General features: G+C 42.6%; 11 protein-coding genes across 22 annotated transcripts; 7 read left to right on the top strand and 4 right to left on the bottom strand.

Annotated features, from left to right (window-relative positions):
- Nucleotides 1-37962: 37962 nt before the first annotated feature.
- On the top strand, nucleotides 37963-41314 carry penkb (proenkephalin b). The gene is made up of 3 exons (XM_071331176.1): nucleotides 37963-38224; nucleotides 38540-38680; nucleotides 40185-41314. The coding sequence occupies exons 2-3, from the start codon at nucleotides 38543-38545 to the stop codon at nucleotides 40809-40811; spliced, it is 765 nt and encodes a 254-aa protein (XP_071187277.1). The 5' UTR covers nucleotides 37963-38224; nucleotides 38540-38542; the 3' UTR covers nucleotides 40812-41314.
- A 4236-nt stretch (nucleotides 41315-45550) lies between these two features.
- On the top strand, nucleotides 45551-56966 carry sdr16c5b (short chain dehydrogenase/reductase family 16C, member 5b). Of its 3 annotated transcripts, none has more exons than XM_071331170.1 (7): nucleotides 45551-45663; nucleotides 46319-46659; nucleotides 50535-50666; nucleotides 51948-52047; nucleotides 52210-52354; nucleotides 53459-53584; nucleotides 56011-56966. In XM_071331170.1, exons 2-7 carry the CDS (start codon nucleotides 46339-46341, stop codon nucleotides 56102-56104), a joined length of 918 nt encoding a protein of 305 aa, XP_071187271.1. In that variant the 5' UTR covers nucleotides 45551-45663; nucleotides 46319-46338; the 3' UTR covers nucleotides 56105-56966. The 3 variants fall into 3 exon arrangements, with proteins under 3 accessions (XP_071187271.1, XP_071187273.1, XP_071187274.1); XM_071331172.1 differs by lacking the exon at nucleotides 45551-45663 and adding an exon at nucleotides 45847-45978; XM_071331173.1 differs by lacking the exon at nucleotides 45551-45663 and adding an exon at nucleotides 45993-46109.
- A 2120-nt stretch (nucleotides 56967-59086) lies between these two features.
- On the bottom strand, nucleotides 59087-62180 carry chchd7 (coiled-coil-helix-coiled-coil-helix domain containing 7). Of its 2 annotated transcripts, none has more exons than XM_071331174.1 (4): nucleotides 62040-62180; nucleotides 61059-61126; nucleotides 60835-60933; nucleotides 59087-59638 (listed from the first exon to the last, which is right to left on the bottom strand). In XM_071331174.1, exons 2-4 carry the CDS (start codon nucleotides 61110-61112, stop codon nucleotides 59534-59536), a joined length of 258 nt encoding a protein of 85 aa, XP_071187275.1. In that variant the 5' UTR covers nucleotides 61113-61126; nucleotides 62040-62180; the 3' UTR covers nucleotides 59087-59533. The 2 variants fall into 2 exon arrangements, with proteins under 2 accessions (XP_071187275.1, XP_071187276.1); XM_071331175.1 differs by having other exon boundaries at nucleotides 61869-62085.
- A 307-nt stretch (nucleotides 62181-62487) lies between these two features.
- On the top strand, nucleotides 62488-76490 carry plag1 (pleiomorphic adenoma gene 1). The gene is made up of 3 exons (XM_071331168.1): nucleotides 62488-62617; nucleotides 66904-67266; nucleotides 67494-76490. The coding sequence occupies exons 2-3, from the start codon at nucleotides 67016-67018 to the stop codon at nucleotides 68710-68712; spliced, it is 1470 nt and encodes a 489-aa protein (XP_071187269.1). The 5' UTR covers nucleotides 62488-62617; nucleotides 66904-67015; the 3' UTR covers nucleotides 68713-76490.
- Nucleotides 74569-76490, top strand: mos (v-mos Moloney murine sarcoma viral oncogene homolog). The gene has a single exon (XM_071331169.1). The coding sequence runs from the start codon at nucleotides 75027-75029 to the stop codon at nucleotides 76032-76034; it is 1008 nt and encodes a 335-aa protein (XP_071187270.1). The 5' UTR covers nucleotides 74569-75026; the 3' UTR covers nucleotides 76035-76490.
- Nucleotides 76491-77262: 772 nt separating this feature from the next.
- On the top strand, nucleotides 77263-79191 carry rps20 (ribosomal protein S20). Its single transcript, XM_071331167.1, has 4 exons — nucleotides 77263-77411; nucleotides 78231-78330; nucleotides 78530-78603; nucleotides 78970-79191. The coding sequence occupies exons 1-4, from the start codon at nucleotides 77409-77411 to the stop codon at nucleotides 79150-79152; spliced, it is 360 nt and encodes a 119-aa protein (XP_071187268.1). The 5' UTR covers nucleotides 77263-77408; the 3' UTR covers nucleotides 79153-79191.
- A 1151-nt stretch (nucleotides 79192-80342) lies between these two features.
- LOC139533013 (kinesin-like protein KIF20A) lies at nucleotides 80343-87606 on the top strand. Of its 3 annotated transcripts, none has more exons than XM_071331166.1 (19): nucleotides 80343-80462; nucleotides 80647-80780; nucleotides 81210-81320; nucleotides 81525-81644; nucleotides 81787-81925; nucleotides 82633-82817; nucleotides 82939-83026; nucleotides 83136-83315; nucleotides 83465-83576; nucleotides 83668-83730; nucleotides 84424-84570; nucleotides 84783-84948; nucleotides 85285-85461; nucleotides 85604-85743; nucleotides 85973-86138; nucleotides 86350-86515; nucleotides 86683-86783; nucleotides 86909-87028; nucleotides 87111-87606. In XM_071331166.1, exons 2-19 carry the CDS (start codon nucleotides 80649-80651, stop codon nucleotides 87354-87356), a joined length of 2559 nt encoding a protein of 852 aa, XP_071187267.1. In that variant the 5' UTR covers nucleotides 80343-80462; nucleotides 80647-80648; the 3' UTR covers nucleotides 87357-87606. The 3 variants fall into 3 exon arrangements, with proteins under 3 accessions (XP_071187267.1, XP_071187266.1, XP_071187265.1); XM_071331165.1 differs by having other exon boundaries at nucleotides 80357-80570; nucleotides 87129-87606; XM_071331164.1 differs by having other exon boundaries at nucleotides 80357-80570.
- Nucleotides 87607-91306: 3700 nt separating this feature from the next.
- arhgap21a (Rho GTPase activating protein 21a) lies at nucleotides 91307-191290 on the bottom strand. Of its 4 annotated transcripts, XM_071331162.1 has the most exons (26): nucleotides 190850-191290; nucleotides 189581-189834; nucleotides 143807-143998; nucleotides 139818-139839; nucleotides 123107-123199; nucleotides 118087-118165; nucleotides 117454-117508; nucleotides 112308-112331; nucleotides 108331-110347; nucleotides 104837-104983; nucleotides 104524-104617; nucleotides 101915-101948; nucleotides 100858-100980; nucleotides 100086-100385; nucleotides 99522-99586; nucleotides 99252-99400; nucleotides 98930-99072; nucleotides 98596-98754; nucleotides 98338-98416; nucleotides 97930-98003; nucleotides 97760-97849; nucleotides 97512-97637; nucleotides 97311-97352; nucleotides 97082-97187; nucleotides 94836-94867; nucleotides 91307-94168 (listed from the first exon to the last, which is right to left on the bottom strand). In XM_071331162.1, the coding sequence occupies exons 2-26, from the start codon at nucleotides 189653-189655 to the stop codon at nucleotides 92495-92497; spliced, it is 5994 nt and encodes a 1997-aa protein (XP_071187263.1). In that variant the 5' UTR covers nucleotides 189656-189834; nucleotides 190850-191290; the 3' UTR covers nucleotides 91307-92494. The 4 variants fall into 4 exon arrangements, with proteins under 4 accessions (XP_071187263.1, XP_071187262.1, XP_071187260.1 ...); XM_071331161.1 differs by lacking the exons at nucleotides 189581-189834; nucleotides 190850-191290 and adding an exon at nucleotides 176621-177549; XM_071331159.1 differs by lacking the exons at nucleotides 189581-189834; nucleotides 190850-191290 and adding an exon at nucleotides 148091-148201.
- A 6295-nt stretch (nucleotides 191291-197585) lies between these two features.
- Nucleotides 197586-209627, bottom strand: prtfdc1a (phosphoribosyl transferase domain containing 1a). The gene is made up of 9 exons (XM_071328805.1): nucleotides 209490-209627; nucleotides 209144-209250; nucleotides 207946-208129; nucleotides 205041-205106; nucleotides 201846-201863; nucleotides 200073-200155; nucleotides 199528-199574; nucleotides 199114-199190; nucleotides 197586-198049 (listed from the first exon to the last, which is right to left on the bottom strand). The coding sequence occupies exons 1-9, from the start codon at nucleotides 209538-209540 to the stop codon at nucleotides 198002-198004; spliced, it is 681 nt and encodes a 226-aa protein (XP_071184906.1). The 5' UTR covers nucleotides 209541-209627; the 3' UTR covers nucleotides 197586-198001.
- enkur (enkurin, TRPC channel interacting protein) lies at nucleotides 209286-213133 on the bottom strand. Of its 2 annotated transcripts, XM_071328806.1 has the most exons (4): nucleotides 212045-213133; nucleotides 211509-211823; nucleotides 211290-211334; nucleotides 209286-210416 (listed from the first exon to the last, which is right to left on the bottom strand). In XM_071328806.1, exons 2-4 carry the CDS (start codon nucleotides 211677-211679, stop codon nucleotides 210252-210254), a joined length of 381 nt encoding a protein of 126 aa, XP_071184907.1. In that variant the 5' UTR covers nucleotides 211680-211823; nucleotides 212045-213133; the 3' UTR covers nucleotides 209286-210251. The 2 variants fall into 2 exon arrangements, with proteins under 2 accessions (XP_071184907.1, XP_071184908.1); XM_071328807.1 differs by having other exon boundaries at nucleotides 211228-211334; nucleotides 211509-213133.
- Nucleotides 213134-213136: 3 nt separating this feature from the next.
- LOC139531874 (threonine synthase-like 1) lies at nucleotides 213137-218600 on the top strand. Of its 3 annotated transcripts, none has more exons than XM_071328804.1 (3): nucleotides 213137-213263; nucleotides 215367-216812; nucleotides 217102-218600. In XM_071328804.1, exons 2-3 carry the CDS (start codon nucleotides 215391-215393, stop codon nucleotides 217903-217905), a joined length of 2226 nt encoding a protein of 741 aa, XP_071184905.1. In that variant the 5' UTR covers nucleotides 213137-213263; nucleotides 215367-215390; the 3' UTR covers nucleotides 217906-218600. The 3 variants fall into 3 exon arrangements, with proteins under 3 accessions (XP_071184905.1, XP_071184904.1, XP_071184903.1); XM_071328803.1 differs by lacking the exon at nucleotides 213137-213263 and adding an exon at nucleotides 213340-213455; XM_071328802.1 differs by lacking the exon at nucleotides 213137-213263 and adding an exon at nucleotides 213732-213870.
- The last annotated feature ends 5505 nt before the right edge of the window (nucleotides 218601-224105 follow it).

Genomic DNA, 224105 nt, shown 5'->3' with positions numbered 1-224105 from the left:
ATGGGGGGTGGCAGGTAGCCTAGTGGTTAGAGTGGTGTGCCAGTGACTGAAAGGTTGCTGAATCAAATCCCTGACCTGACAAGGTACAAATCTCTTGTTCTGCCCCTGAACAAGGCAGTTAACCCACTGTTTCCTGTCATTGTAAATAAGAATTTGTTCATAACTGACTTGCATAGTTAAATAAAGATTATATATATTTTTTAAATCAACTAATGTGATAACGTGAAATTTCAACATGTGAGCATGTGACAACATTTGAGTACATGTGAAAATCCAGGTGTCAAATGTCATTCAGAATATTTTACTGTAAAATGCATAATTTCCATTATTTCAATTTTAACAGACCCCCGCTTTGATAGGTGGGTGCAATGTACTGGTGGGGTACATATTTGGGGACGTGGTCAAATATATTTGTGTCAACCGTCAGTGGCAGTGTTGTAGCATTTTAACTGTCTGATAGTAATGTTGTTGGAAGTTGAGTACCTCTTTTGACATTGTCTATTTTACAGATTTTGTAAGAGCATGTGGCACTGATGAGCGCCACTGTAAAAAAAGGTAATGTGTTGCTGTGAATTTGTCTTTTCCTATCTGGAAACCCTAAGTCAGTAAATTATTGTAAAATTCACAGTAACATACCGGTAACCTATTGAGCCTTCCCTGACTCTTCTATTGACAACAAGCAACATTACTTGCTAATTGGCAGCCTATCAGAATATTGCAGGCATGGCTTACTGCATGCGTGGCTTTTAACTAGCTCTTTTTGGTCTCCCAAGAGTGGGAATGGCTTCCCAGTTAATATGGTCTGTTGTGTTCTGTTCATAATTCTGTGCTTGTGGGCTGTCCGTTCTCCAGCCTGACATGAGATACCAAATAACTGTATAATATTTAATTAATACAGTACCTAGTCACCATGTCATTGTACTACCCCCTCCCTACTGCACATCAGACATACAACTAATCATTAACTTCACATCAGCTTTCTGTAAACCAGTAGACATTCAAATGCACACTACTCTTAACAATACAGCTCCTGAGTGTCATAAGTCCTTATAGAGATTTCAGAACTAACAGTGTCAGCAGAGATGTTTAACAACTTTTATTAACATGATGATTAACCACTTAAACACATACAACATTTCCAATGATGGTTGCCACAAAAACAACATATTTTACACTACGCCCCCAAATATGCTAATGAGTCCGAGCCAGCACATTGTCCCCACCTACATTTTAGTGGTGTAATAATTGTACCTTATACTGAATATGTTGTGTAGAAAAATATAAACCCAACATGTAAAGTGTTGGTCCCATGTTTCATGAGCTGAAAAAAAAAGTCCCATATTTCTGTCTGTAATAAAGCCATTTTGTGGGGGAAAACTAATTCTGATTGGCTGGGCCTGGCTCCCCAGTGGGTGGGCCTGGCTGCCAAGTGGGTGGGCCTATTCCCTCCAAGGCCCACCCATGGTTGCTCCCAAGCCCAGTCATGTGAAATCCATAGATTAGGTACTAATTGACTGATTTCCTTATTATGAACTGTAACTCGGTAAAATCATTGAAATTGTCGCATGTTGCATTTCTATTTTTGTTTAGTATAGATTAGCCGCACATGTACTCTAAACGGTATCGACTAGTACTGTGTGAATTCCTATTTGTACCTCTGAAGGTACCTTATGTGTACCTTTGACCTTTTTGTAAACCAGGGAATAACATTGTACCGTAACCATACTCTTATTTTCAAGAGTGTGTGGATATATGTTCTTGGTAACAAATAAGTATCTGATGTCACTGCTGAGGCATTGATGCACTCCAGACGAAACCTTATGAAAACGTGTTTTTGGAACACTTCACATTGTGACATTTCAATACACGTTCATTACCTATAATGCATCTCTGCACTTAGAGTGCCATCTTATTAGTTATCAAATAATTGGACTATTCTCACATCATTGGTTTAATTGACTTATTTCACCAATTTGAGGGTTTTCTGTATAGTTGTCTAATGTTGGTGAGGCATATTATTCAATGTTACTCGTTTTTATTAAGTTTCTTTTTAACAAAGCTGAGATTCACTTTTAATTCCAAAGTGTAAGAATACAGGTGAAATAAGTTGTTAGCACAGGCGCGGTGGCGTAGCAGAAAGATCGAAATGCTGTGAGCCAAGAGGTTGTAAATTCAAATCTGAGGTAAGACACGTTGAGTAATAAACATATGTTGAAAACACTGCATGATAAAAGCACTGTGTGTATCACAATGACTTATTTGTGTTTTCACATATGACTTTCGTTCCAAAACCACGTTTTCACGTGAAATCATGTGGCTTTTCTGTAAGGGAATAATCAATAAGGATGATTTTAAAAAACAAACATTTTAAATACCCCAAACAACCCCAAACCTCTATGTATTGTTCATCAAAAATATGTATTAACACAAATATAATAACACAAAGGCCTTCCCCTTCCAACACAGACATACTATTGTACTGAAGCATGTTCAAAACTGACTGAATATTATCTCCTGTGTTTGTCCTGTTGCCATGGTTAGAGAGGATGGATAGTTGGATACCGAGATGGCCGTGCAAGGCCAGTCTGGTTACTTATTGTCCCCACTCAACGGAGGGGGTGCCCCAGAAGCGAAATAACTTACTGTCAATTTTTTTCTGGTAGTGGCGGGGCAGGTGGAGTGAGCGGAGAGGTCAAAATAAGTAGACCAGTGCTCACACGAGAGAGGGAACGCCCACTTACACAGAAAGGAATCTTTATCATTATTTCCAATGGTAAACTGCCTGAGTAATACATCTTCATTTATCCACCATCTTTGGTCGGATACCTATTCCAATTTAATGGCAGCCCTTATAAATGTATTTCTCATATGTTACCAATGGGTGGCGACAACATACCAGGTTCTACACAGAATGTAGTGCTGCAGATGGATTAAGTGCCTTGCACAAAGCCACATTTGAGTTACCTTGCCTGAGACCTGAATACTTGTATTAGGTCTTCAAGCTCAGTCTGCAGGCTTTCTCAGGCAGCAGGCTAACATATAGGCTTGTGGTGCAAGGGGAGACCCAGGATCTAAGCCAGACAGTAACACCAGTAACCATCCGGCTCACTACTGACAGATTTGTCTTGTCAGCCCTGTGATTCGAACCAGCTGCCGGTAAATTACTGTAAAATTCACAGTTACCCCTATGTAGTGCATGGTAAGAGAGGATGGGTACCTATCCCAATGTAATGACAGCCTCATGAATGTATTACTCCTGTGTTACCATTGGGTGGGGCAACATACAAGGATGGATATTGCGCTGAATACTGATATTGCCATGAGGCATTGTGCTTGTTCGAGAAAAACATGTCAAAAGATCTTCAGGCATTTAACCTATCAATTTGCTATAAAACTCATATTTTCTTTGCAGAATAAGTGGTAAAATACCTTTTGCTTTTCTGAAAAATAAATACAACTATTTTTCTACGATTAAAATAGATCACTGCAAAGTACTACCCAACCAATCTGATATGGCAAATTTCATTTTGCTATGCATATGCACACAAATGTCAAATAGTCAAGAATACATGCCGTGAATGCAAAGATTATAAAGTGAGCCAATCGATCGTCAGGAAAAATGGTTACTTCAGAATTGGGCCATAAATGTACGCAAACCTCAGAGGACTTCCACTTTGATCCACATGTAATGTACATGCAGGGATGTAATATGAGAAGCAAAGCAAGACAATTCAATTTAATGGTTGTACTTCTGTGCACAGCATGCTATTGAAATAGACAAATGAATGGTTTCCCATTGTTCACTTGACCTCCAGTCCAGTTGTTGTTTAAGTGGAAATTATTTTCTGCTGATTCAAGATTGAAATCCTGCCCCTGGAGTTATGGCTGGTCAGATTGGAGTGACCCCACCCCCCCAGCAATGGTGGAAAAAGTACCCAATTGTCATACTTTAGTAAAAGTAAAGATACCTTAGTAGAAAATGACTCAAGTAAAAGTAAAAGTCACCCAGTAAAATATTACTTGAATCAAAGTCTAAAAGTATTTGGTTTTAAATATACATAAGAATTAAAAGTGAATGTAATTGCTCAAATATACTTAAGTATCGAAAGTAAAAGTACAAATAAAATAAAACATCCTGATATTAAGCAAACTAGACGGCAATATATATGTATTTTTTTACAGATAGCCAGGGGGCACTCAGACATAATTTAGAAACAAAGCATTTGTGTTGAGTGAGTCCGCCAGATAAGAGGCTGTAGGGATGACCAGGGATGATCTCTTGATAAATGCATGAATTGGATCATTTTCTTGTCCTGCTAAGCGTTCAAAATGTAACGAGTACTTTTAGGTGTCAGGGAGAATGTTTGGAGTAAGAAAATACCTTATTTTCTTAAGGGATATAGTGGAGTAAAAGTAAAAGTAGTCAAAAATATAAATGGTAAAGTAATGTACAGATGCCCAAAAACACTACTTAAGTAGTACTTTCAAGTATTTTTACTTAAGTACTTTACACCCTGCCCCCCAGCCATGCATTTTCAATAGTCAATTTCTGATTAGATTATAGTTTTTAAAAATCGTTAGCCTAACATTTCAATCTGACAAAAGGTGGGTGGAACAAAATTAATATTAAAGAGACATTAAGTGGAGTGTCAAGTTCTGCTTTATTAGTCAATGAAACAGTCCACTGAAGAAAGCTCTTTTGGCTGGTTTGTGATCTGATCTCAAATCGCTATCGCTACGTTGCATTTGTGGCTGACTGAATGTGTCAAAACACCCTTTACCAAAGCAGTTGTGACCTCTGTTACAACTCACGCACCAGCTTGGCCCAACACACACACACAAGGCCATTACCAACGTGAAGACCAAGTCTGTCAAGAGATGAATTAAACATGACTTTTCAGTAAACAAGGAGCGAGAGAAAAGGGAGAGACAGAGACTGAACCGTACTACCACAATAGCACCCGACCCACCATAGCCCACTGAGCAGACCAGACAGACACCATGGAATAATGCATGCCAAAACGTCTTCATGTTGCCTGGCAACTAACTCACTGTGTTGTTTAGCAGTGCTTGAGGCAATAGATCTATGCAAATTGTTTTTTTTTTACATGCCTCTCTCTATCCCCTAGCTGGCAGCGACAAACAAGCAGCAAGTGGATCTATTCTCACAAGTCAGCACCCTTCAGGGATTGTTGCTGTTATTGATTAATGTGACAGATTTACTTGTCAAAGCTATTGCCCAAGTGTGAATTATAGCACATGAAGCTCTGTGTTTAGACCTCACACTGCTTTCAACTGCAGTTTGCGGACATCAGTAGTAGTTTCAGTGTGAGGTACAAGAAACATATTCAGTGTATTAAACACAGCGGGTTCCTCTCAACAAGCATCGCCAGCCAACACCTATATCCCTTGTACAGATCATTTCATTAAACCAAGTGTATCTTTCATTTCATCAGCTGTCAAAGCAATGGTAGACTACTATGCAGACCCCTTATCGATAGTTTCCAAAGACACAAGTTGCTATTATGGTGTTTAATTTGTATTCCGATGTATTTATCTATGACAGTCGCTTTGAGGATTATCTCTCTAAATGTTTTTTGTGTATTATTATAGATGGGGGAGTAAGGGAATGAATGTGTGTGTGTGTGTGTGTATGTGTGTTTGTATGTCTTGTCTCTGCAGGTTTATTTAATAGGAACATAGCCAACAGATGTTTCCCTCCTACATATAGGCCTATCTAAATAACTGACTCTGGTCCAATTATGAACATTTCTCTGAACAGAGCAACTGATGAAGCTGATATTTTGCAATTCTGTCTGTGAAAGTTGACTAAATGGATGATGAATTTACTTTCATTACTGCAGCACATTGTGTTGACAACCTGAGCTTCATTAATTTTACAGCAAATGTGAAATGAATTGTGTTGTTTATTTTGGCTAGTCACATGTAACTGCATAACAATGACTTGATTGTGCTATTATAAAAAAAAAGTAAACAAAACAAGTATATTGTTTATTTTTTGCATCTTGCAGGTTGCCTATTTTTGGACTGCTTGCCTATGTAAGGCGCCCATACCTGGGTTCAAATAGTATTTGTTTTTCTTCAAATACTCTAGATGCACTTGATTGAGCCCAGCCTGGCACAATGGAGCCAATGGGATAATCCCAAAAGTGCAAACCCTTCCCATCTATAATTTTTATGTTGTATAAACAGGACCACATTATTGACTGAAAATTACCGTATACGCAAAAGAAAAATGATTGCTTGTTCAAATTGCTCGACCTACCATACAGAAGAATAAAGTGTGTCGTTTCCACCCAAGGTTGAATGGACCAACCTGCAGTTAGCAGCTGATTGGCAGCATAACAAACAGAATAACCTATTTTCCTGTCCCTAAAAAACATGAATGTTCTGTAACTGGTTACCTCAGAAGTAAGGACACATTATGTTCGAAATGTTGCGTAGTAGAGCAAACAAAAATGAGAACCAGTTATTCAATGGTAGTCATTTCATTTTCAATTTCTGGTAGTGTTCATTAAGCAGGGTCACGGCACTGTAAATTTATATTTTCCCAGTGGGTGTGGTGATTGGTCTATCCCAGCCACCCTGACATCATGATTTTTAACTAAAGCTAGTTAGCTTAGTTAGCCAAATAGGTACATATATACAGTTGAAGTCGGAAGTTTACATACATCTTAGCCAAATACATTTAAACTCAGTTTTTCACAATTCCTGAAATTAGTAAAAATTCCCGGTCTTAGGTCAGTTAGGATCACCACTTTATTTTAACAATTTGAAATGTCAGAATAATAGTAGAGAGAATGATTTATTTCAGCTTTCATTTCTTTCATCACATTCCCAGTGGGTCAGAAGTTTACATACACTCAATTAGTATTTGGTAGCATTGCCTTTAAATTGTTTAACTTGGGTCAAACGTTTTGGGTAGCCTTCCAAAAGCTTCCCACAATAAGTTGGGTGAATTCTGGCCCATTCCTCCTGACAGAGCTGGTGTAACTGAGTCAAGTTTGTAGGCCTACTTGCTCGCACACGCTTTTTCAGTTCTGCCCTCACATTTTCTATAGGATTGAGGTCAGGGCTTTGTGATGGCCACTCCAATACCTTGACTTTGTTGTCCTTAAGCCATTTTGCAACAACTTTGGAAGTATGCTTGGGGTCATTGTCCATTTGGAAGACCCATTTGTGACCAAACTTTAACTTCCTGACTGATGTCTTGAGATGGTGCTTCAATATATCCACATAATTTTCTTTCCTCATGATGCCATCTATTTTGTGAAGTGCACCAGTGCCTCCTGCATCAAAGCACCCCCACAACATGATGCTGCCACCCCCATGCTTCACAGTTGGGATGGTGTTCTTTGGCTCGCAAGCGTCCTCCTTTTTCCTCCAAACATAACGATGGTCATTATGGCCAAACAGTTCTATTTTTGTTTCATCAGACCATTGGACATTTCTCCAAAAAAGTACGATCTTTGTCCCCATGTGCAGTTGCAAACCGTAGTCTGGCTTTTTTTATGGCGGTTTTGGAGCAGTGGCTTCTTCCTTGCTGAGCGGCCTTTCAGGTTATGTCGATATAGGACTCGTTTTACTGTGGATATAGATACTTTGTACCTGTTTCCTCCAGCATCTTCACAAGGTCCTTTGCTGTTGTTCTAGGATTGATTTGCACTTGTCGCACCACAGTACATTCATCTCTAGGAGACAGAACGTGTCTCCTTCCTGAGCGGTATGATGGTTGTGTGGTCCCATGGTGTTTATACTTGCGTACTATTGTTTGTACAGCTGAATGTGGTACCTTCAGGCGTTTGGAAATTGCTCCCAAGGATGAACTAGACTTGTGGAGGTCTACAATTTTTTTTCTGAGGTCTTGGTTGATTTCTTTAGATTTTCCCATGATGTCAAGCAAAGAGGCACTGAGTTTGAAGGTAGGCCTTGAAATACATCCACAGGTACACCTCCAATTGACTCAAATGATGTCAATTAGCCTATCAGAAGCTTCTAAAGCCAAGACATAATTTTCTGGAATTTTCCAAGCAGTTTAAAGGCACAGTCAACTTAGTATATGTAAACTTCTGACCCACTGGAATTGTGATACAGTGAATTATAAGTGAAAAAATCTGTCTGTAAACAATTGTTGGAAAAATTACTTGTGTCCTGCACAAAGTAGATGTCCCAACCGACTAGCCAAAACTATAGTTTGTTAACAAGAAATTTGTGGAGTGGTTGAAAAACGAGTTTTAATGACTCCAACCTAAGTGTATGTAAACTTCCAACTTCAACTGTATGTTGGTACTAGCGCAGGTTAACCTACTACAGGGTAATACTACTACTACTGAATTTACATTTACTTGAAAGATGTGTTCCAAGTTGCGTACGCTATATTAGTAACTACAGTGTAACTAGTCCCTTATTAACCGCACATGGGTGCTGGAGGGAGGCTTTGGTCCTGGTAGCAATGCGTTACACATAAGGATATCTGAGTGTCAGGTGTTTGTTTCGACCTGTCAACCTCTATCAGTGTACCTCCAGGGCAGTGGGGCAAATTCAGACACCTGGTGTGTGTTTGTGTGTGTAGGTGGGGGGGTGACAGGGTGAGAATAACTTGCCACGACAAGGGTGTAGAGGTGAAACCTCTTGGGTCCTATCAGGACTGCTCCTACGGGCCCCATTGATGTCAATAGCTTAGGGACCCAATATCGTCAATAGGTTAGACCACATCCAGACAGACCTTTTGTCTTCTATGGTACCTTAATGCGGTCGTGCTCGGTCTGTTGTCGTCACTGTTGTTTTGACCACTGGCCCTCCAGGGTCGTCGTGTCTGAGTGTCTCACCCACAACCTGAATAATTACCCAGCCATCTGCTCAAATATGTCAAACAGACGGAAATACGAAAGCACTCCATGCTCCAGTGTCATGCCCAGAGCTGCAGAACCGTGGAGGAATATGACCTCCCTCCCTCACGAAAAGAAAAGAAACAATTAACTCAGAAAGCTAGTGTCCTCACTTATCTCCTGTGAAATATTGATGTTAGCTAAGATAGTGAATATGTAGTTGGAAAGTATATATAGCGAGTTTGTGGCTAGGTATAGCTTGCTCGCATATGAGAACTTGATATTGGTAGCTAATATCAACTACAATTGTAGCTAGTTCTTGGCTACTGGTACCCTATAGTTAGCTAGCTTTCTCACCTACAGTACCTACCAAACAACTACAAAGAAGTTAGGAAAATAGGAGAGGAAGACAGTGTAATAAAATACAATAGGTGTATAAGGAGAATTAAAAAGACCAAAAGACTAAGACAGAGACAAATGCAAATGAAGCCTTTGTGCTTTTATATTTTAACATGTAACACCCTGTGGCCTCCTCAAACTCCATTGCAGTCACTTCTATCTGCTCAAGAGGATCAAAGTTGGTGTGCTTGAATTGATGAGTAATAACTTCTCCACATATGCCCTAGCTAGCTACACTTGTCAAAGGCAAAAATAGCCATATTGCACAGAGCCGGAATTCTCCGTAGGCTAACCATGTGTCCTGTATTCAAAGAGCAATAGCACTGAAGACCAGACCGAATGACAACTGCTCCTCTTTAGAAAATACCTTAAAATGCTGTTGGGTAGTTACAGGTAGCGATTTCACTGCACAATAACCAGCTGAGCGAGGGGAGGTTTTGCAAGGTAACGTTCACATCCTGCTATTGGCTAAGAACAAATTCAGCATGCTGCTCGAAAGAAAAAACCCCACAAAGCTATCATTGGTGACTGAAATGATTCCATTACTTTTAATGAAAAGGAACAGTGAGATTTGGAGATTACAGAGCAGTAGGGATGACATAGTAAAACCTGAACATTTGTGTGTCATTACTCAATTTCTACCACATGGGCTGTATCCCAAATTGCAGAAGCCAGTGTGAGATATTCAAGAATGGCATAAGTTAAAAGCAGTCTTAAAGGGGAAATCTGCAGTTCCAACAATAGCAGAGTGAGCACCCATCCGCTGTTCTGGTAAATGGATGGAGAAATGTAACCACAGTCAACCACTCTCAAATTCATAGATGAAGCTATGGATGCAAGGACTGACCATCCATGATATACACAAAAAATATATATGTTTTATCGATGTTTTGAGGCTATACAGTGTTTGTTTATAATTGTGTTGTTTACAAACAAAGGAATAAAACAAGGGTGTATTTGGGTCCTGATGAGGTATGACAGTTGAACTAAGCTCATAAGGCATTTACAAGTTATGTTCTTCAATAATCAGTCAGTGTATACCGTATCATTCATTTAACCAAATGGATGTAGCAGATTGCCCCATTAAAAAATGAAAGTGTATATAGACATAGAACAATATTGTGTAATAAATCTTTATACAACGACAGACCTTTACCTAACTCCAGCGATACACATCAACAAGCAAGAAAAATACACCATCAATTTCATTCGAATTTACCTTGAGGACAAAAACATAACACCCATGGTCCGCACCGTTAAGCACACCCATTTATCCAGCGCTAGTAGATAGGTTAGTTGTTGGAGTATTGCCATAAACCAGTGTGATAACAAAATGAATTTAGAGTTTAGGAGGTTGTTTTGTCATTTCGCGGGCCTTTTTGTGGTTATGTCTCTGTCATTAGAATGAACGGTCGGCTATAAGATCTCTGTTCTCTCTAGTGAACGCCTCATGATATTACTTATATGCTACAATATTATGGTTCTTTTTGACAAATGTCCAGGATTTTTGTGTTCAACTGGTGTACGGTTTGTTTGTAATGTATTGAGTAAAAGGGACTACTGTTCTGTCATTTTATATGACTATATAGCAGCAGAAAGTCTGTTCTCATGCAAATGTTGACAGACCCCAGTGTGTCTCAAATGAACAATTATGCACCTGACAAAACCCATTGGCAGTTCAAATTCCTTCCCCTATTTTGATGTGATTTCTGACAAGGCGTACTTCAAATCTTTAGTTAATTATCCTAGCATGCCCTTATTAAGTAGAAAACCACACAGGGTCCTCTAAAATGTAAGCCGTTAAAGACATTATTTTCTTTTAATTAATCACTGTGTTTGCAAATTCAATTAGCATAGTTCAGTTTATTGGCTCAATGTTAATTACTTTTTTCTATAGCTTAGACTTGTGAGGACATGCTTAATTGGAACTTTGGTATCTGTGTTAGCAGAGGATTAGCTTGCTAAGGGGATGTATTTGACAGGTTACACAATGACAGGCTCGGGAACTGGTTGATGTTATGTAGCATATAGCCTATGACTTATTGTAAAAACCCATTGTAACGACAACAAAGCAAAAGACCAAGAGGTGAAAACACCCCATAAAATGGTGGCAAATTGTACAACATATTATTTCATATTTTGGTCACCTTTTATTTACTGTGGAAGTCAATTAAAGTCACCTGTTTAGTGTTAAGAATTATCTGAAATGCATGCCTAAATCTGGAATGTGTCAGTTGATGTGAACGTCTACTTCATTTACTTCAGAAATGTGTGTGTAAGAGTGTGTGTACATGTATGTGTGTGCGAGCGTGTCCACCATCTACACTTGCATCGAGACAAAGTGCTACTCAAGGAGACAAGGTGTGACAGGGCTGGTCTCTGACTGTGAATGATAATGAGTTCATCTCCTGAAGAGGCCCTTGGGCCTGGAAATGAAGAGTGCACGCTGCCACCCTGCAGACCATTTCACTATACCGAGATAGAAGAGTCTGTTCATTCTCCCTGTTATAGTTCCCCTTGACCTTCCACAAACAAACTGTGTCTCTGTCCCACATTCTCACGGCTGTCTGCAAATGTCATGCAAAGGATTACATGCACAAACTTTCTGTAAACCTCCACTGCCGTTAGTTTACCATCGTTTGTTCCTATCCATACTTTGATGCACACAGAATAAAATGTTTCACAGTGTTCATGTATGCACTCTCATCTTCAATTTGAGAATGGCATGGAAGAAATGTCCAACATACAATAATGTAGTATACAGTGCTTTCAGAAAGTATTCACACTCCTTGACTTTTTACATATTTTGCTGTGTTTAATTTGTCATATTTTTGTCAACGCTCTACACAATATACTCTGTAATGTCAAAATAAAACACTAATATATCTTGATTAGATAAGTATTCAACCTCCGGAGTCAATACATGTTAAAATCACCTTTGGCAGCGATTCCAGCTGCAAGTCTTTCTGGGTCTCTAAGAGCTTTCCACACCTGGATTGTGCAACATTTCCCCATTATTCTTTGCAAAAATGTTCAAGCTCTATAAAATTGGTTGTTGATCATGGCTAGACAGCAATTTGGAAGACTTGCTATAGATTCTCAAGCAGATTTAAGTCAAAACTGTAACTCGGCCACTCAGGAACATTCACTCTCTTCTTGGTAAGCAACTCAAATGTAGATTTGTCCTTGGGTTTTGGGTTATTGTCCTGCTGAAAGGTGAATTCATCTCCCAGTGTCTGGTGGAAAGCACACTGAACCAGATTTTCCTCCAGGATTCTGCCTGTCCTTAGCTCCATTCCGTTTCTATTTTATCGTGAAAATCTCTGCACTCCTTCAAAATTACAACCATACCCATAACATACCCATGCAGCCACCACTATGCTTGAAAATATAGTCCCCAAACATAACACTTTGTATTCAGGACAAAAAGTGAAGTACTTTTTATTCTGTACAGGCTTCCTTCTTTTTACTCTGTCAATTATGTTAGTATTGTAGAGTAACTACAATGTTGTTGATCAAACTTCACTTTTATCCTATCACAACCAATGCACTCTGTAATGGTTTTAAAGTCACCACTGGCCTCATGGGGAAATCCCTGAGTGGTTTCCTTCCTCTCCAGCAACTAAATTAGGAAGTACACCTGTATCTTTGTAGTGACTGGGTGTATTGATGATATACCATACAAAAAGTTATTAATAACTTCAACATACTCCAAGGGATATTCAATGTCTGCTTTTTTTTTTTTACAGTCTACAAATAGGTGCCCTTCTTTGCGAGGCATTGGAAAACCTCACTGGTCTTTGTGGTTGAATCTGTGTTTGAAATTCACTGCTCGACTGAGAGACCTTACAGATAATTGTATGTGTGGGGTACAGAGGTGAGGTAGAAAAATCATTAAAAATCATGTTAAACACTATTAATGCACACAGAGTGAGTCCATGCAACTTATTATGTGACTTGTTAATCACATTTTTACTCCTGAACTAATTTAGGCCTGCCATAACAAAGGGGTTGAATACTTATTGACAAGACATTTCAGCTTTTCATTTTTTATTAATTTGATTAAAAATATCTGAAAATATAATTCCACTTTGAAATTATAAGGTATTGTGTGTAGGCCACTGACAAAAAATCTGAATTGAATCCATTTTAAATTCAGGCTGTTAATACTTTCTGAAGGCACTTGTAGGTAATATTGGTTTTGGACCGATATAGGAGGAGGCATCATCTTCGTATATTCCCCAAGTTTAATATTCAAGATTGTACACAGCAACTTGTCATTTAATTTCATCTTTGTCCTGACAACACGATATTACTACATGCACGTGCTAGTGTCAGACAGAAAGATTGAAAAACTATTTTAGAACTTAGTCAATAACATGTGACTAACACGGTATACATGTAAGAATATCAGACCCGATTGCTACTTTTGAGGACGTTACTTCAACAGAAGAAGACAAAATCAAGCACTTCTGGTTTTTGCAAATGCTTGAACTGTCAAGTAATGGTGTTGACAAATTTTATTTGCAAATTGTATTTTGAAATACATCATTTCTCATGTATTTAACCTATGTAACCTATGTAGGTCTGCACAACAGCTGTAACATAAACTCAGATACAATGATAATGATCTAAAGAAAAAAAATCATGACTTCAGCATTTCAAAAGCGCCCTTCTCTACTGGTGGTGATCAACCCACTCCTTTGTGTGAGGTGATTATCGTTGGGATTATTCCCATCTTCACAGTAGGTGAAATTGACATAATTGGATTTTCTGTAATGGTGCGGGAGGAGGAGGATAAAGAGGAGGCTGTTACATATTCATGGAGAAACAGGGAACACGAGGAAGACACACTCCACGCCAGTGTGGCGCCGGGTGGCAATCTTAAATGGCGCCCTAATCCAGTCACGAATCTCTTTATTTAAAAAATGAATGAAGTGAGATGAAAGAACAAAGGTGCATGGTCGGGGAAATTGCCTTTGATGGCTTTGAGAACGCAGGAGTATCTCAGGTTGACTTTCTCCATGATAAACTATTTTCTTCTCATGTCAAGAGTTAGAGACAAAGAAAGACTGTGGGAGAGATGACGTGTGCGATCGATGAGAGGAGGCTAAAGAGAGAGAGAGAGAGAGACAGAGCCAAACAACCCACTGGGCACACACTGGTTGAATCAACGTTGTTTACACGTTGTTTCAATGAAATTACGTTGAACCAACGTGGAATAAATGTTGGATTGATGTCTGTGCTCAGTGGGAAAGGTCTGACACCTGCATCTCCCTTTAGACACAGTACAAGTCAGCGCCACACTGACCATTTCGAATCCCACCGTACCTTCTCCGCTGTGCAATCCGGTTTCCGAGCTGGTCACGGGTGCACCTCAGCCACGCTCAAGGTACTAAACAATATCATAACCGCACTATCACAGTGCCATCCGTTTTGTTACCAAAGCGCCTTATACCACCCACCACTGCGACCTGTGTGCTCTAGTCGGCTGGCCCTCGCTACATATTCGTCGCCAGACCCACTGGCTCCAGGTCATCTACAAGTCTATGCTAGGTAAAGCTCCGCCTTATCTCAGCTCACTGGTCACGATAACAACACCCACCCGTAGCACGCGCTCCAGCAGGTATATCTCACTGGTCATCCCTAAAGCCAACACCTCCTTTGGCCGCCTTTCCTTCCAGTTCTCTGTTGCCAGTGACTGGAATGAATTGCAAAAATCACTGAAGCTGGAGACTTACATTTCCCTCACTAACTTTAAACATCAGCTATCTGAGCAGCTAACCGATCGCTGCAGCTGTACATAGTCCATCTGTAAATAGCCCACCCAATCTACCTACCTCATCCCCATATTGTTTTTATTTACTTTGCTGCTCTTTTGCACACCAATATCACTACTTACACACCATCATCTGCTCATCTATCACTCCAGTGTTAATCTGCTAAATTGTAATGACTTTGCTACTATGGCCTATTTATTGCCATACCTCCTCATGCAATTTGCACACACTGTATATAGACTTTCTTTTTTTTCTATTGTGTTATTTACTGTACGCTTGTTTATTCCATGTGTAACTCTGTGTTGTTGTTTCTGTCGCACTGCTTTGCTTTATCTTGGCCAGGTCGCAGTTGTAAATGAGAACTTGTTCTCAACTAACTTACCTGGTTAAATAAATAAAGGTTAAATATATATATATATATATATATATATATATATATATTTAAATGATGGACATTGACACAAATGACACAGTAAAGCATACACTAATATTTACGCACGTACGAGATTTAACTGTAACCTTTGGAACGTTTACATCTACCTGTGTAGATAACTTTTGTTAATATAATGCACAATTAGTTCTCACTAAGTAAATCTAATGAAATTAAATTGTGAGACTGCATGGCGAAATTGGAAACCATCATGCTCCTCATAGCAGTGCCTTTCGTATGGATGAAAAATGTGTTTTGAATCAGTGAATGGCAATGACCTGCTAAACCGCCTAAACAGATGGAGACAGAATTGCTGTGAAGTCATTAGAGCTGAATTGGAATTGTGAATAATACTCTGTTACTCTCTGTTACTGCAAAGTCATTAGAGCTGAATTGGAATTGTGATTAATACTTTGTTACTCTCTGTTACTGTAAAGTCATTAGAGCTGAATTGGAATTGTGATTAATACTCTGTTAAGCTCTCTGATCTCCATTTGGATGTATGGTTCTGTATCTTCATGCAGATGTCACAAGGTAGATAAGTGACAGGTTCCAGGTCTGGGATTGAGCAGGCAGCGGGAAGCAGAGGCAGAACACAAAGTACCCTTTTCAACATTTGCTTTGTAAGGCACGGTTTTCAAAGTTTAAATACCCAATTCAAAATCACATTATATTTTAATCAGCCAATGAGATCACTTGTTAAATTAAACATGTAAATAAGGTACACCTGTGACACGGACAATGCAACACATTAAGTATCTAATTTATGATGAAGAACGACTGATAAAAAATTGCAAAATGTATCCGAGATAATGAAGACTAAGACTAGGTTCAAAAGGATACAACGATCCTCCAAGATGCAGCACATTGCAATCTGTATATCAGAACTGGGACTACCATCTAGCCGTCAGCTGCACATCAGCATTCATTCCTCTAGCACGTCCTTATCCGTAGCGACACACAAGGGCAGCAGGGGGAGGATATGTGACATGTCTTAACACGAGAAGCCAAACTCCTCTGCGTGTCTCCTCCTACGCAGATAACGCTCGTTCTTCTGAAGGCCTCCAGTGCCTTGAAGTATGCATGGCGTGTATGGGGCTAAGTATAGAAGCAACCATCAAAAACCTAGAACATTCCACGGTTATCATTTGCCTTTCAAAGCCCAGTGAAGTCAAAAACTAGATTTGTCTGTGTTTTATATAGACTCAGTAGCCTGTTTATTAGGTACACCCATCTAGAACCGTGTTGAAACGTTGCTCAATTGGTATCAAGGGACCTAACGTATGCCAGGAAAACATTCCCATAAACATTACACCATCAACACCAGCCTGTACTGTTGACACCAGGCAGGATGGGGCCATGGATTCATGCTGCTTACGTCGAATGCTGACTCTGCCATCAGCATGACGCAACAGGAACCGGGATTCGTCAGACCAGGTGATGTTTTTCCACTCCTAATTGTCCAGTGATGGTGATCGTGCGCCCACTGGAGTCGCTTCTTCTTGTTTTTAGCTGATAGGAGTGGAACTCGGTGTGCTGCAATAGCCCATCCGCGACAAGGACTGACGAGTTGTTCGTAAACCCTAGAGTGTCTAGTTGTGCATGAAAAGCCCAGGAGGCCGGCTGTTTCTGAGATACTGGAAGCGGCACGCCTGACAGTCGCTTAGGTCACTCATTTTGCCCATTCTAACATTCAGTCGAACAGCAGCTGAATGCCTCGATGTCTGTCTGTCTGCTTTATATAGCAAGCCACGTGACTATTTTTGGGAACGGGGTGGTGTACCTAATAAACTGGCCACTGAGTGTATATTTCCACACTATGAAGTTCATGGAAGACCCGGGTTAAAACGTAAAAGGTCATTACCGATTGAACCGACATATGCAGCGTTTACCGTGAATGCAGTCTCCACAAACGCAGGAACATTGCCTTTAAATTTCAATCGAGCTTGAGGTTGGAATGATACTATGAAATTGTGAAAATGATGATAATGGCGTTTTAGTGTAAGAGCTGTTCGAATAGACCGCCTAAAATTTCTGCCTGTTTTGGTGGGATGGTGTAATGGCCTTGCCTGGCAACATCACCAGGTGTTATGAGTTCATAGACAAATAACAGATTGTTTTCAGGTTACATCTCCCTTCCATTAGGCTTGTCCAATTAGGGCCCTCACTCAGACCACTCACAGACAGTACTAGCAAAATTCCTGCTTGAGAAATTACTCTTTTGTAACAGTACGGTACTTAATTGTTACTCAGAAACGATTTGATATTGAGATTCAAACGGCTGCTTTGGGCCTTTAAAGCATGCTAAACACAGTATTAGATCAGTGTTTCCTAAGCTCCTAAGCCTTGGCACAAGTACTAACGGAGGGTATATACGCTTTCTCCAGGGGGTACTTAAAGAGCAATCTACAAATTCACAAATTCAATTCCCTTTCCCATGAGATGCAGTTCCAGCCTGTCATTCCCTATACATGGCACATCAACTAACAGCTAATTTCTCTTCTTTTTCAATCCATTATCAGTGACTGTCCCACGTTAGGGGGACATGAAGAGAAGAAGATTATAGGATGCCAATGGCGTGTATTTTGGAACGATTCGAAGATTTCAAGGGAACAGCATTGTGCCTCTGATAGCTGGGACTGTCTTTCATTATCTGCAGCATCTGTCATTTGACATTTTATGATTCTAATCATCATTACTGATGTCACTCCTATTGAAAACAGCTCTAGGTTAAAAGAGCTCACCTACGGAGTAATCAGCTCTCATCAGTGTGGGAGGCAGACGGGCTGATGGAGAGAGGAAAGAGGAGGGAGAAGGGACGCCTGCAGCGCTCCACTGTGGGATCCATATCGACGGGAAATGCATTTCAGCAAGCAGAACGATAGATAAAAAATATATTGGTTGGATAAATGTTGATTTTGGAAAATGTAATGTATCTTCAATCATTTTTGGCTTATTCTACATGGGTGTTTTCATGTATTTCAACAAAAATTATGAATACCTCTTTTGATATTGGAAACATTGGACAATACCGAGACAAGTCATCATAAAACTATTGAAAGGTTGAGAATGATAATACCTTTTTTGTCTAGACTGAAGAATATTCCAAGAAAGCGATGGCTCATCTTTTGGTTGGCAAAGATGAGCTCCATCTCTGATTTAATTTATTTCTGTCTGAGAGGTAGTCTCCATCAGCAGTCAAGGGCATGAGGTAACTGCCTGAGTTCTGTGCTGAGCTCAAAGTTTTAATCAGTTGTAAACTTTGTTGAAACTTAGTCACTGTGGACACAGAGAATTCCAGAATGCACAGTATGCTTTTACAAGATTCTTTCTTTTAAAAATAAATAGCTATACACAAAATTCTCTACTTTTCATTGTTATATTGGGGTCAACGCATTTGCTAATAGTGTAACGCAAGTCTACAACTGTCATTTCAGTTTTGTGATAAACACAGCTGTGTTTGAAATGACTAAAATATAATAGTCATGGTCTAACATGGAATGGAAAACGCCTTCCTATGCCTTTCTATCTCTGTCATCTAAAATCGTTGGCCTTGATCCAACTATAGAGATGGAAGTAAGGCCTTGGGGGTAGAGTCATTGATCACTATCGGTTAGAGTCATTGATCACTATTATAGCACCACTCACTTTAGCTGACAAATAAGAAGTCTTGAGGCATATTAGAGCATTTAAAAGTGAGTAAAAGTATTTCATTAGCCATTGGAAAGCCACTCTCACTCTTACATTAAAAGAGTGAGAGTGCAAAATATCTTGCCATTCTCCTTCAACCTTACATCAACGAGCTGTTTTCGCCCACAGGACTGCTGCTGACTGGATGTTTTTGGTTTGTTGCACCATTCTCTGTAAACCTTAGGTACTGTTGTGTATGTAAAGCCCAGGAGGCCAGCCGTTTCTGAGATACTGGAACTGGCGTGCCTGGCATCGATGATCGTACCACGCGCAAAGTCGCTTAGGTCATTCGTTTTGCCCATTCTAACATTCAATCGAACAGTAACTGAATGGCTCGATGCCTGTTTTATATAGCAACCCACCGCCACGTGACCCATTGTCTGTAGGAGCAACCATTTTTGTGAAAGGGTACCTAATAAACTGGCCACTGAGTGTAAATTTCCAAACTTTGAGGTTTGCGGAAGATCTGCAATAAAATGTAAAGGGAATTTTCGATTGACCCGACATATTTAGCATTTACCGTGAATGCACTCTCGACAAACGCGGGAACATTGCCTTTAAATTTCAATCGAGCTTGACGTTGGAATAATACTGTGAAATGGTGAAAATTATGATTATGGGAAAAAAAATCATTTGTATTGTCTCAGAAAGACAAATACAAAACACAGACTAGTACAACTACAGTGATTGAAAAACAAACGGAGAAATGTTACTGCATTTCTCTCGCTGTGCATGGAAAAATCTATGGTTAGCTACTGGTTTAGAATGAATAGGGCCATTGGCATGACGCCCTTTGTGTCTCCACTCTCACCACCCCGACTCCTCCTTCTGTAAAATCACTGTAATGGGATCACATTGGGCCTAATTGCCTCAAATTACCCCCCTTCATCTCTGCCTGCCTCCTCATTTTCCAAAACAAACACAGTCGGTTTAATTATGAGGCTGGTACACAGGTCTGGTAATGACAGGCGGGTTCCCTTTGTTCTCTCCTGCACCAAGATAACCCGCCTTTTAGACCAGCTTTTAGGATGATGTGACAGTCATTTTGGGGAAAGCAGAACTTTGAAAAACGCCATTTTAGGGATATGGTAGGACAGTTTGTGTCCAGAGGAGTGGGTACTGGACCAAGTTTTCATTTCTGTAGCACAATCTCTGTAACAGAGACCGTGCAACTATTCCACACTGGAACTTTTCTACCACCAATTCGTTCTAGCATTTTATGCTAGAAGCTTGGCAAATGGTAGTGGGTAATTCTGGGTTTTGCAGAGAGTGGTCACTTCACAGGCTAGACAGAAGACTTGAAACATACAAGGAAGGCAAGAGCGTTAGTCTAAAACCACCACAGGAAATAATCACACTTCTTAATCCCTCCATCAGGAAAAAGTCAAACACATAAGGCCAGCTTAAAAAAAAGCAATAACACTCAGATATAGATGAGACCCCATTATTTTAACTATAACTATACTGTATATGTTTAGCGGGCCAAATGATAGACTATAGTGACTGAAATCGTTATTGCACTGAATTGTATCAAAATACGTCTGAATCCAATCCTGCGAGAACTGTTGAAAGTTGATTGAGAGTGGATTGAAGTGGATAGCAGCTGTATTGATGTTGACAAAGAAAATCTGCCCAATCATCCATACTCGTTCTCCTGATTGTAAGGAAGAGAGAGGAGAGAATACTACAGGCGGCAGGGATTGACACAGTGCACCGGGCACACACTGGTTGAATCAACGTTGTTTCCACGTCATTTCAATGACGTGGAACCAACGTGGAATAGACATTAAATTGACGTCTGTTCCCCGTGGGAGGTTTCATTCAGCAGCCTGTCTTTATGAGCTAGACTAAATGGATAATGACTATGCTAAGCTCTGACTATGCTATGATACAAATACCTTTATGGTACTTGATCTTCTTCTTTCTCAGTGCAGTAGCACTTCGCATCTCACACTCATTTGCTGTGACTTACACGCTGACCATTACTTAGTCAAAGTACACTAAACAAAACTACGAATGCAACATGTAAAGGATTGTTCCCATGTTTCATGAGCTGAAATAAAAGATCCCAGAAATGTTCCATACGCACAAAAAGCTTATTTCTCTAAAATTTTGCACACAAAATATGTTTACATCCCTGTTAGTGAGCATTTCTTCTGTGCCAAGATAATCTATCCCTGACAGGTGTGGCATATCAAGAAGCTGATTAAACAGCATGATCATTACACAGATGTACCTTGTGCTGAGGACAATAAAAAGGCCACTCTAAAATGTACAGTTTTGTCACACAACACCACAGATGTCTCAAGTTTTGATGGAGCGTGCAATTGGCATGCTGACTGCAGGAATGTCTACCAAAGCTGTTGCCAGAGAATTTAATGTTAATTTCTCTAACATAAGCTGTCTCCAACGTTGTTTTAGAGAATTTGGCAGTATGTCCAACTGGCATCAAAGTCTCAGACCACGTGTATGGCGTGTGTATGGCGTGTGGGCGAGCAGTTTGCTGATGTCAATGTTGTGAACAGAGTGCCCCATGGTGGCGGTGGGGTCATGGTATAGGCAGACAATGAACACAATTGCATTTTATCAATGGCAATTTGATACAGCGATACTGTGATGAGATCCTGAGGCCCATTGTGAGGCACCTTTTTTTAAAGGTATCTGTGACCAACCGTTGCATATCTGTATTCCCAGTCATTTGATATCTATAGATTATGGCCTACTGCATGTATTTAAATTGACTGATTTCCTTATATGAACTGTAAATCAGTCAAATCTATGAAATTGTTGCATGCTAAGATGGCGCAGAAGAGAATGGCTGACGTTTTACATGCCTGTAATCAATTTTGATATTTTGTTTGGTTTTTTGCGTTGTTTGTAACTTATTTTTTTACTTATTTTGTACATAATGTTGCTGCTACCGGCTCTTATGACCAAAAATAACTTCTCGACATCAGAAAAGGGATTACTCACCACAAACTGGAAGAAGCTTTTTCCTTTAACGAGTCCGACTAGAAAGATATACTGCTCTCCCGGGAACAGGCCCAGATCCCTGTCATTTGCGTGAAGAAAAGACGGAGGAAAAGAGGACGCAGATCGGGCTGCCTTTGAGAATCCGTAGGCGAGCGAGTAAACTCCCACTGCCATCAATTATATTTGCTAACATGGAATCATAGGAAAATAAAATTGATGACCTACGATTACGATTATCCTACCAACGGGACATTAAGAACTGTAATATCTTATGTTTCACCGAGTCGTGGCTGAACGACGACACGGATAATATAGAGATGGAGGGATTTTCAAAGCACCGGCAGAGCAGAGAAGCTACTTCTGGTAAGACGAGGGGTGGGAGTGTGTGTCTTTTTGTCAATAACAACTGGTGCGCAATGTCTAATATTAAAGAAGTCTCGAGGTATTGCTCACCTGAGGTAGAGTACCTTATGAGAAGCTGTAGACCACACTATCTACAAAGAGAGTTCTCATCTATATTATTCGTAGCCATCTATTTACCCCCACAGACCGATGCTGGCACTAAGACTGCACTCAACCAACCAACCAGAAGCGGCGCTCCTAGTGGCCGGGAATTTTAATGCAGGCAAACTTAAATCAGTTTCACCACATTTTTACCAGCATGTCACATGTGCAACCAGAGAAAAAAAACTCAAGACCACCTTTACTCCAAACACAGAGATGCATACAAAACTCTACCCCGCCCTCCATTTGGCAAATCTGACCATAATTATATCCTCCTGATTCCTGCTTACAAGCAACAACTAAAGCAGAAAGTACCAGTGACTCGCTCAATACGGAAGTTGTCAGATGATGCGGATGCTACACTACAGGACTGTTTTGCCAGCACAGACTCGTCCCCATAGTGACTGTATGTACATATCCCAACCAGAAGCCATGGATTACAGGCAACATCCGCATCAAGCTAAAGGCTAGAGCTGCCGCTTTCAAGGAGTGGGACACTAATCCAGACGCCTATAAGAAATCCCGCTATGCCCTCAGACGAACCATCAAACAAGCAAAGCGTCAATACAGGATTAAGATTGAATCCTACTATACCGGCTCTGATGCTTGTCAGATGTGGCAGGGCTTGAAAACTATTACGGACTACAAAGGGAAACCCAGATTACCAGGATGTGCACTCAAAGCATGCGCGGACCAACTGGCAAGTGTCTTCACTGACATTTTCAACCTCTCCCTGACTGAGTCTGTAATACCTACATGTTTCAAGCAGACCTGATAGTCCCTGTGCCCAAGGAAATGAAGGTAACCTGCCTAAATGATTACCGCCCCGTAGCACTCACATCAGTACCCATGAAGTGCATTGAAAGGCTGGTCATGGCTCACATCAACAGCACCCTCCTGGATACCCTAAACCCACTCCAATTTGCATACCACCCCAATAGATCCACAGATGATGCAATCTCAATCGCACTCCACACTGCCCTTTCACACCTGGACAAAAGGAACACCTACTTGAGAATGCTGTTCATTGACTACAGCTCAGTGTTCAACACCATAGTGCCCATGAAGCTCATCACTAAGCTAAGGACCCTGGGACTAAACACCTCTCTCTGCAACTGGATCCTGAACTTCCTGACAGGCCGCCCCCAGGTGGTAAGGGTAGGCAACAACATGTCTGCCACGCTGATCCTCAACACTGAGGCCCCTCAGGGGTGTGTACTTAGTCCCCACCTGTACTCCCTGTTCACCTACGACTGCGTGGCCAAACACGACTCCAACACCATCATTAAGTTTGCTGACGACACAACAGTGGTAGGCCTGATCACCGACAATGATGAGACAGCCTATAGGGAGGAGGTCAGAGAACTATCACTGTGGTGCCAGGACAACAACCTCTCCCTCAATGTGAGCAAGACAAAGGAGCTGATCGTGGACTACAGAAAAAGGCGGGGCGAACATGCCCCCATTAACATCAGCGGGGCTGTAGTGGAGTGAGCCAAGAGTTTCAAGTTCCTTGGTATCCATATCTACAACAATCTATCATGGTCCAAACACACCAGGACAGTCGTGAAGAAGCACAAGCATTTCGCTACACTCGCATTAACATCTGCTAACCATGTGTATGTGACAAATAAAATTTGATTTGATTTGATTTGAAGAGGGCACGACAAAACTTTTTCCCCCCCAGGAGACTGAAAAGATTTGGCATGGGTCTCCAGATCCTCAAAAAGTTCTACAGGTGCACCATTGAGTGTATCCTGACCGGTTGCATCACCGCCTGGTATGGCAACTGCTCGGCATCTGACCGTAAGGAGCTAAAGAGGGTAATGCGTACGGCCCAGTACATCACTGGGGCCAAGCTTCCTGACATCCAGAACCTACTGTATATAATAGGCGGTGTCAGAGGTAAGCCCAAAGAACTGTCATAGACTCCAGTCACCCAAGTCATAGACTGTTTTCTCTGCTACCGCACGGTAAGCGGTACCGGTGCGCCAAGTCTAGGACCAAAAGGTTCCTTAACAGCTTCTTCCCCTAAACCATAAGACTGCTGAACAATTACTCAAATGGCCACCGGACTATTACATTGACCCCCCCTCCCTCTCCATTTGTTTTGTACACTGCTGCTACTCGCTGTTAATTATCTATGTATAGTCACTTCACCCCTATCTACATGTACAATTATCTCTAACCTGTACCCTCGCACACTGACTCGGTACCGGTACCCCCTGTATATAGTCTTGTTATTGTTATGTTATTGTGTTACTTTTTATTCTTTTTTTACTTTAGTTTATTTGGTAAATATTTTCTTCACTCTTTTTGAACTGGACTCTTGGTTAAGGGCTTTTCACGGTAAGGTCTACACTTGTTGTATTTGGCGAATGTGACAAATAAAGTTTGATTTGATTGGATGTTGTGTTTATATTTTTGTTCAGTATAATTACACGGCCACCTCGATAACTTGCCCCTCAATATGACACAGATTCAGATAACTAACTCATGGGTGTGGAGATGTCCTCTAATTTCCCATAGGTGTTTTTCACTGAGGATAAAATGTCTCTTGCGGCAGCTTTTCTTGCCAAGGTGTCCATGAACCTGCAGCCTGAGGGTAGTACTGTAACTCAGAAGATTTGTGGGGTGGGCGGGACTGGTCCTCCAAAACTTGTCTGAGGGTCTGCTGACTGCTGTGAGTCTGTTGTGGTCCTGAGTTGGTTCTGTCTTGTCCTGTTATTTCATTAGGTTGGTTAATAGTCCTTCACAACCTCATCATGTTTTTGATGAGGTTGTTCAACCAGGAAACCGTATTAAAGTTGATGCTCTCAGTTGCTGTAATGATCTAGAATAGTGTGCAAATCTATGTTCTCAAGAGGCTTTGTTGAGCCTTTTAAAAACTAAAAAGTATTGTTTCATCCTCTGCCCCATGATTGTCTGATAGTGGGTGTTATGTGCTGTCTGTCTCCTCCCAGGCAAATCTCTATGATCTTGGTGAAGTTCAGCTTAAAAGAAAACTGGTGTCCACAGTCAACAAATCTGTTTAAAGGAAATCTATCAGAGGCATCCCACTAAAAGTCACATCATCTGCATATTTTATCAGAGCGAAAGCATCTCCATTCCACATTATTCCATTTGTTTATATGGAGAAATATTTTACAAGACGAGCCTATTGAAATCGCTACCAATCCTGCTGTGTGGCTGAAATGGTGACTTTGTCCTCACGTAAGTGCGATTTCCTACATTATGAACTCAGTGGGGGCATGCCCTGTATTGTGATCCTGAACTATGCAGCTCAGTTTTATTATTAAATAGATCTATGAATTAGGGTTTTATTATCAGCCTTTATTCCCAGTTGTTCAATATTTTACAATAAGTTGGTGGGCTATAAGGCAGTTAATATCATGGTGTTGGTGTATCATATAAACATCCATTCATTTAATGTCAAAGTCAGAGATATTCTTAACACGTGCATAACTTGGAGTTTTATTTGCAAGTGTTCACACTTAGTATTCCAATTCTATCCTACACCAGTTTTTGCCCAGTCGGATGTGGATAAATCATTCTACCAAGTGCAATGGCTCTAACCAAGTGGGTGCTTGAAACCCTCTCAAAGTAATGTTGACGTTATTAAAGGATCAGGTTAGTGATGATCAAGTCATTAAGAGTGGCTTGTGTATGGATATTACACTGCTACTGATGTGACTGCTGCATTGTGAAAGGAACCAATAAAAACTTGAAAATAAAAAAGTCATAGAGAAAAAGGTCCTGAAACCTGGAAATCAAAGTATACATTTATAACACACTTAAAGGGAAACTTCATATTCATCATCTCCAGCACCAACCCCAACATCAACTTATGTGAAAATGGCGTGTTTCTATGTTTTGTAGTAAAAAGATAGAAGATAAATGTTTCCAATGACATCATCTGTGTACATTGTGTGATTTTGACCAATTATGAGTAATAATATTTTTTACTACAAAACATAGAAACGTGTCATTTTCTCATATGTTGATTTTGGGGTGGTGCTGGAGATGATGAATATGAAGTAGATTTTTTTCCCCCCCGTTCATTTGAGTTAGGCAACCTCATATATGTAAGCAAACAAACAAACAGACAAAGAAATGTAATGTTTTGACTATAACTACTGTTCCCTGAAGGAGGGAAACAAGGTACAACCAAACTATAGGGGGAGTCGTACTCTCGCGACTTCGATTGAAGAACCAAAATCACACCTGACAAGGCCAACGAAATACGCACCTCGCTGGAAGCCCCACCTTCCAAAGCTGATAACCCTGAGGCTCAGATTCATTTATTCAATTCAGTAACGCTCTTCAACGAGCCCAGAACCAGTTGGCACAGGACCAAACAGGTGATGTAGCTCGATTCCCTCGTTCAGGGAACAGTAGTTATAGTCATAATGTTCCCTCTCAGTTGGTACTCTCGGTACAACACAACTATGGAATTCTGCCCCAAGTCGGCCCCAAACTGAAATGGCTCATTGCAGACCACCCAGATCTCCACCCCACAATATGTGGTAGTCTGGGTATTGCGCACATAGAGCGCTGCCTAATGACCCTCTCCTGTCCCAGCTGTAAGCACAATGTGGGCTACACTGGGAGCAGTGACATCTAAGCGATAAAACTTCACAAAAGTGTGTGGTGATGCCCTTCTCGCTTCAGCACAAAAATCCCCTAATGTCAACCCTTTAAATAATGCCAAAGACGCTGCCAGACCCCTGGGTGAGTGGGCGAGTACACCGCTAGGTAACCCTTGCCCCTTGCTGCTATATGTCAGGGAGATAGCCTCCCCAATCCAGTGGGAGAGACGATACTTAGAGAAGTCTCTGCCGTCAGATGGATTAGTAAAACAGACAAAAAACTGGTCACATAACCGGATATCCCGGGTCCACTCAAAGTATGTGCTTAAAGCTCGAACTGGACACAGGGCATGTAACCGCTTTTGCTTCTCAGAAGGAAATGGAGTAGGCGAAAAGGGAAATAGCTCAAAGCTCGAGACCTGTAGGATGCAACATCACCTTAGAGTTGCCAGGGGCGAACTGAGTACCCGAAGGGTGTACGGATAACGCACAGAGATCCCCAACGCGTTAAGCCAAGGCCAAAGCCATGAGCAAGGAGGTTTTGTAGGAGAGGATCTTCAGATCCACAGACTCCAGTGGTTGAAAAGGGGGCCTCACAGAGCATCCAAAACCAAAGCTAAATTCCAAGTTGGCACAATAGGTTTAGAAACCAGTTTGAGGTGTGCACACCCTTTAGGAACCGCACCGCAAGGGCACAACCCAATAGGTATACAATCTCCAATGTGGAGCCACAAAAATCAAAGACAAGCCCTCCAGGTGCACCCTCCCCAACGTGGGCTGAATCAGCTCCACGGGAGGAAATGGGGGGGAAATGCATAAAGGAGGGTCTGAGGCGACTGGTTCGCCAGTGTGTCCGTTCCCAACGGAGCACTTGGGTCCCTCAGATAAAAACAGACGACAATGCACATTTTCTCGTGATGCGCAAACATCTACGTCGGCCCTGCCGAGCATTTCCCATATCTGTGAGACCACCCAGGGGTGAAGCCTCCATATCCGGAAGAGAGGGCGCCACCTGGATAGAAGACAGGTATCCGTTGAAGCAACCGGAGACATGCATGACGCCCAAAGAGAGAGCATGTGCACAATGCTCCTCAGCAATAGGGAGCGAGCTGAGGTAAGAAGGGAGAGAGACTGAGTCTCTCCCCGTCGCTTCATGTACGCCACCACTGACATACTGTTGGTTCTGACCAGCACAAGCCGGCCCGACAAACATGGATACCCAAAGAGACCGGTTAAGGCTGTGAGATGCGTCCAGATGAGTGGTGAGCCCTCAGTGCTGGAAAGGCTTCATCAACAATAGCCCCAGGGGAACAAATTCTATCACAGAAGCCTTCATCCCCAGTAGGTGTAGGCGTGGAGAAAATGCACTGTGTGACCCAGCCAAAGTTGGACATCCTTTGTGGCGATAGAAATGTGTGATACGCGATTGAGTCTAGCTCGAGACCCAGAAGTGGAATGGCCTAAGATGGAGTCAGACAGCTCTTTTTCTTGTGACATACCCGATTAGCAGTGCCAGTTGGGGGTACTGTTGTCACAACGAGCATTACTCGGTTCAGGCGCTAAGATGCGTTCCGGTACATCCCAGTGCTTGAGGCCTTACTACAGACCCGGGTTTGATCCCAGGCTGTGCCACAACCGGCCGTGACAGGGAGTCCCATGGGACGGCGCACAATTGGCCCACAATTGGCCCACCGTTGTCTGGGTTAGGGGAGGGCCAGGGAGGCTTAACTTGGCTCATTGCGGTCTAGCGACTCCTTGTGGTGGGCTGGGCACCTGCAGGCTGACTTCGGTCGTCAGTTGAATGGTGTTTCTTCCGACACATTGGTGCAGCTGGCTTCCGGGTTAAGCGGGCAGGTGTAAAGGAGCGCGGTTTGGTGGGTCATGTTTCGGAGGACGCATGACTCGACCTTTGCCTCTCCCGAGCCCGTTGGGGAGTTGCAGCGATGAGACAATATTGTAATTGAAAAATGGGGTACATTTTATAACCCATGCAGGTTACCCCCCCAAGTGCATTGTAACCTAGCGGGAATGGGACATACAGCTCTGAACAACGGACCCCTTTGGTGGTAACAGACAGCTCATTATGGGGTTCATATAAACCCCAGAGACTGTGTGTGGGATAATAGCATGGTTGCGTCCAACTCTGCTCATTCCCTAATCTCCGCTACCAACAACCAATCGCATATAGAGCCCATAACCTGTATCACTAGACTCTTTATAGGGACTGGTGAACTAAAGGCCAGAATCAGCAATGTATAGCCTGCATGAAGCCCGGCCCCCTTACAGGAACAAGGGGCTCTGGCAATGGCTGACGTAGTACCCTGTTTGGCCATAACCAAATGTGGGGACACTGTTGTCACAGTAATGTTTTTGTGGAGGGGCGCATTGGCAACTTAGACCCGTGCTAAGGCCCCTCAATCCGGGGGTTACCCGAGCCAAGTGCTCGCTTCCTCAACTCCCTCCAACTGGAATTGGAAATAGGAATGGGGTTGCATTAACGCTGTGGGAAAACTAGTAAGCTTAATTCGCTGGAAGTTATGCAGGGGGTGTCCCCAACGAACCTGGGTGAACCTGGTCGCACTTTCTCTTTGAGTAGCCTCCCGTAACCGGCGGTAGAGTACACAAGAGCCAGGTTGAGCACAGGCAGCTACTGCTTAAACCAAGCCCAGGCAGACAAGACATTTGCTTCGACCAAAGACCCAATCCATTTCTGCATCCCGTAACTCAGACGAGGTATGGGCACCCGGGAGAGGAAGTCACTATCAGAAACACCAAGCCCCCTCAAGAATTATACACGATTGTTAAGAAAACCTGCGCCATGGACTTGGGGAACAGTGCCAGCCTGTCACTGAAACTGCCCCCGTCCCCTAGTCCCGAGCACAAACTGATTCAAGCGAGGGCAGTCAGAGCACTGAGCCGAGACATACAACACAACAAGCCTAAGTATCTTTTCATTAATTTGGGCATGGTCGTAAACCCAAACCCAGCTTGTTAGTCTTCGTTGTTTCGGTCGCGTTAGCCATCTTGCTCATTGCTACAACCAGGGCAAGCAATCCAAAGAATAACTAAGTGGTTTGTGGTTAGAAAATAATGAAGAAACTCCAGCACACAACGTCAAGGGGTGAGCACGCTTTACCACAATTGAACAGTTTATTCAGTGCAACGTCAGATGTTTGTTTTTGGCGTGAATCATTCCTGCTCACATTGAGGTGAAGAGTGGAAGAATTGAAGGAATGAATCCAAAGCTCACGGTTCCATTGTGGCGCGGATTTCATTGGCCTTGTCAGGCGTGATTTAAATTTTTCAATCGAAGTTGCGAGAGTGCGACTCCCCCTTAGCTGTGTTGTACCGAGAGTACGGACTTAAAGGGAACCACAACCTCCCCAGGAATATCAAACTGATCTGTAATTATGGTCATAAAAATTGGATTCGCTTTTGCTTTTAACCTTGGTGGTCACTGACTCGTGAATAGAGTAAACAGAGCTCTACTTTAATATTTTTGTGATTTCTGAGGTTGTTTTATGCAGAAAATGAAAACACCGGCAATTGTATGACATAAGAGAGTTCGAGACACTGCGATTATTCAAAGATAAATAATCAGTTGTGGCATTTGATGTACAATGAGCTTGTTCTTTGCTCCTGTACTGAAATACATATTTTCAGCCCTATTGTCCTTGCCTAGAAGGAATTGAAGCATGTAGATGAATCTATCTACTCTCTCGTACCATCATTCAAAGTGTTAACACTAAGGTTATAGTTTGAGTCACTGGAGCCTACATACAATGGAGTTTGCATCAATTGCAGTGCATTGTATTGCACACCTTTTAAAACGGCATCTTAAATCAATATGGCATCTGAGTGGTCTATTATTTTCTCAGTGGTTGCTCTGACTGCAGGCTTTACTTCAGATGAGATTGATTTGGCGACATAAATGACTGCTCTATTACTAGAGGCTGGGCCATGTGACGATGGCACTATCCACTCCGCGAACCACTATCTACCGTCATTGGTCATTTCAACTCCATCTACCCATGCACCAAGAAATCAACAAACTTTTAGGGGACCTCTGTGGGCTGTAACGAGACCTCGAGGCTCAAGATATGCAGCTCAGATGATCCACAGGGATGATTCTATCTATTTATCCTCAGTCTACGTCCTCGTCTCAGTATTCATAGTAAAAAAATACAGTTTCAGCATTAATCTACTTAATATGCTTTCTTTATCGAGATAAATTGAAGACATGTTTAATTAAAAGAGGCCTGTGTTAGAATTGGAGATTGTAATCGGATGCTGAGATAATAGCTTTGCCCTACAGGAGTACAGTCACTGACATCTACTTCCTGTCTGAGAGGACAGGTCAATATCCCTTATAGCGAAATGGCATGGAATTACTAATATTCATGTTATTACCCATTTTAAATTAGTCTGTGCATCAGTGCTGTTTTGTCATATGTGTCACATTGGGAGATGCTATCTGCGCTGGGATAAAAAAATATTCTGATATGGTCAGGCATTACAGTGAACATTTACACATTGGTAGTTGTTCTAGGGGAGATATACCACAGTATAGTCATAGACATAACTGGTTAGGCAAGTATTAAGCTAGACCGTGTTTGAGATGTGCTGAAGTAAAAATTTGTTGTATTTCAACAAATTAAAGGACACTGACGGGAAAACAAATTAACCAATGATTTGTAATTGGATAATTCAGTACATCAATAAGCAGCATATAGACTGTTCACCAATTCATTTTACAGTAGTGGAACATCAACTCTTAATAAATGTGAGTACATGAACGCGATGCACCTTCTTATGGAGTTTGACATTTTACACATACAGCGAAATGTTGCTCCCTCTTTGGATCATCAAGTATTTCTGTTGGTTAATCAATCAATATTCTCACCTTTTACAGTGAGCTTACTTTTTGTCCCAAAGGGGCTCTTGTACTGCCTGTTGTGTCTCCTCAACAAACACAACAGCAATCTCCCGCTGAGCCAAACAAACTCTGTATTGCGCGAGCAGAATGCATTTGGAAATAGTTATTTCAATCCACCCTACAGGAGTGTCTAGGTGGGATGTTGGAAATGTAGGCTGGACCAGGAGCACCTTACTTAGTCTGAAAGTGTGTGTGTGTGTGTGTGTGTGTGTGTGTGTGTGTGTGTGTGTGTGTGTGTGTGTGTGTGTGTGTGTGTGTGTGTGTGTGTCTGTGTGTGTGTCTGTGTCTGTGTCTGTGTCTGTGTCTGTGTCTGTGTCTGTGTGTGTGTGAAGCCTTACAAAGTAATTTTTTTATGACTTTGTAAGGCATCACCTATAGAAGGTGTATAGAAAGTATTTGCAAACACAGTGTAGTATGTTTCCAACTTTATTAGTCCTGCCATTTTTTTAAACATGCTGCGCGATGCTCCTCGGCGCGGGAACAAAAAGTATAACCACGGTCCCAATGGGCACACACTAGTTGAATCAACATTGTTTCCATGTAATTTCAATGAAATTAAGTTGAACCAACGCCAGTGGCACTGTTTCCCCTACTGGCGTTTTTCCTATTTTGTTGCATTACAACCTGTAATTTCAATGGATTTTTATTTGGATTTCATGTAATGGACATACACAAAATAGTACAAATTGGTGAAGTGAAATTTCAAAAAATACTTGTTTCAAAAAATTTGAACAAATAAAAAACGGAAAAGTGGTGCGTGCATATGTATTCCCCCCCTTTGCTATGAAGCCCCTAAATAAGATCTTGTGCAACCAATTATCTTCAGAAGTCACATAATCAGTTAAATAAAGTCCACCTGTGTGCAATCTAAGTGTCACATTATCTGTCACATGATATCAGTATATATACACCTGTTCTGAAAGGCCCCCCAGAGTCTGCAACACCACCAAGCACGCGGCACTATGAAGACCAAGGAGCTCTCCAAACAGGTCAGGGACAAAGTTATGGAGAAGTACTGATCAGGGTTGGGTTATAAAAAAAGATCTGAAACTTTGAACATCCACGGAGCACCATTAAATCCATTATTAAAAAATGGAAAGAATATGGCACCACAACAAACCTGCCAAGAGAGGGCCGCCCACCAAAACTCATGGACCAGGCAAAGAGGGCATTGTGTACAGTGTCTTCAGAAAGTATTTACACCCCTTGACTTTTTCCATATTTTGTTGTATTACAGCCTAAATTTAAAATGAAAACAACAAAATTGGTCACTGGCCTACACTCGATACCCCATAATGTCAAAGTAGAATTATGTTTATTGAATTTTTTACAAATTAAATAAGTATTCAACACCTTTTTTATGGCAAGCCTAAATAAGTTCAGGAGTAAAAACTTGCTAAAAAAGTTGCATGGACTCACTCTGTGTGCAATAATAGTGTTTAACATCGTTTTTAAATGACTACCTCATCTATGTACCCCACACATACAATAATCTGTAAGGTCCCTCAGTTGAGCAGTGAAGTTCAAACACAGATTCAACCACAAAGACCAGGGAGGTTTTTCAATGCCTCACAAAATAGGGCACCTATTGGTAGATGGCAAAAAAAAAAAAAAAAATCAGACACTGAATATCCCTTAGAGCATGGTGAAGTTATGACATTATTACACAGCACCCTCTAGATTGGGTGTAATAAGCACTGAGACAACCAACCTGAGAGACAACCAACCCCGGTCTCCCTTTATTGTACATACTGAACAGATTCAAATACTGTAGCCATAATACCTTGCTTTACAAGTCCTTGTTACATTTCTAAGCAAAATGCCAGGTAGACATGGTGATATCTGAACAATTTTTACTTGGAAGGCAACGGGGACTGCATGGGCCCTTTTCATATCCATACAAATCAAGTACTGGTTTAAAATTGACTAAAGTGGGGGTGAGTGCAACTCGACATTTAAAAGCATCCCCCCTCTTCGTGTGGTACTTGCTTCATGGCTGTGATTTCTATCAATTCCAAACAGCAATATTGATTTCTTTGCTCCCCTACAGTACATGCTCTAAAGCATTTTGTAGATTTCATAAATAGCTTTTATAATATATCAGCAGGGAATTCAGCAAGGAAAGGAAACCCCCCCACCCCAACGACTTACAAAAAATATAAATTCTAAAGCCTACTTTGGTAATGTATAAGTTTGAGCCTTGAGTTCTGTTTGTTTGGACCATAATGGTGATAAGAATTACAATCTACAGTACAGTACATTTGTTTAGTAAGCAGACCGTTGGTGATGCTTTGCATAGAGTGGTTTTGGAAACACTACAACAATCATGATCTTATGCTTCTAAAGCTGCTTTTAAATTGCTTACAGTAGCTTAATGTATTTTCTTTTTGGCATGGTTCAGCACTAGCATGCTTGAGGTTGCTATTTCTACATCTAATATTGAGTGACAATGCAGAATAGGGAGTTAATGATAAAATAATCAGAATTATCATCCACATTGGTATACAGTCCCTTCAGAAAGTATTCATACCCATTGACCAATTCCCACATTTTGTTGTGTTACAGCCTGAATTCAAAATGAATTAAATAGATCATGTTGCTCACCCATCTACACACAATACCCCATAAGGACAAAGTGTAAATATGTTTTTAGACGTTTTTGTAAATTCATTGAAAATGAAATTAAAATATTTTCACATCCCTGAGTCAATTCATGTTAGAATCACCATTGGCAGCGATTAAAGCTGTGAGTCTTTCTGGGTTAGTGTCTAAGAGCTTTGCATACCTGGATTGTACAATATTTTCACATAATTTTTTTAATATTATTCTGTTAAGTTGGTTGTTGATCATGCAGGTTGGTTGCTAGACAGCCATTTCAAGGATTGTCATAGATTTTCAAGACGATTTAGGTCAAACTGTAAATTGGCCACTCAGGAGCATTCAATTGCCGTCTTGGTAAGCAACTCACGTGTATATTTGGCCTTGTGTTTAAGGTTATTGTCCTGCTGAAAGGTGAATTTGCAAACTGAAAGCAGACTGAACCATGTTTTCCTCCAGGATTTTGTCTGTGCTTAGCTCTATTACAAAAAAGGTATCCCCAAAAACTCCCTAGTCCTTGCCGATGACAAGCATACCCATAACAGGATGCAGCCACCACCATGCTTGAAAATATGAAGAGTGGTACTCAGTGATGTGTTGTGTTTGATTTTGCCCAAACATTACGCTTTGTATTCAGGACATAAAGTACATTTCTTTGCCCGATTTTTTTCAGTTTTACTTTAGTGCCTTATTGCAAACAAGATGCAAGTTTTGGAATGTTTTTATTCTGTACAGGCTTCCTTCTTTTCACTCTGTCATTTAGGTTAGTATTGTAGAATAACTACAATGTTGTTGATCCATCCTAAGATTTTTTTCCTATCACAGCCATTAAACTCTGTAACTGTTTAAATTCCCCATTGGCCTCATGGTGAATTTCCTGAGCGGTTTCCTTCCTCTCCAGCAACTGAGTTAGGAAGGATGCCTGTATCTTTGTAGTGACTGGGTGTATTGATGATACACCATCCAAAGGGTAATTAATAACTTCACCATATTCAATGTCTGTTTTTTTTAACGTTTTTTTTTACCCATCTATACTCTTTAAAAACAGGTGCTAAGTTGAACCATACAGGGTTCTTTGGTTTGTCCCCATAGGGTAACCCTTTTTGGTGCTGGGTAGAACCCTTTGCAGAGAACCCTTTTACTTAGGAGGGTTCTTCCTAGAACCCTTTATGACCAGTTCCACCAGCCTTTTTAGCCTTTAAAATCTAATTACTCATGACAATACATTACATATATCATAAGGCCTTTATTTGAGGGCCTAATTATACCTTAAACAGTGGTGTTAGGAATCTCCTGGTTTACAGGCCACATCAGGCATGTAAGTCACATTATGCTGCCTTGCAAAGTGATCTGTAATTCCTATTGGAATCCAGACAGAATTAGGCTGTCCAACAAGTGGAATTGTTAATCACTTGCAACCTGTATTCAGAATGACTGACAGGGTAGGGTGGATTGAACACTGAGACTACCTCAATCAAATAAACTGGAACAACCATCTCAGTAACAGGTGCAATATATCCAATTACTAACAGATTGGATTATAGAAAACTGTATGTTATTTATCTTGTGTGGCATAACAATCAACCAATCAATGTACATGCAAAAACACAGTCATTACAGTAAAACAAACAATTCTGAAAATCTCCCTGCAATAGAGCATGCTGGGAAACATTATATATGGTTCTATGTTTAACCCTTCTTGCCTTACAAATAATCATTCTTTCCTTCCAAAGAATCATCAAAGAACCCTTTCTTCCAAAAACGGTTCTTAGGTTGTTAAAGGTTCTAGGTAAAACCCTTTGCGTTACAAAGAACCTGTTTCTTCCAAAAAGGGTTCTTCTGATCAAAACAGTTATTGGTAGAACCCTATCCCTCCACAAAGAACCCTTTTGGAACCATTTTTTCTAAGAGTCTACCAATAGATGCCCTTTTTTGCAAGGCTTTGGAAAACCTCCCTGGTCTTTGTGGTTGAATCTGTGTTTAAAATTCACTACTCGACTGGGGGACCTTACAGATAATTGTATGTGTGGGGGTACAGAGATGAGGTAGTCATTCAAAAATCATGTTAAACACTATTATTGCAACATATTTTCACTCCTGAACTTATTTAGGCTTGCCATAACAAAGGGGTTGAATAATTACTAACTCAAGCCATTTCAGCTTTTCATTATTTATTGATTTGTAGAAATTTAAAAAAGCATAATTCCACTTTGATATTATGGGGTATTGTGTGTAGGCCAGTGACACAAAATCAAAATGTAATCCATTGTAATTGTTGGCTGTAACACAGCAAAATGTGGAAAAAGTCAAGGGGTGTGAATACTTTCTGAAGGCACTGTAAGTAGTATGGTTATGTGGAATTTGCATCGTTCCCTGCTGCTGATAGCTAATCCAGGTAACTCCTAGGCCCTGACATTTTAGAAAGAGTTGATTCTGCTGCTCTGTATTGTAAATCAAATCAATGCATTGTCACAGCACATGTTGCTGTCCAGGCATCACTAGGCTATGGTGTGGAGAGGTGATTCAGTCAACTTCGTGTCGTGACTTAGTCACTGGTGGCCGATGGCGCAAAAGTAGGCCTAAACAAACAAGCTGAGATTCAGCACCACTGATGCAGACAGCGACTGAATCGGGAGTCGAAAGTTCAGCACCACATGACAGTGAACAGCGACCGTCTCAGGTCACTTCAATGACTCCACACTGTGAGAATCGCTGGAAAGAAATGATCCAGGGGATTAAGGCCTAAACCTACTCTATGGATATTATGGATGGTTTACATTGGCTGAGGCTTAGATCAGTTAGTGGTTAAATACAAGAACAAGTAACTGGCACTTTTGGAAACTAAACTCATGGACTGTGTTTATAAACACAAGTATCCATTGATATGGCAATTAAAAATTATCGCCTACTAAGCCTGTAGGCCTACAGTATTGTGTAATCTGGCACAACTACATCACATCTATAAACATACAATGCAATGTAAGTGGGAGATCCCACTCACCTTGTGATATTAGTTCCAGTACTTATCTACATAAATGTTACTTACCATTATGCTGAGCACCTCACTTGATGTTGTGTGCGTCATTTATTATACGTCAGGAGGAGCTTTCCCTTGACGATGAGGGATCAATTCACTGTTGTTGGCCGGTCTCCTATAGTACGGCATTTAAGGGGTGTCTGGTCGCTCAAGCACGACAGAGAAGTCCGCGCATTTATAACAAGCCCACATTGAAACGTTTCGATGCTCCTATAGTGACTGAAGTGGCAGGTGCTTTCCCTGCGTTCGCTTCCAAGATTCGAACTCAGAAATTAAAGTGATAAAGTTTGTTTTAGGGCTAAACTAGCCACGCAGTGACTGACTATATAGTAGTTCGCTACATCCAACAGTTTTTTCCCTCGATACAACTGCAACAGAAGAACTTGGAACATCAGCATTATTTTTGAATTAGTAGGAGGCTACACGACAAACGAAAAAGGTGAGTTAATAATTGTATTCATTTTATTTTGTCTCTGAGCCAGAACAGTCTAATGTTGGACTTGTAAGATACTTCCATTAATGTGTCTAATATGTCCATTCATTTGTCTAATATGTTCATATGCCTAATTTGTTTAGGCTAGTTCATGTCTAATGTCTAACACAACTAGAAGAAGAAGAACAAAACTCATTTGTGTATCAGGCTAATATATTCTGCATTTAGTTTAAATTCATATAAGCCAACATAGTTTAGACGCGCAAACTTCATGATTTGGAAAGCATCGATCATTTAATTGCTCACTCTCTTGTTTCCCAGCCCATGGCGGTATCAATGCGTTCCTTCTGGACGCTGGCTTTAAGCGCGTGCCTTGTGTTGAAGGTGAGTGCGGACTGCGGAGCAGACTGCGCATATTGTATTCACCACCTACAACTTCAACAGACAGACATCAACTCTTTCGTAAGTAGGCCTACAACTAAAACACAATATTTTTTTCATTTTCAGAACATAACGTTTGTATTAATAGGGAATTACTGAATGTCCTCTCTATTAGGCTATCTGCACGCGGGTTTCTCAGAACCTTTTTCGTAGAGCTGCTTAGATTTCCAAGACTTGGCTACCTACCACACAATAGATTTCAAACCATAGATGAATGTACATCACAATCATTCGCTGGTTTTGTGATCAGGCTATTTCCACTGTATTGATTACTTGGAAATTGAATAAATAGACGTATGATTTAATTATGACACCTACAATCTATAAGTTAATTAATTAAATGACATTAATTATGGGAATCAGCTGTAAAATAGATTGTGGGTGCAATACACTAACTAGAGCGAGTCAAAAGCAGTGGGCAAGGACTTGTTAGGAATAAACGACTTGAACCACAAACCACCATTGACTCTAAACATTTGACAAATTGTGTTTCAGCTGATAGCATTGATGGCTATTATTTTTGTAGCATACAAAGAAATACATTGTTTTGTAAATGCATATTTATTTGGCAAGGGAATCTTGGCATGCCAATAATTATTTTGGAAACAATGCAAGTCTGTTAAGTTAACATTTAGGAAAATGTTGATTTAAAAACAGTATGGCTACTGTAAGTGTACAGAGCAACCTAAATCATATGCTTAATTTTTGTTCAATTATTTGGATCTAAATTGTGCCAAGAATGACATGCAAACCTGCATGATTTCTCAAGACTAACCCTAATCCATTTGAATAGGAGAGTATGGACAGCCTAGTTTGAAATAGTGTACTTTCTATTTTCCACCACTAGATTGCAGTTAAGTATCATCCTTCACATGAATATGGCTCACTTTGACTGACTCTGTAGAACTATCATCTGCATTATATCATAATGTTGTTTTCAATTTACCAAAGTAGAATTATAGCAGATGGGGCATGCCCCCCCCCCCCCCCCCCCCCCCAATCGCCTCCTAAAGCTTTGCCTGAGGCAAAGGAGGAGGTTGATGGTGGAGAGAAGCAATGTCACAGACCATTAGAGATTGAGCTTAATAGATGCTCAGGATTGATTTGCTTCTGCTAAATGTACTACGTGGAATGGTGGAACACTCAAGGCACTGTGGTGTTTGTGTGGAGCCCCCAGCCTCCCAACTCCCATGACCAATGGCACTGTGCTGGGGGATTTAGAGTGACATTTATCACCCAACAGAGAGCACTTAACGTCTGATTGGCTGTGATCATTGGGTATCTCTCCATCAACCGTACTGTAGTTCTACCGCAAACCTGAGCACTGTGCTTTTCAAGTGGATAATGAGATTTATGGGTTATTGGAAAGGAGAACTACAAAGATTAAGGGTGGACAGTTGAAATATTGGATAGAGGAATAACCGGGTTTATCATCCTATGTGATCAAGTTAAATGTAAAGAAAAGAGTTTCAAAACACTGATCATTTTATTGCCTTATGACTTCTGATCTCGATCTCTCCCCCAGACATGTACGTTAGAGTGTGAAGGAGCTCTCAGCACCAAGAAGTCCTGGGAACTGTGTGAGGATGTCCTGCAGGCTAGAAATGGCGACAGTCCAACAGAGGGAGACAAGCCTACCACAGAGACCTCCAAGCTGGACAACAATGACCCACATCAACTAGTAAAGAAGTATGGCGGCTTCATGAAACGCTACGGGGGATTCATGAAGAAAACAGCAGAACTGTACGGTCCTGAACCCGACGATGTCGACCACGGCAGGGAGATCCTGTTCAAACGCTACGGTGGGTTCATGAAGAAGAGTGGCGAGCCAGAAGACACACTGAGTCTGCTCCGGGAACTGGTGAGGAACGTGGATGGCGGCGTGGAGAAACGCTACGGAGGCTTTCTGAGGAGCGCCAGACAAAGCTCTGACTTGGAGAACGGTATCCGAGAGCTGCAGAAGCGCTACGGCGGCTTCATGAGGAGGGTGGGCAGGCCCGAGTGGAGGGAGGAGCAGAAACGCTATGGAGGCTTCCTCAACAAGCGAGCCTGGGGGGAGGAAGAGGAGGACGAGATGGAAAAGGAACGCGTCGAGTTGGAAGATGTTCCTGATGTGGTAGAGAAGAGATATGGAGGATTCCTGGGATACTGACCTTCCTAAATACCTGCCACTGCTCAGTCATGTTCTGTTTTCTTGTCTTGCCTGCATTTTTACAGGTTTCTGTATGTGATTGGCTGTAGTAAACATACTGAAGCCTACATGGTTATTTTAGTGGTGTGACATACTGTAGCATTCACTCTCCATCTCTAAGAGACTTCCCTAAGCACTTCTCTGACCTCTGACCTCTGTGTGCAGTAGGCTTTGTGAGACTCACTATTTTCTCATTGTAGTGACTGATGTACCCAAAATAAAAAAGCTTCTCAGACTTATCAAACCGAATAAATAGCCTACAGTCAGAATAAGATATTTGCTAGACTGGAATACTTTTTCACACATCTTGCTTTACTGTGGTTAACGGCTGTCGATTTTCTAGATGCATCTATTTATTTTATTTTCTTGAAATCCTTGTAACCGCCTGCTTATCTGTATGTAGAAAAAATAAATTGCTCTAACTGCAGAATAATGTGTTTGTCATGAATAAATATGTCTTATTACTCTGAATCGATGTCAATTTATTTACTTAACAGTAAAGATTTAAGGCCAATTTATGTGGTTGTTCCAAAATTCATTACAAGTAAACATTTCAAATCAATTTGGTTAAAATTCAAAACAAACAATTCAAACAATAAGTAATCAATCCAACTTATGCTAATCAAATCAAAGGAAAAACAAGCAACAAAAAATAAAATGCATTCAATCACAAAACCGGTAGTAATAATCAGTCCATCAATTAGTTAGTCAGGGGCAGCAGGTAGCCTAATGGTAAGAGCGTTGGACTCGTAACCAAAAGGTTGCAAGATCGAATCCCCAAGCTGACAAGGTAAATATCTGTCGTTCTGCCTCTGAACAAGGCAGTTAACCCACCCTGTCATAGAAAATAAGAATGTGTTCTTAACTGACTTGCCTAGCTAAATAAAGGTAAAATAAAAACACCAAAAAAGTCAGTTGTGGTTGACAGTGTCTTTGTGGTGGGGGCTGGCAGTTGCTGGATGGAGGTTGTGGTTGGTTGGTGCTGGTGTTGGGACTGGGAAAACCTGTGTTGGAAACCAGGGTTTGATGATGGGGCTGGGGCAGTTGCTGGGTTGGGGTCTGTAGAAGGGAGGAAAGACAACCTGAGGAGCAGGCAGACACACAAGTGAGCCCTAAACCCAGAGGTCAATGGTGGTACTTCCCTGTGGCCTGCTAGATCTTTGGTCCTCCCTTTGCGCCTCTTCTGGTGTGGTGATGAAAAGTTCCTGGTTCTGGTCTGGTTCTGTTAGAGGGATAAGTGTAGAGGGTGGAGGGTATGTCCATCAGCCTGGGTTGGTGTTGGAGGAGGAGCAGGGCTGCACGCTGGAGGACAGAGGAAACTAACAGGGCCCAGAACCACTTGGCCATAGCACACTCACAAACAGATGGTAGGTGTACCTTGTGCCATCCATAGCTGGATTCCCTAGTGGGGAGGCAACCATGAAGAGCCGTCTGAGGAAAGTCTTTCTGTTCGGAGTGTGTTGTCAGGGTCATGACGGTGGGGTCCAGGTCTGATCATTTCGTTGCAGGGGTGGGGGATATTTCTGGGACGTCTTGATGCATCAAGTTATGGGTATTCTTGTCATCGGCACGGACTAGGGAGTTTTTTTATAAAAATAAACGGAATAGAGCACAGGCAAAATCCTAGAGGAAAACCTGGTTCAGTCTGTTTTCCAACAGACACTGGGAGACAAATTCACCTTTCAGCAGGACAATAACCCAAAACATAAGGCCTAATATACACTGGAGTTCCTTACCAAGATGACATTGAATGTTCCTGAGTGGCCTAGTTACAGTTTTGGCTTAAAACGGCTTGAAAATCTATGGCAAGACTTGAAAATGGCTGTCTAGCCATGATCAACAACCAATTTGACAGAGCTAGAAGAATTTTAAAAAGAATCCTGTGCAAATATTGTACAATCCAGGTGTGCAAAGCTTTTAGAGATTTACAGAGAAAGACTCACAGCTGCAATTGCTGCCAAAGGTGATTCTAACATGTATTAAATGTGAATACTTATGTACATTTCAGTATTTCATTCTTCAATACATTTGCAAAAATGTCAAAAAACCTGTTTTCACTTTGTCATTTCGGGGGACTGTGTGTAGTTGGGAGAGTCTTTACAAATATTTAATCAATTTTGAAATCAGGCTGTAACACAACAAAATGTGAAATAAATCAAGAGGTATGAATACTTTCTGAAGGCACTGTATATTTGTATCAGAAAATGTATTCTAATTAAACTGTCATAAAATAGTAGTAGAATTGTATATAGTTCAGGCCAGTGAAATACAAATGACAAAATAGCTATTGAAGTATTTAAATACATATATCAAATACATGTAACAGAAATACTGCCCATCGTTGGCACCAGCTACCTGCACTGTAAACCTGCAACAGTTTACTAACCACTGTACTTCCAGTAAGGCACTGTAAATTCTAGAAATACAGTATGTTGCTGTAGTTAGGTGTTCCAGTAATATGCTGTAAAAGAATGAGTGACATCACCGATTGAAACGCTACTAGCATGCATCACTAACGAGCTTGCTATTTCACACTGGTTACACACACACACAGACACACACACGCATACACAAAGGGGTAGTCATAGCAAGATTAAAAGACAAAGCCCTAATGGGGATGAATACATTGTGTCAACATTTGATGGCAGAACAGATGGCTTCTTCCTCAAATTAGCTGTTTCAGGGATTTGACATGTTCGACTCATATTGTCAAAATTGTAACAATGGAAGTTGAAAGGCAAATGTTTCTTTATTGTTGAGAACTAAAGAAGCCTATTGTTGAGAACTAAAGAAGACAAAAGGAGATGATTGTGGACTACAGGAAAAAGAGGACTGAGCACGCCCCCATTCTCATCGACAGGGTTGCAGTGGAGCAGGTTGAGAGCTTCAAGTTCCTTGGTGTCCACATCACCAACAAACGAACATGTTCCCGAGCACACCAAGACAGCCGTGAAGAGGGCACAACAAAACCTATTCCCCCTCAGGAGACTGAAATGATTTGGCATGGGTCCTCAGATCCTCAAAAGGTTCTACAGCTGCACCATCGAGAGCATCCTGACTGGTTGCATCACTGCCTGGTATGGCAACTGCTTGGCCTCCGACTGCAAGGCACTACAGAGGGTAATGCGAACGGCCCAGTACATCACTGGGGCCAAGCTTCCTGCCATCCATGACCTCTATACCAGGCAGTGTTTCTCCCTTCTTTTACACCGCTGCTACTCTCTGTTGTTATCATCTATGCATAGTCACTTTAATAACTCTACCTACATGTACATATTACCTCAACTAACCGGTGCCCCCGCACATTGACTCTGTGTCCGTACCCTCCTGTATATAGTCTCGCTATTGTTATTTTACTGCTGCTCTTTAATTACTTGTTACTTTTATTTCTTATTCTTATCCATATTTTTTTTAACTGCATTGTTAGTTAGGGGCTCGTAAGTAGGCATTTCACTGTAAGGTCTACACCTGTTGTATTCGGCGCATGTGACTAATAAAATTTGATTTGATTTGACATGATTTTTCATCCATCCAACTTCCATTGCCCTCCAAGAGTTGTGCAGTAGTGGGAATAAATAGTCAACCAACAATCATCAACAATTATTTCATATTTTAAAAACTTAACTATGCAGTATTAGTTAACAGTTTATAAACTACTTGTAAACACCTTAACGTAAAGTGTTACCGAGGTCCCCCACAACTCCCAACACCCACTGACCTTGCATATTACCAGCACAGTTGAGTAGCCTAAACATCTAGGGCTTGAGAATACAATAGCAAGGTACGGGGAGGCCAGTCAAGCTCAACATGCAAGCAATAAATCAATAGATGTTCTCACAAAGAAACCTCAAACTACACACTAGTAAATACTATTGAATACATGGAAAATAATAAAAAACAAACCGGTCAATCTTTATTGTCCCCAAACATGGTCTAGGCTCCTGCTTTATACTAAAAGGACACACTTTTTTCACGCCATTTCGATGCAAAGTTATTTTTGTAGCAGGTTAGGAGAATATTTTTATAAACTCTTTTCCTAACCTTAAGATCAGTCTCCTAACCTGCTATGTTCATCTCCTAACCTGCTGCGTAAATTCTCCTAACCTACTACTTGAAGTGGCGTGAAAATAGTGTTTCCCTTATACCGTAGTCATAAATGAGAACATCAGCACAAACATCACATTGCTTCCTGTGTCATGATCATTGTCTTGGTTTTAGGATACAAATAGATCTTAATTGTCTGGGCAGTGAATATAAAAGTACTTGAATTATTCATGTTAATTGATGTAATTAATAATTCAGTTATTTTATTAACTTTAGATGAAGAAAAAACAACTGAAGCTAAGATAGCATATGAAGTCTATATACATACATACATTCATGAGATTTGATTGATTTAGGATTATTGTCAAAGTAATTTGAATGGTAAAGTGTGTGTGTGTGCATTGTGTGTGAGAGGTGGACGGGCGATACAATTTTGCAACATGGACTAACATTGGCTACAAGATTGAGTGGACAACGGATTTGAAGTGGACGGTGGACAGCGGTTCCTTTTGACCGTAGCTATACACTGATTTTCTAATGCATGCATATTTGTTGGTCCTCAGCACAGGGCATCATCATGGGTAATTTTGCCTATGAGTCGCACCAATGAGTCGCTTGTGGTAAAATCGTCATCTCCCCACAATGCCTCTTACTAGGTCAAAGTTAATAGGTAGCCGCGACTGGCTGTGCCGATTTGGATGCGTTTAGCGCGCAGAACACAGACAAAGTGTTTGAAGAAAGGGAACCAATATTTAGCCTACAGATTAAGGTAAGTGTATCTTTATATTAAACTGAATGACAACTGATTAAACGGGCCGTTTCTAATATAGGCTGCTTCCATCAACTCATCACATAGAGAATGCTGAGCAAATAGGAGACGCGCCCTGCCTGTGTGCGGTTTAAAGCCATAGCCTGCGCTACGATATAGAATTGAACTTTGTCTCGAGGTAAACACGGTGTCGGTCCTTACTACCTCATTGTGCAAAGGTCGGAAAAGTAATCCTATAATAGGATAAGCGCTATTATTTTTGTTTACTTTGATGCTCAATATAGGTTTCTAAGACTTGCTCTCGTAAGGAAAGGGGTAAGTTTAACGCTGTGTAGCCGTATTTGAAGATATCAACTGAATTAGAAAACGTAGTATTTGTCGACATGCTATCATCCTTATTAGTTTTCTTATTCTAAACCGATTCTGACATTGAAGATCGAGGGAAAGTAAGCAATCAATTGTAATGGTTTTACCTTTATTAATTCAGAATAAGGCCTATGGAAACCCATAGGCTAACAGACCTGACAATGCTATATCATTTTGGGAAAAGAGAGACAGTTGTTTTTCCATGAACCATACCACCAGAATAGATAATAGCCTATGTATAACGCATCATTTAAATTTTAACTCAACTTTAATTCATGCGGTTTGATAGGTACTCTACTAGTCTTTAAGATGAACTTCGCTCTGGAGACGCTACAGGTGCTGGCCTTGTCTATATATTATAACTTGGAGGCACTTGTAAAACTCGTCATCCCTTCGCGGAAGAAGAGCGTTGCGGGAGAAACTATCCTCATCACAGGGGCGGGTAGCGGCATCGGCAGGCTGATGGCGCTTGAGTTCGCCTCCATGGGCGTAACGCTGGTGCTGTGGGACATTAGCCAGGATGGCAACAAGGAAACGGTTCGACTGGTGAAGCAAAAGGGCGCTGCCAGGGTCCACTCATACATCTGTGACTGCAGCAACAAGGCAGAGGTGTACTCGGTGGCTGACCAGGTGGGTTTTATGCCACCTGGTCAGGTATATGCTCTATATACCTGGCCAGGTATGGATGTTATCATCCATGTTCTACCACTTTCCTACAGCAGGTAATAGTTTGAAGGTCTGTAGTATTTTTTGACAGGCTACAGTATCGTATTTTTCAAAACATACTGTACACTGATCTTCGAAGTTGTAATTTGAGCTGTTGCAAATATACCGCAAAGCTCCTTCCCGAAAGCATGCAAATGTATTTGAGTGGGAAGATATTTACATAAATAATTGATCAACCCAATGTCTATAAGGTACAACAACTCAAAGGGCCTTCATGCTCTGGGAACACATTTTGAAAGACTCCCACACATTCCATGTCTGCTCTGTTCAGGTCCAGCTCATGATTACAGCTCAGATCCCACAATATTCACATTGCTGTGATCCAGTGCATAGCTATTGGTTAGATACTGGAGATCACAGTCATACTCTGCTACACTCTCAGAAAAAAGGGTTCCAAAAGGAGTTTTTTGGGGAGGGATAGGGTTATACCTAGAACATTTAACATCCTAAAGAACCGTTTTTGGAAGAAAGGGATCTTTGATGACTCTTTGACAGGCAAGAAAGGTTATACAGTTGTCGGAAGTTTACATACACTTTAGCCAAATACATTTAAACTCAGTTTTTCCACAATTCCTGAAATGTAATCCAAGTAAAAATTCCCCTGTCTTAGGTCAGTTAGGATCACCACTTTATTTTAAGAATGTGACATGTCAGAATAATAGTAGAGAATGATTTATTTCAGCTTTTATTTCTTTCATCACATTTCCAGTGGGTCAGAAGTTTACATACACTCAATTAGTATTTGGTAGCATTGCCTTTAAATTGTTTAACTTAGGTCAAATTTCGGGTAGCCTTCCACAAGCTTCCCACAATAAGTTGGATGAATTTTGGCCCATTCCTTCTGACAGAGCTGGTGTAACTGAGTCAGGTTTGTAGGCCTCCTTGCTCGCACCCATTTTTTCAGTTCTGCTCAGAAATTTTCAATGGGATTGAGGTCAAGGCTTTGTGATGGCCACTCCAATACCTTGACTTTGTTGTCCTTAAGCCATTTTGCCACAACTTTGGAAGTATGCTTGGGGTCATTGTCCATTTGGAAGACCCGTTTGTGACCAAGCTTTAACTTCCTGACTGATGTCTTGAGATGTTGCTTCAATATATCCACATAATTTTCCTTGTTAATGATGCCATCTATTTTGTGAAGTGCACCAGTCCCTCCTGCAGCAAAGCACCCCCAGAACATGATGCTGCCACCACTGTGCATCACAGTTAGGATGGTGTTCTTCCCCATGTGTGGTGTTCGTCCCCATGTGCAGTTGCAAACCGTAGTCTGGCTTTTTTATGGCGATTTTGGAGCAGTGGCTTTTTTCTTACTGAGCAGCCTTTCAGGTTATGTTGATATAGGACTTGTTTTACTGTGGATATAGATACTTTTGTATCTGTTTCCTCCAGCATCTTCACAAGGTCTGTTGTTCTGGGATTGATTTGCACTTTTCGCACCAAAGTACGTTCATCTCTAGAAGACAGAATGCGTCTCCTTCCTGAGTGGTATGACGGCTGCGTGGTCCCATTGTAACGGCTCTCGTTTGTTGAACGAAGATTGGACCAAGGCGCAGCGTGGTAGGCGTACATCGTCTTTTTATTGATGACACCAAAACAAAATAACAAAGACAAAAAACTAAGGTCGCGAAGGAGGTCGCGAACCCGGGTGTCGATGTTGTTCCTCCCTCGCTGCCTCCGTCTGCTCCCATGGAAGGAGATCCATTCCGGCCTGGATCTCCTCCCACGTCCAGGATCCTTTCCCGTCTAAGATGTCCTCCCATGTCCAGTCCTCCTGGCCACGCTGCTTGGTCTGTTTTTGGTGGGATCTTCTGTAACGGCTCTCGTTTGTAGAATGACCGGACCAAGGCTCGGTGTGGTAGGCGTACATCGTATCTTTTTATTGATGACACCGAAACAAAATAGCAAAGACAAAAAATGAAAGCGAACAGTTCTGTCAGGCACAGACACTAAACAGAAAACAAGATCCCACAAAACCCAAAAGGAAAAATGACAACTTATATATGATCCCCAATCAGAGACAACGATAGACAGCTGCCTCTGATTGGGAACCACACTCGGCCAAAAACCAAAAAATAGAAAACATACTTTCCCACCCCAGTCACACCCTGATCTAACCAAACATAGAGAATAATAAGGATTTCTAAGGTCAGGGCGTGACACCCATGGTGTTTATACTTGCGTACTATTGTTTGTACAGATGAACGTGATACCTTCAGGCGTTTGGAAATTGCTCCCAAGGATGAACCAGACTTGTGGAGGTCTACAATTTTCTTTCTTTAGATTTCCCCATGATGTCAAGCAAAGAGGCACTGAGTTTGAAGGTAGGCCTTGAAATACATCCACAAGTACACCTCCAATTGACTCAAATTATGTCAATTAGCCTATCAGATGCTTCTAAAGCCAAGACATAATTTTCTGGAATTTTCCAAGCTGTCAACTTAGTGTATGTAAACTTCTGACCCACTGGAATTGTGATACTGTGAAATATAAGTGAAATAATCTGTCTGTAAACAATTGTTGTAAAAATGACTTGTGTCATGTACAAAGTAGATGTCTTAACCGACTTGCCAAAACTATAGTTTGTTATCAAGAAATTTGTGGTGGTTGAAAAACGAGTTTTAATGACTCCAGCCTAACTGTATGTAAACTTCCGACTTCAACTGTACATACAACCATATATAATATTTCCCAGCATGCTCTATTGCAGGGAGATTTTCAGAATCGTTTGTTTTACTGTAATATTTGTGTTTTTGCATGTACATTGCTTGGTTGATAAATGTTATGCTACACAAAGAAACATAACATACAGTTTTCTATAATCCAATCTGTTAGTAATTTGATTTATTTCACCCGTTACTGAGATGGTTGTTCTAGTTTGGATGATTGAGGTAGTCTCAATTTTCAATCTTCCCTACCTTGGCAGTCATTCTGAATGCAGGTTGTAGGTGATTAACAATTCCACAATTGGATATCCTAACTCTGGCTGGATTGCAATAGGAATTACAGATAATTTTGCAAACCAGCATAATGTGATTTGCAGGCTGATGTGGCTTGTAAACCAGGAGAATCCTTACACCACTATGTTAGGGTATAATTAGGCCTCAAATAAAGGCCTTATGATATATGTAATGTATTGTCATAAATAATTACATTTTAAAGTCTAATAAGGCTGGTGGAACCATTCATAGAGAATTCTAGGAAGAACCCTCCAAAGATAAAATGTTTCTCGGCAGAACCCTTCACAGACGGTTCTAGGAAGAACCTTTAGATTATAAAATGTCTCTAGGTAGAACCATATACAAGGGGTTCTTTGAAGAACCCTACATAGATAGGGCTCCTGAGTGGCGCAGTGCTAGAGGCGTCACTACAGACCTTGGTTCGATCCTGGGCTGTATCACAACCGGCTGTGATTGGGAGTCCCATAGGGCGGTGCACAATTGGCCCAGCGTTGTCTGGGTTAGGGGAAGATTTGGCCGGAGTAGGCTGTCATTGTAAAATAAGAATTTGTTCTGACCTCACTTGCCTAGTTAAATAAAGCTTTACATTTAAAAAATATATTAAATAAAGAACCCTCTGCAAAGGGTTCTACCCAGCACCAAAAAGGGTTCCCCTATGGGAACAAACCAAAGAACCCTGTGTGGTTCTACTTAGCACCTTTTTTTTCTCAGAGATTAGTGCTAATCTGTGTGATCTATGTGTGGTAGATTTAGGCCCAGTTCCATTTATGTTCTTATCCTGTTACTTCTATACAGCATGCTATATTATGTGTTGATTGCCAGGTGAAAAGGGAAGTGGGAGACGTGACAATCTTGATAAACAATGCAGGCATTGTCACAGGGACGAAGTTTATGAATGCTCCCGACAGCCTGATTGAGAAGTCTATGGAGGTCAACTCCAATGCTCACTTCTGGGTGAGTTGGAATTTTATCATGAACATTTTGTATTTTTCTACGACAAGTCAAATCAAAATCAAATCTAATCTCATTGAATTTATCAAATGCCTCGTATACAACAGGTGTAGATTAACAGTGAAATGGTTAAGGGTCCTTTTCCAACCATGCAGAGTTAAAGATATGATATAAGAAATAGAAAATAGGAATAGTGACACGAAGAATAGCACACAGTGAATAATGAAAAACAATAACATGGCTATATACAGCGAGTACTAGTACCGAGTCGATATGCAGGGATACGAGGCAATTGAGGTAGCTATGTACATATTGGTAGGGGTAAAGTGACATAGATAATAGACTGAGCTGTAGCAGCAGCGTATGTGGAGCAGTAGAAGCAGCGTATGTGGTGTGTGTGTGTGTGTGTGTGTGTGTGTGTGTGTGTGTGTGTGTGTGTGTGTGTGTGTGTGTGTGTGTGTGTGTGTGTGTGTGTGTGTGTGTGTGTGTGTGTGTGTGTGTGGCGTCAGTATGCATGTGTGTGCATTTTATGTGTTTGTGGGCATAGTGCGTGTATGTGTGTGTTGGGGTGTCAGTGCAAGTATGTGTGAGTGTGTGGTTATAGACCAGTGTGTGTGCATAGAGTCAGTGCAAGAGAGTTAGTTAAAAAAGGGCCAATGCAGGTAGTCCGGGTAGGGTTAGGGTTGGGAGGCTTGGGTGTTGAAGGTGTTTAGGGTCCTGTTGGTTCCAGACTTGGTGCACTGGTACCGCTTGCCATGCAGTAGCAGAGAGAACAGTCTATGGCTTGGGTGGCTGGAGTCTTTGAAAATATTTTGGGCCTGACACCGCCTGGTATAGAGGTCCTGGATGGCAGGGAGCTTGGCCCAGCGATGTACTGTGCCGTACTCACCACCCTCTGTAGCACCTTGCGGAATGGGTGCTTTGCAGTTGCCGTAACAAGCGCTGATGCAGCCAGTCAGATGCTCTCAATGGTGCAGCTGTAGAACGTTTTGCGGATCTGCAGTGCCATCTTTTCAAGTCTAAGAGTAAAAGGATAGCATAGAGAATGATAGATGGCCTAAGCCCACAGGATGTGCCAGAACAGCCTATGGAAATAACGCTAAACATAACACAACATGCTCATATCAATATAGGTGTAAGATAAACATAAAATTAAAAAATACTTAGACAAGGAGAGACAAAGAACATGTCCAAATATCAGTGCGCATGGGGTATTTTTGTATTATATGCATAGCATTTCGCCAGCAAAGTAATTCTCAACCATGATCATCTGTTTTCCCCCAGACTTACAAAGCATTTCTCCCTGCAATGATAGCCAGTAACCATGGTCACCTGGTGAGCATCGCCAGCTCTGCTGGACTGATTGGAGTCAACGGCCTGGCAGGTTAGATATACTCATCTCACTCACTACCCCTCTAAAGTGGGATATAAATATTTTACCCAACATCACATACCCATGTACTGGTTAGTTTGTGTTAACAAAAAGTGTGAGTGTGAACACTCAGAGTAATGCACTCCCATTCCTCTACTCTCTGTCTGTGCTCAGATTACTGTGCCAGTAAGTTTGCGGCTGTGGGCTTTGCTGAGTCTGTGGCGCTGGAGCTGCTAGCGACAAAGAAAAACGGAGTGAAGACCACCATCGTGTGTCCCTTCTTCATTAACACGGGGATGTTTGACGGCGCTATCACCAAGTGGGTCCACCGTTCTGACACACACACACACATACCCAGAACACGTTTTGCTACCATAAGCTCTATTAGAGGAAGTGCTGCGACTGTAGACACAATATGGAAATGTGTACAATGTTGCACTGCGCTGTGTGTAGTAGCAGTGTGTAGCTAAGCAATAAAATGCTTGCTCTGCTTCACTTTGCTAGGAGGTGAAATTCTACTTTGTAACTGTCTTGAGCAGTAAATGTATAAGATTTAGACCAGGGAGTGGAAATACAATTAATGGCAGTATACCATGGTGTGTAGATGACCTTCAATTATTGTCTAGGCCGGGGCAACCTCGCCCTACTAGTTATGTGACACCACCATAGATGCCATGGAGCCAGCTCTACCTGGACTGCCTAGGGCCATGTCCTTAGATGTCGCTAGTGATCATGGCCGTTTGAGTGGTGTGTGTGTGTGTGTGTGTGTGTGATGTCAGAATGAGTTACAAAAATGCCAGCGTCCCTCAGTCTTGCTCTTAAGCTCTTTGGGCCCTTCCATTTTCTCACTTTATTATTCATGCTGCTTGGTTCAGCTTTTTACTGGCCACAGAGCAGAACAATGCCTACCACATCCTGTTACTCAGACACTCAGACACACACACACACACACTGTAACATTTCTGAACAAAAATCAGGACCTAATCACGATGAGATTTGAATGAGATTGTAATGCTCTGATGTTGAAAGTCCCCACACAAAAGTCCTGTTTTTATCAAGTTGCTACAATGGTTTTTAAAAAATGTATGGGTTCCTTTGAAAAAGTTTGAAAAATGTATGGGTTCCTTTGAAAAAGCCCTTGATTTCCAAAGAGATATTTGTTCTCCAAAGTGTATGGGTTTTATGTCTTTTAAGGAACAGACTGAAGGCAGAAACTGATTACAAAGTACAACGTTCATCGTGGCATAACATTTTGAAGGATTTGAAGTGAAATGATAAAGGGGCTTAGACAATCATTTTTGAAGGCGTCAGTGCATGCAGTGTGTTTTTAGATGTAGATTCACACTAGAGAGTGCCAGCCCATTACTTTGAACTGCTGATCAGTGAGAGAAATGATTTGTTTGGTTTTGGGTGCTTCCTGCAGATGGCCCGTTCTCATGCCCATCCTGGAACCTGACTATGTGGCCAAAAGGATCGTCTGTGCTATCCAAACTGACCAAGTGTACCTGTATATGCCTCGGATCCTCTACCTCGTCCTCGCCCTCAAGAAGTAAGAACTGTACCAAACACTATGCAGGATTTACAAAATGGACCCCCAGGCCCTAGCCGCTACCTCCCCAGCCTCAGTTGTCTTTTAGGTTTAGATGTAATCAAACAGGTTTTCTATATCTTTGTTTACACAACCACAGCAGTCATGTGTCATATTAAAAAAAAATCAGCATCTACCTGTGGAGGGGGTCTAGCTGCTACTAGTACCCAAAAGCATTCTGCATGTTCGACTACCGGGTAAAACAGATACATTCCATTCTACTTGAAATATACTAATTGAAAGGGGGATACCCAGTCAGTTGTACAACTGAATGCATTCAACTGAAATGTGTCTTAAAAGTGTATTTATTTGTATTTATTAAGGCATTATTATGATCCACCCAACACTGACTTTCAAACCTTTGTAATCAGCAATGACCTAGATTGTTGACACAACAAAAATGTATGGAGAGGACGCAACAGATAAAACTGTTGACACTGTGGACTGAGAACAGTGGTGTAGTGAAGGGTGAACTCACGTTAACGCAGTTCACGCACATTTTTTATTTTGACAAGCGGATACCCAACCTTTGCGCAAAAAATGCATTGAAAGTATAGGGAGCGTTACTTTACTTTCCGGGCTCAATTAACCAAATCCACATTGCAGTATTTTTACATCAAAATAGAAACATGGTGGTTAAACAGCAGAATGGTTTAGGGACCTATGTGTGCGCAGAAGCAAGAGTTGGGTCAATAAAGCCATTGCATGCATAAACATTGTTGTTTGTCCCTAAACTGGACAGACACCAACCAGATTGATCCGGTACGAACGCAGATGAGCAAGCCCTCATTGTGTCAAATGGTGTGGGGGCTATAAGCAAAAGTGCAAATATTTCTATCACAGGGACTGAGATTGAGAGTGGAGTGAGAGAAATTGAGAGCTGGAACATGTTGTTTGTGGTGGTGCTTGTCTAAACACTAGAAATTGCTCTAGAGATCTGAGTGATTAATGCAGGCCTGCCACAGAGGATACTTGACCTGACAGCTGCCTAGGTGGAAAGGTGCATGTGTAAACAAAGAGTGGAGAGGAGGTTGCGTGAGAGACAGGCGGGTAGCGGGCAAAAAACGCACACGCAAACACACAAATAAGTGCACACACGCATCACACACATACTTACAGTACACTCGACCGCACGCACATACAACTTTCCGACATGTACATGAACTCGCATACACCCATCCATGTGTACATATTTCACACAATAAACATGAACACGCTCACAGAAACAAGGTGACATACACCACACGATTACATGTCAAAATAACTGTCTATGTACCTGTAGCCACTATGTCATGTTTATTTAGTGTTTAAGGATGTGCTACGAATGCTTTGGATAGTAGTTCATGTTAATAATTTGTATCAAACACTATAAACACAGGCATTGGGTTCAGAGGTGGCAGGGGAAGGTCATAACACGTGAGTGATTACAACACAGCTCAGACAGGAACTGAGAATGTAGACAGGCATTTTCTCTATCACAGACTGCTTCTCTGCTGTAACATTGGGACAGAGTTGAACTTTTTAGTAGGACTATGACCCCATTGCAAGAGGGGAATAATATTTCAACACACCCCCACACACACTTGCTAATCTGAGCACACTGTTTTATCTAAGGATTCACTGACATTAATTCTAAACTGCATCTGGGCCCTTCAGTACCTTCATACAGGCGTAAAACTCCCACTCTTCATGGTGCATTTTTTAAGAAATCCTATTGCTAATTACCTATTGCAACTAATTTAATGAAAATGTATTCCTTGAATTTGATTGAAGTGCCAAAAATGCATAAATTGGAGAGATGATTAACTCACAAAAGAACCTGGATTCTAAGGTGGACATTTAGTCAGTTGGGCTTTAGCTGGAAAGCCCTCCATGAATGAGAGCACCTCAGAGAGAGAGAGAGAGAGAGAGAGGGAGATAGGAGAGAAAGAGAGAGAGCAAGAGAGAAAGAGAGAGAGAGAGATGACTCACCTCCTATTCCTCCTGTATCAATTGTAATCAAGCTCTACTTCCGTATGGAAATCTGTATGGAAATCTGCACACTGCCACAAAGCCTTTGATGGTTCCTATTGTAATTTTTTCCAAAAAATGATTGTAAAAGTTAATGTGGTGCATGATCATATGGAGTCCCTAGCATTTATGTCAGTCATAAAGGCATTTTATGTTTGATTATTGATGTTTGAAGTGCAGCAGTTCTTCACAGAATGGCTTTACTGCACATATACATGACGTACAGTATATGTACATGACTATTCAATTATTTTGTTCTGTATTTATTGGGTTTTGTGCGTTTGGAGATAAAAAAAATAGGTCAATAATTCACAGCTGCTGTGAAGTTGAATAAATAACCCCTGTCTCTTTTTATCACGTGTGTTCTCTTTTCACAGCATTTTGCCCACTAAGATGGGGCTCCTCTTGGGAGACTACCTGGGGGCATTCAATTTCATGGATGCATTCAAAGGCCATGGGAAAAAGGACTGAAGCATTCAATAAGTGCTCAGGGGGGGGGGGGGTCTCAATCCATTTCCCGCATGAAGTGCTACAGTTTACAACCCTTTGTGTATCTAGACTACATTTTAATAAGCTTTTCTAGCTTTTATAATGGAAGTAATATGCATATCCTACATTCCAGTGGCTAACTGCCTATACATGTACATATATGAAATTCACTGTAGAATTGAATTGTTAGTGCACAAATAATTATCGCCTATGAAGGATGTTTTAAAGAGCCATTGACAGTATACAGAGATGATGCACTCGTATGAAACTATGGTTACTAATTCTACCATATATGTTGTTACCTTTTGTTTGACTATTGTGTGGGAATACAGTATGAAGTAAATGTCTGTTCTTTTACGTCCAATGAGATTTCTGTCCTGAGAGTCACTTGAAATGTATTAATTTACAAAAGCTACTGCTTTAAAGTGGTTGTTGAATGATTTCTTGCTTTTATGTATTTTAATCGAAGTATATGCATTGTTAGCCTTAATTATATTATAGTCTTATTATGTAGCTTGTTCAAAAGTATCCGCATCAAAAATGTAGTTGGGATATATTGCCATGGCAGTAAAGCTGCAAAGAAACTTTAATAATATGCCAAAGTACACTTTGAAGGTTGCTGATGTTTCAACTCGTTATTTGATAGTATGAAATTATGGACATATCATCATTATTCATTTACAGGTGCAGCCATGGTTATCTTTTCAGATAATCCCAATCGTATATCATGTCTTAATGATTTACCATGTATACCTCATATTAATCTTTGCTTGCTGGAAAGTTAAATGTTTGGAAAGCTTTACAACTGTCTGATCGCATAATAAAATACATGATCTCAAATTAACATACATGGTTTATCTTCTTTATGGCATTGAAAAAAAGTAGGACATCTGTTCAAAGTAATAGATTGGCACTGAGTAAGAGACATTCTTTGCTTGATTGCTTGTTTGATAATGAGTGCAACTTAATCGGTATTCTGAGAGCCACAATGTTGTAGTGCACATCTGCTGTGTGCAGGGGATTGTTGATTATAGGCATCATCTCAACATTTGCCATGGAAAAACACACTCTAGGAATCAGCAGATCAGGTGGATCCTCACAGTCTGACAGTGGTCAGTCACCATTAAAACATTAAACAACCGTACTTATCCTTCGCCGTTTCGAGGGGAAACCAACATTGCTGTAGACCTCTATAGCCAGATTTGAGAAAGCAGGGTAATGTGTGGGTGGCTCCGTCAGTAAAGCAACAGCACCACCTAGTGTAAATGGCTCTGAAACACTAATGCAAAACAATAGCACTGGCATACAGCCGACACTACATGACATGATAAAAATGTGTCGGAATACAATACAACTGAAGCTTTTCAAATGTGTTTTATTGTATCAAGTCATAGGCTATTACCTTACATAATGCATGCACTTGAAACAATCAAACAAAGTTAAATATTTTCCCTAAATTAGCCTGGTCCCAGATCTGCATGTGCCCTCAGAGTATGTGATTCAAAATAATTGCCAACTGAGATTCCAAGGGATTTAGCTAACAGCATATACTGTATGTGATGGTGTAAACACTGCGGCAACATGGATTATTGAATCAGAATATGACCCACTTTACTCCTGGCACTCATTTATTTAAGCCTGCCCAACAGAGTAGACGTTTACATTGGAAGACTGTTTAGCATAACAGCGAATCAGATCTTGGCCAAAGCACATTTGGGACTCCCGAGTGGCGTAGCGGTCTAAGGCACTGCATCTCAGTGCTAGAGGCATCACTACAGACCCGGTTTTTAATTCCAGGCTGTATCATAACCGGCTGTGATTGGGAGTCCCATAGGGCGGCGCACAATTGGCCCAGCATCGTGCGGGGTAGGCCGTTATTGTAAATAAGAATGTGTTCTTAACTGACTTGCCTAGTTAAATAAATAAAAAACAATACAGATCTGCGATCAGGCATGGTGCCAGTATGTTATGGTTTTTCTCAATCGTGTACAAGCAATTTTTGGATCCGTGTTGAAACGTATCATTAGCAGGTCAGCAGCGATCAAATGCATGTACTAACGTTATGATCATTTTCTTGTCTTTGTACCTGACTTGCATATCTTATACCACCTTTTGCAAAACTTTAAATACAAATGTTATCAGTGAATACAAAATTAATTGTAGTCTTCATTTCACAGAATATTAACAAACAACAAAATTCATCCGAAGAGAAATGTGTACAGTTGCGTTAACTGTTTCCGGCAATGAGTAAATACAACCCCATCAGTGTCATACCATGTACAATATCGGGAAAGATCTAAGTAATGGGGACTAACTTGTATGATTTTGTACAATATTGCTGACATGCAGAGTGAAGTTGGGTTACTTCTAAGTAAATCATCGCCAACATTGTCACCTTCCATTATAGAGCTTTGGTGTGGTTTGAGGCTATACATTCATATCAGTGGTGTTCCTCCAATGTATTCACCTGATTGCCTATTATGTGCATCAATGGAAAGTCTACAAAACTATGAGCAAACCAGCCTATGCATTGAATACAAGGAATTCGATTGTGATGATACCGATGACTGAATCCTGCACACAATGTGCTTATTTTAAAAACATTTAATGTGTATGAAATATGCATAAAAGGAGTAATCACAAATAATTCTGCACCTTTCAATGGTTGTAGGCTAGTACCAATTTTAATCATGACTTAGTGACTGCAAATAAAGACTAACTTTCTGTTTTGTCTGCTTGTACTCCAGAGATAAATATGGTTGCATTAATGTCTTTGCAGGCAGTCCTCATTTTTAAAATAAATGTAATTGACTGTATCATAGTTAAGAATGTATTAAGAAAGCAATTACATTTTCTGTTTTGCAAAAAGGCCAGAGTTGTCTTGTGGACTGTTGTAAAAATCGACAACATTGTTCCAAAAAATACTGTTACGAGATTGTGAAAAAAGTATACTAAATAAATAACTTTTTACAAATACACACTCAGTTTATTTTCAGAGATGCTGGCAAGGCTTGCAAATAAAGTTGAGTAAGTCCATAGTCTTTCCAGTTCTTTCTTTAAAGACTTAAAACACTTGATTCATCAAGGCAACTTGCATCTTGAAGTGCTTTCTATATAGCTCAACTCATACTAACCAGCTATGCACATTCATTGCCAGATTTCAGCATACTGTAGTGATTTGATCATTGACATCGGTATTTGACACAGGTTTCAACGCCACCATCAACCTTTAGTGGCAAGCAGCACACAGTGCGGCAGAGGCACCTCTTGGGACACGGTCAGCATCATAATGGTGAGGTGTGTGAAGGAACTCTCAGACCTTCATAAAGAAGGTGTCTGTCCCAGAACTTTACTGGAAAGTATGGTCTACACCCCACTCCAGTGTTTCCTTCTGCTGGTCTTGCCACTGCCTCAATAGGGCTTGCCTCCAATGGCAGCTAGTATCTCTTGGCGCTCCTCTGCAGTGGGCATGTCAGGCTTCACGCCATCTCGTCTCCTATTCACCATGATGTTGTGCTGAAAAAAACAGAAAACACTGGAGTCATGTCGATTTAAGTCCATAGGCCCTGTGATATGCACTGATTTGGGACTGTTAGGGGCAGCCTAGCGGTTAGCAGTTCAAATCCCAACTGATGAAAAAATAAAAAAATAATTGGGTGCCTGACTTTTGCCCTTGAACGAGTCACCTAACCCCTTACAATTGCTTCAAGGGCGCTGCACCCTCAGGGTGGTTGTGTGTCTCCTGGGGGGTGTGAACATAAAAAAGGAGTATTTCCAATCTCTGAAAGTTAATGGACAATGAAGTACATATTATAATGCAGATGGATAGATGAACAAAACCAGAACATTACCAATTATTTTGTAGGGCAGCTCCGTGCAAATGGCTACTTTCCCAAGACTGCAAACACAGCCACTGCAAATCCCCATCTCAACCCAGTTGCCGTAGACAGAGGCTCATTAAGGGGTGGGCTCTTGCCATAGACCGCTGCGCCACTCGGGAGGCATTGCATCACAGTGCTAGTCACCACAGATCCGGGTTTGATCCCGGGCTGTATCACAACCGACTGTGATCAGGAGTCCCATAGGGTAGCGCACAATTGGCCCAGCGTCTTCCGGGTTAGGTGATGGTTTGGCCGGAGGGTCTTTACTTGGCTGATCACGCTCTAGCGACTCCTTGTGGCGGGCCAGGTGCCCGCAGGCTGACCTCTAGTCAGTTGAACAGTGTTTCCTTCGACACATTGGTGCGGCTGGCTTCCGGGTTAAGCGGGCGGGTGTTAAGAACTGCGGTTTGGCAGGTCATGTCACGGAGGACGCATGACTCAACCTTCACCTCCCGAGGCCTTTGGGGAAATGCAACGACGAGACAAGATCGAAATTGGGGGTAAAATTCAACAACAAAAAAGTGGCCTCTTCAGCAGGTGCTAATCAATTAAGCTGATTCCATAGTTTAAAGACTAACACAGAATAACTCAACAGGGAGCGAGCTTTGAATGCAATGAGTCATTCTGCTGGTCCTTCCAATTTTAGTTTGAGGTGACTTGAGTATGTTTTAGTTTTAGCATTAAACATTCCCTTTGGACAACCTGTAAATTTGAATTCTTCATCTTTGCCTCATGTTGGCCTACATGCAATTCTTAATATCTATTTTAGAACTCTCACTGCATTAGGCTACATTAGATTGGCACTCATGGATTGCGCCAATGCATACTCACCCAGTATTTTCTGCAGTTTTTGTATCTCAGAAAATATGCAGAACACATGTTCTTATCATAGTTATTGGCATCCAAACATTTCTGAGAGCCATCACTTTCCTGGAAAATAATAAAGTCATGTGGTTGAATTAGACAGAAATGACATTAACATTCAAACCAGTATAGATCTCAAATGTAGTAGGCATAATCTTATTCAAGCATGTAGCCTGCAAACTAATACATACTTCAATGCATGGGTTTATATCTTTACTTCGAAGCTTGCGCACTTTTTTGTCCATTTCTTGCTGCTTCGCTGAAAAAAAACAAATGTGCAATACATTGAAGTCGATACATTCATTGTCTCGTGCAATCAAACAATTTATATGATCACGGTTGGCTACAATAAAACATACAAGGTCAGGGATGGACCCATTGACCTATGTATTCTCAAGAGCGGCAACAATGACTGGATAAATATCAGGTACAAAAAAAATTATCATAATTTCAGGAACAGCAAACTCATAGTTGCAACTTATAACGTTGTTGCTACATGAATGAACGTCAGAGAAGGCGAAGCGAGAGTGTTGACGCCGCTCAAAATATGTCCACGAAAGACCACGAAGTATTTTTTTTTGTATGGGAGTCAGTGTCGAATTTGTCTAACAAAAAAAATGTAATCGCTAATTTCCTACTTGAGGCTTATTTGATCTGATAGAAGTTATGTAATGGTTATGTTGTTACGAATGCACTGACAGTGAACGCACGTGGCATTTTGGCAAAAAAAACGACTTTAAATCGGAGCTCTCTAATTGGCTGGAATGGTCCCACCTGGTCTCGCCTACCTTCCATCTTTGTGGACATATTTCCATTGTTACAGCCGTCACTCGACTATCTTGTCAATATAATAGATCATCTTTGTCATTGACCTTCGAATGAGTGAGCTAGCTACTGCAACTATAGCAGCTAGCTAATAAAAAAATAAGCCCGCAAGAGGGCTAACGACGCTTTCTGCTAACCGACGTCACAAAAGCGACACTGCAAAAGCAAAATGTTACCTCAAAAGTTGTGCATGACTCTCCCCCAAGTTGTCTGATAGTGCCGCAGCTAGCATAGCTAGCCAGCCAGGAAGTCGAATTGTTTGATAATGATATTTTCACGCGACAGCGAACCTTTTGCAAATCACTGCGCTTCGAGTTTAGTCAAATCTAAATGACTGCCGCACTTACTTTTCTTGATGTTTTGTGGAAATCTTGGTTGAATGCGTGTGTATGTATTCCCTCATGTCAGTTCGAACGTCATTTAATAACATCGCACTACGATGTTCATGACGTCTGCAACAAACGGACAGCAAAATTGACCAACAGGACAAAATCAGAAACGACGACAGGGTACTTTTCAGTAAACTGACAGGTCGATAAGCCAATAGGACGGTTCTAATGACATCCTTAGTCCACCTATTGTTATAAATAAAACCAAAACGAAGTCAATGCGATTGACAGTATCACTAGCGAGTCCGAAAATTGAACTTTATTAAAAGGGACAAACAATGACACTGAAATATAAAAGTGACAAGACGTTACACAAATCAAAAATAAGAGGTGGGAGGGATATTGAGTAGGCGTGGCCAAAATGTATGTTTGGTTGCATCGCAGCGCATACACAATGGCTGCTGGAAAGAGGGGAAAGCAAACAATTTTCAGGCCCGCCGCGTCTAGCAAAAAATATGAGAAAAAAATTATAAAAAATTCGGAAAATAGTTGAAAGTCAAGAAAAACTCCGTAGAAAGGATGTTAAGGCTCCTGGGGTGAGTTTGGCGTAATTTAAGTAAATTGTTACGGAGTTCTTGAATTAAAATTTCGGGGTTATTCAAATTATGAGAGAGGGGTGAGCTAGGGAAAAAAGTTTGTGTTAATCAGCACCCAGTTTGGGACCTCAGAGGAAACCAAAGGAAGACAGAAATATTAAGAAAATTTAAATAAATTGTGTCATTAGTGCTAGGCATGTTACGTTGCGTGATAGTGAATGTCAACAACCATGGGAAACAGTTGAGTTGAGAAAAGTTAAGAAAAGTTTAGCAATTTTGTTTCGTTTAAGTTTTTCCTGAATATAATAACAACAGTGCTGCGAGGACAGCCGACGGGAACACACGCGCACTTAAATATATCAAAATTATTTAAAAATGCATGCTGTGCGCATACTGTTTTTAATTTTACTCACATGAAGGCTACACCAGAAAACACTGTAAACATGCCCTTATCGATAGAAGCATTTTGCCGAAACTTGAAAATACGAAATTTAATATGTGAATTATGATTTTATTATCACTGTATTATGTCATTTTTTCATCCAGAATGTAGGCCCTATAGACAGAACACGTCTTTGACTAAAATCAGAGATGACAGTGCAACTTTGAGTTAGTTTAAATAGACAAGTATCGAAGAGAAGAAGTTGCTTGTCAATACCATAAACAACCAAAATGGAGGGAGAACTGCGGGCAAACTAATTAGGCGATGCTAAACATTTGCTTATGCATGTGTTCATGTCCGTCTATTTTGTACAGAGAGTTATACTAAGTTTAACAACATGCATTGGATGATGTTACAAGCTGCTGCTATGTTACATCAAAATCACGTCCCATTGACTTTGATGCGATTAATTAAAATGTTTATATTTGCAGGTTGCTTATATTATCAAATTCAGATTGGCCATGATGATCAGTAGCATTGCATGTATGATGCACTGATATAGTAGGCTATCTGTTTTTTTGTGTCGTGTATAAAGCTATTCCCAGGTTATTGTTAGCCATAGCATTGAGCCCCTGCTATCCGACTGGTGCTGCTCATGGCTATAGGACGCACGAGGAGCCTATAGCAACATGGCAGAACCTCTACAAGTGAACTCGAGATGGGTTCACAATGCTGTTTGGCTTGGGTTTTACAGTCATGTAGGCTATTTGCCGTTTTGGGGAGGTTTCTCTTGAATGGCACAATTGCGCTATGGATTTCTTATTGTGCATGTTCAGCCAATATGTTGATGTTGTCTCCTATGTAATAACTATTTGGCTGATATGGTGAATAGCAAGATGCAAAAAACCTTGCTTTTGAAGTGTGTGCTTTGCTCTCCTAAATTGGTTTTCACATGGTGACAAGTTTTTCATCTTAAAGAGAAAGGCTTTTCCCTGCCTTCTCCTTGTTTTATCATTTTATGAACGGGTTCGGTTGGCATTTACATGACGAAACATGTCAGATGCATCTGTAAAAAAACAAACTTTAAATGAAATGCTAAATATATATTGTTACGTAATGTCACTGAAGTGTGTGCAAATCACTGCATTCTTATAATCTGAGTTAGGCTAACTGTGGTCCACATATTTTGCTATTCATAATGTAATAACTTGACTATATGCATTCATTTTGGGGTGCATTATATTGTATTGCAGATAAAACTTTTGTTTATTTTATGTATTTAATAAAGTTTTTATTCTAGAAGCATTTGCACCAGAAGATGATGAGGAAAAAAGTAACTTTGTTTCTATAACATTTAACATGTGAAATGTATCTAAATAAGATTAATCTGTTGCATTAAAACACTTGTTTGTTGCATTTAAACACTTGCAACTTTTATATGTCTTAGATTTTGGGATAATACTAGTTTTTGATTAGATCTTTTAAAACTGTACAGTTACATTAAACAAATTAGGTTACATTTTCTTATTGGTATAAGGTCGAATGGAATCAACAATTGAAGAGTTTCATTCTAAAATGCTACATATCAATTTTCAGAAATGTTGGTTAAATTAGCTTTCATTGTTTAACTAAATCGAAGAGATTGGTGTGTTTTTTTCATAATCTAATCATGGCATAGGGTTGTTCAATGACAGACATGTTTTGTTTCTTCTCAAATCTATCACTTGATGGTTTCATTTCAGAGAGACAAATAGTCATGTTTGTTTGCAAGATGCCAAATATCCGCCTCACTCTCAGAGAAATAGGTAGTAGCCTACTGCGAGGTTTTACACTGTCAAATGTAACAAATAACTCATTCTTTTCGTAAAGAACTGAACAAATGATACTTTTGTGATATCAATATTTAAAAAATATATAATTCATTACAGTAATATGATATCTGTATGTAAAACATTTACATTTGACATTTTAGTCATTTAGCAGATGCTTTTATGCAGAGCGACTTACAGTAAGTGCATTCATCTTAAGATAGCTAGGTGAGACAACCACACATCACAGTCGAATATACAGGATATGAACATCCCATTCCAGCTCAACAATGGATATATAGCGTTTTGGAAATAAATTATTCAATTGGCTTTAAAGTTTTAATATTCATAGAGCATTTGATATACTTTATATCTTTACATTATTGATGTAGTGCCTTTTTCATCTGTTCACATCAGAAGACAAAAAAAAGTCACATTTTAATTGACCTATTCCAGTAATCCAGTCTCTTGGAATGCTGTCTTTTTCAAGGCAGATGGCCTCTGGTATTGTCTAGGTTTTACTTTAATCATTGGTTCATGTTTGAATTTAGAGTACTCCAATGGGGCTACAGCTGAAAGGCTCACCAATGTAAGGTGTATCAAATACAATTGGATGATGTATTTTCAGATGTTTTTTCTGTGTATGAATATCCAGAGAATAGTGTCAGAGATACAGTCATTCTGTTACCAAACTTTGCATCTGCATTGTTCCTCAAGTAAATGTGGAAATTGTTCAAATAAGTCCTTGTGCATAGAGTTGTATGGTTAATTTAACTCTGTAATCATTGGTTTTTGTTTGATATACATTTTAAAGTGTCACTCTGCTACAGTGGAATTGCCCGTATCTAACATAAATGATCGAATATATGTCTATAAAGTAATGTTGGTAGACAGATAGTGAGAGGGTTGAGAAAGAGACAAATGTTTGTTTTAATGTTACATTAAGAACGACGTTTTGTCTTAACGAGAAGCATGGTCATGTTGAGAGGATTTGCAGTTCTAATCAATCCAGACATCAATGTGTAAACCCTGTTGAAATTCTAAATACCTGATTTGAACTGCTTTAATTTGTCAGTTTATAGAATTGTGCATTGTGAATACAGATCACCAGAAATTGTTTTTATAATCATTAGATCAGAAAGTGTTTTTATTTTTTATTTTGTAACATTTTAAAGATTAAGGTTCACGGCCAGAAAACCTCAATTTATTTCAATAGCATTATGATACATGTTTATGTGACTACATGTATCGCAACCATATCACTTTTCAGTATGATTTGCTCACCTTATCATTAATTGTATAAGGCTGCTCAGACTGTTGTCCCAACAAAGATGGTTTAATGTGCAGCCTCGAGAGTTTTTAAGCAAGGCTCCAGAGCGGTGACCTTACAAGGCCGTTACCATACATATAGCTTTAGAAAAATCCCCTTCACACAACATGACCTATGTATTGTAATAGCGTAGAGCAAGGAAAAGGGAACAAAGCATTAGCTCTATCTAAAGACATAACTATCAAGCTATGGATGCCTTCCTTAACACGCCTGAGCTTGGCATTAATAACCCCCTCCAATAATTGTGTACATTACAAAACATGTATGCTCTCCCCATAGTCTTTAATGAGAGCTCCTGTGCACTTCCTTTACACCCTGTTTCCTGCACACTTCCCTTCCCGGCTTGCATTGGGAGTCAGGACTAGTTGCTCCGGGATGATCCAGCTTGAGAGGACATGGGTAATTAGCCATGCGGGTTTGGCAGAAGCTGCGTTCCTGTTGTTGCGGGAATGTTACACTGGAAATCTTTTGAATCATGTCCCGATAGTGGAGAAATATAGGATCAAGAAAGATTGAATGCCATATTTAAACACAATGGCTTGATTACATTTTTCTATGACTGGATTTGATCTGGATTTTCAATCTCATAAATGTAATCTATGAATGGCCCGTACAGGGTTTCTCATAAATACTGGTCTGTAATACAATTTATAAATGTATTCCCCTAGTTGTAGAATGATATGGAATTGCAGTAGAACTCTTCTTACGCTTTTGAATGAGAACATGAACCTTTTCCCCTCCCCCTCTCTCTCACACACATCTTCAGGCGCCTGAGTCCTGGCGGTGTTGAGCACATAAAACTGGAGAGAGAACAAGCGTCGTTGACAGTAGGTGGGCACCGCGTCCTTGTCCAACCAGCCGCGCTGCCCTAGGGTGCCATGGCCACGGGAACCCAGGGGCACTTAGACCACGTTCCGGATAAAGCCAGGCTCGCGGCGGCCACAGGGAGGCGCAAGAGAGCGGAGGGGGGCAAGCCCAGGAAGAACTTCCCCTGTCAGCTGTGCGAGAAGGCTTTCAACAGCGTGGAGAAGCTAAAGGTGCACTCCTACTCACACACAGGAGAGAGACCGTACCGGTGCTCCCATCAGGACTGCACCAAGGCCTTTGTCTCCAAATACAAGCTGCAACGGTAACAGAACAAGCACCTGTTATCTTCTAGTAGGCCATACTGTATTCATATGTACAACACTTACTGTAATATGTAGTTGTTATCTTTAGTAGTCTGTCATTGTATACATTCATGTATTATTTAAGTTTTAAAATCACACGTATGTGTCCTGACTAGCATGCCTACATAAGCACTAAGAGTTATTGCTGAAATATAAAGTGTTGATGGATTGTCATCTGTGTTCAAAGGCATATGGCAACACACTCGTCAGAGAAAACCCACAAGTGTACGTACTGTGAGAAAATGTTCCACCGCAAGGATCACTTGAAGAACCACCTGCACACTCACGACCCCAACAAGGAGGCCTTCGCCTGCCAGGAGTGCGGCAAGAGCTACAACACCAAGCTGGGCTTCAAGCGTCACCTGGCCCTTCATGCGGCCAACAGCGGAGACCTCACCTGCCAGGTGTGCCTTCAGCCATTCGCCAGCACCGGCCTTCTCTTGGAGCACCTTAAGACCCACGCCGGCAAGTCCTCGGGCGGCACCAAAGAGAAGAAGCATCGGTGCGAGCACTGCGAGCGCCGCTTCTACACGCGCAAGGACGTGCGCCGCCACATGGTGGTGCACACAGGCCGCAAGGACTTCCTGTGCCAGTACTGCGCCCAGCGCTTTGGCAGGAAGGACCACCTGACGCGCCACATGAAGAAGAGCCACGCCCGTGAGCTGCTGAGGGTCAAGACGGAGCCGGCCGATTCGCTGGACTCACCCTTCTCCTGCGGGCTAGCCGGAGGCGTCAAGGGCGAGCTGGCCACCATGTCGACGCCGCACAGGCAGCTCCAGCTCAACCTGTACGGTGGCCCTCTGCTGCCCCAGCACCACTGCCCCACCATGCCCCCCCTGGACACAGAGCCCAACCCCCCACACCCCTTCCCCCTAAAGTACCAGCTGGGCTCTAACCTTACCTCATACTCCGTCTCCACTCTGGAGAGGGAGCAACATCTAAAGGGAGAACTGGAGACGTATCTGATGGAACTGCAGAGCGGCATGCCGTCCTCCTCGGCCGAGGGGGCTCAGCTATCCTCCGCCTCCAAACTGGAGTTAGACTCCCAGGTGGGCTCGTTGGACGAGACCTCGTCTGACGAGGCATCTCTGTCCAAAATCTCGGCGGCAGCGGGCGAGTCGCTGGCCTCCTCCTCGTTGCTCGACTTCTCACAGCTCTTCAACTTCCTGCCCTTGAACAGCCCTCCTTATGGGCACCAGGTGACAGCCGGTGGGGGTCTAGGTGGGGTCCCCTTCCCGCCAGAGGAGGCGCTGTCTCTCGTCCAGCTTCCGCCCCAGCCCCTTGATTCTCACGAGGTGACAGGGAGCGGGGAGGATGTAAGCCCCCTCCACAGCCTCTCCTCCTCCTACAGCTCTAACCTGAGCACAACCACCACACTGCCCCGCTTTCACCAGGCCTTCCAGTGACACAACACACACGCATGCACACACACTTACACACGTACAGTAAACACACACAGTCTGATAAAAAATTATATTCTGCAAATTATTATTTTCATGCCAGTAACACATTTTTGAATATGTCTGCACAAAACTACAACGTAATAGCACTTCTGTTCAACAGTTATGGGATTCTACACATACAGATACTGACACAGTATATTAGATGTATGGGTGAGTATCAGCACTGACACATACCACATACACAAGTCGTTTGGCTCAACCACATAGCTCAAGCCATGGGATAATGGTTGACATTTCATGTGGTTAGTGTCAACAATACTATATCTTCACCGCCCTTGCAAATTCACCACTATAATGTTGATGACCAACACAGTCCATTTTAGTTCAAACAACAGTTAAACATAACTAGGGTTTTGGAGTTTTACATAGAGGAATTTATTTAGGAATGTGATTGCAGTGATGTATTTCTACCCATCTATATTCTTAACTCCCTTTACCTTGGAGTAGATTGAACCTAGTATGTAGATTTAACCATATTTTCATATAGAACTTTGTACTTTTGTGTGATGTTGAATGTCCTCACCGCTAACCATTTTTTAAATGTCTTTATCTCTTTGTTTTGTTTTAAGATTTATAGCAATGCAATCATATGTTTTTAGACATAAGGTACTGAAAAGCCCCTTGTGGAATGTAGTGTGAGAATCATCCTTGTTCCCCATCAAAACCAAAGTCAACCAAATATCGACTGAGTTGTCAGGCAGAATAGTGTCATGGTATCGCTGATGGTTGTAAATGTTGCTGCTGCTTAGTAGTTCCCCTATAGGCCGATGGGATAACTCAGCTATAGATAGACTAAGTTGTTCTTCCTCATTTCATTTTATTTCATATAAAAGGGACAAGATAATATAACAATTTTATGGCAAGAATGTAATCGTAGGCCTGATTCCATTTCGGCCCCTAGCCCTTCGCTGCTTCATACCCCTTGGTCAAAATTGCTAAAGGACCGAAATGGAACCAGACAGTAGAAACAACATTAAAGCACTGCCACATAACTAGGGTCAATTTGTCTTTCCTCATTCTACCGGTTTTAGTACCGGATATGAGGTTAGAAATAGTTTGGGGAGCTTTAACTCAATCATTGCCTGGCTACCCAAACTCCGAGCTCCAGCCAAACGCTATTGGCCTGAGCACCTCCCCGACGATTTCTAGAACGCAAACTTATTCTAACTGTTCTGATTGGTCCCAGAAACGGATGGGTTGGGCCAAAGCCAGAACACACGTGGGTAAAGTGGCGTTTAGAAAATTGGTCATTGGCTTTGATACTCTGATTGGTTAAAGATGATCCAATTGCTGATGATTTTGTTTTGTACAACAGCCCTCATTTTGATGTCACCACAAACAACTTCAACGATGGCAGTCTCAATCTGAAGTATGTGGCGAACATAGAGCAGCGGAAGAATTCCATTTGAGTCGTCAGGCAAACCCAATCATGCATCAAATCAAGGATAATGTTAGCAATATTTAATCCGCAGGAAACAGTGTAGTAGAACCACCAGTTAAAAAAGAAAAATATGTCCAGTGTGCAGTTTGAAGAGCTAGATGGGTATCTTTAAACAGGTATCTGGACACTTTGTATGAGTATGCTAAGGTTTGTGTGAGCCTACATCACGTGTTTGTGTTTCCAGCCAAGGGCTAGTATGTGATTGCAGAGGTGAGGACCCTCACGTAGAAAATCTGTGAGGCTGTGTAGAGCGGTCAGAACAGAACTGCCTGTTACAACTCATCTAGGTGGTGTGATGGATTAGTAATGTCTGAATGTGTGAATGGGAGATTTGTGCCTCACACATGCAGACATTCAGAGTAGTGAATGCAAAAGCACTTTTAATGTAATATGTGACACATTGTTCATTCACTCAGAGCAAAGGGATGTCCCAATTTTACATTTCAAGTCAGTATCCAGTAATCCAAGATTATCTTCAAGGCCCATAATACAATTACAATATTTTGGTTTTTATTTATTTTATTTTGTGTTTTTTTATTAACAGGTAAATACAATATTACAGCCAGCCAGATTCCTCTTGTTATACTATTCACAAAGAAGGAACCCTCTCAAATATAAGTATTCTGACCAATGGCAACCAGCATATCAGCTCAGTACAGAAAATGCTTCTCTACAAATGCTGAGACAGAAACACAGCTACTTTATCTTACCAGTCCCTGAAGTAGCCCCTTAGCGCCAATTTAAACAGTTGTTTTGACATTGTATGTAAGGTTTAGATAAAGTACTGTATTCTACACCTCTGCATGATATGAACTTGGCTGGAGTTCATACTTGGCCGCCACGGTTGAAGAGTGTTCATGAAGGATTTGGTTTTTAGTGTCTCTAAATGATCTTGTCAATTTTGTACGATGTGTTGTATAGTGCTGTATGATATAGAAACTAGAGGAAAATCCCAGCAATGATGAAATATGGATGACAGGTCTGGTCTGGTCAAGAAGTGACAGTCCCAGAATTGTCTCTGAGCGAGATGCTGTAACACTGTGCTGAGAGACACTGACCCTGCTGCTGTCAAACAGTTCCTGAACAACTACAGTACAAGTCAAAAGTTTGGGCACACCTACTCATTCAAGGGTTTTTCGATGGAGTGCTGCATCAGATGACCTGGCCTCCACAATCACCCAACCTCAACCCAATTGGGATGGTTTGGGATGAGTTGGAACGCAGAGTGAAGGAAAAGCAGACAACAAGTGATCAGCATATGTGGGAAGTCCTTCAAGACTGTTGGAAAAGAATTCCAGGTGAAACTGGTTGAGAGAATGCCAAGAGTGTGCAAAGCTGTCATCAAGGCAAAGGGTGGCTACTTTGAAGAATCTCAAATGTAAAATATATGTTGATTTGTTTAACACTTTTTTGGTTACTACATTATTCCATATGTGTTATTTCATAGTTTTGATGTCTTCACTATTATTCTACAATGTAGAAAATAGTAGAAATTAAGAAAAACCCTTGAATGAGTAGGTGTGTCCAAACTTTTGACTGGTACTGTATGTAAGATGAAACAGCTTAGGTCACTGCCAGAATAATGTCAGTCTTTAGGAACTTGTGTACTTGGCACTGTGTGCTTGTGCATGTATGCGTGCATGTGCATCTGTAAATCTAAACGCCTATGTTTCTGCTTTGTTCAGTGATAGTGTATGGAAGATGTTTTCAGTTACAACTTAGATCTTAGTAGCCAGATCAATTCAATCCCATCATCGAAGGAATGATATTGATATCCCTGGGATGTAATGCTATGATGATAGAGGTTTGGCTTCAGGTAAAAGTCAACCTTTGGCCTTAATGGATATCTATTACAGTATTTTTTACCCTCGTTCGAGACGTGCCATTTATAGGTGTCTTTGCCTCACTCAAAGGGAGATGAGGACCTCACAGACACCTTTCAACCACGTCAATTTCAGTACAGCAGGGCCGATTACATGCAAGTGTGCAAATGTGCCTATAGCGTTCTGAACAATAGCAGCAACGTACTGCATATCCATTTGAATTAATCAAGTTTTACTATTTCATTCTCTCATGTAAACCATAATCAGTTTTATAAATAGATCCCATTGAAATAATTATATATTATATTAAAAACATTAGTGGGGGAACTGTTTTGATATATTTCTACTAAATCTTTAATGCTCACATAGACCAACTCTGTAAGTTCATGTAACCTATGGGAGTGGATATTAATTTGATTGATTTCTAATGACTGAAAAAGTACAGTAGCTGGGCTGTTCATTTACAGTGAGGTCCACTTTAGGTTGCAACTTCAGCTTTATCTCCAACTTGTATGTTTCAAAAAAAGACTATGCTCAGTTTGGACTGTATATCACAACCTTTCAAATTGTGTGAATGTACAATTGGTATACAGTGTTTACTTAGCTCATGCATTTAACATAATACAGACTCCAGCAGTGTTTTCCCTTGGAGCAAAAAATGTGCAACCTCACATTGTTTTACTCTGTTAAAAATAACCATTAAGGCAAAAAACTTATTTGAATCCTCCATGTTCCTTAAAAATTTCTTGAATGAAAACAATATCACTTTAGTTAGGGCCACGGGATGTCATTGAAATGGGAAGCTGAATGCCTGTGTAATGTTTTCAAGTGTTATGGGGTTGAGTGCTATCAATGTATCTTGAAGGTTTGTGGTTTTACATAAAATGTTTGGTAAGCCTCTATATAGGGCAGATTCTTCTATAATCGTAGCACTTTCGGAAAATGTTATGCCTTTGTTTCCTCCAGTACTTTTTTTCTTGTTTAAAATTCCTTTATTACAAAGTATAGATGTCATATTTAGCTCTTTAGAAAAAGTTAACGTGTAAATACAATATTAAATGTTTTAATTTTTACAGGTACAATTTTTACAGTGTTTTACTATCATTAAGTGTCATTTGCTTTACTTGCACAAATGTTCTGTGTGTCTCATTGAGGGAACTATCTGTCGGATAGTAAAGACTATATTTTCACATCATTGCTGCCATTTCAAATTTGCCACATTTCTTACCATCTATATCTATGCTGGCAATTTGTTTGGCTTTTAACCCTTGATAAAGTATTCAGAGAGCTAGTGTATGTAGCTATCCCAGTATTTACACTTAAACACACTTGGTTGCTTTAAACATGATTTTTTAATTGACAGGTTGGACTAAATGTATTGGAGTAACTTATTAGGCTCAAGTGCTTGGGGACACTGATATTTTCATATACTTTTTTATCCCCAATATTTTACACTTTTATTGTTCCCTGATGGATGACTGAATATCTGGTTGGAGGGGTTACTTCAGTGAGAGACACAGACCTTTAGCAATTCATGTCAACCTTCATTATAAGCTTCAGTGGTGCCAGTGAACCATGTTGAATGTGTATGTAAGAAACACTGCAATATTGCAATATTTTGGTATTGGATCAAGCTGCTAATGGATACTTCTAAAGCTCCTTAAGGTGCTACAGACCTCTTTTCTAGTTCTTTGTTTTGTTTTTACAAAAATATAAAATTGAGTTGTATGGTCGGCATGTGTGTGCCTGGTTGTTTTCATATACATATATTTTTTGTACTGTGACTATTTGTGGCCTTGTATGGACTTGCCTGAAATGTCACATGCTTCTCTCCTTTACTTTGTATGGCGGTGTGATGGGGGAACCTTTGTCATCCTGGTGATTGACATGAAAGGGCTTGGGAGAGTGTTCACTTGTTGCCTCAGTATAAAATCAGGCTGAGATTACCTTGATGAAGATGATGATGAAGAAGATAATGACTCCACGATAGGGGACACGTTTTTTTAAAGGACTAGTAGTACTTATAGCGAGGGATTTGTTCAGAGGCAAACTGCATTCCAGCCATGTTGGTTTTGTTGTTCATTGCAATGCCATCCTGTGAGAATGGACTCATGTTGCTAATCATGTATATTTTACTTAAAATCTATTTTACAAACTACTGTTGTACTTGTATAAATATAGGCAAAATAATTCATATATTTGTGTATAAGTTGTGTAAAATAGAAATTAACGCTGCAGCTTTTTATAAATTTTCTAACATTGACATCATCCAAAGAGACAGATTATTTATTATCTGGCTGAGTAACCTGATTTGTTTTCATACTACCTTGCTGCTATGAGAGAGAAGAGCTGCAGTCTTCAACTCCACTGTTATTACACAGTGTAATGAAAGCTCAATAAACATAAAAGAAGGATTCATGCAAAAGTCCACAGTTGTTGGTTCATTTTTTTAAGTGTGTGTCAGTATGTGTGTAAAATGAGTGCTGAAGTGGTTTTTTTATATAGTGAAACAAGTGCATGAGAATTGTACTGGAGTTTTAATTATTTAATCATTTTAATTGACTTTCTTGGTCATATTCAAGGTCTTCAAGACAAAAATCATGTTTAATTAATACATTTTACTGGAAGATAAGCCTATGCATATTGATCCAATTTGTGCTTTTAGCCACTGGTTCTGTTAGATGTGCAGATCAACAAAGAAGGTTACTGACAAAAAAATGTATTCATCCAATGACATTTTTACATGCAGCACTTGATTTCTATTATATACAGTGCTCAAGGAATGACATTCAATGAGAGCAAGATTTACCTTTTCAAACATGATTGAAGTCTCTCCCATAAAAAAAACGTGACTGTGACTTTAAATCAGAGGCAACTCCTCATTAGGGCTACCTCTTGGTCCAGCAATCAACTGATCTAATGACAGCTGTGTGAATAGACAGGCAACACGCGCAAGCTCTCGTTTTACAGCAAGCGCACAAGGTGGTCCGAACATGCCATCCCCAATTCCCCTGACACGCTTGTTGCCTAAAGACCTTTATCCATCTCTCGATTTTGGAGCTTGCAGCAGTCCACTGGCAAAGTATTCCAACGATTCCACCCTACGAATTCCAACTCAACGGTTCCATGGGAAGGTCGCAACCAGGCTATGGTCATCCACCATTGATTGGAAGGAACTGCAATCCATGCAGCCCATCGGATCTGGGGGGTTTGGGTCCGTTTACAGAAGTGTGTACTTTGGGGAGACTGTCGCTGTCAAAAAAGTGAAGAAGTGTGTCAAGAATAAGCTCGCCTCCAGGCAAAGTTTTTGGGCTGAGCTAAATGCAGCTCACTTACGCCATAAGAACATTGTGCGAATTATAGCAGCTACCACGTGCATACCGGAGAATTTAGAAAACGGGGACAACATTGGCACAATAGTGATGGAATACGCAGGTGAACGAACTCTCCACCAGGTCATCTACGGTTGCGCGGAGACGCTCGAAGTGGACAGGTGGATTACGTTTTCCAAAAACATTGCGCATGGTCTTCAGTTCTTGCATTCTCATGGTATTGTTCATTTGGATATCAAACCTGCCAATGTATTGGTTTCGAGGGAGGATGTGTGTAAGATTGTTGACTTTGGCTGTTCACTGAAATTGGAGCTCGGGGGGGATCGGTCCAGCCCCCAAATGAGTCATGGCGGGGGCACCTACACCCACCGAGCGCCTGAGCTGTTGAAGGGGGAAGACGTGTCTCCAAAATCCGACATCTACTCCCTTGGCATCACTCTTTGGCAAATGATCACCAGAGAACAGCCCTATACAGGCGACAGGCAATATGTTTTATACGCAGTAGTTGCATACGATTTACGCCCCTCGGTCACTGATGAGTCCTTCAAGTCACACCATGGGGGCCTTTGCCGATCCATTGTGTCCAAGTGCTGGAGCGGTGAGCCAAGCTGGAGACCAAGCGCTCAAGATGTCATCACAGATCTGGACAAGATTCGGTCCGAACGTTAACCTTTTTATTTGTCATTTTCAAGCCAGCCGATTCATGGTATGATCCGTCAGTTGTGTCCATACATTTTTACAGATTTTTAAATTTACGCACAGCCAGTTATAGACTCCCATGTTGTCTTACTGAATGTAAGTGAATTGTGAAAGGCAAGCCCCAATGGGACACCACAGATTAGTTTGATGCTGTCATTCTTCTGCCAATTCTGCTTAAGTGTATTTCTAACGCATGCTACCTAATCTACTCATTTTTTAAAACGCAGAACCTCTTGAACGATTTACATTTCTGATACTGAAGTTGGTTTTGATCTGTGGACTAGATTGTTTTACTTGATTTATAAGGATTTAATAATGTTTCAATGTCAAATAAATGTTAATGTCAGCAGCAGTCTGTGCATGTAACACACTTAATGTATGTAAAGTTTAGATATTTGAGATTTCATTAAACGTCCTTGATTCGTAGTGGAATGGTGTTTTCTAGTATTGTAACTGCATTAGAGTGGGATGACTTCTACAGCATCAACAGAAACAGCTTAACCTGTTTTGCTCATGTTGAAATAATTTGTTTGGTAATTGTGTGTTTAGGCTTACACTTAGAAACTAACTTAAGCTGACTAATCTATGGCCTAACCTTCAACCAAATGTATACAATGGGTGTGTCTTGTCTCAGAAGAAAATGGAACCACTTGTATTTTCATAAGGGAAAAAAGATCAACATTGCTGCAAATTTACCTGATTTTAGGCTATAAATTGCTAGTTGAAGGTGGTTAAAACAGCAGCACATAAAAGCAAGAACAGCCCTACATAGCAGACAGCAACACAGGCAATAATCACATTTCAGACAAGGCAGAAAAGTTTACCCATGTTGGCCACAGCACCATACTCAACATAACAGAGAAACTACAGGCTTCTTCAGGTGGAAGGTAGAAAGCTAGGTCCCTTGGAAGAACTGATTGATTTTATTTGAAACCAAAAAAATACACACAGTACATTTTAAAATGTTTACAGGGATAACACAAAGTCAAGTATTTGCATTGTGGTCCAGTGCGTTACATTACATAGAAACATACATGACATTACTCCGTAGAAAACACGGATAATAAAGTATTGTATATTCAAGTCTTCAAGGGAGTAGAGGAGGACGGGTATATTCGAAAAATATAATATTCGAACTGGGCCTTTAGGGGTGATTTGGTTCAGATACGCCTCCTTGGTGTTCAGGCTATTCTATTGGCACAAAGGTCACGTGGTGCCCGGATGTAGTGCGTATATATACGGAAGCAGGCCTCTTTCCTTCCCTTTCGCGAAGAACTGACGTTCCTGACTCACCGCTGTTCGCTTGGAACTTACGAATAAGTCGGTCAGGAATATAAAGAGAAAATGGTAACGTTTCATTTCTTCAACTATACGCAAATATCACCATATAGCTAGCTCGCAATGCGGAGACTAGATAGATGGACAGTCTGTTGACGTTAGTCGCTCTGAATCAGGGCAGTTGCACGTGTAGTTGCTAGCTAGCTAACTAGCCAGTGAAGATAGCTGGGTAGGTAGCTATTCATTTTGGATGGCTTTCTGCCAATTTAATGGGTCGAATCAGATAACGTTGAACTAGTTCTGAGTTGTCTTGATGTGAAGAGGTATAGTTGGTTTGTTTTTAAATGAGTCGAGTAACTGAAGTCTGACCCAATTCCTGATTTTTGGCTTTACCTTGTTGGCTAATTAACGAACTAACGTTAGCTTATTAGCCAACCGGACATTTCCCTCCCTTTTCATTATTGCTTCCCCATATGCCAAACAGTTTGATACGAATGTTTGGTTAACGTACTTTAAAGCCTTAAGTGTAGATGGTTAACGTTACTACATCTTGACACCAAACCATGACAATGTAGCTGCAAGTTAATATTTCAGTGAACGTTAGAATCAATAGCTAACTACCAGATGCTGCAATTGCTGATATTCTCGTTCATCGCTCACTTCCTTTCTGGAGCTTGGATTTAGAACCGTCAGAATTGGCTACAATACATGCATTAATTACTTACACACCAATGGCTATGAGGATAACACCTTGCTATGACATAGCTAAAGCTATGACAAATTCTGATTCATAATACGCTATTCTGAGCCATGACTACACATTTGAAGCACACTTTCAACTTAGTTGCCCTCTGTTTTTTAATGCGTGATTCTTTCCTTGCATTGTAGGCGTTCAAGGACACCGGTAAAGCCCCTGTTGAGGCTGAGGTTGCCATCCATCGCATCCGTATCACCCTCACCAGCCGCAACGTCAAGTCTCTGGAGAAGGGTACCTTCACTTTAAATACTGTAACTTTGTCAACATCTATGGCTATGAGGATAAAAACAACTTGATATGACATAGCTGAAGCTATGATAAATTCTGATTCATAATACGCTATTCTGAGCTATGTGGACCCATTGATGGCACGTTGAAGTGCATGATGTCACCTTTTTTGACATGCAGCCCTTTTACTTAATATTCTTAGTGTGCGCAGACCTTATCCGTGGAGCTAAGGAGAAGAACCTCAAGGTGAAGGGACCAGTCCGTATGCCCACAAAGGTATGTACACCAGATATATACAATGGTCTTTCCCGCATCCTTGACAGCCTGGGACTCCCATCTGTGGTCTACCCTGGGTCTCTATTGAGGTGATGCCAAATCAACGACCCTTCGCTTTCTGCCCACTCCCCAGTGGTGGCTCAGATTGAATAGGGGACGACATTACAATTTTTTCAAATAAAATGATCACTAAGGCTAAGTAAGTTGAGGGGAAATGGTAGTTCGTTTTCCACCAGGTGGCATTAGGCTCCAGGGAAAGGTGTTGAAGTTGTGCTGTTGTGTTCACTTGGCCAAAATATTTAATGACACTTCACCTCACCATTTGATGGGTGGTATCCTGTTTTATTTTGTCTCGTCTCCTTTCAGACTCTGCGCATCACCACCAGAAAGACACCCTGTGGAGAAGGCTCCAAGACCTGGGATCGTTTCCAAATGCGGATCCACAAGCGTTTGATCGACCTGCACAGTCCCTCTGAGATTGTCAAGCAGATCACCTCAATCAGCATTGAGCCTGGTGTAGAGGTTGAGGTCACCATCGCTGATGCATAAGCTGTTTTGTGCCCAATGCAATAAAAGCTTCAAACATAATTGTGTGGATATTTTGGCTCATTCAATGTTGAGGGATATTAAATGTTGCCGGGGTTGCAGGTACTACCTATGAGTGGTGCTTTTATTGGTAAGTTTATTCTATGAAACTGGCTCAGTCAATATAGGACTATTTTATCAACACTACAATCGCCTTTCTCAACTGGTCTGAGGTCTGGTGTGGGCTTGCAGTACAGGATGTTTATCAATGGTGACTGGACTTTTAAGACCACTGAATGGTTATGGTGTTTACTCAAATTTATTGATTGTGAAAACAAGAACCTTCAAATGCTACCACTGAAGGGGGCTTGTTTTGGGGTTTGGTTATTGGTCATTGATTGTGGTCCTTTTCCTACCTGTAATAGTGCAAAATATTTTGCGGCACAAGGTCTTTAGGTGGGGATGGGAGAGGAATCAAGAGTACAGGTACATCTCAATAGTTAAGTGGTTTAGATATGGAAATAGGCTAGTATGCCAGCTGGGGAGTTGTTTTCAACTGTCCACTTATTCTTGTCTAATCAGAAAAAGAAAGGAATTTTGAACTGGGTGCCACCTAGTGGCTGGATTAGGTCTCACGTTATATACAAGGCATGCCTTGTATAGTCAATATAGCGTGAATGAAATGATGGATTTGAAGCCCCCACCCTGGACACATGCGGGTCTCTGGAAGGCATGGATAGGTATATACAGTATGGCTGACATTCTACATAGCATATCAGAGGGCAAGGTGGAACTATTACCACGCTAACTCCATAATGGCTTTTGCCAAATTATAAATCTGGTTTTCAGGGAAACGGGTAACTCAATCTAGCTTCCCTTTCTGCTGATAACTGGGTGTGAACTCCGCTCAGGCATTTTCTTTTACTCCAGCTACATTAGGTTAGCTTAAGCCAAACCAATCCTTTAAAGCCCCATTGCAGACAAATCCTGTTTTTTCATATGTGTCACATTGCACAACATCTGACTGAATGAACACGAAGTTTAAAATAATACAAGCGCTGGTTGAAAATAAAATCTAAACAGAACCTTCTCAGCATGTTTGAATGGGTGGGAATTTCGGCTTGCCTAATGACATCAGCAATTGGGGAATGGACCTATACTATAGTAGGGGTCAATTTGAGATTGTGCAAACCTTCTGAAAAGTGATTGGTTAACCCAGGATTCCACCTGTTCTCAATTAAGTACTGATTTTAACCTGAAGTTGTTTGGTCTTATGTGGAGTTTGTTTGCTTACTGATATTGGAAATTCTGACTGCAAGTTATCCTGTGTTTAGGTTCATATACAATACTTCTATTTTTTTTATCAACATTTGTTGGCGAGTATTTTTCCTTGCTTGTAAACAAGCAATCTATTTCATTCAACACTATGGCTTCTTCTGGTCGTAAGTAAATGTGAAATACAGCAAAATTATTGGTTCTCACATACATTTGAATCCTTAACATCTGTTTCTTGCTTAGTCATGACAACAATCATTGATTTGACCCATGATGGCACAGTACTTGATGCAATGGAATCTACATGTAATGATCTCCATGCATGGAATCCCCATCGAGATGTGCTCTCAGAACTCTCCTCTATTGCTTCCATGCAGGTACTCCCAAGGTTTTAAAAATATTTTTTTACATGTAACCTTTTTAACTAGGCAAGTCAGTTATAAACAAATTCTTATTAACAATGACGGCCTACCCCGGCCAAACCTGGATGACGCTGGGCCAATTGTGTGCCACCCTATGGGACTCCCAATCACGGCTGGGTGTGATACAGCCTGGATTGGAACCAGGGACTGTAGTGATGCCTCTTGCACTGAGATGCAGTGTCATAGATTGCTGCGCCACTCGGGAGCCCACAATGTTGAAGTTCTGATAATGTTACAATGGCCTATTGACTGACAGTTTGAGTAATTTGTAGTATGGCTCCCTATATAGTGCACTACTTTTGACCACTACATAGAGAATAGGGTTCCATTTAAGGGTGCAACACATGATTGTATTGACTTAATGAATGTTTTTCCCCTGGCCAGAGTGAGGTGTTGGACACTGCAGAACAGCAGCAGCAGAAACACCAGCAGTTGAGGGTCTACCTAAGGGTGAGGCCCTTTTCCAAGGATGAGATCTCCAGCAATGAGGACCAGGTATGTGGCAATGGGACCATTTAAAAAAAATGCTGATCCTAATCTAAACAGTAATATTTTAGAGTATATGGTCAGGTTTCAAATGTACCATATGTCATTGTCTTGACTCCAGGTTTTTATTTAAAGTTTACAAAATATTTGAAGGTCCTGTAAACTATCTTCCCTGATCCACACCTCTCCCACGATCTTCTCGTCTCTCTGCAGGGTTGTGTGGTTCTTGAGAATGCCAGGACCGTAATGCTGCATGCGCCCAAAGGCTCTGCTACCATGAAGAGCAGTGAGAAGGGCGTTGGCCAGGCGATACACACATTCTCATTCTCTCAGGTTAGACTTACGTATGTGATTAATGCCTTGTTTTGGAACAATTGGGTGGTTCCTGATCCTGACTGTAAGTCGCTCTGGATAAGAGTGCCTCTTAAATGACTGAAATGTAATGTTCTTGGTCTCATGTTTAAATTTCACTCAGATCTTTGGGCCCGAGACGAAGCAGGCAGATCTCTTCGAAGGCACCATCAAAAGCCAAGTTCACGATTATCTGGAGGGGAAGAATGCTCTAGTCTTCAGCTATGGTGTGACCAATGCAGGCAAGACCCACACAATTCAAGGTAAGTCTGCTAGTAAGTAACCGCCCTGCTCATTGTAATCTTCCTACTAATCAAAGGTAATTATGCCACCCAACTTCTGTTTGGATAGGATCTGCTGTGTTGGTGTGTGTAAGTTTCTTGCATTTGGTATGTTGGAGGACAAGGGAGAGACCCTCACACTTAAAACACCATTTTTGCCCCATATCCCATTTGACAGACTGTACGTCTCTATCCTTGAGTTTTCCTGATGAAACCAATGATGTTTATTCTATGTGTTGGCCAATTAGAGGCTTTGAAGCCACCCAATGCAATACTGGTGGTACTCAGAAGCAGTCCTCCATAGGAATGCATGGGATTCTACAGCATTTCAATTAAATGTTTCAAGGACAAAATTGTGTTTCTTAGTATTTCTTTGTAGTGGGGACCGTAGCATTAGTACTCCCCCAAAAAGTTAAGGAATGTTATTTTTTTTAATGAATGTGTTCTGATCACATAATGATTTAATAGAAAATGACTGTAGACATTAATAAAAGCATTTCTATAGCTTCCAAAAGTCTTTACAATGGAGTACCACAATGGCTGTGCAGTGGCTTCAATACATCGCCCCCTCTCGGTCATCCAGGGTTTCTACACTTTGGTTGAAACCAATGCAGCTGGCTGTGACTGATACTAGTCAGTGAAGGACTGGCTGCAAGGGACAGACTTTCTGTATTTTGTTGTTGTTGCAGGATCCCAGAAAGACCCTGGTATTCTCCCCCAGGCGTTGGATGTCATCTTCAGACACATCAAAGGGAGACAGTATGAGAACATGGATCTGAAGCCGTACCTCGGTAGCGCTGCTCAGTACCTAGGGCCTGACCAGGTCCAACAGGAACGAAACACCAAAGAAGCTATATTTGCTCTACTCAAAGAGGTGAACACGGACACACAATGTGGAGTAGCCTAATTAGTTGATGGGTCATGTGAAGTTGTCTTACGGTTTTGTTTGTTACCCTGATCTTTTATAACCACCTTCATTCTTCACCCCCACATAGGAAAATGAACCCCCACGCCTCAGTGGAGTTTCATCCCACACGTCCTCTACTGGAAGCCTCTCCTTCTCAGTCTCCTACGATAACACAGGTACATCACATCTGTAAGCCCATCTCTGTTGAAGTCAAACATCTGTATTCTGGAATGGCTATTGATAGAAATGCCTAAACGGGATCATTTGTGGTTCTCTGCATCCTAGTTGAGTTTGTGGCTGCGCCTGGCGGTCGGGACCGGAGCCAGTTCGCCCTGTGGGTGTCCTTCTACGAGATCTACAACGAGAGCGTGTATGACCTGCTGCAGGCGTCGCCCACCTCCAAGACAAAGAGACGCACAGCCCTCCGTGTGTGTGAGGACAGTGCGGGAAACTCGTATGTCAGAGGTGTGTGTGTGTAGGCAGGCAGTGGGATGTCGTGCCCATTGAAACAAAGTGCCCACAAGTTCACTTCAGTTTTATTCAATGGTTGCTTTGACGCAGACCATAGCTCATGTAGTATTGAAATGGATGTAATCCTATTTTTCCTTTTTCAGATCTAAAGTGGATCAATGTTCACAACTCCGAGGAGGCATGCAAAATTCTCAGAGTTGGAAATAAAAACCGAAGTGCTGCTTCCACTAAGATGAACCATTCATCAAGCAGAAGGCATGTTCACTCACTTTTGTTTTATACTCTTATGTGGATTGCTGAGATGCATACAATAATTGTTGTCTTTACATTTTTCCCCTTGTCACAGCCACAGCATATTTACCATCAAATTACTGAGAATTGATGGAACTGAGGTTCAGACGATGTCAGAGTGAGTTGACTTTCATCCATATTGTACCTGGTGTTAGGTTCTAAACAGAGTAAATACTCAAACCAAGTTTATTCACCCACTGGGTCAAACGGCAGCATAGAAATGTTTCCACAAGCACATAAATATTTATAACTTCCTACTAGGAGTCGCCTCCCTGCACAGCTAGCTAGCAACAGATCTCTGTTGCTACTCAAACTTCATTGGTTCCTCTCACGAGTGTAGTCTTGGCCCCGCCTCCTACTAGAACATTTGTGGGCATATGTGTAACTGGTATGTTCCTCCTCATGTCATCTGACCTTGAGCTGAATTCCTCACTCCTCCCTAATCCACGGCTGTCCTACCGTATCAGTGACTAAAAGCATACTGTTGCCCTTTGCCTGCCTCCATAGGCTCAACTGAATAACTTTGCATACACATTTAAAGTAATCAATATGTTTTAATATGGTAACATGAATAAGTGTGTTTCAAGCTAGAATCCAACACTGGCACACAATACTTGTTGCTCTAAGTGCTTTAAACACAAAATCCAACCAATGGTTTACTCACCTAACTGCAGTTAGCAGAAATCGACTCCTCCGTTATCCTTAATTTGTCAGCTTCATTGTTTGAGTAAATTCATAATGCAGTTTTAGGATTAATTACAATGCTGTGCTGCAACTTGCTCAAGAGTCCACGCTTTCTTTTCCACCCCAGACTCTCTCTGTGTGACCTGGCTGGCTCGGAAAGATGCGGAAAAACTAAGACATTTGGGGAGAGGCTGAAGGAAGCAGGGAACATCAACAACTCTCTGCTCATCCTGGGGAAATGCATCGCTGCCCTGCGCAGCAATCAGAGTGACAGGTACAGAACAAGTACCACTGCCATTGATTACCAGAATGACTGTATAAACACCACTGCTTCAAAACCACCTCGACAAATTTGACCAAATGCTGCACACAAACCTGATTTGTCATGTAAATAAAAATGCATGTTTCCAAACCCTGAATGAAACTGATTGGAAAGCTGCTATTTGATGAATTCAAGAGTCGTCATCCTTTCCTCCCCTCTCTTAGGATGAAAAACGGCTATATTCCCTTCAGGGAGAGCAAACTGACCCGTATCTTCCAGTCCATCTTCTGTGGGAAGGGCCGAGCCTCCATGATTGTGAACATCAATCAGTGTGCATCCACATATGATGAAACTCTCCATGTCATGAAGTTTTCTGCCATCGCTAAGCAGGTTGGTCTCTCGCCCACCCTGTCAACATTCTACTCCATCTAGGTTTAGAGTTGACTCTATGAATTTCTCACTTTGGTTGAAAAATGTAGTGGTCAGTTGCAATGCCCTTAATCCACCTATAGGTGTCACGGTCAAATTCCATTTGTTGAAATGTCTAGCCACAAAGTGTACTTCACTCCCCCGCATTGATAAGGATTAGTGTGAGAATTATGGTATGGGGAGTAAACAAGTACCACACCCTAAACTGAAATACTAGAAGTGTTCTAAATGGCTCCCTATATAGTGTACTATTTTTGGCCAGAACCCTATTGGTACTAATCACCTTTGTTGTCCTAGGTGGTCCAGCTGATCCCAACAAAGTGTCTAGAGTCTCTGACCCCGCGGCTGGTGGGGCGTGATGGGAAGCCTCTACTGAAGAACGGGGTCATCGACGACCAGGCTCTAGAGAACTACCTGTCTGAAGAAGAGCTGCTGGATGAGGATGAAGCAGACATGTCCATTTTACCCCAGGAGGTATTTTCCATCCAAACGGTCTAAAAGATTTTGCCAGTGTTCTGCTGTTTCTGATTTTATTTCATAGGAATGGATGCAATATCATGTTAATTTACAGAATCAATGGTGTCTGATTACTTTATGAACTGCTGCTGTCTTCTAGGATCTCATGAATGTAATCGAGAATCTCAGGACCAAGCTCCTGGCTGAGCGACGGAAGAACTTGGTCCAGGAGATTGACATCCGCAAGGAGATGGGAGACGCCATGCTGCAGCAACTCATGGAAAGCGAAGAACTCAGGAAGTGAGTGTTCCCCGAGCGTCAAATGGGGCACGATCACGCCTTCCCCCTTTCCACTATGTTAGTGTTCTCATGCAATACCCATGGCAGTGCTACACATTGGTGGTGCATTGCTGCACCATAGCGTGTGCAATTCATTTAAGATCTAATGAATAGCGTTTGTGCGTTTGTCCACACCCATAAACTGTCTTCCAAATGATCTTCTAAAAGGATGGTGTAAATGTTTCTCTAGTCGTCAGGTGGCTGAGCTGAAGGAGAGCTACCAGGAGAAGCTGGAGAACACATTTGAGATGTACAAGGATGCCCTGAAGGACCATGCCTACCAGAGGGCGCTGGAGCGCGTAGAGGATGATTACGTACCCCTTGAGGAGTTCATCGCTGAGCAGGAGAAAGTAGAGGTACTAGACACTCACTTTAGGTGACTGACAAGGTCCTGCCACAACCACCTCGTCAGATATGAATTCTGTCAATTTAGGGTCAGATCTGCCAAGTGTTTGTGCCCGTTTAATTTTTCCCCTGAGGGGAAATACGTTTCCTGTTTTTCCTCTGGGAAGTAAAAAACTAGTAGTTGGTGCAAAGGTTTGGTAAATATGGACTCAATCTCTATAGGCACTAGAACAGAAGCTGTCTGAGATGGAACGGAAGCTGTCTGAGATGGAGCACAAGCTGTCAGGTTCCACAGTGGGTTCATCTATGGTTCCAACCAAAGAGAACTCGAGCCAGACAGAGAGCATCTCACAACCACCACCTGTGGCTATGCAGGAAGGGTTAACGGGTCAGTACACCATCTCCCTCAGTGTTGAATCTATTTAATTAACAAACTGTAAATCTGATTGTACAGTAAGCCTATATTCTATACCTTAAACTACAAATCACTGTGCACAATAAGCCTATATCAATTTAAAGGAAAGGCTAATTTATATCTACCTATTGATTTCAAAGTCTCAGCAGGGGATGTTCTCACAGCTGTTTCCAAAGACGCAGAGCAACGCAAACTCCTTTTGAAAGAAAGTGCGATGGAGAAACTCGGTGAGCAGAAAGAGGTAAGGAAACCTAGCCTGAAGGCATAATTTTTACAGTTGGTGTTTCTATAAGGGAAAGCAGTGCAATGCATTTTGAAACCCAAATGTTGGAACTCAAACCTGGCATGTCTCTTGCTTATTTCCAGCTGATTGTGTCTTTGCAAAAAAGGATTGCAGTTCTGAATGATGCACTACATGAGGCCAGAGAACGCTTCTTTGAAAAAACGTCAGAAATAGATACTTTACATAAGAAGCTAGCTGACCAGGTATAGACTACATGAACTTGTGTGTGTGTGTACAATTTAAGCCTAGTTTGTCAGTGTCCACGTAGGAAAACCTGATGTGCAGTGTAATCTCTGTTTTCAGGCACATGATCTGGAGAGTATAGGTAAGGGCAGTCTGGAGAAGGACAAAGAACTGGCATTGTTAAAAGAAGAGCTGGCCAAGCTATCCCAGAAGTCCCCTGTCCAGCCCAAGCGGGGTTTCATGGCCAACATTAGGGAATCTGTGACGTCGCCACGAACAAGCACCATTGCCAGGACACTGAGGAAATCTGTCCGGACCACACCCTTGCTGAAAAGGCCCTTCCACTAACTACCGTCTTCCCCCGTTTTTAAAAATGTTTAGGGCTCTATTCAATCTGTCTCGTTGAAGTGTTACAGATTGCGTGAAATAAATTAATTTCCAATTGCTTTAATGTGCAATGTTTACGGTCTCTGAAATGGAAAGGAAATGTTTCCAAATTGCAATCACAATTTAACGCTGAACTTCAGCGATGGGGATTGAATAGAGCCCTTGTTTTATTTGTTGTTGTTGTAAGTCTTAAATAAAATTCTACTGAATATTTCTGATCCATTTCATTGGGAGACCATATCTGAAAGAATATGACCATTTTTATATGGCTTTCAAGTGTAATTTTAACTTCTCACGGAATGCATAAGTACATTGCAGCTCTTTCGCTATGTTTGAAGTTGGTTCGTCAAAGTGGAGAAAGCTAGACATCAAGTTGACATTCAGGTGCCATACAAATGGTCTTTAGTCACAAGTTCTCTTCATCTAGTACCTTTGGTCCAGGGCCTTGCGCAGACCTTTGTGCTTAAACTTAACGGGCACCCCAATTTTTTTTTTTTTTAACGGAAGTCAATCTCGTTGAGCAATTACAAGGGGGAAAGCAGCACAACTACTTTGAACTGCAATAAATGCTGCACCTTAATGACAACACAATTCCAGTCAAAATAGAGCCCCACAGTAGTCATATCCATACAGCCTAGCTATCAAACAGGGTAATGGTTCCAGTTTTTTCCACCATTCATTGTTCCCATAAGGGATTTTAGAAACACTTAAAATAAGATGTTTCATGTAGGCTGGCGTGATAACATGTAAATCTCTCGGACAAGGGGACTTTAATCAAAGAAATTCCACAAATTAACTTAAGGCACTCTTGTTAATTGAAATGCATTCCAGGTGACTACCTCAAATGCTAAGAGTGAGCAAAGGGTGGCTACTTTGACATGTTTAACACTTTTTTTGTGTGGGGGTTACTACTTGATTCCATGTTTTATTTCAGTTTATCTACACTATTCTACAATGTAAAAAAAAGAAACCCTGGAATGGGAGGTGTAAACTTTTGACTTGTACTGTATATAAAAAGTTTATAGATCTGACTTAGATATGTAACTTTTCTAAAATGTACCTCAATCATTTGTTCGAGTGAAAAAGTTGATTTAGTTGAGCAAGACTAAACATTTTCCCTGGATGCCTAGAGAAAAACAGGTGACCGTTTCCGTGAGAATTACAGGAGGGGGCGTTTACCCCCAAGTTAACCTATACAGTGCCGTCAAAGTATTTACACCCCTTGACTTAATACATCCTGAATTCAAAATGGAATGTCTTTTCTCACCCATCTACAACCAATACCCCATAATGACAGTGAAAACATGTTTTAAAGTCCCCTTTGGCCTCGTGAAATCCCTGAGCGGTTTCCTTCCTATCTGGCAACTGAGTTAGGACGCCTGTATCTTTGTAGTGACTGGGTGTATTGACACACCATTCAAAGTGTAATTAATAACCACCATACTCAAAGATATATTCAATGTCTGCTTTTTATTTTATTACCCATCTACCGATAGGTGCCCTTTGCGGTTGAATCTGTTTCAAATAAAAATGTATTTGTCACATACACATGGTTAGCAATGTTAATGCGAGTGTAGCGAAATGCTTGTGCTTCTAGTTCCGACAATGCAGTAATAACATCAATTCCACAACTACTACCTTATACACAAGTGTAAAGGGATAAAGAATATGTACATAAAGATATATGAGTGATGTTACAGAACGGCATAGGCAAGATGCAGTAGATGGTATCGAGTACAGTATATACATATACATTATATTAAGTGGCATTGTTTAAAGTGGCTAGTGATACATTTTTGATAAATTTCCATTATTAAAGTGGGCTGGAGTTGAGTCAGTATGTTGGCAGCAGCCACTCAATGTTAGTGGTGGCTGTTTAACAGTCTGATGGCCTTGAGATAGAAGCCGTTATTCAGTCTCTCGGTCCCTGCTTTGATGCACCTGTACTGACCTCACCTTCTGGATGATAGCGGGGTGAACAGGCAGTGGCTCGGGTGGTTGTTGTCCTTGATCTTTATGGCCTTCCTGTGACATCGGGTGGTGTAGGTGTCCTGGAGGGCAGGTAGTTTGCCCCCAGTGATGCGTTGTGCAGACCTCACTACCCTCTGGAGAGCCTTACGGTTGTGGGCGGAGCAGTTGCCGTACCAGGCGGTGATACAGCCCGACAGGATGCTCTCGATTGTGCATCTGTAGAAGTTTGTGAGTGCTTTTGGTGACAAGCCGAATTTCTTCAGCCTCCTGAGGTTGAAGAGGCGCTGCGGCGCCTTCTTCACAACGCTGTCTGTGTGGGTGGACCAATTCAGTTTGTCCGTGATGTGTACGCCGAGGAACTTAAAACTTACTACCCTCTCCACTACTGTCCCGTCGATGTGGATAGGGGGGTGCTCCCTCTGCTGTTTCCTGAAGTCCACAATCATCTCCTTTGTTTTGTTGACGTTGAGTGTGAGGTTATTTTCCTGACACCACACTCCGAGGGCCCTCACCTTCTCCCTGTAGGCCGTCTCGTCGTTGTTGGTAATCAAGTCTACCACTGTAGTGTCGTCCGCAAACTTTATGATTGAGTTGGAGGCGTGCATGGCCACGCAGTCGTGGGTGAACAGGGAGTACAGGAGAGGGCTCAGAACGCACCCTTGTGGGGCCCCAGTGTTGAGGATCAGCGGGGTGGAGATGTTACCTACCCTCACCACCTGGGGGCGGCCCGTCAGGAAGTCCAGTACCCAGTTGCACAGGGCGGGGTCGAGACCCAGGGTCTCGAGCTTGGAGGGTACTATGGTGTTAAATGCTGAGCTGTAGTCGATGAACAGCATTCTCACATAGGTATTCCTCTTGTCCAGATGGGTTAGGGCAGTGTGCAGTGTGGTTGCGATTGCATCGTCTGTGAACCTATTGGGCTGGTAAGCAAATTGGAGTGGGTCTAGGGTGTCAGGTAGGGTTTGAAATTTGTTTGAAATTCACTGCCCAACTGAGGGACCGTACAGATGTCTCTGTACTCCACACATAGTTGAGGTATTTAACATGATTTTTGAATGACTATTGTTGCACACAGTGATTCCATGTGACTTGTTAAGCACATTTTTACTCCTGAACTTATTTAGGCTTGACATGACAAAGGGATTGAATAAAGACACATCAGCTTTTCATTTCTAAAAATTTCAAGAAACATGACATTACGGGACATTGTGTGTAGGCCAGTGACAAAGAAATCTCAATTTAATACATTTTAAATTCAGGCTATAACACAAAAATGTGGAAAAAGTCAAAGGGTGTGAATACTTTCTGAAGGCACTGCATATAAATACCACCACGGAGACTGGAAGGGCAAACGGGCATGTGATCTGGTAGAGCCCTATCTGTGCACGTGCCTGCTTTGGTCAGCTGCTTTCTGGTGGTTGAGGTTGGACTGCAATACCGATGACACACAGCAGCTGCTAATCCCATCCATTACTTTTATAAATGCCATACTAATTACCACTTATGCTCCTTAGTTTACTCCTTGAGTAGCAAGCTCAAGGCTCATATTACTTTTTCATCACTTGCAATGCTAGAATTATCAGGGAAGCTCCCCCAAACAAATCATATTAGCCAGCACTTCACTTTTCACCATCTATATCAGTGGACCATTAACTATTTAATGGCTCGATTCAACCTGTAGTGCTGAAGGTCTGCGCTGTAGCGAGATTTAAATTCAAAGGTTATTTCCGATTGAGCTGACATGCAGTTACCAGGAACATTTCTTTGAAATTTATATTGCGCTGTAGCACAGGTCTTCAGCGCCACGGATTAAATGAGCCCAAATCAACTGATCCAAACTAAACATTAAAGGTTGCACATGGATAGTGCTCCATTGGCTTTCCTTTGCAAATCAGGAAAACTAAGCCTAAAGTAAAACAACCTGGACAGGACAAACAGAATCAAATAAAGATGATTTATTTCCAGTGTTTCTTGAGGGTGTTGCACCCTTGTTTTGCTGCACACAGGCAAGATGTTCACTGTCCAGGAAGCATTGTTTCATGCAGTTCTCAGAGATGAACATTTCTCCCAGGTCATAAGTAACCATGCTTTTTTTTACTGCACTTGAAAAATACAAAGAAAAAAATATATATACATGAAATATATACATTGAATTATGAACTTAATATTTAAAATTCACATGAAGCGAATAAAAAAGTGAGGACCCAAAAAACAAGACTGGAATGCCTTGGAAGCTTGGATTTTTGCACAATGTTACTTTTTAAAAACAGTAAAATAAGTGTTTCCTTGATACAATTAAGTAATTAAACAAAATATTGTGTTTACAAGTGTGGAATAAAACATGGCACTCTATCTATTCACAGAAATCAATTCAAGAGGCACTTTTTCTTTAATGAAGGATCAAACATTACTAAAGATTTGAAAAAATGTGGACTTGAATTGTACAGAGGGTTCAGTTTAGCAAGTGTACCAAGCATCTATCATACATTGCACTACATTTTATTTATTTGATAAAAACAACTATAATTCTGTCCCTCAAGCAAATATCTGTCTGCTATGATGCACTGTAAAAATAACTTCCCACAGTACACAGCACAGAAAGCAGCCATCAGAAATATGAGCATACAGATAAAAAAAAAAAAAAGAATTCTAACAAGCAACTGTGTTAGTCAACATAATTAAGAATATACATAGAAAATGTCTACCTCTTGTAGAATTAGATATGTATTCCTTAGTAATACTCAAGTTAATGCACCACAGTCCAGGCTTTCATGTCCCATTGATTTGTGTGCTGTCGATCACACAAAACCACCTATGAATGTTCTTGTCACATTCTTCTATGACTGGGGTTTGAGCACAAGGATGGAAGTGAATTTTTCATGTCTGTTCCAGTATAAGACACCAAGTCAACTAAAGCGATTACACACAAACAAACCTTTTTAACTTCATTCCAGTTACATTTCTTATGAGCCTATACACATATGTACAGTAGATATATATAAAATATATATTTTGTAAAAAAAAAAGAAAAGAAAAAGTGCAGTAACCCTTGCTAAGGTATCTAAATACATACGTAAACCCGTTCTCTCATGCACTCACTCATGTACACTCAACACACCCTTGCTGTTTCATAGATACTGATAGAATCGTGAGCGGACGACTTGTGCTCCTGACAGTTTGTGTGGGTGCGCGTCGTCAGCCGCCAGGTTGAGGCTGGCTTTGTTTCTGCCTTGCGGCCCACCTCCGTTCACTTGCTCCCCCACCATGGGCTGAAGGCATGGGGAGCCAGAGGGTCTCTCTGGGGTGGTACTCTGGGCTTGTGCCCTGTTCCCCTCGGGGACAACTTTGGGTGGGGTGTCCATGCTGAACTCTGACACTCCGGCCCGACAGCGCTCGCGGGCGATCCAGTCCCGAATGGAGAAGTCCTGAGAAGAGCACTTTGGCTTGAGGCGGTCCATGGCTGACAGCTCAGCCGCCTGGTCCACCCCGCCTTGCTCCCTCCAGTCGTTGATGACGGCCAGTTCTGCAAAGTCCCGCTGGCCCCCCATGGTGTGCCTACGCCGGATGTTTTTCTTCTTGCTGCGGGTCTCCGGGGAAGACCGGCTCTTTTGGGCACCCACGCCAAACATGTCATCAGCAGATGTGCGCAGACGGAACTTGAGCCTTTCTGTGATATTGAGGCGCAAGGCGGGCTCGGGAGGGCGCTCCGACTCACTGCGGGAGGAAGAGTTGAGGCTGCCGGTAGACTGCCCCTTCTTCATCACCTCCAAGACACGAGACAGTCGTGTTGACTCCGACCTGCCCTCGACACGTTCCCCGCTGCCAGTCCCACCCTCTACTGATGACTCGCTATCTGTCTTCTGTCGCAGGGACCGCCTCCTGGAGAGTGTGTCACATTCAATCAGCCTGTGGGAGGGAAAGAGGCGACGGGGTTCCAGTTTAGGAGTCGTCTTCCCGTCAGCTGCTGCAGGATCAGGCTTTTCTAGCCCATGCCCAGTCTGGTTCTTCACTAAGGCAGGCATGGTTTGGCCATTGCCGCCCCCTGTAGCGAACACAGGGAAGTCGCTTTCGCTGTCAGTCTCCATGGGCCGGCCTTCACTGATAAGCTCGCTGCGCTCGTCATCTGCCTCGTCCCCACCCTGAACATCTGGACTGAGTGCGCTAGAGTCTGCTGCAGTCAGGAAGGTGATGGACGAAGTGGTGGAATAGTCCGAGGTGATGGAGCTCACTTCTGCCCCAGCTGACGCCCCAGCCCCAGCCACTGATAGATCAGGAGCAGCAGCTCCTGACACCCACTTCTTAGGTCGTGCCCTGGGCATGGAAGCCCCAGAGCTCATGGTGCCCAGATCAGAAGTAGGCTCATCCAGATGGGACAGGGTGTTCGAAAAAGAGGGCTTTCCAAGTGGGGCTGTGCGGTAACTGAGTCTGGGGGAGCCAGAGTTTTTGGGTGAGGGGGCAGGTGAGGACTGCCTTGACGAGGGCTTCTCCCTTAAAAAGAAAGAGTTCCTGTGCTCCTTTTTGCCTTTGGGCGTGAGCTCAATACCTCTCCCATTCTCCTCTCCTGTTTTTGCTTGCTCTTTTGCTTCAGGGCTGACACTGATCCCTGGCTCCACCTCCAGGCCTCTGTGATTCTGCTTCTGGCCAGGGAGCTCCTTCTTAGGGAACACCGAGTCTAGGTCATCATCAGAGCTGCTAAGCTGCGGCTTGTCCTTGGGCTTCTTTCTTTTGCGGTTGGCTGCAGCAAAGATCGAGGAGACTAGGTGCTCGCGGCTGCACTGGTCCTTCCCGGACCCCCAGGAACCCTATAGAGAGGGAGAGAAACAAGTCAGAACTTGTACCACAGAAACCCCCCTTGGGAGAACAACGCACAGAAAAACCCTCTAACCCCTGCCTGAGTTCTTGGCCAACCAGTACTGCACCTGTTCCTCTGAAAATGCCACAAACCAAAAGGGTGGACAGAGAGTAGGAACGTTAGTGACAGGAGGACAACTACAACTGAACCATGCAAGCCTTTCAGCAACAACAGAAGCAGTAACAGCAGCGCACTTAAGCAGCCCAGCACGGGAAGCTTGATGTTCTGCATGAACTCATGTGTTCTGAGTCAAAGCTGAGAGAAGCAGCCAGATGACAGCAGTGCAGTAATGATAAGCACCAGTTCCTGCACTGTCTATGGTGCGAGTGATCCTTTTGTTGAAGACAAATGTCCCAGAAAAGATCGGACAGACTTGTGAAGTTAAGACCCAACATAGTCTGATATTTGACATGAAAGGCTGTGTTTACACTATTGCTTGTTTGTTTTGTTAGTGTTCAGTATTCACAGACGAAACTCCACCCGGCCTACTGTCACACATGTGGGAATCAGTGCTTTGATCTAGCCTGGTGACCTGACCTTTGTTCTGCTCACCAACCAATTATTTCCTCCCTACACTACATTAAGCTGGAGAGAGCAGACACTGGGCACACACTCACCTTCGATTTAGCAGAGTCACTAGTGGGTGAATCTGTAAGAAACAGTGAGAGGAGAGAGGAACATGTTAGATTATCCATCAATTATTCAAAACAATGTGGGACAACCAGACAACATCCATGAGAGTGCAATATGAAAAAGCCACAGTGAGAGAGAGAAGAAACAGAGAGAACCATGACGAGGATAGTAAACACAGATAAGACACTGTGCTTGATGTAGAGAACCTGGCAGGTAAGTGGACAGAAGGATGACAGAAACATGAGGCGGTAAGCCATGCAGTGAGCACTATGTTACACTCAGATCCACATCCACCCAGGTGGGGTGTTCTTTCATGGAAACAGAAACCTCAGTACATGCAAAACTGAAAGTCATTCTGGATAAAAGATAAGTAGCACTGAGCACAGAAGATGCTAGGGCCAAGTAGGTCCTTACAACTTTTCTAAAACAATAATACCCAAATATATCAGGATACTGAGTGAAACTGTGGTAATGGCAAACAATACCCAAGGTGCATTTCACAACAGCAGGCCAATGAGACAACAATGAAATATGTAATATGCCATGCAGGAAGTCAATGGATTCCCTCTGTATGGTCTACGCTATATAGCAAACCAAAGCCTCCAATTACTGATCAAAAGAGCTCTAGCACAATCTCTTGTTTTTGCCTGAATTGATGGTCAAATGACAAACCTAGCACATCTGACTAGTGATGAATGCTACTTCATTGAGGAGACTTTAACATGTAATTACTCTTGTATTACCATAATAACTATTGACTCAACAAACATAGGATTATGGTTCTAAGAAAGAGTAGTGTAATGATGTGTGAAAAGTCTTATGGCTTCAGTTAGAGGCTAACAAAAAGAGAGTATATTCAGTCTAGTTGAGCCGAGAGGGGGATGGACTGAATGAAAAGTACAGCAGCATATATTGCCATGACAACAGTGACATGGTGACGACAACCATGGAATGAACCATGAGGCTAAGACATGAGAGGGGGGTCACAGAGGGGCTAGCTATGAACAGAGAGGACACTACATGAAAAAGAATGCCAGCGAGGAAAAGATTTATCCACTGCTGCCTAGTTGATCTTGTATTGATCTTTGACTGACTATACGTTTTTTTTTTTTTTTTTTTACATAGCCAAGCCCCCCTACACACCCCTTGAAGACAGATGGTGGCACAGTATGCAAGTGCACATTGACTGGGTAGGTAGAAACCTGGGGACCATACCATGCTATCTCTCCTGTTGCGAGAAGCTTGCGAGACAGTGAGGAGAGACAGTGGAGAGCCTTTCAGATAGTATCACCGGTCTGTGTTAGGTATACTCAGATACAAAACGGACACCACCGGATGTCCAGTACCATATGGCCGCTGCTCTGCTTCCCTTTCACATTTTCTTTGTCAAACGGTTTCATCATGTTTTTCTTACGACGGTTTTCTCGAGCTTACAAGAAACGAGGGTTTCTGCAGACTAGACAGCTACACTGGGGGCAACAATCCTCCTTCTTCCTACAGTTCCAGCTGTCCATCACGGACATTAGAGAGGCCATCAGTGACATCATGGTGTGATAGACTCCTCCAACCTGGCCTGTGTCAAGATCAGTATGTGTGAATGCTGGGAAATCCTTTAGGACACCCGACAGAGCGGCACTAGAGACAGAGGGATCAGAGTTCACCTGTTGCTTTCTTTTCTCGTGTAGTCTTTGGGAGAGAACATGCCGTGTTAGTGCAACAGTAGGCAGGATTAATAACAGGAGGAGAGGAAAAACCGACAGCCCAGTGGAGTTTGAATAAAAACACTAAAGATGGAGGGATTGTAAAAGAAAGTTAAAGAACCTCAATTTTGAGGCAAAGAAATTTTGCTGAAAATTGGAAACCAAGGAAGGAAAATCTAAGAAAGCAAAATGTACAGATCAGACAAATTATTTTGACCCTTCTCCTTTGCGTAATGGAGAAGAGGCAAGAATAATTTGCCCTCGCAAACCAACACAGTCTTTTTGAGTCATGACGAGGCATGGACATTTCTATCTTATGGTACAGCAAATGAGGCAAAGAAGGATCTCTTAGGGAAGAAAGCAGCACTATCCATCAACACTGGACACCAGACGTAATTACACTGAACCTCGCACGCTGCTAGACTAAAAGACATTGGTCTCACCAGCGACAGAGACAGTGGTTAGCAGGGAAAAGTAGTAAAAGGTTGACCCACCACCACAGAGTCGGTCTGGTCCAGGGAACACGTTACCTGAGACTTCCCCCTGCGTGGAGGCCGTGCGGCCGATGTTGTTGAGCAGGTGGTCGATGTTGGGCACAGGCTGAGACTCCACTGCATTCTCATATCGGGCCATTGTCTGAAACGAACAGTCAGGCAACAGTGTGAACACTCTACAAGTAAAAAAATTAATATATAATCATAGCAAATAGGACAGGAATAACAGAAGTCACATTGAGGGCAGCAATGTGCCTGTACCCACCACTGGCTCCCCATTGCCTTCCTCTGTGAAAAACCAGTTGTACTAGAAGGGAGCAAAGGAAAGGGAGCTTTATCTTTAGGGGATTCACAATCACTTTTTTGATACAATTCTCAAATGAGTTCAAGTAGAAATGGTTTGATATGCAGACTATGCACAAACAGTCCACTTGTGTCTGCAATTAAGGTGGTAAGTGGGACTCACATGCTGAATGAGAGTCTCTACGATCTTGTACTGGTCGGGCATGTGGGTGACCATGTGGGTCATGTTGTCCTCTGAAGTGCGCACCAGAGTGGGACCAAACACGATGGCCAGGTTCCTAGGTTCCATCTAACACACAGGATAGTTAGAAACACACACACACGCTTCACACATATCCTCACTACATCACAGGTTCTCTAAGTTAAAAGTGAGGACTGCCAGCCACTATTCAAGATGGAAATTTACAATACCTTATTTTTATCAGAGTTGTCAGCCACTGTTTTCAGATGAGCCGAGAGGAACTTGAGGGTCTCATAGTGATGATCTGGCAACTCGTGAAGCTGCAGTGAGAAATAGGTTGAGTATAAGTCACCATGCAATAATGTCAGTTAAGTTCACAATGAATGTCACATGAACCCACCATCTTCTTCAACAATTTCAGTCTTTCCACTGGGTCCACTGTCCTGTTGGCCTCTATGAAGTCCGCATACTTCTCTACAGGGCACAAATGAAACGGACATTGGTTTTTACAGAAGACTACAAAGGGTCTTGGTGTTATGAAAGTGAACACTAAACAGAATGTAATTAAGTGTAGGTTTCACACTCAGTCACTAGGTGGCATAGTGACCCCTTAATCGGTCCTGGGGACCCCAAGGGGTGCACTACACAGCTGATTCAAATAATCAAAGCTTGATGAGTTCATTATTTGAATCAGCTGTGTAACTAAACGTGCACCACTTGGGGTCCCCAGGACCAAGTTTTGGAAACACTCCCTTAATGGAAGGCTGTTCCTAATAGGCTATTGGTGGGACTCCTTGAATATTCTTACCGTTGGTGAACAGAGGCTCTGGAAGTTTCCGGAAAAAGGATTTAAGTAAACTGCTGATCACATTCAGATCCCTCCATTTCTGTTAAAGGGAGGTAAAAAAGAAAGAAAGTGACTTTAGACGAGATAAGAAAAGACCATGGAAAAGCTAAGGGAAGAGAGGAGTGACAAAAAGAGAGAGCCTACATTAAGAAAGAGGATGGGCCAAAGACAACTGGAGAGAGGGAGTGAAAGTGGCATGTGCTGGGTTGAGTCACTCACGTCATCCTGGATGTCGATGTCGTTCATGCCTTTGTTGTTGAGCTCCTCCTGCATGTTGGAGATGGCTGCGTTGTTCCCTGGGACTCTGTAGATCCCTGTGTACTCCAGCCCTCTCTCCTCCACTAGGTTACAGCACACCTCCACGATGAGGGGAACAAACTACGCCACACACACAACATGGACTCATCAATTATCATTGCAGCACTCTCAGAAAGGTGTGTGACAGTGTTGAGAAGGAACTTTCTTATGAACCATTCCAATAAACATGAATGAAACAATTAACAAAAAGAGGAGATGGAGAGAATACGTAGTGTAGGTGTGAGTTGAATCTCACCCTGTTGGTGACAGCTGGGGGGCAGTCGTCCAGCCTCACCCCGAAAGTGATGCCTGGAGAAGGCTTCCTCTCAAAGGGCTTCCTCATCAGCCCTGGGATACCTTTCCTCCACGTCCCCTTGTCCTTGGGTGGACTGGTGTCGTCTGAAGGGTTAACACACGAAACATGAGGAGTCTCACGAGCACCAACAGACACACACAGTATATATGGAGCAAAAAGCAATGGAATATTCAAAGCCATTCTCAAAATCAAATCAGACATTCACAATACTCAAGTAAATGAGTTGAGAGCCAAGCGAACATTTTAATCCTCTGGCTCTTACCTTTGTGCATGTTTTTCCTCTCCTGCTCTGCTTTGGGTAAGTGTGGACTTAGAGATTTGGTCTCCCCCTTCCCTCCCAGTAGCGTCTGTCTGATGCTCAGCGACTGGCGTGACGGTTTGGGCGACGGTTCGTTCTTACTGCCTGTCGGGCTGGGTCATACACAAACAAAACGTTTTGATGTCTGACGTCCAATAGGAGCCGTCCACACAGGTCTCAATCTCCCTCTGTACTGCAGAGACTTCCTCTCTCTCTGTGGTCCGCCCTGCTTACCTCATCAAGGTGTTGTACTCCTTGATCTTTCGGCTGATGAGGTCACGGCTGGTAAAGGCTGCGTTCTAAAACAAGAAAAAAGGCAGAAGAAAAAGACAGCAGACAATGTTAACTCATCAGATGCAATATGACTCCCCTCCCCTTTGCATAACCCACTGCTATCAGTTAGCAATAGGTAAATCCAAAGAAATATACAATAGTACCATAGTGGTCTTAAATGGAGGGGAAAGAAGACCTTCGGTTTCTAATAGAGGGGAGGTATGTCCTGTGGTAAAGTTAGCCTATTTTAAGGTAGACCAGGGAGGGGTCATGTGTGTGTATTATGTGACCTAGGACCTGTAGCCAATCACTGTTAGCTGATTCTTATCAAGGGACGGTTAGTGACAAAGTATACTTGATCTACATTTGTGTAATTAATGAAGTATTGGCCATCCATGAGGTTGACCTTGTGTTTTCTACCAACACAGAAAGGGTTTGATTTCACTTTGCCACAAATTTCTGTCAATCCTGGAGAACTTGATAGGAATTAATCTCCTGTATGGTGTGTGTGTGTGTGTGTCTCACCTCCTCGTCCAGGTTGCTGTTCTCCTGTATGACTCTGATCCAGGCCAGCATATCTTCTCTGTCCTCTGCCTGGAACAGGTACTCACAGTCCGACGTGGTCAGCCGCAGCACGTTCTTGCGTTTCGTGTCGCTGTAGGAGATGTCAATCAGACAGGCCTTGATGCTGATTGGCTGGGGCTCATCCTCCACCTGGGAGTTGGCATGAGCCTGTCCCTCCCTTTTGTCCTTATATAGGCAGAGGAAGGGGCCTCGCAGCACTGCGTACATCTGTTTCCAGGGGCGCATTCCCCCACCAACACGCTGCAGAGAGAGAGGAGAGGCACAAACAATGATATTACTTAATGACAAGTATGAGAAATATATGTCAGACACATAAAACAGCAGTGAGGTAGACAGGCACTGAAAAAGACATCGTCGTCTCTTATAATTTGACACTGGCATTGCACATTAAGTATCTCCACATCCTTGATGCATCTCATCTAAAATGGTTCTCCAAGAAAGTATGAGCTGCCATCATGTCCAGTGTAACCCACTAGAGGGGGGAGTCATTTCATCAAGGCAGACATGACAGAGTCAGGAATCTCAAACACATTTAGGTCAAAGCCAAACTGGTCTGACAAGTGCAATGCACACAGAAACCAACATTACTGTACTAAATATCTACCAGAGGAACAGGATTATCCACCACTCTTTCTAAACCATGTCACAGGTGATATAACTGACTGCCTTGACCCCCTTTGTGCGTGGAGTGTGGATAGCACTGTACACACACCTTGCTCTTGTCCGTGTTGATCTGTCGGAAGTGGAGCATGCCCTCCTTGGAAGCATCACTGAAGATATCTGATGAGGAATCTCTCCTGGATCCGGAATCTTCTGAAGACCTGTCCACCGTCGCCTTTAACACAACAAACACACGAGTTACCTCTACAATCTCATACATACACAATACTGCAACATGAGGTACAGTGCTTGGCTTCGTAAGCTGCCAGTCAGTCTGCCTCTGGGGCCAGTCAGTCTGCCTCTGGGGCCAGTCAGTCTGCCTCTGGGGCCAGTCAGTCTGCCTCTGGGGCCAGTCAGTCTGCCTCTGGGGCCAGTCAGTCTGCCTCTGGGGCCAGTCAGTCTGCCTCTGGGGCCAGTCAGTCTGCCTCTGGGGCCAGTCAGTCTGCCTCTGGGGCCAGTCAGCAAGCTGGATAATGAGGACGGATCATGTGGAGTCCCTCCAATGAACAGTTCGCTGATTGGATGACCCTTGCCTGACTTTTATTATACGGCCCCAGAATCAGACATTATGCTCCATTCCAGTGAGCAGACAGACAGAAATAGCAAGGTTGGCATCCAGGCTGGGTCTTTAGACCTCATTTGGTTTTATAGTCTCACTCATTATCCATTTTACAACCGCTACTGACTAACATCAATGCTAGCGGTTCAGAGGAGTGACTCTTATCTTCAGGCTGTGAACCTCTGGGCAGGATATGCAGGTAAAACAAACTATAATGATGCAGTCGAGTCTGATAGCCAGTAGGCACATAATTTCTGTGGAAAGTGACCAGAGGGTTTGTCCATACTCCCTATTACAGTTTGTTGTTATGTGGGCTGATATTGGGTAATACTTTATCTGGATAGTCTGTAGAGCATCTACAGATGTACTATCAGTAACATTTCAACTAACTATCTACTAACCCTAGCTCCAACCCTAACCCTTAACCCAAGTGTATCCTTAGCAAGCAGTTGTTGATTGTAGATGCTCTACAGAAGGTCATACTAATGGAAAATCAGGACTATCCAAATGTAACCTAATATTGATATTACTGTGTTGAGGTTGGACTCACCTTCCTAAGGCCCTTTAGACCAGGTATTTGCCTCCTACAAGGAACATAGAAATATGAAAATAGAAAGATTAAATCACAAGTTAGTCTAACGAAAATGACTAAAATGTACAGTGCCTATAGAAATTATACACCCCCTTCACATTTTATTGCGTTCAAAGTGGGATTGAAATAGATTTAATTGCTATTTTTTGTCATTGACCTACACAAAATACTCCATAGCGTCGTAGTGAAAAGAAAATGACAATTTCTTTCTCCAAATTATTTCATTTTTTATAACTAAAATATAGTCGTTGCATAACTATTCACCCCCTTTGTTTAGGCAAGCCTACGTTTGTTCAGAAGTACATTTCGGCTTAACAAATCACATAAGTTATATTTGAAAGATTTTACTGAGTTACAGTTCATATAAGGAAATCAGTCAATTGAAATAAATTCATTAGGCCCTAATCTATGGATTTCACATGACTGAAAATACAGATATGCATCGGTTGGTCACAAATACCTTAAAAGAAAGGTAGGGGCGTGGATCAGAAAACCAGTCAGTATCTGGTGTGACCACCATTTGCCTCATGCAGCGCGACATCTCCTTCACATAGACTTGATCAGGCTGTTGATTGTGGCCTGTGGAATGTAGTCCCACGCCTTTTCATTGGCTGTGCGAAGTTTCTGGATATTGGGGGGGAACTGGAACACGCTGTCGTACACGTCGATCCAGAGCATCCCGGATGCTCAATGGGTGACATATGTGGTGAGTATGCAGGCCATTTTCAGCTTCCAGGAATTGTGTACAGATCCTTGCGACATGGGGCCGTGTATTATCATGCTGAAACATGAGGTGAGGCGGTGGATGAATGGTACGACAAAGGCCTCAGGATCTCATCACGGTATCTCTGTGCATTCAAATTGCCATCAATAAAATTAAATTGTGTTCATTGTCCACAGCTTATGCCCACCAATACCATAACCCCACCGCCACCATGGGGCACTCTGTTCACAACGTTGACATAAGCAAACCGCTCGCCCACACAACCCCATACACATGGTCTACGGTTGTGAGGCCAGTTGGATGTACTACCAAATTCTCTGTAACGACAGATGCGGCTTATAGTGGAGAAATTAACATTAAATTCTCGGGCAACAGCTCTGGTGAACATTCCTGCAGTCAGCATGCCAATTGCATGCTCACTCAAATTTTGAGACATCTGTGGCATTGTGTTGTGTGACAAAACTGCACATTTAAGAGTGGCCTTTTACTGTCTCCAGCACAAGGTACACCTGTGTAATGATCATGCTGTTTAATCAGCTTCTTGATATGCCACACCTGTCAGGTTATCTTGGAAAAGGAGAAATGCTCACTAACATGGATGTAAACAAATGTCAAATTGCCAAAATTTAAGAGAAATAAACTTTGTGAGCATATGGAAGATTTCTGGGATATTTTATTTCAGCTCATGAAACATTCCTCTGTCCCTCATACATACAACATCTGTAAGGTCCCTCAGTCAAGTACTACTTCAAGCACAGATTCCACTACAAAGACCAGGGAGCTTTTCGAAAGCCTCATAAAGAAGGGCAGTGATTGGTAGATGGGTAACAATAACAAATCATAGATTGAATATATCTTTAAGCATGGTCAAGTTAATAATTATGCTGTGGATTATGTATTAAACCACCCAGACACATCAAAGATGCAGACCTGCTTAACTGAGCTGCAGGACAGGAATGAAACTGCTTAGGGATGTCACTATGAAGCCATTGGTGATTTTAAAACAGCTACAGAGTTCAAAGGCTGTGATGGGAGAAAACTGAGGATGGATCATCAACATTGTAGTGACTCGGCAAAGGAATACACTTTTTGGCCTAAATGCAAAGCCTTATGTTTGGGGCAAATCCAACACAACACATGCCTCCTTATTTTCAAGCATTGTGGTGGCTGCATCATGGTATGGTATGCTTGACATAGGCAAAGACTGGGGAGTTTAAGACGAAAATAAACGGGATGGAGCTTAGCACAGGCAAAATCCTAGAGGACAACCTGCTTCAGTCTGTTTTACACCAGACACTGCGAGAGGAATTCACCTTTCAGCAAGACAATAACCTACAACACAAAGCCAAATCAACACTGGAGTTGCTTACCAAGACAGTGAATGTTCCTGAGTGGTTGACTTAAATCTGCTTGAAATTCTACAGCAAGACTTGAATATAACTGTCTAGTCATGATTCCCAACACCTCGACAGAAGAATTTTGAAAATAATAAACGGGCAAATATTGCACAATCCAGGTGTGCAAAGCTCTTATGAGAGTTACCCAAGAAGACTCACAGCTGTATTCGCTGCCAAAGGTGATTCTAACATGTATTGACTCAGGTGGTTGAATACTTTTCTAATCATGTTATATTAGGGTTTTATTTTTCATTCATCTTTACAAAATGTTAGAATTCTTCTTGCACTGACAGAGTGTTTTGCGTAGATCATTGACTATTACATTTTTTAAAAAAATCTATTTGAATCCCCCTTTATTTTCTTCACAATGTTACAGTGTTAGAAAGGGGGTGTAGACTATACATAACATTGCACTGGCCCACCGTTTTAGACCAAATTACACTCACCCTTCCCTGTAGTTATCCAGACCCTCATCGTAGGATTTGGACCGCTCCGTTTTGGTACCAGAATCCGATTCAATAGTTGTGAGTCGAAGAGAATCTTTAAAAATAAAAGCCAAATGATTATCAAACAAGAAATAAGCCAAAGAACAAACTTTTAATAGGAATGTCCTAGCTCAAGGCTGTAAGTGTCCCAAGCTTGTTTGTGGATCAAGTATTCAAATTCAGCCATCAACTCATTCTAACACACTATTCTTAAAGCGTGCATTTCGTTGCTGCCAGTACCTGCACAGTTAGTTAAAAAAGGGTGTAACCTTACCGTGGTCATGTGACCGCTGTCGTCGAATAAGAGGAGATGGAGAGGTAGGGCTGGGTGGGATGGTGGTGACGATTGGAGTAACAGATATCACAGCTGAAGCGGGAATGTGACTGGTGTCATGATCAATACTTGGACTGGACGGCTCATCTGGAAACGAAGTGAGGAAAACCAAAGTTAAAACAAGGGTAGACATTATTCCTGTTCTACTCCCCAAAAAACATTGAATGAAAATAGATAAATTATAAATCCCGGTAAAAGTAGGCTGTCTGATACTTAACATCACTCTAATTAAGTCTACTGTGGCACAAAGACAGTCAAGCATCAGCGCTCAGGACTGAGTGAAACTCATTCCGAACCAGTCTATGCTATCTCTGTTTGAGGCTAATTTACAGACTGCAATAAAACACAAATGGCATGATGATGAAATATAGGCATACACAGCTAAACACACAAAGTCTGGTTATGAGAGAACATGACACATTCAGAGACAGCCAGGCTTATTCATGGAGCCAGCATGGCCACTAGAGATAACCCAGTCCACACCTGCCACAATCAACAAACACACAGGAAGGGAAAGTGAGCTGCCGTTTCATCACCGTTGTCAGTCTGATCAGGTAAGCAGATATAACCAAGGTGCAGGCTACACCCAGGCAAGTCATAACATTACCGAGTACAGTGAGTAACCCTGCCTTTGCCAAACTGTCCCAGGCAGCAGGTGACGCAAGGTACAGGATGGAAGTGTCTGGCAATGATAAGGAGAGTGCCATGAATACTAGCAGGGCACACAGAAATGTATCACTACCAAAAGCATTTAATTATAATGCATTTGTACATTTACATAATTTAGCAGATGTTCTTATCCAGGCAGATATAGGGTTAAGGGCACAGACAGATTTTTTCACTTAGTTGGTGCGGGGATTCGAACCAGAGACCTTTTCGTTACTGGCCCATGGCTCTTAACCCCTAGGCTACCTGCCGTCAAAAACAAAGTGCTTCACAGATGTATCTGTATCATCCGTATAATATTCTTGTATAACTCTTTGTTAACTGGTTCAACCCAAACCAGAGTACAATCAGCCAATATGTCAGCCAAATATTTTATTAGAAGGAAAATAAAACATAGACCTGAGTAATGCGAAAGCTTACATTCCTATGTGTGCCAAAGCAAAACATTTCACATTTAATAGCGCACATTAACATGAAACATCTGACCTGTTTCTTCGGCTGCAAAGATTGTTACAGTGAAATTCCCCAACACAACCTCACAGATCGTTCCCATGATACGGCTGCCAAATCGGGACAGATGTTCCTTATTTCATGTGTTTGTGAAAACAGCAACAAACAGCGTTGTTCGACACATGTACTTGAAACGCCTCGCGTTGTCAGTTCAAGCCATCAAGTTTAAAATGGAACAGCTGTCGAAATGTAAGACTACCCAAAACAGAGCATTACAGCTGTGAGTGATGGCGCAAACATTGTTGCTCAGCTAATACTATACATTATAAACTGGGTGGTTCGAGCCTTGAAGGCTGATTGGCTCAAAGCCATGGTATATCAGACCACGGGTATGACATGACAAAACATTTATTTTTACTGCTATAATTACGTTGGTAACCAGCTTATAATAGCAACAAGGCACCTCGGGGGTTTGTGGTACATGGCCAATATACCACGGCTAAGGGCTGTATCCAGGCACTCTGCATTGCATTGTGCATAAGAACAGCCTTTCGCCGTGGTATATTGACCATATACCACACCCCCACGGGCCTTGTTGCTTAAATATAGCATGCGACCACTACACAGGTAGGCTGCTGATTTATGCATGAGGCAGACTGAAGCTTATGAGGCGCTGTGAGTGTTTGATTGTGTGTAGGTGTGTGTGGGAGAGAGTATGTAAAGGGGTGTGTGTGTGTAAGATGATATTATTAACCCATGTGGACTCCAGGCCACTGGTGTCTGAGTAAAAGGTGCCCTGATTGGTGGATGATGGCTCATGTCATGTCAATGAAACTATTCAAACTATTGGCACGTAAACCCAGAGCACATCAAATCTAGCTTAAAAAAACAACACCATCAAATACATGATAATAAGTCTACCAAAAAAACAACAGATAAATTAAGAGTTCCATTCCGATCTGACAGCTGAAAAGTGCAGTCCTAATCGCGAACGCTTAAGAGACTCCTAACATCAGCGCAATGCATTTCAAACACATTTGCTCTAGGAAAACACAAGCAGGAACGGGACATTTGCTTGTACTGAACCATGTTCTATCTTGTTCTCAGTACAGAATTACTAATCTGCCAGACATACAATGCACAAGCAGATGTTGGACAGTTGGTTTGAATGGTAATTGTTGAACTGAGTAACGGCTACTTTTTAAAATGAAGACAGGGTATTTGTTGCTATTGGTGTATAGCCGCATACTGGCAACGATGAATGTACTCTCTTCTTTTGTTAGATGTTTTGTTAAGGCATAGAACTTAACACGGGGATATACCTAGCTGACTGACACCTTCAACATATCTGCAAAATGAAATGGTAATGTATCAATACTAATAATATCAAAATAAAAATGGAATGCACGTTATTCAATTTCCCCATTTCAGATAGACTTGTCCTGCCCTGACCAAGCATTACGACATACCTCAACAACAAATCCAGCTCTGTTCAAACAGCCAATTAACCCCTGCCACCAAAAGCTATTATAGCCCAACTACATCTATGTATAGCACCAAGGAAACCATTTTTACAGCGTAAAGAAGTTGCACTAGAGCGATAACTGACAACTCACCATATTAGCTATGTTGACATTGAGAGATGCAGGTTGGCATCTTTTGGCATGGAGGCAGTTCTGCAGAGTAGTCACTAACTGGCACAGCCACAAAGTCATTCTATATTATTTTTAACTTAACCCTAACCACACTGCTAACCCTAATGCCTAACCCTAACCCTTAGGGACAAAAAAGCTCATTGTTGTTTTCATAATTTTTTTCTAAATATTATAGCCAAATTTGGACTTTGCAGCTGGCCTATCTAGAACAAAATGCTCAGTTCTGCCTCCAGGGCAAGATTCATGACAAACATTAACCTGCTTGAGTGATGTTGAGGACATCTCTGACAGCAGCTAGTCTGAGCATTAGGACTTTCACTGCATGACAATTTCCACCTGCTAAGACTTGGGGGCAGAAACTGATAACATCAAAACCCTTGTATAACCTCCCCACCCAAGAGATATTACATGCTCTACCAGGCACATTAAGCGAATCAGTCTACACACGCCCACACAAAACACATTCTACCTCACTCTCCTCAAGCAAGCCGAAACCAGAGCAACAGGAACTCCTGATACTAAGAGTTACAGTGTGTTATAAATGTGTTACCTAATTAAAGTTGATGCTTGACACACACCCCTTCCCAGGACTTTCTCTCTATGTAAGGAGTTGCTATGGTAATAAAGGAGTCGAGAGAGTGAGAACAGAAACGTGTTCCTTACCGATGAAGGGGATGGAGTCGAGCGAGTCGTCCAGGTTGCTGGCGCACGAGGCCTTGTGCTGCTCTCCCAGCCTTCTCATGGTCACGTCTCGCTGAACGTCGTTGGATAGCCAGCCCCCCGATCCCCTCTTAGCTGCTAGAGTCCCCACCTCCATTGGAGTCTCCAAGTCGGTGTCGTTTACAGCCAGGATGTAGGAGGGGTGGCGGATGGGCTGGGGTCCCGAGTTCTTATCCCTTCTCAGGACCACCACTGTGGCATCCGGCCCTTCTACGCCCTCCAACGGCCTCCCGCTAGTCCGCACCAGGGCGGGGACCTTTGACCTGAGGGTCACAGTACTGTTAACAGTGGAGGAGGAAGTGGAGGTAGAGGAGGAGATGGCCTGCTGTCTCTGAAAAGGGACTTTGGAGGGGCCGGAGCAGGAGGAGGACCTGGCACCCAGGCCCACATCCCTCCCGCTCTCCTCCCTCAGGCTGTCTGCCCGCCCCCGGAGCTGTAGCTGCTGCAGGGGCGAGGAAGAGTAACCCAGGTGGTTACCCACTACCACGGCTCTTTGGTCTTTGAGCAGGTCCATAGCACTGCTGTTACCGGGGCCCCGGGTAGAAGGTAAGGAGAGTGGCGATGGATCCGAGGTGGAGTTTTTAACAGGCAACCGCGAGGGCCTACTGAGGGCTGTCTGTGCAAGGCTGTCTGTCCTAGAGGGGAGCAATGGCTCCGTCATACCTTTAGTGAACATAGGGGCAGCGATGGGCATGCCTGTAAGGCTGGTCCTGTGAGGCTGGGGTAGTTGTTTCAGCACTGCCCCGTGTCTGCTGGCTCTGGCCTCCTCACCCCTGTATAGTAGCAGGCTATCCTCCAGCTCTGCCCTGCTGTACCCTCCCACTCCCCTCTCTGTAGATACCATTGCCGCTGGCTCGCCCTGCCGGCCCAGGTAGTCGCAGGAGCGTGCCCGGGGCTTGGCCACTCCCATGAGGGCTGAGGAGGGTAGGGTATCCTGGGAGGCACTCCGGGGCCAGTCCCTGGGCATGGCTGTCCTCTCAGGCCCTCCCCCACCTAGCCTCTCCTGGGAGGCACTGCGCAGTGGAGCCACAGTGGCCCCCTGGTAGGATCCTCGATCGTGGGACGTGCTCCTGGGTCTAATCTGGGACCCCCCCAGGCCTTGGGAGGAGGCGCTGGCACTGGGAGGGCCAGGCTGCAGTGCGTAAGCGGCGTTGGGGTTGGCTGCCGCCCGCAGGCTGTCTAGACGCTCCTGGATGGTGCGGCAGCCATAGGTGTGCAGCCGCTTGGCGTCGATGTAGTCCTTGTAGGTGGTGTAGTTGCGCCAGTCGATGTTCTGGTGAGGGGAGGTGGACGTGGCAGGGGAGGAGGGTGAGGGGATGTAGTGGTTGGGCGTGGTGGGGGAGGGTAAGGTGTCGGCCACTGTGGTTCGCGGGGAAGGGGTGAGGTGGTGTTTGTCGGGGTAGATTGGGGAAGGCCTAGAGCCAGTGGGGGAGAAGACTGAGGACTCTGTGGGCCGGGTGGGGATGTGGGTATATTGTAGCTGTGACCCTCCAGGGGGGCCAGGGGTCACGAGGATTCTAGGCCTGGTTGAGAAGCCCAGGGGACTTCCGAAACGGTTCTCGTCGGTCCTATGGCTGGGTCCAGCCCGAGACACACAACGGGGCCCCCGATCCGCTACTGGGTCAGGCGGCACCACCACTGTCCTCACACTCTCGTTGCACACACAAACCACCGTCTGGGTTTTAGGGGACTGCGGAGGAGGAGAAGGGGGGACAGGGATCTCCAACCGGTAGCCCATGTCTGTGTGGCCTGCTGTGGAGGTACCCTGTCTCCCTGCCCCTGCCTGGGCCGGTCTGCCGCTCCGGGAGGCCTCTGTGGAGGGGGATAGGTCCAAGGCCTGGGCCATCCCTGGGGCTTTAGGCTCTATCCTCGGGTAGCATATGGGAGGAGGCTCCGGGATGTGTAGGGCATTTCCGCTGTATGCCTCGTTCCCTTTGAGGTATGCATCTTGGGAATAGGCCTGCAAGAGATTATGGGACATTATGTCTCTTCAACTGTATAGGACAAAAATAGGTCACATAAAACCTTTGTAGTGTGCCATTGCACCAAACTGAAGCGATCCTCTGGGTACTGCTTAAGTTTTCCGCTATGCCCATAAAGAAACAGCTACGCTACAGCACAATGAACAGAAAAAAAAGCATATGATGAATGACAAAGAGAAACATGACCCATATACTCCTCAAAATTATTTTGTAAGGATGATACATTTCAGTACACAGTAAATGACAGATTAAAAAACTGAACACACATACTGTATGTACATGTTATAAAAACCATCAAAGACATTTGACTAAAAGATAACACAGTATTGCTCTTGGCCAAAGTCGACAACCAGCCCTTCCCCACCCCGGCGGAGTCTGAATCCTGAAGAGACACTGGGAGTGTGTGTTTGGGTCAGATGACCTCTTCCAATGGAAAGCGCTGGAAAAAACAACAGATGTGTCCAGGAGAGAGCGAAAAAGGGGAGAGTGAAAGGATAAAAAGCAAGCCCGACGCCAGGACCCAGAATAAAGCCTGGTAAGAGCTGGATTACAATCTACTAAAAGTCCTCAGTTCAGAGATGTGTATTGACTCAGGTATTTAATGTATCTCCCCATCCTTGTAGTGTGAGAATTCACTGAAGGGAAAGCAAGAGCTGGACTTTAAAAATCGATGAGTGCTCTATCTGTGGTGTCAGGTTACGTTTATACAGTGACTCCAGCATGTCTGCTGCCCCCGCCCCTAACTCTAGATTTGCATAAGTCAAGTGATGTTGTCAAAAAAATGTACTGGTCATCTGTAGCTCAGCTGGTAGATCAAGGCGCTTTGGCGCTTGCTACGCCAGGATAGTGGGTTTGATTCCTGGGACCACTCATACTTAAAATGTATGCATGCATGACTAAGTTGCTTTGGATAAAAGTGTCTGATAAATGGCATATTTTATTTTATTACTGACTCAGAGCTTAACTTACAAGCTTCTCTCTCTCTGATGTGAGCAGAGAGCGGGAGACATAGGAATTTGAATGGGGAAACGACAACCCCTTCCCTGACAATATTTAGCATGCTCTAAAACAGGGGTTCTCCAACTGTGTGTCCGGAGACCCCTTTTGTAATAGAAAATACCCCCCCCCATAATCAGAGCACAACTCGAGTGAGATAAAAATAGCACACAAGGAGTTTTACTATGACTTCGGCAGCGCATGGCCGGACGAACCAAGTCTCGGGCCCTGGGAAGAACATTTTAAAGGCCTGCCTCTTGGCATCGAAGAGAACACGTTGCAGTTTAAGCTAATTGCAATTCTACAGACTTTGTCACGTGGAAGAGAGTTTTTTAGTTGTTCTTTTTAGTTGTTATTTTTCCATGAGGCAGAGTGAGAACTTTGCAGTTTTAGAGTTAAAATGACAGCGCATCTATGTAAACAAAATAACTAGGGGGAATACAAAAAGTATTGAGTTGAAAAAAAAAAATTGGTTGATAGTACTGTTGATAGCAATATCCCTGTGAGCCTTCTAGGCCCATGTTGCCCAGGGTTAAGAACATAAATTGCAGGTAAATAATATTACACCCTCTAAACTTATTCCACATATCAATTAGCCAAAATGGGTTTAATCTGTTGTTAGTAATAATCATTAATACAAATTAAATATTGCTTTTATATTTTGACATCTGGCCACAGACCCCACTTTGAGAACCCCAGCTCAAAAACACACTTAGAAATACAGTATAACAATTAAAAAAGGCACAAGGTTCTATGGAGACAATACAAAATTAGGTAGAGATGACACGGTTTTAGCTAAGGGAAGGCACAAAAACATTACACTTATTGACAATCATTACACTGTTGATACCAGCTTAAAAAAGGTCTGAAACCACATTCACACATGGGAAGAAATGAAATACAAGAAAGAAAAACAAGGAGTTAGTAAGTTTCCCTTCTTACCAGAGCAGTGATATCCCTGGAAAACTGCCAGCCGACAGGTTAGAGGCAGACAAGAGGAGAGAAGAAGGAGAGGGGAGAAAGAGGAGTAAAGATGTGCAAAAGAGAAACAGAGGCTGGAGCTGTCATGGCTACGGTCGCTGTGTGAATGCACCACAGATAGGCAGAGGGCAAGAGAAGAGCAGTGAAAAAAGACGACGGGAGCAGGAACGGATAGGAGGAAAGTCACAGTCACGTTTGCGCTGCCACCTGCTTGTCCCTCTGCCACCTGAGGGCTGCCTCTCACTCACATAACTGCCTCCTCTCACAAACACTGCCTGATAGTAGTCATAAGCCAGGGGTAACTGCCTAACGCTGCTGCTGTTCACTAGCTGCCTCTACCTCGGTATCCCTCTCTTACAGTGGTTATATGCCAGCAGCATACCACCCTGCATACCACTGCTGGCTTGCTTCTGAAGCTAAGCAGGGTTGGTCCTGGTCAGTCCCTGGATGGGAGACCAGATGCTGCTGGAAGTGGTGTTGGAGGGCCAGTAGGAGGCACTCTTTCCTCTGGTCTAAAAAAAAAGATCCCAATGCCCCAGGGCAGTGATTGGGGACACTGCCTTGTGTAGGGTGCCGTCTTTCAGATGGGACGTTAAACGGGTGTCCTGACTCTCTGAGGTCATTAAAAGATCCCATGGCACTTATCGTAAGAGTAGGGGTGTTATTAACCCCGGTGTCCTGGCTAAATTCCCAATCTGGCCCTCAAACCATCACGGTCATCTAATAATCCCCAGTTTACAATTGGCTCATTCATCCCCCTCCTCTCCCCTGTGGCTATTCCCCAGGTCGTTGCTGCAAATGAGAACGTGTTCTCAGTCAACTTACCTGGTAAAATAACGGATAAATAAAATAAAAAAAATAAATAAGAAAGTCACCACCCCCTTTCAAAATGTTCATCTTTTGTTGCCTTACAGCCTGAAATGAAAACACATAAAATCAGACTTTTTCAAGCTTTATTTAAACACAGTAAATCAAAAAACTCTGAAAATGTATTAAAAGTCAAATTACCCTATTTGGTTAAGTTAACAACCCCCCCCCCCCCCCCCCCCTTAGAATTGCAATTGCAATCTTGCTGAGGTATAACCAACCACCTTCCAGATCACAAATACATTTCTAACACTAATTGCTGTGTATTGCTCGTTTTATTTACTGAGAATAACCTCAGGCTTCAACAGTGCTCCGACACATTCCTAAATGTCAAAAGATGTTTGTGTGGCTTTGGCAAGCTGTGGCCTAGCCATCTAGCTATGCGTGGAATTTAGCATCACACTAGGGGCTGGAGTCGGTTCAGTTCCTTACTCCAGATGAGAGAACCAGTGGAAGTGAATAACAGGATGTGACTGTGGTTGTAGGGTGGTGTGGTCTGGCATAGCGTTATCGTCTGCTGGGCTCTGGACCCTGACGGGTGGCGTTGGTTTGCTGTGCAGATCACTGAGCCGGGCAGGAATATGGGTAGGTGGAACGAGGGGCCCTGGCAGGCTGGCACCACAGAGGCTCTCGTCCTCTGGTCCTTAAAGCTCTCTGTCCTCTTTCTCTTTTCTATCACTCTTTCGTTCCACACTACTTGGCTCATCCTTCACTTTCACTCCGCAGTTCTTTCCATCTGGGCCACTACTACTCAGCCCTTTTCCTACGCACACACAAACACACTTTCAAGCCCACAGCCAATACTCTTCACCTACTGTCAACAGTCCACCGCTGGTCAGTGATCCATGAGAAATGGACTGGAGTTTGAGCTAACCTGAGGGACAGTGCATGAAAACCTTAATGTTCAAAACAGTACTGAGTGAACGATCACATCAATCAAATGTATTTACATCAGCAGCAGCAGTTACAAAGTGCTTATACAGAAATCCAGCCAAAAATGATGACTTCTCTTCCCTCTGTCCATGGCAGAGCTGGATGCTAAGCCCTGCACAGAGAGCCCAGTGCGTGGTGTCTATTTATGGGGAGGAAATTCTCTGAGTGCCGTTAACCCAAAGGGGACAGTAGTATTATGGGAGTGAATATTATATGATGCTACATTTCTCTTAGATCTAACGTCCTGTTTAGGGGGTTCTGGTACAGGACATTGTCACTTATTTTCAAATCGATTTCTGTGAACACCGTAGATTGGAATGGCTTGAGCAATAGCCCTGGTTCCCACGGACACAGTAGTATATTTTCTGAGCCTGTGTGACTATGAAAAGGTTATGAAATCTGTAGGTTATGAAATCTGAAACCACTTGAAGCTGGGATGTCCCCCCTACCATTTCATTCGCCCTTCCGACTGTCCATCAACTCCTGCCTAAACCCTACGTCATAGCCACTGACAAAGCACAAGCCTGCAATCCTTACTTCATATACCACTGTAGCACATTCTGAGATTGATTTATAGCCTCCCGAGTGGGGCAGTGGTCTAAGGCACTGCATCGCAGTTGCTAGAGATCCTGGTTTGAATCCAGGCACTGTGGCAGCCGGCCGCGACCGGGAAACCCATGGGGATGAGCACAATTGGTCCAGCGTCGTCCGGGTTAGGGGAGGGTTTGGCCGGCAGGGATGTCCTTGTCCCATATCACTCTAGTGACTCCTGTGGCGGGCCAGGCGTATGCACGCTGACACGGTCACCAGGTGTACAGCGTTTCCTCTGACACATTGGTGTGGCTGGCTTCCGAGTTAAGCGGGCATTGTGTCAAGAAGCAGTGCGGCTTGGTTGGGTCGTGTTTCGGTGGATGCATTGGCTCTCGACCTTCGACTCACAAGTCTGTACGGGAGTTGCAGCGACGAGACAAGACTAACTACCAATTGGAAACCATGAAATTTGGAGAAAAAGGGGTACAAGTTTTTTTTTTTTTTTTTTATAAATAGCCATTCATCAAAAAATCATTCAGATTTTAAACAAAAAAACACCAATGAGATTAAAGGTGAGTTCCTAACGAGTTCAGGAAGCCAAGCTAGAGCTCTGTGAGACGTTCACAGTGATGGAGGCAGACATTTTGATCAAGAGAGACCTTTAAAAAGTATGCACATTTTCTCTAACACTAAACACACAAATATATATTTTACAGTTAAGGTGAAATCTTAGTTTAAAATTTTGACTATACTATATTTAGAAAGCATATAAGTAATTTCAAGCCTAGTTCATATAGCTTTGTTGAATATGAAATATGTCAAAGTATTTCATATTTTCAACATATTTGTACTGTGTCCCTGAGCTTGTGTCATCACAAGTGACTACACATTAGCAATTACAGTTGAAGTCAGAAGTTTACACACACCGTAGCCAAACACATTTAAAGTCAGTTTCACAATTCCTGAAATTTTATCCTAGTAAAAATTCCATCTTAGGTCAGTTAGTATCACCACTTTATTTTAAGAATGTGAAATGTCAGAATAATAGTAGAGAGAATGATATATTTCAGCTTTTATTTCTTTCATCACATTCCCAGAGGGTCAGAAGTTTACATACACTCAATTAGAATTTGGTGCATTGCTTTTAAATTGTTTAACTTGAGTCAAACGTTTTTCAGTTCTGCCCACCAATTTTCTATAAGGTTGAGGTCAGGGCTTTGTGATGGCCACTCCAATACCTTGACTTTGTTGTCCTTAAGCCATTTTGCTACAACTTTGGAAGTATGCTTGGTGTCATTGTCCATTTGGAAGACAAATTGGCGACCAAGCTTTAACTTCCTGACTGATGTCTTGAGATGGTGCTTCAATATATCCACATAATTTTCCATCCTCATGATGCCATCTATTTTGTGAAGTGCACCAGTCCATCCTGAAGCAAAGCACCCCCACAACATGATGTTGCCACCCCTGTGCTTCACGGTTGGGATGGTGTTCTTCGGATTGCAAGCCTTCCCCTTTTTCCTCCAAACATAACGATGGTCATTATGGCCAAACAGTTCTATTTTTGTATCATCAGACCAGAGGACATTTCTCTAAAAAGTACAATCTTTGTCCCCATGTGCAGTTGCAAACCGTAGTCTGGCTTTTTTATGGCGGTTTTGGAGCAGTGGCTTCTTCCTTGCTGAGCGGCCTTTCAGGTTATGTCGATATAGGACTCGCTTTACTGTGGATATAGATACTTTTGTACCCGTTTCCTCCAGCATCTTCACAAGGTCCTTTGCTGTTGTTCTGGGAATGATTTGCACTTTTCCCACCAAAGTACGTTCATCTCTAGGAGACAGAAGGCGTCTCCTTCCTGAGCCGTATGACAGCTGCATGGTCTCATGGTGTTTATACTTGCATACTATTGTTTGAACAAATGAACGTGGTACCTTCAGGCGTTTGGAAATTGCTCCCAAGCATGAACCAGACTTGTGGGAGGTCTACAATTCTTTTTCTGGCGTCTTTGCTGATTTCTTTTGATTTTCCCATGATGTCAAGCAAAGAGGCACTGAGTTTGAAGGTAGGCCTTGAAATAAATCCACAGGTACACCTCCTATTGACTCAAATGATGTCAATTAGCCTATCAGAAGCTTCTAAAGCCATGACATAATTTTCTGGAATTTCCCACGCTGTTTAAAGGCACAGTCAACTTAGTGTATGTAAACTTCTGACCCACTGGAATTGTGATGCAGTGAATTATAAGTGAAATAATCAGTCTGAAAACAATTGTTGGAAAAATGACTTGTATCATGCACAAAGTAGATGTCCTAACTGACTTGCCAAAACTATAGTTTGTTAACAAGAAATTAATTTGTGGAGTGGTTGAAAAACGAGTTTTAATGACTCCAACCTAAGTGTATGTACATTTCCGACTTAAACTGTATAACTATTTTTTACCAGAAAGGTGAGATCAAGAAAAGTTAGAGTATGCAGCATTACTAATTATTGTTTATGGCCCTCATGATAAAGAATTACTTTCGGGGATTACGTAGATTACATTTAACTGGTTAACAATCCCTATTCTGTACACTGTCCAGCACTAGGATATGGGAACAACTAACTACCTTCTGAGAAAAAGTACAAAGTAACTACCCATCCCACTTTAGGCACAAACAAAATCAATTCATGATTCCCAGAAACCTTCACAAGTGACTTTAATTCTCTAGTCAACAATAATCAAGGAAGATATTCAAGCACAAAGTTAGGAGGACGGTCTTAAATTAATTGTACTTACCAACTGCAAAATGTCCTCATCTTTTGGCATCACACATAGTTCCAACGAGGTGTCGCTGTGAGAGGGACAAAAGTAGTAGAGATTCCACTTATGAGTTGGAGCAGTAGTGTGCACAATCAACATAGTTCATGTAAAAACTAAACTTTTTTTTGTATAGTTTAGACTTAGCTTTAAGGTATGTTCATGAGTAGGAGGGTAACGGTTTAGTAACATTGGGAACTGACAGTTATATATGCCATGGGCACATGGATTGCTCAACAATGTCTGTGTGCCAATTTCCAAGGAACTTTAAATGGGTAGAGCAACATTTGAAAAAGTGCCTGGAGATATTGCATTTCTGTGACACCACATAGCACCCTTTGAATTTTCAGAGAAGGAAACGGTTTACATTTCACTTAAAAATATTTCGTTTGAATGATTAGAATAACAAAAAGCTGTTCATTTTCACTTAATCTAATCTTGATAGTACCGAAACGAGACAAGGTTTCTGAAATGTGCATAGCCTTAAATACTTTAATAAGGCACTTCCTGGTAAGGTTTCCTGCAACCTATTAGCATTGTTTCAAAATACCCCCCCTTCGTCATGTAAAACTCCATGAGAGTGATGTATAAGAGAAGCAGGCAGTCCCTTACCTGTTCTGTATCAAAGCGATCACTTGGGAGTACGTCTTTCCAATGATACTTTCTCTGTTCACCTTTACAATCCGGTCCCCTGAAGGGAAGAGAATTCACATTGAAAACACATTGAATGTCTCCAATGGACATGTAGCATATGAAACGAAAAACACAATCATTGACAGTGGATGGTTGCAACGCCATATGACAATTTTAAAATGTGTTGCTCAGTGTGCCCAATAATCCCTCATCTTGGGTAAGGATGTAGCTCCCAGTACTGTAGCATTTCCCCTCAGACAGATAAGACTGTGTTGGGATCAAAGGGGAATAGTGACACTGCATAAATGTGTTTATAGTCAACCCTACTGTACACGGTGCCTACGTCCCAAATTAAAATGGCACCCTATACTCTATATAGCGCACCCCCATAGGGCTCTGGTCAAAAGTAGTGCACTTTATAGGGAATAGGGTGCCACTCGGGCTTTTTCATTCAAGTTTTCTGAAGAGGAGATCTACAGGAAGCTGATTAGAGGGAGTTATGGACAGAGTAGAGCTAATTGTGGGAAAACCAGTGCACTCCTTTCCCAGGAAAGGGGCTATTCAGTAGTAAAAAGAGAAAGCTAGGCTGTGTGTCTGTGCTAGGGTTGAATAGCGGGAACCAAGATCAACCACCCAGACCCACTCCCTTTTCACAGTATACATAACTGCGAGAAACCAGTCAATTATAATAAATAATTCCTATGAACAGCACAACGTGAAATAGAACTGTTAAACTATATGCAATGTCTAAATCTGGCTTCACCCTCTGCTATCTGAGGAGAGGGTAGGACACAGCCTACCCTCTGCTATCTGCATGATCAATCATCAATGCTCAGGGTGTGGACAGATAGCGCATCTCTGTATGGAGGGCAGTTCACAATGAGTGTACACCCCTTCAAATGAGTGGATTCGGCTATTTCAGCCACACCATTGCTGACAGGTGTATAAAATATAGCAAACAGCCATGCATTCTCCATAGACAAACAGTGGCAGTAGAATGCCCTGTACTGAAGAGCTCAGTGACTTTCAACGTGGCACCGTCATAGGATGCCACCTTTCCAACAAGTCAGTTCGCCAAATTTCTGCCCTGCTAGAGCTGCTCCGGTCAACTGTAAGTGCTGTTATTGTGAAGTGGAAACGTCTAGGAGCAACAACGGCTCAGCTGCGAAGTGGTAGGCCACACAAGCTCACAGAACGGGACTGCCGAGTGCTGAATCGCGTAGCACATAAAAATCATCTATGCCAACTAAAGTTTGGTGGAGGAATAATGGTCTGGGGCTGTTTTTCATGGTTCGGGCTAGGTTCCAGTGAAGGAAAATCTTAACGCTACAGCATACAATGACATTCTAAAAGTCTCTGTGCTTTCAACTTTGCGGGGAAAGCCCTTTCCTGTTTCAGCATAACAATGCCCCCATGCACAAAGTGAGATTCAAACAGAAATAGTTTGTCGAGATCGGTGTGGAAGAACTTGACTAGCCTGCACAGAGCCCTGACCTCAACCGCGTCGAACACCTATGGGGTGAATTGGAACGCCGACAGTGGGCCAGGCCTAATCGTCCAACATCAGAGTTAACAAAAAACAAAAAAATATATACTTATTTTATTTATTTAATTAACAAATTCCCATGTGAAGAAGTCATTGCACCCTTACACTCAATAACTGGTTGTGCCACCTTTAGCTGCAATGACTGCAACCAAATGCTTCCTGTAGTTGTTGATCAGTCTCTCACATCACTGTGGAGGAATTTTGGCTCTTGCATGCAGAACTGCATGACCCAGCTGCGCTTCAGCTTACAGACAGATGACCTGACATTCTCCTGTAGAATTCTATGATTCAGAGCAGAATTCATGGTTTCTTCTATTAAGGTAAGTTGTCCAGGTCCTGAGGCAGCAAACCATCAAACTACCACCACCATGCTTGACCGTTGGTATGAGGTTCTTACTGTCGAATGCAGTGTTAGGTTTTCGCCAGACATAACAGGAACCATCTCATCCAAAAAGTTGACTGACGTTTGCCAAAAAGCACCTTGGAAGCAGCTGGATGATCATCGAGACCTCTTGGAAGAATGTTCTATGGACAGATGAGTAAAAAGTATAACTTTTTGGATGACATGGGTCCCATTATGATTGGCGAAACACACAACCAGCCAATCTTCGTGAAGAGAAGTGATAGCCGTCTGCATCTTATTCTAGTCCTATATTATTCAAGCATGTCATTACAATGATGAAGATAAGGACAACAAAACATTTCATTTGCCTGTTGAAGGAAGGAATGAAGAAACAATAGAGAAGGAGGAGGTAGACTAATACGCACATGGCACAACATTAGGGGAAATATTATGAAAGGTACAGCGGCAAGAAAAAGTATGTGAACCCTTTGGAAATACCTGGATTTCTGAATAAATTGGTCATAATAATGATCTGATCTTCATCTAGGTCACAACAATTGACAAACACAGTCTAGTTAAACTAATAACACAAACAGTTATACGTTTTCATGTCTATATTGAACACAGCGTGTAAACATTCACAGTGCAGAGTGGGAAAAGTATGTGAACCTTTGGATTTAATAACTGGTTGACCCTCCTTTGGCAGCAATAACCTCAAGCAAACATTTTCTGTAGTTGCGGATCAGACCTGCACAACGGTCAGGAGGAATTTGACCATTCCTCTTTACAAAACTGTTTCAGTTCAGCAATATTCTTGGGCTGTCTGGTGTGAACTGCTCTCGAGGTCATGCCATAGCATCTCAAATCGGGTTGAGGTCAGGACTCTGACTGGGCCACTCCAGAAGGCGTATTTTCTTCTGTTGAAGCCATTCTGTTGTTGATTTACTTCTGTGTTTTGGGTCATTGTCCTGTTGCATTACCAGGCAACTTATGTTGAGCTTCAATTGGCGGACAGATAGCCTAACATTCTCCCGCAAAAGGTCTTGATAAACTTGGGAAATAATTTCTGTCGATGATAGCAAGCTGTCCAGGCCCTTAGGCAGCTAAGCCGCCCCAAACCATGATGCTCCCTCCACCATACTTTACAGTTGGGATGATGTTTTGATGTTGGTGTGCTGTACCTTTTTTTCTCCACACAGTGTTGTGTGTTCCTTCCAAACAACTCAACTATAGTTTAATCTGTCCACAGAATATTTTACCAGTAGTGCTGGTAAACATCTGGAACACCCAGGTGCACTTTTGCAAACTTCATGTGTTTTTTTTTGGACAGCAGTGGCTTCTTCCATTGTGTCCTCCCATGAACACCATTCTTGTTTAGTGATTTACGTATCTTAGACTCGACAACAGAGATGTAAGCATGTTCCAGAGATTTCTGTAAGTCTTTAGCTGACACTAAAGGATTCTTCTTAACCTCATTGAGCATTCTGCGTTGTGCTCTTGCAGTCATCTTTGCAGGACAGCCACTCCAAGGGAGAATAGCAACAGTGCTGAACTTTCTCCATTTATATAAAATGTGTCTTACCGTGGACTGATGAACATCAAGTCTTTGAGATACCTTTGTAACCCTTTCCAGCTTTATGCAAGTCAACAATTCTTAATCTTAGGTCTTCTGAGATCTCTTTTGTTCGAGGCATGGTTCACATCAGGCAATGCTTCTTGAGAATAGCAAACTCAAATTTTGTGAATGTTTTTTTTATAGGGCAAGGCAGCTCTAACAAACATCTCCAAACTCATCTCATTGGACTCCAGGTTTGCTGACTCCAATTAGATTTTGGAGAAGTCATTAGCCTAGGGGTTCACATACTTTTTCCAACCTACACTGTGAATGGTTAAATGATGTATTCAATAGACACGAAAAATACAATAGTGTGTTATTAGTTTAAGCACACTATGTTTGTCTATTGTGTGACTTAGATGAAAATCAGATCAAATTTGATGACCAATTTATGCAGAAATCCAGGTAATTCCAAAGGGTTCACATACTTTTTCTTGCCACTGTATATATGTGCCAGCCTACTAATTATACAAATGTAAAATATTATATTTCAAAATCAAATTCACTAGCATATAACTGAAACTTTGTATGTCACATGTTCTGCACCAGCATGGCATGTTCTCGCCAACCTTCATGGTTCGAATGAGGTCCGTAATTCCAATCCATATAATACAGTACAGTAATACAGTCCACACATTCAAAAAGATTAGGCTATTGGAGCTTGTTTCATTTATTACCCAAGAGAGCACAGCGACATCTAATGTCTTCAATGTTTTTCTGTTGTGCGTAATGTGCGGTAGCCTATATCATAGGCTATGTATTGGATAACGGCTTGGGATCATAAAATGGCCTTACTTGTATGGCTCATCAGGCTTAGGTAGCATCAGGCTTGAATGTTCATGTTGATCAAAGCTCTAATCAAATCCAGATATATTTATACGTTTTAGAATGACACTTCCAGTTTTGGCAGGAAATACCAGGTTACCAGGAAGTGATTTATTCTTGGATGGAACATTTGTAGGACATTTGTGGGAAAATATTCAACCCTAGTCTGTGCCACTTTGCCGTTCCTGCCATGTAGCCAACCAACAGCGCCGAGAGTACAGTGGCATTGCATGCGTATATAGTGACACATTCTCTGATTGGCTTTAATTAAATTAGATGACAAGACAAACCTTTGTTTTGACAACAAGCAATTGATATAGAAGTGAATGTGGTCTTGATAATCCACAAGCGTCAGGGAAATGTATCTATATTGTGTAGTCAAATCAGGGGTAGCAGGTAGCCTAGCGGTTAAAAGCGTTGGGCCACTAACCGAAAGGTCAGCAAGGTGGAAAAATCTGCCCCTTGAGCAAGGCAGTTAACCCCCAACAATAACTGCTCCCCGGGCGCCGATGATGTGGATGTCGATTAAGGCAGCCCCCCACACCTCTCTGATTTAGAGAAATGCGGAAGACACATTTCGGTTAAATGCATTCATTTGTGCAACTGACTAGGTATCCCACTTCCCTTTCAAAAAATAAGTGGCACGAAAGATGAGTCATGCTGTTGTTACCTGTACAGAGTCCAGCTCCGTGGGCAGGGCCTCCCTCCTTCACTTGCTTGACGAAGATGGTGTCCATTGGCTCCAGCCTGTTCCTCTGTCTCCCTGGAAACGGCAAAAGCGCACAGGGGGTCAGGTGCCATGGTGCAGATCCAAGGGAATATCACTACTAGGATTAGAGCTAACTACATCACTAGCATTACAGCTTGCTGGCACTTTCAAATGTTAGCATAGGTACACATCTAACATATGAAAACATGGTCTAGGGAGGGAGAAAGTGTTCTCATTTAAAGAGGAGGGAGAGCTCTCTTTTCAGATGAACACAGCAGGGTTTACTCAGCTGGAACCACACACTGCCAAGAGGCCAGACAAGACAGCACAGTGTTTCTACACGCCATTGAAAAGTTTGTTAATCTGAATAAATTGCACGCCTCTAAAATATATATATTTTTTAAATAAATAAAAAAGTTGCAACATCTGCATCATTACACATTAACATAGGCTTCTCCACACAGACCCCTACTTTTAGTGTTCAGCGTCCGAAATAATGGGGTGAACCCTGAATTGCGCTTAAGGCGAATTTGAACTTAAAATAGTCAACCATTACATTAATGCATGACTATGTCAACATTTTACGTAAATGCCTCAAGGTTAGGATTCATCCCTCTACCTATAGCAGGGATCATCAACTAGATTGAGTCGCGCGCCAATTTTTTCTTGAGCAGATGGTCGGCGGGCCGGAACATAATTGCAAATGAACAGCAAGAAGCCCAAACAGATATGTTTACTAATGATTATAAGTAATTGTTTTACTAACTTAGTCTGTCTATTAAACTTTCTATATCTCCTCTTTCCAACTGTAATTTGATGCCTGAACAGCTAATACCTAGATGCACAGGGGTGTAGAGCACTATAGGCTTTTGCACTTCAGTAAAAAAAAAATAAAAAAATATTGACAGTCTATACAATGACTGAGGTTTAAGTGCAATTTCAAATTCAAAGTGCTGGAGTACAGAGTCAAAACAACCAACAAAAATGGATCACTGTCCCAATACTTTTGAAGCCCGCTGTATAAGACTCTGATACCAGATGACATACCTAGTTTAAAATGATGTCCATCTGATAGTTTCAGTAATGAAGTTGTCGATGACGCATTACTTTGTGCTTGGCTAGCAACTGCAAATGGAAAATGGGGGTTACGCCTAGTAACCAAAGAATGACATGGCTCCAACGCAAGGGGAGTAATCAACGACCTTGTGTCACCTACACACAAAACTCAATAATGTGAAGGTGGAATTTCATTTTTAGAAATGTTTACAACTTAAAAATGAAAAGCTGAAATGCCTGGAGTCAAATCAGTATTCAGAACCCAATAGACCTAGCGTTGCAAGCGCTATGCTCTACCAACTGAGCCACACCGGACCTTTGTTAATGCAACCCCTTTGTTACAGCACGCCTAAATAAATTCAGCAGTAAAAATGTGCTGAACAAGTCACATAATAATTGGCATGGATGCAATAATAATGTTAACCATGATTTTTGAATGACTACCTCATCTCTGTACCCTACACATACAATTATCTGTAAGGTCCCTCAGTTGAGAAGTGAATTTCAAAACAGTCAACCACAAAAACTAGGGAGGTTTTCCAATGCCTTGCAAAGGGCACCTATTGGTCGACGGGTGATTTGGATGGTGTATCAATACACCTAGTAACTACAAAGATACAGACGTCCTTTCTAACTCAGTTACCGGAGTGAGGAAGGAAACCGCTCAGCGATTTTACCTTTAGGCCAATGGTGACTTTAAAACAGTTAGAGATTTTAATGGCTGAGATGGGAGAAAACGGAGGATGGATCAACATGGTAGTTACTTCACAATACTAACCTACATGACAGAGTGAAAAGAAAGATGCCTGTACAGAATACAAATATTCCAAAACATGCATCCTGTTTGCAATAAGACACTAAAGTAAAACTGCAACAAAAACATTTTGGGATTGGGGCAAATCCAACACAACACTGAGTACTACTTCATATTTTCGGGCATGGTTGGTGGCTGCATCATGTTATGGGTATGCTTGTCATCGGTAAGGACTAGGGAGTTTTTTTTTTTTGATAAAAATAAACGTAATAGAGCCAGGCACAGGCAAAATTCTAGAGGAAAACCTGGTTGTCTGCTTTCCAACAGACACTGGGAGACAAATTCACCTTTCAGCAGGACATAACCTAAAAAAACAAGGCAAAACATACACTGGAGATGCTTACCAAGACGACATTGAATGTTATTGAGTGACCTAGTTACAGTTTTGACTTAAATCAGCTTTAAAATCTATGGCAAGAAATGAAAATGGCTGTCTAGCAATGATCAACAACCAACTTGACAGAGTTTGAATTGTAAAAATAATAAATGTGCAAATATTTTACAATCCAAGTGTGCCAAGCTCTTAGAGACTTAACCAAAAAGATTCACAGCTGTAATCACTGCCAAAGGTAACATGTATTGACTCAGGGGTGTGAATACTTATGTAAATTTGATATTTCATGTTCAATAAATTTACAAACATTTCTAAAAACATGTTTTCACTTTGTCATTATGGGGTATTGTGTGTAGATGGGTGAGAAAAAAAACATTTAATCCATTTTGAATTCAGGCTGTAACAACAAAACGTGGAATAAGTCAAGGGGTATGAATACTTTTTGAAGGCACCGTACAAGCACCACTGTGTTTGTGTGTGTGAAAAGGGGAGGGTGTCACCATAGAGTGTAGGGAATTGTATGGGGGTGGTAATGTATTCCTGTGTGTCTATTTGTTTGTCTGAGTGGGTGAGACAAGAGGTCGAGGGAGATTTTCTCAAATGTCCGGTAAATTGAAACGCTGCCGGTCAAATGTCCGGCGACGCATTTTCACGACGGAAACCCTGGCCGGTGGGTGGGTGCGTGAGTCCCTGGGCTGTGTGCCACGCTGTCAGTTTAAACACTGTACTCTGGACAGGCTGTGGAGATGAGGCAGCTGGAGCTTTGTCCTCTTTAAAAGATCTTTATTACAAGTGTCAGAACGAAAAGGAGAAGGCAAGCACAACTCTGTACATTTACACAAACAGTCAGCTTCTGACCTAAACATCTCTCTGAACAACATATCCCTGATTCTCACTATTAGTATGGACAGAGACACTGACAGAATTCTGGAAGACCCACATGTGGAGAGACATGCAAATACAAAGTGTCTCGCTCTTGCATAATCGTGTGCCACTTCAGGAAAGTTGTGCATTTTGCTGCCCTAAACTCCCTCTTGTGGTGGAAAATACTAATGTCAGAGGATGAATGCTTCTGATGAGTGAATAAATGCTCTGATTACTTTATTATTATTTTTCTTAAACAGCCCAAACTGATCTTATAGATCTACTCTATTGGTGTTGAATTGTCTATTTATTTTGCCAAAGCCTTTGCCTACAACAAATGAACACTATTCTGGTATATTTATGGCAGCCTTGTAGCATATCTGCAGTATATGCCTATGGAACCTACAGTACAATGGCAGAAATGACCACGGTGAGCACAAAACATACTAAACCTAACATGCAATGTGACAATTTGTGCATGTTATCCGGTTTTAACTACAAATTGATTTCCACCATAAGAGCGACACCTTTATTCCAGCAGATGGCACTAGAAGGCATACAATGAGTAACAAAGCCATTGCTCAATGTTACTTACATGATGAGAACTGTAGTAATCCAAGGGCAAAACTGCATTACCCTTCACCTTCATGCTATTTCACTATTTAATTTGTCCTAATTTGTCTGAAGGATACCATGGAATCCCAGTTCCAAATGACAAGGCTACACTGGTACTTCCATTTTAATGTAAAATGGTTGCAAGTGTCGAATAAAAAAGGGTATGACTGTTTATCTAATTTAAATCTTATTTAATATCTAAGGTTAAATAAACTGACTGACAATACTGCTTAAAAAAGAAAGATTCACGGAGGACACAAACCTCTCTTGCCGAGAGAGAAACCCAAAAGCCTGCTCCTCCCTGTTCCATCAAGAGAAACCTCTCCTCATCCCAATCCAACATCAATCCGACAACGTTCAGATTCGACTGTACAAATTGGATTCTGGAGTTTTCAGCCCTGCAGCTGGATGAGCGAGATTAAAAATCAGGAAATCAACAGCTTTGGATATTTTTAAAGTCCCTATCCTACTAAAGTAGAATGACAGTTGAGATTGATGAAATGGGACAACATTACATATTTGACCTTTTTAACTCGCAGACAGCTGTTGGCTGGAAAATGATAAATCTTTTTATTTATTTATTTTTTTACTTCGATATAAATATTGCTACAGCCAGATGTAAATATAAGAATCAGATGTGTTCCATCGAGCAGACCAATAGGCTTTTAGCTATAGTGATACAGTATGCGGCTTTCCCTTCAAGCTACTACTTGAACAACTAATACAGTTGTTGAAGCGTTCTACTAGAGGTCAAGGTAGGAGAGGTCGAGTCAAAGAGCAGTGGGCTGGATTCAAACCCATGCTGAATATGACATAATATACTGTATGTTTTCCGGGGTCAGTGCGGCTCTAACTGCTGGACAACACAGGCCACAAACTGCTTTAAATCAAATAATCCATCATAACATGTTATTTTTAACAATAAAAAGGATAACCTTGCATAAGGCTTTTGCAGTTTGTGCTAACATCCTAACCTGGTGGAGGTCTCTCGTGCTCTCTATAGAGGACTGTTTTCCAGGCAGCGCTTGTCTGCAGTGTAAAGCCTGGGCTTCAGCGTTTTGGTTTGGCTGCGGTCCCTGCATGCGCAGCTGGGCCTGGTTGTGTGGGCTGGCTCCATCACTCTCCCGTTGTTTTGGGTTAGATAATGTTATTCTACAGAGGGGCTGGGAGCAGCGCCCGCCGCCTGCCTGCATTAGCCCAGACAGAATGCAACAGGGCCTCTAATATTTTCTTTCCCTCTTTCTCTTGCACGTAGTTACATAGGGCACAATGCACACAAACAATCACATGTGGATGTACATGCACTCATGCCTTCTCTTCCTCTCCCATGCCCCCTTGTTCTGTCTCTCTATCCCTCTCGCTCGTAGAGGGACGGGCCTCTGTTTGCTAACACTTCAAAAACAACTGACAGAGAGGACTGTGTGTATAGATGGTAATCTGTGACTCTGGTACAACAGGAATTATAAAAATAGGAGGCGCATGATCTCTAGTCTCCATATAAACACTAAGAGTGATTCTGCCCCAACCCATGGTGTGGGAAAGTCTGGGAAATAGGCATTGATAATCATATACCAATAATAATCTATCAAACTGCTTTCAGCCACGATGCATCTACCTTTAATAACTAATCAGGTTCAATGTTCAAAGAAGATGGGTATCATGACAATCTTCAACCCATCGTAACCAAAAGGTTTTTACAGTACATAACGGAGACATCAATTCATTGAGTAAAATCCTGTGAGTCAGTTGATGCATAAGGTGCCTTCAGAAAGTATTCATACCCCTTGATTTATTCCACATGTTGTGTTACAGCCTGAATTCAAAATGGATTAAATATACACTGCTCAAAAAAATAAAGGGAACACTTAAACAACACAATGTAACTCCAAGTCAATCACACTTCTGTGAAATCAAACTGTCCACTTAGGAAGCAACACTGATTGACAATACATTTCACATGCTGTTGTGCAAATGGAATAGACAAAAGGTGGAAATTATAGGCAATTAGCAAGACACCCCCAATAAAGGAGTGGTTCTGCAGGTGGTGACCACAGACCACTTCTCAGTTCCTATGCTTCCTGGCTGATGTTTTGGTCACTTTTGAATGCTGGCGGTGCTTTCACTCTAGTGGTAGCATGAGACGGAGTCTACAACCCACACAAGTGGCTCAGGTAGTGCAGCTCATCCAGGACGGCACATCAATGCGAGCTGTGGCAAGAAGGTTTGCTGTGTCTGTCAGCGTAGTGTCCAGAGCATGGAGGCGCTACCAGGAGACAGGCCAGTACATCAGGAGACGTGGAGGAGGCCGTAGGAGGGCAACAACCCAGCAGCAGGACCGCTACCTCAGTCTTTGTGCAAGGAGGAGCAGGTGTAGCACTGCCAGAGCCCTGCAAAATGACCTCCAGCAGACCACAAATGTGCATGTGTCTGCTCAAACGGTCAGAAACAGACTCCATGAGGGTGGTATGAGGGCCCGACGTCCACAGGTGGGGGTTGTGCTTACAGCCCAACACCGTGCAGGACGTTTGGCATTTGCCAGAGAACACCAAGATTGGCAAATTCGCCACTGGCGCCCTGTGCTCTTCACAGATGAAAGCAGGTTCACACTGAGCACGTGACAGACGTGACAGAGTCTGGAGACGCCGTGGAGAACGTTCTGCTTACTGCAACATCCTCCAGCATGACCGGTTTGGCGATGGGTCAGTCATGGTGTGGGGTGGCATTTCTTTGGGGGGCCGCACAGCCCTCCATGTGCTCGCCAGAGGTAGCCTGACTGCCATTAGGTACCGAGATGAGATCCTCAGACCCCTTGTGAGACCATATGCTGGTGCGGTTGGCCCTGGGTTCCTCCTAATGCAAGACAATGCTAGACCTCATGTGGCTGGAGTGTGTCAGCAGTTCCTGCAAGAGGAAGGCATTGATGCTATGGACTGGCCCGACCGTTCCCCAGACCTGAATCCAATTGAGCACATCTGGGACATCATGTCTCGCTCCATCCACCAACGCCACGTTGCACCACAGACTGTCCAGGAGCACCTCATCAGGAGCATACCCAGGCGTTGTAGGGAGGTCATACAGGCACGTGGAGGCCACACACACTACTGAGCCTCATTTTGACTTGTTTAAGGACATTACATCAAAGTTGGATCAGCCTGTAGTATGGTTTTCCACTTTAATTTTGAGTGTGACTCCAAATCCAGACCTCCATGGGTTGATACATTTGATTTACATTGATCATTTGTGTGATTTTGTTGTCAGCACATTCAACTATGTAAAGAAAAAAGTATTTATTATGAATATTTCATTCATTCAGATCTAGGATGTGTTATTTTAGTGTTCCCTTTATTTTTTTGAGCAGTGTATATTTTTCCTCTCACCCATCTACACATAATATCCCATAACGACAAAGTGAAAGCATGTTTTTTGCACATTGATTGAAAATGAAAAACATAAATCTCATCTACACAATACTTTGTAGAAGCACCTTGGTGATTACAGCGGAGTCATCTTGGGTATGTCTGTATCAGCTTTGCACATCTGCATTTAGGGATTTCCCCCCCCCCATTCTTCCTTGCAGATTTTCTCAAATTTGTATGAGTACCACTTCAGTGTGGCGGCAGCACCCCCGGCCCCCACGACGGCGCACGTGCGACACCCACACTGCTCAAATCATAGCTTCATAGGCGAAGCTTCCACGACCGGACCCACAGCAAAGTTTGATTCTAGCCCACGTGAGATTTCATAACTTAAAACCATGACCAGAGAGAGACGGTCAAAGAACACAGGAAAGAGCTGCTGTTTTTATGAGCGAGTTCATGTTTAAGTTTTTATTCAGCACTGTTTTTATATTGAAAAAATTACAACACAAACATGTTTCTCCCTACTTCCACTCGCGCTACTACCAGCACAGCAGCTGCAACGAATGAGTAGCCATTAGCCAAGTGTATCGATAGACCTGCATTTTCATTATTAGCAGCTCATCGTGTCTATTTTAATATCAAGGAATATTACATTTCCTCTGGTAATAGGAACAACATGAATTTGTGCATGAGGCATCAATAATGTGGTGCGACTCCAGTTTCGCCATCAGGTGGAAGACCCCTGTCTCTGGTCAGTCTCACCGGAGCTAAGGAGAGAGCAGGAACCCTGAGAGGTGGGCCCGCTGCTGCTCTCTCCCTCCCTCTGATGAGACTGACCATCAGATGCAGGTCTCATCAGTCCAGTACAATAAGTGCTTCAACCACTGATACATTTTGTTATTAAATTTAGAGTTTTGAAATATATGGTCTGAGAAGAACAATATTGTCAGGCCAAGCATAGTCAATATGTTGTGATAATGTACTACGCCTACTGCACAAACCTCATTCTGACACAACAGTTTCTATTAGGTTAATGTTGCATAGGCGTCCATTTTTGAAGTCATGTAAAAAAAACTTTAAAAAAAAGAGCGGTAGACCTTGGCTTGCTATTTTGACTCCAAAAGTGATCTTGACTCAATAAAGGTTGGTGACCACTGCTTTAAGGGAAGAGTTAGCTGGATGGAACTTCGCTAAGGAAGGTTGGGGGTTTTAAAGCCCACCAGAGAATATTGGGGAATTCTACTTGCTTGTGCTATTGCTTCCTCTGCAATCTTTATGGAGGCCGACCAAAATCTACCAAAAATGAAATAAAAAATTGGACATCTCCCGTGAAGACTTTCACACAGAACAAAAAACAAATATTTTAACAGATGTAGATTTTTATGTTTCTGGAGCGCTTTTTCATCCCCGAAGTACCACAGCTTCACAAGCATAATACAATATATCTCATGTGTATAGTCCTCTTCAACAGCTAAGTAAAATACACAGCCAGAGAGAGAAAGACTGAACTGGGGGGGAAAAAAGCTAGAGAGAGGAAACGAGTTAGAAGACTATTTCAAATAACAGCCGTTCGATATGTATACAATCATTGTGAAAAGCAACAAACAGACATCAACACTTCTAAACACAATTCCACAAACACACACACACACACTTCCCGTCTGTATGTTTAGATTGTGTCGAGATTCTTCGATCCCAAGCAGGCAGGCAGGCAGGCAGGGTGTGTGTGTGTGTGTGTGTGTGTGTGTATGTGCACGTTCCTGGGGTTTGAAGGGGTTCCAGCGGCAACACCCAGATAGTCAACATGGGGTGAGGCGAGCGGAGCAGGCCCCCTCTATCCAAACAGCAACAGCCTCATCACACACTGGCCCAAAGTCAAGCAAATAAACTCCACTGCTGCTCTGGAGGGAATATGGGACCGCATGACACAGGCTAAAAGGGCTGTCTAGGGCTGAATGAGGAAAAACTGGATGGATCTCAATACCTTAAAGTGTCTTTCCTGCCTGTGTCCAATCTAATACACTTAGCTGCTGATCTGAAAGAGCAATATAGTGGGACCCTACCAGTAGATAGACGGAGGAGAAATATATCATATTGAAGTACTGAGGATGAAACCAAACAAGAATATCACCACTTCATACTGCGGTCCAGGCGATCTTAGAGAAAGCTTGTGGGAGGAAAGCTGAGAGGGAGAGTCTTGCGAAACCGAGTCTTACATGAAGTAACATTTAACATTTGTGAATCTTGCAGGAAATACCTAAACTGTTACAGAACAGGACTCAATGTGGCTACCATTTACGAGCGTTGTATGAAACATAGGAGGATTTACAGGACCCGGTCCAAGGGGGCATTAGGGGCTCTCCAGGCAGGGGGGAACGTTATTCATCTTCTATTGCGGAGTGATGAATGGTATATGCATATGTGGGTGCACACGCATAGAAACAGACACACACGCACAATACCCCTAAGGATTTCCTGATGTCACAGTGGGGGCTCTGTGTGTTTTATGTTTCGGGCCTCGTGCCGAGCGCGACACGGAGATGGCCAACAAGATGCTTACAGGAATTCTCTCCGCTGCTCAATTTCCCTTTTGTAAGACCAGAATCTGCCTGCTCATGAGCGGACTGTTCCCTCCCTCTCTGCTCATCACTTCACTTGCCCAGTCATACCATAACCAGGGGTTGTAAGCAAAATTATTTTCCAATCGTTTCATTCTGAGCAGAAACACACTTTGTTGCATTCCATTCCACTGTTCCAACCAGCAAGTACAGGTTTATATTGTTCCTTTTTTAATTGTTATTTTACCCCTTTTCTCCCTAATTTCGTGATATCCAATTGGTAGGATCGAACCCGGGTCTGTAGTGACGCCTCTAGCACTGCGATGCATTGTCTTAGACCGCTGTGCCACTTGGGAGGTTCTGTTCCTTTTTTAACCAGTGAAATCAACCGTTTAAAAAAAAACATTTAGCTCATTAAGTTACTTCACCAATAAGTGGGGACAGAGCAGGCAAGCTAGTTCTTTACATGCGTGACAGACAAGTGTAGCCTATGGCGCAAGATGCAACTGAAATTTTGCCGGCAGGTAGAGTGAGCAGTGGTGTAAAGTACTTAAGTAAAAATACTTTAAAGTACTACTTAAGTAGTTTTTTTGAGGTATCTGTACTTTATTTATATTTTTGGCAACTTTTACTCTACTATATTCCTAAGTAAAATAATGTACTTTTTACTCCATACATTTTTCCTGAAACTCAAAAGTAGTCATTACATTTCAAATGCTTAGCAGGACAGGAAAATGGTCCAATTCACACACTTATCAAGATAATATCCCTGGTCATCCCTACTGCCTGTGATCTGGTAACTCACTAAACACAAATGCTTCGTTTGTAAATTATATATTGGAGTCTGCCCCTGGCTATCCGTAAATAAGAAATTAAAAAAAGAAAGTTGTGGCGTCTGCTTAGTATAAGGAATTTAAGTATATTTGAACAATTACATTTACTTTTGATACTTAAGTATATTTAAGACCAAATACTTTAGGACTTTTACTCAAGTAGTATTTTACTGGGTGACTTTCACTTGAGTCATTTTCTATTAATTAAGGTATCTTTACTTTTACTCAAGTATGACATATGGGTACTTTTTCTACCACAGATTGAGAGAGGATTGAGGCTTAAAGTAGAACTGACAGCATTTTAACTACTTTGCAGTCATGAAAAAGACAAACATAATAGTAAAAAAATATCAAATTCCCAGTTTATGCTTCAAAACTAACTTCATAAGAGGTTTTAAAAACTGGTTATATTTGACTGAAAATTCCATGACGTACAGTAAGGCATTGTTGTTGGCAGAATATATGGATGGAGTTCAATGCATGATTAATATAATTCACCAATACATATCTTGGTTGTCCAAAAAATATTGCCATCAGGTTGTAAATCACAGCTGGCCTGGTACATTGTGTGCGTTTGTAAATTCACTCTGGCTATCTACTTCGATTTCAGAGCACTCTCGTCTGAGTGTGCCAGAGCGTAGCAGAACTGATTAATTTACAAACACGCAACACCCGCTGAATGACCGGTGTCAGTAAACATTGACAAAAAAAGTTATTCAATTGTTGGCAGCAGCACAGTTGGTCACTAACACTCTAGATAACATGAAAACAGCCTAACCAGCTCTCCTAGGGCTAGTAAAATGGTCAGATTCTCTCATTTGTGTCAGTGTGCGCTCTGAATTTATTAACAGAATCTGACAACACTCTGAATTTATGAACGACCCAGAGTGCACTCTGACACACTGGAGGCAATTTACAAATGCACCCATTGTTTGCTGCCTCCACCCATTCGGGATCCACTGTTTCAGTTTCAATGACTCAATATTTTGAACAAAAACGGGCAACTAACTAACACTGGAAATGTCAACACAATCAAACTAGCAAGGACAATGATCACAAGCCAGTCATAACGTGGTTAATAGGCTAGTGCACATCTGTCAAACACGAGGCCAGCGGGCCGAATAGGACACACAAGCGAGTATAAATGAGCCAACAGTTTAGTCATATACTTTATGAAATTACAGCCTGATGCGCTCGCATCTGAATTCAACTTCAGTTACAGTGCTTTCGTGTGTCCCGTTATAGAGCGCAGCGGAGGGAAAGTGTAGAGACTCATGCTACAGTCCTAGCTGGACTACTAAAATGTTGCAGTCTGCCTTCGGTTTTTAAAACTTGACAGCGAATATCTAAAAAACAAAACAACATGCAAAGGAGAAACATGTAGGCCTATTACAGTAACATTTGAGCAGTAGCCTAGGCTGCCTACTTAACTGCAATATCTTTTGAGTGCAAAATACAGCAATGCTGCATTCAGTCACAAAACATTTAAAACATGTTTGAAGTTTAAATGTTACAACAAACCTATGTTTTTGAGTAGTACACAGCGTTGTACGAGATCTTCAGTTTCTTGGCAATTTCTCGCATGGAATAGCCTTCATTCCTCAGAACAAGAATAGACTGACGAGTTTCAGAAGAAAGTTCTTTGTTTCTGGCCATATTGAGCCTGTAATTGAACCCACAAACTAGTCTAAAGGCGGCCAATATCCCCGGTCATCCCTACTACTTATTGCTTCTTTTATCAGAACAACAGTTTTCAGCTGTGCTAACATTACTGCAAAAGGGTTTCTAATGATCAATTAGCCTTTTAAAATGATGAACTTAGATTAGTTAACACAACGTGCCATTGGAACACAGGAGTGATGGTTGCTGATAATGGGTCTCTGTACGCTTATGAGGATATTCCATAAAAAATAAGCCGTTTCCAGCTACAATAATCATTTACATCATTAACAATGTCTACACTGTATTTCTGATCAATTTGATGTTATTTGAAATGGACAAAAAAAAGTGTTTTTCTTTCAAAAACAAGGACATTTCTAAGTGACCCCAAACTTTTGAACGGTAGTGTACATAAGTGGACTTTATAAAAAAGGGCCATATTATTATCATCAATAAAAAAAAGTTGGTATTTTACCCCCTTTTTTCCCCTCCCCAATTGTGATCTTGTCTCATCGCTGCAACTCCCCAACGGGCTAGGGAGGTGAAGGACGAGTCACGCGTCCTCCAAAACATGACCCGCCAAACCTCGCTTCTTAACCTCGCTTCTGCAGGCAGACACTGGAATATGTTTCTGAGGGACAGAGAGGGCTTTGCATAGGCGCTTTGTTGTATTTTTTGGTGGGACTGGAACAAAATGCCTGGAACATAAAATAACTTTGTTAACCAGTTCCTATGCTTTAAAATAACAGTTCTGTTCCGGGACAGTATGGATCCCTTTCGTTCCTGGTTCCGTTTGTGTTCCTTGAAAAATGAAACAGCTCCAACCCCTGATCATAACCATCCTCTGGATCATAACTTGGATCACTATTAAGAACAAGAAAAACACATCACTCCCAGGTCATGAAATCTGTTCTGTACTCAATACATGAAATAGTGATGTTGGTAATGTACTACAAAAAATGAAAACAAATTCTATAAGGTTGATGCAGTCAGTGAAGGAGTTGCATTTCCACTGCAGCACAGAAGGGCACAGTATTGATGCCATACCAGTTCAAAGAGGAAGCAGAGATTATGCCTTGTCCACTGGCGATCGCACCTTCAGTACTGTAGCCTAAACAACCTTTGTGGTAGAGTAGTGGAACGTTACTTGTGACTAATGGCAGCAGTCACACTGTGCAGCACCCCAATCAAAAGCGCAACATAAACAATGATTGATATCTTTATATGGATGAGCAGCTTGTGACATGTGCGTGAGTGTTACTGATTTCGTTTGTGTGTGCTGTATGTATGTGTGTACACTGTGCAATAAAATGTGTGTGTATACTCTGCACAGTCGTGTATTTCCGGGAGCTGCAGATCAGATGGGACTCTGCATCCCCGCTGTCACACTGCAGCACTCCCAGACATGGGGGGGAGGACCGGATGCACTGTGGGATAGGGAGGACTTGCCAAGCTCACGCACTATACAAAGCTACAACACTGACAAGCTTACTGCAGAAAAGAGCTTCTACCTGCAGCTTTATAGACTGCAGCTGCTATTGATCTCTGTCTGTCTATCTAGCTCAAATGCAGACTCAAGCCATCACAGTATATTTAAGTAATAAGGCCCGAGGGGATGCGGTACAGTGCATTGGGAAAGTATTCAGACCCCTTTATCTTTTTCCACATTTTACTGAGTTACAGCCTGATTCTAAAATGTATTAAATCGTCGTCCCCCCCTCATCAATCTACACACAATACCCCATAATGACAAAGCAAAAAACAGGATTATAGATTTTTCTTCCTCAAATGTACTAAAAATAAAACTTTAATATTAAATTGACATAAGTATTCAGACCCTCTACTCAGTTGTTGAAGCACCTTTGGCAGTGATTACAGTCTTGAGTCTTCCAGGGTATGACGCTACAAGCTTGGCACACCTGTATTTGGGGAGTTTCTCCCATTCTTCGCTGTAGAGCCTCTGAAGCTCTGTCAGGTTGGATGGGGAGCGTTGCTGCACAGCTATTTTCAGGTCACTCCAGAGATGGTTCAGAGACTTGTCCTGAAGCCACTCCTTTATTGTCTGGGCTGTGTGCTTAGGGTCGTTGTCCTGTTGGAAGGTGAAACCTTCGCACCAACGGAGGTCCGTTCATCTTTCCCTCGATCTTGACTAGTCTCCCAGTCCCTACCGCTGAAAAACATTCCCACAGCAGCCACTACCATGCTTCACCATAGGGATGGTATTGGCCAGGTGATGAGCAGTGTCTGGTTTCCTCCAGACGTGAGGCTTGGCATTCAGGCCAAAGAGTTCAATATTGGTTTCATCAGACCAGAGAATCTTGTCCTTTAGGTGCCTTTTGGCAAATTCCAAGCGGGCTGTCATGTGCCTTTTAGTGAGGCGTGGCTTTCGTCTGGACACTACCATAAAGGCCTGATTGGTGGAGTCCTGCAGAGATGGTTGTCCTTCTGGAAGGTTCTCCCATCTCCACAGTGGAACTCCGGAGCTCTGTCAGTGACCATCGTGTACTTGGTTACCTCCCTGACCGAGGCCCTTCACCCCCGATTGCCCCGTTTGGGTGGAGGCCAGCTATAGGAAAATTCTTGGCGGTTCCAAATTTCTTCCATTCAAGAACGATGAAGGCCACTGTGCTCAAGGATGATCAATGGAAACAGGATGCACCTGAACTCAATTTAAAGTCTCATAGCAAAGGGTCTGAATACTTACATAAATAAGGCATTTCTAATTAATTTATTTTTCAAATTGGCACCATTGTCTTTATCATTATGGGGTATTGTGTGTAGATGAGGAAAAATATTAATTTAATCAATTTTAGAATAAGGCTGTAACGTAACAAAGGGCTGCCTGAATACAGCCCTAAAGCTGGGTGGACACTACATGACTTCAAAAATCCTAACATGGTCGAGTCTCTCACATTAAACAACCGTCTTCCCTGAAGTTTTGTTGTGTTGCCAACGTAGTGGTGCGCACACTAAACAATGTGAAACAGAAAGGAGGGGTCACACACTACAAGATTCTTCACTTGGTCGTGAGGATTCTCCATACCACACTGTCTGGCGAAAACAAGGCGATTAGATTGTAACGTAGCTACAAGCTGTGGCTCAAAGCAGCCTCAAAACATTCAGTCAGACATTCACACTTGCCATACAGAGTTGAAACATCTAGCTGGCATTTTTTATTGAATAACAGTGCTTGTGAACTTCAGAGCTGTAACAATTTGACACCATCTTTGGTTAAACGTAAGTACAAACACATACTAGTAGTAATAGTGATCGCTCCTGCTGGAGAGTCTACACATTCTGGGTGATGTGAAACAACTTCATGATCTCACTGGCTTCTTCTCTGGCGAGCTCTCATTGGCTATTGCTGATCACCATTCTCAAAACTTGTCTTTGCACATCTCACACAAGAGCATTTCAGATTTTGTGGCGATAAAATAAAATAAATGTTAAATAGCGGGACGTCTGGGCCTGCTCAAAGACGAGATTGGTAGCCATCAGATTGCGTCTTTGACTCGCTCACATTAAATGTGCGTCGGTGACAACCGTGGACCCCGAGTAGGCAATGACATGGGGATTTTTTTTCTGATATCAAATACTTATCTGGGACAGCTAAATCGTGGCCAAAACCGTGTAGTGTACCCCCAGCTTTAGCCGTGGTATATAGGCCACATAACACAAACCCCAGAGGTGTCATATTGCTATTATAAATTGGTTACCAATGTAATTAGAACAGTTAAATAAATGTTGTCATACCCGTGGTATACAGTCTGATATACCACAACTTTTAGCCAATCAGCATTCAAGGCTCGAACCACCGGTTTATAATCATATTTAACCGCTATAAAGACTACTGTTCAGACCGTATTGATGGATTTTGTATAGCTCAACGAAGATAGACCATTGGGAAAGCTGATTGACGGATCACATTTGGTTATAAACTACCTGATCAATCATCAGTCCTACTTGAAACTGGTTATTTTCTATGCTGAATTGGTTCACCACTGATTCATTTGAAGCAGTGAAGGTTAAACAACCATTAAGATGATTTTCTACTTCCTTTTAATCTGATTCCTCTTGTCGTGACATTTAAGGAGTTAAAGGGAGAGTGAATAACAGTACACTGGCCCTACTACATCAATTGCAGGTTTCAATCTAGCTTGAGAGATCTGCTGTTATCACGCCACTGAGTACTAGGAATGTGATCTCACTGCAATTCTCAGAGTGCACTACACTAGAGGAGTAACCAAACACTTGTCTAGGATTGGTCAGGAGCCAGAGTGAGTGGTGCAGTGGCTGCTGGAGATTTTCTCCTGTGTAAGAGCACGGCGTGACTCTTCGTTGATACAGTGAGGGACGAAGTGCATTCAAGAGTGCAGTGTTGTGTCACGTTGCAAAATGCTGTTGTTGAATGAGAAGGTTTATCTGAATGGTTTGTGAGTGACCATGTGCAACACTGAAGAGATGAAGCTTGCTTGCTGATCAGTGACCATCAGTCTTCTTTTATAGATGTTCTATTCAAAGTCTGGAGGGAGTCGAGTTACAAATTCAACAAGAACTTGATATACATGCTGTCCACTTACCTCGACTGCCATTGTCTTCATCCTAGAAGAGAGAAAAGATAGTCAGACATTTTTTGCATTCACATTTAATCGGGGGTTTTCCTCAATGAAGATAAAGTGATTGAGTGTTGTACTCTGGAAGAAAAGAGAAAATGGCTTTCACTGTCATTAAACAAGACTAATTGGCATAAGCCACAATATCCAACATTAAAGTAGATTCAGACAAACGTGACACGTGACGAAGGCGGAGTTCTTCTACGCGTCGGCGTCACTGAACATTTTGATTAGAAAAAGCTACTTTAGATTTGTTTGTTTTTATCTGATATCCTTCAAGCTTAAATACTTCATTTCCTTCAAGTGCGGGTTCAAAACACCCACATGAGTGTTCTAATCCCGTAACCCCGCAGCAACACATATGTTCTCCACATATTCTTTTAAGACTCCCGAGTTTCCCTTGGCGATCCTATAAGACAGGCTGACCTTCTTCAAGTTAACCCAGTTTCAGAAAGACTGGGACTGTGATTACTCAAGAGCTCCGAAAAGTAATTAGAATACATGATGGGGCGGAAGGTAGCCTAGAGGTTAGAGCGTTGGGCCAGTAACCGAAAGGTTGCTAGATCGAATCCCTGAGCTGACAAGGTAAAAATCTGCCGTTCTGCCCCTGAACAAGGCATTTAACCCACTGTTCCTAGGTAGTCATTGTAAAATAAGAATTTGCCTAGTTAAATAAAATGTAATCATGGCATCGGATGGAATTCTGAGAATTTCATAAAGATCAAATTTCTACAAAGTTACAGGGTTTATTTTATGTTAGCAAAGACTTTGTCTAAAATCACTCTGAAATCTAATGTTGACATTTTAATTTGAGTACTTCCCAGAAGCTCTTAGCTGCATCTTACTGTAAGAAGGGAATTAGAAAGACTCAGCTAAAAGCTGGACAAGACTTGGCCTTGCCAGCTCTGCCAACTAATGCCATTTCTGGGCGCATTAGAAATGGGCATTATGACCACGTGGCAACTGTTACTGATGGAGACATATTGCTTTTTATGTCTTAATGCACTGAGAACCAATAAACTCTCAATTAAGTTAAGTTTCCGATTTTCCAAATAAGAGTTGAACTGTGATTATACAGAAACACAAAGCAACCCAATTCTACTTGAAAGAAGAAAATAGGCCAACACAGTACAGTGCCACAAGGGAGGGCCTTTGCACCGGTACGGCTGGATACAACACTGCAGCATCAAGGCCGGAGCGCTTCAGCTTTGAATTTAAATGGCAGTGCCATAGCAAAATCCAACCGGACAGAGAATAAGTGCTCTGTGTAAGATCTCTTTTAACACAGTGAAAAGAGTGTCAAAATACACTTGCAAAGGTAAACACAAATCACTTCTACAAATGTATTGATTGTTAGAAAAATCCCAAATAGAGACAGGTGGTTGGCTAACGACAACAGTAAATCCCTTAAAAAAAAAAAAACATGGCTTGAAACAATCAGATGGAGGTATCGGAAGCACTATCCCACTAGAAGAGGTTGAGTATTCCGGTATTTACTGAAAACCTTGGAACGGCGGCCCATTAAGACAGGAACTGCTGGGACAGCAGGATTAAATGCACGGAGCAGCATAATATTGATGTTATTCAGTTGGTGTTTCTGGCTCCCTTCCCAGGTAAGATGACACTACAAAACACTGTTGTACACTACCAGATATTGGTGAATTTCAGTGTTGTAGGACACTGACAACTGTAACCCATAGTCTTCCTCTACAAATTGGTCCATATTAGTTGATGATTAATATTATAGAAATATGGTTGAATGTAAGTAGTACAGTATTATTGGTCTATGAATTGTATGTGCAGGGCTCCCTTGTGAAAGAGACCCTGGTCTCAATGGTGACTCCCTGTTTAAAAAAAGGTAAAATATAAAAACATGTAGAGTATATACACTAAATGGCCAAAAGTAAGGACACCTGCTCGGCGAACATCTCATTCCAAAATCATGGGCATTAATATAATAATGCTGCAGGGACTTGCTTCCATTCAGCCACAAGAGCATTAGTGAGGATGGGCACTGGTTGGGCAATTAGGCCTGGCTCACAGTCGGTGTTCCAATTCATCCCAAAGGTGTTCGCTGGAGTTGATGTCAGGGCTCTGTGCAGGCCAGTCAAGTTCTTCCACAGCGATCTAGACAAACCATCTGTTATGGACCTCGCTTTGTGCACGGGGCATTGTCATGGTGAAACAGGAAAGGGCCTTCCCAAACTGTTGCCACAGAATTGTCTACAATGTCATTGTATGCTGTAGCGTTAAGATTTCCCTTCACTGGAACTAAGGGGCCTAGCCCGAACCATGAAAAACTGCCACAGACTGTTATTCCCCACCAATGGCACTATGTATTGGGGCAGGTAGCGTTCTCCTGGCATCCGCCAAACCCAGGTTAGTCTGTCGGACTACCAGATTGTGAAGAGATGTCCAATGTCGGCGAGCTTTACATCACTCTAACCGACGCTTGACATTGTGTGTGTGTGTGGCTGCTCAGCCATGGAAACCCTTTTCATGAAGGTCGCGAAGACCAGTTATAGTGGCTGACGATGCTTCCAGAGGCAGGGAGCCTGGCGGGTAGGAGCATTGGGTAGGTAACTGAAAGGTTGTTGGATCAAATCCCCAAGCTGACAAGGTAAAACTCTGTTGTTCTGCCCCTGAGCAAGGCAGTTAACCCACTGTCCCCTGGGTCCCGAAGACGTGGATGTCAATTAAGGCAGCCCTCCGCACCTCTCAGATTCAGAGGGGTTGGGTTAAATGAGGAAGACATTTCAGTTGAATGCATTCAGTTGTACAACTGACTAGGTATCCCCCTTTCCCAGTTGGGAACTCAGTAGTGAGTGTTGCAACTGAGGACAGATTATTTTTTACGTGCTTCATCACTCGCCTTCATCACTCTGGCTGGGCCACTCAAGGACATTCAGAGAAGTGTCCTGAAGCCACTCCTGCATTGTCTCAGCTGTGTGCTTAGGGTCATCCTGTTGGAAGGTGAACCTTTGCCCCAGTCTGAGGTCCTGAGTTCTCTGGAGCAGGTTTTCAATAAGGATCTCTGTACTTTATTCTGTTCATCTTTCGTTCGATCCTGGCTAGTCTCCCAGTCCCAGTCCCTAAAAAACATTCCCACAGCATGATGCTTCCACCACCGTGCTTCACCGTAGGGACGGTGCCAGGTTTCCTCCAGACGTGACACTTGGCATTCAGGCCATAGAGTTCAATCTTGGTTTCATCAGACCAGATAATCTTGTTTCTCATGGTCTGAGAGTCCTTTAGCTTTTGGCTAACTCCAAGCGGTGTATTATGTGGCTTTCGTCTGGCCACTCTACCATAAAGGCCCGATTGGTGGAGCGCTGCAGAGATGGTTGTCCTTCTGGAAGGTTCTCCCATCTCCACAGAGGAACTCTGGAGCTCTGTCAGTGACCATCGGGTTCTTGGTCACCTCCCTAACCGAGGCCCTTCTCCCCCGATTCCTCAGGGTGGCCAGCTCTAGGAGGACTCTTGGTCGTTCCAAACTTCTTCCATTTAAGAATGATGGAGGCCACTGTGTTCTTGGGGACCTTCAATACTGCAGACATTTGTTGGCACCCTTCCCCAGATCTGTGCCTCAACACAATCCTGTCTATGAGCTCTACGGACAATTCCTTCAACCTCATGGCTTGGGTTTTGCTCTGACATGCACTGTCAACTGTGGGACCATATATAGACAGATGTGCGCCTTTTCCAATCATGTCCAAATCAAGATGTAGAAACATCTCAAGGATGATCAATGGAAACAGGATGCACCTGAGCTAAAGTTCAAGTCTCATAGCAAATGGTCTGAATACTTATTTGTGTGTAGATTGGTGAGGATTTTTTACATTTAACATAAAACATAACCTTTAACATAAAATGTGGAATAAGTCATGGGTCTGAATACTTTCCAAATGCATTGTATGTTCACTAAGGTTGCCTGAGTACGGTCATGATGTTCTCACCTTGAGGGAAGAGTGGACGGCTGACTCTGGCGGGTAGACGATGAAGTGGCGCAGCGTGAAGCCGAAGCCCTGCGAAGTGCGCTGCAGCCGGAGTGTCTTGGGGCCCGGCCAGGAGAAGGGCTCCTCTTCCACCCCAACCGGGGACCCCGTCGCAGATGCCTCGCTCTGGTCACGCCCATCCTTCTGTTTAGCCTGAGAGAAACAGAGAGGGGGAGAGATAGACTTTTAATGTGGTTATTGTTAACTTTGAGATAATCCACTCAATGTAGGACAGGTAGATTCACACGTTTTCCCTCTTACATACTTCTGTTAATGTAAAGTAAGCTCATTACCAATTCAGTTACAGAAGAAAACATTATCTGGAAGTGGACTACCCTTTTCCTCTATTATCATCCTAGAGGGAGAAGGTGTTTTGAATGGATTGAAACCGTGAAGGATGCAGCAGAAAGACACTCATGCTGCAAAACATACCCTCGTAAAACTGACTATGCTACCGATCCTTGACTTCGGCGATGTCATTTACAAAATAGCCTCTAACACTCTACTCAGCAAACTGGATGTAGTCTATCATAGTGCCATCCGTTATGTCATCAAAGCCCCATATACTACCCACCACTGCGACCTGTATGCTCTCATTGGCTGGCCCTCGCTACAGTACATATTCGTTGCCAAACCCACTGGCTCCAGGTCATCTATAAGTCTTTGCTAGGTAAAGCCCCGCCTTATCTCAGCTCACTGGTCACCATAGCAACACCCACCCCTACCACACGCTCCAGCAGGTATATTTCACTGGTCATCCCCAAAGCCAACACTTTTTGGCCGCCTTTCCTTCCAGTTCTCTGCTTGCACATCATCATCTGCACATCTATCACTCCAGTGTTAACGCTAAATTGTAATTATTTCGCTTCTATGACATATTTATTGCCTTACCTACCTACATTTGCACACAAAGTACAAAGATTTTTATTTTGGGTTACTGACTGTACGTTTGTTTGTGTAACTCTGTGTTGTTGTTTTTGTCGCACTACTTTTCATTATCTTGGCCAGGTTGCAGTTGTAAATGAGAACTTGTTCTCAACTGGCCTACTTGGTTAAATAAAGATGAAATAAATAAAATAAAATAAAAAGAGTGAGAAATGGCAACACTGTCAGACATGACCTCAGCAGCACACCCATAATATTTAGACTTAAGGACCTGGTCAGATAGGAGAACATGAACAAGTCCAGTGTCATTCCGGTCTCCCAATAGGAGACCTTCAGTAGTGATGACATAATCAATCTTAACAATCATCAGATTCACAAGGCAACAATTTACAAGTGATGAGAACATGGCATCAAATTCCCATTACATCTTGTACCAGGCTACTCTCAATGTGCTCCTTGTCACTGAAGACAGTAAAGAAGCTTTATTTCAAACAAAGAGTGCTCTGTTTTCGGAGATAAAACAGCAGCCAATGGCTACACATTTATCTTGTTCTCTCACCTTGTTTATCTGACAGAGTGAGAGTTCATTTGGCTAAATCAAGCGGAGTTACGTGAAATGGAATAAGATTCAGTTTGTTGACATGGCTACGGTTCTACCGAGCGCTCAGGAAGGTAAGAAAGTAAACAAAAGAGTTCATTCAGGGACAGGGCATGGCCCAGGAGTTTTAAAGGAGGCCTAGGTAAGACCAAAATGTAATAAATATTCCGACTTTGATCAATTATACACACAAAATGTCAAATATACAGTATGTCAATCGTTTCTCCAAAGGGCTTTTCTATGGATTATATTTTGTGTAAATCCCCCAAAATCAAGGTATTTTTTGGCCTAGGTTTCGTGAGGAATTACTTGTATACTTCGTGTTCAGTGCAGTCAGAGAGCGGCTAAGCCTATTCCAATTGAATTCAAGGTAGGCGAATACATCACACTTTGACGCAACAAGAGATTGGTGCTGGCTGGGTTGAAGAGCAGTGAAATGCCATTTTGTATAGTGACAAACTTTTGAATGCTGTTGAGTGCGAGACAGAGCTCCAACATCCCAGAACACTGAAAAGGTTCACATCCTGCTCAACACACTTTCGTTTATTTTCTCATAACAGAGCCGGTTGTCAGATCCATTAAGGCTACGTGCCACAGCTCCGTCCGCAACAAATCATTTGTACACTGTTGTAGATGGAACTAAGCTGTGTACACGAAACAGGGATTTCCACCAGTCTCAAACATATATCATGGCAACGGTAACCACAGAGAAAACAGTGATTCACCCCAGCCTACTTATAAGAGACACTCTTTTCCTGAACATGACGTCACACAGACAGACACACAATAACCTAAACTGTAATCTATCCTGCCTGGTATGTATCACAGGCATGTACAACACCACATAAAGAATCCCCTGACCTTCTTATCACATAAATTCCAAACAGCGCTACAGTATTTCACAACCCAAAGTCAACGAGAAAGCCACACGATGTCCTCCTGCCTGCCTCTCGTATACTGTCTGCGCCATAAGACTTATGTCAGATTCATTATCAAACTGATGGTTCGCTCAGCCCACACCGCCACAGGGTGTGCGTTAGTGGTCGCCATTGACAGCACCGCAGTGACTACGGGCCAACCATGGGCCTGCCAAACAGTCCTCGCTGCAACCTCAGCCCAGCTTTCTCCACAGGTTATGAGCAGAGGTTGTTTTTTCCTTCTTCTCCAGTGCAAAAACACTGCCTCCCCTCCTCTTTCTTTAAGCTTTCCCCTCTCTCTCTGTCCTCCCTTATGCTCTCCCCACCACACCTCTCTCTGTGTGTGTGTGTGTGTGTGTCTACAGCAGATGTAGGAGCCTCAAGAGAATGGGCTGGGCCTGTATAACTGTGGGCCTGGTGAGATCACTGCGACCCCGCAGCTCTGCATAGAAACACTTGCGGGGACACACACACCAACACACACACTTGTTTTTCTATCCTCATGGGGACCTAACATTTATTTCCATTCAAAATCCTATTTTCCCTAAACCCCAACCCTAACCTTAATCCCTAAATGTAACCTTGACGCTTAACCCTAATTCTAACCTTAAACCTAAACCCTGAGCTTAAAATAGCCTTTGAGAATATTCCTTGTTTTACTATCCTTGTGGGGACTTTAGGGGATTTCAGGTCCCCATAACAATAGAAGAACAAGACCATTCCCACACACACACTTTTCCATCTCTATATTTAACATGTTGAATTATAGAAAAGGAGAGGAGAGGCAGCAATGCAGAACAGGGAGCAGGGCATTCAGGACTGTGGCTGGCACAGCAGTCATAGTGAAAGAAACCAAAGCAATGAGGATTAGCTAACCCTCAAAGTTCTTTGCACGTAGCTTTACACACCTTGCTGACTGCCATTTTGAGTGAAGAGGGTAGGACTGGGGATCACATTCATGAGGGAATATAGCATCCCACCACACCCTGAAAAAAAGTGTCACTCGGGACTAGTTGGCTAAGAACTCCCCTCCATATGCGACACAGTCATGTGAGGCATCTACACTTGCATTCCCCATCAGCACAGGTTCAAAACTGTCAACACCTCCGCTTTGGAATCCCTCTCTGCTGCACCAATCAGCAACAGCCTTTAAATATAGATTTGAATGTGATGTCGGAAAATAGCCTATAGCTACTTGCCATGTGGGTGCTGTGCATTTGTATGTCAGCTGTGTAGTTGTGGGTCCAATACCTGTCGACTCAGTCTCTCCTCACAGTCCTCCTAGGCCATAGTGAGTCACTCTGGTGCGGTTAGCTTAATGGCTTCCCCTCTGACCACAGGCCATTGCAACTACACATGACATTATTCACATCATAGGAAAATATAGCGTTGCGCTCCCCTTGCACAAAACAATAACTGAATTATTCCAACGAAAGACAATAATAATAATATAAATCTGAAATAAATAAGTACTGTACTGATATGTCTTTCAGAATTGACCATCGGAAGCATTACAAAAGACAGGTCAGTGAAACAGTACTACCCTGCCACTGGAGCAAGGGATGAGGCACGCGACATTCCTGAGACAACACGGTGTTTCCCCCCCCACCCCTTACAAATCCTTACTATGTTACACAATACGCTTAGCTGCAAGCCACTGATACTGCCTGGGCACATATTTCAGCACAGGTCAACGTATTACAACTCAATAACGCACTGCCAACGGTTCTCTACTAAAAGAGCCTACTACTTGCTTTTAACACAGGATTTGTGATCAAGCTCTTTATGCAATCCGAAAGGCATTAGGGTGAACTCGAAAAGTACTCCGAAATCTTGGCGCCTTACCCTGGAACGAACACAGTTCCTCCTGGATGCTTCTTGGAGTCTGCCCCAGGACACTCTCCTGTCTGTTTCCCCCCTGAGGCCTAGCTCCACGTCCCCCCAGTAAGCCTGGGCTAGCAGCTGGAACCACAGGCAGTAGGGCTCCGACAGGCAGCCTTCAAAACCGGCCAGACGAGCCCAGGGACAGTACCCCGTCGAGGGAGAGCAGTCCACCTCTACATCCAGCAGATCCACCAGGTCAGGGCAATCCTTCAGGGGCACCGTAGTCACACAGCTTCCGGCGGAGACGCCCCCGTTCCTCTGGGCCAGCATGGCATAGCCAGCAATACGGCTTTATATCCGTCAAAGAAAAAGAAGGAAGCCAGGCAGTGGAGCTCTCCTCTTCTACTCTGAGATGGTCTCACTAGCGTCTCAGTCTTTGTTACTCCGAGTTTCTTTTTTACTTCCCCCTGTTCCCTCTCTCGCCCGGTCTGTTCTCAGTGTTGGGAAGCTGGGCTGTTCCTCTGTGCTTCCCACAGCCACATGATGTTTCCACTCAGTGGAGAGTGTTGCAGAGCTGGGGCAGACTGACGCACCAGCACATCCACCCACCTCACACTCACACACACACATCTGGCTGGGCGGCCAGATGAGTTCTTTTAACCCTCCCTTCTCTCTTTCTCACCTGATTCTGAATGAACCAAACACACACACACACACACAGGTTAAGCGCTAGAGAAATTCCACAAACTACACATTCTAGCGTAGGGGAGACAAAGGCAGCCATGCCTACTATCTGAGGGACAGAAATAGCTGGGATTGTTTTCTAGGTCCATGGGTGGATATGGTTAAGTTGGACCACACATAAGGCAGCCACCACATATTCTCTGTGAATGTAAAGGCCATTTGGACACAATGTTTAAAAGCATGCCCTTTCCACACAAACATAGTGCTCACATGACAGTACAGAGACACTTTCAATCCATCTATACCTTACTCCAAAGGCTGTGTGCTTATTCCATCGTCTTTACAAGCTATTTTCACACCCCATCTAAACCCGTTTTCCCTTCATCTTTCCCCAGTGGGATTACATAAGAGGAGAGCCGGGTGCCATGCGGGCACTTTTTTAATGGGTTATGGTAAACAAACCCACAGGAGGGCTTGGCAAAGGCTTTATCTTAAGTGCAGTGTGCTGGATAGGACAGACTCTGCCTGGATACTTATTAGCAAAGCACTCTGATTGGGGGACAAAGAGTTCAATATTTAAATCAGATTTGGAATCAGGTGATCTTGAAGAAATGGAACTCTGCTCCAAAAGGAAAAGAAACAGCAGTCATTTTGGACAACTCTCACTGCTTGTCAAGTGAATCTGGGGAAATTTTCACATATTGCCATTAAGGTGAAAAAAATGAGGAACACCTCTGAAAAAGGCTACTTCATATGACGTAAACTAAAACAAAAATGGCAGATCAAAATTGTCAGTCTATCAGCCGGTCAGATAAGTGTTCATATTTAGAGTCCGACTTATTTAAAGCAGTCTTTCTAATCTACTATTCCAGCAGCGACCAAGAAAAGAACAGGAAACCAGTGATGGAATGTTCCCTCCAACCATGCATTGCTGATGACCATCTTATTACCACATTCATTCCACTGAATATAGCCTGCACCATTCGAGGCGTCCATGTTATGCAAGTAGCTGGACGAAAGCTCGTTAAAGACTGGCTGGATGCAAGTCTCGTCTCAAGTGCCACCAACACAAGAAAAGTCGAGGGGGAAATCCTTTACTGTGAATGGTTTGTGTTTACATCAGCTTTGCATTATAGTGGAACATTACGGGCCTGGCCACATCATGCCAAACATATTGTTTATCTAAAGCAATGAGTTGGATAGTTTTATGGGTTTTGCTACCACGATCTTCATATGAAAATGTTTCTTGCATCCATTTATGTCAAATGATAAGAATTTTGCCAGAGTGTGAGTGTAAAATGCATCCCCCTTAGGCAGGAATTTGATTCAGTGGCATGTGGAGTGTCTCACACACGAAACACGACTTCATGGGACTACTTTTACAGTTGCCATGGCGATAAACAGAGCCACAACAGTCAGCCATTGGGCCAGGGATTTTTCCCCTGGCCCTGGCACGTGAAACCAGCCATTCAGAGACGTAGGGTGCAGGACAAAACTCAGTGCAGGGGTGTGTGGTATTTACTGAACCTGGCCTTCATCCATCTCACTTCCTCCAGCCTGCTTTGAAACCGCTGAACTAAACAGTTATAGCCTAGGGCCTATTCTTAACAGAGCCACAATATACCGGAACATGTATGCCATAGATCAACGTGCAAACGTAGCAACTACATTTTGAAAAGCAGGAGTGGTGTAATGTTCTAATCCTTTGTTTTGCTTTTTGTTTGGTTGACTTTGTGTGGATGTAGGTTGTGTTTTAATGCTTGGGCTCGTGCATGGATACCAAAGGAGTTGGCAAGACAGCGCAAACCGATCTGGGACCAGGCTAGTTGAGTGCAGTAGTATTGATACTATTCAGGTCATCCTCTCGGGAAGCTGTAGAGCAACCAAAGTGATGTGTAGATGTGCCTTTCAGTGATTCTCAGACTTGCTTTCATAGGTCACTAACGCACACATCCAAACAATACCCTTCAAAGCCATGACACCAAACAGACCCTAAGACACAGAAGAGTGAACACGGCCTGGGGCAATGCAGGTGCTGCCTTCCACAAAACCGATCCACTCCCTCAGGTATTTACCTGTACCAGCCTAATGCTTTAGAATCCTCCCATAACATCTAGTCCTACTCATTTCAGACAGAAGACATGGTATAACTTTAGGTTTATATGACCCGCTTTCAAACAGTCCCTTATTTACCACTTTCTTGCAGGTCTACCTCCTTTTATACATATCAAGTTGCAACTGGACATTTTACACAGTACCCCTTTCTGATATAAACAAAAGACGGTATAAGGAAGATGGTATGGTAAAAAAGTTGGATTTTTGTCTGTATATGAAAGGGGTAATAATACAAATCTAAAAGGTGCGGACAATTGGAATGCCAACTTAAGTGCCTCAGAAAAGGGCTCAACATCGTGCAGTATTTAATTTCCACTTTCGAACCAACAATCTTCAAAATTAGGCTTTATTTATTGCAAACACACAATGAAGAAGACTACTGACTGAAGTACCAGGGTCTCAGTAGTTGGGCATACAAACAGGTGCCTGCCTGTATGTGTCCACACTAGAACTATCAAACTGACATGGCTATTAACACCATCTCATAGGAGCTTTTTCAGTATTTCTGGGACCATGGGAGAAGAGAAAAATAGTTGTGCTGTCAATTTCTACAAAAAACAAAAGAGTCTGCTTCGCTTTGGACCAGCCCACAAAATGAACTGTGTAGCCACAGTCTCCCATGAAATTCTAACTACTGGTACGAAAGGTTCTCCTCTCACTCACTGACCAGAAAAGCAGGGCTCAGGCTTGCTTGTTTTAGAACTTATAATAGGTCTTAACACATAGGGTTCCTGTCATTTCCCTGTTCCGTCCTACCCCACTCTCTCGCTCCGGACCCTTCATACTACAGCTGTGAGTGAAGTGTGAGTCCCCCTGCCAACAGCTCTGCCAATGGTCTTGTGGGTTCACGCAACATCGCACCATGGGCCAAGGGAAATACCAGACTAGTGTTGGAGGGGAAAAGACAAGGATGTAAAAAAGGGTTTTTAGATGTTGTTATGAGTTCTCCCCCCATTATGGGTTTGTAAACTGAAACCAAATCAGTGGTGTGATAAAAATCAAGAGAAGCCCGGCCAATTTGTGGATTTGGATTGTTTGCAGGCGGTCAGAATAAGAGGGCCAAAAGAAAGTTGCTAAAATGAGTTTCTGATGACTGAAATATTCTGCTTTTACAAAATGTTATGCTGTTTTCAAATGAAACCCAATACCTTGCTCTTGTTAAAGCTATAAGAATTGATTTGTCTGTGCAGCCTATTACCACCGGCTGTAGCAAGTGCAGAGAATAACCAAATAACCATCTTAGGTGTTCAGTGGTTGCAACTTCTTTCAGATGTTGAAATGTAAACATCCTCTCAAACCATCTAGCTGGAATACAAATATTTAGTAGCCGATTATCTGGAGGTTTGATGTGCAACAAACGGAACGAGGTCAGTGTTCAAAAACATAGGGAACAATAAAGCTAAAATCGGGGCTCAAGAACAAAAACTATTAATTTGAGAAGGGGTCGGGGGGGTGGAGAGAAGAAAAGAAAAATCTGCAGGAGGATTAGGGTCTATTCAACAGAGCTTTTCAAGACTCCTTGTGGGAAGGGAGATTTAATCTAGACATGCTGCATCTGGGCTCCATGAGGTATGGCTTACTGTAACAAAGGAGGAGCTAATGAGGGCCAAGGAACAGCCTGCCCTCAAAACACACCCACAGCCCTAAAAGCCTTCATACAGCCCTAGGGGGGAACCAGGGGGCATTGGCCCCACAATAAAATGTCCAACCTGGCATCCCAGGAGAAAGATCTGCTGATATTGTTGCCAGATTTTGTTTTGTTGTAAGGCCAAGATAAGCGTCCAAGTCCGCTTGATCTTAGGGGGTATTGGCGGAGTAAGCTACTTTATATGGGGATATAATTTATCAGTCATATGCCAGGGCTGGGAGTGTGCATTACAGGCTACTTGGAAAGACTACTTTCCTCAAAAGGAGCAGGGAGAGGGATCTAGCTGGGACTAGTCAGAGAGAGACCTGCTCTGAGCTGTTTGTAAATGAGAATGCTGCTAATTATCTGCTTATGTAAGGGGAAACAGTAGTGCTAGGCACGTCTATAAAAACTCGCAAATGGCACTTCGGCAATCCAGGTTCTCCTTCTGCTGGTGTTAACGAGACATAACAATTTGGTGGCAAGTGATACTAAAAACATACTGCTGAAAAGTCCACAAAACGTTCAGAAAATGTATATTAAAAAAATATTTAAAAAAAGAAGACTGCATTTGCCTTGGTAGGAAAGAGGAAGAGATAGCTGGCAATGCCCCAACTTTATTTTGAAGAGAAACTCAAATCAAAATAAGTAATCATGTAGCAACTCAAAATAAAAATAAAAGGACATTTCCCCTTGGCATGACTCATCTGTATGACACAGTTATGACACATTTATGCACTTGAGCATCATATCGTTTCCACTTGCAACAACATACACAACTCCCAGCCTTGGAATACAATCTGGGTTGTCCACATGACAACACAGTGTCAAACTTCCAGTCTAGGCATGTAGAAGAAGAAATTGAATTGGGATTTCCTTAAAGACGGCGGTAGGGTAGGCTGGAGAGAGGCTGCATCGGCGGACATTAGCCCTGAAAGAGGGAGGAACAAAGACCTCCAACCAGGGGAGGCTCACGTGAGGAAGCTGTATTAGCGAGCTTGGTTCCATAGAACCCCCTGCTTGATCTGGCTGATTGTCTCTCGGGCTCCCCAGACACCTCATGACAAATGCCTCTGCCAATCATGCATTCAGTTGGCCGCTCATTCACTCCACGGCAGCAGCTGCTCTCGTCCAGAAAAGAGGCAAATATGTTTCTGATGACACCCCCCTTGTCAAAAAAAAAAAGCGCTGGCAGATGAGGTTAAATTATTACGTTCTCATTCAGACAGTTGCACCCGAGGGATATGCCACACAATGAGGGAGAGAGGTGAAAAATGAAAGAATGAGGAGAAGGGCCTGGAATGGAGTCTACTGCTTATGAAGTGAAAGTAACATGTATTCAGCACTGACGGTAGGGGAACTCCAAAGAAAAACGGACCGTCCCGAATGACAATACGTCTAGATAGAAATACATTGTGGTGCGTAAGTATCAATATTACCCAGTGGAGAGGTTCTGCAGTTATCGTCAATCAAGAGACTGACGCATACACAAACGTCTGATTTAAGCAGCTAGGGCACTCCGACAGACCCAAAAGAGAGAATGTATGGGATGTGGCTATCCTGTGTATACTGACTGACTCAGGTTTTCCAGGAGCCTGAAAGACCTGTCTATGAAGGTTTTCGCCATGTTACCATTAGCTAACGTGTGCTTCATAAAGGGCCTATATAGGAGCTTTGTAAGATGACCTGGAATCCATGATGCATCTTTTGCATAGCTGGGGGGGGGGAGACAGGGGTCCACCCATTCTGGACGCATGCTTGACGGATGTGTAGTTAGAGAGGAACGGCGACACATTCAGAGAGGAAAATCATGCAGCCATCTCCATTAGTCGGATCAGTTCCAAATGAGTCCTTATTTATTTGGGAGCAAGGTATTACAGACAGGCCTTTGACCCTCATCAAATTCAATCACATTTATATAAAGCCCTTTTTACATTAGCAGATGTCACAAAGTGCTCATCTCTCTATATAAAAGGTTCATCTAGTCTAACTGATTAATCTACATAATCTTATTTAGCAGCCAAATATAAAAGTTCCCTGATATATATACACAAGCAGGACAGTCAGCCTCCCTTGTACTTTTCCTACATGGACTTGCTCACACATAAGCACAGAAGAGAAATGCCATCCATGTTACCCGCTGTGTCTTGGGTGACTATTTTGGTAACCGGGTGAAATATTTACGACTGCGATTCAAAATTCATGAGTAGTTTGAGCGAGACATTCCTCAGCTCTAAAAATATGCCCCATGATGGTGTGTTAAATATTCATATTGACATGAAGCCCTTCCTGTGTCTGGCCCTCGGTGTGGTCTCGCTTGAGGGCCTATGGCCAGGGCTTTAGCCGACTGTGCAGCAGCAACGTCTAATCTTTTGAATGACGTCATTAGCGCTGAAAGTCATCTCACATGATAGAGAGATCACACAAAATCCAGCAAGGCCAGTGGCCTGCATGTCAGTCTGTTTCAGAGTTGGACAGGGCCCACAAAGCTACGCTAAGCCTCTGCTCTACCTACCTACCAGGCCTCTTTCAGTAGATATGAGATTCCAAACAATGGTCCACTGAAAAGAGAAATTGGTACATGACATAACTTCTCAAAATAGTTAATACCTGAATTAAATGGGCAAAAAGTGACTATAAAAATGTTGGGGGGGGGTTTTGGGGGGGGGGGGGGGGTTCCTGTAGTGGACTGAATTCAACAAAGGGGCTAAAGAAAAGCTTAGGGACTGGTTCTGATTAGATGCAGGCTCTGGATGGGATGGACCAGACTGGAGCCAACACACACAGCCTTTAAACAACACAGAGAGCCTGGAGCTGTAAATTACACTGGTATTATAGGAGAGGGACGAGAAAAAGAGAGAGAGGGAGATGAGGCCATACCCAGGGAGCGGCGTGCCAGCTCCGTCAAAGACATAACTCCGATGATCACCAGAAATTGAGTCATTAATAATGTCAGAAGTGTCTAATAGAGGAATTAACCTCCCGGTAAATGACCACGGTGTTTCTTCCTGTGTAAACAAAGCCTAGGCAAGCGCACATGGAACAGTCTTCCCTCCTCCTTCACTGAGTTCTCCTGTCCAATGGGTGTGCACTAATTTACGTCTTCTCTAGACACTTCATATTGCTCTGTTTCCAAGCTCTCAGACTAAAATCGAAGTGACTTAAAAACACAGATGCTGTTGATTTGCATGCGTAGACAACGCTCAGTGACCACGTCACTTGGCTTTTGTTGGACAATTGGTGTCGGGGGGGATTTACGGTGAGCGCAGGCACACAATCGAAGTAAATGGCCTTTCACAAACGTCAAAGACTTGAAATGCATACTCTTCAACAAAGCATCAAAATAATGCTAATCTAAGTGACTACTTCTTATTAGTTGCCATGTCAATAACATCACAGACCGAGAGATAGGTGGGGGACTGAACTGGTACCCTCTCTCTGAAGCCTACTTACCATTGATTAAAAAAATGATACAATCATTCCTCTGCTGTTATCAGTGGCTTTCAATGAGAAGTGCAGACTGGCACGTTTCCCCCCTCGCTGATATAACACTGCCTCCTTGTTGCTGCACTCTCAGCATTCCTCCAGGGTTGAGTAGACTAGAGGCTTCCTGGGGTGGATACAGGTCTGATTTATAGCCTGTGTGTTGTGAACTAGCTGCGCTGTAATCAGTGGGGTTTTGCGTCATGTCTGCACTGCTGTCTGCTGGCGCTTCTCACTGGAGGAAAGAGTTCCTTCAAAGACAAGGGGACGGAGCTCGGCCAGAGGCTGGAGAAGTGGTGATCCAACTGGGGGGCTTGGGAGTGGTGGAGGACGTAGCCCAAGTTGCAGAATGACTGACGATTACACCAAGGAATTCCCACAGACTAGCAGAGTTCTGGCAAACCCCCAAAAAAGTCATGAATCCTATTTATGACACTAAGAATTGTGAAAATGTTGGTCACCTCATTGAATTCAGGGTTTAAAGATCAGCCAAGTATTAAAGTACAAGTAAAACTAGAGGGGGATAACTATGGGAAAGGCTTCAGCCTTGGGGCTGACGCCAGGGGTGGGGCTGTGTAGGGGCCAGGGTGGAGCTGCCTGAGAGATGGCGTCTGTTCTGTTGTAGCAGAGCTGAAGGTTTGGGCCATGGTGAACCATAAGTTGGACAGGATTGTTCATAGCTAGATGGAGCTATAGCCAGCCAAGACTGCAGTTCATTGAAGGGTTCAACCAGGTTCATGTAAAACACTGCAGACAGAAAGACAAACGAAAGTGGGGAGATTTAAAAGGGGGGGGGGGGGGGGGGGACAGGTCTGACCAAACAGTAATGTCCTGTATGAGCCGAGGAGAGAAGAATGTCGTCTTTCAGAGGTTCTGCGTCACACTGTGGAGGTGCTGGGGCAGAGGTGCTCCCTGCTGATGAGCAGACGAAGCCATGGTCAAAGCATGACAGTGAGCGAGTGTGTGCGTTTTCTGGATATAGTAGCATAATGGGTTGCAGAACGGGTGTCAATGAACACACCACACACAACATTACCCGCTCAACATACCTTACACATCCATGTCGTACAACCCTTTTATTATAACCTACATGAGAAGCAGTCTCCTCCATTCACCCCCACAATAGTAGCATAGGCTTCCTTTCCCAGGCGGTGTACTGTGTGTGTCCGTGTTCAACAGGCCTTGGTTATGTAATCAGGAAATGGGCCAGCTGAGCTGAAGAAAAGGCTATTTAATCTCTCCCCACCTCCTTCCCCACGGCGCACAGGGATGATTCACTTGAATGTTTGCGCCGCTGTTTGACTAGGGGGCGTATTCTCCCGACCGTAGGGCCGGCGAGTCATTACCCTGTGTGTGTCGGGTGTTCCCGAAAACAATGTTTATTACAAAAAAATATTACACTATTTGCGCAGCTATTACTCTTTGTTTACTTCTCTTTCTCATGTTTAATGATGACACGATGCCAGTCAGTCATGATGGTCAGTCAGTCAAAGCACACGGAGTGTGCTCATCGCATGTGATATCGGACCAAACAATACGGTCATTGTGCTGGTACAACAAATGTACTGTTTAGAATGAGCAATTATTCTGGGAATGCACCTGCTGAAAGTTCATCTCACTCACCAGCTGAGATTGCTACTCACCTGGCTGCAACACTGTGGGTACCAGGAATATGTTACAAACCAATAAATGTCCCCCTCTAATACATGAACTCGACAGTGGCAAGAAGATAGTGTTTATTACGGCTTAGTTGGTGTATGTATTCAATAAGCACGGGGTGAATCTATAGCTTTCAATCGCTTTAGGTGCAACACATTTGTGGTTGACAAGCTCTTTATCAAGTTCTTTAGCCCTTGAAGAAGCACACTGGGAGGGTGAGAGAAGGACAACGTCCTCAGACCGGGGTGTGATGCACAGAAAGAGACTGCACTGTGCCATGGTAAAGGTGTGGATGGAAGGAGAAGTTTAGTAGTCAGGCTCAATGCAAAACAACCCAACCTCACCCTCAAACAAAACCTCCAGAAAGGATAGGAACAAAGAATTTCTCACTCAATAAATCAATATTCTAGTCCTGTGATTGACTTTCAACTCCTCCAGCCTTGACTAGGACCTCTCCATGGATCTCCCGGACTGATATGAGGAGGAGAGGACTTAGCAGGAGGCAGGCATCAGAGCTGCTCTCCACTGTGGTCTTATGGTCTTCCAGTCACTGATCTGGCTAAGCCCCCTCCTTACGGGGGATGTTGGGAGAAAGGGAATCCGCCTTACACCAGGTAACACCATTCTCCCTGGGGTTAGCTTTTTGATCAGGGTTGATAGAGGGTCAATTCCATTGGAACTCAGTCAGATGGATAAGGAAAGTAAGCCACCTATTTGTGCTTCAATTCCATCCAGTCCGCAAGTAGCTAGTCACAGTAGTAAGGGACCACTGTTGTGACTCAGCAATGAGACAGAGGACAGAGAGAGAGAGCGTGACACAGACAGAGAGAGAGACCGAGACACAGAGAGAGAGAGAGAGAGAGACGGTGGGACAAAGACCGCAGAGAGAGCTGTTGGTTGTCCTGCAGCCCCAGATTGAGGGCCAGATGGCTCCACCAGCTCACTCTACTGAGAGCCACTTGCTCATGTGGAGAGGGGGAGGGGTGTGTATGAAATGGGGGGGCTGAGCGTGAGCAACTGATTAAGCATCACATCTGCCTTTAATCAATCTGGTGGCAGAGAGAGTGGATGAAGACTGGACAGAAAGGGCCGGAGAGAGATAGCGACTGGGTCAAACCCACACATCTAACTCCAGCAAACTCTCAAACAGTCCCTCGGGGCAGAGAAGCAGGGCGGAGAGGGGTTGTACGGTTAGGGTTTAGGGGGCATGTGTTGGGGCTAGAGTCCAGACTAAAAGGATAAGACCTGCTTCCTTCATTACAGTGGGTTGCAGCACAGGGAGGTGCTTCTCTATGATTGGACAGCACTGACGGCACTGCATTGCAGTCTCTACTTCTCTCCTCATAGGACCAGTTCCACTCCACAAAACACAGAGCTGCAAAGCCAATGCCGTGCTTCAGCCAGAAAATACATGCAAGCAGTCATGCACTTAACAAATGTAAGTCGGTCATGATCGATAGTTATTGCATAACTATACTGTAACTACAATAATCAGCCATTCCAAGTGTTAAAGGGCTAATGTAGACTTGAGATTTGGACTTCTGTGTACTGTAAAACACAGCGCATGCTAACAGCAATCAAATATTAATCGCAGTGTGAATCCACTATCAAACTAGTCCACCGAAAGCATGAAAAACGACTAACGAAACTTTAAAAACAGCCTCCACACTCACAGACTAGGATGTTTGCTTGGAATATAAAATGTTAGTAAGACACAAAATTCCTCTACTAAGCATGTGACATTGGAGAATTACAGTAAGCAGTAGAGGAATGAGTGGTCTATGAAACGTTTAGACAAAAGATTTGAGAGAGACAGAGAGAGAGACAGAGAGAGAGACAGAGAGAGAGAGACAGAGAGAGAGAGACAGAGAGAGAGAGACAGAGAGAGAGAGACAGAGAGAGAGAGACAGAGAGAGAGAGACAGAGAGAGAGAGACAGAGAGAGAGAGACAGAGAGAGAGAGACAGAGAGAGAGACAGAGACCATCATTTCACTCAACTCAATTTGACAAAATAGATACAACCGTGGAAACTTTCAACATGCGCCAACCTATTCGAGACAGCAGCTTTTCATTATGCGAAATGCCACACACTGTTATGGAAATTACACGAATCTCCACCAGCAGTTGGCATGTTCTCATCCCACCAAGCACATTTCCGTTCTTCAACTTGCTTGACTGGGGAAGAAGGTGGAGGAGATTAAGGAGGAGGGCAGTGACCTTGGCCAGTCAATAACAGGGCTTGTGGGGTAACAGTGCCAATGGCTTCTCTGACCTAGGCAGTGTGCATGCTAACACACGTGGAGCTAACGTAACAGGAGTTAGCCTGGAGTTGGCAGGGCAAGCTCAGCAGGTGGTAGCAGTGGGGGGGGTTGTTATACTGGTTACCGGGAATGCAGTTAGTATAAGTGGCTGAAGAGGAATGACTATAAGCGGATGGAGAGAAAGTGACCAAGGAGAGAGGATTGTGATCAGAGAAGGAGAGAGAGCATTCAGAGATCAAACCGGTAGAATGAGAGAGGGGTAAAATAGGGTGAGATTCAGAACGAGTGAGTGATGTCGAGTTGTGATGATAGTAAAAGGGAGAAAACGGAGGATAAACGCATGGAGGATGGACGGAAGCTGGACAAAATATGGCAGATGGACAGAGTAGATCACTAAGCTTGATGACACGCTGCCGGCAAAAGGGAGGCCGGGATGCCATGCCTACTGTATCCTACCACTGTAATCCTTTTAGAACAGAGGGCAGCATGGCTATATGCCTGCCTGCGGACTGCTCAACACAGCAAACCCTACTGAGTACACATGCCATACAGCAGTGTTTCTCATACCATTAGTAATTTGGGGTGGGTTGCCTATCCGAGATCTTGTGCCTGCAAGGGCATTTACACTCTCTAGGAGAACTCTGTGTTTTCCCTAGAGTAGGCTCCTACATCCTGACTGAATGGTGTGTATGCAGCTACAGTGGGGAGAACAAGTATTTGATACACTGACGATTTTGCAGGTTTTCCTACTTACAAAGCATGTAGAGGTCTGTCATTTTTATCATAGGTACACTTCAACTGTGAGAGACGGAATCTAAAACAAAAATCCAGAAAATCACATTGTATGATTTTTAAGTAATCAATTTGCATTTTATTGTATGACATAAGTATTTGATCACCTACCAACCAGTAAGAATTCCGGCTCTCACAGACCTGTTAGTTTTTATTTAAGAAGCCCTCCTGTTCTCCACTCATTACCTGTATTAACTGCACCTGTTTGAACTCGTTACCTGTATAAAAGACACCTGTCCACACACTCAATCAAACAGACTCCAACCTCTCCACAATGGCCAAGACCAGAGAGCTGTGTAAGGACATCAGGGATAAAATTGTAGACCTGCACAAGGCTGGGATGGGCTACAGGACAATAGGCAAGCAGCTTGGTGAGAAGGCAACAACTGTTGGCGAAATTATTAGAAAATAATTTCTCACAGTTGAAGTGTACCTATGATAAAAATGACAGACCTCTACATGCTTTGTACGTAGGAAAACATGCAAAATCGGCAGTGTTTCAAATACTTGTTCTCCCCACTGTATATACAGCTTACGGCCTATAGTCTACGCGGGCGACGTCAGCCTGTGCAACGTGAGACCTTCAGGGGAGCCAGAGGAGAGGTGGTGGAGAGGGAATTAGTACTATGGTATCCAGGTAACGCTCAAATTGGCAAATCAATGCTAAGCATGGTGAGAATTAAGGTTTGAGACATCCTAAAACGATACACAGATAATAATAACAGTGATTGTGCACTTAGAGCAACATAAGGGGGAATTTTGACATTCTTTCAAGGAGGAAATTACGTTCCGGTAAATTCAGAAGTCCCCCAAGCAAATGCAGGGGAACATCAAATCTGAAGGGAACTTATGGTGACAAAGAAGAGGCATCACTCCATCTGGGTTCCTGTTTGCGCCGCCTCTTTCCTCACACCAGGTCAGCTGTGTTTTTCCTAAACAAAACTGCCTCAGTGCTTCTATGAAACCAGTGCAACACCAACCAGCTGATAGACGTGGAGCCTGACAATGCAACGAGGCCAGGGAGCTTTACCGTGAGCGGTCCAATTCAGCATACAGAATGTGCCTTCGTAGGCCTGTCATTCAACACATGGTTAACACTGTACACAACCGAAGGAAACTGTAGCTAGTCGTACGAGAGATGCCTGAATTTCAAGCCATTTTGTTCTATAAAGAAAAAGGACAATCGCTGGTTGCACCTGCCCCATACACCTATGCAAAAGTCACAACTATTCAAAACAGGAAACACTGGGCAAGTACATCTCTATAGACCGTGTTCAGAGTCTCTGAAAGCACACAGCACTCCTTTCAAAAATATTAATGACACACTATGATGGAAAGTATTAGCAGAAGCTGGAAAGTATAGAAATGCATTGTGTCATGTGGTGAAAACACAGGGCCAGTATGTGTAGGCCGGCCAACGCTGCTCTCAGAGGAGGATGACGCAATGTAAAGGAGGGGAGAGGAAAGGGGGCACAAATATGTAGAATTTTAGGAGTCTCTCCCCTCCTCTCGGGTCCCAAAGCTAGCTAAGGCATCTGGAGCGTCTCGTGACCTAGCTGATTAAAAGCAGTTGTGGCCCTCTGTGAGATATGGCCAGTGGAATGTTGTGACTGGAAAAGCAGGCCCAGAATATAGCCTAGCACTCGCACGCGCGTAATAATATATATATTAGAGGTCGACCGATTAATCGGAATGGCCGATCAATTAGGGCCGATTTCAAGTTAACAATCGGAAATCGGTATTTCTGGACACCGATTTGGCCATTTTTTTTTTTTTTACACCTTTATTTATCCTTTATTTAACTAGGCAAGTCAGTTAAGAACACATTCTTATTTTCAATGACGGCCTAGGAACGGTGGGTTAACTGCCTTGTTCAGGGGCAGAATGACAGATTTTTACCTTGTCAGCTCGGGGATTCAATCTTGCAACCTTACAGTTAACTAGTCCAACGCTCTAACCACCTGATTACATTGCACTCCACGAGGAGACTGCCTGTTACGCGAATGCAGTAAGAAGCCAAGGTAAGTTGCTAGCTAGCATTAAACTTATCTTATAAAAAACAATCAATCATAATCACTAGTTAAACTAGTAATATCATCAACCATGTGTAGTTATCTAGCGTCTCCTGCGTTGCATATAATCGATGCGGTGCGTATTCGCGAAAAAGGACTGTCTTGCGCCAATGTGTCCCTAACCATAAACATCAATGCCTTTCTTAAAATCAATACACAAGTATATATTTTTAAACCTGCATATTTAGTTATTATTGCCTGCTAACCTGGCTCGTTGCGAACTCTGAAGACTATTTCTTCCTAACAAAGACAGCCAACTTCGCCAAACGGGGGATGATTTAACAAAAGCTCATTTGCGAAAAAAGCACAATCGTTGCACGACTGTACCTAACCATAAACATCAATGCCTTTCTTAAAATCAATACACAGAAGTATATATTTTTAAACCTACATATTTTGCTAAAATAAATCCAGGTTAGCAGGCTAGCAGAGAAATTGTGTCACTTCTCTTGCGTTCATTGCACGCAGAGTCAGTGTATATGCAACAGTTTGGACAGCCTAATTTGCCAGAATTTTACGTAATGACATAACATTGAAGGTTGTGCAATGTAACGGGAATATTTGGACTTATGGTTGCCACCCGTTAGATAAAATACGGAACGGTTCCGTATTTCACTGAAAGAATAGACGTCTTGTTTTCGAGATGATAGTTTCCGGATTCGACCATATTAATGACCTAAGGCTCATATTTCTGTGTGTTATTATGTTATAATTAAGTCTATGATTTGATATTTGATAGATCAGTCTGACTGAGCGATGGTAGGCACCAGCAGGCTCGTAAGCATTCATTCAAACAGCACTTTCCTGCGTTTTGCCAGCAGCTCGTCGCTGTGCTTCAAGCATTGTGCTGTTTATGACTTCAAGCCTATCAACTCCCGAGATTAGGCTGGTGTAACCGATGTGAAATGGCTAGCTTGTTAGCGGGGTGCGCACTAAGAGCGTTTCAAACGTCACTCGCTCTGAGACTTGGAGTGGTTGTTCCCCTTGCTCTGCAAGGGCCGCGGCTTTTGTGGAGCGATGGGTAACGCTGCTTCAAGGGTGGCTGTTGTCGATGTGTTCCTGGTTCGAGCCCAGGTAGGGGCGAGGAGAGGGACGGAAGCTATACTGTTACACTGGCAATACTAAAGTGCCTATATGAACATCCAATAGTCAAAGGTATATGAAATACAAATCATATAGGAGAGAAATTGTCCTATAATAACTACAACCTAAAACTTCTTACCTGGGAATATTGAAGACTCCTGTTAAAAGGAACCACCAGCTTTCATATGTTCTCATGTTCTGAGCAAGGAACTTAAACATTAGCTTTTTTACATGGCACATATTGCACTTTTACTTTCTTCTCCAACACTTTGTTTTTGCATTATTTAAACCAAATTGAACATGTTTCATTATTTATTTGAGGCTAAATTGATTTGATGTATTATAATAAGTTAAAATAAAGTGTTCATTCAGTATTGTTGTCATTATTATAAATAAATACATTTTATTTTTTTAAACGGCCGATTAAATCGGTATCGTTTTTTTTGGTCCTCCAATAATCGGTATCGGCGTTGAAAAATCATAAAATCGGTCGACCTCTAATATATACATACATACAGTGTGCCTACGCATGCGCTCATGCAAAATGTCATGCGGCCGTCATTGTAAGGCTTCCAGTGATCAATCAGATCAAGCACTACTGATGGATCTACCCACTGCGGCTCGGACATGGCTTTTACTGTCCCTGCTGCACCTGCAACCCAACTTGATCTTGCAGCCCTAACTGACCCCAATATCCTTAAACCCATTATCCCCAACTGACCACATTATCCTCATCCTATCTAAAGCCCAGTGCTTCATGCACCCTCATTCTATTTAGGTTGCGATACAGATAAGCCAGGAGTGTTCTACACTTAAATGCATTGTAATGTCCCAAGACCTGAAGACACACTGCCTTAAAAGAGTGGAGATGTCCCTTAAAACCTCCTCACAGACTAGCTGTGCTCACTGGTTCCAAACCTGTAATCCTCTAGCCTCCCAAAGATCACGCACCTCTCCAAACGGCTAGACTAACTGTAGCAGGGGGAGGTATTTACAGGCAGCACCCAGCGAGCAGAACCATCCACGTCCACTGAAGGTATAAATGGAAACCAGATTAGACATCGCAGACTACCGATGGAGCGTGATACAAGAGCCACTGCGGTGATCTTTACAGTTTCACAACAGGAGATGACTTGTACGCTCTTCATGTTTGTTTAGCGTTGTGTTTTACAGCTTAATGAAATAATGGCGGGATAAAGAAGAGAAACCGCAGCCGCCAATTACGCCGCAGGACGTCAAGAGTCTGATTCCTCCACCGCAGTACCAAAAGTTTGTTATAGGGCTTTGGAAAGTAGTGCATCGGCCGAGTTGTGTGACCCTAAAACATGAGATACTGCATTGCAGAGCGATTTTAACGAGCATAGCCACAATGAGAGGGAGAAATTTAGGTCAACAGATCACCTTGAGCACATGTGAAAAAGCAGACCTAGAACGTAACCAAAACTGCAAAAACAGCCTCAGCTCTCCCCTATATGTTTTTTTGAATCGGGTATCATAAATCAAGTGAGCTACACTGAACAAAAATATAAATGCAACAATTTCAAAGATTTCACTGAGTTACAGGTCATATAAATAGGATATGGATTTCACATGACAGGCCTACCCACTTGGGAGCCAGACCCAGCCAATCAGAATAAGTTTTCCCCCAACAAACGGGCTTTATTACAGACAGAAATACTCCTCCGCACCCGCAGGTAAAGAAGCCGGATGTGGACGTCCTGGGATGGGGTGGTCTGCAGTTGTGAGGCAAGTTGGACGTACTGCCAATTTCTCTCAAATGACGTTAGAGGCGACTTATGGTAGAGAAATTAACATTCAATTCTCTGGCAACAGCTCTGGTGGACATTCTGCAGTCAGCATGCCAACTGAACGCTCCCTCAAAACTGTGGCATTGTGTTGTGTGACAACTGCACATTTTAGTGGCCTTTTATTTTCCCCAACACAAGGTGCACCTGTGTAATCATGCTGTTTAATCAGCTTCTTGATATGCAACACCTGTCAAGTGGACATATTATCTTGGCAAAGGATAAAATGTTCACTAACAGGGATGTAAAACAAATTTGTGCACAACATTTTAGAGAAATGAACTTCTAATACGCTTGGAACATTTTTGGGATCTTATTTCAGCTCATGAGACCAACACTTTACATGGTGTGTTTATATTTTTGTTCAATATAATATAAAACAATTCAAGCAATGTTAACTGGCGCTTTCACAAATGGTTCTTTTTAACAGACCATGTGGCTACCTGCATGCTTCCTACAGCCATAGAGGGAGGAACTCGTGCATGCTTTTATGTGCACTGTATTACTTTCATATAGAAATGAATAAATATCTCTTCACTTATCTATACACCTCTAATGTTATGAGTAGTGACAAAACACACACACACGTGCACACACACACACGGAGGTCAGGGGATAACAGGGTGTCAGCAGGGTGGGGTCCTGCTCCAGTTCAGACTGCAAATATGAGCTGGGTTGTACTGGATGACAACAGCTGACGGGACTACGCCATCCATGTCAGTCTACCTCGAGTGACCCTCAGAGAGATGAGGACAAACAGCAAAGTACACACAGAAACAAAGCCCAGAAAGCACTTCAATGCAGAACAGGATCAAACGTACAAAGCACGCTCATTCAAAATATCAAACACTCAACACACAATGCAAACATGAAACACACACACACACACACACACACACAAGCAACATGCATACACAGAGTTATTTGGCAGATAGGTCAGAAACGGAATATCTGGGCTCCAAACTGAAGGCTGAGCCACAGCAGGTCCCCAGGCCCATAATGACCACACCCAGGCTCAGCTGGAAAGAATAAACCCTCCTCCTCTCTTCCTCCCTTTCCCTCTCGTCCCTCACTATTCCCCCTCTTTCTGCCTCTAGTATTTTATTCGCTAAACCCTGACTTGCCTCCTCTTGACTCTGTTTGCACTCTCTCCATCTCTCAAATCTCCTTCGCTCAGATCCCTGAACTCTTAGCTTCTTTCAACCCTTTCCCAACATAGCCCCTCTTTCCCCCGTGCTCTCCTGTCTTCCTCCCATCTCTCGTCCCGGAGCCGTGGCTGTCTGAGAGGGAGGGTCCGCAGCAGAGACAGTAAATACTCCACTGGTGAGCCATTATCTCTGGCATGCACACACTGGCCCTTTAAAAGCACAAATAATAGGACAAAAAATAAATAAAATCAGCAAGAGCACAGATGGATGTCATTTGGCTCAGACAGACACAGACAGACCGTAGGAACAGAATCAGATTCACAATAGCGAGGCTAATACATAAAAGACGCAAAAAAAATAAAAAAAATAAGAGGACTCTTAAAATGACCTTTCATTTCGATATTGTCCCATTGGTTTTGCTAGCAATCAATCACTTGATGAACCGTCCCATCGCAGTCAGAGGAGGATGTCTGTACCTGTATGCCAGGGTTCCCCAACTGGCGGCCATTCAGCACGCGGGTGATTTTATTTACGTTTTCTGAGCAAAATAATAAAAATGCTAATAAGTTGGATTAGGGATGTTTACGGTTAACCTTTAAAAAAATCGGTTAGTCGCCGGAAAAACACTGGACCAGTCATGCTTACCGGTCTATAGGTTCATTTGCATAATTTTTGCACAATTAAATTGCCGTGGTGTGTATTTTCCTTAGTCGTTATGTATCTTATTTATCTCAGGCACCCAGCATACAGTGCCTAGTTTGAGGAGTGGAATAGCCTGCTTTTGTAAGCCCAGTCATTGCGCAACAAATAACAATTCTAAATGTAATCGCTTGTTAAAAACTTGTGGCTACAATTTTTTTTTTTTTTAAAGGAGCCATTTTTATTTCTCAATCTCAACTCGTAAAGCGCTCCTTCCATTCGGATGCATAGACTATAGCCTGCCGATGGTTGACTATCAGCGCGTCACCCACCACTTTGCAATGTGAGCTTGAAACCTGAACGTTTCACTTCACCTCAAATAATGAGGCATGTCTTACCTTGCTTCAAAGTAGCCTAGCCAAAATCCATCCATAGAAACGTGGAGGTAATTATTTTATAAAGACTTCCTCATGCCATTAACCAGCATTTCTCTCCTGTTAATGGTTTTCATATCAACTTCCGTTCGTTGTCCAAAAGCCAAAGGCACAATCCTAGTCATATTAACAACCCATCATAGTAGTTGCTATTAGATACCCCCTCTTTTTTTTAAATAAAAATTGTACCCCCTTTTCATAGTATCCAATTGTTAGTAATTACTATCTTGTCTCATCGCTACAACTCCCGTACGGGCTCGGGAGAGACGAAGGTCGAAAGCCATGCGTCCTCCGAAACACAACCCAACCAAGCCACACTGCTTCTTAACACAGCGCGCATCCAACCCGGAAGCCAGCCGCACCAATGGTTAGCGCACACTGCGCCCGGCCTGCCACAGGAGTCGCTGGTGCGCGATGGGACAAGGATATCCCTACCGGCCAAACCCTCCCTAACCCGGACGACGCTAGGCCAATTGTGCGTCGCCCCACGGACCTCCCGGTCGCGGCCGGCTGCGACAGAGCCTGGGTGCGAACACAGAATCTCTGGTGGCACAGCTAGCGCTGCAGTGCCCTAGACCACTGCGCCACCCGGGAGGCCCAGATTCCCCCTCTTTCTAACAGAGATTTTAATCTCTGTCACATATGGAAACACTCGCATTAGGTACGCAGTTTAGAACGGTGTTTTCCGTGAATTGCATTTGGGCAAATTTTTGAAAACTACATTTAATTAGCTGCTTCATTACAGGAGTTCCATGTTTAATAACAGGCTATAGCCTTTTGACTAAGATGATAGGCTTGCCTTCCCGTCTTGGGATGACTCCCATTGTTAGGGCAGAAACATAAGCATCTCGTCATTATATACAGATCTCTGATAGTATTTTCTGTTGGTCACATCATTACTGTTTGGAAAAAATTTCATCGTTTGTTGACCAGTTAATGAGGGTTAGTTAGTCAGCAGCAAAATTGACCGAAATTCCCATCCCTACGTTGGATATAAAAGACTGTAAAAACAGCAAATCAGCGCCAAGTGATTTTAATTTTGGAAATCTGTTCCAAAGTATTCCCACACTTGGAGAGATATACAGTGTTTGTGATTGTATACAAAGGTAAGCAAGGTTTGAAATTATTACGTTTTAGTCAAATATTATATCTGTTTGGGCGATCAACTCTTGCGATCAATTTGCAGTTCCAGCCCCATGACCATCCACTCGAGAAAAAAACAAATTTCGGCCCGCAGCTGAATCTAGTTGAACATCCCTGCTGTAAGCCATCTGAATGTTAATAGGGGTGACGTCCTTCTGAACAAAGCATATAGACAGAGAACAGAGAGCATTATTCCCCTTGTTTGTCGCCGCTTCTCTTTACGCCGAGTCCAATAGCGCGCTCTGGCACAGAGCAGACAACCAATTAACACCTCCTTTACTGGGATGCCTCAAGGCTGTGAGGGGAAAACACAGGAAAATGTGCCCATCACCCCCCATTCCCCTCCCCTCTCTGGTTAGGCATGGAGCTAAAAGGGAGGACTTTGTGATGAAGGGCAAGCAAAGCATTATCATAAACTGTATAGAACATACTCTAATATATATACACACACTATTGCATAAGAAGATCTTGTTTATATCATTTACTGACAAACCAGACTAACAACTAACATGAGTGTGATTGGTGTGTTCTCTAGCAGCCCAGCACTGTTACCAAGGAGGAGAGGCAGTTGTTGTTCCCTTTTTCAAGACCCTCTCACATGACGCAACCACACACACACACTGCAGGTGATGTTCTGTGCAAGGGCAGAGCTCACATTCGGGAGCTCCGTTGTCACACACCCGGTTGTCATGGCTACCCTCCTACTCTCCCAGCACGCCTGTGATATTTACAACCAGCGCGCTCTCACCTCTGAGCGAGGTGGTGGGGGTTGGGCAAGGTGGAGGTCTCTACAGACTAACACAGTCGTAAAACACCACACACAAACCCCAAATATGTCCAACCCATTCCAAATAGCTCCTCCCAGTCCGCCTGCATTGCGCCAAAGAGAGCTGCATCTTTGAGGGAGGTTTTCGTCGCCCAGCAAGCATACCTCAGCAGCATCATCGGGCTACTTCTCATTCAGAGCCCGTGCTTCCCTCTGACACAGGCAGCGCCGCAGACATTTTCTTCACTCAGCATTATTCAGTGAGAGGACAAGACCAATGTGTAGGCTACAAACAAACACCGAGCATTATTCTACAGTTGAAGAAATACACAGCTCCAGGGATAGGCGAGACAGGGAATCTTAAGGAGATGTTATGGGGGACCTGAGCTTAGCTTGATGAGTTCATTACAGTACGCTGCTGTTGCTACTATTTCCACCACCATAAATCCCTCTCTCTCCATCTCAAGAGGGAATGGAGAGCGAGGGAACGTTGGAGTGGGGGGGGGGTGAATCAGCATTCTGTGCACCCTCCTTCCCTACACACAGATGCTGAGATGGATGGTTCCTATTATGACAAGCACGCAGAGATCCAGGGCAGTCAGACTGACAGTCAGTCAAATGCAAAGATACAGCAGTGTCTTGGGAGAGAGAATAGCATGTCATCCAGATGGTAGCATGATGAGATGAGTAATCTATTATGTTACGGTTGGGTAATAACTAGTGATGGGGGGGGGGCGTATAGTTACATTTTGACTCAAAGTATCGATTTGTAAAAAAAAAACACACTTCTTCATTTTTGCTAGTTACCGTTAGCTAGCACCAGTCTGCTGTACCTGCGCCAAAACTATGGATTTTTTTTTTTATCCTATAGCTTTTTTTATGGTGAGATCACGATAAAATATATATCTTTTTTTAAATTGCAGTATCACAAACTATATAAAATCGTGATAGTATCGTGGAGGTCCCTGGCAATGCCCAATGTAATTTCAGATAAAAGAAACCTGACTTAAAAATACGGCACAATAAAATAAATTGCAACAAATATTTTTTGTACAAAGCCGAGTGTTTCACAATGGAAGTTGTAGTGCTTATCAACTAGCACCTAAACAATTGCTAGCGGCAGCCTACGTGTAGGTAGCGTATAGGAAAAATACAGTACAGACTGACACATTAAAAGCAGGCAACTGTTAGTTTATCCTGGTATCCTTAATACTTCAAACACTGCATTGTCTTTAAATGTGGCGCGCTTAGATACAGAACAGTTAAAGGGCCTGCCATTCACAGAGATTAGAAATGGGTTTGGAGCTCAGGTGCCTTCTCTTTCAACCAGAATTATTTGTTTCATTGTGCTTTAAAAACACGCACGCACCTGTCTGGTAAACGCAAAGCTCAGCCGCACAGCAGGGGGTATCACAACAGTTATACGCTTGGATAAACTGCTTTTAATCATTCACACACACCGTGCAAACACTCAAAACAGGAGCTACTCTGTGGCGCGCGCACACATACTCGATTCAAACCTCTACCACTGACACAGCAAGTCAAAGCAGGCGACAGTCAGTGTCTGTTGGGTTTCCAAGCAGGTACTCATTCAGGATCTAGTTAACGAGGTTCTCAACAAATCAATAATTTCACAAATGATTATGTCCCATGTGCAAAAATGTGTTGTTGATGGAACATGGGCAATTTGCCTGGCCCAGGGCTGAAGAAGCCAGTGGCCATGTCTGAATACCCATACTAGCATACTACATAGTATGTACTCATCGTCACGTACCGTTTAGTAAGCAGTATGACACAGCCTGATAGTCGGCAATCACATTCGACCTAAACAGGAACCCACATAAGCCCATCTATCCGATTTAAAAATGACTAAAGATAGAAACAGATAATTTGGTTCCATCTCAACATATTTATTACCGAAACCAAGGTGCTGTAACATACAGTACCAGTCAAAAGTTTGGACACACCTACTCATTCAAGGGTTTTTCTTTATTTTTACTATATTCTACACTGTAGAATAATAGTGAAGACATCAAAACTATGAAATAACACATATGGAATAATGTAGTAACCAAAAAAGTGTTAAATTAAAATGAATTTTATATTTGAGGTTCTTCAAAGTAGCCACCATTTGCCTTGATGACAGCTCTGCACACTCTTGGTACTCTCTCAACCAGCTTCACCTGGAATGCTTTTCCAACAGTCGAAGGAGTTCCCACATATGCTGAGCACTTGTTGGCTGCTTTTCCTTCACTGTAGTAGCCATGCTGGTTAAGTGTGCCTTGAATTCTAAATAAATCACCAGTGTCACCAGCAAAGCACACCTACACCTCCTTCATGCTTCACAGTGGGAACCACACATCCGGAGATAATCCGTTGGAACCAAAAATCTCAAATTTGGACTAATCAGACCAAAGTACAGATTTCCACCGGTCTAAAGTCCATTGCTCGTGTTTGTTGGCCAAAGCAAGTCTCTTCTTATTGGTGTTCTTTAGTAGTGGTTTCTTTGCAGCAATTCGACAATGAAGGCCTGATTCATGCAGTCTCCTTGAACTCTGGGAATAATTTATTTGGGCTGCAATCTGAGGTACAGTTAACTCTAATGAACTTATCCTCTGCAGCAGAAGTAACTCTGGGTCTACTCCTGTGGCGGGCCTCATGAAAGCCAGTTTCAACATAGCGCTTGCACTTGAAAAAACATTCAAAGTTTTTGACATTTTCCATATTGACTGACCTTCATGTCTTAAAGTAATTGACTGTTTTTTCTCTTTGCTTATTTGAGCCGTTCCTGCCATAATATGGACTTGGTCTTTTACCAAATAGGGCTATCTTCTGTATACCACCCCTACCTTGTCACAACATAACTGATTGGCTCAAACGCATTAACTTCTCTAGGATAGGGGGCAGCATTTTCACGTTTGGATGAAAAGCATACCCAAATTCAACCACCAGCTACTCATCCCCAGAAGATAAGATATGCATATTATTACCCATAGATTTGGATAGAAAACACTCTGAAGTTTCTAAAACTGTTTGAATCATGTCTGTGAGTATAACAGAACTTATTTAGCAGGCGAAACCCCGAGGACAAACCATTCAGATTTGAGGTCACTCTTTTCAATGGGATTTCATTAGGAATCCACATTTCTAATTGACCTTCTTGCAGTTCCTACCGCTTCCACTGGATGTCAACAGTCTTTAGAAATTTGTTGAGCGTTTTCCCTTTGTGTAATGAAGAAGTACGGGCATCCAGAACGAGGGTAACTTGAAGTGTACTGTTAGATAGAGGCGCGTGACCAGAAAGCTAGCTACAGTTTGTTTTAATCCTGTATTGAACACAGATCATCCCGTTTTCAATTTGATCAATTATTTACGTAAAAAAATACCTAAAGTTGTATTACAAAAGTAGTTTGAAATGTTTTGGCAAAGTTTACAGGTAACTTTTGAGATATTTTGTAGTCACGTTGCACAACTGGTGGAACCGGTGTTTTTCTGGATCAAACGCGCCAGATAAAATTGACATTTTGGATATATATCGATGGAATTCATCGAACAAAAGGACCATTTGTGATGTTTATGGGACATATTGGAGTGCCAACAACAGAAGCTCGTCAAAGGTAAGGCATGAATTATATTTTTATTTCTGCGTTTTGTGTCGCGCCTGCAGGGTTGAAATATGCTTCTCTCTCTTTGTTTACTATGGTGCTATCCTCAGATAATAGCATCGTTTGCTTTCGCCGAGAAGCCTATTTGAAATCTGACATGTTGGCTGGATTCACAACAAGTTTAGCTTTAATTTGGTGTATTGCATGTGGGATTTCATGAAAGTTTGATTTTTATAGTAATTTATTTGAATTTGGCACTCTGCATTTTTACTGGCTTTTGGCCAAGTGGGACGTTAGCGTCCCACATATCCCAGAGAAGTTAACAAACTAAAGCACTGATCATTGGGAACAAGATCAGAATGACTGCTAAGTTTTGATCCATAAATAAATAAAATAAGTAGCCTAGCCTTAAACTAAAACAATCCATTTGCTCAAATCAAAAGGCCTGATTAGCATGACATCAATCACGCAGCCACTTTCCGAGTCCCTGGTGCCGACACATTCAGAAATCAAAAGATGGTTTAGTTTTTATTTGAAATGCTCTGATGAAGGTCCAGAGAACAAGAAACACATGAGAACACCCCCATAGAAATATACTTCTCTTTAAAGATGTAGCTTACGATGTAATACTCATGATAATTTATAGAACAAAAACTACTTAGCCTACATTTGAACACAAACGTAGAAGCGTCGCTATTTGACATCTTCCCAATTAAGTAGCCTAGTTTTGATGTTTGGCTACTTGAAAGAACTAGGGCCTATCACTCGCAGCCCACCTCATCCAGTGCACTGTGGGAAGTGTGCATCGAATTCTACTAGATGAAAAGCTGAGATGAGTATAACATCCTGGCATGACCACTTGATTTTCAAAAATGTACCTACTACAAAAATATAATATTTATGAATACTGATAATGGGGTCATGATCGATTGCATTGTTTCCTGCTATTCGTTGATTTCGGTAGCACATCCCCATACCTACTTGATCAGCTGTTGTCAAAGCCAAAATCAGTATGACAGCCGGGCATTTAAAGTATACCACATTTTCAAAACGTTGCAAACTATTAAACTCTGTTTTTCCCCCACATACTCAAACGGCCTACTATTTAGGGCGCAAGTATGGATATTCTGACACGGCAAGTGTCTGTTCAGTGTGTTGCGACCGATTTGGAACTTTTATGACTCCCCCCCTCCTCCCACCCTTGCACTCACTTCCCCTAAGCAGCATTCATATGCTAATTGAAGGGCGATTGTGCAGGCCAGCGGCCTGGAATTCCTCTCCACAAAGAGAGGGGAGAGAGGGCCAGGCCAGTTTAAAATCACAGGCTAGGCCCAGTGTCAGGGGCTGCACAGTCATAGAGCCTAATGTGGGCTCACCAACACAGAGTGGGAGGAGTCTCCCCCAACGTTGGTTGTTTGGAATGTTATCCTAGTTTGTCATGTTGACTAGAATCCCGGCTGGTCTGTTGTATTGCTTTCACGTTCCTTTGTTTTTAATTTCTCCCCATCTATTTGCACCGGAGGGCATCATCTTCCGCTACCTCCAGTGAGGGTGTGGTCCTGGGGGGGGGTGTAGGTAGCGTGAGGAATATCCTCCAGAGAGGTCCAGACAAAGACCCAGCCCATCGCACACACACCCCCTCATCCCTCGCTCTCACACACACACGAGACAGAGAGCAGGTGGGCCAATTCTGCTCCCCAGGGCCCCCCCAGATGCAACGGAAGCTAATTGGGCTGCTCACTGCTGGGCCCCACTATGAATTATTAATCCATCTCCTCTATCAGAGATCAGAGGTTTGACAGAGCAGGGCTGTGACAAGGTGCCCTGTGACACAGACACACACACACAATGCTGTTTAACCCTGCGCACTGTGTTAACTAAGGTGAAAGAAGGCATACACTTGCAGATGGACAACAAAGGCAAAATGTCTCTGTTGTATTTCAATGTGTTGTCGGCTGATGAAAAGAGTTGTCTCCGCTTGGAACTTGATCTCTGATGAGATATTCCAAGTTTTGGTTTTGCAGTGTGGTCTTGAATATTCAACAAAAGAAACAGGGCACCATACAAACATGGAGCAGCCTAATCCCCATCTAGCAGGAAGGGAGCAGAGCGAGGGCACAGAAAACCTGCATTAAAAAGAGGATGAAAGGAATCACTCTATTGAACCCCACTGTACACTGGAACGTTGTCTGGCCGTCCGGCAAAGAAAGAAAGAAAGAAAAGACAAGTTCAAAGCCGGAGTTTGTGACTAATCTTCTTTTAAGTGGCCAACATATTGAAATACCACACAGGGGATATTTGCCGTTTGTAACACACAGATCAACGTTATATTGTTACGTATTATTCCTTGGTCTTTGAAGGGACTAAGAGTGAGAGTTAGTGGAGTGATAAGATGGGGATGGAGCTTCTATCTGCTCCCTTCATGGCCAGGTGTCTGACTGAATATTTCATGAAGCCTTGGTGCAGCCGGTACACAAAGGCCGTTTTCAAAGGCCGTAGCCAGCAGCACCACATAGCAAACAGAGGGCTGTCAGTTCAGCGTGGGACGCAAACAACTTTCAGTGCGGCTAAAATTAAATTAGCGGACGGGGCGAGAGAGATCAACCCTGCTGTCACTCCACAGGGGAGCAGGCGCAAAAAAAAATATTTTTGGAACCATAAGTACAGTGTTGCTTTTACAGTGAGAATATTGAAGTAGCCTGCCACAGAAGGGTGCCCAATTGAACACGAGACAAATGTGCACACACAAGTCCACAGACAGCACTACAGTAAATAGCCTACAGCAGATCAAGCATACACCTGCACACACACACACACATTGCACAGAGAGCAAGTACATTGAACTGTAGTCTGCAGTGCGGCTCCAAAAATAAAAACAGATGTCACACATAAATACTGCACAACTCAATGTAACTTTAACTATGCAGCGCTACAAGCTACAGTACAGGGTAACGGTCCAGAGGTCACCATGCCACCGGTTTACTGGTTCCCATGCCACGCTGGAGTAGTGAATAGAGCTAGAAATATGCAAGGTGTCAGGGGTGCCTTTCATAGACACCGGTAGAGGAGAGGGGCCGAGGAGGGACAGGAGAGTGAAGCTGCAAGGAGAAAGGGGGTATAAACCATGCCACACTGCATCAAAGCTGCTTTCTCAATGAAGAAGTAACGTCTCTATGCCACGTTGTCAACTTCACAGAACATCTAAGGAAGGAACTAGCGGAGAGTTAGGACCGACCTGATTGCTCCAGGCGCAGTACAGGTCACAGAGAGCGCTCCAGTTGTTGTTCATCACGCAGTCCAGCACCTTGAGGTGAGCCATGATTTGCTGCGTGGGGGCACTTCCCCAGGGTTGCCTGTCAGTGTCAACTGTGTATCCCCCAACCCTGGCTGTTGCCAATCGTGCTCCGATGTCCTGGCACAGAAGGGGGTATGGACAGGGTGGACAACACGTTGTCAGGAGGCGGCAGAGGGGGTAGCATCCCTATGCCCACCTGTGCGTCCAGCGGGCATTCTGTCAGATGTGGGCATCCCCTTCAAAGCTTATTAACACCATCTTAATAATACATACATTAGTACTCTTCCGGACCAGTGAACACATAAATACACCACAAAAAAGATGGAATGCAGGAGATCCTCAGAGACTTTGGTGTCTGTTGCCGTGACAAAAGAGAGACATCAACGCTCCTTGGTTACGGTCCAATTCTAAGTTGATGGACAGGAGTTTCCATGATTACCTACGACTGACAGAATTGGGAGCTACACCTGCAGAGTCCTGGGAGGCAGATTCTCCCTCCCTCTCCCCTCTTGACAGTCTTCTCGGCAGGCTGTGCTGTGACTCTCGGTGCCGGTGTCTGCAGCCGTGCTAGGCAGTCGGAGGAGCTGTGATGGCTTGCACCGATCGGAAGGGGTGCTGCGTCAGAGGGGCACCAAACTGACTAGGACAGAAGGCACAAGTCCTCTACCTCCCCCCGCTGCTGACAGTCCTGAAACCAACTCTACTCCAGCAAGACAAGAACAGGTAAGAGTCACAGCAACTGCGCCCACTCACCTATACTGTCAAATGTAAAAGTCATTATGAAAGATGGTAGTCTTAAGAAGCTCCTAGCTGTGTCGTCTTGGCTGAGACGGAGAGGATTCTGCAGTGCATCTGCCTCCACAGAGGAGTCCTGAGTGACTCTGCAGTTTGCAGGCAATGCGGGTACTCTCACCGGCTCCCTTCCTTTATATATTTATTTACTAATTTTAGCATAAATCTATTTTCTTCACAGGAGGAATACTCCCTGGATGAGAGCAAGAGAAAGGAGTGACGCAGCCCCACCCTCAAAACAGACGGAGCACATCCAAAGTTGCTCGCCCGAGTAAAAAATAAACATCCAGTCAAACCCGGCTTTTCTTAACAGTCTCTTATCTCAGTATTAGAGGTCGGCCGATTATGATTTTTCAACGCCGATACCGATTATTGGAGGACCAAAAAAAACGATACCGATTAAAATCGGTGGATAATTATTATTATTTTTTTTACATTTATTTATAATAATGACAACAATACTGAATGAACACTTTATTTTAACTTAATATAATATATCAAATCAATTTAGCCTCAAATAAATAATGAAACATGTTCAATTTGGTTTAAATAATGCAAAAACAAAGTGTTGGAGAAGAGAGTAAAAGTGCAATATGTGCCATGTAAAAAGCTAATGTTTAAGTTCCTTGCTCAGAACATGAGAACATATGAAAGCTGGTGGTTCCTTTTAACATGAGTCTTCAATATTCCCAGGTAAGAAGTTTTAGGTTGAGGTTATTATAGGACTATTTCTCTCCTATATGATTTGTATTTCATATACCTTTGACTATTGGATGTTCTTATAGGCACTTTATTGCCAGTGTAACAGTATACATTTACATTTAAGTCATTTAGCAGACGCTCTTATCCAGAGCGACTTACAAATTGGTGCATTCACCTTATGATATCCAGTGGAACAGCCACTTTACAATAGTGCATCTAACTCTTTTAAGGGGGAGGGGGGGGGTTAGAAGGATTACTTTATCCTATCCTAGGTATTCCTTAGAGGTGGGGTTTCAGGTGTCTCCGGAAGGTGGTGATTGACTATAGCTTCCATCCCTCTCCTCGCTCCTACCTGGGCTCGAACCAGGAACACATCGACAAGAGCCACCCTCAAAGCAGCGTTACCCATCGCTCCACAAAAGCCGCGGCCCTTGCAGAGCAAGGGGAACAACCACTCCAAGTCTGAGCGAGTGGCGTTTAAAACGCTATTAGCACGCTCCTCGCTAACTAGCTAGCCATTTCACATCGGTTACACCAGCCTAATCTCGGGAGTTGATAGGCTTGAAGTCATAAACACTGCAATGCTTGAAGCATTGCGAAGAGCTGCTGGCAAACGCACGAAAGTGCTGTTTGAATGAATGCTTACAAGCCTGCTGCTGCCTACCACCGCTCAGTCAGACTGATCTATCAAATATCAAATCATAGACTTAATTATAACATAACAACACACAGAAATACGAGCCTTAGGTCATTAATATGGTCAAATAATAAATAAAAAGTGTATTATTTCAGTGAAATACGGAACCGTTCCGTATTTAACGGGTGGGCTGGCATCCATAAGTCTAAATATTCCTGTTACATTGCACAACCTTCAATGTTATGTCATAAATACGTAAAATTCTGGCAAATTAGTTCGCAACGAGCCAGGCGGCCCAAACTGTTGCATATACCCTGACTCTGTTGCACAGAACGCAAGAGATGTGACACAATTTCCCTAGTTAAAAGAAATTCATGTTAGCAGGCAATATTAACTAAATAGGCAGGTTTAAAAATATATACTTGTGTATTGATTTTAAGAAAGGCGTTGATGTTTGTGGTTAGGTACACATTGGTGCAACGACAGTGCTTTTTTCACGAATGCGCTTGTTAAATCACCCGTTTGGCAAAGTAGGCTATGATTCAATGATAAATGAACAGGCACCGATTCGATTATATGCAACGCAGGACAAGCTAGATAAACTAGTAATATCATCAACCATGTGTAGTTAACTAGTAATTATGTTAAGATTGATTGTTTTTTTATAAGATACATTTAATGCTAGCTAGCACCTTACCTTGGCTCCTTGCTGCACTCGCATAACAGGTAGTCAGCCTGCCACTCAGTGTCCTCGTGGAATGCAATGTAATCGGCCATGATCGGTGTCCAAAAATGCCGATTACCGATTGTTATGAAAACTTGAAATCGACCCTAATTAAAATCGGCCATTCCGATTAAATCGGTCGACCTCTACTCAGTGTCTCAAAAACAAAACCAATAAAACCCAAGAGACTGGATTAGCTAAAAGAATGAGAGCACTGGATTACTGAAGGGTGAATATGCAGAGTTGTGTGCTGCTGAAACCCTTGATGTTCTATCATATCCAGAGGGTTATTATTTTGCGACATTAACAGTTTCATCACTGAAACCTGTGATGCTTACATCAGAACCCAAATTACCGAGGCCATGACCAATTACCAGCCTAACAGTGCCAGACAATGAGATTGAGTAGAGGGCTACAGGGCCTTCATGCATTTTTTATACTACCTTACTACACACATAAAAACACACGCACGCACACAATAAATTAGAGAACCACAGGATGTCAGCTTGCCACTGCCTGAAGGGAAAAGCTCAACAATCCAATAGCCTGTGTGCATAGGGATAGCTAAAACCAACACACACTGTAACACTGCCAACCCATACCTCTAGCCCCATTGGTGCAGACTTTAGACCTATGTGAAAGAAAGAATGCTCAGGAGTGTATCTAGCATGTTAAGGCTAGAATCAGCTTATGAAACCCTAACCCATCTTTCTATTGTTAGTTATTGTGATAACTCCGTGTGGAATGGATCTAGGTGACAGAGGAATAGGTTTGGGGGATCAACATATATCCGAGGTGTCTGACAGTGTAGGCAGCAGTACGTTCAGGGGACCACTGTGGGTCAAAAGGCTACAAAACACACTGGTGTCAGGCAGGTCACTCTGGCCACACTCACCATGTCTAGACTGGATGACCCCCTCGGGGCCCCATCCACGGCATCGCATCAACAAAGTGGGAGGATTCATAGCCATTGGCCTCTGTAACCACCGCACTCTCTCCCAGGTACATAATCACAACCCATGCCTGACTTCGGAAATGACTGCTCTGCTCCCTATGAGCATAACCCTTCAAAATAGCCAATAGGCTAACTGGAAAAATCTAAAAGGTGGTGTGACCAATGAAAAGCTGCCGTTTCGTCAATGTAGCTGATGCAAAAGATCAAAGACGACAAAGGCTGTGGAAGGCATGATGGGGACTAAGCTAATCCAGACAAATCTGTCAATCTCATACATGCAGTAAGGCATAATGTGTCCAAAACATCTGGAAAGAGGAGAGATGAAAAGGGCAAACAACAACAAAGAATTTGGAAAATACCACGTGTGAGCCTCTGCCTATAAATAGCAGCTCAACAACATGCTGTCGTAACGTCCTGCTGAAACGTGGCTGTGCACTCCCCCCCCCCCCATCCCATCCCATCCTCCCACTACCAGGAATAGGCTGGTCCGGAGCACATCACCCCATTCCCTACCAATATAATCCAATCAATCCTGAGTTATGGATTGTGTGGTGCAGACGTGCAGATCCATCGCTCGTCCCCACACACACAAAATCAATGCCCAACGCACACGCCCTGCTGCTCTGAACAACACACAGCGCATGCATGTGCCATGGAGGGACAGAGACATGGTATTGTATCACAGTCTAAGCTACACCTACTCCAAAAAGCTTAATCTAGGTGAACTGAACTGTGAACCGACATACAGTGGGGGCTTTGGTGTCAGGTCAACTACAGGTCTCGGTTTCTAAGAATTCCTAATACATTGGCCAAAGGATATCGTACAAAAACACCAAACATCGTCCTCCGACATTAGGATAAGAACAAAATTTTCTCTACCGTTCCCTCATTCTGCCGTTCATTCATGAAATCATTCATTCATCAGGGTGCCCTTGCTCATTTCCAGTACTGACGCCGACAGGAAATAATGTGGTTTCCTGCCAAGAACCTCAAAGCCCTTACTAACACCAGAGCTCAAGATATGACCCCGATAACAACCTTACGTAAGCTCTCATTGAAAAACACAGGAAAAGAAGTGAAAGTGCTTTTGGAGGTAGATTTGCAAGTCAGGAGAAAAGCTTGTATGCAGGAAATTACTGGTAGGGAAACGAAAAGGACGGGCAACTTCTCCCCATTAGATTTGTGGTCTGAGATCTACGCACATCAAAGGCTTAGATGCCACTGCCAATAATTGAGAGTAATATGTCTTTATGGGAATCAGTTTGGTATAATAACTGCATGTAGCCTATCAGCTGAAGAGTAGCTGGAAGATGACGCAGTTGTACATCAAAGAAACCATATTTCCAAGGCAATTTCTGTTATGGAGGGACATAACAGTGTTAGTCAGCGGCCGTCAAAAGGCATTGAAAGAGACTAAACTTTTAGCATCTGTGTCGTGAAGGAGTGAGACAGAGAGAAAGAGAGGGGGGGGTGACAGGATGGCTGATCAGGCTCATAGCAGGAGTTGGCAGCCGGTCACTATTTGGCATGACAATGCCCGTCCCTCTATACGCACATTCATCCATCCGCACCGACAGTGTTTATCTTTGACTTGATGAATAAAAACTAGAGGGAAACAAATGAAAAAAGGAGAAACGGAGAGAGGACGACCGCAATGAAAGGTGGGCGAAGTTGCGTTCTTGTACTTCATACTACTACATATCAGCCTCAGTGTGGCGTGTCTTGAGAGACAGAAAGACAGAGGCAGCATAGACGCCTTGGGCATATGTAATGGACACCACCTCGGCTTCAGTGAGCATTAGGCTGGTGCTGCAGTGTCTGTCTGCCTGTCTTTCCCCTCCTCCACTTCTTTCTACACCGTCCCTTTATCTTCCAGAAGGACGGGGGCATCCAGGCAGAAGAAGCTGTGACAGTGAGCCAGTTGGAGTAAAGAGAAGAAAAAAAAGAGAGGGAAAGAGAGAGAAAGAAAAGGGCTGGTGTGTTTTCCACCAGCTAATCTCTCTTCTTCCTGACCCCCTCCCCTCTTCATCCATCCGTCCCTCTCTCCAGTGCCATAATGGCATTCAGCTCATAGCCAGTTAGAGAGAGAGATAACATCCAACAGGGCCAAGCCGTGAGGGGACTTCATCCCTCGACCAGAAGAAAAGATGGGTCATGGTCAATGTGTGGTAGGTAACGGCCACACATACAGTACCAGTCAAAAGTTGGCACACCTACTCATTCAAGGGTTTTTTCCCTTTATTTTTACTATTTCCTATATTGTTTAATAATAGTGAAGAAATCAGAACTATGAAATAATTTTTTTTTAAGTATTAAAATCAAAATATTTTTTATATTTGAGATTCTTCAAAGCAGCCACCCTTTGCCTCAATGAAAGCATTGCACACTCTTGGCATTCTCTCAACCAGCTTTATGAGGTAGTCACCTGGAATGCATTTCAATTAACAGGTGTGCCTTCTTTCCTTGTGTTGTGACAATTTAGGGGTGGTACACAGAAGATAGGGCTATTTGGTAAAAGTGCAAGTCTATATTATGGCAAGACCAGCTCAAATAAGCAAAGAGAAACGAAAGTCCATCATTACTTTAAAGACATGAAGGTCAGTCAATACAGAAAATTTCAAGAACTTTGAAAGTACCTTCAAGAGCAGTTGCAAAAACAATCAAGTGCCATGATGAAACTGGCTCTCATGAGGACCGCCACAGGAGTGGAAGAGCAGAGTTACCTCTGCTACAGATGATAAGTTCATTAGAGTTACCAGCCACAAATTGTAGCCCAAATAAATGTTTCACAGAGTTCAACATCAACTGTTCAGAGGAGACTGCGTGAAATCAGGCCTTCGTGGTCAAATTGCTGCAAAGAAACCACTACTAAAGGACACCAATAATAAGAAGAGACACGAGCAATGGACATTAGACCGTTGGAAATCCGTACTTCGGTCTGATGAGTCCAAATTAGATTTTTTTGGTTCCAACTGCCGTGTCTTTGTGACAGATGATCTCCGCATGTGTATTTCCGTCGGATGATCTCCGCATGTGTATTTCCCAAGTGAAGCATGGAGGAGGTGGTGTGATGGTGCTTTGCTGGTGACACTGTCGGTTATTTATTTAGAATTCAAGGCACACTTAACTAGCATGGCTACCACAGCATTCTGCAGCGATACGCCATCCCATCTGGTTTGCGCTTAGTGGGACTATCATTTGTTTTTCAACAGGACAATGACCCAGCACACCCCCAGGCTGTGCAAGGGCTATTTGACCAAGGAGAGTGATGAGTGCTGCATCAGATGACCTGGCCTCCACAATCACCCGACATCAACCCAAATGAGATGGTTTGGGAAGAGTTTGACCGCAGAGTGAAGGAAAATCAGCCAACAAGTGCTCAGCATATGTGGGAACACCTTCGACTGTTGGAAAAGCCTTCCAGGTGAAGCTGGTGGAGAGACTGCCGAGAGTGTGCAAAGCTGTCATCAAGGCAAAGGGTGGCTACTTTGAAGACTCTCAAATATAAAATATATTTTGATTTGTATAACACTTTTTTGGTTACTACATTATTGCATGTGTTATTTCGTAGTAGAAGACATCAAAACTATGTAGAAAATAGTAAAAAATAAAGAAAAACCATGGAATGAGTAGGTGTGTCCAAATGACACACACCACTGCAAAGTAGCTATGAATAGGTGACCTTCAGTCCAACGAGGTCACACATGTCAGAGCTTCCCATTGTCTCTTCCAGGGGAAAACAGGGGCAATTGATGGCAGGCTTGATCCAGATAGGGAATGCCCAAAAACACATTGGACACACACTCACAGTCGTGACAATAACAGGCTGAGGGCCAATCAGGGAAAGCCCTTAGAAAGGACACTCCTGGTAAATCCCCCAAGACAGGGTGTGTGTGTTTCTTATACAGGGGGCATAATGATCTTTCCCTGGGTGGAGTTCAGGTCAGGGGCTTGTGTTGAGGACTTGTTTATATGAAGAAACCTTGAGGAAAGTGCATTTAGAGGGCATTGAGCTGCAGACGAGGGAGAAGCAGAGCAAATTCGTTTTTTCAAATCTTCACATATCCAGCTCATTTGTATTTCTAACTTAAGCATTGATAAAAGACAAAACGAAAGGAAATATTTACTAAGGATGAGATTAAATCTCAACCCCTCCCCCCAAAAAATGGGACGAAAACAACTTCAGCGCATCGTTACGCCTTTTATGATCTCACTGTAATAGAGACTGGGACTCCATGAAAATGTGTCTTCTTTTGACACGAGAACTGTGGTGTTGGGATAGACTGTGGGAAAGTCTTTCACTTCGAGTTTCCACCCAAACCGGACAGCATTCGCATGGACACTACAGTCCACATTGAGTGCACTGACCCCAGAACATCAAACTCACTGTTAAAAATAGCGCTTTCTGGAAACTCGCATTCTGGCTTCAAGCAGAATGTCAGGGAAGGAATAGGGCAGGAAATAATGTTTTTTTTAACTTCCACCCCCAGTGGTTAAATATAGCGTCACAGAAAACATGTCGGAATAGAGGGCGAGTGAAAGACAAGCGCATCGGGGATAAAAGAGCAGGATTTATGGGGGAGGGAGAGGATACGTCTAGTGGAAAGAGGAGTGCATCAACAGCACTCAAAACACGGCTACTCCTCCCTCCCTGAGCAGGGGACGGATCAATACATGTCGGAAAGAGGAAACACAGATAGCCATCGGAGGGTGGGTACAATGACAACCGGCACTGAACTAGTGCAGGAATGCACACCCCTGCATCAACACGAACACGATGAAATGGTTTGAACCATCATAGTCAGAGGTAGTTGGTTAGCGAGCGACAGCGACAGACCTTCCTCACTAACATCCTTTTATAACGGATCAATACGTCACAAATTCTGAGCAAACAGCTCAACAGCCATAGTATTATAAAATGAAAGGGTAGGCAACAGGACCAGAGGTCCTTCTAAATGTGGATTGAGCATCATGTTTGGGTTAGTTGAGAGTGGTAAGAGGGGATCACCCAGGATGAACCCCAGAGCCAGACACTCACGAGGAGAGAGGCCTCAGCTGGTCATGCTGGACCCAGCCCTGAATACAGGGGGGGGGGGGGGGGGGGGGGGTTGAGGAGTGGGGTGTGTATGTGGAGTGTTTTTCTCCTAATGACTGTGAGCAGCTGTGCCTAAATTACCCCTGCGTGGCTACCGTCACTTTCCTCACAGCCAGGGAGAGGCGAAGACAGGCCTTGAAATCTCCCTCATTAAGGAGATGGGAGTGAATGGGACAGAGGCAGCTCCACTACAACCCCCCCAGCCTCTGTCCTGCCCTGGTTGCCTGGGGCCTGAACTCTCATTAGACCCGAGGGAATGGGATTTCATAAGCAGTGGCGCTTGGGTAAGAGACAAGGGATGGAAGTGTGTGTGTCTGCGTGTGTGTTAGCAGGTACAGAGTAGCACCTGCCCAGTTCCCACATGCCAGGCCGCAGGTGCTGATGATTGCTCACAAAAGGGGGCTTCAGGCATAAAGAGCACAGCGCTGACACGTGGCTACATCTTTGCATTTCCATCTACCTCCATGTTTGAAAGGAGAAATTGTGAAATAAGAGGGGCATTTGTTCTTCAGGATCCTACATCAACCTCTGGAGGACCTCCCCTTTGACCAATGTCATTTTTCAAATAGTGGACTGGGACATAGGCCTTTGTGCAGAGCGGTCCTGCATTGTCATCTTTGGGGTCTTTAAACAGTGGTGTAAAGTACTTAAGGAAAAATACTTTAAAGTACTATTAGTTTTTATTGGGTATTTATAACTTTCTCTTCACTACATTCCTAAAGAAAATATTGTACTTTTTACTCCATACATTTTCCTGAGAAACCCAAAGTACTCGTTACATTTTGAATGCGTAGCAGGACAGGGAAACTGTGAAATTGATGCAATTATCAAGAGACCACATGGTCATCCCTACAGTCTGGCTGACTCACTAAACAGAAATGCATCTTTTGTAAATAATGTCTGAGTGTTTGAGCGTGCCCCTGCCTATCCGTACATTTTAAAAACAAGAAAATGGTGCCGTCTGCTTTGCTTAACATAAGGAATTTGAAATGATTTATAATTTTACTTTTGATACTTAAGTATCAAAAGTACATGTAATTGCTAAAATATACTTAAGTATATTTAAAACCAAATACTCTTACAAATAAAACTTTCTATTAGGATATCTATACTTTTACTCAAGTATGACAATTGGGTACTTTTCCCACCACTGTCTTTAAGAGCCCTCAGCTGCAATTGTGGACATTTATCATCCAAAAACAAAGTTTGAGACAGGCAATTCCATGGTAAATGGAATGACACGGAGACTCAAATGTTTTCACTTTCAAAATGTATACCAAACAAAACCTATGTATATCAATGTTTAACAAACAATATAACTATGCACAATGACTACTTTTAACAATTTCCACTGCTCATTTTACAAAAACACATTTACAGTAAGAACTGTGCAGATACAAAGTTTGGTAACATAATAAAACTGTGAGAGGTTTAACCGCAATTATGTTAGCAAACTTTGCATCTGCATAGTTTTCCAGTAATTGTGTTTTTTTTTAACGGTGTAAACTGTTCAAAGTAGCCATTTTGCATAGTTGTATGGTTTATTAAACTTAGAAATCCATGGTGTGTTTGGCATACATGTTAAAGTGAAAAATTTGAGCCTCCGCATAATTCCGTTACCATAGAATCACCCAGCGTTAAAGGCACAGACAAGTGAAACAGCGACGAAATAGTGAAGAAGTAGGACTGTGAGTATATGTTTGCTTGCAGTAGTAAGTACCGAGAAAGAGAAGGAAAGAGAGAAATAAGAGGGGACATTGTACTAAAACATGATAGATGCATAATTTATGTGTCTGCTGAAGGATTCAGAATCACCTGCTGTGAAACGGTGGTTATAGTTTAACTTGGTGAAGAGGAAATCTTTAGGTGGCTTGAGAGGTACTAGACTGGAACAACTGCTGGGAGTAAAACCAAACCACAAGGCTACTTCACAGATCCATGCCTGGCTATAAAAGTCATAGCCTTCCAGAATATGGAACCAAGTATGCTGTAGTTTTCTTTAGGTGTTATTCCCCCTCCATGCATGCTTCCTAATGTATTATAGGGCTTTACTGTCTGCTTCGAGCTTCGATATCTGCACCGCTTCGAACTTGAGAATAGCTTACCTCAGACAACTTCCAAACGCCAACGATCACACCTGCACACCTCACTCCCCCTTTCCATGGCGCCCCTCCCTTCCAACACTCCCCTGCCATCTACCCCTTGCCTGCCCTGCTCCCAAAGATTTGACATCCATACAGTACACACTCCTGCACTGGGTAAGAGGATTACGCAGTAGTGGTTTTGCCATTTCACATGACGGGTTAATCCAAAACATGCTGCTGCTATACTGTTATGACATGCAGCCAGCCTCTGATGACGATGATGTAACTGTGAATTCCACTGTGCGTGTGGGTGCTTGGGATGAGGTTAGAGATGTGTTCTAGAATGTGGCATTTATCTGAGCATGGTATAGGGCTGGCCAGAAAATGGACAGTAAGATTAGATCAGCAAATGGAAATTCTATTTGGACGCAGTAAGCACTCGGAAAGTGGTTATAAAAAAGAGAAGCGAACTCTGTCACCTTACACGCCGGCAGATGTGAATGCCGTCGCATTGCTCTGCAACACTTCAGTCACTCAGCGGGAGTTTGTACATAGAAACTTTGCACCGGGATTCACAGCAGGTCAAAAAGGTCATGGGTTTATGAAAGTGAGGATCATTATCACACAGCAGCGTCGCGTAGTGTCTTTTTAATAGCATTCAGCAAGTGTTGGTGACGGTCAGCATCAAGTGTACCTATTGGCCTGAAATAACAGATGGCGTGAGCCAACACACACACCACCTTGTATTCCAGACATAGGCCTATTGATGTATAGGTAACTGCCAAAATAATGGAAACACTTGAGTAAATGAGGCATACAAAGTATTTTGAAAGCAGGCCCTTCCACACAGGTGTGGTTCCTGAGTTAATTAAGCAATCCCATCACGCTCATGTATAAAAATGATAGGCAGAACATTACTTTGGCTACCATGGCTATGCCCCCATCCACACAGGGCAAGAGTGGTCACTGAATGGTCTGATGAGAATGAAAATGAGGTAAACCATATTCCATTGCCGTCTAAGTCGCCAGATCTCAACCAAATTGAACACTTATGGGAGACTCTGGAGCAGTGCCTGAGACAGTGTTTTCCACCACCATCAACAAAACACCAATGGAATTTCTTATGGAAGAATGAGTTCCAGATACTTGCAGAATCTATGCCAAGGTGCATTGAAGCTGTTCTGGCTCGTGGTGGCCCAACACCCTATTAAAAAAAGACACTTTATGGTGGTGTTTGCGTTATTTTGGCAGTTACCTGTACATCGCTAACAACAAGCATGGCATCAAGTCCTCCATGCATCACAATACAATTTTGTGGGTTACAAAACAATGAAAGCATTACAAGTCTGACCTATTTTAGTCAGTGGGTCTGAGGTAAATGCTATAGTCTCAAATGTGTTGCTGTTCCAACAGGTGGTGTGCATTGTGCTTGTTTCCGGCATAACTGTCAATCACTAGTGAGCGTGAACCAACTACAAAACACTGTGTAGCAAGTGCAACACAGTGCCAGAGTTGATAAAAAGGATCACACTGAAATTATGCCATCAAGAGTACAGCATCTCCCTTGAATTGGTTCAGGAACTATAATCAAAAGGCTTGTTGATTGACGCCCCAGTGATAGACAGCTGTTATCTCTTGACTACATTGGTGATTAAAATGCATTCCTAGGATTTGTATCTATGCAAATTTTACAAACTCAATATTACACACATATCCACACCATTTTACAGCTGTCGGGCGGCAATCTGGAGTCTGGACAAATGAAAAGCCATTGTTTTCTGGTCGGTGGGCAAGACGCGCCACTGTCATAATTAGAAACAAGCACTTGTCCGATGTGCGATTGCACCGCAAGCTTACGGGGACTGTCACATTCTCAGCCTTACCACACCTAAAATGTGGGAAAAGTCTTACCTCACAACTTCGAGATACGTCTCTGTGTTTATTCTCTTCATCGTCTTGCGGTGAATCAGTCCAACGTGTCGCCATTATTTCATTTCAAACCACCAAGGCAAAAGTCCTTTGGAGCCCACATTGAGAAAGGGGGAGAGATCCAAAACCAAGTGATAGGCTACTCCGTTCAGCCACAGTGGAAGCAGAAAGGGTTCTAGTCCACACCACAGTCCACACCACAGTCCTCCCTCTTCATTTTCGTTGATTGTAAAACTCTACATGGAATAAACACAGTAGAAAGTTAAAAGATGAAGAAATGAATACATGCACCCTATCCGAGACTCACAAGCACCTCCCCAGTAGGCCATTTGAATGACTGGGTCTTGTGCTTCTTGGTCTCAGTAAAAAAACATTTTTTTTAAGTTTATTAGGCTACATTCACATAAATGTTTACACACTGGTGGGATACCCATGGGCCTTCAAATATACTCTGTCACATTGTAAACTTTAGTTCATACAATTTCGTTTATGGAAGCAGGCTATTATGCAACTTAAGACCAACACAATAACACATTCAATATAGTCCATCTCTAAACAAATGTAATTGCTCTTGTATTCCACATTCAGTTGCACATCAGTCCAGGATCCAATCTTGTTGAGAGCACTTCGGCAGGAGATGGCTACTTCTACTGTACTACACTACTATTGCTTGTAAACAATGAACTGTGATTATCATATTCCTGCATGGTCCGATCTCAGTTGCCATCAGATGCAATGAAGTGCGTTGTTGTCATTGTCGCATGATTGTGTTATCCACTTGTTTGACCTAAATCGAGATACTGACAACAGTCGACAGCTGGGTTGCTAATTTATTTTATTACTTTGTTGCAATGCTTGCTTGACCGATGTCCAATGCCAAATGGTCAGGTGTAGATATGCATAATAACATTTATATTAATCCAAATACTATTCTGTTTAGAGACACGACTGGATTGCATACACACAGTAACCTAAGATTGACGCACGAGTTCTGGATAGGTTGCCAATGAAAGCACGAGCAAATATCAGCCATCATGCGCCCAAAGCCACACAACGAACTAACACAGAGAACGTTCAATGGAACTATGGTTTATAGTTGTCGCAAAATAGCCACATAATTCGGTCCAGTTCTAAATTAAAACGCTTTCGGCGAGTGTGTTTACAAAAACAACATTGTATCACAACACAAGTTTGTATCAAACAAACAACTGAAGCTGTCCGTAGGACAGTACATCTGCATGAGCAACCTACCTGTTACAAATTCATGGAAAACTCCGTAACACAAAATGATACATTGTCCTTGCTTTAGAAGAAGAGAAATTGCTGTTGTTCATAGAAGTAATTCAAAAGCACTAAGCAATGTGCCAAATGCAAGTGTGTTTTCGCTGACTACCATTACCAAAGACTACAACAAGCGGGCTATTTTCGTTTGAGTAGTTACCACTGGATAGCTAGTGCTAGCTACCTGTTAGGAAAATCAGGCTAAAAAACAAGGTAAACGCCCATTACAATAGATTTACTATTTTGACCACGCGAGAAATTTCACGGCGTTGTTCTTAATTAAAATTCATAAAATCCGAGAGGGTTCTTCATCCACATTTCACAACAGAATTGAAACAAAAAGTAATTCGTCGTATTCCTTTTTGGTCCCTGATGGCAGCGCGCAACAGACTAGGTTGCAGGATGGACGAATCTCCGATTTTCTAGAAACACCGCCCCTCTGTTCACTCGCGGGTCTATTATCCAATCACATTCAACGTTTAAAATCGTGTTTTTAAACCCAGCCAACTGGACAGGTTCTTACATAAGATGCACAGCAATATTAGTGGTCACTTCAGTAACACATCACTAAACGTTTGATCAGGGCGATTTTTTTTAATACACAAGTCAACCAAGTGGCTTTTTACAGGATCATTGATGCAAGGGCTTTGACCTATAGGCCTAATTGAACAATCCAAATGTAATTTGGTGAGCTGTGGAAGCCCGCTAAAAACGTTGGGGTGTGTGTATGTGTGTGCGCGTGCGTGCGTGAGTGAGAGAGAGAGTACGTGACACTATGTCTTGCCAGCTTCACAAAACCCAATTGAATTAACCTGGAGGATGCCAAAACTTTGTATTCTGCGCTTTCATTCGAGTCTGGTACTACTACTATCCATAATGAGTCAAAGTGCAGAGCAGAGCACAGTCAACTCTTGTCAGAATAGAGTGTCAGCTGAATGGAGGGCCTTGGCGTGATGAGCATAGCTGAGCTGGAATTTCTGTTCGCCTCTGGCTCTTTGACAAATAGCTTCCTGCATAGTCTGTTAAGAAAAATACAATACATCTTATCTAGAGAACCTCCTTCCCTGTTCATATTATGCTAAGCTATCAGAACCTTTTTGTATAGGCCTATTTCCACGTCTCAGCGTATTTCCTTGGCATGTCATAGATAATATTAGCTCTTTGAGCAAGATCCATACATTTTTTTCTATACTCAGCTATTCTAAATATTCCAGTAGGATGTGAGATACCAAAAAATGCAGTGCTAGATGTTTTTCAACAGAAGTCATGTACGTAGGATCCCGTAGTAGGGGCCACATTCACACATTTCCCCCTCCTTCAGTTCTTGAATGGTTCCAACGTGTTCCTTGAGTTGTAATATGCCACTTACCATTCACTGGCTGGATCCCTAACTGTATTATTGTGACATGTAGGGCATGGCGGACACATGGGACTCCATAATGCATGAAAAAGGCTCCACAGCTGATCCAGACAAAGACAAAGGGGGACAATGTTCTGTTTGCAGTCCACTCCAACAGAACAATAGAGGTGGGACAATAGGAGGACTCTTTTGACCCATTATGTGTTGAGGGCTCCCTAGCTTCAGAGAGAATCCATTGTTTAAAGAGCCGCTGGATCCTCAACCAGACAGTGCAGGCTTGAGCTTTATTTTTTGAGGGGTTGGCATACTATGGTAGCAAAAACATATTAGTTTGTATGCTGTTTATTAATACACAATATGTATGGGACATTCATGATAGGTTTAGCAGTGTGAAATAGTATCACAGAGTTATACTGTGGGCATACTGTAGCAGCTTTAATTACTGCAGCCAAGTTGATTTCGAGCAACATTTTGTAGACTGAGAAATTGCTATGACTACTGAAGAAACACTGGTGCCTTTCCCTCACAAACAACAAATGGCATTCATTTTCTCAATTTGTTAAATGGAATGACATTTGACTGATATAAAATGTTGAGTTACAATGCAGAAATAAAACTGAAGCGCTGAATTTACCGTCTCACAAAGTAAAAACAAACAGTGATGTTTTCTAGAGCACACTTCCAAAGAACACTTAGCATTACCTCAGTTAGCATAGCTTCATGGCTTCCTATTATCCTGTTATAGGTCGAAACAGAATCAGGTGCTGAAGTAGGGCTTGTATATAACCCTAGTTTCTACCCAAAGAAGATGAGGAGGTACATGATTTTATTTTATTTAACCTTTATTTAACTATACAAGTCAGTTAAGAACAAATTCTTATTTACAATGACGGCCTACACCGGCCAGACCCGGACGACACTGGGCCAATTGTGCGCCGCCCTATGGGACTCCCAATCACGGCCGGTTGTGATACAGCCTGGATTCAAATCAGGGTGTCTGTAATGACGCCTCTAGGACTGAAATGCAGTGCCTTAGATTGCTGCGCCACTCGGGAGCCTGATACATATAGTCTTGAAATGAATATCTCCTGCGTTTAGACCAATAAAAACAGTATTAGCCCATGAAGCTTACAATTCTGCCTTATCCCACACATTGCATTATGTGTGGTGGCTAAATACTGTTTTATTGAGTTCGTTCATCAATGAAAAATAAAAGGCTTTAGGTAGGTCACTGCTACAAGCATTGGAAGAGCCGATTGTAACGGCTTTCGTCGGTGGAAGGAGAGGACCAAAGCGCAGCGTGGTTAGTGTTCATCTTAATTTAATAATAATCAAAAAACAGAACACTTCAAATACAAAACAACAAAAGTGAAAACCGAAACAGTTCTATCTGGTGCAGACACACAAAGACTGAAAACAAACACCCACAAAACACAATAGAACACAGGCTACCTAAATATGGTTCCCAATCAGAGACAATGACTAACACCTGCCTCTGATTGAGAACCATATCAGGCCAAACGAGAAACCCCACATAGAAACAGAAAACATAGATAATACCCACCCAACTCACGCCCTGACCACACTAAAACAAAGAAAATATAAAAGAACTATGGTCAGAACGTGACACCGATGTTACGGTTGAACAAGTAGAGTTGGAACTGACCCACTGGGCACCAATTGGTTGAATCAACCTTGTTTCCACGTCCTTTCAACAAAACAATCCAATGTGATGATGTTGAATCAACGTGGAAAACTGATTGGATTTGCCTCAAGTCATCAACATCAAGGAATTTCAGGATTTTTTAAACCTAACTTTTACCCTAAATCCAAAGAATTCAATGGATTTTACCCTTTCAATTAACATTAGTTGACAAATAGATCAAACGTAAATAAAAACTAGACATTGAAATGACGTCTGTGACCACTTGGAAGTTGCACAATTGAATGAAACCCAACAGGAACCAATCAATGAAGCCCCCTGGCTACCTCTACTTGGAGCACGATGTACAGTAGACAAAGTTCAACCACAGTGTATGTGTCTATCAAAGTACATATACAGTGTTTATCTGTCTGTCAAAGTGTAACATTCTTTAGTCATTTAACATTCTAGTCATTTAGCAGACACTCTTATCCAGAGCGACTTATAGGAGCAATTAGGGTTAAGTGCCTTGCTGAATCAACAGATGTTTCACCTAGTCAGCTCAGGGATTCAAACCAGCGACCTTTCAGTTACTTACTCGACACTCTTAAATGCTAGGCTACCTGCCACCCTAGGCTAAACATGACTTTGACACCTCTCAAAAGGTAGAACAAAGAAACAATAAGCTAGGGAGTAAACACGTTCAATCTGTTGTCCAGGTAATCTGAAATCAAATCCATGCCGCTCTGTTTAAACACCGACTCAGAGGCTTCATATGTCAAGCGCATACATGTGTGGCCATTCACAGGACCCAATTCCCATGTTGCTCTCTTTGTGCTCTCCCAGTCTACCTGTAGCCTACATTCACTGCACGGCCCTGTCCTCTGTTCCCTCAGCGGAGCACTACAAAGCCCCAGCATAAGAACCCTGGCCGCCTCTTTGTCCCCTCTCCCTCTCACCGGATCCCGCTCCACGGTGGCAGACAATGCCTTGCAGGTTCCCAGGGTGGCGTGGGGGACATTTAGCGCAGGGGGTAAGTTAACCGATGTCCCCAAGTGCTGATGTTCGATAAGGGACACAGAGTCACAGCACAATGGTGGCCATTGATCCTTCTGTATGACACATACACAGGCGAGACAAAATGCCCTGTAGTTCAGTGGAAGGGTGGCCTCCTACTAATCCCAACCTAAGATAATTGGGATAACTGATGCTCTTAGTGAAAGAGGAGTGTTTATCAGACTGGAGTTCAGCTTGTATTTCAGGACCCACTCAAAGCCTGTGTTTCACAGATGTATAGTGGAAAAAAAGCTATTTTTTAAAATTTATTTCACCTTTATTTAACCAGGTAGGCTAGTTGAGAACAAGTTCTCATTTGCAACTGCGACCTGTGGATGTATAGGTGGGTCTTCTGAGTGTGTAAGCCAATCTCACCATCACACAACCTGCCACTTAGACTCTTATCAGTCTTCTCCACCTCCATCTTTCTATCTTACTTCTCTGTTTGCAGGATTATTATTCAGGTCACCCATCCGGGAGAGGGCCATTGACTGCAAGTGATCCATTACGTTTTACCCGGGATAACCGTATTATGGGGAAGTCAAGTGCTGGAAACTTTCCCAGCAGATGCCACATTGTCAGAAGGCACACTTTTTTCGGCAGAGTGTGTTTGAAAGTATAGGCCTACAGCATTCACAATGCTCACAGAACTCAGTAGTTGAACTGTATGTCAACGATCCTACCACAAACTACGGTGGTCTGCAAATGGAGGATTACAAAAGAGATCAAAGGGGACGGGGTTAAAGGGTGAAGTCAATGACGCCTGAAATACCTGAGAGAAGTAACGCGACGGTCAGTGAACGGAGAGGTCACCGACAGCCTGTATGGCCTCTCATTCTTTCAGTTGGCCCATCATGCTGTGGTAATGACAGAGCAGCTGAGTGCCTGGAATTCATTCTAGATTAAGCCAATGTTTTTCTTAGACGTGTGTATATGTATGTGTGGGTCATGTGCATATGTTTATGTAATGTCTGTTTAGTTTTTCAAGTGATTAAGAGGCAAGTGTGCATGGCCACATGACAACTCTCCCAAGTGCACACTGTGTGAAGTGAAGCATGTTGGGTAGTGTAGTCCAGTGAAATGCACAATTGACTTTTAGTCACCCAGAGACAAATACACATCCCAGGAGAATATGGGGGAGGCTTGTAAACCAACACCACGGATGGAGAACAGATTTCCTTTGAACATCTTGTACTCTATTCATTAGTTGGGAGATTAATAGCATCCAACAGAAAATACATGAGGAACAGCCTTATTACTGTAAACAACCTTCCAAAGTTAGGCCTGATAGAATTTCCCACAATGCAACAGTTTAAGACAGGTCACAACCTCATTATTGTAAATCAAAATAACAACCTAAGTTTAAAGGAAATAATAATTGTATGAACCGAATAGCCAAACATACAACTAAGGGAGTGGACTAATAAATAACTAAATGGCTCAGAACAGGAGGAGAACTAACTGGTGACAGATGGCGAGAGAGAGTCCTGGCATTTTCATCCAAGTGCCCAGCTGACGCCCACACTGACTCATGGAACACAGGCTTGGAGTAGCAAAGAGAACCATTTGGCTCTCTAGTCTCCACCACACCACACCATCCAGCTGTCTGTCTCCAAGCTCCAACCGGCCATTGTGTTCGTTATGATTAGTGCTGACGACAGATGATTTGAGTTTAACGACACTTTCAGATCTGTCAGTGGGGTGAATGGGTGAAACCCTGAAAGGAATTTTAGATTTATTTGAATTCTTCTGTGATTATTTATTGATGGCTTGATGTTTGGACTTGATGTTTGGATAGAAGATGTGCATAGAGTTTTTTGTCATGAGCTATTAGGGTTTCTGAGTACATTCATTATGCATATCAATCCGACAACACTGCACGGCAACACGGTTTAAAAGATCCTGAAAGCCATGTCAGTTATTGGTTCAAATTGTTTGAGTTCAGCTACATTTGCTGGAAGTTAAAGTAAAATCATTGTGGGAAATAAATAGGTCCACTGCATCGCTATTCGTTAGATGGAAGTGCTTGGTGAGTACTTATCTGGACATACAGTTCCTTTGTGACGTTCTTTTCACTCTCTTTGCTCTCTGGGCAGCAACACTTTGTTCCTATTACTTGACCCCTCATGTACCCCTCTACACAACACACACAAACACCCACCCACACATTAGAGAGAAAACCAGGAGGTCTGGTTTGCACTAAAATCTTCCCAATGGATCATTATTTTCCTGTTTCATTGTATATACTGTATAGCAACATACATGTTTGGATAGTCGTTGCCTCCTTGTATGGTTGAGCTAGTTTCAAGCTAATGCGAACCATGTTTTGTGGCTTTCCAGGAGGGTTTCATGTTTGATTCCAAATTTGATCATAACATATAATGATTTACTAAGATAAAAGACAGAAAGACAAAGCGAGAGAAAGTCAACTTATGCCAGATAATAAACTGAGCTCAAATGACACTGAAGCTAAACATGCAGTGTAGTTTTGGATCAACAGCTGGGTAGAAAAGACATAACATACATTTCAGGTGCTCCCTTTTTAGGTCAACATTCAACTCCTTCTTTAAACCTCTTCTCTTTCAATCAAAAGCACTCGGCCACTGATAACTCAGACACTTTATCTTCACGGACGCAGGCACAAATAATTTGTTATTCAAAATTGCATAGTTTATTTTTTGTGCTTGGCACATATTAGATCATTGGGGACAAAATTAGTATTTTACATATAAAGTTATAAATGCATATTATGTAAAAGCATATTCTGCCAACAATGTAATATGATGTTTACAAAAACAATAGCATATGTAAAAAAAAAACTCCCAAAAACATTCAGTGTGACTATCTTAAAATTTGGCAATCAAGGTTGTACGTAACATGATTAACACAGATCTCATATTTTTTTGCATAAAGCACATGCAAGGTGTGTCTCTTCTTATGAAATGAATAAACCAACAATAATCCTCGTCAGAGCACGAAAGAAGATATGAGAAGGGAAGGCACTTGCTGCCACATGTTGAAAACACTGCAGCTCTGAACAACCCATGTATGTGTCGACTTCTCTTCAAATCTTGTACTTCACCTTTCCAATCTCACTTATGACACAGATATGCTGGAGGGAGGAAGAGAAAGAGTGTTGTTCCCCTCAGTCAGATGTTAAATCATGCGAGCAACACTTTGATCGTTTATAGACCGTCACTGAAATATGTTTTAATCCCCCATGTTTACAGAACATAAATTAGTAATTTGTAGTGTTTATCTGCTGGAGTGTTGAAATACCACGGTGATGACGAGCCCTCAGAAGATAAATGTTTTGAGCTGATTAGAGATTGTGGAGGGATGTGAATTTGGGAAAGCAAGGTCAGACTTTCCCCATATGACAGGAATCATCTCGCCTCTCCATTATGCTAGTGCACTGAACTTTACATAATTTAAAGATGAAAAGTTCAAAGGTCATCCAAGGTCAATCTCAAACTGATAAATGAACACATCCTTGATAACAATCATATGACTGTACTGATATGTAGCATGTGCTAACTGGTAATACTAATAGTCGTTAAGTGGGGAATTAAGATGACTCACTCCGCCAGATAAGCAGATCCTAACCCTAACATTCCTTTCTTCACCTTCCTTCCAATTTCTGTAATGAATACACATACACACACACACACACACACACAAACACACACACACACACACACAAAATGCACACAGGCTAAAGGGGTGGTTGTGTGTCTGGGGTGCTGTGTTTCAGATAAATCTGAGTATCTCCTTGATACAGGTATTCATAATAGAGGTAAGGGCAGTACATTTAAAATAAGAACGCTGTAACTTAATTTAACATAGGAGTGTTGGCATGGGGCACAGCGCAAGAGGTCAGGAAAACATACAGGTATTCCATAACATACAGTGCACACATATACACCCCCGAACGCACACACACTCGAAGGCCCATGCGCCCCAACAAGCACCCGCACCCGCGCGCAAGGACACACGCACACACACACAGAGAGAAAAATACACACACACAGAGGATACCTGGGTGAGTTTAGATTTCAGGGAGAGAAGTGTCTCTTTGAATATGTTTACTCTCAGCTCCCGGCTCTTTCATCCCTTTCAAACAGCTCTTTAAACTAAAAGGTCATGTGTAGTTCAGAAATAAAAGTAGAGCCTTACATTCAGGTCACGGAAATACTCGTTGTAGTCCAAAGCATAGCCCACGACAAAACGGTTGGGAATTTCAAACCCCACATCTGTTGAGATAAATACAGACACAGAAAATTAGATATGTGTAGAGATGGCCTGAATAAACCATAAATTCAAACTTGAGTCAGTGCCAGGGGTTATATCAGGTCTGTATAACAGAGAATCTTCTTGAAAAGTCTCACGATCAAGCACCAACCACAAACAAAGAACCTTGAAATGATTTAAACATAGAACATAGAACATTTAAAATGCTACCTCATTCAAAACCACCTGGGCTTTAGACTGAGATATCAGTAACATGACATGTACAGTATAAATCTTGTTCTGACGGCTGAATGAAGGATGAGTGACATCCCGGATGGCATTAAACAAAGATGCACTTACAGTCTGGAAGGCTTCCAACCACATTAGAGACCCTTTTCACCAGCAGACTGAAACAGACATGACAGTACAAGCATTAACAAAGCTAATATCCACAATAATTTGCAATGAATCATGCAGAAGAGATTTGAACTCGGATGAAAAAAAATGTACAGTGAAACTAGATAAGCAGTTCATGACTAGATTATAGTGAAGATGGCGATAGGGTAGCTATTCTTATCATTCAGACAGGAAAAACACTGATTACGGAAGCTTCAAAGGGGGAAAGTAAGGGCAAACAGTACAGTACCTATACCATTCTAAATCAAAACAATATTGTGCAATACATATGGATTGATTTATGAAAAAAATGCAATACTAACAGAGTTGTATTCAAGCAATGAAACACAATTGCAAACTTTACATAAAACAGAAGACAAATTCAAGTTGAAGTATGGTGACTGGAGGCATGCATATCTATAGTCGCTGCTGTAACTACGGAAGAGTGACATCTTGTTCCTGTGACAGCCCCCCCCGTGGACATGGAGAGCTCTGACAGACTGACTCACCCGGCGACCTTTACCATCTTGGGTTCAAAGGCCTCCACATGCTTCAGAAGGGCCTTCATTGTCTTTCCTGTGTCGACTATAGCCTAGAGGCAGGGGAAAGAAGAGGGATAGAGGGAGGGCCATAAATGTGGACTGCTCTCAGAAGAGAATGGATCACAATAGAAAATCAACCAAAAACACGCAGTATGCTATACCGTTAATTAATCCATATAGATTTTCTACATATGTCAATGACAATGTTTATCTTTGCTTTGAAATTGTTCCTTGAGTTCTGAGATTAAGAACTACACGAATTATATAGAAGTACAGAATGCAATGTGACAGAATTCATGCAATTGTGTATGTGTGTCACACAGCCCATCTAGAATATTGATTGAATCTTAGATGCTGTTATTCCTCTAGAGTGGGGCTAAACAGCCATCATGTGGTGAAGGCCTAGTGTTTATGCATGGATGACATCAGTCTGGAAACTTTCACATCTGAAACATCTCAAAGGGAGGAAAAAAATACAAAAAAGAGAGGTCTGGCCTATGTGCACCTGGAGGTTGGAGGGTAGGAGGAAAACTATTAGTTTAAAGCAATTATTGCCTGTATGCAATGATAGGTATGTTATATGTTATGATGTAATCTATGCAATTTATCAATCCCTTGCCGTTTGGCTGTTATTGCATAATTTAAGACCTGATTATCAAATTAGTGAATGAGAATAAGTGTCATGCAGCAAGACAATGATCCAAAACACACAATCAACTCTACATGAAAATGGTTAAAAAGCAACCAATTTTACATTTTGCAATGGCCTAGGCAAAGTCCAGATCTAATCCCAAATTAAGATGTTGTGGAAGGACTTGAAACAAGCAGTTCATGCTTGAAAACCCACAAATGTCGCTGAGTTAAAGCAGTTCTGTATGCAAGAGTCAGCCAAAATTCCTCCACAGCGATGTGAGAGACTGATCAACAACTACAGGAAGCATTTGGATGCAGTCGTTGCAGCTAAAGGTGGCACAACCAGTTATTGAGTGTAAAGGAGCAATTCCTTTTTCACACAGTGGAATTGGATGTTGCATAACTTTGTTAATTAAATAAAATAAGTATATACATTTTTTTTGTGAACTCATGTTCCCTTGATCTAATATTAGGTTTTGGTTGAAGATCTGATAACATTCAGTATCAAAATCATGTAAAAATAGAGAAAATTAGTAAGTGGGCAAATACTTTTTCACGGAACTGTACTTTGTAAAAAACAGGAGTGGACTAACAGTAAAATGCTTACTTAAGGGCCCTTCCCAACAATGCAGAGAGAAATAATTTAAAAAGTCAAACACGTAATAATAGATACACAATGAGTAACGATAACTTGGCTATGTACAATTGGTACCAATACCGAGTCGAAGTGCAGGGGTACGAGGTAATTGAGGTAGACCCTGCATGTACATATAACTAGGAATAAAGTGACAGATAATAAACAGTAGCAGCAGCTGATGTGATGAGTCAAAAACGTTAGTGCATAAAGGGTCAATGCAGATAGTCTGGGTAGCTATTTGGTTAACTGTTTAACTAACTAACTATTTAGCAGTCTTATAGCTTGTGGGTGGAAGCTGTTCAAGGTCCTGTTGATTCCAGACTTGGTGCATCGGTACTGCTTGCCTTTCAGTAGCAGAGTGAACAGTCTATGACTTGAGTCCTTGACAATTTTTATCAACTTTATTCAAGGCATCAAGGCAAATTCAAGGCATTTGCAATACTGTACCGTGAGATGATGCAGTCACTTACCTCTACAATCAAGACATTCTTTGTGCCATGTAAAAAAAAGAAGAGACAAACCCATTTTTAATATCTCTGAACTGAAACATCACAACTTCCATTCAAACATGGGGGAAAATACTTGGGAGTTTGACTTCTCATTTCTTAGACTGTAGCTATAGTGACAATCTTGGATCTAATTTTAGTTCCTTGGAGACACACAGACATGTCATTATACTCCCTCATAATGTACGGTTGTTCCTAACATTGAGCCAAAGGCACTTCCAAATGTCTTAGACAGTACAGATAATTACAGTTGGACACTTTCTCTGGTGCAGGGGTTCAAATGACAGCTTTTTCCCCCTTGGCTGTGTATGAGGCTCTTTGTCTGGCTGGTGGAGTGTATCTATGGTTTGAGGCGAGTGCTCTGAGAGAATGCAGGCAGGAGGCCAATGTTGTGGGCCTACACGCTACACCTGAACCGTGTTATGTAACGCTATGAACAGGGAGTAAGGATGCGTAACTATGCTGAACAAAAATATAAACGCAACAGCAACAATTTCAATGATTTTACTGAGTTACAGTTCATATGAGGAAATCAGTCAACGGAAATTCATTCATTAGGCCCTAATCTATGGATTTTACGACTGGGAATAGAGATATGCATCTGTTGGTCACAGATACCTTGAAAAAAATGGGCCTCATAATGGGCCTCAGGATCTCGTCACAGTATTTTTGCTATCGATAAAATACAATTGTGTTTGTTGTCCGTAGCTTATGCCTGCCCATACCATAACCCCACCGCCACCATGGGGCACTCTGTTCACAACGTTGACATCAGCAAACCGCTCGCGCACATGACGCTATAAACATGGTCTGCAGTTGTGAGGTTGGTTGGTTGTAGTGCCAAATTCTCTAAAACTACATTGGAAGCGGCTTATGGTAAAGAAATGAACATTAAACTATCTGGCAACAGCTATGCTGGACAATCCTGCAGTCAACATGCCAATTCCACGCGCCCTCAAACCTTGAGACATCTGTGGCATTGTGTTGTGTGACAAAACGGCACATTTTAGAGTGGCGTTTTCGTTTCCCCAGCACAAGGTGCACCTGTGTAATGTTCATGCTGTTTAATCAGTTTCTTGATATGCAACACTTGTCAGGTGGATGGATTATCTTGGCAAAGGAGAAATGTTCACTAACAGGGATGTAAACAACTTCGTGCACAACATTTGAGAGAAATAAGCTTTTTGTGAGTATGGAACATTTCTGGGATCTTTTATTTTAGCTCATGAAACATGGGACCAACACTTTACATGTTGCATTTATATTTTTGTTTAGTGTAGTAGAGAGAGAGAGAGAGAACATGGAAACCTTGAGCAGAACTAACCTGCTTTGCCACATGGAAAAGATGTGCACAAAACAGCCTCAAACAACCACATTTGTGATTTTTATATGTCCTTATTCGATATGGATTACATTTCCCCTCAAGAATGTTAAAGATACGAAACACAAACACTTGGAGGTAATAGGTGCATTATTCTACCAGACGATGTGCTACATCATTCTAACCCCCTCCACTACTCCCAAAGGCTTGTGCCCTCATACTGCTATCTGTTCTATTGCTGAAATCCCAAATAGAATCCTGTACATGCCTCCCTTCTGTTGATGATGGACTGGGAAGGGAGGTAGGCTATAGAAACTCGACCCCATGCAGAGATTCCTGCAAAATCAAGTAATTTGACAGATCTGTTCTTGAACCTATCCAGCCAACCTCTCAACTTACATATTTGCAGCAGTGTTATGCATTTTAACTTTAACACTCCTCGCCTTTCCATGATGACATTTGGGATTAGGAAAAGCAAGTGCTGTAAATGGTATGCCATTGCCAATAATGCTAGTTGACGGTTGGCCAGAGTCCATGCGCCTAATAACTAGCACCCCTTATGACTGGCACATGCCCCAATGACTGGCTGTGCCATGGGGTGACGGCATGACGCTGAGATGGCAGCCATTTAGTGAAGATTGATGTCAGCCATCTAGTTACCCTTAGTGAAGATTAATGTTCCTGACTTGTGTAAATTTGCTGGGTTAGACAGACAGGTATTCTTGTTGACCTCCTAACCCTAAGCAAAAACAAATCTTAGGTAAGGTTTTTGCCATTTTCATTTTTATGTAAAAAAAAACAACTTCTCATGACATTGCCTGCTGTCCTCTTCTGACTCCTAAAATATACCTTGCTACTGAGATAGAGACAGTAACTATGTGCTGTAAGACTACATTCTATCTAGATGGGGGCGTCAATTCCAACACCACTCACATACCACCCTCTTGAGCACCCTTGACTTAAACTCCATTAAATCTTCCATATGGGGTAGGTTACAGTGTGGGGTGGATGATGGTCCACCAAAACCCTATTTTTCATCGTCAAGTATTTCCTCAGAAAGAGGATATTCCTGGTGCAACCATTCCTGTACTGTCCACAGGACTAGATTAGTGATTCATTCTCAACCTGGTGATGGCTGCACCACACTGACAAAGTGACTCTTATGAAGGGTACACAAAGAGGACGGTTGTCGGAGAAGACCCAAAAATGTATGACGCGCCGAATGAACGCAGGATGACACCCAGTCACTGGGTTCACTCTCTTTGCTCCAGTCCAGAAATGTAGTTCAGTAGACACAGTTTTACACAGGAATGTCTAAAACGGTCTGTCTCTTATGGAAGGACCTAGCCCTTGCCTCACGCCATAGAGTCAAAAGATGTATTTTCATTAAATGGATCTACTATGCCTTGTGGTGATACGTTGGGACCACTCCTTAGACATAGAGGGCCACACCTATGTGAAATATACCAGGGTAGTTCATCCTTCAGCTCAATCTTCTTATATCTTCTTATAGATCGTATACCTTATCTGAATTTGTCTTTAAAGTGTGTATGTGTCTTTCCCTTTCTTCCTTCACCACCCAAATGAGCACACTGATGCATTTCCAAGAGCTTTGTCGACGCTCAACAGCAGAGCTGAGAGCTCCCCCTTGTGGGTAGTTATGACCTTATATCAAAAACGTTCTTAATGTTCAAATTCTTTAGAACAAAGTGTATCTGAATGCATATAATCTAATTTCCCAGAGAGGGATAAAAATGGAAAGATTATTTACAGAAAGAAATCTGGTTTGAACAAATGTCCATATAAAATCATTACAATTTATTTAGGCACGTACATACCTTGCCTCGTAGAACAGATAGATCTTGACTACCTATTATGTGCAGGTCCTCTGTTGATTGGTCATTCTAGAGAAGAAGAAAAAAACTTGTGTGAACAGTCACCATTCTGTCCTGGACAGAGGCAAGACACAGATAACCTGACAGAGATGTCCCCAAACATGACATCCAGGATGACTACGCTGCACAGATCAGGGAATTTTCCATGACGGTGACTGTCTAGTGTCTACGTAATCACTATCATTTAGACAGTGAGGCTTTAGATGGAATGGAAAAAGGCGAGAATGAAGGGCAGTAACAATGGAGAAAATACAGACACTCAGGTCAGCTCAATTCTACAATCATGCTGGAGTCAGATATTTCAGATGCTGAGTTAGCCAAAATACAAAATCCCAAGTGAAAGGGAAAGGGGATATCAAGTCAGTTGCACAACTGAATGCATTCAACTGAAATGGGTCTTGCACATTTAACCCCTCAATCAGAAATGTGCGGGGGGCTGCCTTAAATCGATGTGACTTAAATGCATGGCCTTTCATAGGAGTATAGCGAACAATGAGGGAACTGAAAAAGTTATAATTTACGTTTAATTTCCTTAAACTAATTTCCTAACGCTCATATCGAACCATCCTAAAGTACACTATATATACAAAGGTATGTGGACACCCCTTCAAATTTGTGGATTCGGCTATTTCAGCCACACCCGTTGCTGACAGGTATATAAAATCGAGCACACAGCCATGCAATCTCTATAGACAAACATTGGCAGTAGAATGGCCCGTACTGAAGGCACCGTCATAGGATGCCACAATTCCAACAAGTCAGTTCGTCAAATTTCTGCCCTGCTCGAGCTGTCCCGGTCAACTGTAAGTGCTGTTATTGTGAAGTGGAAACGTCTAGGAGCAACAACGGCTCAGCCGCAAAGTGGTAGGCCACAAACTCACGGAATGAGACCGCCGAGTGCTGAAGCGTGTAGCGCATAAAAATCGTCTGTCCTTGGTTGCAACACTCACTACCGAGTTCCAAACTGCCTCTGGAAGCAATGTCAGCACAAGAACTGTTCGTCGGGAGCTTCATGAAATGGGTTTCAATGGCCGAGCAAGCCTAAAATCACCATGCGCAATGCCAAGCGTCGCCTGGAGTGGTGTAAAGCTCGCCAACATTGGATTCTGGAGCAGTGGAAACGCGTTCTCTGCAGTGATGAATCACGCTTTACCATCTGGCAGAAAAACTTGACTGGCCTGCACAGAGCCCTGACCTCAACCCCATCGAACACCGTTGGGATGAATTGGAACACCGACTGCGAGCCGGACCTAATTGCCCAACATCAGTGCCCGACCATATTAATGCTCTTTTGCCTGAATGGAAGCAAGTCCCTGCTGCAATGTTCCAACATCTAGTGGAAAGCCTTGCCAGAAGAGGGTAGGTTATTATAGCAGCAAAGTGGGGGACCAACTCCAAGCAGGTGTCCACATACACTACATGACCAAAAGTATCTCAAATTGATTGTGTAGCTCAACAAAGACACTTAGAGGGAGGCCTACATATTTTTGCCTAATCCAATGAAATCCGTAAATAAAAGGAAGTGACATATAGTGGGGCAAAAAAGTATTTAGTCAGCCACCAATTGTGCAAGTTCTCCCACTTAAAAAGATGAGAGGCCTGTAATTTTCATCATAGGTACACTTCAACTATGACAGACAAAATGAGAAAAAAAAATCCAGAAAAATCACATTGTAGGATTTTTAATGAATTTATTTGCAAATTATGGTGGAAAATAAGTATTTGGTCAATAACAAAAGTTTATCTCAATACTTTGTTATATACCCTTTGTTGGCAATGACAGAGGTCAAATGTTTTCTGTAAGTCTTCACAAGGTTTTCACACACTGTTGCTGGTATTTTGGCCCATTCCTCCATGCAGATCTCCTCTAGAGCAGTGATGTTTTGGGGCTGTTGCTGGGCAACACGGACTTTCAACTCCCTCCAAAGATTTTCTATGGGGTTGAGATCTGGAGACTGGCTAGGCCACTCCAGGACCTTGAAATGCTTCTTACGAAGCCACTCCTTCGAAGCCAAGCACCGCCAGCATTCAAAAGTGACCAAAACATCAGCCAGGAAGCATAGGAACTGAGAAGTGGTCTGTGGTCACCACCTGCAGAATCACTCCTTTATTGGGGGTGTCTTGCTAATTGCCTATAATTTCCACCTTTTGTCTATTCCATTTGCACAACAGCATGTGAAATGTATTGTCAATCAGTGTTGCTTCCTAAGTGGACAGTTTGATTTCACAGAAGTGTGATTGACTTGGAGTTACATTGTGTTGTTTAAGTGTTCCCTTTATTTTTTTGAGCAGTGTACTTTTTTGCCCCACTGTACATACACAGACATACTATATACACACACAGACAGACAGACTATAAACTCTTCCATCTCCAAACATGAACCAATTATTAATAACAGAAACAACAGGTTGTTTCGATATCTATTTTCCTCTCTTATGTCGAATACGTCTTTTCCTAACTGTTCTGGTCGGAAGTCAGCGCTAAAAGATGACAATTTCGAGATTTGAATGTTATACATTGAGGATACAGCATCTGAACAGGCCTCCCAGTTGCTCTGGTGAAGGGATGCCCAGCTGCATAAACAATACATGCTGAAGATTTCAAAGAACAAATAAATAGGATATTGAGGAACCAACCAAGGTGCTCCTCAACTACATTAAACTAGAGAACGTCATATTCACTATGTTTATCTTTAACTTCATCACAAGCGACTGATAAATGATGTGATGATAGAGCCTTTCAAAAGACTCTTAAAGAACTCGATGCACTGTTGTTCACTGTACATTATTTATACTCAATGATTGACTACTGTTGTTGTTGTTGTTGTGTGAGGGTGGGGTTACATACCAGGTAGCTCTTAAGCCTAATAAACTCCACTCTGGTCTCCAGGTGCTTGTTGGAGTTGCGGCATTGTACCTTAATGAACTCCACCAGGTCGGAACAGAACTTGTACCCTCCCTTCAGTACACACAGCACCACCATGTCATGATCCCCAATGTCATCCATGATGTGTCGGGCCAGGCGCTCCGTCCTACAGTACAAATCATGTTAATCCTTCCCAGGAAATCACAATTACATAGACAGAGCAGTGTGTGTGTGTGTAATTATGTGTAATTACATTTCGGGGTCACATGATACCAGAGTTGATGCTTTATCACTAATTGCCAAGGCATGCAGTGTGTATGATGCGCACACACACACACACACACACAATGGTTTCGTTTATTGTGTACTTTCAATACACAGTTCTCAACTCAATGACTTCTTGAAGTCCTCCAAGCCTCCCTGGTTGGTAAAAATGCACGCACCAACATTCCTTTCCACATGAGGTAGAAAACCTGAACTGTGAACCCAGGCCAATAAGTGCACCAGGAGAAGACCAATAAAGTGGATCAAGTTAAGTGATAAAGATAAAAACAGGGGTGCTGGCCTCCCGGATGGCGCAGTGGTCTAAGGCACTGCATCGCTGTGCTCCCAGAGACTCTGGGTTCGAGCCCAGGCTCTGTCGCAGCCGGCCGCGACCGGGAGGTCCATGGGGCGACGCACAATTGGCCTAGCGTCGTCCGGGTTAGGGAGGGTTTGCCGGTAGGGATATCCTTGTCTCATCGCGCACTAGCGACTCCTGTGGCGGGCAGGGCGCAGTGCACGCTGACCAGGTCGCTAGGTGTACGGTGTTTCCTCCGACACATTGGTGCGGCTGGCTTCCGGGTTGGATGCGCGCTGTGTTAAGAAGCAGTGCGGCTTGGTTGGGTTGTGTTTCGGAGGACGCATGGCTCTCGATCTTCGTCTCTCCCGAGCCCGTATGGGAGTTGTAGCGATGAGACAAGACAGTAACTACTAATAATTGGGGAGCAAAAGGGGGTAAAAAAAACGGGGGTGGTATTCCTATTTAAGATCATCCTTTAAGCACAGTAATGTAGTAACGTATGTTCCATATTGTAAACTACAACAACATAAATAGAATGGTAGATTGGCTTCTGATCACCTCAGCAAGTTGGTGAAAAGGTTTGTATGAATTTCCTCCAGATTATAAAATAAATATTACCTGTCCATGATAACCCCATGTGGAATGTAGACACTCTCTATATCTTCGCGGTAATGCTCTGGATAAGTGAAGAGCTCTAAACTGTATCCGGGCCAATCATCTTTAATCTAAGATATGATTAACAAAGATAAGAAACACTTGCAAAATTATGATACATTTATTCACGAAATATTCCCATAGGCTATATCTGTAAGTAGCCTATCAATTTAAAAAGTTGATGATCTGAAGACAGTGCTTGATCAACTGAAATCAGCTCCAACAAGTTACTCAAGAAAACAAATCACGATAGGATAAATATTGGTATATTACAATAGACCACTACAAAACAAAGTCTGAAGCTATTTACCACAATTCCGCCTTCCATTCCTGTGGCTCTGGATGGAACGCATTCTGCCATGTTTTTCCGCGATGACAGACAGTTGAAGTAAAACTTCAGTCAGTAGACTGAAGGGGAGCGAACAAATTACTACAATCACAAGCAAGATAACGGTGAAGTAAGTGTTCCTCGAAGTAACTGACAACTTTTCCACTTTATAAAGAGAGATTATTTGTGCAATTTTAGGCTGAAACTCAAAACTAGCCAACAAGTCAAGCATGCTGTGGTCATGCTAAAGTCATTAGTGTGACTATAAAGAGGTGGTTGTTGTTTTCCAGTCCTTCTGAATAAACCACCGAATGGCACAATTAGATCCACGGGGGTGGATAATCAGCTGCATGGGATTTCATGTAGTAGTTTTCCTGTAGGCACGGATGCTTGCTAAAAAGGAAAAGTTAATCATTTGGTTCAAGAAACTGTGGCAAAGGACCTGATAAGTATAGGCTCATTCAAGGCTCTTGTACAATGACCTACAAGGATTACATCATGACGTAGTATGTAGTAATATTTATAAACTGTTGTAAGCAGATTTTCACAAATATATTTAAATATAGTGCAGAGTTAATTTAGTTTACCAAAACAATGTGAAATCATAGACAGACAGTGAGAGGGATATGACAATTTGCCAGACAATTTCATATCTAGCACTCAGGGCATATGTTTTTTTTCCTCACTGAATATCTGTTTACAATTCTGGCATTTGCCATTGAGACTTAAGAGGTGTCATGTGTGTTAGTTGTTGTTGACGATGTAGATGGTCTTGTATCGCTTGATGAGGTCAATGTCCCTCTCCAGCTGCTTCATCTCCAGCTCCAGACGCTCCTTGCAGTACTTCTTGGGGGTGGTGTCCATGACAACAGAGTCCCTGGTACTGATGGTGCAGCTCCCCCAGTTCTTCTTCAAGCCCCGGACAGAGAATGACCCATCAATAACACAGGCAAGGGAGATGAGCTTTCCATTCTTGCTCAAGAACAATTAATTATCAATAAGCCCATGTATGTCAGTGTAATGGGAATGTCTTTCTGGGAAATGTCACTTTTAAACCCCTTTGAATGTATGCTGGTGCTTAACAGAATTTGTAAGCCTATTCATCATTTGATACATTGATCAAATATTGAACCTTATCTAAATGACTGATCAGCTAAAACACATATATTAATGTAATACATCTTTATGATCTATTCTAGGACAGATTCTATTGGCTTGGTTCTAAGGACCTATGTGGTTTACCTGTGTGATGTTTTTTTCACTCATCCTCAGAGAGCTGTATAATGGCGCCCTGTCTCATGCTGTCACACCTGTCCTTGTGATTGTCTCCCCCCCTCCAGGTGTCGCCGATCTTCCCCATTATCCCCTGTGTATTTATACCTGTGTTCTCTGTTTGTCTGTTGCCAGTTTGTCTTGTTTTTCAAGTCAACCAGTGTTTTTGTTCTCAGCTCCTGCTTTTCCCAGTCTCTCTTTTTCTCGTCCTCCTGGTTTTGACCCTTGCCTATCCTGACTCTGAGCCTGCCTGCCTGACCACTCTGCCTGTCCCTGAGCCTGCCTGCCGACCTGTACCTTGCCCCACCTCTGAATTGTTGACCTCTGCCTACCCTGAGCCTGCCTGCCGTCCGGTACCGTTGCCCCACCTCTGGTTTACTTACCCCTGCCTGCCCCTGTTGGAATATTAAACCATTGTCAATTCAATGTGTCTGCATCTGGGTCTTACCTTGATTCCTGATACATGCGCTCATTGACATAGCTCTCATACTTGTCCTGAACCCTCCTCACCTCATCAGCATGCTGCTGCAGGTACTCAGGGTTCTTTCCAAAGTCCTAGGGAGAGGATGGGCAAATAGTTATGTTGGGCGCCTCTTCAGTTCAATTCAAATTGATTGAGTGTCCAGTCTTGGTGCAATAAGCGTATTTTCTTTAACTAGCACTACAAATTCACTACCTGCTTGACAGACAAAGTGAAAGCAGTCTTTTCATATGTAGTGAAAAGCTCACGTTTTTCTTGATGTACTTTGGGACCAGTCCTGAATTTTCCAGCAGCTGTTTGTCTCCAGTTTTAGTGTCGGCGTAGATAGGCTGTGGCTTCCTTAGCACTGCCATGATGTTCTCAAAGAGCTCCCGAGTTGCGCAGCGGTCTAAGGCACTGCATCTCCATGTTAGAGGCATCCCTACAGACCCTGGTTCGATCCTGCCGTGATTGGCAGTCCCATAGGGCGGCACACAATTAGCCCAGGGTCATCCAGGTTAGGGGAGGGTTTGGTCAGGGTAGGCCGTCATTGTAAAATATGAATTTGTTCTTCACTGACTTGTCTAGTTTAATAAAATAAAAAAAGGCATATGTCTTTACAAAGTCCTTTTTGGAGTGAATACCCATAATTCGATTGTCTGCTTTGGCCGCTATTTGTGTTTTCTTGAAAGTATCATACAAATGTGAAAAAGTTTCTCTAGTGGTGTAAAAATATAGACACAGAATTAGATTTAGGAAATGACCTCAAGTGATATTGAGATGTAATCTCGGCCCTATTGCTTACTTTCAGTAAATTTGGGTTCCTTGGAGTGCTCGAGCAGATATTTCTCTGGAGAGGGCACTTCTACTTTTGTTGGCCCCAGTCTTGTTTGGAACCTTATTCATACTTTTCGCATGCTTAACTTGTGCCCTAAACGTTGATATAACTTGACAATGGAATAATAAAAGAGAAGATAGATATAGTACAGTAGCTAGATCATTTCAGGACATGAGTGCAAAAATCTGTCAGAAGCCCCGTGCACAGTGGTGCAGTCTTTTTCACGGTGCAGGTTGTGGCAACAAAGTATCCCCACACATTCCCAATCCCCCACACAGAAACATAGGTTTAAGAAAAATACAAATTAAGCTAGCTAACGTTAGATACAGTAGATATGCCCATGGGCTGTGTGCAATGCAAATAAGTTTACATAGCTAGCTAACGTTATACAGTTACTTTGTTAGCTATTAGTAGTTCACAGTGTGGGAAGAATATTCATATTGTTTCTACCTTTCCTGATAAAGTGAGAGGTAAAATCCTCCATCTAAGATTTGAATGCAATCTGCGTTTTATCTGTTTCGCCTTCTCCCCGTTTACATGTAACACGGTACTTACGAAATACAGTTTGTCCCTTCACTTTTCCCGTACAATGTGTGACAATGCGAAAACAATGCCATATACAGTGATTCGAGTTGTGGCCAATGAATAATGGTAAAAGGCCAGCAACACTCCGTATTATTCAGAGCGCAATTAAATGACACCATAATACATTCTCCAGACCCCACTGAGTATTCCCTACAATAATCTTACTGTGGCACCTACAATATTTTTCGCTCAAAAACCAATATGTATTCCATATAAAGTGATTCACATTGTGGCCGCCAATGGAATGGGTGGAGCAAAAGGCCAGCCTCATTTCTTTGACCTTGGAACATGTTTTAAAACATATATTGAATGCAAATGTCACTTAAATATGAACGAATATGATTCATTGTTACTGTTTAGACAATCATTTGTAATATACTGTATAATTAATAATACAGGTAATTGACACTTTTCTACTATTACGTAGGGGACATGTATTTCGAAAATTTCCGAAATTCCGTGACCCGGAAGTACCTTTTTAGTGTTGCTGACGAGAAGCTTAAGTTGAACGTGGCTGACATTGGTTTACTTTCATCAGCTCTTTCTTTACTCCAATAATTAAACGTTACTAGCTAAAATACTGTAAAAAAATATAATCCAGGTAGGCCTAGTGTATAAAATATATTAAAAGTCATTATCGACTGATGCATCCCTTCATGATATAAAAGTTGCTGTAGCAAGCTAGGTACAGTAGCTATCTAAATAACATATCTAGATAGAAACAGTAGATAGGTAAACTAAATTATTTCCAAAGATATGTGTTAAACAGAATAGTATTTTAGAAGACAGAAATGTAAGTATGAGCCCTATCGGGTCTATTTAGCCCTTGATCATGACTCAGTTCCATTACATTACACAAGTCTTTTGACGAAGGCGGCTTCTTCAGCGGGGTGTTTTGTTAAGATACCTGACGCTCGATCTGAAGATTAATTAACACGCATTGCTTGCGGTACGGTATTGGAAGCATAAGGACCTTATCTTTCATATCAGCGAGAAATAATCATAAAAAATGGCTAAATAAACCCCTTGATAGGGTGGTTTGTGTTCCCATACGGCCATATCACCATGTTACAGCGCTTGTTTACGGAAAACAGGAGCGACCACGTGCTAATTAGCTTTATCGCATGCTCAGAAGTGTAGCAGAACTATAGTTTCGTTGGATGGAGGCATGCATCCATAGCTGTATGGATCTGTGCAAAATTGCTACAGTAAGTGTATCTTTTTTATTTGATGGGTTCTTCCTCGCGGATGAAAGATAACTGCTATATGTTTCGAAAGCCTTGTCACAAGCGATGATTATTGACGTTTCTTAACTTTAAATATGCACTATGCAGAAATCGCTCAACCATTTCGGTGTTGCTAAAATTCTAATATTTAGCCTAATTCCAGTTTGTGACAAAACAAGCTAGTATAATGTGGAGTATCATTGTACCATCTAAACTGTTGTGAAATATCTGTTACATAACCAAAAATATTGTATTTTCAGTTGTTTTGAAGCTGGTGTACAACACCAAAAGTAAAATATGGAAAAACAAAACTTAACAGGAAGCATAGAAATAGCACACACACAACAGATCTACCGCTTCGCACACTTGCTTTCAATGAGATTGACAGATCTATTTCTATGTTAGTTTCGTTGGGTCCCCCAAAAAGTTACATATTGCAGCTTTAACACAGCATTGGGATTGTTCTTATGGACAGAGCTAATTGACTACCACAGTATGAGTCATTAAACCCAGAGATGGTTCCAATTGTTTATCTGCCATACATTTTTCCATCTTGGATTTTAGAACTACTTCATATAAGGTCTGTGTTTCGTGTAGGCTTATCCTGGTTTGACGTTTTGATAACCGAGCAAATCGCTCTAGGACAAGGTAACTTTTATCAATAATTAGCAATGCACATTTTTGAGTAAATTGAGGCTAATATATTGATAAAAACGCACCTTGCCCGAGAAAGAATTGCACGGCTATCAAAACGTCACAAGGTAAGCCTACACCAAACACACAATTAATTGTAATTTCTTTGTAAAGTGAATGGTGGAAAAACCATTGGAACCATTTGTGTTTTTATGGGTATTATGATGCGTCCACTGTGACGGACTATAGCTGAGAACTGTAGGGAGAAGGCAGAATGCCGCTTAGAGTTTGATAGCTAGAGTCTATTCATCTTTTTAAAATATTTAAAATCATATTCTTCACCAACCATCTCCCTGACTACCTTCCTCTGATCAAGCCATGAACTGTCCCTCTCCACCTTTGGCACTCAAAGACTTGGCCTGTATTGGTTGACTGTATATTTAGGTCAACCAATACATAATCATGAGTAGTCTAACTATACAGTAGCTAGGCTACTCATGATGATGTATTGGTTGACCTAACTATACAGTTGCTAGGCTACTCATGATGATGTATTGCTTGTTTGTGTTTTGGCTTTTGAAGCACTTTGAGGTTATGAAAAGGGCAATAGAACATGTGTAAATTATTATTCACACTGGTCTAGTAACTTAGCTACAGCTAAACCTAGTAACTGTTCAAATACTATTGCTATAACCAGGATAGATTGTTATCAACATGTACAGTAGCTACATACATTTTACATTTCAACAGCTCCTAACAAGGAACTTACGTCACTGAACATATTGCCTGTTATTATTTGATGTCATTAACCCTGTACAATCAGTCTTATCTTATCTGTCTTACAGATTTGACATAACAACCACATCAAAATGCTTCCAGTAGCCTACTGTCAAAGGGTGAAAATGTTTATAGCGATGGAAGTGTTGAACAACACACGGCAGCTTGCTCTGAAAGCTGTGAGATGGCGGACAAGCACAAGCCCTTTCTCAATATCCAGATCGTGGCTATCTACTGTACCCCAGATAGAGGACCGAAACATCCTGCTAATGGGTCCGCCTGGAGCAGGAAAAACCTCTGTGGGGCGTGTTGTTGCTCATAGACTGGGAGTGCCTGTCATTGACGTGGACGATCATATCCTGGAGGTGACATGGAAGATGCCGGTGGCTGACAAGCTGTCCGAGGTCGGAGATGAACGTTTCCTGGAAGAAGAGGGTCGGGCTCTTTGCAAATTATCCACCTCTGGTAGTGTCATCTCCCTAACAGGATCCAACCCACTCCATTCTGGGGCTATGCAGCACCTCAAACGCACTGGACTGGTAGTGTATCTGGATGTAGCCACCGATGACATCATACAGAGGCTCTCCAGGATGAAAGTGAACAGGATTGTGGGCCAGGAGGCTGGGGTACCCATCAGGCAGATTCTACACTACAGGAAGCAGTTTTATGAGAAATGGCTTGACACTAGAGTGCTCTGTGGGACTGGAGATACTATTGAGGAGATTGCAGAGAAGGTGCTTCAGGCTGTGGAGAGATACCAGAACTCGAAATCGGAGACCTTTGTGTCAACCAGGAGGGAGAACGGATCATCTAGTGATTCAAAATACTTCAGTGACGTTGTTTTAGAGGGGTTAGCTCCCGATGGTGGACTATACGTGCCCCAAAAAGGCTTTCCGAAGCTCGACGTACGAGAATGGCTAAGATTAGCAGAAATGTCCTATCCTGAACGAGCCTTAGCCATGCTTGAAAAGTGCATACACCCCATGGATATCCCTGGTACCGAACTCAGAAGAATGGTGTTCAGAGCTTACGGGGTTAACTTTGCCAGCGAGGCCATTGCACCGGTGAAACACCTAGTTCATAACCAGTTTGTGCAGGAGCTCTTCCACGGCCCCACTGCTTCCTTTAAAGACCTGGCCTTGCAGTTGATGCCTCAGCTCTTCGCCTATTGTCTCCCACAAATGTGCAACTACCTCATCCTTGTGGCAACATCCGGTGACACCGGCAGTGCAGTGCTGAGTGGGTTCGGCAACCTTCATGACCTGGACCGGCAGAGGGTCGGCGTGCTGGTGTTCTTCCCAGAGGAAGGAGTGAGTGAGATCCAGAAGCGACAGTTGACAGCCTACAAAGAGGGCAACGCCAGGGCTGTCGGTGTCCTATCCGACTTTGACTTCTGCCAGAGGGCCATTAAGACCATGTTTGGGGATTCAGGTCTGACAGGGCATTTGGTTGTGGAGTATGGCACTGTCCTCAGCACTGCTAACTCCATCAATTGGGGAAGGCTGCTACCACAGGTGAGGTCCTGCTGTAAAATGACACAGTAGTACTTGTGTTTTTAAGGCTCAGAAAATGTGCTTGATGTATGTTATTTTTTATTTCTATTATAGGGGATTAACAAACCCATCTTAATTATATACAGGGGTAGGGGTGAATACATTCTAAATGAACATTAAATGCATATAGCTATCCTAAACAATGAATTGTTTTATTTATTCATTTCATTCAGTCTAGGCTACTTAATGTCTTGGTATGTTGTTGTACAGCTCAAGTAGCATTACTTCATTACCTCCTGTTTCTCCCCAGGTGGTCTATCACGCCTCAGCATATCTAGATCTTTTCAAAGATGGGGTTATCAAGTTCGGAGAGCCCATCGATGTATGCATCCCTACCGGTAACTTTGGCAATGCAATGGCAGCCCTGTATGCAAAGCAAATGGGAATCCCGATAAGAAAAATCATCTGCGCTTCCAACCAAAACCGAATCGTTTCTGACTTTATTACGACAGGGGTGTGTGATCTCCGAAACCAGCCTCTCATTGCCTCGCTTTCCCCAGCCATAGACATCCTCAAATCCTCCAACCTGGAGAGATTTCTCTACCACACCTCAGGTGGTGATGGCTGTCTTGTTAGAGATCTGTTCACGCGCTTAGAGAAAGACCAGTACTTCAAAGTCTCTGAGTCATTGCTCCAAAAGATCCAGGAGGATGTGGTGGCTGGCTGGTGCTCTGAAGAGGAATGTCTGGCTGCCATCCTAAATGTTCACACCAAAACTGGTTACGCGATGGACACACACACCGCTGTTGCTAAGGCGGTTGCCGACCGGCTACAGGACCCATGGTGTCCAGTGGTGATCTGTTCTACAGCGCACCATGGGAAGTTTGCCCCCACCGTCCTCAAAGCGCTGCAGTGCCCGAATAACCCCTCAGATCCTGTGGACCAGCTGAGGGAGCTGGCCTCTGTAGCGTCCACACCTCGGATGCACCAAAACATGCTTCAGTGCCTGAAGGAAAACAGTAGAGGAGAACATACAGTGTGTCAAGCAGATTTCAGTGTGTTAGTGGAGGAGGTGGAATCCATGATTCAAGACTCTTTCTTGAAAGTTCTTTAGGTCTCTTTCAGATAAACAAACCGATAAAGACCCTGGGGTAGGGTGGTACTTTTTTATTTTCATTCAGTGTGTTGAGGAGGGCAGTTGAAAATGAAAGTCAACCCATGAATTAATAAATCATGAATTCATGTGGGGGTTTTTTGTCTTATGAATTGTGCAATTGATCTCCTTATTTGACAGAATTTGGGTTTAGATGGATGTTTCTACAGCGACTGGAGATGTCATAGCATAAGTCTTCTGTACCCACTAGATGGTGATATTTACCACATGGCTCCTATGCAGCCAAGAGGTCCCCTCAGGTTTCATGATATGTAGTTGTGGTTCAGAAGCTCCTAACTAGCCCCAACGGCCCAATACATGAGACTAAATTGTGGAGTCATTACCTTGTGCCAAAGGAACAACTATATATAGAACTAAATATGCTTGTTCATGTTTGTTATGTAGTATGGTTTAACCCAGATGTGCTTTTTGTTACAAGCATTTCGCTACCACCCGCAATAGCATCTGCTAAACATGTGTATGCGACAAATACAATTTGATTTGCTCTTGTTTATTTTTTACAATTGTACATTCATTTCCCTTCTTTTGTATGTACTATGTTATGTAACTGTCATATTACAATCCTAAACAACACGAAGGACATACTCAGGTTGATTTTCATCTGACCATTGGTATTAAATATTTGTTTGTGTGAAGTAATTTTCTCTTTTGATATGAAGGTTTTTGAGTATAGCTTCATCCACTGAACAACAGTTACACATCAGTCATAGTGATCCACAAATAAGAAATACAACTTTGCTGGGAAAATATTTCTCTAATTAACAAACCAAACTGCTCTCTGAGAATGAGTGCAATTGTATCCAAAACCAGAAGTTCCAGAACCACCCTCATCCTCCACTTCCAGAGAAGCGATGAGAATAGCTGAGGTGCTGATAAAGCAAAATGGCGGATCTCTCCTCGTGACATTAAAACCTGGCTAATTAATCTCGACGAGGTTCATGGTCCAGTAATTGCTGGGGAAAGTTGGAGAGGCAGTGAGAACCTCCTATCAATGTCCACACACTCATTAACTAGGCTTCTACTAACACAGCTGGCCTTTATTGCTGCACAAAATCCTTTTGCTGTTTGCACTATCCCGCAGCTTTTTCATACTAGCACATTAGCTGTCAAGCAAGAAATAAGAGTCAGGTTTCAAAGCTATTTACATTTGTATTTAAATGTTAAGCCTATTTTTCTGTCATTTTTACTCTCTTTTGTCTCTACCGTAGATAATTTCAGGCCCATTCTGAAATTGGTTGTGATAGCATAGTATTTCATCATGACACATGAAGAGGATAAACAATAGGGACGCACAAGGAAGTGACTTTGCTTTTCCTGTTCAGGTTCCATATAGACAGAAATGGAATGAGGAAGGGCATCAGTATTGTCCCCCAAACACCTAAAAGATTAGTAGAAGATAAGTTAGTATGATGTTCAAGGTTTCAAAGTCAACTATGGTATCAGTATGACCTCATTATCAGAAGTAAACCTAGGTCCAACAACGCATGTATATTCAACCTAGGAGTGAACCAGGAAATGATCTGAAAATATAGAATGGAACATGTAATTTGCTCCTCTACTATTCAAGCCTACAAATCCTCTCCCATTGTGCTGCTAACATTCGACCAGCTTAAAATAGAACTGTTCGCCATTCTGGAAGGCGACACACAATGAATGATCATTTCATGCTGGGGGACTTTCTCCTACCTCTCTCCATCTACGGTGATAGAGAGGACAGAAATGAATCCGTCTCCGTGGATATCAATGGAGTCATTTAAATCCATGCAGGTGCTGCCTCAGCAGCTGGAGGGGGGAGGGAAAAGATATGTTTCATAGATCTCCAGGATTGCTTATGACTGCAGTTGTTAAAATAGATCGAGGTTCAGGCCACGTTAGATGAAACACTTCCCCCGGCATGCCTTCTCGTTTGGATCACTGTCTCTGGCAGAATAGTGAAGAGCTTGTTTGTTTTTTTGCCTTGTCTACATTTATTCAGCCGTCGAATGCAGTTTGCCTTGCGTTATGCGTTGTCTTATCATTACACAGATGCATGATAGTTAAAATTAGTCTGGTTTTTGTGTACTTAAATCTTTATGTCGTATTCTGATGCTAACCAATTAAAATGTCCAAATGTTGCCACAACGCAGGTTGTATGGAAACATCTGGCAAGTTCCCTATGTAGAGTTCTGTTATTCTCCCACATCAACGGTGTCTTCACAACAGAACTGTGTGTGTGTGTTTGAAGGTGTGAGAAATGGAGAGAGAACGGAGGGGCCTGGTTTAAGGTGATCTATTTGTCTTGTCACAATGAAAGGCTTCTGCACCTGGGTTATTGGGCCTGAGGGAGATAGATAGAGAGAAAAGGACTGGGGACATTAGGATAAATTATGGGTTAGACTGTTTGTGTGCCGAGTGAATGCGCACCTGTGTGTGTGTGTGTGTGTGTGTGTGTGTCTCTGTCCACATTATTTGTGAGTTTGCCATTGTATCTATCCACACTGTATTTGTGTTAGTGTGCACTGAAGGGTGTGTGTAACCGTACTATATGTGCCTATAGCAATAAATGTGTTGGTGATACATGCATGTTTACATCTGTGCCTGTGTGTGCCTTGTGTGTGTGCATGCGTGTGTACACAGAAACCTACACAGTGCTGCAGTCTTATTAATCAGGCTATTTGGCAGGTGTGTGAAAAGTGTGGGGGAGGTGTGTTTGTGTCTGAGAGAGAGAGAGGACTGTTCCTCAGCACCTAACGGCCCACGGCTGGGTGAGCAGGGATAATTGCAGGTGCCGGCCTGTTTCCGTCTCCTTAACGTGGACCTGTGGCATAATGGAAACTGCTCATTTGCCATGAAGGAGGGAGGGGAAAAGAAAAGAAAGGATAGAGAGGTTAGGAAATGAGAGAGGGGATTGCTATGGTTCTGTGATAGCAGTTCTCCCAAAATATGTTATATTTTATTCATACATTTGTGTTATTCCTTCTTTTAATGTTATTCAATTGGAATCCAAGGTTCCATGAGATGTATAGGCTGTACGGAAATGGTACTGTACTAAATGACCAGTTGAAGAAAAGTGTGATTACGGTGGCCCAGAGGGAGATTGTATGGTGTGTGCTGAAGGAGTTTCGCATTTTTAAACAGTCACACCCATATTGACCAGGCCACACCTCACCACACCCACCAATCGGGAGCAAACGTACCTCAAAGGCTGTTATAAAGAATCGACACACCGTTTTGGGGAAACGTTTCACTCAATACAAACACTCACGCAACGTAGCAAACGTTGAATCGAACTGAACGCACCCTTGGTTTGAGAGAGTGGGTGCGTCAGGATGGGGGAAGCCATCTTGACTGTCTGTGAATGTTAGAAATGTTTGTAACTGGGCAATTCCACAGTAACAGAATGATGTAGATACTCAGAATTCTTCCTTTAAAATGTATTCCAAACAAAAACCAATGATTGCAAAGTTAAACAAACCATACAACATTTCCACAGAACATTTGACAAGAAGTAATTTACTTGAAGAACAGTGCAAATGCAAAGTTGACTATCAGAATGATGGTTTGTGCTGTCTTTCTGTTAGGGTTAACCCACTTGATGGGAATTGTAATGTGGCTCATGTAATGAGGATCGATACACTGCCCTCTCAGAAAAGACTACCTGTGCACCGACTAACCTCACACGTCCAGAGCAGTGTGTTCCGATGGCCCCACAGCCGCCATCCCACTTCGGATACCAACGAAGCGAACTCAGGTTTTTGGCGTGAAAGGCAAACACCCTACGCATCGCGCCAATAGGGTTAACCCACTTAACGGGAATTGTAATGTGGCTCATATAGCGAGGATTGCTACAATATCATACAAAATGGATGATGGACAAGCATACATATCATACTAAATGGAGGGATACAAATCTAACTTTAGAAGATGATCGTCAACCCGATCAGAAACAACTTTTATTTCCTAAATGGCGTAGTAGACTGATGTATTCACTGATGTATTTAATGCTGACTTCCAGAGTTCCTCTGTGGAGATGGGAGAACCTTCCAGAAGGACAATCATCTCTGCAGCACTCCACCAATCAGGCCTTTATGGTAGAGTGGCCAGACAGAGCCAGTCGTCAGTAAAAAGCATGACAGCCCGCTTGGAGTTTGCCAAAAGGCACCTAGAAACAATATTCTTTGGTCTGATGAAACCAAGATTGAACTCTTTGGCCTGAATGCCAAGCGTCATGTCTGGGGAAAACCTTTTTTTTTTACCCCCCTTTTTCGATCTTGTCTCATCGCTGAAACTCCCCAACGGGTTCAGGAGAGGCGAAGGTGGAATCTTGCATCATCCGAAACATGACCAGCCTAACCGCACTCCTTAACACCCGCCAGCTTAACCCGAGCCCAGAAACACTGTTCAACTGGCGACTGTGGTCAGCCTGCAGGCACCCAGACCACCACAAGGAGTCACTAGGGCACAATGAGCCAAGTAAAGCCCCCCCCCCCGGCCAAACCCTTTCCCCACCCCAGACGACGCCGTCCTGTGGGACTCCCGGCCACATTCCTGGGCTGTTGTGGTACAGCCCAGGAATGAACCCAGGTCTGTAGTAATGCCTCAAGCACTGTGATGCAGTGCATTAGACCACTGCGCCATTCGGGAGGCCACTGTGGTGATGTTTTTCAGCGTCAGGGACTGGGAGACTAGTTGGGATCGAGGGAAAGAAGAACAGAGCAAAGTACAGAGATATCTTTGATGAAAACCTGCACCAGAGCGCTCAGGACCTCTGACTGGGGCGAAGGTTCACCTTCCAAAAGGACAATGACCCTAAGCACAGAGCCAAGACAACGCAGGAGTGGCTTTGGGATAGGTCTCTGAATGTCCTTGAGTGGCCCAGCCAGAGCCAGAACTTGAACCCAATCGAACATCTCTGGAGAGACCTGAAAGTAGGTGTGCAGCGACACTCCCCATCCAACCTGACAGAGCTTGAGAGAATCTGCAGAGAAGAATGGGAGAAACTCCCCAAATACAGATGTGCCAAGCTTGTAGCGTCATACCCAAGAACACTCGAGGCTGTAATCTCTGCCAAAGGTGCTTCAACAAAGTACTGAGTAAAGGGTCTGAATACTTATGTAAATGTAATATTTAATTTTTTAATTTTTAATACATTTGCAAAAATCTCCCCCAAAAATTCTGACATGCACTGTCAACTGTGGGACCATGTATAGACAGGTGTGTGCCTTTCCAAATCATGTCCAATCAATTGAATTTACCACAGGTGGACTCCAATCAATTTGTAGAAACATCTCAAGGATGATAAATGGAAACAAGATGCACCTCAGCTCAATTTCGAGTCTCATAGCAAAGGTTCGGAATACTTATGTAAATAAGGTATTTCTGTTTTTATTTTTCATACATTTATAAAATATCATACATTTTTTATAAAATGTCTAAAAACCTGTTTTCACTTTGTCATTATGTGGTATTTTGTGTAGATTGACGAGGGAAAAAAAGATTTGATCAATTTTAGAATAAGGCTGTAACTTAACAAATTGTGGAAAAAGGGAAGGGGTCTGAATACTTTCCTAATGCAGTCAAAGGTTTGGACACACCTACTCATTCAAGGGTTTTTCTTTATTGTTACTGTTTTATACATTGTAGAATAATAGTGAAGACATCAAAACTATGAAATAACACATATGGAATCATATAGTAACCAAAACATTTTTAATGAATCAAAATATTTGTTATATTTTATATTCTTCAAAGTCGCCACCCTTTGCCTTGATGACAGCTTTGCACACTCTTGGCTTTCTCTCAACCAGCTTCACATGGAATGCTTTTCCAACAGTCTTGAAGGAGTTCCCATATATGCTGAGCACTTGTTGGCTTCACTCTGAGCACTTGTTTCCTTCACTCTGCGGTCCAACTCATCCAAAACCATCTCAATTGGGTTGAGGTTGGGTGATTGTGGAGGCCAGGTCATCTGATGCAGCACTCCATCACTCTCCTTCTTGGTCAAATAGCCCTTACACAGCCTGGAGGTGTGTTGGGTCATTGTAGCCCTTACACAGCCTGGAGGTGTGTTGGGTCATTGTCCTGTTGAAAAACAAATGATAGCCCCACTAAGAGCAAACCAGATGGGATGGCGTATCGTTGCAGAATGCTGTGGTAGCCAT

Source organism: Salvelinus alpinus, chromosome 10 (assembly GCF_045679555.1).
Source record: "Salvelinus alpinus chromosome 10, SLU_Salpinus.1, whole genome shotgun sequence".
Taxonomy (NCBI): Eukaryota; Metazoa; Chordata; class Actinopteri; order Salmoniformes; family Salmonidae; genus Salvelinus; species Salvelinus alpinus.
Note: the sequence above shows the minus strand (reverse complement) of the source record. Positions and strands in the feature narration are given on the sequence as shown.

Coding starts and splice junctions, on each gene's coding strand:
- penkb (XM_071331176.1), top strand. CDS start 38,543: ATGGCGGTATCAATGCGTTCCTTCTGGACGCTGGCTTTAAGCGCGTGC. Junction 38,681..40,184: donor AGACAGACATCAACTCTTTC/GTAAGTAGGCCT, acceptor TCTCTCCCCCAG/ACATGTACGTTAGAGTGTGA.
- sdr16c5b (XM_071331170.1), top strand. CDS start 46,339: ATGAACTTCGCTCTGGAGACGCTACAGGTGCTGGCCTTGTCTATATAT. Junction 50,667..51,947: donor ACTCCAATGCTCACTTCTGG/GTGAGTTGGAAT, acceptor GTTTTCCCCCAG/ACTTACAAAGCATTTCTCCC. Junction 53,585..56,010: donor CTCGTCCTCGCCCTCAAGAA/GTAAGAACTGTA, acceptor CTCTTTTCACAG/CATTTTGCCCACTAAGATGG.
- chchd7 (XM_071331174.1), bottom strand. CDS start 61,112: ATGGACAAAAAAGTGCGCAAGCTTCGAAGTAAAGATATAAACCCATGC. Junction 60,934..61,058: donor ATATAAACCCATGCATTGAA/GTATGTATTAGT, acceptor ATTATTTTCCAG/GAAAGTGATGGCTCTCAGAA. Junction 59,639..60,834: donor AAAACTGCAGAAAATACTGG/GTGAGTATGCAT, acceptor TGTTTTTTTCAG/CACAACATCATGGTGAATAG.
- plag1 (XM_071331168.1), top strand. CDS start 67,016: ATGGCCACGGGAACCCAGGGGCACTTAGACCACGTTCCGGATAAAGCC. Junction 67,267..67,493: donor TCCAAATACAAGCTGCAACG/GTAACAGAACAA, acceptor CTGTGTTCAAAG/GCATATGGCAACACACTCGT.
- mos (XM_071331169.1), top strand. CDS start 75,027: ATGCCATCCCCAATTCCCCTGACACGCTTGTTGCCTAAAGACCTTTAT.
- rps20 (XM_071331167.1), top strand. Junction 78,331..78,529: donor CGTCAAGTCTCTGGAGAAGG/GTACCTTCACTT, acceptor TAATATTCTTAG/TGTGCGCAGACCTTATCCGT. Junction 78,604..78,969: donor CAGTCCGTATGCCCACAAAG/GTATGTACACCA, acceptor GTCTCCTTTCAG/ACTCTGCGCATCACCACCAG.
- LOC139533013 (XM_071331164.1), top strand. Junction 81,321..81,524: donor TCTCCAGCAATGAGGACCAG/GTATGTGGCAAT, acceptor GTCTCTCTGCAG/GGTTGTGTGGTTCTTGAGAA. Junction 83,731..84,423: donor GAGGTTCAGACGATGTCAGA/GTGAGTTGACTT, acceptor TTTCCACCCCAG/ACTCTCTCTGTGTGACCTGG.
- arhgap21a (XM_071331161.1), bottom strand. CDS start 176,704: ATGGCTCACCTCAAGGTGCTGGACTGCGTGATGAACAACAACTGGAGC. Junction 123,200..139,817: donor TGAAGACAATGGCAGTCGAG/GTAAGTGGACAG, acceptor TGCCGTTTCCAG/GGAGACAGAGGAACAGGCTG. Junction 118,166..123,106: donor CGGAGCTGGACTCTGTACAG/GTAACAACAGCA, acceptor TCTTCCCTTCAG/GGGACCGGATTGTAAAGGTG.
- prtfdc1a (XM_071328805.1), bottom strand. CDS start 209,540: ATGGCAGAATGCGTTCCATCCAGAGCCACAGGAATGGAAGGCGGAATT. Junction 208,130..209,143: donor CATGGGGTTATCATGGACAG/GTAATATTTATT, acceptor TTTGTACTGTAG/GACGGAGCGCCTGGCCCGAC. Junction 198,050..199,113: donor AGTATTTCCGTGACCTGAAT/GTAAGGCTCTAC, acceptor TCCTCCCTCCAG/CATATCTGTGTCATAAGTGA.
- enkur (XM_071328806.1), bottom strand. CDS start 211,679: ATGCCTCTAACATGGAGATGCAGTGCCTTAGACCGCTGCGCAACTCGG. Junction 211,335..211,508: donor CAAAGTACATCAAGAAAAAC/GTGAGCTTTTCA, acceptor TCCTCTCCCTAG/GACTTTGGAAAGAACCCTGA. Junction 210,417..211,289: donor TGCAGCAGCATGCTGATGAG/GTGAGGAGGGTT, acceptor CGGGGCTTGAAG/AAGAACTGGGGGAGCTGCAC.
- LOC139531874 (XM_071328804.1), top strand. CDS start 215,391: ATGCTTCCAGTAGCCTACTGTCAAAGGGTGAAAATGTTTATAGCGATG. Junction 216,813..217,101: donor GGGGAAGGCTGCTACCACAG/GTGAGGTCCTGC, acceptor GTTTCTCCCCAG/GTGGTCTATCACGCCTCAGC.